Source organism: Triturus cristatus, chromosome 7 (genome assembly GCF_964204655.1).
Source record: "Triturus cristatus chromosome 7, aTriCri1.1, whole genome shotgun sequence".
In the NCBI taxonomy this organism is placed as follows: Eukaryota; Metazoa; Chordata; class Amphibia; order Caudata; family Salamandridae; genus Triturus; species Triturus cristatus.
In genome coordinates, this window is record NC_140590.1 from 1767971951 (window position 1) to 1768260308 (window position 288358).

The 288358-nt window shown below is 44.7% G+C and overlaps 1 protein-coding gene across 1 annotated transcript; it reads left to right on the forward strand.

The window, feature by feature from the left end:
* Positions 1-59055: 59055 nt before the first annotated feature.
* Positions 59056-180040, forward strand: LOC146813028 (uncharacterized). Its single transcript, XM_085614673.1, has 6 exons — positions 59056-59969; positions 80441-80548; positions 93342-93422; positions 103109-103272; positions 168526-168632; positions 179751-180040. Exons 1-6 carry the CDS (start codon positions 59069-59071, stop codon positions 179884-179886), a joined length of 1497 nt encoding a protein of 498 aa, XP_085470799.1. The 5' UTR covers positions 59056-59068; the 3' UTR covers positions 179887-180040.
* The last annotated feature ends 108318 nt before the right edge of the window (positions 180041-288358 follow it).

A 288358-nucleotide genomic window follows, 5' to 3' on the forward strand; every position in this document is an offset into this window, starting at 1 on the left:
TATCTAGCACCTTTCCAATTGCCAGAAGTCTTACTTCTACCTCCAGAGCACATTCCCCAAGCTCTCTCTGATTTTTCAGAGAGGCATGGTAGGTGGTATATAGTTTATCAAAAAAAAATTTGAGCTGATTAATGCCTGCGACTTCTTTACAAATATCACCCACAGCAAGCTCCAGCTTGTGGTTAGCACAGTGCCATACACTTAACTGTGGATATTTCAGTTTCAGAAGAGTTGCCACACCGGATTTCCTACCTATCATATTGGAAGCACCATCTGTTACAAGCTGAACCAAATGACTTTTTAAATACTCATCAGTAAAACCGTGTCTCTCTAAGCATGCAAGTAAGGTATCTAAGATTAGATCTGCTGCTGTGCTTGGCAACTCAACAAGGTCCAAGAAAAAGGTCAGTGGCTCATTGTGTTTATCAATACATGCTCTTACACAGATAATTAGTGTGGTCAATTTACTATTTGTGAGCTTAGGGACATATTTATGGGAATGGTGGCGCAGGGCAGCACAGCAAGTTACTTTGCTGCGCTGCCCTGCGTCACAGGGAAAGGGCGGGAATGTGCCGTATTTATCCAATATGGTGCATTCCGGTCTTTTCCCCCTGCACTGGCGCCATTTCGACAGCCTAGCTTCAACGCAGGCACACTTGCCCCATGGTGCAAGGGTGCCTCCTTTGCATGCAGGATTGTTTTTGTGAAGGAAGGGGCACCTTCCTGTACAAAAACAATCTTGAGAGGCCTTTTCATCTTTCTATGTGGGCTGCAGAATAAAGCACAGTTTGAAAGAGGAAAAAGCAAGGAGAAATAAAGATATTTCTCCTAGTTATGCCTCCTCTGGGCAGCGCAAGATTTTGCCGCATTCCCAGGATTACAAGTCCTTGTAAATCTATGAATGCGTCAAAAACCGTGGGAGTTGTGTAGGAGACTTTTATTATTGCAGGAAAACTACTGCGTGACAAAGCCACTGCTGCTCTAGGGTGTGCTGCTTTGTAGACCTGCCCGCAAGACTGGTGGTGAACCTGGGTATGAATTGTGGTGGACAGGGCTTCAAGTTTACCCAACTGGCCACCGGTAGGGTTCACCTGCTGGTGCTAAGAGACCAGGGCTTCTAAGGTCTGGTGGGGCCTTCTAAAGTCTATCATGGGTGCTCCCTCAGGAGTGGTCTGATGGACAAGGCATGAAGGCTGAACCAGGTTCCCCAGTTCCAAATTTGGTAGCTCTGGCCATAATGCCACATCCTATCCCCATTAACACACTTCTGCCCCACTGAGTGAAACTCGCACTGTCTTCACCTACAACCCAATTCTGCCCCATTATAAGCACCTGGATGTGACTCATTTCAAATTATGCAGTGCCTGAAAAAAGTAACAACATTCTGGGAAAAGCAAATACTCATAGGGAATGCAGGATTATGTAAAGCATGCAAAATATAAGCAGGAACGACATGTTACCTTAACGCTTTTACTCTCGTTCAGAAATCAATGAGTATTTTTTGTCTCAAACATTGAGGACATGAATATAGGGCTCCTCCAGTACACATGTGTTAAGCAGGGCTCAGAGACAAAGGAACTCTTCAAGAGAATCTGATCTGACTCACGGAAACCCACAAGGGCTCCTTTTTATCCACAAATTGTGCACTCTTGATTGTCAGCGCCAGGATGCCTGTTAGGTGAGAGTGCGCTTTACAAGTGAGATAAATAAATAAATAATTCTTATTCATGTCAGCCAGCTAGCTGCTCAAACATAGTATAGCACATATGTATTCAAGTGTCCTGCAAAGAAGAATGAGTGCGAGTAAGTAAATGTGGGTGTAAATGATTGAGTGCCTGAATGTAACTGAGCATGAGTGAAAGAGTGTATGTCGATGAAAGTGAAAGAAAGTGAGTGAGAAGGAGTCACGTAGAGTAAGTGAAACTGTAAGTTAGAATGAGGTAATCAGAGTAGGAAAAAGTGCTGAGACTGAGTGACTGAGAATGTGATACCGAATGTTGAAGAGTGAGTGCAAGAGAGCAATTTTGAGTAAAAGGGAAAGTGAATGAGAATGAATAATGGGGGTAGTGAGCCTAAGTGAGATAACATGTGAGCAAGCAGGACAAAATACAGGCCTTGGCAAACTGGAGGTAAATATTTACTTATGGGAGGAACATATTGTGCATCTTGAAAAAAAATGTGGTCAACTCCTGGGGATGTTGTCTTGGCACAGTAATGGCTTTTGAGAGAATTTGTGTAAAAATGGGGTGTTGAAAATAAAATGCAGTATTTGACCCTATAGTTTTTCAAAATTATCTTGGGAGTAGCAACACCCAGACTGCAAATCCTCCGGGCCCTCCTTTATCTCTTCTTAGTCTTACAAGGCCCAGTAAATCGCACTCTTTTCCAAATCTCTTTCTAAATATTATCACTCTCAAAACCTGTTTTTTCTATGTAATTTTCCTTTGATGGGAAGATGAGGTTTCTGAGGTGGTAGTATCAGGCAAGTGACACTACTTGGGCTCCCTCTGTTCGAGCCTTCATGGAGGATCCCTCTTCATTGCTACCTCCACCTGACCCCAGACTCTGCAACGCACTCCCTTACAGGCTTGATTATCCACTACTCCTCTCCAGTGCACCTTATCTCACAGCTGACCTTGGGCCCCAGCCCCATATCAGGCACCTTCGGGCTCCACTTTCATTTTTCCCGGTAAAAACATTAGTAAAATCACCTTCAAACTTAAAACATTGAATATAGCAGTAAATATAATTAGCACACACTTTAAAGTATGTTCCACAGAAGCCCTTATGACCCGACTGCTAATTAAATAAACAAAAACAGAAAGGTCATGACAAGGCCGGCTTTAGCGCTGATGCGAAAGTCTTTTTTGGCGCCACACCAATAATCACTGCCATACGCCACAAGTGCTCCTCATCTCCCCATAGCCCCTCCCCCTCATGACCTCCTCCTCGGATTCCCTCACTGGCACCCTCCACCAGTGCCCCTCATTTCGCTGTAGCCCCTCCCCCTCATGACCTTCTCCTCAGAATCCCTCACTACCATCCTCCAGCAGTGCCCCTCATCTCTCCCTAGCTCCCGCCTCCCCCCCATGACCTCTTCTTCGGATTCCCTCACTGCCACCCTCCAACAGTGCCCCTCATCGCTCCATAGCCACTCCCACTACCTCCTCCACGGATTCCCTCACTGCCACCCTCCAACAGTGCCCCTCATCTCTCCCTAGCTCCCCCCTCCCCCATGACCTCTTCCTCAGATTCCCTCACTGTCACCCTCCAACAGTGCCCCTCATCTTTATGTAGCCCCTCTCTCATATGCATTTCATTTGTTGTGTAGCGCTACTCATATCAGTGTAGTGTGTGTCAGTACTTTACACCACGCACACATTATACAGAGACAATGAATCATACAAGTATGTAAATCAGTCTACAGGGAATGTCACATAAGCCAATGAGGATTACAAGGTGTATGGTCTGGAGAAGCACAAACTCAGGATTTAAAGAGTACAGTGGTTAGGGGTTGGCTTTACTGATAAAAATGTATATCTGCCCAAAGATACTCATTTTAGCAACATTAGAATAATGAAAGACTGGGGAAGTTCTAACTATATCACAAAACAAAAAACGCGAAGTTCTAACTATATCATTCAGGTTTGCATACAGCTCTTTGATGACAGTTCATTGGTCACTGTCCTATGTTAGGATTGTAACTTCTGAACTGCAAGCAACACAAGGATCTCTGTCACAATGACAGTAACCCACTGAGCTTCCACATAAAATACAGTTCATCTGCACTTAACTACTAACAGAGAAATGATTGCTCTCCAGCAGGATCATTAATCCCCAGCGTTATCTGGGCTTTTTTTATTGTCTTATTGTTGTCCTGCATCGGCCATGATAATGATAAAAACGGATTAAATGAAGCACACACAAAGTACATGTCCTGCTGGGCCTGTGCAGAATTTAAAAAGAAAAACAAACAGTGACACATTCTCCTACCTACTCCATTAGTCAATCTTAGTGTCGCAGCCTGAAGTGATAAGCAGCTGCAGGGGTTGGGAAAGGTGAATCAAAATAAACAAACTTCTTTTCTCCTGCGCTGCATAGAAAAAGAATATCCACGCAGCAGGACAGTAGGCAAAGGTTACCGAGGCCAAAGAAAGGATGTGTCGCCTTTCGCCATGCCCCTGTTGGGAGATGAAGGGGTGAAAAAATAAACAAAGCCTCGCTAACATGTAAATGGTCTTTTAAAGACCTGTGAAGTACTCGGGTAAGGCTGCGATAATCTCAAAACTGTCTGTGTGCGCGCCCGGGCGCACACACACGACGGGGCGGGAGGTGTGTGGGGGGGGGCGGCTTTGAAGCACTTTGAGCCCCATGGCGTTTCGCGCCTGCCTTCAAGCGGGGAGGGGCGGCTTTGAAGCACTTTGAGCCCCATGGCGTTTTGCGCCTGCCTTCAAGCGGGGAGGGGCGGCTTTGAAGCACTTTGAGCCCCATGGCGTTTCGCGCCTGCCTTCAAGCCCTTACTAGAACCGGGCCTGAATTAGGGCAGTCCCGGGACGCTTTTTTTAAATCAAGAAGTAGGGGAACGGACTAGCATAATTTTTAAAAGTAGGGGCACGCCGTGCCCCTCCGTTCCCCCCCACTTCTAACACTGGTTAGGAGAAAAGAACAGCCAGTCAACTCACTCCTGCGAACACAAATGCTTCACTGAAGTAAAACAGCTGCCTCTCAAGAACAGACTGTGAGGTTTAAATGTGGTTGTATTATCCAGTAAAGTCTTGAGATCAGGTGAGGATAGAGCGCCATCTGGTGGAAACAATGAAAAACGACCTGAGCCACTGTTTGTTCTTCTCATATCTATGGAGGTTGACGCTTGTACATGGCAGCAGAGACCAGATATTGACAAATTCTGCCTTCCCCGCATGATCCTTGACAAATATTTTATTTTACAGAGCCTTCTTTTTCTTCTTTAACGCATATGCGAGCACGTTCCATGCGTGCATTGTACAAAAATAATTTCATGTATTAAGGTGAAACGCCGCTGCGTGTTAAATACCTCCTTTATTTTAAAGACACAATCATGTTTTCATATGATGTTTTTTGCACGATTTGGATCCCAACTATTTTCGGTGCTCGGCATATGCATAGCATCTTAGAGCCTCCCCTTATCTTCTGGCTAGACCACCTCTATCACCCATGGTCTCTTCAAGAGTGATAAAAGTGGGTTCTTGCAGAGGAAGGAAGCTCTGAAGAGGAGACCCACCTCGAAGATCAATATTACTGTGCTCACACACGGTCAAAACAAATATCTAAAGATAACTTATAAGGTTGGTAATAAAGCAGCCTGCTTGAACTCTTCAGGGCCTGCAATCATAGCAGAAATTAACTCCCAGCTCTACTACATCCTTGGACCCGCTCTGCTTGTGTATCCCACAGACAAACCACAATGTCTGGTTTGGCCCTAACTAGGGCTTGCGGCAAACTCCACTCCCACACAGAATTTGCTAAGTTTTGCAACTCCGCGCTCCGTTTGGAGTGTGGAGTTCGACAAAAACTCTGCCATCCACCGCATAGCAGAGTTTACCGGTACCCACTGCTAGCTGATGTCAGCTTACAGAACTGGGGTACAATATGCAGGTGGGAGCATTTTGACATGTTGCACACAGGGCTTGCAGGAGGTGGGGTCAGTACAAAGGCTTCGGGTCTCACAGGATCCACGTGCATCCTTTGTGCATGGTTAATAGGAGTGTCGGAGGGAGAGGCCGGGCTATGGTTCTTTGTGGAATTTAAGAAGGCTCTACTAGCATCAGTATCTCACCCTCGAAAAAGGATGGTAACCAGAGGCAGAGGTTGGTAGTTGAGTATGGGGACACTTTGTAGAGGTACCAATTACATGCATTTGTTTATGATTGTTTTCACTCTCACACACACTCGAAAGTTCAATAAGATTCTTTAGTGCAAACCACACCTCAACTTTATTATTTTCAAAACATGACAGCCAAGTATAAACAGGTCAAAATATGTCAGTGATTGTTGAACACCTCTGAGCGATGTCTATCTATACCTGATATCTATATGTACAGACGAGGATGAGAAGAGTGAACATCTACATCCCTCATGCCTCCATGCCTCGGGCTGTCTAGCATCCCTCACAGAGCCTGGGCTCTGAGAGGAAGCAGCTAAGCGTGCTGCTGCTGGAGCAATAATCTGGTCCCAATAAATCTGTTCTCCCGCCCACGGCCATTAGAAGATCTAGCCAGCGCCAGGACACCTCTGGGTAATCGACGCGCTTTATAAATGTCATTAACATCAACATTAACAGCTCTGTGTTTGCCACCGACCTCTATAGATCACTGCTCCCTTCTCTCCATCACTTCCCCTTCTGCCCCGCTCCCACCCCCGCCAGGAGTCCGCTCCCTGTCTGGGTCTGTCTGTGATGAGGTGCAGCCTGAGCATGCACCCGGGCCCTGACAGCCCCGGTTTTACGGTACCTCCTTCTGTCGAGGCCCTGAATTACTTACACCAGACAGGAGAGTTAACAAGGACCAAAGGACAGAGCAGGAATCAGACAGTTTGCAGATGCTTGCTGCTTCTGTGAGGAGCAGTGGTAACTAGAGCGCGAGCTGCAGCAGACAGAGGGAAGCGTCAGAAGAATTAGTAACAGGGAAACTGTTTCAAAATTAAATATAAAATCTCATATATGCAGTGGCGGTTCCCCCATAGGGGTGTGGGGGTGTCTCTCCACTGCTTTCTCGCAGTGCGGGAAGGCAGAAACATAAAATGATAAAACTACCATTTTAGGTTTCTGCTTCTCACACAGCGAGAAAGCAGAAGTGCCCGGAGTGCCTGGTTGTGGGAGGGCGGGTGGGCGGTCCTGCTCGATGACGGGGGGAGTGGCTTGCCCACTGTTGTGGGTACTGACTGTTTGGTCAACCCCATGGCCGAACAAAGCAGTCATGCGCACTCCCCCTTGTTCTCTATGTAGGCTGCTGCATGCAGCCTACATAGAGAAAATGGCCCGTCTGGGGCGCTCTCCGCTGCGCCTCACCAATCGCAACGCTGCCATTGCAGCGTTGGAATTGGCTTAGGGGAGCAGGAGGAGGGAGGCTGCCTAAAACGTACCAGGACTCCAGAGCAGCAGGAGCTGAGGCGGCAGCGGCGGGTGATGCGGTTGGGGAACTGGAGAAAGGTACGTTTATTTAATTTTATAAAGATTACTCCCCCCATGCACGCACCCACCCACCCGTGACAGCCTATTACTATGATACACTTCAGATTTAGATGGTATAGAGGAAATATTTCTTTTTACTTCCACTTCCCATTGCTCATATAAATGTCAGTTACTTGCTATTTTTATGACAGAATTTCACATATTATGGAACACTCGTGGCCTATGAAGAGCAATGTCACATCGCTGGGTAATGCAAGGCATGCAGCAGGCATTATGGGATATGGAACACGAGAATGCACGTGACTCGCACAGGGAGACACTAAGAACAAGAATACACCTGAAGTTACATCAAATGACCCTTGGATCGATTATGCCGTCTCATGAAATCACATCTCGCTATGCGGACGAGGAGCAGGGAAATTAATTTGGTGGTTTCAAATTCAGGCCCAGATAGTGTCGGGAAAAGTAATGTTGTGATATAAGTGAGGGGTTATTAGGCCCTATGTACGATGTAATCTCACTGACGTACATACCGCCTCAGGAGCAAACGTATCAGTCTGTAGTTCCAGCAGCTTTTTCGTGTCGACGCGCCCGTGTTTAAAAATGAAATAGTCAGGCCCCCCTCCCCAGACTGACCTACAAAGCGTCTTGTTTACATTAATTCCTTATTCTTTTTATAATGTGTGGGAATCTACGGTCCTCTGCTGTGGTTGATGAGGCACCCCCAGTTAAAACAGCGACTCTGTGCCCCTAATTTAGACTGCATGGCCCAGGTTAACACGGAGATCCTCTGTGTTACGATATTTCCAGAATCACGCATTGTGTTATGTTGGCACATTAGTGAGTGCTGGCCCCTCTTGCCCTGGTGAATCCATTTACTGTCTCCCACATGGCGCAGTGTTTCCCATTTGCTAATGTCCCCTGTTGGTCCACTGCCCCCAGCGCTTACTGCTCATACAGTCGCTTACAAGCTGTTTAATCCTATGTGTGTTGTGTGAATCCAGCCGGGTGCTGGTGTGCAAGTCAAAATGTGTGTTTGTTTGTGATGCAAAAGAGCGTGGGCCGCTTCACAAACAAACACACATTCAGACAAGGCAAGCTGCAGCAGGCTCTATAGAGAAACAATAGGCGGACTGGACATGTGTCCTTTCTTTGGACCCAGGGCCTCATCGGCGATGGTAGGTGCTCACTGGTGATACCTCCTCCTCTGTCTGAATCTGAAAGCTCGGCCCTCAAGAGTGAGCAAGCCATAAGACTCCGGATACAACCACCGTCCATAAACTGGAGTGAGCTGACCTTCAGATTTGAGGGATTAACTAAAGCCCCCTTATATTTGTATTCCATGTTCCGGAAGTGGCACAACCAACCAAGAACACAATCATATTCCTAATCCATATACTACAGGGGCATAATCACTCCATCACCACAGCAAGTCTCCGCTCTCACCATCATTACGTGTCATTAAGTGCAACCTCCTCAACAGAACTTCCAAATCATCCCTCTCGTGGTTTATATGGCTCTCTTGTTCTCCTAAAGTTTGTTATTATTCGAACTTGCTGTCGCCGATGTCTCAAATATTCTGTTGTTGCTGTAATGTTGTTTGTAACCTGCCATTACGATCAGTAATGGAGTATTTTTAATAGTTCAATATTCCAAATCTACACTGTCACAATTGCTTTATAAAACATCTTGCTTCATTAAATGTACTTTCAAATGAACTATTTTCCCATTTATTTTCAAAATTCTCAACACAACACTCATCAACAACTTTTACGCCCTACCACTTCCAAATGTCACCAGCCGCCACTGCATATATGTGATCTCTACTCCAGAAGAGCTGTAGTCTTCCTCTTTTACACTCCAACATGGCACCCAGTCAAGTCTGATTCTCTAGTCTTTTCATTTTTCCACTTTATGGCTCAACCATAGAGTCTCCTTAAGGTTGCTCATAGGTCAATGGTGGGCTGAGGAGTTCACGGTTAGCCAATGGGCGTGGGAACACCAAAGGGCGCTCTCCCTCTCCCCGTGCATTAGGTCCAGACAACTGCTTTTTAAGAAGGCAGTGCAAAGGGCTGACTGTTCGTCCGTCTGTCGGCTGCTTATATCACTGCGGTGTACCGGTTTCATGGCCTGTTTCCTGTCATACTCCAGGGTTCGGGAACCAGACTCCTGCCTCCACATCCTCTTGCCCTCCCTGCCAGTGGAGGGGGCCCATTACTCGTAAAAAACCACAGCCAGCGCGGTGCGGCGTAGTACCATCATCCTTAAGAGGAAGCAAGACGACGATAAACTGTACAACTTGTCCATTCTTTTTAATTTAGGCACTTTTTATTTGAGTATTATAAATTTATATGTGTTTTATAAGTGTAATTGCATGACTAGAAAGACTGCTGTGCACAAATAAAAGCGCACCATGCAATACTCCGCCCGATGGGGGAACTCCGCGGAATTCAGTGGAGTTGTTTGGGCATTCCACGGAATTCCACGGAGTGAAAGTCCGTGAACTCCGTCAGGACTACCTGTAAGCAAGAGCAGATGAGACTGACTTTAGCTCTTTGGTGCTTCAAGCAGCTGACAACACTTTCTTCTTCTGTTCAAGGCACTTTCTGTCCCTGGCAAACTCAAGGACAATTGCTATGTATAACCCTTTGACTGAAAGGCTCTTTAGCCGGAACTGCCGCTGCACTAAACCAGAGAGCCCACCCTGAAGGCTCAACATTTAGCTACTGGAAAGGCTTGAATGTCCCGAAGATTGTGCCCCCATTCCAGTCTGCATTCAATGGGTAAGCAGAAGAGCTATGTTTCAATAGGCATTTTCGCAATGAGGCACCACTGGCTTTTAGAGGGTGGCTATAATGAACTCTGCCATTACTGCGGAAACCTCTTGAGCTGCAGTAAAACTATTTCTCTATCGATTCTTGTTAGAGCACCTTGTAAATACTGATAAAGGATTGAAGGAGAACAACAGGCTGCAGTGTGACATCAATGTCTAAAAAGATGAAAAGTAACCAAGAAATGGAGATAGGATCTGTTAGACCTGGCATCCTTGGTGTGGTTTTCCTCCCTCTTATTTTGCCTTCAGACCTTCTGTTTTGCTGCCTTCGTTTTTCCTGGCCTTAGAGCCCTGCGTACCTTACCACTTCTAGCCAGTGCCAAAGTGCTTGGGCTCTCTCATTGAAAAATGGTAAGATTGGCTTATACCCCAATGGCATATTTATTTCACTTGTAAGACCCCAGTAAAATGGCACTACCTCTCACATGGCCTGTAAATTAAATGCTACTAGGGGGGCTGCAGTACTGATTGTGTCACCCAGTTGAGTAGCATTTTAACATGTCTTAGGCCTACCATTGCAGCATTTGTGTGTGCAGTTTAAAATTGCCATGTTGACCTAGCACAAAAACCTTTTGCAATGTTCAAACCTTCCTTTTTTATACACATACGTCACCCCTTGGATTGGCCCTGGGTGCAATGTATTTAAAAAGTAGGTCATGTACTTTTAAGTTTTACATGTCCTAGTAGTGAAAAACTCTTGAATTCATTTTTCACTACTGCAAAGCCTACCTCTCCTTATAGGATAACATTGAAGTTACTTTATTACATTCAAAAAGCTGTAATTACGAAATGGGAAAAGGTAAGAAGCTCATGTTTGGTATCTTTGACATTTTAATGAAAAATCCTGACTTATGGTGGAGTTGAATTATAAATTAGAATTCTGAAAATGCCACATTTAGAAAGTTGGCATTTATCTGCCTTAGCCATTTGGTGTCTGCTGCCTGTCTCCGGGCCACATGACTGAGCGCAGTTGGCAGTTGGACTTTGTGTATTCCTCCTAGACAGCCACACACAATAGAGAGATTAGGTGTGCCTGGATGGTCCTTCACTGGCAGGATGGGAGGGAAGAGCTGGGCCAACCCCACTTACACTTGAATAGGTTGTGTCCTGTCTCCCCACAAAGGCCTGCATACCCCCTGTAGTTAGTCTGGAGCCAGGGTCAGGAAGGCAGCACCCCAGTGCACTTCAAAGGCTTGGCTCCAGAAGACTCTCCCCACTTCAAAGGCACATCTGGGTATAAATACTGGAACTCAGGCCCCAACTCTTCAGTACACTTCTGGACCTCTGGATACTCTGCCAGGATAAAGGACTGCCACTCTGCCAGACTGCTGCTCTGAAGGACCACTGCCCTGCTGTGCTGACCTGCTGCCTGCTTCGCTCTTGCTTGGGTGAGAAGGACTGGACCTGAATCTCTTGAACCCAGAACCGCAGAGTGACTCCAAGGGCTAGTTGGCTGGCCTCCTGATCTGAAGCCATAGGGACACAACAGGCTTCCAACAACCTTTCACCTGCACCTGGACGCTGCCATCTGTGAGTCTACCCTTTCAAGTGGCGCCATCCCTGTCCTGGACCCTTGGAAGTGAGATTAAGGTGCACTGCCAGCCTCTGTGATCCAGCGGAACCACAGCAACCCCTCTGCTTCGTGGCACAAACCCAAGCAGAACTGACGCTTTGCTGCTGTTGCGTGGATTGGATCAGTCGCAAAGACCCACATCACATTGCAGTCCATCAGAACCACTGCTGCGAGATGCATCCCTGGTGCAGGTCCCCGCATCCCTTGTCAACAGCAGCCTCGATGACGACAACAGGCTCCACATCGAAGTCTCACAGCTCTTCTGAAATGATGCATCTCCACGACTGCACAACGCATTCTCGGATGCTGGACTCGCAAGCCCCATCAACGGGACCCTCAAGAATGATGCAGGACATTGCAGCGCAGCATTGCTGCATCTTGGAAACAAGGCATCACTTCAGCTGTGCGCCGCATCTCCAATGCAGATCCTCACAGTGCTCCGCTAACCAGGATTTAAGATACTTTTACACCCCAGTCAACCAAAAACCCAGTTTCTTACAGGATCGTCTTCCTAAACCATGACTGAGAGACCAGGTCTGGGCATGGTATGGTGACATGTGATGGCTCTTGAAGCCTTCCAGTGGAAGCCACAGACTGTAATGAAGGGCATCTTTACCTGTAAGTGATGGGGCATGTCTACAATGCACAAGGGTGGAGTCTAGTGTTAGTCAGTGTCTGCTTAGTATGTCCAAATAGTCTGGAGGTTGGTAGTGAGTCATCACTTAGAGGATGAACCATTGCATGTGGTGAGAGAGTGTAGCAGAGTGATGTTCCTTCAGGAAGAACTTAGCCTGGGAGTGGCCTTTCCAGAGGGTGTGGTAATTGGACAGAACCCTTAACCAATTGCGGGAAGAGAAGCATTAGATATGCTTCAGGTATCAGTAAAGATTCCTGGGGACTGCACATGACTGTATACAGGTAAGATCAGCTGGATACACCTGTAGTGAGGCAGCAGGTGGGCGACATGATGGGTCATCGCTATAATACCTTCTCATCTACCCAGGGGTCTGTGACCCCATCCATAGATTAGACTGCACCCCTTAGTCGGGAACAACCTTAGCCAATGCGCATGTGACTGGTCACATGCTTAATGCGTGCACATAGTGTTTGTAGGGTTGCTCTAAATTTAGTGCACAAGTAAAGGAAACAGGCAGTATAGCCCTCACAGCAGCTCACAAGAATGCAGCTAAGCTCTTTTCCTTTGTTCTCAACGTAGAAGGTGTGCAAGACTCTTACACTATGCATAAACCAAGTATTGGAAAGGTGATCCCGGTGCAAAGGGTGCCGTGCAAGAGATGTGGCTAAATAACAAAAAACATGTTCTATAACTAATTTGTTGGTTTTTCACCTTCATATAAATGTAAAACTCACTCACCTTAAATGAAAACTAAATACAACTTCTAAAAAACAGCCCTAAATGCACTCTTTTATGTTATGAATGCTTAGTTGGTTAATGCAGGCACTTCAGATGTCTGTGTGTGTAGCCAGCAAAAGACTCACAATTGATGGACGGAATGCAGAACAAATCAAAACATTCACCCCAAGTCAAGAGATCTGGGTTAAATCCATCATTATTTTGCTGACCATGCCACCCCAGTTTAGACCTGGCTATATGCAAATCAGTCTTGACCCTGTTCCTCATGGGAACAGTCCAGCCCGAACTGCCAAGCCAGGTCCTCCCTGGATCGGAAACAAGCATCCTAGGACCGGTTTTGGGGTTTCACCCCTCTTCAGCCAGGATTGCTTGATTCCAGTGCCACAGTGAGCCCAGGACTCACGTCTGAGCATACCTGGCGCACTTAGGGCAGAAAGCAAAAGACTCACAATGGATGGACGGAATGCAGAACAAATCAAAACATTCACCCCCAGTCAAGAGATCTGGGTTAAATCCATCATTCTTTTGCACCACCATACCTGGCGCACTTAGAAAGGTGTGTAGCCAGGCAGTCACACAACAGAATCCTGGTTCATGCAGCAGGGAATAGTTTTGTGTATAGTGCCATGAGGTCTCATCTTTTGAGTGAACACTGTGAATTTGCAAATCATTTTAAAATTATATTGCGCACAGTATAAATGTACAAAGAAATTTTGAGCCTGATCTACAAAGTCAATTTGCAGTCGTGAAGCCTGCAATATTTAAAATCACAGGGTTTGAAACTACTAAATGGCTTGCTTTAATGTACTAAACTCATTTTGTGATTCAGTAATAGGTAGTCACATTACAAAATGGCTTTTGAAAGGCATATTGAACCATTATTCGAAAGGGTTGTGTTTACTAATGTGGAAATATGGATTTTTATGATCAGTTATGTCCCCTATCTTGGACCCCAACGGTTCCATGTGCATGTTACAAGTACATGTATGTTCCTTCCAGTTCCAGTTTTGAAGACGCAAACACATGTGCGTCCACCGTCAACATGTCCTCTTTCGGATCCGCCATGAATGGGCCGGATATTCCATTCCTAAATATGAAAGGCCACCAGCTTTATGTGGCTCATCTACTCCATTTTACAGTCCAGGCGAGTAGGCCCTGATTCTGCCATCAAGCCTTTCTCTGCTCTCTGCCTCTGACAGCTCCAGCCTGAGCTCGCATCTGTACCCATGAACTTTGTCCTACTCCCTGCACGGCTAACGGTGCCTGACTCGACCAAGTATGCCTGCCAAAAACTGTATTCAGCCTTCAAGTTATCTGCTCCGCTCCGCATCCAATGCATTCCTGTCTAGTAGTTTAAATAAACATTCTTCCAGCTACTGAGCAAAGGGCCCGGCTTCTCTGTCTTTATGCAAGTAATTCATAGCCCTGTCGTTATGAAAGATTTCTGCCCTTGCATCTCATGTAGACACTTAGACGCTTGTACACGCACTCAGAGTCAGTATAGAATAGATTTCATTCGAGAGACCTTTCCTTTTGGATAACATAGTTCTTTAAACATAGGATGTTAGATATGATTTGGGATTAGGTTGACTTGACCCCCCAGACTTCTGTCTCCACATGTAGAGCTAAATGTCAAGTCCCCTTCACCCCCTAGTTGTACGTCAATTACACGTCATGCTGCTGCGCGCGCATCTATGCCAAGTATTTCTGCTGACATTGCGAAATTATTTCATAGATCCACCCATTTGTGACATCACATCTAAATGACGTTTTCTAGTTACACCCAGTTACACCCATTTTTATTACGCATGTATGATTTTATCTTCACTATCAATTGTTACGCCTCCTGCATCTGCTTCACTGTAATGACTATTCTATAAAAATGATTACTTGTCAATAATGTGTTGCTCTTCACTTCCTGAACCTCCGTGGTGATGGAACTTGAAGACAACAATTCGAATTGTCCATTGGAATAAAGCCCGTTCCGAACCTCTAATACCACGGATTCTGCCTCTTATTTTACTGAGCTATTTATTTAATTTTCTGTATCAAACTAAGTCCCGGTAATTAAATTATTTACCACATAAATTGGCGCCCGAACAGGGACACTTTCTCATCTCACGCGCCGGCGGTGCGTTGCAGGCCCGGTCTTCTGCCACAGCTGGACGGACAACAACGCGTACCAGCAGGATTTCCTGTAGCTCCCTCCGGTCAAGCGGGGGCGACTGAGGCTGCGATCAACACCCAGACGAGGCGGTGAGAAATGCGAAGTATCCCGACCAGAGCCTAGCTGAGAGAGCAAGATCCAAGGTATACAGAGGCCCACCAAGTTCCGATGTCCCGAAGTTCCGAAGTTTTCGAGTCGAGTCCAGTCCGGTCCAGTTCAGTTCGGTTCCGTTCCGAGGCCTTCCGTTCCGAGCTACCCGGTGAGTACCATTACTGGGGAGGCGTTCTGACGTGCACATAGGTTGTGCCGGTCAAGACGGGTTTGGGTACACAAATCCGGTCTGCACTGTTTAGCAGTGTTTCTGTACTGTTTAGCAGTATATCTAGTATGTCAAGTATATAATTCAGAATAATCCAGTTAATGCCGAGTATTATGCTTAGTGACTAGTTCCTTAGACCATCATCATCATCATTGTTGTTCAGTAAATGTTAAATGTTAAATGTGTTAATACGTTCTGCATATCGTGGTATGAATGACTGTTCATTATTGTGTTTATTGTATTAAGTGTGTTTAGAATTCAGTATCAGATTAGTTGTCAATATGCCGCTCTTTTCGAAATTAAGACAAATCACAACTAGAAAAGGGGTACTCGAAGAAGCTGTTCCCATTCCTCCTAGGGACACTCCAGGGTACTTCATGTATCATAAGCACGGCTTAGACGCCATATTATTTCTTGATTTATGGGTAGACTACACCAAGGAATTACCAGAAAGTCAGAGGTGGCCCGCAGCCGGGACCTGGGATGCAGAGTGCATCATGAAAGTAGAGGAAGAGTTATGGAAAAGGAAAGCTAGACAGTCACAGAAAGACGCCGTTGAGTTATGGCGCAAAGAATCCCATAGACGTACAGAAAAAGCACTCAGACAAGAAGAGAAAAGTAAGGAGAATTCAAATAGAGTCCGAGAAAATCTATTAATTGAAGAAGGTACAAGAGTAAAATCAGAACAAGTGGTTAGACAAAGAAATGCCCTCGTGAATGGCATGTATCCCCTTCTGGCCGAAGGACTACCTAAGGCTACTCCGGAGATACCAAAAGACTTGCCACCCCCATTGTTCCCGATAAAGGCACATACCAAAGGGCATCCCAGAACCGCAGAAGATGTTTTTCTTTCCTCATATTTAGACGACGCAGCTCCCGAGTATGCTAACCCCGCCCCACATAGACCGCCTGCTGGGGGGGTTCAACGTCAAGACCCTATGTCTGTACCTCAGCAACAACAAATTTCGACACAAGTTCCGGCAAGCACATCTGTTTCCACATCTGTTCTTACAGCTGCTTCCACAGCTGTGCCCACACCCCTAGTTGCTGTATCGCGTTCAACAAATCCTTTCACGTCCGGCACCCCAGAAGGTGCTATCGGAGGTGCCATCGGGGGTACAACAATACCCTCCTTGGATTTTTCCACGCCACCCAGACCAAATAAACTTACCTTTCAAGACTCAGTACATCAACGTACGCCTAAACTCATAAATTCCCGCACACTTAAGGAACTTCTTGTAGATTGTAGATATGATCCTGTGCCCGGCAAAGACGACGAAATGATCTTGGCATCATTACGTATCCGACGAGCTGCAATGTATTTAGGGAAGTTACCAGGAATGACTATACATTTAGATAGTATATATCATTATGTCCAGTCAGGGCGAGATTCTGAATGTATTAACAGAGCTATGGAATACCAGAAAGTAGAGATACAGGGGGAACTGTTACGTTTCCTCATAAATTGTGTGATCAGAAACCAAGACCGACCGGGGGTAGACCCGGAAACAATGCAAACTCTTACCAGATGGAGCCAGAATATATCAGATGGGAAACATGATAGACAAGCATGTATAGTAGCCATGTGCCGAAAGATCCGTAAAGAAATAGAACGCATACACGAAGAGAGATTAGCGGTAGACCAGTTCGAACAAAATGAGGAGGAGGAAGGATCAGGACTACCCACGGGACAGTCAGAAACCATAGCCTATGTAGGCAGAGGAAGATCCTGTAATAATACTAGATGTTTTTCTGATCCGATACGTCCAATATGTACAGATAATAACAGGAATTTCCAAACACCTATAATAAACCTAGGCGTCCCCCACCTGGGAGATACAAGAAATATAAGGTCCCCCGAGCATTCGTTCCAGGCCGCTGACAAATTACTCCGGGAACGAAGGGGTTATCATTTACTCGATTCTATGGATGAACAAGAATTAGCCAGGTCAGCCGTTCATTGGGTTGACAGTCCCGGAAAATATGGTGATGATACAGTAGCACATACGTTTTTGAACCTCACCCCAGATGAACAGCGTTTAGCTGGGATTTACATGATTCAACAACTCCTTATATTATATAAAAGCCAACATTCCGATCCTGGTCCTCTACCTGATATATTGACTGAATTACTCTCGAATAGATGGAGAGGTTCAGGTACTAAGTTAATTAGAGAAATACTAGAATCCAGAAAGCAGTACATTCTTTTTGTAAGCCCAGAACCTGTCTCACTGCCCATCAAGGAAAGACCGACGTATTACATGGATAGACAGAATCCCTTACGAGAAGTACACCCAATAAAAGGGGAGGACAATCAGTTTAAACGTGTATTTGTATATACGCCCATATCTAAAATAGAATTGTTAGAAATGAAGAAAGTGGTACCCAGTCATGACAAAGACCCCGCGGGTTTCCACCGTGAAATTAAAGACATGTTACTCATGGGAGAATATACCTATCCCGACATTATGACCATATTAAAGGTATTAATGCCTGCTGGCATTTATGAAAAACTCAAGGAAAAAGACTGGGAGGTGGGAGACCAAAAGATAGATTGGACAGCATTAGAAACAGAAGAAAAAGACTGAGGTCCAGGTTCAGGACTTGGGGAAAAGACTAAAATGCTACCAGGTTTACTAGTGCAGGTACTGCCACATTTATTAACTACGAAAAAGGAAGACTGGGGTGCAATTTCAGCCTGTAAACAAAAGCAAGATGAAGACACTAGTGATTTCTATGCCCGATTCGAAAAATGCTTTGGTATAAATAGTGGCATAAAAGCAAGTAGCGAATCATATCCACATATGTTTGTGACTAAGTTAGTTGAAAATTCCTTGCCCCAAGTGAAGAGTAGAGTATTGAAATTTGAAAGTACCTGGCAAGGTAACACCCCGTCACAAATGTTACAAATGTTACAGTATCATCATAATAGAATCAGAGAGGAACAAGAACATGAACAAAGACGCATGAAAGACACAAAAATGAAAATGCTAGTCTCCCAGACAGTTCCAGCTGACAGTCATAAAAAGGGAGTGACACAGTCTAGTGATTCAGCAGGTTCTGTGAAAGGGACATGCAACTATTGTAAACAGCCAGGTCATTATATACACGATTGTCCAGTCTTAAAACGTAATATAGCCTCAGGTATAACTAAAGAGAGACCACGGCCACCTAGACAGGATCAGAATGAACAGGGAGCTCCGCAGCATGCACAGTCCATGCCAGCTCCGCAACAGCCTATACAGTTTGTGCCAGCTGCACCACCGTTGCCTGTTGCTGCCACACAAACCACGACACGACAATTGTACCAGACCGCACAGTACGACTATCCTGATTATCAACGATACTCATGAAACAGCCTAGAGAGGGAAGTTGACTTACCCCTTATCGAGGTCCCTGTAGATCAAGAAGGACCTTATGTACACAGCGAACTATTAGGCCAAGATAGAAAATTTTTACTTGATACAGGGGCAAGCCGAACAACAATAAAACGTAGTGAAGTTCCAGGGGCACCCCTCTCAGGCTCACAGAATATTTCCCTTGGTTTTTCAGGAAAACCTATTGTTAATGAAGTATCACAGCCTCTTCCACTTACAATTGGACCCTTGACACGAACTACAGATTTATTGCTTACTAAATCATGTCCAGAAAATCTGTTAGGTATAAAAACATTGAAAGCTCTAGGAGCTATAATATGTTGTTCTCCGGAAGGAGTAAGATTGTTTTTACGTGATTTTAAGGGCCACTATGTGTCCCGAGACATGGATCACAGACTGCAGACTTTACCCACACATTTATGGGCACAAGGCCCCACTGATGTTGGTTGCATGAACATTACACCATATCGCGTTACACTAAAGACAGGAGTAGTACTACCACGAATGCGACAATACAAGTTACCCCCAGATGCTGTAGTGGCTTTACTACAAATCATTGACGAGCTTTTTGCCCAAGGAGTGGTTGTAGAAACAGACTCCAATGTATGTAACTCTCCGATAATTCCGATTCTTAAACGAACTGATCCAAAGGCCCCGCCAGTATATCGATTGGTTATTGATCTGCGCGAACTAAACAAATGCATTGTGCCACAATTTCCTGTGGTCCCAGACATCTCGTCATTACTGACAGCCATTGATTCCAAAGCAACGTTCTTTACTGTAATTGATCTCAAGAATGCCTTTTTCAGCGTCCCAATAGATCCGGAAAGCCAATACCTGTTCGGATTTAGTTTAAATGGACGAAGCTTTAAATTCACACGCGCACCTCAAGGATTTACAGAAAGCCCCAGCATCTATAGCCAAGCACTGAAAAGAGAACTTGACAGTATACAGATGCCAGTCAACACTGCACTGCTTCAATATGTCGATGATCTGCTGATCACCGCCCGAAGCGAACCAGAATGTGAAAAAGCATCACTGACAGTTTTACAATTTCTGGCTGAAAAGGGGCACAAGGTGTCCCCTTCTAAGCTGCAATTCTGTGTACAGCGAGTTGTTTACCTTGGTCACTCGCTGTCCAAGGAGGGAAGACAGCTTACACCCGATCGCATCCAGTTAATTGACAACATGCCGATACCCAAGACACAAAAGGAGGTGCGGGCTTTTATAGGCCTCACTTCATATTGTAGGCAGTGGATCCCTCAATATGCATTTCTAGCAAAACCACTCATTCAGTTGACAACACAGGAGGCGGCCACATCGACTGTCCTCCCTTGGACTCAGGAACATACACAAGCCTTTGAATGCCTGAAGAAAGCTTTATGTCAAGCACCTGTTTTAGCAACACCATGTTACAGGAAACATTTTACACTCTTTGTTACAGAACGCGAAGGTACTGCTTTGTCAGTACTCACTCAGGAACAAGCAGGATCACGCAAACCATGTGCCTATTTCTCTAGTACATTAGATCCCGTAGCCCAGGCTTTGCCTGCGTGCCTGAAATCAGTAGCAGCAACAGCTTTAGCAATCAGACAAAGCGATGCCATAGTATTAGGACATCCATTGACAGTACAAGTCCCACATGCAGTAGAGGTTCTTGTGAACCGAACGCAAACGCAACACTTGACCATAGCAAGACTTACAGGGTATTAATTGACATTGTTCCAGCCACATATAGAAATCAGACGCTGTAACACATTGAATCCTGCCACACTTTTGCCAGTAATCGGAACAGACCCACTAGCCCATGACTGTATTGAAGTTATTACTATCACGACGAAACCCAGACAAGACTTGACAGATGTCCCATTGTCAGATCCAGACCTAACATTGTATGTAGATGGTTCATGTATGAGAACAAGTATAGGAGATTTAGTGGCCGCGTATGCAGTCACAACAGACACTGAAATCATTGAAACAAACTGTATAAATACCTTGTCAGCTCAAGCAGCAGAGCTCACTGCTCTGACACAAGCTTCAACATATACACTGACTCACGTTATGCATTCGGAGTCGTACATGACTTCGGCGTGCTGTGGCGAGAGAGAGGTTATTTAACTTCTCACGGTGCCCACATTCAGCACGGACCCCTCATTCATGCTTTATTAGATGCAATACATCTACCCACTGCAATATCGATTATGAAATGCAAAGCTCATACGAAAGTTACTGATGTCATTTCTCAAGGCAATGATTTAGCTGACAAAACAGCCAAACAGACTGCTCAGACTCACACATCTGACATGACAAAGACAATAGTTCCGACACCAACACATTGTATGACGATTAAGGATCCCGCTCTCGACGTAATTGACATACAGACACATGCTACACCAGACGAGATAAAGAAATGGACTGAATTAGGAGGGATCCAAACGGACCAGGGATGGATGACGAAGGAGAAATCTGTATGGTTTCTTCCTGACTCTATGGTCCAAGTAATCTATGCTAGACAGTATTCAACACATTTGGTTCAACAAACATTTACGAGCAGCAGCTAAACAAAAAGTCCGTACCTGTATGATATGTTGTCAGTTTAACCCAGGTAAAAGCATTCCCGTAGAACAGGGTGGATTTCAGCCTCCTGATCACCCTTTTGAAGTCCTCCAGATGGATTATATCCAGATGGAACGATGTCGAGGATTCAAATATGTTCTCGTAGTTGTCTGTGCTCTTTCCCGTTGGACCGAAGCTTACCCAGTTTCAGATTACACTGCCCCGACCACTGCCAAACAGTTAGTTCGAGAATTCTTCCCACGGTACGGTTTACCACGTGTTGTCTACTCAGATAACGGCCAGCCGTTCTCATCCGAACTGATGAAACATGTTTCACTTTTGCTAGGATATCAGTGGAAGTTTCATTGTGTCCGACACCCCGAGGCAGCAGGTCTCGTGGAACGACATAATCAAACTCTGAAAATTAGATTGTCCAAAATATGTAGAGAGAAAGGTGTCGATTGGGTAGTAGCTTTACCAGTTGCACTCTTTTACATGAGAATGGTAGCACACTCTCGAACAGGGCTATCCCCGTACGAGGTGATCTTTGGCAGACCACCAAATATGTGGGGGACGCCTATACCCCGTAAAATAACTGATGTTGACTGTAATATGTTGACAGATTACCTGGCTTCCTTGATGTCTGCACTACAATCTTGTCGTTCACAGGTAGCTGCAGCCTTTCCTGACAATACTGAGGTGAAACCCCATGACGTAGTTCCGGGTGATCTGGTCTTCGTGAGGAACTTTGACCGGAAGACTCAGCTGGATCCTAGGTGGAAGTCGCCACAATTAGTCTTGCTTACCACAAGGACAGCCGTGAAGATCGAAGGCCGAAAAGGCTGGGTACATTCAAGTCATATCAAGAAATTTCATGGACTACCATCGGATGTAAATGTCACACCTTGTGTGTCTTCACCTATTGACTCAAAGCTTCCTTTGGTTGAACTGAGTGACAAAGACACTTACAAATTAAAACTGCGGTCTAATAAGTCAGACAATTTGATTGTTTAAGTCCTCTCCAAGGTGAATCGGTTGAATTTGTCTCTGACATGCATCCCCTAGACCTGAATAGAGAACGAAATCGAAAAATGTTGAAGCAACATGCGTACTGTAAATCACTGCGTAGTCATTGCACAGTGACGTTATTAATTTTGTTTTTTTTAAGTCTTATAATAATTACTGCAAGTATATTGTTGCACATATATCATCCTATTTCTAAACATGTTTACAATGTTACTGCTGAACATTCTTTTAGTGAATTACCCCCGCATGAGTTGTCCTATAGATTTGCGCTGCGCAATAAAACTTTCATTAGTATGTTACATCATTCCCATCAGACTAGTAATGCTACCAATTGCTGGGTATGTGGCCGACTCCCTCCCTATCAGAATTATAAGGGAGTTCTGCCCCTCTTCCCATATCCGTTCACACACAATGGCTCCTGTGGAGCATGGTTTAGTTTAATCAATTCCTTAGATTCAAACTCAGTAGTTTATCAAGACAATTGGGTATGGGGAAACCTGAACCTAATTTTACTCAAAGTCTGCTACCCTGACAAGGAGGGTCGTCCCAAAAGAACAGGAACTGATCTAGAAAATGAAGTATATGGATTAGGTAATTTTACACTTAATCTCATGATCCTGAATGTTGAATCCGAAGCTGCACCAATTTTGCCCGCTATGTCGGTGTTTCCAGTTAAAGGTGAATTGTGTGTAAGAAAGAATGGTTCCATACATATGGGCCATAGTAGATGCACCACTGTAATAGAATTCAGTGATCAGGGCAAGTCTTCATTTAGAGCTTCTCGCCATTCCTATTTCATATGTGGTCAGACTGCATATATACGTCTGCCTCTGGATTGGGATGGTACCTGTTACATTGGATTCCTTTTTCCACCTGTTTTCCTAGCCCCTCCTGATTACCATAGAAATATTCATTTAGTACACAATAGAGAACGGAGAGATCTCCCAATTGTCGATTACACTGAGACGGCATGGGAAAAGTATGTAGATTTTAATAAAGGCCTCTTTCCCTATATAGGTACAGTTACCAATAGTAAGCTGATACGTAGATTAACTAGGACCCTTGAAGCCGTAGTGAATGAAACTATTTCCGCCTTAGGCAACCTGACAGAGGAGCAATCTGCGATGAGGATTGTTGTTCTTCAAAATCGTCTTGTCCTTGACGTCATCCTGGCCGATAGGGGCGGAGCTTGTAGGGTCATCGGGTCAAGCTGCTGCGTATTCATCCCAGAAAATTCGCCATCTGTATATAAAGCTATAACTCGCCTTCATAAGATCGTAAGCCAGATACACCAGAATACAGGCACTTGGACTTGGTCCGGGTGGTTTTGGAGCGTGTTGTCAGCCTGGGGATGGAGAGTTCTATCCTTCCTGGGTATTGGCCTTCTCATACTATTCAGTTGTTGCTTATGCCTGCAATGTGGACCAGCGATTTGTGGTCTGTGTGCCACATCGTGTATTCCACATCAAGGTTTTCACTCGAGATCCCGAAAGAAGAAAGAAGAACAAATGATGCTACATGAACAGATCAATGGATTAATGAAGATTGATATTTCTTAAGGGCAAGTAGGGGACAAGGAGGGAATGTGGAAATATGGATTTTTATGATCAGTTATGTCCCCTATCTTGGACCCCAACGGTTCCATGTGCATGTTACAAGTACATGTATGTTCCTTCCAGTTCCAGTTTTGAAGACGCAAACACATGTGCGTCCACCGTCAACATGTCCTCTTTCGGATCCGCCATGAATGGGCCGGATATTCCATTCCTAAATATGAAAGGCCACCGGCTTTATGTGGCTCATCTACTCCATTTTACAGTCCAGGCGAGTAGGCCCTGATTCTGCCATCAAGCCTTTCTCTGCTCTCTGCCTCTGACAGCTCCAGCCTGAGCTCGCATCTGTACCCATGAACTTTGTCCTACTCCCTGCACGGCTAACGGTGCCTGACTCGACCAAGTATGCCTGCCAAAAACTGTATTCAGCCTGTGGTAAATATTTTAATTACCGGGACTGAATTTGATACGGAATCTAATAAAATAGCTCAGAAAAATAAGAGGCAGAATCCGTGGTATAAGAGGTTTCTGAATGGGCTTTATTCCAAAATGGCCGACTCGAGTCGCGGCCTTCATGTTCCGTCACCACGGGGGTTCAGGAAGTGAAGTACAATACTTTATTGACAGACAATCATTTTTATAGAATGTACATTACAATGAAGCAAATGCAGAAGGCGTAACAATTGATAAGAAAAATGATAATTCATATGCGTAACCGAAAATGGGCGTAATGGGGAGTAAAAAGAAACGTTATTGGTTATGATGTCATATATAGGTGGATCTATAAGATAATACTTGGCATAGATGCGCGCGCAGCAGCATGACGTGTGATTGACGTGCAACTAGGGGGTGAAGGGGACTTGACATTTAGCTCTACATGTGGAGACAAGAAGTCTGGGGGGTCAAGTCAACCTAATCCCAAATCATATCTAACATCCTATGTTATCCACAAAGGAAGGACTCTCGGACAAAATCTATTCTATACTGACTGTGTGTGCGTGCACAAGCGTCTAAGTGTCTATATGAGATGCAAGGGGCAGAAACTTTCCATGGTAACAGGGCTATGAATTACTTGCATGAGGACAGAGAGGCCGGGCCCTTTGCTTGGTAGCTGAAGGAAATGTTTACTTAAACTACTAGACAGGAATGCATCGGCTGAGGAGCGAAACAGATAACTCGAAGGTGAAATACGGTTTCTTGGCAGGCAGGCAAAACTGGCCGAGGCAGGCACCGTTAGCCGCACAGGGAGTAGGACAAAGTTCATGGATACAGATGCGAGCTCAAGCTGAAGCTGTCAGAGGCAGAGAGCAGGAAAAGCTTGATGGCAGAATCAGGGCCTACTCGCCTGAACTGCAAAATGGAGTAACTGAGCCATATAAAGTCGGTGGCCTTTCATACTTAGGAATCGAATATCCAGACCATTCATGGCGGATCTGACAGAGGACATGTTGACGGTGGACGCACATGTGTTTGCGTCTTAAAAACTGGAACTGGAGGGAACATACATGTACTTGTAACATGCATATAGAACCGTTGGGGTCCAAGATAGGGGACATAACTGATCATGAAAATCCATATTTCCACATTCCCTCCTTGTCCCCTACTTGCCCATCAAGAGACATCAATCTTCATTAATCCATCGATTTGTTCATGGAGCATCATTTCTTCTTCTTTCTTCTTCCGGGATCTTGAGTGAAAACCTTGATGTGGAATACACGATGTGGCACACAGGCCGCAAATCGCTGGTCCACATTGCAGGCATAAGCAGCAACTGAATAGTATAAGAAGGCCAATACCTAGGAAGGATAGAACTCTCCATCCCCAGGCTGATATCACACTCCAAAACCACCCGGACCAAGTCCAAGTGCCTGGATTCTGGTGTATCTGGCTCACAATCTTATGAAGGCGGGTTATAGCTTTATATACAGATGGCGAATTTTCTGGTATGAATACGCAGCAGCTTGATCCGATGACCCTACAAGCTCCGCCCCTATCGGCCAGGATGACGTCAAGGACAAGACGATTTTGAAGAACAACAATCCTCATCGCAGATTGCTCCTCTGTCAAGTTGCCTAGGGCGGCAATAGTTTCATTCACTACAGCTTCAAGAGTCTTAGTTAATCTACGTATTAGCTTACTATTTGAAATTGTACCTATATAGGGAAAGATGCCTTTATTGAAATCTACATATTTGTCCCATGCCGTTTCAGTGTAATCGACAATTGGGAGATCTCTCCGCTCTCTATTGTGTACTAAATGAATATTTCTGTAATAATCAGGAGGAGCTAGGAAAATAGGTGGCAAAAGGAATGCAATGTAGCAGGTACCATCCCAATCTAGAGGTAGACGCATATATGCAGTCTGACCACATATGAAGTAGGAGTGGCGAGAAGCTCTAAATGAAGATTTACCTTGATCACTGAATTCTACTATAGTAGTGCATTTACTATGGCCCATATGTATGGAACCAATTTTCCTTACACACAATTCACCTTTAGCTGGAAATACTGACATGGTGGGTAAAATTAGTTCAACTTCGGATTCGACATTCAGAATCATGAGGTTAGGTGTAAAATTACCTAATCCATATACTTCATTTTCTAGATCAGTTCCTGTTCTTTTGGGGCGACCCTCCTTGTCAGGGTAGCAGACTTTGAGTAAAACTAGGTTCAGATTTCCCCATACCCAATGGTCTTGATAAACTGCTGTGTCTGAGTCTATGGAATTGATTAAACTAAACCATGCTCCACAGGAGCCATTATGTGTAAATGGATGTGGAAAGAAAGGCAAAACTCCCTTATAATTCTGATAGGGAGGGAGTCGGCCACACACCCAACAATTAGTGGCATTACTAGTCTGATGGGAATGATGAAACATACTAATGAAAGTGTTATTGCGCAGCGCAAGTCTATAGGACAATTCATGCGGGGGCAGGTCACTAAAAGAATGTTCATCAGTTATATTGAAAGCATGTTTAGAAATAGGATAATATATATGCAACAATATACTTGCAGTAATTATTATAAAACTCAAGAAAAACAAAATTAATAACGTCACTATACAGTGGCTACGCAGTGATTTACAATACGCATGTCGTTTCAACATTTTTCGCGATTTTCCATGATTCAGGTCTAAGGGGTACATGTCGAAGACAGATTCAACCGCTTCACCTTGGAGAGGACATAAACAATCAAATCGTCCGACGGCTTAGGCCTGAGTTTCAACTTATAAAGTTCCTCACTGGTGGCCTCAGCCAAAGGTAGTTTTGAGTCAATGGGTGAAGACACACGAGGTGGGTTATTTACATCCGAAGGAAGTCCATAAAATTTCTTGATATGACTTGAATGCACCCATCCTTTCCTGCCTTCGATCTTCACGGCTGTCCTTGTGGTGAGCAGGACCAATTTGGGTGTTTTCCACCTGGGCTCCAGCTGAGTCTTTCGGTCGAAATTTCTCACAAGAACAAGGTCCCCCGGAACTACGTCATGGGGTTTCACCTCAGTGTTGTCGGGAAAGGCTGCAGCTACCTGTGAACGACAAGATTGTAGTGCAGACATCAAGGAAGCCAGGTAATCTGTCAGCATATTACAGTCAACATCAGTTATTTTACGGGGTATAGGCGTCCCCCACATATTCGGTGGTCTGCCAAAGATCACCTCATAAGGGGATAGCCCTGTTCGAGAGTGTGCTACCATTCTCATGTAAAAGAGTGCAACTGGTAAGGCTACTACCCAATCGACACCCTTTTCTCTACATATTTTGGACAATCTGATTTTCAAAGTTTGATTATGTCGTTCCACGAGACCTGCTGCCTCGGGGTGTCGGACACAATGGAACTTCAACTGATATCCTAGCAAGAGTGAAACATGTTTCATCAGTTCGGATGAGAAAGGCTGGCCGTTATCTGAATAGACAACACGTGGTAAACCGTACCGTGGGAAGAATTCTCGAACTAGCTGCTTGGCAGTGGTCGGGGCAGTGTAATCTGATACTGGGTATGCTTCAGTCCATCGGGAAAGAGCACAGACAACTACGAGAACATATTTGAATCCTCGACATCGTTCCATCTGGATATAATCCATCTGGAGGACTTCAAAAGGGTGATCAGGAGGCTGAAATCCACCCTGCTCTACGGGGATGCTTTTTCCTGGGTTGAACTGACAACATATCATACAGGTACGGACCTTTTGCTTAGCTGCTGCTCGTAAATGTTTGTTGAACCAAATGTGTTGAATGCTGTCTAGCATAGCTTTCTCTCCTAAATGCGCCGGACTGTGGATCGTAGTTATGATAGCTTGGACCATAGAGTCAGGAAGAAACCATACAGATTTCTCCTTTGTCATCCATCCCTGATCTGTCTGAATCCCTCCTAATTCAGTCCATTTCTTTATTTCGTCTGCTGTAGCATGTGTCTGTATGTCAATTATGTCAAGTGCGGGATCCTTAATCGTCATACAATGTGTTGGTGTCGGAACTATTGGCTTTGTCATGTCGGATGTGCGAGTCTGAGCAGTCTGTTTAGCTGTTCTGTCAGCTAAATCATTGCCTTGAGAAATGATATCAGTAACCTTCGTATGCGCTTTGCATTTCATAATCGATATAGCAGTGGGCAGATGAATTGCATCTAACAGAGCATGAATGAGGGACCCGTGCTGTATGTGGGTGCCATGAGAAGTTAAATAACCTCTCTCTCGCCAAAGCACCCCGAAGTCATGTACAACTCCGAATGCATAACGTGAATCAGTGTATATGTTAACTTTCTTACTTGTGGCTTGAATACAGGCTTGTGTCAGAGCAATAAGCTCTGCTGCTTGGGCTGACAAGGTATTTATACAGTTTGTTTCGATGACTTCAGTATCTGTTGTGACTGCATACGCGGCCACTAAATCTCCTGTACTTGTTCTCATACATGATCCATCTACATACAACGTTAGGTCTGGATCTAACAATGGAACGTCTGTCAAGTCTTGTCTGGGTTTCGTTGTTATTGTAATAACTTCAACACAATCATGAGCTAGTGGGTCTGTTCCGATTACAGGTAAAAGTGTAGCAGGATTCAATGTATTACACCGTCTGATTTCTATATGTGGCTGAAACAATGTTAGCTCATACCCTGTAAGTCTTGCTATGGTCAAGTGTTGTGTTTGCGTTCGGTTCACAAGAACCTCTACTGCGTGTGGTACTTGTACTGTCAACGGATGTCCTAACACTATGGCATCGCTTTGTCTGATTGCTAAAGCTGTTGCTGCCACTGATTTCAGGCACGCAGGCAAAGCCTGAGCTACGGGATCTAATGTACTAGAGAAATAAGCACATGGCTTGCGTGATCCTGCTTGTTCCTGAGTGAGTACTGACAAAGCAGTACCTTCACGTTCTGTAACAAAGAGTGTAAAATGTTTATAGTAACATGGTGTCGCTAAAACAGGTGCTTGACATAGAGCTTTCTTTAAGCTTTCAAAAGCTAGTGTGTGTTCCTGGGTCCAAGGGAGGACAGTCGATGTGGCTGCCTCCTGTGTTGTCAACTGAATGAGTGGTTTTGCTAGAAATGCGTATTGAGGGATCCACTGCCTACAGTATGAAGTGAGGCCTATAAAAGCCCGCACCTCCTTTTGTGTCTTTGGTATTGGCATGTTAGCAATTAACTGAATGCGGTCGGGTGTAAGCTGCCTTCCCTCCTTGGACAGCGAGTGTCCAAGATAAACAACTCGCTGTACACAGAATTGCAGTTTTAGAAGGGGATACCTTGTGCCCCTTCTCGGCTAGAAATTGTAAAACCGTCAGTGATGCCTTTTCACATTCAGGCTCGCTTCGGGCGGTGATCAGCAGATCATCGACATATTGAAGTAGTGCAGTGTAAGCTGGCATGTGTATACTGTCAAGTTCTCGTTTCAGTGCTTGGCTCTAGATGCTGGGGCTTTCAGTGAATCATTGAGGAGCGCGTGTGAATTTAAAACTTCGTCCATTTAAACTAAATCCGAACAAGTATTGGCTTTCCGGATCTATGGGGACGCTGAAAAAGGCATTCTTTAGATCAATTACTGTAAAGAATGTGGCTCGTGAGTCAATGGCTGTCAGTAATGATGAGATATCGGGGACCACAGGAAATTGTGGCACAATGCATTTGTTTAGTTCGCGCAGATCAATAACCAGTCGATATACTGGCGGGGCCATTGGATCAGTTAGTTTAAGAATCGGAATTATCGGGGAATTACATACATTGGAGTCGGTTTCCACAACCACTCCTTGGGCAATAAGCTCGTCAATGATTTGCAGTAAAGCCACTACAGCATCTGGTGGTAACTTGTATTGTCGCATTCGTGGTAGTACCACTCCTGCCTTCAGTGTGACTCGATATGGTGTAATGTTCATGCAACCAACATCAGTAGGGCCTTGTGCCCATAAATGTGCGGGTAAAGTCTGTAGTCGGGGATCCATGTCTCTGGACACATAGTGACCTTTGAAATCACGTAAGAACAATCTTACTCCTTCCGGAGAACAACATATAATAGCCCCTAGAGCTTTCAATGTCTTTATACCTAACAAGTTTTCTGGGCATGATTTGGTAAGTAATAAATCTGTAGTTCGTGTCAAGGGACCAATCGTGAGTGGTAGTGGCTGTGATACTTCATTAACAATAGGTTTTCCTGAAAAACCAAGGGAAACATTTTGAGAGCCTGAGAGGGGTGCCCCTGGAACTTCACTACGTTTTATTGTTGTTCGACTTGCCCCTGTATCAAGTAAGAATTTTCTGTCTTGACCTAATAATTCACTGTGCACATAAGGTCCTTCTTGATCTACTGGGATCTCAAATAAGGGGTAAGTCAACTTCCCTCTCTAGGCTGGTTCATGCGTAACGTTGATACTCAGGATATTCATACTGTGCGGTCTGATACATTTGTCGTGTTGTCGTTTGTGTAGCAGCAACGGGCAGCGCTGGTGCAGCTGGCACAAACTGTATAGGCTGTTGTGAGGCTGGCATGGACTGTTGCTGAGCTGGCATGGACTGTACATGCTGCGGAGCTCCTTGTTCATTCTGATCCTGTCTGAGTGGTCGTGGTCTTTCCTTTGCAATACCTACAGCTATATTACGCTTCAGGACTGGACAATCGTGTACATAATGACCTAGTTGTTTACAGTAATTGCATGTTCCTTTTACAGGAACTGCTGAATCTCCGGAATGTGTCACACCCTTTTTGTGACCATCCGCTGGTACTCTCTGGGAAACTAGCATTTTCATTTTAGTGTCCTTCATACGTCTCTGTTCGTGTTCTTGTTCATCTCTAATTCTATTGTGATGATACTGTAACATTTGTAGCATTTGTGACGGAGTGTTACCTTGCCATGTACTCTCGAATTTCAATACTCTATTCTTCACTTGAGGCAAGGAATTTTCCACTAATTTTGTCACAAATAAATGTGGATATGACTCACTATTTGCTTTTATACCACTATTTATACCAAAACATTTTTCAAATCGGGCATAGAAATCACTAGTGTCTTCATCTTGTTTTTGTTTACAGGCTGAGATTGCACCCCAATCTTCCTTTTTCGTAGCTAATAAACGTGGCAGTACCTGTACTAGTAAACCTGGTAGTGCTTTAACTTTATCCCCAAGCCCTGAACCTGCAGTTCGGCCTCTTTCTTCGGTTTCTAATGCTGTCCAGTCTATCTTTTGGTCTCCCACTTCCCACTCTTTTTCCTTAAGTTTTTCATAAATGCCAGCAGGCATTAGCACCTTTAATATCGTCATAATGTCAGGATAGGTATACTCTCCCATCAGTAACATGTCTTTGATTTCTCGGTGAAAACCTGCTGGGTCTTTGTCATGACTGGGTACCACTTTCTTCATTTCTAACAATTCCATTTTAGATATGGGTGTGTATACAAATACACGGTGAAACTGATTGTCCTCGCCCTTTATTGGGTGCACTTCTCGTAAAGGATTCTGTCTATCCATGTAATACGGCGTTCTTTCCTTGTTGGGCAGTGAGAAAAGATCTGGGCTTACAAAAAGAATGTACTGCTTTCGTGATACTAGTATTTCTTTAATTAACTTATTACCAGAACCTCTCCATCTATTCGTGAGTAGTTCAGTCAATATATCAGGTAAGGGACCAGGATCGGCATGTTGGTTCTTATATAATATAAGAAGTTGCTGAATCATATAAATTCCAGCTAAACGTTGTTCATCTGGGCTGAGGTTCAAAAACGTGTGTGCTACTGTGTCATCACCATATTTTCCGGGACTATCAATCCAATGAACGGCTGACCTAGCTAATTCTTGTTCATCCATAGAATCGAGGAGGTGATAACCCCTTCGTTCTCGGAGTATTTTGTCAGCAGCTTGAAACGAATGTTCGGGAGACTTCAGATTTATTATAGGCGTCGGATAAGTTCTGTTATTATCTGGACATATTGAATGTATCGGATCAGTAAAACATCTAGTATTATTACAGGACCTTCCTCTACCTACATAGGCTATGGTGTCTGACTGTCTTACGGGATCCCCTGATTCGGACGCCTCGTTTTGCTCAAACTCGTCTGTCTCCAATCTCTCTTCATGCATTCGTTCTATTTCTTTCCTGATTTTTCGGCACATGGCTACTATACTTCCTTGTTTATCATGTCTTCCGTCTGATATATTCTGACTCCATCTCGTAAGAGTTTGCATTATTTCCGAGTTCACCCCCGGTCGGTCTTGATTTCTGATCACACAATTTACGAGAAAACGTAACAATTCCCCCTGTATCTCCACTTTCTGATATTCCATAGCTCTGTTAATGCATTCAGGATCTCTCCCTGTTTGGACAAAATGATATATGTTATCCAGATGCATAATCATTCCTGGTAGCTTCCCTAAAAACCCTGCAGCTCTTCTGATACGTAATGATGCCAGAACCATTTCGTCCTCTTTGCCGGGCATTCTACTTTCATAATGCACTCTGCATCCCAGGTCCCAGCTACGGGCCATCTCTGACTTTCCGGTAACTCTTTGGTGTAATCTACCCATAAATCAAGAAATAATATGGCATCTAAGCCATGTTTGTGATACATGAAGTGCCCTGGAGTGTCCCTAGGAGGAATAGGAACTGCTTCTTCAAGTACCCCTTTTCTAGTAGTGATCTGTCTTAACTTCGAAAAGAGCGGCATATTGACAACTGATCTGATACTTAATCTTGAACACACTTAGTACGGAAAGCACAACAATGAACAATCATTCATACCACAATATGCAAGACGTTTTAACACATTAAACATTAAACATTAAATATTTTAACCTTTAAAATGACCAACAATGATGATCGTCTGTATAACTAATCACCAAGCAGAATTCTTGACAATAACTAGATACTTCGGAATACTTGATATACTGCTAAACAGTACATATACACTGCTGAAACAGTGCAGACCGGATTTGTGTACCCAAATCCGTCTTGACCGGCACAACCTAAGTGCACGTCAGAACGCCTCCCCAGCAATGGTACTCACCGGGTAGCTCGAAACGGAAAGCCTCGAAAGGGGACTGGACTTGACTCGACAACTGCGGACATCGGACCCTCTGGACGTCGGGACTTCGAAATCTGGTGGGCCTCTGTATACCTCGGATCTTGCTCTCTCTCTGCTAGGCTCTGGTCGGGATACTTCGCACTTCTCACCGCCTCGTCTGGGTTGATCGCAGCCTCAGTCGCCCCCGCTTGACCGGAGGGAGCTACAGGAAATCCTGCTGGTACGCGTTATGGTCCGTCCAGCTGTGGCAGGAGACCGGGCCTGCAACGCACCACCGGCGCGTGAGATGAGAAAGTGTCCCTATTCGGGCGCCAATTATGTGGTAAATATTTTAATTACCGGGACTGAATTTGATACGGAATCTAATAAAATAGCTCAGAAAAATAAGAGGCAGAATCCGTGGTATAAGAGGTTTCTGAATGGGCTTTATTCCAAAATGGCCGACTCGAGTCGCGGCCTTCATGTTCCGTCACCACGGGGGTTCAGGAAGTGAAGTACAATACTTTATTGACAGACAATCATTTTTATAGAATGTACATTACAATGAAGCAAATGCAGAAGGCGTAACAATTGATAAGAAAAATGATAATTCATATGCGTAACCGAAAATGGGCGTAATGGGGAGTAAAAAGAAACGTTATTGGTTATGATGTCATATATAGGTGGATCTATAAGATAATACTTGGCATAGATGCGCGCGCAGCAGCATGACGTGTGATTGACGTGCAACTAGGGGGTGAAGGGGACTTGACATTTAGCTCTACATGTGGAGACAAGAAGTCTGGGGGGTCAAGTCAACCTAATCCCAAATCATATCTAACATCCTATGTTTAAAGAACTATGTTATCCACAAAGGAAGGACTCTCGGACAAAATCTATTCTATACTGACTGTGTGTGCGTGCACAAGCGTCTAAGTGTCTATATGAGATGCAAGGGGCAGAAACTTTCCATGGTAACAGGGCTATGAATTACTTGCATGAGGACAGAGAGGCCGGGCCCTTTGCTTGGTAGCTGAAGGAAATGTTTACTTAAACTACTAGACAGGAATGCATCGGCTGAGGAGCGAAACAGATAACTCGAAGGTGAAATACGGTTTCTTGGCAGGCAGGCAAAACTGGCCGAGGCAGGCACCGTTAGCCGCACAGGGAGTAGGACAAAGTTCATGGATACAGATGCGAGCTCAAGCTGAAGCTGTCAGAGGCAGAGAGCAGGAAAAGCTTGATGGCAGAATCAGGGCCTACTCGCCTGAACTGCAAAATGGAGTAACTGAGCCATATAAAGTCGGTGGCCTTTCATACTTAGGAATCGAATATCCAGACCATTCATGGCGGATCTGACAGAGGACATGTTGACGGTGGACGCACATGTGTTTGCGTCTTAAAAACTGGAACTGGAGGGAACATACATGTACTTGTAACATGCATATAGAACCGTTGGGGTCCAAGATAGGGGACATAACTGATCATGAAAATCCATATTTCCACAAGCCTTCAAGTTATCTGCTCCGCTCCGCATCCAATGCATTCCTGTCTAGTAGTTTAAATAAACATTCTTCCAGCTACTGAGCAAAGGGCCCGGCTTCTCTGTCTTTATGCAAGTAATTCATAGCCCTGTCGTTATGAAAGATTTCTGCCCTTGCATCTCATGTAGACACTTAGACGCTTGTACACGCACTCAGAGTCAGTATAGAATAGATTTCATTCGAGAGACCTTTCCTTTTGGATAACATAGTTCTTTAAACATAGGATGTTAGATATGATTTGGGATTAGGTTGACTTGACCCCCCAGACTTCTGTCTCCACATGTAGAGCTAAATGTCAAGTCCCCTTCACCCCCTAGTTGTACGTCAATTACACGTCATGCTACTGCGCGCGCATCTATGCCAAGTATTTCTGCTGACATTGCGAAATTATTTCATAGATCCACCCATTTGTGACATCACATCTAAATGACGTTTTCTAGTTACACCCAGTTACACCCATTTTTATTACGCATGTATGATTTTATCTTCACTATCAATTGTTACGCCTCCTGCATCTGCTTCACTGTAATGACTATTCTATAAAAATGATTACTTGTCAATAATGTGTTGCTCTTCACTTCCTGAACCTCCGTGGTGATGGAACTTGAAGACAACAATTCGAATTGTCCATTGGAATAAAGCCCGTTCCGAACCTCTAATACCACGGATTCTGCCTCTTATTTTACTGAGCTATTTATTTAATTTTCTGTATCAAACTAAGTCCCGGTAATTAAATTATTTACCACACTGCATCCCTTTCTAACAATGATTTCTTATAGTATGTATAAATGTTTTGCTACCAAAATCAACTTGCAAAACATTGAAAAGGTTTCAATTCCTTAATTTGGGTGATAACAGATTTGCAAATGTAAATGTAAAAAAAGTTTGTTGGGGGATTGGCAGAGGATCAAGTGATCACTGGAAACTCTGAAAAAAAAGCAGCTTTTGGAAGAAAAAAAACACAGCCTCATTCCCTTTGAAAGGCTAAGTTTAAAACAAAAGTACATTTTACTTGAATATGATCAACAGCAGGGTGATCTGCTGGCCACAGCAGATCACTATCTGAACTTGTGATGTCATCCAATCATGGGGCCTCATGTATGAAAACTGCCCCTTGTGGCACTTTTACACTGCCGTAACATCACTTTTTGACGTTTCGGTTGCAAAATGTGCCGCTGCATATTTACAAGGCCATGTAAAGCCACTTTACGTGGAGAGGATGTGGTCCGCCGGCTTAAACTGCCGACTTTGGTGTAGGAAACCAGGGTTCGAGCCTCTAGGTTGCGTCCACATCCTGTGATTCTGGGCAAATCACTTAGGGGCATATTATCAAGACAGGCGATAAAATGATTGCCGCTTTAGCGGCAGAAAACTGCCGCTAAAGCGGCGATAATGGGCTTGATAATATGCTCTATGGAATTCCAATAGAAGCCCATGTTAGATGTGAAGGACATCTATCCTGAGCTTCAATTGAAATTCGATAGAGCATATTATCAAGACCATTATCACCGCTTTAGCGGCAGTTTTCTGCCGCTAAAGCGGCAATAATTTAATCGCCTGTCTTGATAATATGCCCCCAAATCTCCCCGTGCCTGCATGTGTAATGTAAATACAGTGCTCCAATACCTTCGGGTCGAGTTCGTGCTATATAAACATGCAAAAAAAAAATAAACGTTTGTCACCAGAAAGCCTCAAATTACTCCATCAACTAAAGTTATACAGTGGCGCCCGAGCAGCCTTTGGATTTGCTGATTAACCAGTTCCACAGATTTACATTTATTTCAGGTAGCAGGCAACGTGCCAAAAAGGCTTATGCATCTCTGACTTCATCAGGGCTTACCACAATCTCACTAGTTCCAGACGTTATAGTTTAGGACTATAATGCCGTCAGGAAGTGAGTGAGGAGTACTCTCCATTATTCATGCTGAAATTTTTATCTGGGGTTCCTACTGTTTTGGATCGAAGGCAGGGAGGAATGTAGAAATCAATATTTTGACGAAACACGTTGTTGGACAGGCCACACGAAGGGCTTGCTCCCTCCCCGCATGACAGGGCCCAAGCCCCGGCCCGCCAGGTGTTATCCACAAGAATCACCCGCACCCCGTCTCCCAACGGAACTCCTGCCCCCGGACCTCCATGTATCACGGGACCGAACCACCACCGGCTCCCCCGGCCGAATCAAGCCGCCATCTTGGGCCCTGCGCCACGAGGCCGCGTGGCCTCCACCCGACCCTAACCCTGGGCCTGGCCGGCCCCGACATCCCGGCACCACCATCCACCCAGGAGGTGAACGGACCACTTGGCAGGTCAATGGGAGAAAGAAGCGTCAAGGGCTCTCCCCCGCCAGGTGCCGATCGCCCTCCAGCTCCCCCAGGCGCTGGCTCCACCCCCTGCTGGGTGTCTGGACACCTTCATCCCGGACCCCCCGACCTCCAAGTGCGAGGGTCCGGACATCAAAGGGCGCCAGACCTATAACTAGGTCAGCTCCAGAGCAGGAAGGCAGTTGTATCCTGGAGTCGAGAGACACCGAGAGAACTCAGCCTTGACGGACTACTGGCGCTGCCGTAGCCCTGCCTTGTGAACTATCGTCCTGCCTGCTGGCGCTGCCGCGGCCTTCTGTAACATCCATCCTCGTCGGGACCTGCTGGCGCTGCCGCGGACCGTTGTAACGACCATCTTCACCGGGACCTGCTGGCGCTGCCGCGGACCGTGTATCGACCATCTTCACCGGGACCTGCTGGCGCTGCCGCGGACCGTGTATCGACCATCTTCACCGGGACCTGCTGGCGCTGCCGCGGCCCGTCCAAGCTAGAACACCGAGCTCGAGGATTGTGAGCTATCCACCATACCATCTCAGCTACCAGACTGGTAACCAGACTGTCCCGCTACCCCCTTTTCCCCAACTTGAGAGACTCGAATCGAGGGGACCCCTGAGTCCAGACCTCCTTGTACCATTTCATCGTACCTTAAGAAATTGCCTATAAAGAACGCTAAATCTTCTCCCTGTGTGGTGTCTGTCTGTGGGGGGGAAGTTATTTATCTGTACGATCGCTGGAGACGGCTCTCCCCGGAGACCTCTCCCCTTGTCCTCGGCCGACCCTCCCGGTCCGTCTAACACACGTGTTGGCTAAACGAAGAGCGCTGTAGCATGCCAGAAGAAGAGTAATTGTGATCTTTGAAGAAACTAACTTGGGAATAAAAATCGAACTGGAAAGAAGACGAATTGGAATAAAATGCTTTAATACACACAAAGTGGTGCTCAGGATAATCTATTTTGCGTTTAAGGACTGGATGTGTCTGGTCCATTTGTGTGGGCACTAGTGGCTGCCCTCTTCCTTGGAGCACCCAACTTGAGACCTTTTGTATTTAACTGTGGGAATATTGATAAGTTTGCGCAATAAGCCTTGCCACGTTCAGTTCTAATATTTAAAAACAACATTTATATTTTAGTTGAATTCACTCTTTATACAGTAAGGCCATCAGAACACAATTGAAAGCATGGTTGATGTTACTAAAATATTTGCTCTTAAGAGCAATCATTGCCCATCAGGCACACATTCCGTGTTTTCTGGCGCTTGAAGGAAACCTTGGATCCTTTGCGTGCTAGAAACCCATTGGTTGCAGTTATTTCCAGGCAACTACCATTTTTGGCAGCTCTCCAGGCCTGGTGGCTTCGTGCATGGATGTACCTCTGTCATCGCGTGTGAGAACTGCTCAATGTGGGGTGCTAACAACAACAATTTTTATTTTGATTTAGAATAGTGCAGATTCCTAGCAGAGTAATTATCAGGCAAGTAATTTCGCCAACTGGCACTCACATATTCAATCTCAGTAGGAATGGAAGCTGGATTAGGAATCAAACCTGAGACTCGTCAGTCACACATTCGGAATTCAGGTGCGTTAATCCACTAGTAACATGTATGTGGACTCAAAGAAGCTTATGTTGCAATGTCCCAATGAATGGACTAAAAATGATCCTATGGGCACGTTCTGAAGATGAAACAAAAAATATTTTATAAGCTCCTTGTCATTTCACAAAACAAATTTCCAGAGAATTGGCAACAAGAGTGCTTGTCTTGAAACAACTTTACGAAAACTGGTTCTAAAATGCTTTGTACTGAAATCTATAGGAGCTCATTTTTAGCTGTCAAATCGCTCAATTCCCTTTTTAAAACGCTGTCAGTAGCCTATAAACATAGTAAAATTCATAGAAATATGTTTGTTGTAATCATAGCGGGTTGGCCAATCTTTTAAATACATAATTTGTCACTCTATTTTCTTGTGTTGGATCTAAGGATAGCTCAGCCCTATTTCTTTAATTGTTAGCCCCACCGTGATTGGCTAACTTGATAGCACACCCCTAAAGTTCAGGTCTAATTGGGCCCCTGACTGCGAATGCTTGTTTCAGGATCATGGGAAGTGATGATGGTCTCGCTGCCACCACCAGTTGAAGTGAACAAGGGGAGGGGCAAATTTCGACAGGACACATCAAGATGGGAGAGGATATGGTGATACAAAATGTATGACTTTGGAACTGGGGAACCAAACTCGAGTTTCAAAATCCTATGATTCTGGTAACATCAATCTCCATATGGCTAAAACAAAGGAATGCTGCATTGTGTAATGTAACTGTTGCTCCTGTAAAGTGCACCAATTCCTTTGGGAAGAGTTTGCACTTAGTAAAACTGTAAACAAACCCCCCCCCCCCCACTCCCCATTACCATGATCATCCCACTGGATGTCAGGAAGAGGACAATTCTCTGGTGATTTTACGAGTTTGGGATACCCCTCAGGGCTTAGAAAGGTAGTTTAACACTTATGCTGGTCACCTTGTTTTGGCAATATTGTTAATTCCTGGAAATATTGATTGACCAGATGGTACAATCTAGTTATTTATTCAGACTAGGACATGAGTCATTGCAGTGGTTCGTGTCTAATTGTCGACCTTTGAGCCTTTGTTGATCTTTCACATTACACAAAGCCCCCTTTCCCTCTGATTATTTGTGGGTGCAATAGATAGATGACAAGGTCCTGATGAGATCTGGCAAACTACAATGTGAGGAAAAAGTGACCCTACCCCCAAGGTTGATCAATGAGTTATTGATACTTAAATAACTATGTATAGTGTCCAAAAGACCTACTTAACCCCTTGAGTGCCCCGCCCTTTCCCCCTCCTGTGCCGGGCATTGTATTAGCGGGCGGGGTCCATGACGAGATAGTCTCGTCATGGGCACAGCGCAACCGCACTCCATGACGAGACTATCTCGTCATGGGCACAGAAGGGGTTAATTCAAAACCAACCTAGGGACATGTTGAGTGTTTCTCCACATTTTTGAATGTAAGTATGTTAGTTTTATGAGCACTGTGTCACCTGCACTCTCTCCACTATACATATAGCAACTTTATTTATATCAGAAAAATTATAACCCTGAACAACAGAGAAAAGTAGATTTGTTTTGATTTGTTTCCATTGTTTTAAGTGATTGGATGTACGTAATTGTTTTTAAGGCATTATTCAGGCGCATGATTTCGCTAATTATCTTTGAAAAAGATATTAGTGTAGGGCCTGCATTGTTTTTAGATCTCACCTGGAGTCAGCACGCATGTGCTGTCGCTTTGTCAATGACTTCTGGTGTCTAAAAAAACAACTGTAAAAGGTAGTTTTTAGCATGCCAAAGCTTACCATTCGTTGGCAGCATGATCACTCTTCTGTGCTGACTTCTAAATCGGTAGAATATGCTATACGTCATTTCTGTAGTTATGTATGATCATGTGCAGTAGGACCCTTGTGGTCCTAAGTGGATGGGTTAAAAAGTTACGTAATCAGTTGGGAGGTATTTGGGTGTGTCTGAGTGTGGTTAGTAAAGTCTGTGACACAGTACGTTAGTTAACAGTTGCATGCAGGAGAATAAAGACATGTAATACAGAGCTCCATGTTTAGCGTAGTCCTTTTCATGCAACAGAATTGGGGGGGATGTTGCAACTGGCGATGAGTAGGGAATATGTGCCCTGAAGAAATTAGACTGCTCTTCCTGAGAGTTTGCCGAGGTCCAGCAAACTGCTTGTTTGTGTACCAAAAGAAACAAGCTATGGTTGGTGTATGTGGAGTCAAAGAGCCACTCTAGCTCTAGCTCTTATGAGGCCTCGAAGGAGGTGAAGGCCCTACAGAGGAACACCATCAGACAGCCCACCAGAAGCTTGCTGGTAAGGCTGAAAGAAGAGATACTGAGCCACAGAGTAACACAGAACCATCATCGGAACAAAAAGAAACGTGGAAGGCAGTGACTACCAGGTGCGAAAAAGAGCTAAAGGCAGTGACAGACAGCTGCACAAAAGCCCTTGAGGCAGAGATGACCAGGTGCAAAGAAATGCTAAAGGCAGTCGCAATTAGGTATAAGAAGTAAAAGTCTACTCACCAGCAGGAAACAGATAAAGTGTCACACAACCGCAAACTCCTGCGACGCAACTGGAGTGCAAACTCGGGGCTGAGCTTATGAAGCTGTTGGTCTCTGCAGAAACCACCAAAAAGGCAGCTGAGGGCACTTAGCTCAACTCAAAAGGTTTTCAAGAAATTGAAGTTCTCCAATGGCTGTAGAAAAGAGAGCAAAATATGGTGCAGAAGCATTCCTGCAACGACAACCGCCATTCGAGAATGCCAAAAAAGCACAATATTGGCGCTAGATAGAGTGCATGGATCGAAACATTCAATGACTTCATAGATGCTCTAGAAGACGTAGATAACAAAAAGATCATCACATACTTAAAGAACTTTGCAGGTGATGGTGTGAAAGAAGTAATAAAGAAAATATCCTAAACTGATGAATTATTGTACCGTAAAATCAAAGAAACATTGGAAGACAAGTTCAATCCAATGTCAAATGTCGACTATGAAAGGAACATTTTCAACGAGGCAAGACAATCTGGGGAAATGATGGATGAATTTGTTGAAAGATTTAAACCCCTCATTAAGCATTGCAAATTCAGTGAATTCAATGCTGAAGAAGCAATGTGTCTTAGTCATCGATGGGTGCCTCTCCGATTCAATCAGCCGACGGATGCTAAGAGAGACGCTCAATCTAGAAAAAGTACTCATGGCTGTGAGAGCTGAGGAACATGCAGATCGACAGCAGCTGATCTAGAAGCTGGAACAATATAGCAGTGAATCAGAATTGATCATGAAGAGTGAGCAAAAACACAAAATGGAGGCCCAGAAGGCAATGTCTCCCAAGAAAAATAAATTGTGTTTCAGATGTGGATTCTCGTTCCACACGAAGGTAAATGTCCCGCCATTGGACAGATATGCAAAGGCTGTGAGAGGATAAAAATATTTGAATGGTCTGCAAAGCAAAAGTGAAACTAAGTGCATCATAATGCGAAAATTGATGCCAGAAAGTTCCAGAAGCATTCTAGCCGTGCCCACAAGGACAAACCTCAATTGAAGCAAGTAGAGACTAAACAAAGTCGATCATCATCAAAGTTGTCTTTGAAAAGTTCTTCAGCGTCATTGTCAAGTGACAATGAAGACAATGGGTATGCAATAGCAATGTCAGCAGCAGAAAAAAATACACATGTAGGATTGGCTGCTTACAAAGATTAACACAAGACAAAGAGAGATCGCCACGGGAAGCAACCCAACTCATTTAACCGCAGCCCAAAGATCAAGCTAAACATGAATGGCTGCCCTACACCTTTCATTATAGACAGTGGTGCATCGATCAGTATCATGCCGGCAGAAAAATGCACCTAACTGTCTCCTAACCCACGTCTAGCGCCATCACAAACAAAGGTGTACACATGGGCTGCTTCTATTCCATTGCAAAGTCAAGGGTCATTTTTAGCGACCATGAGGCATAAGAAAACGATAATACAAGTACCAATTCATGTTCTCCAAGGTTCTCCATCGAATGCATGTCTACTCAGTTTCAGCACTGCTGCTGTCGTGGGACTGATATCCATCAACTACAACCTTAATGCACATTCTGAAATATTGTCAACTCCTGTTGTTATTTCATGGACGAGGGAAACTTAAGACAATGAGGGTGCCCCTTCACATTAATTAGGACATTCGTCCTGTGGCTCAGTGACACCGTTGGATTGCTTTTCATTTATAGAGTGACCATTGAGAAAGAACTGGAAGCATTATTAAAGCATGACATCATCAACTGTACTTCTGGCCCAATGCCATGGGTTTCGCCCATAGCGGTAGTGCAAAAAAACAGACATTGGAGGTGAAGTGCGCATTTGTGTTGATAAGCACCAGGAAAACAAGGTAATTGAGAGAGAAAGATATCCAGGTTTACATATAGCGGACATGATTAAACTGCTGAATGGTGGTAAAGTCTTTTTCTGTCTTGATTTGAACAAAGGATGCCATCAACTCGAGCTGAAAGAGAACTGTAGGTATATTACTACTTTTTCAACTCAAATTGGTTTGTTCAGATACAAAGGGCTCAGTTTTGGTGTGTCGTCAGCTGCAGAAATATTTCAGGATTTCGTTTACCGAGTAATTCAACCTGTCTCACATGCTTTTAACTACATTGATGATATATATCTTTTTGGGGCCACACGAAAGGAACATAACAAAGCTCTTACACAAGTATGAAGTTTGCTTGCTGAGCTGATACAGGACTCATGTTAAATGCTGAAAGTGTGAGTTTCACAAAACCAAACTCAAATTTGTTGGGCATATTTCTCCGAAGGGGGATGACTCTTGACCCTGAAAATGCACAAACATTGTCATTCACCGGGTGCACTCAAGGTGCAACCATACTGCGATCCTTCTTAGGCAAGCCCAGCCATTGCACCGGATACATTTGGGATTTTGCCACGTTGAGTGCTTCATTAAGAGAGCTGATGAAGTAGAATGTTCCCTTGCATTGGTCCTCCGAATGAGATCGAAGTTTCAAGAAAATCAAACACGCAATTGAAAATGCAACTGAAATGGGTTACTTCGATCCAAAGTTACATACTGAGATTGTCATAGACTCAAGCCCAGTGGGGTACGGCTCAATCCTTGCTCAACACAATGGACATACAAATTCTCAGACACATTGTGGCCTATGCCAGCGCAAGCGTATCTCAGATTAAACGCGCCTACTCTCAGCCCAAAAACGAGAACCTTGCTTTTGTGTGGGCTGGTGAACATTTTCATGTGTTTTTGTACAGGAAGCATTTCACTCTTGTTACTCACCACAAAGCGTTGCTCACCATTCTCAGAAATCCACAAGCCAAAATGCCCCCTCTCATCGAGAGGTGGGAGTTGAGATTGTAAGATTATGATTAAGCCGGGGAAGGATAAAAACCCTGCAGATTACTTCTCACAAGTGCAGTTACAGCATCACATTGCAACCTCTAGAGCGGCTGAAGCATACATACATTTCATAATAAACTTCAGCACCCCTGCAGCTCTATCCATTGAACAGTTCCTTGCTGCTACCAATACAGACCGATATCTAAATAAAGGGGTTGGCCCTGTAAACGACAACTAGATAGAGCCTGTCAATAATTAGAACAACAAATTATCTAGTCATCACATTTATCGCTGTCTATTACTTAAACGGACACAGACCATAAACCAATTTAATTGGTCTGTAGTATTTATTTACTAATTTTTCCTTATTTTGAAAAAATTGCCATTGTTTACCTACAATCAGAACTCGGGAAACACGTAATTCTTCCCACATTTAAACATAAAATCAACACATATTGTGAAAAACGAAATGATCAAACTGTTACACAAAACACTATACAAATGACACAAATGATTTGCAAGAAAGAAAGTTTATTGTGTGCTCTTAGACCAGTCATGGTTTAAGGAAAGAAGAAGCAACATTTATGGGAAATCATTAACCATTTTACACATTCATTGTAAGGTTGCTACCAGAGGGAACACTATTTAAGCTCATAGAGATGGTTTTATTCAAATTAATAACAATTTTTTCTGGGTGGATTTAAATCTGTTGAATGTGGCACCCTGGTTGAGAAGTGCTGATGCGTTTGAAGTCCCAATACAGACAGAAGCATGCTCACACTCAAGTGTATTCTTGCATCTGCATCACAGAGAAAAAATACTAAGCCTCTCATAGATGACGTTCAATTTTGAAAAATACAATAATGTGCAGGAAGAACTTCCTGTCCCTCAGGAAAGTGTCATACTAAGAGGTTCAAGAATTGTTGTACCTGATAGCCTGAAACAAGTTACTGAACTGGAACACAAGGACATTGTGGCATTGTAGCGACCAAGAGAGCGCTCAGAGACCAAGTGTGGTTTCCTCACCTTGACAAACAAGTCGCGAAGGAACTGAAAGCCTTTCAACTGGGTAACTGTTTGTCTCCCAAGACAACATACCATCTACTAAATATTTCTGGTTTCACTAAACAAGCGTGGGAGATAATTGCAGCTTATTTTCTTTTTGACAATGGCCATCATCTCATGGTAGCTATTGATGAGTACTCATGTTTTCCCTTAGTGGAAGATTTATAATTGAACACACATGATAAAGTCATTGAGAGGCTGGATGATGTTTTTGGAGTGTGGCAATGTTCACTCCATCCTCAAATCGGACAACGGTCTGCCATCCTATAGCCAAGTATTCAAGGACTTTATTAGTCGCTTGAATGACATGCACCGATAAAACATGCCTCTCTGGTGACAGGCACATGGCGTTGTTGAACGATATATGGCACCCTGAAGAAAGTGGTTCAGCGTGCGGCCCTTGAAGGAATCGATCAAAAGTCAGCTTATTTTAAAGCCCTTCGAGCCTATCGGTCAACTCCTCCTTATACAACAGGTGAAAACCCTTCAACCTTGCTGTTTGGGTGAGCCATTGGGACAAAGCTACCACAGTGGACCACGCTGTGGACCACTGATGAGATTTGTCTCACAGAGGCTTCTCGCAAAAGAAAGATGAAGACCTACGCAGATAATCGCAGCTATGCTAGGGACATGATTTTTGAAGAAGGAGACTGACTCAGAGTCAAACAAAAACAGAAATGCAAGACTGACGCTCCGTTTGATGCTGATCCATTGAGAGTCGTGACAAATAAATGGCATATGGTGACCACTCAATGTCCCGTAAAGTTTATTATGAGAAACTTGTCCCATTTCAAACATCTGCCTGGATGTTCGTCGGCTCCAGACCCCATGAGTAAAACAAGCCCCACTGAGTGCCCAAGTCAAGCATCTAAATGTACAGCTACGATGGAAAGTAACAGTGCAACCCGTTCACCTAGTACGACTCGATCTTGAAGACTGGTGCAAGCACCTCGATGACTCATTGAGGAACTCTAATGAATATATGTTGGCCGTATTTTTTATTTAACAAAGGGGGAGATGTAATGTTGTGTGATCATGTGCAGTAGGACCCTTGTCGTCCTTGGCAGACACCATACAAAGTTACATAATCAGGTGGGAGGTGATAGGTTCCTTCGGACAGGTGTAGCATTGTTGAAGTGGAGAGATAATCTGTACAGTAATGAGCCGGACGACTTGTTATCTGGATACAAGTAATGTTCTATGTTATTTGAATGTCAGGAAATCTGCAGCCTATCATAATGACATTGTAGTAATGCATAATGATATCCTTTGTGGAATATGACTAAAGTTTAATAAAATATGTTTTTAAAAAATCAGGTGGGAGGTGACTACGTGTGGTCAATAAAGTCTGTGCCGAAGAATATAGAGGTGTATAACAGAGCTCTGTGTGTGGTGTAGTCATGTGCATGCTTCAGAGCTGGGGTTGGTGCCACATGTTCCTTTTGTTTGTGTGGCTCATGGACCAAAGTACAGAATAGTTTATGCCAATAAGTGTCCATGCACTGCTCGCACTGTGATTGAGGCACAGAAGGGTGTCTTCATCAACCGTTAGTATTTCCTACTAGTCTTCATTTTACAACACAAGCCTTGCTGATATGACAGACACCAGAATGGCAACAACTGCACTGGAGAATTGTCAGTTGTCATCAGTAGCAAGGGCCATCGAGTATCCAGACTTATTGAAGTGTCAGGGAATGTTTTATTAAAAACTGCTTGTCTTGCACCACCTCTCAGCCTAAGATGTCCCCTCCCCGTGGTGTTTAAGCAGCATGAGAACGCACAATAAAACATGGTGAATTTTAATATGGAAACTTGTGAAACAGATGTAAAAGGTGGCGACCACAGCCCACTGGACCCCCCATTAAAACTTAAGAAATTACCATACAGGCAACTTCGCTTGAAAGTGCAGCAAATGATTTATCACAATGAACAGCTGCGAGAATCCACAGCAGGAAGATGCTGCCATCCAGTGGCTTTATTTGGTATTACTATTCATAATAAGGTTGCATTGGCTGGTGTCTTCTGAGAGCAGTACATCGCAAATGCCATGTGTAGTCGTGTGGAAAACTCGTCACCACAACACTACACCCTTCTTTAAATGTGACCTTTTGTAATGAAACTGGTGCTAAAGTCAAGAGCTGATATCTTCGGGTCGGCTGACGTACACGCTATAAAAATACCAAAAAAGAAGAAATAGTGCCTTCTATCATGGAGGCTGGCTGCAGACCCGACTGATACATGGAAGGTGGCACCATCGATGTTTTAATATCAGTATTTTAGTTTCCTTTCTGTGCAGTGCAAGCTTTGTTTTGTATTCAGATCCTCTGCGCTTTCATGCCCAGTGACTAGTCTTTCCATGTTTTATTTATTACATGCAAAGTTCTCCAAAAGGACATCTTGGTCTTGGGGTCAGTGTGTCAGGTGGAATGACAAAAGGACTTAGGGGCATATTATCAAGAACGGCGTTAAAAATTATCGGCGGTTTAGCAGCAGAAAACTGCTGCTAAAGCAGCGATAATGGGCTTGATAATATGCCCTTGTGAATTCCCATAGAAGCCCGTGTTCTGGTGTCAACATGGGCTTCTATGGGAATTCTCAAGGGCATATTATCAAGCCCATTATCGCCGCTTTAGCAGCAGTTTCCTGCCGCTAAAGCAGCGATAATTTTAACGCCCTTCTTGATAATATGGCCCTTACTGAGAGTACATCCATCTGATTAACTCATTTGTCCGAAAAGAAGCAGGACCAGTTCCCTGGTTGGCTGTATATGCCCCATATAATGCATTGAATCAACCCGGCTGGTCAGAGGGGACCAATGTGAGCCCGCAGTGCTGCTGTGATATGGTCTATGAGATTGAAACATACAGAACCCTGGCAGCAGGAGGTTGGGCCTTTTGCTATGTAACCATCTTACATTTACGAAGGCCCAGGTGGACACCACTGCAGTCTCGCCTGCTGACCACTCATGTGCTGTCGTTGCACAGGATATTGTGTTCTACAAGGGGCTTGGAGCCCACCCATGCTTACCATTCGTTGCCTTTATTGTCACTCTCCTTTTCTGCCTCCTAATTGCCAGAGTGTGCCGGTTTCATTTTCTTTTCTTTCGGCTGGAACATGGAAAAGTAGTGATTGCTTCATCTTGATTTCTGTCCTTCCATTGCTGGTGCTTGATTGACGTACTATTTTTCATTCCTCTTCCTTGTTGTCCATATTGCTTCTTTAATCTTCTTCTTTAGTGTCCTTGTCGCTTCTTCTTTTTTGTTGTCCTCGTTGATTCTCTTTCTTCTTCGTTGTCCTTGTTGCTTCTTCTTCTTTTTTCCTTCCTTCGTCTGTGTGGCTTTGTTGCTTCCACTATGTTTTCTTCTTTCTTCCAACCCTACTGTTGTCTGTGTTGATTCTTCACACCTTGCTTCATCCCTCCCTTTGTCTATGTTGCCGCCTCACCAGCCAAAACCAAAAAAATATTTTTTTCTAACATTTAGCCATGCTACACAGCAGCTGCACTGCTCTGCAACATGGCTGAAAGACACTGACAAAGCCAATCGGTGTCTCACATAAGCGAGACCTATTGGCTTTGCCGATGCTTGTTTTTGAAATCTTTCTGCTGTTCATGGCAAATGCCGGGATTTCCTAATACCAGGTCTGTCTAGTTTTGATTCTACCTCCTACCTCTTTCTTCCACCACCCTACAATTCCTGCCAATTTATGTCACTCTTGCAGGTTCCTTTTTATCCCTACTGTCTCCCTTTGTCATTATCTTCCTACCTTTGTCTTCCCCCTTCTTTCTCTCTTTCCTGCCTTTCTCTTGATCTGGATCAAGGTCTGATAATGAAAAATAAGAACCAGTTCATAAAAACTTCTGCCGGTGTCGACCAGCTGAATCCACCACCATCAACTAATAACTGATTCCACATTTAGTTGAATAAACATGTATGTAAATAGGAGGGCATGAGTTTTAACTTCTCGAGTTAGCCTGGTCTCTGCTTATGGTCGTTGATGTTCCCCCTCCATAGCACCTGTGAATACCTCCCCTTATGTAATCTATCTTTTGTGCAAGAGGAGACAGCTCTGCTCCCCTGAGAGGAGAATCACTTCACCATCCAAACACTAAAGGTAAATACATCCGCACCACAACCAGAGGAAAGAGCAGAAAAGGTGAGTTTTGAGTTGACCGGCTGGGGATCACAGGCCTAGTGTGGGGGGACACTTCGTAACCCTGGGCGTAGTGTGTGAGTGGGGCTACGCGGAGGTCCAAGGAGTTGCTAACAAACACCGTGGAACTCCGCTACCCCACCCACCTCCACCCCCTTTTTGCGAGAAATGCGCTGGCGCCCGCGCATGCACAGTTTTCACTAGGATTAGCGAGATGGTGAAGAAGAGGAGGAGGGCAGCCCAGGGACTCCGCAGTATAGGTAAGTATTTAAAATTTATTTTTTATTAATGTTTAATTACTTGTTATAATGGTGGGATGGAGATGGGGGCTGACCAACTCCGCTCCGCTGCAGAGCGTGCGGAGATTTGCCTTCTCCGTGGTCTCCGTGGAATGCGGAGAAGGCAAATCTCCACATCCTCCATGAGTGGAGGTCTCCACCCGGGGTTAATCTTACAATGCTGACAGCCACTGTTCTCACGTTAATGTCCCATTTTCTGCAGCTCCTGGTCACAGGATTTGCTGGTCTAGATTAGTGCGGATCCTTCTTCGAATCCGGCTTGTTGGGGTGGATTACACTGGATCTTCCAGAAGAAGGTGTCTGTTTCCTGTTCCGCAGTGCACACCAACAATTAACGACTTCAGCAGCATGAAAATACTGTCTTCTTCTTAACCATGGGTGGCTAAACTGCTAGGTTCTCTTTTGTGTACTCCTCGGAAATTTTAAAGGTCCAGAAAGTGGCTGCTGATTTTTTTTTGTTATATTATCAAGCTTGAGTTTCCTGAAACATGTCTATGAAAAGTGGCTAACTCAACCTCCTACTTGACCCAGATGTAGGGGGTGTGGCTTTGCAGTCTCTTCAGGGACGTAGGGTGTATTCCAACTGTGTGAGAGGAACAACCGTAGGAGCTGCCCCCACAATGTTAGGAATGATCACTTCGGGTCATTGACAAACAAGTGGTGCAGTTCTACAAAGAAGTGGTGCAGTTCTTCAAAGAAGTGGCGCAGTTCCACCAAGAAGTGGTGCAGTTCTTCAAAGAAGTGGCACAGTTCTACAAAGAAGTGGTGCAGTTCCTCAAAGAAGTGGCGCAGTTCCACAAAGAAGTGATGCAGTTCTACAAAGAAGTGGCACAGTTCTACAAAGAAGTGGTGCAGTTCCTCAAAGAAGTGACACAGTTCTACAAAGAAGTGGTGCAGTTCCTCAAAGAAGTGGTGCAGTTATACAAAGAAGTGGTGCAGTTTTACAAAGAAGCGGCGCAGTTCCACAAAGAAGTGGCGCAGTTCCACAAAGAAGTGGCACAGTTCTACAAAGAAGTGGTGCAGTTCCTCAAAGAAGTGGTGCAGTTATACAAAGAAGTGGTGCAGTTTTACAAAGAAGTGGCGCAGTTCCACAAAGAAGTGGCGCAGTTCCACAAAGAAGTGGTGCAGTTCCACAAAGAAGTGGCACAGTTCTATAAAGAAGTGGTGCAGTTCCTCAAAGAAGTGGTGCAGTTATACAAAGAAGTGGTGCAGTTTTACAAAGAAGTGGCGCAGTTCCACAAAGAAGTGGTGCAGTTCCACAAAGAAGTGGTGCAGTTCTTCAAAGAAGTGGCACAGTTCTACAAAGAAGTGGCACAGTTCTTCAAAGAAGTGGTGCAGGTCCTCAAAGAAGTGGTGCAGTTATACAAAGAAATGGCGCAGTTCTACAAAGAAGTGGTGCAGTTCTACAAAGAAGTGGTGCAGTTCTTCAAAGAAGTGGTGCAGTTCTGCAAAGAAGTGGTGCAGTTATACAAACAATTGGCACAGTTCTACAAAGAAGTGGCACAGTTCTACAAAGAAGTGGTGGAGTTCCTCAAAGAAGTGGTGCAGTTATACAAAGAAGTGGTGCAGTTTTACAAAGAAGTGGTGCAGTTCCACAAAGAAGTGGTGCAGTTCCACAAAGAAGTGGTGCAGTTCTTCAAAGAAGTGGGTCAGTTTTACAAAGAAGTGGCACAGTTCTTCAAAGAAGTGGTGCAGGTCCTCAAAGAAGTGGTGCAGTTCTACAAAGAAGTGGTGCAGTTCTACAAAGAAGTGGTGCAGTTCTACAAAGAAGTGGTGCAGTTCTTCAAAGAAGTGGTGCAGTTCCTCAAAGAAGTGGTGCAGTTATACAAAGAAGTGGCACAGTTCTACAAAGAAGTGGTGCAGTTCTACAAAGAAGTGGTGCAGTTCTACAAAGAAGTGGTTCAGTTCTTCAAAGTGGCGCAGTTATACAAAGAAGTGGCACAGTTCCTCAAAGAAGTGGTGCAGTTCTGCAAAAATGACTCAGTTTTCCCAAAAAAGTGACGCAGTTCTTCAAAAAAGTAGCACAGTTTTGCAGAGAAGTGGCACAATTCTATAAAGAAGTGGCGCAGTTAACTCCCTACCTTCGCTAGTGCACCTTCTGCAGCTATGCGCAAACACAGGTACTCTTGCACCATAGTGCTTGGGTATCGGTGTTGTAGTCTGCCTGGTTTTTGTGCAGGAATATACTATGCTTTAAGTGAATTTCATTTTTGTATGTGTGCTGCAGAATGCAGCACGCAAGTGAAGAGGAAAAAACAAGGAGAAATAAAATTATTTCTCCTTGTTATGTCAGCCTTAGGGACGCACAGGATTTTCGAGAAAATCAATTTCTACAATTCGTTGTAGATGTGAATTTGGGTCAAAATCCAGGGGTGAATGCACAGGAAGGCCCAAGCACCAACCATGGAACACTATTGGTTGCATTGCATTAATTTTGGTTATAATCCAACGCAAATTGCAATTTGAATTAGTTTGCAAATACCATTCTGGACTTTGCATCGGGTCCGCAATAGAAAAGTAAGACAAAGCAGAAAAAAAAAATGAGTGAATCTGGGCCTGGTTCCCACCTTTCCCACACATCCTCAATTCTGGAAAGTTCTCGCTTTCTTGATGCTTATTCATTTTTGTTTGAATAGTGCTTACTCTAAAGCTTATTTCAAAATTTGCCTAGAAAATGCCAGAATGGAGATTATTTACTCTTTTCACAGTGTATGGTACTGGAACTTGTCATTTTTATGGCATTAACTTCTAAATAAACATGCAACATATCTTGCACAGAAATCCAGTGTTAGCGTTTTGCCCACACTAATTTAGGTTCATATGTGCTGTTGTGTTATTCATAGACTAAATGAAAAAGCCCTGGCAAAGCCAACAGGTCTCAACAGTAACATTTTGAGCTATTGGCTGTGCCTGTGCTTGTTGCATTGGCATTACATAATGTGCAAATGGAAACCAATGTAGGGCAATGGCGGAGGAGCGTCATCCCACTGGCTCAGAGCCGGCAGGTGAAAAATAAAACGACATTCTATCATCGTTTTGTTTTTCGCCTGCTGGCTGAGCCAGTGTGCGTAGGGAGGGGCTGGGCCTGAGCCATGGGAGGGGGGCTGCTTAGTGCTCTTCTTTAAGTGCACATGTGTGTTTGGCCGGCCCTCTCAAGCTGGCCAAACACACATGCGCACTTAGGTTTCTCCATCCCAGCTGCATTGAACAGCCGGGTTGGAGAAATAGCACAGACTCTCTGTCCTGAGTGGAACGTCAAACCAGCACGCTCAGGCCAATCCCTGCACTGCTCTCATAGCATAGAGAGTCTGTGATGCTGTTCCAGTGTCTGCTGAGACTAGGAAGAACACGGTGGTGTGAGGCAGACGGCGGCAGGCAGCTTCAGGCATGTTTCTTTTAAAAATAATTATTATTAACTCCCCCGCTTTCCACATCCCATGCTCCCCCGGTGCCCCTTCACCCACCTCACCAATTTCGTTTGTGGCAGCCGCCACTGCCAATGCACCATGACAAAATAAAAAGCCATTTGAAAATATGTGCCAGATTCGAACAAATATGTGACCTCTTGCCTCATGCTAAATGGGCAGCCATCTTTGTATGGATTTCTGTTAAAGAATAGCCATTAAAAATGTCCGCCAATATGTGATGCGTGCACTTGAGTTGTTCTCTTTCTCTGTAATGATACATTTTCTTTTCCATTTGTGGCCAGCATGTTTATTATCCTGGGCATCGCGTTCAGTATATGGGTTTGCAACTAATTAGCGTGTCACAAAAATAATGGGGGCTCTACATAGTATCAATGTTTTAATATTGACCTACACGTATGTTGACCACACAATATTGCGTTTTTTGTCGAATCGCTGCTGAACAATTGTTTTCTGGTACTGGAAAGCTTCATATTTATTCTTATCCCATTCAAAAGCAACATATTTTTTTTCTTATACATAGTGATAATTGCTTTATCATTAAGAAAAATCTGTGAATTAACCACAAAAATGCAGAAATTGTGCAAATGTATGAAATCATATATTGAATACAACTTCATTTCATCCATAGTCATCACCAGGCAGGTTACAAATACTTGACATTTCACTTGTTGGTTGTAAAAACTTACACTTATCTACCTCAGCATTGAAGTTGTTCTTTTGGAACATTTAAAGTAGTGGCGGCTGCCACAAACAAAACGTGGTATGCGGGTAGAGGAGGTGCGAGCGGGAGCACAGGAGAGGGGTCACGTGGGTGGGGTTAAATAATTATTTTAAAAAAAGAAACTTACCTGAAGCTGCCAGCAGCTTCCTGCGTCGCGCCTCAGAGTTCTTCTTCCTAGTCCCAGCAGACACAGGGACAGCATCACAGACTGCCTGTACAATCCCTGCACTGCTCCCAAGTTATGAGAGCAGCATGGGGATTGGCCTAATTAGGCTGGTTTGACGCTGTGCTCAGGACAAGGAGTCTGTTCTGTTTCTCCAACCCGGCTGTTCAATACAGCTGGGTTGGAGAAACCTAAGTGCGCATGTGAGTGTGGCTGGCCTAAGATGGCTGGCCAAACACACATGCCCACTTATAAAGGAGCAACAATCAGTCCGCCACCCTCCTCCCATGGCTCCCACCCGCACCTCCCTATGGACGCTGGCTCCCTTGGTGTACAGAAGTAGACACTGCTCTGGTGGCAACTCCCAAGGGTTTGGGATGGAGAGAGCAGGCGGAGTCAAACGATGCTGTAACCATCTAACCAACCGCAACACTGCAGCAGGCATTCACACCAGTCTGCTGAATGGTAGCAGAAGGTAGGTTATCTATAAATAAACAAATAATAAGGCTTTAGTCTAGTATTAGCTATACCTTTTAAGGTATCTCCTCACGAAAGCTTTGTATATCTCAACCAACCTTTAGTTTTGTTGTCAGTTGTTTTTAGATAGTCCATAGAGGTTCCTTCATCAAAATTTCAAATCTGTAGTGAGTATGATTCCAGCACTAAACCCACAAGCTAATTTGGATGAGGTTAGCCTCATCCACGTCCTTTCTAGCAGAGTCCTGTCAACAGAAAGTACAAGTTGAACAAAAAGGCTGGTTACCTTGTCTGCAATCTCGATGTTGTGACAGAGCCCAGCATGTAGCAAAGTCAAGTCTGTAAATGCGTCTTTGGCTTTCTTCTTGTTTTTCCAACCAGGCGCCAGACTGATGCCCGATGACCTTTGCAGTGAGGTCGAAGTGGAAAGAACAAGGAAGCTGGCAAGACAGAATCCTGGAAGCCGGTAAACAGGTAAGTGGTAGGCTTAGAGGCTAAGCAACGGGGAGGAGTGTGAACAGTCTTTAAATAAGACTTCTTTAGAATGTTCATAAAGGTCACATTCTAATTGTTTGTAACAAGGAACAGGTGCAGATAATTAACTTGATGAGGCTGTCTTGTAGAAGGTGCTGTAGAATGCTCACAAAGGTCACGTCCTAATTGCTTATAGCAAGGAACAGGTGCAGATGATTAATTTGATGAGGCCGTCTTCTAGAATGTGTTTTAGAATGTTTACAAAGGTTGCATTCTAATTGCTTATAGCAAGGAACAGGTGCAAGGGATTAATTTGATGAGGGATGTCTTCTGGAGGGTACACATTGAGGTCATCTATGCCCGTTGCTTGCTGCTTATTCTGGTGGATTTTCTGGATGTTTCTGTGGCGTCTGAAACCTGACCTTGCATATGCATGTTCAAAAATTTGTAAAAGCTATTAAGGCTTTTCAAACTGCCCAGAGAGCACCAGATGCAGCTAGATATTATCAACAGCATGTAATGTGGTCAAACATCAGGGTACAAGACATTTGTTTTCCCATCATGCCACCTTAGTTTAGACCCAGCCAAATGCAAATCAATCTTGACCCTGCTCCCTGCGTCTGGGCACACCCTTGCACTTAGGGTGGTACATAAAACACACAAATGTTGGTGGAAGTTTGGGTTGCACTGTTCATTTTATGTGTTTGATTTACCACCCTCAGTGGTAAGGGTATGTTAAGACATGGGCCCGGTGGTCACTGTGCCACTGGTACCAAGCTACACCTTACTGAAGAGCCCCAATGAGGGTGAAACTGGTCTTGGGATGCTTTTGTTCTGTTTCTGGAAGGACCTGACCTGGCAGTTCGGGCTGGACTGTTTCTATTTGAGCAAGGTCAAAACTGATCTGCATATGGCTGGGTTCAAAATAAGGTGGAATTATGGGCAAAAATACTATGGGTTGGAATGCTACCCTGAACCAATTGCCAGTGGTTAGACAAATTAAAAGCCCTCCTCCCATCACTTTCTGTGTGTTTGAAGGCAAGCCCTTCCCTGGCTAGTCCAGTGGTTCCAAGGGTCTCACACAAATAATCTTTGAGGTTAGAAAATCATTTGTTCTGAAGAAAGGTGGGTTCAAATTAATCCGTCCTAATTATAATGACCAAAATATGTTACTCCTTACCTTAAAACATTCATGACTCTTCCAAAACTAGCTCTAACATACATATTTCTCTAACTCTCCTTTTTTGGAATGAGCATTGACCCTCTGCACACCAAGTTTTCTTTATTCTTCATTTTTCAGGACATTTGCTCTGCTCATTTCCTGTAAGGTTCTCCTTTATCCTTAGATTTGCAGTCCTATATAAAAGATATAAACCAGCAAATCAACAAAGAAAATACAATTAAATAAATAAAATTAATGATTTCTTAAATTTGTAAACAGGTATGTATAAATATTGACTACGTGACTGCTGCTTTCATGATTACATTTCAAGAATTTGCTGTCTCTAAGTTAAGATTTAAGTACCAAGGTTTTGAAGATATTTTTGTTATGTAAAGTATGTAAATTGATGTGCAATATGAAAACTTAACATCTATTTTAAGAACTCTTATAGATAAAATTGTTTTATTCCTAGTGTCGTTTCCAGTATTTTCAGAAATAAAGCCTTTTTGAAACTGACCACTGGTCTCCCACAAAGTCACTAAAGCCTTCAAAAAAGTGCATTGAAACTAAATCATCTCGGTTTTTCGATTTCACTTATTTTAACTGTATTTTATTATATTGAGTGGTATAGCGCTGCGTAATAGGAGAGTGCACTTTGTAGCACTACATTTTTACTATGTCAAATATTTACAGCTCAGATATTCCTCCTCTTGTTTAACAGTTACAGGAGTCAACAAGATCTGGAAGTTGTTTTGAAGTATATTCAATAGTTGCTGCTTGGGAGAAAATATAGGGGCTCATTATGATGGCGGGAGGACCGCCAACGCTGGGCCAGCAGTGGTGGTACTTCCGCCATCATACTGAAAAACCACAATGGTTCTGCGACAGACTGTCCGCCATGGTTCCGTAAGGCGGTCCTCGTCCACCCACCTTGCGGAACTAGGGCAACATTGCGGCAGTGCCGTGCAGGCACCGCCGTAGTGATTATGGTATGCCCTTCCACCTGCCTTTTTGCAGCGGATATCCTGCCGCAAAAAGACAGGCGGAGACTGGCTTTGGGGGCCCGTTGCGGGCCCCCTCTGTGAGTGGGGGGGAGGGGTGCACTGGGGATACCCATGGTACCCCTGCAGTTCCATGCACCAAGTGGCAGGCACCGTGTGGTGCCTGCCACGTGGTGCAGGGAAATGCTGTGCATGCTCTTTTCACATTGCGGATGGTGCTGCAGCCAGCAGCACCATCCACGATGTTAAAAGGCCAGGATGCACCCGCCAGTATGGTGGGCGTATCCTAATTGCACCGGTGGCACCACTGCATGTCTGGCGGGCGGTTTCAAAACCGTTATGATGGCGAGCGGACTGATGTCCACCCGCCATCATAATGAGCCCCATAGTCTTTGGAGGGGTACTGTCCTTTAAGGAGAAGGAAAGGTTGGCCCTGAGACATTTATAGGGCTGGAAAACCCCTCTGAAAAGGCTACTTTTCAATTTCATTTGAAAGATGTCAAGTGTTGTTTCCAGGTCTTGGCTTTGTACATTCCATAGGTATACACCTTAAATTCATCAGACGGTGTCTCTCATATCTACATGCAAAATTATTTACTCCAAAATATCGACTAGCCGTATAGCATCAATGTATATAGAGGGAAGTATAGATTTTCCATTCTTCCCTCCGCATGTAGTCACCTTGACAGTAGGCCGGTGGTCCATATGGTGGAGTAGGTATTTTTGAAGTTCGAGCTAACTCAAGATATTGACACAATAATCTGGTTGTGGGTCGTGCATCTGTTTTCTAGTTGAAATTTTGTGTGAGTAATCAGATTTGTTTTTCTTCTGCGGTTGCAGCGTTAGGTTTTGTTTATAGCTCGTGCCAAGCCCCCCCTCATGATTTGAAACCGTGCTCCCCTTCCCTAACTATCTTGCTGCTAGGAAGATACTTATTGTGTAATATAATTTACAGAAAGGCCATCTTTAGGCCTGGGACAGCTGTAGGACGAATTTGAAGACGTAAATATCTTGGGGCCAAAACTTTGGGGCAAGAATATCTCAGACCAAAATAGCAAGAAGGTAAGTGATTATAGATAAGTAATTACTTAAAAATCACAAAGAAGGGCTTCGGCTCCACCTCAGCTCCCTTTTGTGTTTTCCTTTTGAGGCATTAGATTGGGCAGCTGTGGTGTTCGCCCACATATGACGTAGTTACACCACTCCCAAAGGAGAGAGACATTAACCAAGACACCACCCGAGCACAGTAGAGAGGGACTTTACATGCTGTAACCCAGTGACTGTATTGGACCGCCCCTCCCCCATGGGTAGTAGAAAGGTATCTCTATTCTATTGCGAGCAGCAGCCAGGGTCAAATGTGTAAATCATCACATTTCCAGTTAATATTTCCTAGTCGGGCATTATAAGAAATCCTTCTGGCTTTTCTGTGTCCAGAATACAGAATAGTCAATTGATAGTGATAGGTTTCTATCTGAAGAGCCAGAATTGTTCCATTTGGGTAAATCTGCATAGACCTTTCTGTGTTAGTTACACTGTGGCGTTTGTCTCCAGTCCCTCTGACCCTCAGGGTGTACAAATGAGCCTTGTGTAACCAAAGTGACTCCCTCACCCCTTGGGCATCCCATATAAAGGTGGACTGGGCCAAGGCCCGGGTACTGTTTGAGATTTAACACAAAACATGAATTATTTCAGTTTTGAAACTTTCATCGCCTGAGCTCTGTCACTAGTTGTTCAGAGGCTTGTGGGCGGCAATACACTTTCCGGCACCTTCTGTCCGGGGGCAGGTGGTTTCTGGTTCCTGTGCAGGGTGCCAAGAGCAGTGACCCAGTTTACAAGCTGTGCGAGTTTCCACCCAAGATCAGCCGCTCTGTTAAGAAGCCCAGTGTTAGAAGGTCAGCTATGGAGGGGGAGCAGGGATACACAGCTCTGCAGCTCAAGGGAATGAGGAAAACAGAGAACGAGGAGGGATACACAGCTCTACAGCTGAAGGAGAGAAGGAAAGCAGAGGACGAGGAGGGATACACAGCTCTGCAGCTGAAGGAGAGAAGGAAAGCAGAGGACGAGGAGGGATACACAGCTCTGCAGCTGAAGGAGAGGAGGAAAGCAGAGGACGAGGAGGGATACACAGCTCTGCAGCTGAAGGACAGGAGGAAAGCAGAGGACGAGGAGGGATACACAGCTCTACAGCTGAAGGAGAGGAGGAAAGGAGAGGACGAAGAGGGATACACAGCTCTGCAGCTCAAGGGAATGAGGAAAACAGAGAACGAGGAGGGATACACAGCTCTACAGCTGAAGGAGAGAAGGAAAGCAGAGGACGAGGAGGGATACACAGCTCTGCAGCTGAAGGAGAGGAGGAAAGCAGAGGACGAGGAGGGATACACAGCTCTGCAGCTGAAGGAGAGAAGGAAAGCAGAGGACGAGGAGGGATACACAGCTCTGCAGCTGAAGGAGAGGAGGAAAGCAGAGGACGAGGAGGGATACACAGCTCTGCAGCTGAAGGACAGGAGGAAAGCAGAGGACGAGGAGGGATACACAGCTCTACAGCTGAAGGAGAGGAGGAAAGGAGAGGACGAAGAGGGATACACAGCTCTGCAGCCCAAGGAGGGGAGGAAAGCAGAAGATGAGGAGGGATACACAGCTCTGCAGCTCAAGGGAAGGAGGAAAACAGAGAACGAGGAGGGATACACAGCTCTGCAGTTCAAGGAGGGGAGGAAAGCAGAAGATGAGGAGGGATACACTGCTCTGTGGCTCAAGGGGAGGACGGAACCAGAGGACAACAGGCGTGAAGATGTACCGAGAGGTTAGAGGTTCCCCTGTTTCTCCTACCTTTGCTTTTCTATACATTATTTCTACATATCATGTACCTACCAGGGGTCCTTAACATCATTTCCTTTCTTCAGAGGGCTGCACTGGTGCTGTTGATGGATATTATTACCAGTGGATTTATTTTGCAGCAGCTACTTCAAGAGAGGGCATGACATGGTGTGTTATAAGACTGTCATCAAGAATGTCTTTATAGAGAGCATTGGGGACATCCCTCCTGGCACACTTTGCTTACTCCCTATTGAAAATCCGACAGGCTGCAGCATGATGTTATTATTCTAGGTCTCCAGTGGGCTCCATCTCCAGATAGCACGTTCAAACCTTCTGGAGCTCTTTTGTGAGGAGTTCAACTTAATTAAGGGCCGGTATTGTGAGAATGTCATGACGTCCACCATTAAAATGATCCCCTTGTGTAGATCTTCTGCTTTCATGCAGCGTCATCCATCTGGGTGCTGTGGAGGTCAGATACCCACTCATCATGCAGGTTCTCGTTGACTGATCAGTCAACAGAAAGGACTAGGGTTCATCTGGAAATTAACACAGTAGACCCCAGTGCACTTGTATATAATGGGAATTCTTGGTAGGCCGAAGGTGAAGGTGGCGGCACTCTAGATTGCAGGAGATCCTCCCTTTAGTCCTTTCTGCTAAAGCTGATAGAGCTGCACATCCTGAGTTATTGGTTGGCCTCCCCATTAGTTTAGTCTGCATGAATAGTTAGGTAGAAGGTCTGCTTGTTTCCTCATGTAGTACGTCCACACAGTTTGTGCCTCCACCGTTTTCAGTAATGCTATGGAATTAGGGGAGCAATACAAGAAGGAACATCAATAGAATAGCTAAAAGTAGCATGTTATCATGAAAAACTGGGACAATGTGGAAAAACAGAGGAGCAGAACACCAGGGTCTCTTATTAATATCTGTGCACTGGAGTCATGCATGTTTGCTGCCTGGATCCCTTCCTGCTCTTGGATATCCCATAATATTTCCCTTCTCTGAGCATCTCCAGGAACAGGGAGCAGACACGGTTGGTGCTGCATGATCTTGACTCTTGGGTTCTCCTGCTGCAGTGGGGTAGATTGTAGTGAGTGAGAGACAGAGGCCTCCATAAACAGGGGCCTGCAGCAGAGATCACTCACACCACACTAGCTTCAATGTCCTCTGGAATGTCTACGCTTAAAGTAGGTGCTCTCCACCCACCTCTCCCCTTCATATCTTATCTCTGATGGCCCAGAAGCTGAAATTGCCCCCTTCTTTTCCTCCTGTCTGAATAATAATGGGAGATCGTAGACAACTCGAGCTCTCAGAGCGACATCATAGACAGAGCTTCACTCTTGTCTATTTGACCTCACAACCCCTCGCTGAAAACATCCCCATGATTCACTGTTGCCCATCTATACTTCTATATATTTACGTTTAGTTTTGCAGAAAGCAAACAGGACCAAAGAGGCATCAGGGAACGGTAAAAGCAACAGGGTGATGCAAAAATACATTAAAAAAACTTACAAAAAGTCTGAACAATATTATAGGGTAAAGTGCGTTATAATATTGAAGTATGCACACTGCATAATCATAGTGCAATTAAGTTTCAAATATGTGCTGGAACACTTTTCAGAGAGGAGTGCTGGCCAGTGGAGCTGCTTCACCAAAGTCATATGAAGTTTGACCAAATATGGTATCACTGAGCAAGCAAGCGTGGGAAATGCAAGGGACTTTCCATGGAAGCGTGGTGATATTTGTGGAGAAATATGGGTACAAGCTTCCCTGTGCTCTGTTCTGTACACTCTGAACTTTACTATATGAAACCTAATTATCTCGGCAAAGACCTCTGCTCCTACTGATGCCCCGCCCACATCAATGTTCTTGGTAATTGATGAAGTCAATCAAAGCTGTCTCCTGACAATACACTAACGTCTCAGCGTTAATGATACAATCTGGTTTTATTGTGCAGAGCATCGATTTTTGATAATGCAGAGTCTAACTCAAACCTCTCCTCACCTCACTGGTGAACACTGGACGAATTGTTCCAATACTCCCCTGTCCCATACAGTCAGCAGACGCAGCTCACAAGATAATATACACACATTCGAATCAATATATGACCCTCAGGAATCTGAACAACCTGCTGAGATTGAGATAAATATTGAGAGCTGGCTACTGCTGTTCACTAAAGAATGTTTCACTAAATAATAGTTTGTACTGCTTCCTGCCTGCTTTTTTTATGTAGAGTGTGTCAAGATAACAGACTCTGCAAGGTTTTGTGCCATTAATTTATAATGGTCTATATCTTGTTTTTTAATGTAAACGCTGTATTTTATAAACAACTACACATTTGTTCTGGCTCTGGTAATGCAGACTCTCAAAGCTTGATAATACTGAGATAAATTCAAACCCCCGCTCTCTTTTTTTAAAATTAATATTATTTTTATTGAAATCCAATATAATTACAAAGTCATCTATGTAACACAGTGCCAAAATATTGGTCATAAACCAATGATCAATAAATACAACTAACATATTCAGAGATACAAATATGCAGAGCAGACAGAAAAAGAACGACTACTTTAAGAATCAGCAGGAGCAAAATATATAAAATATATATCATGTGTAAATCTAGCAGCCCTCGACAATTTACAATACGGAGCGCTTAAAATGCATACAAAGTAAAAATGTGCAAAATAGAATTCCTAAAACATGTATACTATCATTCTAACGACCCCTTAAAATGAGCAGTATGCATATGCAAATCAGTCTTGACCCTGTGCCTCATGGGAAGTTGGCAGGGTATGTCCAGACGTGGGTCCCGTGCTCACTACGCCACTGGATTCAAGCTAGCCTGGCTGATGAGGGCTGTTAGCCAGAAACCAGTCCCAGGATGCTTGTTTCCGGTCCAGGGAAGACCTGGCTCGGCAGTTCGGGCTGGACTGTTCCCATGAGGCACAGGGTCAAGACTGATTTGCATATATAGCTGTGTCTGAACTGGGGTGGCGAAGTGAGCTAAAGAACGATGATGGATTTAACCCAGATCTATGACTGGGGGTGAGTGTCTGAAAAGTTGCAGCGCTCCGTCCATCATCTCCTTGTGTTTGACCAGTCATTAACTGCTCCATTCCTCATATCATAATTCTTTCAGTAGGTGTTCTGATCTTGATAAAATGCACTCAGGTTTCCACTGTATTTAGGCTTGAGATAGACCATGTGAAATATCAGAACCAATACATATCAAACTTTCAATGGTTTCAGTTTACGTTCATAAAATATTAAAAATAAAGATTCAAACTTCCCTCAGAGTAGCTCCTGAGCTCATACAAATGTCTGCTCTGCTGACACACAGATTCATCCACCCAGAGCGCTATCCGCGTCAGTACCTGGAATCACGCACAGGCGCATTCCTCATCATGCGCAGACTGACTGGGACATCTTCTCTTGACAGTGGTCAACCACAAGCTGTGTTATTGGAAATATCAAGACTCCTTTTGAGGTTTACTGGGTTGGTAAACTGGTTTCATGGGGCTTCTTTCGCTCATGGTCTGGGCCATTGTGCTGTTGGTTGAATTCATGTATCAGACAAGCCCCTTTCATGGTGTTTGTTTCAATTTATTTTGCTATTTATTTGCTACTGTCATCCATGCAGATGACAGTAGCATCGGAATGCCCTGCTGGATAAAGGGGGAGGATTTAGGACCACCTACAATGCATGGCTGAGACCAAGTGCAGTCTCGAGTGATGATGGTCCATGGGACTACAAGGGAGGATTGAGAGTGAAATCACCACAGACGAGAGTCATCATTGGAGGGACCTGAATGACTAGGGTTGAGAGGAGGTGGTAAATATGATTAAAAGGTTGGGATAGTAAGAGGTTGTGGAGACCTAGAGAATCACCTTGTCCAAGCGTGTCTAAAAAAGGTAAACTCTTGTGTTAGGAGTGCATTCTAGAGGTAGTGAGCCTTGGGTGGGAATATTTCTGGACAGATGGCAACCAGGAACTGGGTGGGTGACTTCAAGTGTTTAATTAATCTTTTTTTGACTTTCGTTGCTGCTGGCCTCCTCTCCTTACACTGTCACTAGTTTTGCTTATTCCTCAAAGCCACTGATAAGCAGAGACCTCAGCAGTCCTGCACTATTGCACCTCGGCCCGATTTGGTACCTGGCAATACCATGGAGAGTGTTTGAGACAATCCCTTCCCTAGGAATAAAGGCTGAACTCAGCAGGTCTCTTACCCACCTAGGAAACCCTCCTGTGTCCTCTCGTCAGCTTACAATACGTATGCATTTATTATAACTTGTTTATATATAGTTCATGCTCTGGCTTTGCTGTTGGGCCACTGTATCTCAGTGGCGGCTGGTGACAGGTGAAAGTGGTGAGGCATCAAAATTGGGTATAAGAAGAGAGTGAGCACGACCGACATGGTGGGTCTGGGTTAATTCAATGACATTTGATAATATAATAATTACATGGCATAGATGAGAAGACAATGACAAATACATTCATTTACAACATGGAAAGGAAGGGTGGAAGAGAGAACAATAATTTGTTTTCGCTGTTGAGCAAGAAATACTTAAACAAGGTATTTTTTTTTACTAGACTTTGTCTATGTGGAGCGAAGTGCCTGCCTGCAGCTCCCACTGGACCTGTTCTCTGCTGCAGTCACATAAGGGAGGTTGGGTCAACCCACTGTAGAGATAACACTCCGAAGATGCTGCTTTCAAATATCGCTTCAGCTTTTGTCATCTTTATGCTACCAGTTGTGAGTAATTATACAATGGTCATATGTTTATATCCATGTAAAAGCGCACTGACATGGTCCGCGCATTGAAACTGTCAAATAAATGTATAAGGATGACCAGTTTTACACCCTGAACGAGCTTCCAACTTGGGGGTGATTTTTTTTTGTCAAGTGCCAGGCACTCCTGCCTTCATTTAAAATCTTCATAAAAAAGTAGCACAGTTGCAGACTCATAATTTCACCTCATTCTCTCAATTGAACAGATCAAATTATGTGTTTCTACATACGATGTTGTCACAGTAGCTGCTTTCCCAGCCTCTCATAATATTCCATAAATGGCCGGTCTAGTCTTGTTTATTTTATATTTGCAATTTTATATAGCGCTGACAAGGCCTGAAGGCATCAGAGTGCTTTACAACAGTAGTATGATACAAGGGTGCAGCAAGTTACAGTTACAATAATTACGTTCAGACGTTTGCATTGGTAGCTGCGACCAGGACAAATGCAGCCGTTGGACAAGGGACATACATGGTTCGGGCATCGATTAAGATGGTGTGGACACACAATGAAGGTAGTTCATCTACTGGATAGAGTACTTGGGTATGGTCGAGGGTGTTTAACCAAAGTGTCTGTCAGATAGGAGGAGCTCGAGGTCCTTTTTGAAGGTGTCTATGCAGGCTGTTAGGTGAAGGGAGTGAGGTAAGTAGTTCCAGATTCTTGTGGTACTACCGGAGAATGACTGGCTTATGTACGGTTCTCAGCTGAAGGTGGGAGGGTTCCAGGAGCAGGGATTTTGTATTTCTGGAATCCCTATTTCCTCCAGAGATTTTCAGTTTCTCATATAGATAGGAGAGTGAAGAGGAGTGCAGCACTCTGTGGGTAATGCAGGTGGTTTTGAATTGGGCCCGAGCTTCAATGGGAAGCCATTGAAGGGTTAGCAGGCCGGGGAAATGTGGTTTCATTTCTTGAGACCTAACATAAAGCGTGCTGCTGCATGTAGTGTTGTTCCCAGTGGGCCTAAATGAACTTTGGGAATGCCTGCGAGAAAAGCAATTCCGTAATCTAGTCTGGAGAGGATGAGAGACTGTTTTGAGATCTTGTTCCGGGATCAATTGTCTGACGACCCACAGCTGCCCGAGTTGGTGTTGTGCACTTTTGGCCATGGCTGTGTTGCGGCTGTGGAGGTTTAGATGCTTGTCCAGGGTGATACCAAGGGATCTAGCACTCTGGACAATGGCAGGGCAGCCATCCAGGGTGGGAAAGTTGGCCATCCATTCCTGTACTGTGGTTTTTGCTTTCAGAGGTGAGATCAAAAGAAATTCTGTTTTGGTTTGGTTGAGTTTTAGATGATGGTTAGACATCCAGTTTTTAATCTTTAGAGGCGTGATTGAAAGGAGAGCAAGGTCTTCAGGGGAAGAGCTTTTCAGGTATATTGGAGTGATGTCAGTGTAGAGGTTGATGAGAAACCCAGCGTTTCAGAGACTCACACATAGTGGTTCTAGATAAAAGTTAAAGAGTGTTGGGTAGAGAACCGAGCCATAAGGGACCCCTTGATGAACATTGACTGGTCTCGAGAATTAGCTGCCCATTTTCACAATTTGGTATCAGTTGATTAGGTAAGAGTGGAACCAATTGAGGACTGTGCCTCCACAGCCCATGCGTTGCTCTAGAGTGTGAAGGACTTCCAGATTGTTCGCAGTGTCGAATGCAGCAGACAAGTCCAGGAGGCAGGTGTTCCCAGAGACAAGGATTCTAAGGGAGTCATCAACAATTTGTAGGATCACAGTTTCTGTACTGTGGCCCTGGTGGGAACCTGATTGGAGACAGTGTAGGAGGTTGTTTGTTCGATTGTGTGAAGTGAGTTAGGAAGCAACGCAACTTTAAATGACTTTGCCTAAAAATGGAATGGTGGAGACTGGGAGGTAGGTGTTCATGTTCTCTGGGTCTAGAGATTGTTTTTTCAAGAGAGGCGAGACTTGACCCACTTTTAGTCGTTTTGGAAATAGGCCATGTTGAAGAGAGGAGTTGACCATGTTGGTCCATAGGGGAGTAGGTGTGTGGCAAGAGATTTGCCGATAGACCTTGGAATGGCATCAGGAAAGTGGTTTGAGTGTTTCACTTTGGAGTTTGTTCGCTGTAGGTCTTGTTCGGAAATGGGGGAGAAAGAGGACCACAAATGAAGCACCTAGCAGCAGCTGAGATATGTATGTTTATGACTTTTCTATCAAAGAAATTCACAAAGTTGTTTTTGCAGCGGGCCACTGATGGCTCAAGAGCTGAAGTGGTGGAGGGGTTTGTGGTTTGTGCGAGAACCTCGAACAGGCGCTTTGGTCTGTTGTTTGCAGAATTCACAAGTCTTTGAGGAAAGCTGTGTATGTGATTGTCAGTGCCCCCGGGTCTTTCCAGAAGCACTGGCCGGTCGCGTGACACTCCCCCTCCTTGACTTATCAAGTTATTTTCTTGCGCAATGTTGGTCCATAGGGGAGTAGGTGTGTGGCAAGAGATTTGCCGATAGACCTTGGAATGGCATCAGGAAAGTGGTTTGAGTGTTTCACTTTGGAGTTTGTTCGCTGTAGGTCTTGTTCGGAAATGGGGGAGAAAGAGGACCACAAATGAAGCACCTAGCAGCAGCTGAGATATGTATGTTTATGACTTTTCTATCAAAGAAATTCACAAAGTTGTTTTTGCAGCGGGCCACTGATGGCTCAAGAGCTGAAGTGGTGGAGGGGTTTGTGGTTTGTGCGAGAACCTCGAACAGGCGCTTTGGTCTGTTGTTTGCAGAATTCACAAGTCTTTGAGGAAAGTTGTGTATGTGATTGTCAGTGCCCCCGGGTCTTTCCAGAAGCACTGGCCGGTCGCGTGACACTCCCCCTCCTTGACTTATCAAGTTATTTTCTTGCGCAATTTTGACTAAAATGAAAGTGTGTCCGGTCTGTTAGTAGGAAAACAAGATTCCGAACAAGGAGATTTCTTCTCGCTTTCTCCCTGTCACTGTCAGTCAGGACCTGCAGGAAGAAAGCCTTGGGGGGGGGGGGGGAGGGTGTGGGGTGGTGTAGTCTTTTTTAGCTGGGGTTCCTGGTGTGATGGGTTAGGTGGGTTTATCTGCAGTGGCTTATAGACAGGGTCACTGCAATTAGGGGACGGCCAAATTATGCGGCAGAGTTGAGTAAATTATGTGGCAAGGAAAACAAATTATGCAGCACATTTTGCAATCGTATTACCTGAATATTTCCTCAATGAGACATTTTGAAGCATTTTTTATCAGCAGGCGCACTTTTCATCAGAAGATGACTACAGAATTTCTGGAGCAGCACAAGCTTCACCTGCAAGGTGGGGATCAGATAAATTTACTTGCGACATCCGATGATCACAACTTGACTAACCTGGCATAGTAAACATGGCCTAACAAGCATTGTCAAAGTTAATGGGTATGGGTTATTTTAGGCAAATGTGTTGTGACAGCCTGTGTTAGCTCGAGTTTCAACCCTCTAAAGTGTGCTATACCCTCTTGGTGCTGTAACTCCTTGCAAGAGGGCTGCTTAAAATGTGGCTGAGGTAACAACACCCCCAACCAAATAAAGCATTCTCAAAATTAGTAGGTCTGAATTAGAAGTACTATGTAAAACTGCCCAGAATGAACAGCTTTTCACCTTTACACACACGGCCTGTGAAACATTTGTGAATCACCGGGACGCTTATCATATGCTGAGTACCACTATGTATAAGTCACTGTCTGTTTCTGATGTGCTATATCCTGGACGTGTGTTGCTCTGTGCTGTCAATGTGCATAGATCATTGTCGGTCTCTGAAGTACTAAGTCCTCGTAGCTAATGTCCATTGTGTTTTTTGTTATACGAAAACAATAAACTTTTGTTTAAAATTAAGTTTTGCAAATGCTGAGCAGAGGCCAGACTGAAACCCAGGTCTCAATGATGCATAGTCGGTAGCAGTAGCCATGAGGCCACATCTCCATCCATGAAAGCTCGCTTATTAAGCAAGTCACACGTTGCAAGTTTCACTTTTTTTGATTGTAGCTACTGTTCTTTAAGTGTCAGCATCTCACAGATTTGGGATACATTTTGTTAGACCTGGTACCTTGACATGGGTTTCCCCACTATTTTTACCTTTGCCTCCTGTGTTTTTGCTGTGTGTTGGATTTCATTTTGCTGGTCTGGTTGCTTTGGGAACTTTGCCACTGCTGTTCAGTGCCAAAGTGCAGGTGCACCATTTGTAGCTTGTTGTAGTGGATTGGTGTTTCCATGATTGGCTGATTTGATTTACAAGTCAGTCCCTAGTATAGTGCACTGTGTGTGCCCAGGGCCTGTAAATCAAATGCTGCTAGTGGACCTGCAGCACTGATTTTGCCACCCACATAAGCAGCCTGTAAATGTAACTCATTTCTGCCACAGCAGTATCTGTGTGCAGTTTAGTACTGTCATGTCGACTTGGCAAGTGCAGACACTTGCCAGGCTCTAACATTAACTTTTGTTACATGTGAGTCATCCCTAAGGTAGGCCCAAGGTACCCCTGTGGGCAGGGTGCAGTGTATGTGAAAGGTAGGACATTCCCTGGTGTGTGTGGCATGTCCTGATAGTGAAATACTGCCAATTTCGCTTTCCACTATTGCAAGGCTATCTAGTCTCATGGGATAGAATGGGAGTTTGCTTATAACATCTTATAAGCATAACTACCCCTGGGAACAAGACAGAAAAATAAAGTTTGATATGCCTGAACTCAGAATGATAAAATGCATCTTTTAGTGAGGGTGTTTTTTACATTCTGTGTTTGAAATACCACTTATAGAAAGTAGGGGCCCGATTCACAGAACTAACTTAAGACAAAATCCTAAACTTACTACCATTTTGGTATTCGCAGAAGTTAGGTTTCCTAACTTTAGGACTCCTAAATGCCTTCTGTGAATACCAAAAGTCTTAAAGTTAGGATTTTTCTCAGTTTAGGAGTAGTGAAGTTAGGACTCCTAACTTTACAACTCCTAAACTGAGAAAAATCCTAACTTTAATACTTTCTGTATTCACAGAAGGCATTTAGGAGTCCTAAAGTTAGGAGTCTTACCTTCTGTGAATACCGAAATGAGTAAGTGCCTTCTGTGAATACCAAAATGAGTAAGTGCCTTCTGTGAATACCAAAATGGTAGTAAGTTTAGGATTTTGTCTTAAGTTAGTTCTGTGAATCGGGCCCTAGGTATTTTCTTACTTTGACATCCAGTGTGCCTCTGTTAGGATGTGTATTGCATGTCTGGCTTTGGATTTGACAGTGGCTGGGGAGGTGCAGTGGCTCCAGAGAGTCTGGATGAGTCAGGGCTGAGCTGAATAGACCTGAGCTGAATTTAGAGTAGGGGGAGGACATTTCCAATCTCCTGAATGGGCCTGGTCTGCCTTCCACAATGCTGTCTCCATCTCCTGCCAGGAAGCTGCACCACAGAGGACAGAACTTGTTTTGGCTGGGCAAAGAGCTTCTCTGTACTAGAGAAAAAGAGATGTGCTGTATAAAAAGAGATGCCCAGACCCCAGACTTTTAGAACACTTTCGGGAATCAAGAGAAACCTTTGCCAAGGAGAAGAGCTGGTGAATCTGAAAAGGAATACTGCCCCTGTCCTGTATGCTGTCTCTTGGGTTGGCCTGCAGTGGCTACTTCCTGCCAAGGAAAGGGAAAAGGATGTTGCTGTTTGCTGTGTCCCCTGCTTGTGGAAGATCTCCAAGGGCTAGAAATTGAGCTTGCCTCCTGTACTGAAGTCTCAGGGACACAAAGAACTCACCACCAGCTCTGAAAACTTCCTTTCTGGGAGTTCAGATCCTGCTAAGAGGTGCCTGCTGTTGTTTTGGACCTCTGGAGGCTGTTTTGCCGCTTTGAGCTGGAAAAGTAGCGCAACTTCGAGAAGCGCAACACATCTGCAACTATTTCAAATGCAATGACAAAGAAATAGTTGCAGCGCCTGCCGAATGCACCGATCTCCAAAGTCCGAGATCACCTCACCGATTCTGATGCAAGTCCTGCTGTATGGCTGCAAGAACCCATGCATCGTCCCGGATCGTCACATCCCTTCGAGGCTCCAGGTCTGTCGCATGACTGGGGGACGCAGTAAGCAACTGATGCATCACCTCCCCACGCAGTACGAAACTGGAGCATCACCTCCTCTCCGGTTAGGAACCGACACATCACCTCCCCTGTGCAGCAGAAAGGAACCGACACATCGCCACCCCTGGAGCAAGGAACCAACGCATCACCTTCCCTGTGACTGCTTTTGTTTGTGTGCATGACACATACAAGGTACTTTCAGTGAAAAGTGCTGCACCTGCAATTTGCTTTGAACTGAACTATTTCTACCATTTGAAAGTCATAATTTTATTACTGTATTGTGGATTTTTGTTTTGTTCTTGTTTGGTTTAGATGAAGATTATTTATTTTTCTAAATGAATGTGGTGGCCATTTGGAGTGTTTTCACTGTATTACTGTAAATGTTCACAAATACAAATGCTTTACACACTGCCTCTGAGATAAGCCTGTCTGCTCGTACCAAGCTACCAAGGGGGTGAGCAGAGGTCATTTTAGATGTGTAACCCCCTTACCCTGACTACAAGCAAGGGTCCCTATTTGGACAAAGGTACCTACCTCTGCCAACTAGAGATCCCCATTTATATCACACTTCAGATGCCATTTGATAAGGTACTTCAAGCCACTCTAATATGCAGAAGAAATTGAACCAACTTTGGGAAGCAGCAGCAATGAATCACCAGATGAGTAAGTTACACTAGGATTTTGCCCTTAAAAATATGTATGTTGGCTTCCATAACTCATCTGTGTTTACCTTCATCCCCCTCAGTCATCTGGCAATACCCATTCCACACTGACATTTAAAATAATTACTTCTTTAGTGCGGGTTTGTCAGGTCACACTCTTCCCATGATAATTTCTGGGAATTTCACTGTTTCCTACTCACTTAGGGGCTTTGCTCCTCATATGCATTGGGTTTGGGATCTATTATAGGCGACTCTCCAGATAATATAACAGGCAGATCAAAGAAGGTTAACAGCTCCAATGATGAAAACTAAAAACGATTGAGGTAAAGTATTTGTTAAAAGGACGGTGGAATTTTGACAGTCAAGTTCCGAATGCTTCAGATGGCTACATTAAGTTGGCATCAAATATAACAGTAGGCAATAAAGGAAGGGTACTTAAGTCAGCCTCGAACCCTGCAGAACCATTAACTCAGTACAGGCCTGGAGCAGGCTCACTCATGCTCTGAGTATGGGCCTGCAAACAAGATGCAAGGCAACTGATATTCTCCAATCCTCACATGCACAATGTCGTCACGGGTGTTGTGCATGAGGGGGAAAAGCTACGTCATTGCGTCACCATTAAAGATATGCTTCAAAAAATAAAGCTACAGGGGTATTGGTCATGTCTTTAATATTTCCCTGCAGTCAATTAACACATATGAAAGCTATGCAAATCACATTAGCTAGAGTTCCCCTGAAGCATTTGACTTCCCCATTCACCTACTACCATCCGGGTGCGATCTTAATGTATTTGATGCCACTGGGAATGAAGGTACTAAGTTATCTCTTGCTCATTAGGTGGGGCTCTGTTGTGTGTGCAGAGTTCTTTGATGAGGCCATGTATTGCTATGATTTTCTACAGCTTTGGAATCACTGCAGTAGCTGCTGTAGATGACACTACTTGCTCCGAGTATTTTGAGTAGTCATCATTGATGACTAGTTCGTACAACTAAAACTGGCTTTGGATAGATGCCAGGGGGTCTGTGGGATCTCTTCTGTCACAATTGGCAGTGGTGGTTTGGTGTTTCCACCCTCTTGGTATAGTTTGCATACTCAGACTGGTTCGATAGGTTCGTCAAGCAGTGGGAACCAGACTTTGCTCCTGATTCTATTGTTGGTGTTGACCATCCCTTGGTGCGATCCTAGGGCCAGAGTGATGAGATATTGGCTAAATTTTCATGGAGGATGAGACTCTGGCCCCTCAGAAGGCAGAGTTCCACTGAGACTGCCATCTCATGTCCTACATTGTGAAGTGATGCCGGCGCTTGTCTACCTACGCCAGTTCGGCATGATATGTGTTTTTCGAACGTCCTCCACCCCCAGCTGCAGGCAGTCAATGGTCCTAGTAGCTTCAACTGTCACCTGGGGAAACATTGACAAGTCTGAAGTGTTCCACCACTAATTCTGCATATTCTCCTGTTTATAAAACAATCTCTTCTTCTGTGGTAGTAGACAAGCATGTCGGGAGACATGATCAGCATAATTCTGTACCTGTGGCCTCTATTTGATGGTGAGGTGGTACTCTTTGGCAGGATCCATTTCTCTTTCGGAAGTGGTGGTTTGGATGCTGAACTCAGAAATAGAAGGATGAGGAGCTTGTGGTCCATATGGACTATAAAGGGCTATTAATACAAATACAGATGTAACTGCAGCACCAGGGGATGGTTATTCCCTCTTTCTCAATGGGAGAATAGCGCTGCTCACAGGGGAAGAGAGCACGGCATGCATATGCCACAGGAGCCCACTCTCCACAAGCTTCCTTCAAGGACAAGACTGCCCCTAGTCCTGTGGTGCTGGCACCCACAGCCAGTTCACAGTCTTTCCAGGGGCGAAGTACACCAGGATGATGTCTGCATAGATGGATTTTTGTGTTCTGGTGTGCCTGTTACTGATCTGTTACTCATGCCCACAAGGCTGGAGGCTTTTTTGAGTTCTCTGAGAGGAGCTGTGAGGGCAGCAAATTCGGTGTGAAGCATCAGCAGTAACTCACCATGCCCAAGAACCCTTGAACCTCTGTGGATGATGTCGGCTAGGGCAGACTTTTTTTATTTTAGTTGGGCTGGATCTGGTGCTACTCCTACCTCCGATAATTGGGAGCCAATAAACATAGCTCATTCTTCAAGAATTCACACTTTTCTTTCTGAAGTGTCAAGCCACTCTCTTGGAGTCTTTAAAACTATTCTCAAAACCACTGTAGATGTTCTTCCAGGGTCAGGCATTTATTGATTATTTTAAGCATTTTATATAGCGCGAACTAGACCCGAGACATCAGGTATCAGAGCGCTTTACATGAGCACCAGTTTTGTTACAGACCGACACATTCATTTTTGTTAGGCACAGGAAGATGCAACAAAGATTAGGATTGAGTGATTTGCCCAGAATCACAGGATGTTGAGCGTCGTTGCCGAGACTTCTAACTTGGTTCCTCAGCTTCGAGGTCGACAGATCTAACCGCAATGCTACATCCTCTCCCCATGAACCGTGATGTCATTGCTGACATTGAAGACCGTATTGATCCCTGCCAGCACACCTCGTATGCTGTGTTGAAACCCTTCTGAAGCAATGGCTATGCCAATGTTGAGGTGCTTTTAACACCAAAGATCCAGTTGAGTTGAGAATGCAGTTATGTAATGCAGTCCTGGGGCTGGCACGAGTTGATGATACACTGACCTCAGGTCCATCTTCTAAAATCAACAGTATCCTGTGACCACAGTGAAGATGTCGTTGACTGTTAGGGTTAAGAGTCCCTCCCTCCCTCTTGATAGCGAGATTGGGGAGGCGCATTTACACACATATCCTTACTGCACTTGGCTGCTAGTGTTTTCCGGTCACCACAATCGGGGACATCTGCTGCTTCTAAATTCTTGAAATCCTCCTCCACTTTCGGCGTGAGATGGAAGGCCACCGGTGGTGATGCAGGGCATCTGGCTGGTTAGAACAGTTGATTTAAAGCTGCATCATGATCCCTTCTTTGCACCGTATTTTGTGAAACAGGGTCTGCAATTCTTCCAACAGCAAGTCTATTCTTAACACGCATATGCTAAGTTTAACCTGCATTAGTTGGAATCTTTATGCAGTCTCACAACAAAGCAGCATGCCTCTATCTTCTTTGGTGGTGTATATTTTGGCAGTAGTAGAGTGTCCTTCATGGCTTATGTCTGTTACAAATAAGCTTGCTAGCATGAGGTGCTCAGTGCGGCAACTGGCATAACTCACACACAGATTGTCTAAAGTTTGGCTTTTTTTCTACAGTCTCAAATAGTTCTTGTGTCATGATGTTTATAGACACCCCAGTATCGATATATACAGAGCCTTTTATCCCATCGTCATTCCTCTCGTCTTCTGTCGTGTGTTGGGTGGGTGTTCTATTGTAGTCAACTCCTTCTTTATGTTTTTCTGCAATATTCAGTTTACTGCACACAAATCGTATCTATTGCAGGGCACTCCCCTGTGTGTAAGAAAAGACTGCTGCACCACCTGCAGGACCTGCGAGGTAGCAGTGCCTTGCGTCTGTCTCTTTTTCCTGTTGTTAGCCCCTGAGACACTTGGTGGACTGGTTCTTTCTCAATTGACACCTGTGATACAGCTTCCATACTAGGAAACCATGCCTTTAGAGAGTTCTTTGAAGTGACCTAATGCAAGGATGTCCATCATGGACTTTCCTGTGTCTATTTATGCACTTAATTTCACCGATGCACAACCCTGTATGAACTGGGCTCTTATTTCGTCCATCTCGTCTGGGTGAGTACATGTGCTTTCCATTTCTCTGAGATGTGGGTAAAAAGAGCACACTGGCTCATTGTGTATTGGCTTGATGCAGTCGAAATCACTTGTAATCAGGGTTGGCCATCAGCATTAAATAGTTCTTAAGGGCACGATTTAGTATAGCATATGTGAAAGGTGGTCCAGCTTCAACAACGTTTCTGGAGATATGGTAGATTTCCTCACCTGCTAGGTAAAGCAACATGGGCCTTTTCTGGTCTTTTTCTGCCATGGCTGCAGAGTACATCTCTAAGCACCTGAATAGCAGTTTCCATCTTGTGGGCTGTGTAGATGGAGGCCCAGCCATGATAAAGGGCTGAAAGGCTTGGATAGATGTCGTAGCAACAGTGGATAAACCTATCCTCTGTGAGCCATGGACGTGAGTGCAGGCCTTATCCCGACAACACTGCGGTCTTTCTCAGTCGGATATGGCAATCACCCTCCCCAGGCAGGCACCACACCAGCAGCATGGTTCATTCAATCAATCAATCAACCAATCAATCATTTGTAAAGCGCACTACATACCCGCCAGGGTCTCAAGGCGCTGGGGGGGGGGACCGCTACTGATCGAACAGTCAGGTCTTGAGTATCCTCCTGAAGGTCAGCAGGTTTAGGGTCTGTCGTAGGCTCAGTGGGAGGGTGTTCCATGTCTTGGCGGCGAGGTGGGAGAAGGATCTCCCGCTGGTGGTTGTTCTTCAGATGCGAGTGAGAGGTCGGCGGAGCGTAGCTGGCGGTTGGGGATGTAGAAGGAGACCCGTCTGTTGAGGAAGGCTGGGCCGGTCTTGTAGAGTGCTTTGTGTGCGTGGATGAGGAGCTTGAAGGATATCCTCTTGTTGACGGGGAGCCAGTGCAGGTTTCTCAAGTGGGGGGTGATGTGGCCGTGTCGTGGTGCGCCGAGGATCAGTCGTCCAGAGGCGTTTTGGATGTGTTGTAGTCGTTTGATGAGCTTGGTCTGGGCTCCCGCGTAGAGGGTGTTTCCGTAGTCGAGTCTGCTGCTGACGAGGGCCTGGGTGACTGTCTTTCTTGTATCTGTCAGGATCCATCTGTAGATCTTGCGGAGCATGCGGAGGGTGTTGAAGCAGGAGGCGGAGACGGCGTTGACTTGCTTGGTCATTGAGAGCGTTGAGTCGAGGATGATTCCCAGGTTGCGTGCATGGTCGGTTGGTATCGGGGCTGCCCCCAGTGCCGTCAGCCACCAGGAGTCGTCCCAGGCTGAAGGGTTGGAGCCGAGGATGAGGACCTCTGTCTTGTCCGAGTTCAGCTTCAGACGGCTGATCTTCATCCTGTTAGCGACGGCCTTCATTCCTTCGTGGAGGTTGGCTTTGGCGGTGATGGGGTCCTTGGTGAGGGAGAGGATCAGTTGAGTGTCGTTGGCATAGGAGATTATGTTTATGTTGGTGTCATCGACGCTCACGCTGGCCCAGGCTAGCAGGGGGTCGTGGTCGATGGTGTGCGGAGGGTCTGTTGTGTTGCTGTCTGTTGGGGCTGTCTGGGTGTTGAATCTGTTGTGGATGTCTGCTATCTTGAGGTGGAAGAAGGTGGTGTGAGAGTTGCACAGGTCTTGCGACGGCGGGATGTCGTTGGTTTTAGAGCTGGGGTTGGAGAGTTCCTTTACGATGTTGAAGAGCTCCTTGCTATTGTGTGCGTTGTTGTCGAGGCGGTCTTTGAAGGAGGTTCTCTTGGACGCCCTGATGAGGTGGTGGTGGTTGCGGATGGCGTCCTTGTGTGCTGCGTGGCTGTCCGGAGTTTGTTCACTGTGCCATTCCTTCTCTAGTTTCCGGCAGGCTTGCTTGGAGGCAAGGAGCTCTGGGGTGAACCAGCTGGCCCTCTTGCTGGTGTCTCTGTGCGGGGGTTTCTTCAGCGGGCGAGGGTGTTGGCGCAGTCCTCGATCCAGTGTCTGAGGCTGTGGGCAGCGTCGTTGGTGTTAGAGGGTTCGGTGGGTGGGCTGAGAGCGAGGTTTGCATGTAGTTGGTCTTCAGTGATTTTGCTCCAGCAGCAGTGGGGGTTCTGTTGGGTGCCGTGGTGTGTGGTGGGTTTCTGGAAGGTGAAGTGGATGCAGCGGTGGTCGGTCCAGAGGAGTTCGGTGGTGTGGCTGACGGAGACGTACGGGCTTGAGGAGAAGATATGGTCGAGGGTGTGGGCGGGCGGAGTGGGTGGGCGTTGTGACGAGTTGCTTCAGTCCGAGGTTGGCGAGGTTATCGATCAGGGTTGTGGAGTTGTTGTCGTTGTTGTTCTCAAGGTGAAAGTTCAGGTCTCCAAGGAGGATGTAGTCGGTGAAGGTCAGGGCGTGCGTGCTGATGAAGTCGGCGATGGAGTCGCTGAACTGGGGATGGGGTCTGGGGGGTCGGTAGACGAGGGTGCCTCTGAGGGTGGATTTAGGGACCGTGTGTGCGTTTCGGGTGGCATTGAAGCAGGTGTGGGTCTGTCCGGAGTTGAGAGCATGCAGAGTGCTGGTGTCGTAGTGGCGGTGGTCATCGTGCCAGGTGTGGGGGCCAGGGGTTCTGCCGCTGGGTGCAGTCCAGGCGCAGACGGGCTTGCCTTAGGCGCGCCTTCGGCATATATAAGGAGGTGGGAGGGAGGAGCAGCTGGGAGGCGGGGGCAGCGTATGGGCAGTGAGCAGTCAGGGGGGTGGTGCCGCAGGGGATGCAGCGGTGGTGGCGGTGAGGGACGATGAAGGGAACAGAAGGCAAAAGGGCACAAAAAATGAGGGAAAACGAGTGGCACAGAAGGCAAAAAGGGCACAAAATCGAGGTAAAACGAGTGTCACAGAAGGCAAGAGGGCACAGAAATACAGGGAAAAAAACAGTGGTACAGAAGGCAAAAAGGGCACAGAAAAACAGGGGCAGCTGAGAAACTGAAGGCAAAAACGGGCGGAGAGGCACGGGGGCAGCGAGGGGTACAGAAGGAAAAACCGGGCAGAGACACGGGGGCAGCGAGGGGTACAGAAGGAAAAACCGGGCAGAGACATGGGGGCAGCGAGGGGTACAGAAGGAAAAACTGGGCTGAGACACGGGGACAGTGAGGGGAACAGAGGGAATAAAACGGGCACGGACCACGAACAGGAAGCGGGGTAAGACAGAACAACAGCAGTCACAGACACAACAATGAAATACAGGCAACACAATAAAACAATAGAGTGGAAGATGAACAAACCTACGGCCTACCACTGGCCCCCAGAGATGAAGCGCAGGTGGTAGCCTGCGGGTGGTGGAGGGCCTCGAACTTTCTCAGCAGCAGCGGCAGCTGGGGCAGGGACACACAGGCGGTGCTGTGCGGAGGGGGAGCGACCTACCTGGTGGGGTTAAGGGTCTGTGTGGTAGGTGTGGCCCCAAGTGTTCGAAGTCTGTTGTTTTTTAGAAAGGCTGGTGGGTTCCCAGGTCACCAAGAGGGCTATGCAACAGCTACTGAGGTATTCTTCCACCTGAAACTGTTCTGAGCTGGGCATTCTTGCCTTCATGGTGCCAGCTGCAAGCAGGGGTGGTCCTGAAGTGTGCACTTGGTGAGTCATCCATGTTGTCTTCTGTCACAGGCCATTCCACAGGCAGAACAATAGGACTGCCAGGTCTGCAGAGGCCTGCACATGGCCGCCTGCCACCACCCACCTGAGCGGGGTCAAGCACCATACGCGGGTCGGCTCCGAAGAGGAGACTGAAAACCAGTTGAGGTGTCCAGGGTTGGGGCATAGGGAAGAAGCACCACCGCACATTGGCGAGGCAGTGTGGGTGAACACTATGCCACCTGCCTCGCAACAATTCTGTTATTTCACAGTGTAAGGCCGCTGGACTAAATAAAAACTCAGACATCGTCACTGTTTCCTACTTTTACTGCCCCAGCGCATATTATTATTTAATTACATCATTGCGGAGCATACTATCACTTTATGTTCCGTGGGTATGTTCTGATTAAAACACCCTTTACTGTGCCAATGTTGGGAATGCCAACACCACAGTGTAGGACCATCCAGACAACAGAAGCGCATTATTGAATATCTGCCCAAAACAAGTAAACCAGCTCTTCAAGCTGCCAACCCTAGCAGATGAAAAGCTGAGAATGTCAGGTGATTTTCTTACTTTTTGTCCCTTTATCCATTGAAGACCATTGCGAATCTAGATAGTTGCTTTATTGAACTCCTTTGTGGTTTCTACTATGTGAACACAAGGCTGGTATCCACTCAGGTAACAATCAGAACACACAGATGCACAGATTAGGCATATTAAAGTACAAAAGGTCTACTGTCAAAATGCTCATTATCAAAAGTGTGCAAAACACCACCTATAAATGTTTCATTTTCTCTGTGATTTCACAGGTAAAGCTGTTCACTTAAGCTGCAATTCTGAATTGTGCAGTAATATCACCTTGGCAAAAACCGATACCACGTGGTATGGTTTTTCCTGGTGCAATTTCCCCTCCTTCTTTCAAATTTCACAGATTAGAATGAGGTGCCAGGCTGTAGTACCTCAGGCCTTCCTCTATTTTAGGCTGCAGAGCTCTGGAGCTAGTTCCCTGGGCATGTAGCTGTATTACTTGGTGATCTGTGGAGTGAAAAAATGTCAGATCAGTGTGATATTGGAACACAGCTTGCAATGCTGATGTGGTTGTTTAAGCCACTTTGTGCCTGAGTTGGCATTTCCATCCAATGCAGAACTAAGGTCTAAGTAAGGTTTCTGGTCTCAAAACTGGGCAAGAAATGTGGAGTCTAGATGTGCCATTTGGTACATACTGACAGAAAATATGTATGTATTTCTCTATGTATTCAAAAGTATAAATGTGCCCTTACGCTTAGATTAGAACGCGGATCAATGGAATAAACAAGACATAGATCCTGCAGCAGATGGATTATCATAGGCAGCTCTTGAAATGACAAAGCATTGAGCAAAGAGGTTGTTTTTTATGAAAAGCATTTGCTCAGAGTATAGTTTCTTCAGACTTATGAAATACATGAGTGAAGGCCAATTCTAAGATACATTTGATAGTGCAGAACTCAGACTTCCTTGTCTGGGGAAGATCTGGGTGAGAGGTAATACAAGTGTGACAAACCGATGAGTGATCCATCTTCTCTGACTATAGCTGAAGCTCTCCAAATCTTTGTTGTCTGAGCATGTAACCACAATGGTTGAAACTGTGCAGCTCTGGGATCCTTAATGAATATTTCCTCTTTGAATTTGCAGCTGACCCACAAGGTCCCAGTTTCCACAGACCTGCCCCGTGGATAATCGTCTCGCTGATGGTCCTGACGGTCCTACTAGTCCTGGCTCTTGTGGGATCTGGCCTTTGGAGTAAGTGAATAACTTCACAGAAATATGTTGTGTAGAAATCAAGGAGATGTTTGTTGCTGAATAAACAAATATTAGCAGAAATATCCTCAAGTTTATCAAATTTAATTTCATTTATCAGGAGCAGAAGGTGAGGGTATTGTAAAATCAGGTTCACAACCTTCTCTGAGTCACCACCAATGCATTATCACCCATCCCAGAGACCCCAAAAACACAAACACACACACATGCATGCACACACATCCATATGCACACATGCATATGTTTATGTGCACGCAAAAACACGTTTATGTGCACACACACATAAACACACACCTGTACACACACAATCCCCTATAACATTCGATGTTGATCTACATTGCTTTAGTACCTCAGTCCACATTTTTCCAGATAAACATCCCTACAACTGTTTCTTGCCATCACCTTTACAGTCAATGTCTATTGACATCCAGTGGCGTGATGCAAAATGATGCCCCCGCAGGTGTGGTGTGGCTCCGAGAAATTTATAAGCCCTAGGCGGAATGAGGGCCTATTGAATGGTGGGGCCCGCCTGCTCTGTAGAGCCTGCAGGGGCCTGTGTTACGCCTCTAGCCTGCACCAACCGTTAATGTGCATGGATCTGTGTAACATTAAATAACAGCCTTCCAGAGAGAGTATATGGAGAGTAGCATACATCTATCCACTAATTTACCCAATCCAGTCTCCAGGGCTGCAGTTATGAAATGTGGCACAACTCTAGAGACAGCTTTTACTGTTGTGCCAGCCTCATATTATAGGTAAGCAAGGCACCATGTTTAGCCTTGGTGGGCTGGTGGGATGGTTATTTTGTTTTTATTTGCAAGAATGTGGAACAAAAAGAAAACACTGAAACTTGGCCTCCTAAACATGGTCACTATATTGTTGCATTAAAGATTTTTAATTAAAAAATAGTACCTGATGTGGCTTTTACAATTTTTTTAATATAAGCCTTTCAATTCCGCGATGCATTCTATTAATATTTTTATTTGGGAAGGAGACAAGAATACATCACCAACTAACCAAGCACTCAAACCACAGGCAGCTCCAATGTGTTACAATGTCACCTAAACACTTTATAACTTTGAAAAGAGACTGAAAATAAATTACCATCAAAGTAGTCAGCCAAAGTGCTGGCAAAACAAACAACCACTATTTAAAGATAATATAAAAATAACCCAAATGAAAAAGCACACTAAGAACCGGGTTTATCACTGAAGAGAAAGGCACTGTTTTGAGCAGAATTTGAATAAGATGCACCTGCTTTTGCAGTCACTCAAAGAGAATGGATCCAGTGAGCGAAGTTGACCTCACCCACTGCTCCATGCTGCTGTGGGTAGAAGCAACATGTGAATGACAGTTTAAGAGACCAATGGATGAAGAGTGCTGACCAAAAACCCTTGTATGTATATTATGCATGGATTGTTTGGAGAACCAATAACCTGCTGAGAAAGCTAAAACTGTCTCAAAGACCCATCCTAAAACAAGCCTTGTCTAAGCCACTAACTCTGGTATTGCTTGACAGCTCTTTGTTTTGTCAGCACTTTAATTGTTATGGTTTTTGTAAAACTTTCTTTTTGTGGAAGGTGCCAGTCCCTCACCAATATCAAATCTTCATTCAATCATTTCCCAGATGATCATAAAAGACGTACATGATTTAAAACACACATGATTAATATAAAAGCAATAAAATATTTAACAATGTTAAAATGCATCAATAAAAATAGAATACATATCAGGCACAAAGCCTTACAAAAGACCTGTTCTTAAAATGTGAAATTATATAATACAATACAATCACAAAAGCCAGGACGTACGGAACAAGGAGAATTGAGTGATCATTGTTTAGAATAACATTGCCTTTCTCACATGTAAAATGACCTTCAAAAAATGGCCAATTAAATAACAGGTATCTTGGCCATTTAGTTGGTGTAGAAACAGCAAAGCAGCTCTGGTAAATTTGTGCCAGCGCTGCAGAGGCAATAGAAATTATCTGGTACAAGGGAGATAAAAATTTCAAAGAAAACAAAGTGCAAAAAGGTCTGGTTTGGTTGCTCATCGCATGGGCATATACAACCCTAAGGGGAAACCAAACATCCAGCGTATCGTTCCTAACCTAAAACGAGTCAGTAAGTTGCGTTCGTACACGTTCTGCAGAAATGAGAAGTAATGGGTGATCCCGGCTGTCATCTGAACCAAACAATAATCTCTTACAGACTGCTTCCTGACTTCCACAGCCTCCCTAGAGGCCTGTCTGTGTGGAGAAAAGCATTCCTGGGTCCAGCTTCTGTCTTTCTTGGTGATACTTTCCTCACCAATATAAAAAACAACTCTGGCTAAATCAAAAAATATTTTTGGCCTAAAAAAGCTGCCTTTTCTGAAGCCGTGCATGGCACTTAAGGAAACCACTTGGTGTACTGATGATCTATTTGTGAAGGAGCAGAATTCCATCACTCACAGTGAAGTTAAATAATGGCTGAAATGGGCTGGCCCTTCTCCCCACACTATATGCTGTATTGTGAGGGAGACAAATTGATTTAGAAGACTTTCTGAAAGGCCCTATAAAAAAGTATATTATATATATGTACTTTTAGTACAATCAAAAATGACAGACCTGAAAACAATAATGCACCCATATATACATAAATAAAGAGCCTTTGGGTTAGCCATCTCACCTATTGGTCTGTTCAGCTGTCATTCACATCTTGAACCCTCCCACCACAGCATACAGCAGAGTGCAAGGGATGATCTCGCTTCGGTCATGAGCTCTCTTGTGCTGCTTATGAGGTTATTTTGCTTGATCACATGTGAGCTTCTGCCTAAAAAGGATTGCACTTCAGTGCCACGACAGGTGAGCCTATACTTTACTGCTCCCTCTGCTGGCAAATCATATTGAAAAAGCTGGGTTGTCAACTACAGAACAGCGGTGCTTCCTGAACTAGTCTTAACAAGGCGCTGTGGTAGGGACAGAAGAACCACTGCATCTTATGCCCTTTCGATTTGACTTTTTTCAATAGCACCAAAAAGGTACATGTGACAGTATGCTAGATTTCACCAGTGGTTCTCAACTCATTAAGGTAACCCCTGGACAGATGTCTACTTACTCTTGCCGTGGTAACACTGCATTAAGTGATGGAGAACTACTCCCTGAGCCTGGCAGCGAAAGGCATTTTGGGCTGCTAGAATGTTAGTAGAAGACTCTGATGTCATCGAGGGTGCAATGATCGAGTGCTAGGCTTTGTTTAACAAACATTTGTTTTCAGATGTGTAGTTTGACTCAACAGAAGTACATCAGAACTACAACTCCCAGAGTTCATTCTGTTGTTAAAATTAACCTCAGGATTGGAGTACTAAGACCTTGGTGGCATGGAGCCATCTGGTTACCTAATTTTCCGCGGTCAATGCAGTGATACACCTGACCATAATCTGGGGTCCAGTGAGACCAGCAATGTCTATAAAGAAAATCAGTCTCACTCCAGGTACCCAACTTCACCCCTTCTAAAGGACATGCCCTGTCCCTCTCCCACTTTTACTCTTTAGTTTTAGGGTTACTAAAACTAATGCACGAATATTATCCAAACAATCAAGCAATATTTTCATATAGCACGACTCCACAACCCGTGAGGGTCTGAAGGCGCTGGTTGACGGAGGGGACTGGGTCTGCGGTTCAGTCGAACTGTGACTAGCCTACATGTTCTAATATTGTAAAAATTATATTCAGACAAAATATTGAGTAAAAGCATTCGCCATATCAGAATATCGTGATATGGAAACTTCGTCAGGAAGAATATCGAATTTATGGTAAGTAATATTGATTTTTTAAAGATTTAAGTCATTAATATAATTTGAAAAAATATTGTTTTTCAATTGTTATGTATTTTAGTATATATTTTAAAAGTATATTATGAACTTTATTTGTATAATTATTGTTTGTTTTTCATAATATTTGTTACATTTTTAGTAGCTATTAAATTTAACTTAATTAAATTTTGTGTTTTTTAGTTCTGTAGCGGGTTGTGAGTTTATAGGGTGGGAAGTAATTTAATCATAATAAATTAATGAGTATTTTTTATTTAATATTATGTATTTATTTTATATTCAATTATGTTAATTGTGCAATTCATTTTTTTAATGTAAATTTTATGTGTGGGTTGTAAGGGTTATGGGGTAAAGGGTGGGGAGTAATTTATTTTTAATTAATTTATAATTAGTTGTTAATTAATATTAATTAATTATTTGATAATGAATTATGTTAATTGTTTATTTAAAATAGTTTTAGGGGGGATGTGCGGTTTATAGGGGTAATGGGTGGAGAGTAAATCCATTTTAATTAATTAATAATTAGTTGTTAAATACTATTAATTATTTAATTGACAATTAATTATTTTAATTGTGTAACTTTTTTTAAAGTTTCATTTTAGGTGCGGGTTGTGGGCCTTAAAGCGGTAAAGGGTGGGAAGTATTTTTAATGATTTGATCTTTAATTTTTAATTAATAAGATTTGTTGAATTGATAATTAATTATGTTAAATTTGCAATTGCATTATTTTTTAGATGTGGGGTTTTTAGGGGTATGGGGTGTGAAGTAATTAATTTAAAGTAATTAGTAATCAAAAATATTATTATTATTAATTATTAATTTCATAATTTTGTAAAATGAATTACAACTGTACAAAGAATTTTCTGTTTAATTTTATGAGTGTGTTTTTTGTATTGTGGGTGTTTCTTTTGGGAAGTAAATTATTTATAATTAATTAATAATTAGTATTTAATTAAAGATAGTTTATAGATACATATTTATATTAGTAGTGCAAATAGTGTTTTTTGAAGTTACATTTTACGTGCATTCCAACACTTTCCTTACTGTTGTACGGACTGGAGTGGGAATAGTAAATTTTACCCCTCTGTCATCGAATACTATCTCTTCTGTTGCACTTGCTGGAGTGAGAATAGTAATTTTATCCACTCCGCTATCCAACACATTCCTTACTGTTGTACTGACTGGAGTACGAATAGTAAATGTTACCTCTCTGCTATCCAACACTTTCACTATTGTTGCACTGGCTGGAGTGGGAATAGTACATTTTATCGCCCTGCTATCCAACACTTTCCCTACTGATGTACTGATTGAAGTGGGAATAGTAAATCTAACCCCTCCGAAGTCCAACACTTTCCTTACTGTTGTTCTGACAGGAGTGGAAATAGTAAATTTTACCTCTCCGCAATCCAACACTTTTCCTATTGTTGAACTGACTGGTGTGGGAATAGTAAATTTTACCTCTATGAATTCCAAAACTTTCCTTACTGTTGTACTGACTGGAGTAGGAATAGTAAATGTTACCTCTACACTATCCAACACTTTCCCTATTGCTGTACTGACTGGAGTGGGAATAGTACATTTTATCTCCCTGCTGTTCAACACTTTCCCTACTGTTGTACTGATTGGAGTGGTAATAGTACATTTTAGCCCTCCGAAGTCCAACACTTTCCTTACTGTTGTACTGACTGGAGTGGGAATAGTAAATATTATCTCTCCGCTAGCCAATACTTTCCTTACTGTTGTACTGACTGGAGTACGAATAGTAAATGTTACCTCTCTGCTATCCAACACTTTCGCTATTGTTGCACTGACTGGAGTTGGAATAGTACATTTGATCTCTCTGCTTATCAACACTTTCCCTACTGTTGTACTGATTGGAGTGGTAACAGTACATTTTAGCCCTCCGAAGTCCAACACTTTCCTTACTGTTGTACTGACTGGAGTGGGAATAGTAAATATTATCTCTCCGCTAGCCAATACTTTCCTTACTGTTGTACTGACTGGAGTACGAATAGTAAATGTTACCTCTCCGCTAGCCAACACTTTCGCTATTGTTGCACTGACTGGAGTGGGAATAGTACATTTTATCTCTCTGCTATCTAACACTTTCCCTACTGTTGTACTGTTTGGAGTTGGAATAGTAAATTTAACCCCTCCGAAGTCCAAGTTCCTTACTGTTGTACTGGCTGGAGTGGAAATAGTAACATTTATCTCCCCGCAATCCAACACTTTTCCTATTGTTGTACTGACTGGTGTGGGAATAGTACATTTTACACCTCCACTATCCAACACTTTGCCTACTGTTGCACTTCTTGGAGTGGGAATAGTACATTTTACCACTCCGCTATCCAACACTTTCCTTATAATATTACAATTATTATTATTTCTTTTCAACATATATTAATATGTTTTTATTTAGTTTGTGTTTGAAATAATTTTATTTTGTTCCAGATATTTTATTTTAATGTTGTACTGACTGGAGTGGGAATAGTTAATTTTACCCCTCCACAATCCAACACTTTCTTTACTGTTATACTGACTGGAGTGGGAGTAGTAAATGTTACCTCTCTGCTATCCAATACTTTCCCTACTGTTGTACTGATTGGAGTGGGAATAGTAAATTTTACCCCTCCGAAGTCCAACACTTTCATACTGTTGTACTGACTGGAGTGGTAATAGTACATTTTACCCCTCCGCTATCCAATACTATCCCTTCTGTTGTACTGACTGGCGTGGGAATAGTACATTTTCCCCCTCCACTATCCCACACTTTCCCTACTGTTGCACTTATTGGAGTGGGAATAGTAATTTTTTCCACTCCGCTATCCAACACTTTCCTTATAATGTTAAAATTATCATTTTTTTTCAACATATATTAATATTTTTTTATTTAGTTTGTTTTTGAAATAATTTTATTTTGTTCACAATATTTGTTTTAAATGTTGTACTGACTGGATTGGGAATAGTAAATGTCATCCCTATGCTATCCAACACTTTCCCTATTGTTGTACTGACTGGAGTGGGAATAGTAAATTTTACTTCTCAGAATTCCAACACTTTCTTTACTGTTGTACTGTCTGTAGTGGAAAAAGTAAATTTTACCTCTCCGTGATCCAACACTTTCACTATTGTTGTAGTGACTGGAGTGGGAATAGAAAATGTTATCTCCCCGCTATCCAACACTTTCCCTACTGTTGTACTGATTGGAGTGGGAATAGTAAATGTAACCTCTCCGCTATCCAACACTTTTGCTATTGTTGTACTGACTGGAGTGGGAATAGTAAATGTAACCCCTCCGCTATCCAACACTTTTCCTACTGTTGTACTGACTGTAGAGGGAATAGTACATGTTAGCACTCTGCAATCCAACACTTTCCCTACCGTTGAACAGAGTGGAGTGGGAATAGTCAATTTTACCCCTCCGCAATCCATCACTTTCATGACTATTGTATTGACTGAAGGGCGAATAGCACATTTTAAACCTCCACAATCCAAAGCTTTCCCTCCTGTTGTACTGATTGAAGTGGGAATAGTAAATTCTAGCCCTCCACACTCCAACAGGTACCCTACTGTTGTACTGGCTGGAATGGGTATAGTAAATATTACCTATCTGCAATCCCACACTTTTACTACTGTTGCATTTGTTGGAGGGAGACTTGTAAATTTTACCCAGTTTAAATATGTTGGCATCACATGAAGTGGGCGTAGTAAATTTGGTTATATATTTACTATAATAGTTTGCGTAGTTTTGTATAAATTGTAGTGGAAATAGTATAAGTATTACATTTGATAGTTAATGATTTATTTTACATTATTATAATTTCTAATAATATGTTTTTGTTTATTTAAAATTATATTTTAATTATTAATGTTTTTAATGTGTAGAATAATTTTTACTAAATGTAAAGAATTTTAAGTTGTTTCATTTTTTTATTTAATTTGAACGGTTTGTTTTTTAAAGACACCCCGGACAGGACACGTTTTGGCTGTACAACAGCCTTTGTCACCTTGTGAGTGCCATTTTGTAATCACTTTACATTCTCTATTTTACCATAAACATAAAAAAAATACTGCCAGGTTCATTTCAAGCCAACTTAACCGCACCTTGTTGATAGAATATATATATTTATATATTCACTGAAAAAACCATAGGTGTTAGGGAAAGTTATAGTTAGATGGACATTTCACTCGTACTAAACCATAGAAATTCCCCCGTTATAGTTAGTTCAGCTAACTATAACTCACGCCCTCGCAATGCACTGCTGAAGACGTCACATATTACATCACTCATGACATGGTCAGTGACATCACTGATGACATCACTGATGACATCTCAACCGAGGCACAAGATGGCTGCCAACACTTCCTGGTTTGGAGTGTTGACAGCCAATTAGCATGAAGCTTGTGATCAGCAGGTTGCGCGGATCCTCCTTAGCCATAGATATCACTATCTGTATTTCTTAAATTTCTCAAAAACTACTGAACGGATTTGGTGTAATTCCATTCAGCAGTTTTTGCTATAACTGTGTCTAAACTTTCCTATGGAAAATTTATTTTTTACCTCTATTTTCTGATTTTCTCAGGAACTACTGAACGGATTTACACCATTTAAAAAAATTTCTCTTTCTGAACCAAGGGCTACCTTTTTGCAAAATTCGGTGTAATTCCGTTCAGCAGTTCGGGCTGTAGCCTGTTCCAAAATTTCCTATGGGAAATAACATGGAGTAAACACGTTTTGGGGCCACCCCTTTTTTCTCGGCCCCTGCTTGACGAATCACCCCCAAACGTTCAGGATAGGAGCTGACCGGAGCGCCCCACCAGTTCTTAAAATTTCATGAAGATTCGTCATCTGGCGTCAAAGTTATTGTGAAAAGAATGTTACGAATTTTCTATGGATAATAGGTCCTAACTATAACTACCTACTGGCGGCTGGCAGTAGGTAAAAAAAAAATATATTTATATATATATATATATATATATATATATATATATATATATATATATATATATATATATATATATATATATATATATATATATATATATATATATATATATATGTGGAGTGTATTTTATGGCAGACACTGCTACGTTTCCTCACCTTGGGACCCACTTGGGATATATTTTTTAGCACGAAGCCATGTACAGCACCTAATCAGGTTTTAGTAGGACTACATACCCCAGAATGCCATCGGGCACGGAGAAGTCCCATTTGGGCGGGGCGAGATACTTTTAGTCCACACAGGTGTCGGGACTTTGTGTTGCGGCCAGTGAACAAGGGCGAGATGCCCGAAACATGTTTGGCGTAACTGATGGTGGGATCTAATGTAACGTATCTGCTGCTCTCATTAAACGGAGGTACTGTTATCACCTGTGCTGGCATCTCCATGCATGGCGATTCTTTTTCTTGATATATATATATTATCTACTGGCGGTCGCCAGTAGATAGTTATAGTTAGGACCGTGTTTCCATAAGAAATCCGCAACATTCTATTTGGAATAACTTTGGCACCGGTCGACGAATCCTCGCGAAATTTTCAAAACTAATGGGGCGCTACGCTCCGCTCCTACCCTGAAAGTCTCGGGGGGATTCGTCAAGCAGGGGCTGAGAAAAAAGGGGGGTCCCAAAACACGTTTTCCCCATGCATTTTCCCATAGGACCTTTAGTCCGAGCTACAGCCCGAACGGCTGAACAGAATTACTTGAAATTTGGCAGAGAGGTAGTCCTCAGGTCAAGGATGTGCCTTTTGTAGGTCTGGTGTAAATCTGTTCAGTAGGTCCTGAGAAAATAGCATTTAAATCAATATATATATCTGTAAGCGCGCTCCGTGCGCTTACCGTAAGCTTACCGTACGCGTACGGTGCCGTGCGCGAGCTCAATTCTGATTGGTGGTTACATGACTGTAAACATTCGAATCGGTCGAAATCAGGAAGTGTCGGCCGCCATTTTCTGTCTCTCGCACTGAGAAACAAAGGTGGGGAACGTGAAAAGGGGGCAACGAAGAGAGTTGCAGACCCCCTAGTGTTTGTCAGGGGGTCCAAGAAGGACCCAAAAGTACGAAAAATACATTTATTAATTTTAAAAAAAAATCGCGGAGTGCGCGTACGGTAAGCTTACCGTACGCGCACGGCAAAAAAAAAAAATAAAGAAGTAACAATCACATTTATTAAATAAATTAAAGGACCCACAAGGGAGAAAAAAACAAATGTTACTGTGTAAAAAAAGGCGTGGCGCGCTCGGCATGGACTGCGCAACGTGGGCGCTCGGTGCGCAAAGCGCACCGTGCGCGCAGGGTGTGCGCATAGTGAAAAACCAGAAAAAAAAATAAAAAATAAATACATAACTTAGCATTTAAAAAACCGTACAAATTCACTGAAAAAACCATAGGTTTCACACACGTTATAGTTAGGAATTATCATTTACAAAACCTTGCAAATTCACTTAAAAAACCATAGGTTTCACACATGTTATAGTTAGCTGTACATTTCACTCGTAACAAACCAATGAAATTCCACGTTATAGTTAGATCAGGTAACTATAACTTGCGCGACCGCAATCCACAATGTGTAATTTCAGATGTCAACATTGATGTCATGAGTGATGTCACTGACCATGTCATGAGTGATGTAATATGTGACGTCATCAGCAGTTTATTGTGGGCGCGCAAGTTATAGTTACCTGATCTAACTATAACGTGGAATTTCATTGGTTTTTTACGAGTGAAATGTACAGCTAACTATAACATGTGTGAAACCTATGGTTTTTTAAGTGAATTTGCAAGGTTTTGTAAATGATAATTCCTAACTATAACGTGTGTGAAACCTATGGTTTTTTCAGTGAATATATATATATATATTCACTGAAAAAACCATAGGTTTCAGGCACGTTATAGTTAGGAATTAGCATTTAATAAACCTTAGAAATTCACTGAAAAAACCATAGGTTTCAGGGGCGTTATAGTTAGCTGGACTTTTCACTCGTACAAAACTATTGAAATTCCCCAGTTATAGTTAGTTCAGCTAACTATAACTCGCGTGCACGCAATGCACTGCTGATGACGTCACATATTACATCACTCATGACATGGTCAGTGACATCACTCATGACATCACTGATGACATCTCAAATGACATCACTGATGACTTCATCCTTGTGATAGAGTGGCAGACCTCCTCTCCCCCTAATATAACCTTTGATACACACATTCAAAAATAGAAACTAAAATTTTCAAAACAATGGACATACCAATCTCAGTTACAACAACCTATTCAGTAATTCTAAGATCCACATACACATCCACTCATTCACCAACAGTCCTATACAGTCACTCATACATGTACTCACTCATCATATGTACTCATACACCTGTACATCCTGTTACACAACGCCACTCATCCATGGAGTTACTCACACACGTAGTCACTCATGCTAATAAAGAATCAAACATCCATTTACTTGCATATACAGTTATACACACACCACCACACTTACTTCTACAGAAACTTACACATACTTAGTCTTTTAAACAATCACTTATAGAAACACATACTTATTCATATAGGAACTCTTCCAATCTCTCACTCTCACATATACTCACTTAAATACACCAATAGTCACATATACTAGTTTAAAACATATGTAGTTACTCATAAAGACACTATTGAGACAGTCATTCACTCACTAACACACCCATGCACACACTCATCCACCCATACAGTCCTGCACACATGCTGTCTTCAACACATACAAACAGTGAGTCACTCATTCATGCACCTATGCACTACGTAATACCGCCCACCGAACCATACAGACACTCAGACACTCATACTGATACTCAAAAAACCAACTACTAACCTATATAGACACTCATGTAGCTACTCACCAACCCATGCAGCCACTTATACACAAAGTGAGAGACTGATACAGATATTTACATATTTAAACATTACTCACTAAGCCATGTATTCACTAAGATACACTTAATCAGTCAGTTATACAATAAATTTATTTTTTAAAAATCATCCATTTAGACACTTATATACCCATTTATTCTTCCATCGACCTTGAGATATACATATAGAAAACATATGTAATTTTCAGAAAAACACACATTCACTTGATGATGTCATCAGTGATGTCATTTGAGATGGCATCAGTGATGTCATGAGTGATGTCACTGACCATGTCATGAGTGATGTAATATGTGACGTCATCAGCAGTGCATTGCGTGCGCGTGAGTTATAGTTAGCTGAACTAACTATAACGGGGGAATTTCAATGGTTTTGTACGAGTTAAAAGTCCAGCTAACTATAACGCCCCTGAAACCTATGTTTTTTTCAGTGAATATATATATATATATATATATATATATATATATATATATATATACACATATATATATACATATAAATTAAACCTATTACTGTCATAATTGTTTTTAAGTAGATACATGTAAACATATATATGAATTAAATATGTGTGCTTAACTTTTTAAATTAAGTTTATTTGTTATACATGTGAAAATATATAGTAAATATATTTTTTTAATTAATGTTACTATTCATTATATTTCATATTTAATATTTAATTGTATATATATTTAAAAAACGATATTTAATACAACGATATTAATGACATCAATATTTTATTTCAATCATTTTATACTTACCATTATAAGTATAAGATGCTGATATTCTTGACATCGATATTTTGGTCTTGATATTTTTGTATGGCGATATTTTTGTGGGTCAATATTTTGTCAGAGAACCAGGAATACTTCATGCTTTATAGAATAGGCAGAGGAGGAACTAAAGGCATGTGAATCACAGGGGTTGTGATGATCAGTTTCTTTGAGCTGTAGCAGGAGCATTTGAAAGATTGACCATTTCCTCTGTCTCCCAATCCTTCACCTGTGCATTCCACTCGAATGGCTTCCTTCTCTTCTAACTCCTCTTGCTTCAGTTTTCAAGTTGCACCAGGAGAACGTAGTCCTGAAGATGAGCCAGAAACAGAGAGATGAATGTGAAGGCACCAATAACTCAGGTAAATTCATATTATTCTTTTACCAAAGTTTCATGTTGCTTACTTTTTTAGAATAACTATCACAAACCCCGTAGTCCACTGTACAGTGTAGGAATATATGGCCTACAAATTGTCCAGTGGGGTCCTCTGAATGTACTTAGCTAGTGACAGGAACTCCCCACCCTGTCCAATTTGCATTTGCGCACACACATCTCACAACAATCACAACAAGCTTGTGTATTGTTTCTGGGGGAAAGAGCACCCACAGATTGACATTGGTCTTATTTTAGAGTGAAGCCTCCATTCCTTTGGGGTTGGCCTTTTCTTCTGGCAATCACCTTGGAGATAAGAGAGTGTTTATGACCCCACAGACAAAAACCCTTTCTCTCTCTGTCCCCCAGAGAGACAGAACGTTGTGCACCAGTGTTACTTTTTTACAGGGCTTGATTCCTGCCTCATATTGCTGATGTCTAAAGTCTGGCTAAAGAGATGTGCTTTTCCCTGGTACTGGAAGGTGTTGACTGTCACTGCACCCAATTCAGGGCAAAACATTTGAATCAGATGCCTTCCTCATACAGTATGTGCCACAGTGCAATCCTGGACTGCATCCAGTTCAACTCATTCATAAATATAATAGGTAATATACCAGTAATATATGTTTTCTATTGATGGGCTCAATACTAATGTCAGATTGTACAGTGCAGATGAATGTCAATAACATAACATCACATAACATAACATAACAGGTGCAGGCTTTATAGTTAGAGGCATTGAAACAACAAGAATCTGGCTTTTTTGGGTGCAACATCCACTTTTTTCACATAGGACTGGTGTTGAGGGGTGTCCACCTCAACCCAACAGCTGGTCTAAATAATTCCACAGTCTAATCCAGTCCTAATTACCCAATATCTCAATTTCACTTAAAATGTAAGTCAGATCACTCAACACATATATACCCTAAACAAATACATGTGTATGTAACTCACAGAAAAATGTGTGTGAAGGTGAGAAAGTACCTCACGTGCGCTACACCAGATGAGCTACTGGCAGGTTCTCATCAGCTTGCCCATGTTTATCATCATTGGTAACTTTCTCACCTGTAGAAAAGAAATTGTGTCCAGTTAAAGATAAAAATAAAGATAAAGAGATGAAGACAGTGATAAATATATCTGAGAAAAGACCCCGTGATGTATAAGAGACAGTGTGTCTCAAAATTAAGATTGAGTTAAGACTCACAAATATGTGTTGACCCTCTTTATATCGGATGGTGATCTTACTCAACAGTAAAAACACAGCATGTTGCAGACCAATTCAAAGTAGGTCAACATGTACGGTGCGTACCCCCTGGGGGTACGCACCATACATACACGGGTGGGGTACGACTCGAACGTACACGGGGGGGTTCGACTCGAACGTACACGGGTGGGGGTACGAATCGAACGTACAGGGGGGGTACGACTCGAACGTACAGGGGGGGTACGACTCGAACGTACACGGGGGGGTTCGACTCGAACGTACAGGGGGGGTACGACTCGAACGTACACGGGTGGGGGTACGACTCGAACGTACAGGGGGGGTACGACTCGAACGTACAGGGGGGGTACGACTCGAACGTACACGGGGGGGTTCGACTCGAACGTACAGGGGGGATACGACTCGAACGTACAGGGGGGGTACGACTCGAACGTACACGGGGGGGTTCGACATGTACACGGTTGTACATACAGGGGGGTTCGGCGCGTACCTACGGGGGCTGGGGGGGGGTCGGCGCGTACCTACGGGGGCTGGGGGGGGTCAGCGCGTACCTACGGGGGCTGGGGGGGGTCGGCGCATACCTACGGGGGCTGGGGGGGGGTCGGCGCGTACCTACGGGGGCTGGGGGGGGTACGGTGCGTACCGGGCCACCTACTCTGGTCGATTCGCGCCGTACTTCGCTTTTGCGGCACTTTTTGGGTGCCGTGAAAATATTGCCGTCCGGACTGCTGTCGGTTCGAATCGTAATTCCTGGGTCGTGAAACGCTGCCTGAAAGCGTCCCGACGTCACGTCGCAGCATTCCCGGATCACATTCGTATGTATATTTTCGTCGGTCGGTGTTTTTTACGATTCGTACGGAAATGGTGTTTCCGTGCGAATCGTAATTCCATGTTTGTAAAGTTTTACGACCGGGTACGAGTCGGACGGGGAAAACGCTCCGACCGACGGTTCGTACCCGGTTTTTACCGGATCGTAATCGGCACCAATGTCTTTTCTACAGGTGAGAAAGTTACCAATGATGATAAAGGTAGGCAAGCTGGTGGGAACCTGCCAGTGGCTCCTCTGGTGTAGCGCACGTGAGGTACTTTTTAACCTTCACACACATTTTTCTGTGAGTTACATGCACCTGTATTTGTTTAGGGTATGTATGTATTGAGTGATCTGACCTACATTTTAAGTGAAATTGAGATATTGGGTAATTAGGACTGGATTAGACTGTGGAATTATTGAGACCAGCTGTTGGGTTGAGGTGGACACCCCCCAACCCCAGTTCTCTGTGAAAAAAGTGGATGTTGCCAGATTTTTGTTGTCTTAATGACTGTTGAGTGGAGGGTGATCTGGCTATAATTGTTCCCTCTAAAGCTCCTTGTTGTGAATGTTTATAGTTAGAGGCACCTGGTGCGACAATCCATTTTTATGCCCCCTTGACCTCCTTCTCCACAAATTTCTTCGCTATAACTTTCCAACAATACCTCTCCACAGCCACTCTCTAATATGCATTTATTTTATTTTATTTCGGGACTCATATTAAATCTAGGTTGGCCGAGCACTTTACATCACACACTAGTTGTACAGGGCAATGAATCATACATCTGTAAATCAGTCTACAGGAAATGTTAGACAAAAAAATGAGGACTACAACTCTGTGATCTGCATAGTGTATGTTCTTTGCAGCAGGCATATTAACCGTCTGTGCTACTTTATAATGAGTCAAACCAGCCACTAGACAAAACTTGATCTCTCTCCAGCAGAAACATTAATCACTAGAGTTATCTTGACATTTTTATTATTGCCTAAAAACTGCTGGATGCAAGTATAGCTGCGCCCCCAGGTCTCCCAGGACCACCCCCTTAAAAACAACGCTCCAACGCTTCTTGGAACATATTTAAAACCTTTGAAGAAAGTGACATTCACAACATTCTTTCAGCTTTGAAACCCTCAAACCACTACAATGACCCCTTACAATTGAATATCTTCAGGGATAATAAATCTGCTATACTCCCACTTTGGACCAAGATAGTAAATGCCTCGCTTTCTCAAGGCACTATGCTATACTATATTAAAAGTAGGGCAGGTAACCCCTATTCTGACAAAAACCCATGGCAGATCGCTCAGACCTAAACAACTTCAATCTCCAACATTTCTACTGTGGCAAAGCTCCTTGAATAATGTGTCCAGGTCAAATTATTCAACCACATAGAACAATTCTAAGTTCTAGACCATTTCCAATTCGGCTTCCGCCAAGGCCACAGCTCTGAATCAGCTCTCATGCACATAGTGGACGGTGTGCTAAAAAAGCTGGATCTGAACGTATCCTGGCTTCTATTCCTCCTAGATCTATTGTCTGGTCTCCATACGGTTAAACATATCAGCCTCTTAGACTACTGGAACAAAGGATGGGGCTCTCAGTGTCTGTCTTAAATTGTTTCACGTCATTTCTCCACAATAGAACTCCAATAATCAAGGTTAAATAGTCCCTGTCCAATGTCCCACCGGTCACATTAGGGGTCTCATAGGGGTCCTCTCTCTGATCGACTCTCCTCAGCCTATTCATGAAGCCTCTAGCTGAAGTTTTGAAATCTACCAACATTGATTGCCACATGTATGCGGATGACACCCAATTGTACTTGGAAATCTCTTCCCCAGAAGGTTTTAGGCCCCTAAACACAACTCTTCAAAAAACTCAAACCTGGCTAGCCTACAACCACCTCAAACTAAATTCATCCAAAATGGAATCCCACCTAATTGTCCCACCCAAACATTCTCCCAAGACTGAATTATGGACAAAGTATCTAACTGCCCTTAACTGCTCACCACACAGTATAGATTCCACAAGATCTCTGGGAATAACACTTGACATCGAATCCAGAACTGTACGGGTCAAATCAGGTCCTGGATGAGCATGTACTCTTAAACTCAATTCTGAGAAGACCGAGGTAATCCTGTTCGGAAACAATCCTAATTTCTGGTCAGCAGTATGTTGGCCAGCTGAACTGGGACCACTCCCTGTCCCCACAAACAAAACTAAGAGTCTCAAATCAATGTAGTCATTTCATCTTCTTACCTTACCCTTAGAATCCTTCGGAAAACTTTTAATTTTCTTCCCATCAGTGCCAGGAAGTCAGTCATCTCCACCTTAATACTTTCAAAATTAGACTACTGTAATGGCCTATACAATTGTTTCCAGGTCCAATATGTCAAGAAACTTCAAGTCCTGCAAAATTCAGCTGCAAGATCACTCCTTGGACTGCCCAGGCATCACTCTGTCTCTCTTGCCATAAATGATCTTCACTGGCTAAATATAAAAAATAGGATTCAATTCAAATCACTGTGTCTAACCTACAAAACTCATCATGACTCTGGGCCACTCTTCTTAAATAAAGCTATTTCTTGGTACACCACCACCAGAAATCTAGGATCATTAGGATCCTTCAAAGTAAATGCCACTAGATATAAAAAATCAAAATGGGGAGGGAGCAGCTTCCTGGCAGGAGCGACCAAGCAATGGAATCTCCTCTCTACGCACATCAGATCAGCCCCCTCCCTTCTACAATTCAGTAAAACCCTAAAAACCTGGCTTTTTAATCAATAGCTTTTCGCTGTACTTGTTCTGCTGTCTGACTAGAGCCAAGACACCACCGGGTATATGTTGCACTTTATAAGTTTTTATAACATGGCATAACATAACAAGAACATGCAGGAGCACATCAGGACCGCCACAAAATGCGAACACTACCAAATTAACATTTTAAAGAAATGTAACCATTCCTCCCCTTTAACAACTTCAAGGCAGCGGTTCAAGCCCTAGCTATTCCCAGGCTGGACTATTGATTGAAATCCTATGTGGCCTTCCTAGATCCAAGTTGGTGCCTCTAAGGGCCTCTCTTAATACTTTTGCTAAGCTCATCACAGGAACAAAAGGAAACAAACACATCACTCTGGATCTAAAATTCCTAAACTGGCTCCCATATGAGGCAAGGATACAGTTAAAATTGCCTGCATGACCCATAAAGCATTACACTACAACACCCCAAGGTACTTGGCACAAAAACTACAATTATCATGTGGATGATGATCCTCTAGGAGCACCAGCACCTTGTTGCCAAAACCACAGAAATTCAATTAAAAGAAACCTTGCATCAGAGCCTTCTCGGTTTTGCCCTGAGAATATGGAATTCTGTACCACCTGAAATCACCACTCCCTTCAATTGCATCATTCAAAAACTGTAAAAAATTGAATATTACTTATTAACACATTTTTATCTCATCGGCTTGGTCATATGGAGGTAACTTTCCTCAATTTGTGAGCTTATTTTCCTGTTTCTTCCTTCAGATCATCTCTAACGCGCTCTGATACCCCTCACAGGTCATGTTTGCACTGTATAAAAATATATAAATATAAAAAAATGAAAAAAGTGCTTTTAAAGCCAAAATTTATTTTTGAAGACTGTGTCTCGCCAGAGGTCAGTGTCAGGTGTGACTGCACCGGTTGCGCTGCTGTAAAGATGGCCCTGGAACATAACATAACACATTTGTTCCATTTTGTCAGGCCCCCCATGCCACCCTACTCCTTCCAAAAAGTGTAATTTGTATTAATTTCTTTAAAGATTTTTATAGCGCTGGCAAAACCCGGGGGTATCAGAGCGCTTTACAGACATAGTCAGGCAGGGTTAACAAACATAGAATATGAAGTGAGAGCTAGTTGAGCGTCGGATCAGAGAATTTCTTTGAGAGAAACAAAACTAAAAATAAACAATTCAAGTAGGAGACTCTGTTTATGTGCTAGGTGTTAGAGCCTGAAGGGTTAAGGTGTTGAGGAATGAGAAGATCTTTTAATTGTCTTTGGAAGCTCATGAAGGGTGGGTTTGTTTGAATATGTACTGGGAAGGAGTTCCAGATTGTGGGGGCATCGCCCAAGAAAGAGAGCACTATGGCTTTTTGTTTTAGTTTTGTGGGTGGGATGAGAAGTAGGGTGTTGGTTCTTCTTAGAATGGCTATTGTTAGTTTGGACACAAGGTAGACTGGTTTTCTGGTGTGGGTGAGACGGGCAGTTTTGAAGCAACAATGGGCTTCAAATAGGAGTCACTTAAGATTATTCAGGGAGTGGAAATGTGATTGGGTATTTAGATCCAGTAGCCACCCTTGGTGCGGCATTTAGAGTGGCTCCTAAGGGAGCTAAGTGTGACTTTTCGGTGCCAGTGTGGATGGCATTTCCATAGTCCAGTCTTGGGAGAACCATGGCTTGTGTGGTGACTTTTAGATCATTCGGAGGGAGAATGGACTTGATTTTGTGTCGGAGTTTTAGACTGTCGAATGCACTCTTTACTGTATTTCTTATGTGTGGGTTCATGCTCAGACTAGGGTCCAGGGTAATTCCTAGTGATATGACGTAGTCAGCCAGAGTCAATTTGCAATCAAAAGCGCCAATAGTGTCAATCCATTCTTTGGACCTGGATCGTCTAATCGTTGTTGGATAGGACAAGGATTTCTGTCTTGTCTTGGTTGAGGTTCAGGTGGTTGTGTGAACTTTTGAGAGAGTGGAATTTAATCGTGGTAGGTCCTCTATGGAGGATATTTCTAAGTAGAGCTGAGTGTCATCGGCATAAAGTTGGTATTGAACATTAGCTTGTTTGAGTATGGTGGTAAGGGGTTCCATGTAGATATTGAAAAGTATAGGTGAGAGCACTGATCCTTGGGGGGCACTCCTAGTGATGACGGAAGGATCGGAGATCACAGGTTTATTTTCTATTTTTGGGCAGTACTTATGTAGGTATGAAGGTAACCATTTAAAAAACAAACCATATGCTCCAATTAATTTTTGGAGGTATTCTAAAAGCAGCTTGTGATCAACCGTGTCAAAGGCCACTGATATGTCAAGGAGGATAAGCAGGCAGCCTCTATCCATATCCAGAGATTAGTGCAATTCATCTCTATATTTAGGACAGCTGTTTCTGTGATACAGCCTTTCCTAAAGCCCAATTGTAGTGGGTTCAGTGGGTTGTTGGTGTCAATGTGTTGGTTGAGTTGGGAGAGAATGCCTTTCTCAAGAACTTTTGCCAGAAAAGGAAGTTTGGAGACAGGACTAAAGTTGTTTAGGTAATCAGTGTTAGCATCTGTTTGTTTTAGTAAGGGGGTGACTTGCCCAAGTTTGAGGCAATTGGGCATAACCTCATTGCTTAGGGAGCTATTTATTATCTTGGTCCATAGAGGGTCAGGGCTTGGTTGAGACTCTTGGGTAGAGAAGCCGGGAGAGAGTCTGCTAGGTGAGAGGAGAGCTTGGCTTTCAAAATCATCATTAGATGTCCTTTTTCATGAGTAAGTTGAATGTCTTTCAGCTCCTGTGAGTTGAGATAGGTTCCGAGATTTTTTTGCAAGATGAGGGCTCATGAAAAGAGGCTGACCCTTGAGAGTCTGAGTAGACCGAAGGAGTGTAGGTTCCCTCCTTTGTGATGGGAGAGATTCCTGTGGAAGGCTGAATCTGGTGACCAAGCAAGATGTTAAATCTGTGTTATTTTGTCATTGAAGAATTTCACGAATTGTCACAATGTTCTTTAGTGACATGAGGACTATCTCCTGCTGGCTTGGAGGTTTTTTGTTTAATGGTGCTTAAAAGTTCTTTGTACTTTTTTTTACTTAGTCTAGTGCTCTACCGAAGATGGTTTAGGGACGGTTTTGTTCTCCAAAGTCTTTCTGCAGCTCTGAGTTGCCTTCTTTCGGAGTTAAGATCTATTTGTCTAGGTTAGCTGAAGTCTTTGAGTTATAATGTGCTGTAAGTTTCTCTTTTGTAAGGTTTTCTGTTAGTGGTGGAGGGAACCGTGCCATCCTTCTATCTTTTAGATCAGTCCGAGGAATCTGATTAAGTCCATTAGCAAGTTATCTGAGAGCGAACAGGGGGAATTTCCGTTTGATTGAGCTGGAATTGAAGGATGTGGTGATCTGTCCAGTCAATTGGAAGGATGCTTATCACTTTGTTACCAGCTATGATGATGTCAAAGGTTGCACCTTTGGCATTTGCTTGGCCTTTGCAGAGTTGGATAAGATCTCAATCAAGAAGTGGTGTATGTGGCCTCCAAGGCGGAGGTGAACCTCTGGCTTGCCGGACTCGGTTTCAAGATCGGATACATTCACCAATATTATCAAACACTCTTCATAAATACACTGGAGGCATCTATCTGCCTTTTGAGGTTCACCTCCGCCTTGGAGGCCACGTACTCCACTTCTTGATTGAAGATATGTAGACACTTCTAACTGGCCTAAGGCTTCTTCTCTGGAGATCACTTCCATAAAAGGGATACTTTGCTTTTATTATACACTACTGAATTGAATCAATTGCTGAATATATCCCATTACCTTGTTTCCCCTGAAGAAGCCCTTGCTAGGGTGAAACGCATTGGCTGTTTCACTTTCTACAGCTGCACACAGAGCTTGTGTAAAATGAAGACATACAATGAAACCTACAAATTGACTGCTGAATGAATATTACTTTGTGTACTCTGTAATTTGCTGTTCGGGTGTATTGCCTCTCATCTTCCTTGTTCATGTTTCTAATTGTGGTCATGTGGCAGCTGGCCATTTGAGCTGGGCAATACAAGTACCAGGAACACTACGTGACTAGTCTAGGTAGAGCAGTTGCCGTCAGCCAGGCTGCCTCACTGTCTTTGCTGATGTAAATATATTCATCCAAATTAAATAGAACATAAAAATTAATGCTATTCGCTGACACTTCGACAGGTGACTTTAACTTCTGTCTTTCTAGAGAGTGAACATTGTTGCCTCTTTTGAACCCTATCACAAATTTCTGCATTAGGGCAGCACAAAGCCCAGCCCCGGTTTTTATGCGCTTTCACCGGTTAAAGTGCAATCAGTAAACCTGTTATTTCTTTGGGTTAAACCAAGATTTACAGGCGACACAGTGAGCAGCGTTTGCCTCTTTCTGTTCTGAGCTGTGTTGTCTGAAAATCATACACAAATTCAGAGAAATATTGGGTTAAATGAAAGCAAGTAAGAGAGTGCAAGTGTCTGCAGACAACCGCTCAGCTCTACACTGAGCCAACGCAATGGTTCATGATACAGTCCATTTTGTTTGTAGCAAATATATAGGTTGCATTTCTTTTTTGCCAGCCCCAAGAAAACTTTGTGGGCTTGTCTTCGCTCTATAAATATTAACTCAAAAGCAACATTTGCTATCAAAGGTTTCTGGGTTAAAAGCCCTGTAAATAGCACTTTCACAGTACTAGAGGTATCAGCTTTAGAAGGATGAAAGGCCCGAATCAGACATGTCAGTAGCTGGCTCTGAGACCCATAGGATAAGCACTAATTTTGGCATTGAGCAGATAAGCCCACCTAATAAAATCCTATTGAAAGTCTGATACACCTGACTGCCTCATGCTATTAATTGTGTTTAATCAATATTTGAAATCCACTGTAACCTTTCTTTTAATTTCTTCTCTAGCTGGAGCTCACTGTATGCCATCTTGTCCTCTAAACTGGCAACAGCGTGAAGGGAAGTGCTACTACTTTCCGGAAAAAACAGATGAGAAAAGCTGGAGCGTGAGCCATGAAGACTGCTCCTCCAGGGGCTCCAGCCTGGTGGTGATAGAGGACAAAGCTGAGCTGGTAAGGCATCAGTGGCACAGGAGCAGGCAGAGCTGGTAAGGCACTAGTGATACAGGAGCAAGGCATCATTGATACAGGAACACAAAGCTGGTAAAGCATCAGTGAAACAGGAGCAGGCAGAGCTGGTAAGGCATCAGTGATAGAGGACCAAGGCAATAGCTGGTAAGTCATCAGTGATACAGAAGGAGACAGAACCGGTAAAGTACCAGTGATATAGAAGCAGACAGAACCAGTAAGGCATCATTGATACAGAGGAAGGCGCAGCAGGTAAAGCATTATTGATATAGGTGTATGTAGCGCTCCCCAGGCCTCAGTGATCCTTTGCCTGCATTTAGCGACAGTACCAGGCAGAACTGTAAGGCATCCATGATAGAGGCGAAGAACAATCTGGTGTAGTTCTCTAAATAGCTTATTCTCAGCCCAACTGGGGTGCAGCAGTTTCAAAGCATTACTGTAAATGTAAATACCTTTAATGAACATTATGTATTACAATTCACAGCACTGAAGTGTGAGAACACAAGAGAACTTAAATTCAGAGGTTAGAAAGCATTCCCACACAGAGGGTACAGTGTGGTGACACAAGTGGATGACAGCAAATTGTTTACAACTTAATACTGCCAAGTCAGAAATTCTCGTGATGGGTAGAGACAGTGCCCTCTGGTCTGAACAGTGGTGGCCTGAGAAACTAAAACCAGCACCCCTGCCAAAAAAGGCAGTAAAAAACTTAGGGTTTTGGATTGACAGTGAGCTGTCATTCAATGCACAATCCAAGACCTTAGTGGGATCCTGTTTTGGTCTCCTAAGAGGGCTGAAACCTTTACTTGGCTATTTTGCACCAAAGGTCCGCCAAACTATTCTCCAGGCCACAATTCTATCGAGGCTGGACTACGGTAACTCCCTTTACTTAGGCGCCAATAAATCTTGTATTGCTCGCCTCCAAAGAATCCAGAATGCTGCAGCCCGCTCCCTGCTAGCACTTCCCAAATCGTGTTCTGTTGCGAACCTTTAGTCTAAGCTCCATTGGTTGCCGATAGCGAAAAGAATTCATTTTAAGTCTTTGTGTGTGGCCCATAACATTTTGACACAAGAAGGAGTGCAGATTTTAGCGGATCTGCTGGTCTATTATGTGCCAAATCTCCCTCTGTGATCGGTTAGCTCTGGTTCGGTCTGTACCCCCCGTTTTCAGAGAGCCAGAGCAGGTGGTCGCTCTTTCAGGGTTTAGGCAGCTCACCTCTGGAACTACCTTCCAACCTCAATTAGAGGACTTCAGAACCATCTGGCATTTCGAAAGGCTTTAAAGACCTGACTTTTCCCAGCGTAGGTTACTCACCATGTTCTTGTGTGGTCTATTGGCTCTTGTTTAGGTAGCGCTGGGATGCCCCGTCACTGGGGCAGCTATGCACTGTATAAATTCGAATAATAATAATAATAATAATAAGTGAAAAACGTCAAGAGAAGGCAGTTGAGCAGAGTGGGGGAAGGAGGAATTTGCAGATTTGTAACTTTGGAGGTGGGCTATAATAAGATGATAAAAGGTGTAGCTTGATATCTCCCTTGACTAATGATATGCAGAATGCTGTTCTGTTTTGTGTTGGAAGAAGTTTTCAAACCAAGGGTGCATTACCTGAGAAGGAACATTTCATTCTGGGTGTACATGAATCCAGGAATATCAGAGCTGTGAAGGACATCCTTGGACTTCATTGTTGCCAGAAATCTAAAACTCATGTGATAGGCGTTCTGAGTGGGCCCTTCTGGACGCAGCATGAAAACCCAGTAGGGGGGTTTGGATGGCCTGGCGGGTAAACTTGATAAGAGGAGACAGAGATAGGAAAACATAAGCCACCAAAGACAAGGCAGAGTAGGTAAGAATTCATTGATGCTGGGTTAACATTGATGACAGAGCTGTGTAGGAACTGTTCTGTTAAAATGTCCATGTTATCTTTTCTTCAATATAGACACGTATCTAGTGTAAGAATATTGCTGAGGTTTTAAGGACTTTATGAGAATCATCCTATTCATAGGACACCCCCGCGCCGCACGGCCACCAGCTGTCGCGTGTGCCCTCCGCCTGCCTGCCGCTGCTCTCTGCCTTCCTGAGCCTCCCGCCTTCGGGCCACGCCCCCCCGCCGCCGCTCGTTGTCTCCCGCTTCCCTGCCGTTCTGTCGCTTCGCCTGATTTGTACTGTATTTTTTTGTTAGATACTTGCTCTCCTTGCTAAGATTGTTGCCCCCCCCTGTACTGCTGTCCCCTGCGCCCACCCGCCCCGATCCCCGCTTCTCGCTTCCCGCCGCCGGGAGTGTGGACACGCCCCCTTCCTCCCCGCTCCCGCCTCCCAGCTGCTCCTCCCTCCCTGCACTTGGCCATAAATGGCGACCGTGCAGCGCAGGTGAGTGTGACCTATTCATAGGACACCCCCGCGCCGCACGGCCACCAGCTGTCGCGTGTGCCCTCCGCCTGCCTGCCGCTGCTCTCTGCCTTCTTGAGCCTCCCGCCTTCGGGCCACGCCCCCCCGCCGCCGCTCGTTGTCTCCCGCTTCCCTGCCGTTCTGTCGCTTCGCCTGATTTGTACTGTATTTTTATGTTAGTTACTTGCTCTCCTTGCTAAGATTGATGCCCCCCCCTGTACTGCTGTCCCCTGCGCCCACCCGCCCCGATCCCCGCTTCCCGCTTCCCGCCGCCGGGAGTGTGGACACGCCCCCTTCCTCCCCGCTCCCGCCTCCCAGCTGCTCCTCCCTCCCTGCACTTCGCCATAAATGGCGACCGTGCGCATGCGCAGCGTTGACGCGCAGCGGGCGCGCCGATTGTGCGCCGAAGGTGCGCCAAAGGTAAGCCCGTCTGCGCCCGTCCGTGCCTGGCCCGCGCCCAGTGCCCGAACCCCTGGCCCCCGAGGACCCCAGCCCACCTGCCAGACGTACAACGCCGCCACCCTCAACGCACTCAACACCGGCCGAACCCCGAGATGCCACCAAGCCACCCCGAGACGCACCCACGTACCCTTCAGCTGCCACTCCTGCAAGTTCACCTGCATCCGGACCTGCCCCGCGCCAGCACCCGCCAAGCCGAACACCAGCAGCAACCACCTCAAGTGCATCCTGCTCCACACCCGCTCCGTCCACAGACACGCCATCGAACTCTGGAACCTCCTCGACACCACATCCCCAGACGTTGCCTTCCTCGCGGAAACCTGGATGAACGACTCCTCAGCGCCCGACATCGCCATCGCCATCCCAGAGGGATACAAGATCACCTGGAGAGACCGCGACAACCAGACTGGAGGAGGCATCGCCATCGTCCACAAGAACACCATCCGCATCACGACCAACACCGACGACACCCTGACTACCGCCGAACACCTACACTTCCAGATCCACACCGACCCCAAGACCACCCTCAGAGGCACCCTGATCTACCGACCCCCGGGACCACGCACAACACTCAGCGAAGACATCGCCGACTTCATCAGCCCGCACGCCCTCCCCTCCGCTGACTACATCCTCCTGGGGGACATCAACTTCCACCTGGAGAACAACAACGACCGCAACACCACCACCCTGCTCGATAACCTCGCCAACCTCGGACTCAAGCAGCTGGTGTCCACCCCCACCCACCTCGCCGGACACACACTCGACGCCGTCTTCTCATCCAGCAAAGACATCGCCTTCAGCCACGCCACTGGACTCCACTGGACGGACCACAGCTGCGTCCACTTCACCTTCAGAAGAACCACGATCCACCACCACCAGCAACAGGAGGCTCGAAGAAGCTGGAACAAGATCACAGCCGACCAGCTCGCCGCTTCCCTGAGACAGCACCCCCCAGCCAGCTCAGCGAACCCCAGCCAGGCCGCCGACAACCTCACGAAGTGGATCAGCACCTGCGCGGATGAACTCGCCCCACTGAAGACCCCGCCCAACAGACCCGGCAGCAAGAAGGCCCCATGGTTCACCGACGAACTCAAGAGCTCCAAGAAGAACTGCCGAGCCCTCGAGAAAGCCTGGAGAAAGGAGCCAACACCGGACAACATGACCACCCTCAAGCTCGCCACCCGGATGCACCATCAACTTATCCACGCCACCAAGAAATCTGCATTCAAGGACCGGCTGGACAACAACGCACACAACTGCAAGGAACTCTTCAACATCGTGAAAGAGCTCTCCAACCCCAACGCCGGAAACAACTACATCACCCCATCGCAAGACCTCTGCAACTCCCTCGCCTCCTACTTCCACAACAAGATCGCTGACATACACAACAGCTTCATCCCACAAACAACGCCCCCCACGACCGCACCAACGCCCCCCACCACCACCCTCAGCGCCTGGACCCCGATCAACACAGAAGACACCATCCACACGATGAACTCTATCCACTCCGGATCTCCGACCGACCCCTGCCCTCACCACGTATTCAACAAGGCCGACGCTGTCATCGCACCCCACCTGCGAGACATCATCAACACCTCCTTCGACACCGCCACCTTCCCTGAGAGCTGGAAGCACGCCGAACTCAGCGCTCTACTAAAGAAACCAACAGCGGACCCCACCGAACTCAAGAACTACCGCCCCATCTCGCTCCTCCTGTTTCCAGCCAAAGTCATCGAGAAGACCGTCAACAAGCAGCTGGCCGCCTTCCTCGAGACGAATGGATCCCTCGACCCTTCACAGTCTGGCTTCCGAGCCAACCACAGCACCGAGACCGCCCTCATCGCTACCACCGATGACATCCGAGCCCTGCTGGACAGCGGAGAAACAGCGGCCCTCATCCTCCTAGACCTCTCCGCGGCATTCGACACTGTCTGCCACCGCACCCTAGTGCAGCGCCTCAGCAACGTCGGAATCCAGGAGAAGGCACTGGAATGGATCATCTCCTTCCTCGACGGAAGGACACAGAGAGTCCGCCTACCACCGTGCAAGTCAGAGGCCACCGAAGTCATCTGCGGCGTCCCCCAAGGATCCTTACTCAGCCCCACCCTCTTCAACGTCTACATGAGCCCCCTTGCGGCCATCGCACGCCAACACAACCTCAACATCATCTCCTACGCCGACGACACCCAGCTGATCCTCTCCCTGACCAACGACCCCGCCGCCGCCAGAGCCAACCTCCACGAAGGGATGAAAGACGTAGCCGAGTGGATGATGACCAGCCGCCTGAAACTGAACTCAGACAAGACGGAAGTCCTCATCCTGGGCTCCTCGCCCTCCGCCTGGGACGACTCCTGGTGGCCCCCCGCCCTGGGCACCGCACCCAAACCGACAGACCACGCACGAAACCTGGGCTTCATCCTGGACTCCTCCCTCTCGATGACCAGACAAGTCAACGCCGTCTCCTCATCCTGTTTCAACATCCTGCGCATGCTATGGAAGATCTTCCGGTGGATCCCCACCGAGACCAGGAAGACGGTCACCCAGGCCCTTGTCACCAGCCGACTGGACTACGGCAACGCCCTCTACGCCGGAACCACCGCTAAGCTCCAGAAGAGACTCCAGCGGATACAGAACGCCTCAGCCAGACTCATCCTCGACATCCCCCGAAGCAGCCACATCTCCGGACATCTGAGAGACCTGCACTGGCTCCCCGTCAACAAGAGAATCACCTTCCGTCTCCTCACCCACGCACACAAAGCCCTACACGACCAAGGCCCGAGCTACCTCAACAACCGCCTCAACTTCTACGCTCCCAAACGCCATCTCCGATCAGCCAGCCACGCCCTCGCCGCCGTCCCCCGCATCCGAAGAGCGACAACAGGAGGAAGGTCCTTCTCATACCTGGCCGCCAAGTCCTGGAACTCCCTCCCGACCGACCTGCGCCTGACCCAAGACCACCTCTCCTTCAGGAAGAAGCTCATGACCTGGCTGTTAGAGCAGTAGCGGCACCCCCCCCCCCCTAGCGCCTTGAGACCCTCCGGGTGAGTAGTGCGCTTTATAAATGGCTTGATTGATTGATTGATTGACTGTCAGTTTATGTGTGTTAATGTCCATCAATAATGCTAATACCCAGTGACTAGTTGGACACACCAAAGTCAAGCAAACCTCAAACTACCAAATGCAATGATTGGAGGTGCATTGGAATAAAGATTTCAATTCATATGGTGGGTGGAGATGAATTGATGAGATAACAAATGAGTTGTGAACACTCTCCAGCTGCCTCATAATGAGGGCCTGAGTGTTTCATTTGAAACACCTTGCCATGAGGGAGGGCAAACTAATAGCTGATCCCTGGCCTTGATGATGAGGGGCAGTCTCAACAAATCTGTTGGTCATCTGTCTGGAGCTAATGCTTAAATGAACTCCTGCCTTCATCAACAGGTGCCTGAAACTTTCACTTTGTATTGACAAGTTTTATATTATATGAGTAAAGATAAAAGGAAAACACACACACATGCTTCCCCTGATGAAACAACATTAAAAAACAAGCATTGGCTCAGCCAACAGGTTTTGCCTTTGGGACCTTATAAGTGTTTAGCCATGCAGCACATTATTTTGGGTGCTGTGCCACTAGATTGGCATGGTAAATGGCAATGCCTTTTATTGATGTTTTGGTTTTTAAAATATAAATAAAAGGCATAGTCATTTTCAATGGCCAGCCTGTTGGACACTGGCTGATTGTTTTGTAGGCCTGGCCGACCTTAAACCACACCATGAACCTCAGTCAACAGTTCATCTGGGGGGGAAAATATATTAGATAAGACAAAGATACACTTGGCTATTATTTTACAGGCTGCATAAAGATAAACAGGGCTCTGACAATAGTTTTGTTCTTCTCTAGTTCTTTATCTGCAAAGGATATGCTGGTTTATCTGTGTTTTGTAGGAATGTCAATACAACAAGTAACATTACCTCATACAACAAGCCAGGACTATTGGCTTTGTAAATGGCTGTGAGCTGCAATAGATAAATAGGCATAACAATGGCTTCCTGTGTATTTTAAAATAATTCAGTTCTAAAATGACGAGACTGTGAAAGAACTATAACAAGTTTCTTTGAAGTTACATCAAAGGCAGTGAAGGGTGGTACAGCTGCAGAGTGTATTTTTCACCCTGATGGTGAGGGTGAAAATGGAGAGCCTAACAGGTACCCATTTCAGCACCTGCTTTTTAGAACTGCCGGTACTGAGTGCCGGCAAGACCCGGCCCACTTAAAACCCTGTGTACACTATACTGAGCGTAAACTCAACACATTTTGAATCTTCACTAGATCCATCGCATAGAAATGACATCATTTTAGACCCCTTTTTGGTCCAGCATAGAGACTGCTTTAGCTGGGTCGCCAGCCTCATGTTGTCCACAGCGTCATAAAGAAAGCTTAAATATATACGAACATACTTACGCTTTTTATTAGCTGTTGTACCTTGGCAGCTGAACCACTTCTTCACTTTTTTATTTGTGTAAGGTTTTACGTTTATTGCATATGTCTGCACGAAAAGCCGCAGGCTGCTAGCCTGCTGCCAGTGCGGAAAAGTAAAAGGAATAAAATAACTTTCCTGTTCTCTTCTGGCTGCACAATGGAGGCCATAATACTACTGCTGTGTTTCAGTTTCGCTTTTTTGAACTGAGAGCACCACTCCCAAGTGACCAAAAACCATCAAGTGATATTGTCTCGGGATCCGCATAAGCAAATGTTAAGGAAGATGATTTGCGTAGATCAGCGTATGTTTGGTTCTTCTGGGGGTGGGGCTTGAATGTGCACGAAGAGTACGTACTAGTGTATGGATAAGTGTTTACATGTGCATCGCTTCCCTTTTTTGGCTATTTTTTTCGCTCTGTGTACTTTGTTTGGAAAGTATGGAGTATGTGTTCCTCTGAGGTCCCAAGACAACACGAGTGCACTGGCTGGTCCCATTTAGATCTTCCCCAGTAGCTAAGTGTTGTGCTGCCACAACATAGGCAATAAATGAAAAGTAGTATTAGTTTAATAAATGGGCAAGTGATACAGAGGCACACAGCTCGCACTAACTGCCCCATCAGTGGCCTCATGTCGATACCGTAACGCCACACGCTTTGCAGGCTGGCATACCGTAACGCCACACGCTTTGCAGGCTGGCAGGACCTTAAAACCATTATTTGAATGTATTTTTATTTGCGCCCATGCCAATCATTTCGTGTGAATGGTTTTCAGAAGCGTGCATAAGACCATCTCACTTTAACCCATAACACATGCGTTGGACGAAGCGTGGCAGCCATGTTTAACCCTAGTAGGCGCTGGCATACATGCTGCCGACCGCGGCCACTGGAGCGGTCGGCGCCCTAGTATCGCCTGGGCACCGGTCACCCCTCCCCGCCTTTCCCTCCCCCCTTCAGGGGGCGGGGACGCCGGCCAGGGTCTCCCTCCTCTCTCTCCTGCCCGGAAGTGACGTGAAGGGTGTCACTTCTGGGCCTCCTTTGGCGAGGGGGGAGGCTATATAGCCTTCCCCCACCATGCTGGCGACCTCTTGTTTGCCCCGCACGCCGCATTGGAAGGCCGCTCGTCGTCGATCCGTTGTTGCCCCAATCGAACGGTGAGTCTTGCTTGCTATCCTTCCCCCGCCCCAGCCCTGTCCCTGGGCAGCACCAGGTTGTACGGGGCCCTGTGGTCTGGACTGCCACGGGCGGGGGAGGTGCGAGCCTCACGTGTGCCCCCAGGTGGGCTCTAGCCTGGTGTATTGTTAGGGTGCTCGGGCTTGGGGTGCGGCCAGACGTGCGCGAGGTAGGCCCGCGCTGGTTGGGGGGTCGCGGGCCGGTATTGGGATAAAGCTTGGTCTGTATTCGGGCGCGGCGGGGTAGATGGGGTTGTGGTCCCCCCCCAGCTCACCCATCGGACTGGAGACCCCTTGCACCCTGTTCCTCCCTTTCGAGGGGGGCAAGAGCGCAGTACATCGGGGGAATAACGTGCCATCCCACCACGGGCCGCGGCACCCCTTGACCCTGGAGTTGTGTCTCTGGGACCCCTGGGCCACGACAGTCCGGCAGGGGGCGCGGCAAAGTGCTGGTCCCACAGCGAGCACCTGGCCCATGGCCCCCGGCATTTGGGGGTCGGCCGGCCAGCACGCTCGGGATGCTGCCCGATGGCCTGAGCTGCCGAGTATGGGCCGGGTACCGCATTTCGGGCCTCGAGGTGACGTCCGCTTCGTTTGCCTGGGAGGGGGGATCGGAGGTTGTGCGCATGCTTTGCGTTGAGGCCCCGGGTTTAGCTGCTGGCACCTCCGCTTCGTTAGGAATGCGCCTGATCCCCACCGTGCCAGCTTAGCGGGTGTAGAATAGGTGCTATGGCATGCTGATTGTGGCCCGTCGGCCTGACCGGCCGTCCGGTGCCGGCGACTGGGTTTCGGGCCTGGAGGCCGGGCCTCACCGCTTGCCTCAGGATGGGGGCTCAGCTGGGGTGCGCATGCTTTGCGTATGCGAGGCACCGGGCAGCCGCGGGCACCTCCGCTCGTTAGGAGGCCCGCCGGCTTGACCTGCCTTCCGGTGCCCGCAAACGGGCTCCGGGCCTCGCGTCCACACTGCTTGACTCGGGAGGGGGGGGCTCAGGGGGGTGCGCATGCTTTGCATGTTTGAGGCCCCGGGGTAGCCGCTGGCACCTCCGCCTTGGTAAGTGGTCACCTGTCTCCCTCCGTGCCAGCTGGGGGGTGTAGATGGGGGCATAGCGCTCCTACGAGGGTGGGCGAAAATGTGCGGCGCAGGCTTGGTGCTTAAATCCTCCAGACGAGCTCGCGCATGCAGAGAGGGCAAGCGCGCGTCGAGGATGGTCTCGGACCGGGCAGATATTCCGGTACAGCGCTCTAACCCTGGGTAACGGAAACGCCCAGGCAGCGCCACACGCGTGACAAAGTGAGGGAATGCAGACTTTGCTGGCAACGCGCCCGACCTCGGTAGCTAAGCAGGGTCGGGCCCGGTCGGGTGTGGATGGGTGACCGTCTTTGAACACTGGTTTGCAGGCATGACAACACCGGCGTCCTGCCACACATAACTATCGTAGGCCTGTGGGGGTGGAGGGGCGGACAGACCTGCTCCAAGAACAGGGACCGAATGCTGCAACCCCCCCCTTACCCGTTGCGCCCAGGCACAGACGGCCTGTATGACGACCAAAAGTCAACGGGGATGGGCCTATATTTAGGGTGGGAACTTGCAAGGTTAAGAGGCGCTGAGCAGGGGGATGCCGGGCGTTAGAAGACTACCGAGGGGAGAGGGGGCAGTGGCAGCCCGGCCATTTTATTTTGGACGGCGCCCTAGCCCGGGGAGAGGGGGACGCTGGGCACGCTAGGAGGCTGGGTGCCACCCTGCCAGATCAGGTGGCTCAGTGGACTAATGCGTCCATTGCAGGGGCCTGTGTTCGACCTCATGGTCACAAGTTCAAATCCCGACGGGGCCACCCAGCCTTGCATCCAACTGCGGTCAATAAAAGGAGTATGATTCAGATTGGTTAACAATAAACATCAGTTATTCCGCGCAAGACACCCCGTTAGGGGTGAACGTGCTTCCCCCTCCCTTGCCTCACATTTGTTTGTCTTTGCAGCAGCCCAGTGTGGGAAGAGTTGAGAATTGGACGAGGAGCCCAAAGTAACTCTTGTGAGCTGCAGTACCGCTGGCACGCCTGCTGGGCAGCACGCCTGTCGCCCGCGTTCCGCAATTTGTTGAGTAAGTACGGCTTAGACATGGGTGGCCAGAGCTGGTTCCCCGGACCAGGGCGTGGGACTAGAGCACCATGGGGGGATTAAGCATGTGGTTTAAAAATTGTTCCTTCTCCGTCCAGATTGGGAGGCACACGCTCGGAATTCGATGGATAGTCAGGGATCCCCACCGCTTTTTACGATGAGGTCCCAAGTCGAGGAGACCCAGACAGGCATCTCCGACAATTCTCGGATCCAAGACCAAGGGATTGGCTTGGGCCACCGAACTCTTGAGAACCAACAACCCCGCAGACTCTGGAATCGCCAGCGAGGTTCCGCCCGTAGAGCAGGAGCACAGTGACAAAGCAGGCCCCTCTAGGTCCAAGAGGATACGTCGCCCCACAGTCAAAGACTTTCCGGTGGAGCAACCGACTGCGAGGGGCAGGGCCGCTGCCCCCCCCCAGGGCCGCAACCCCCCTCCAGGTGTCCCTGGCTTTGGGAGCTGGACCATCGCCTGCACCTCCCAGCGGCCCTTACCCGGTGGCTTTCGTGACAGCGGAAGACCTTGGTAAGCTCTCTGACACCTTGAGGAGCTTCATGTCGGAGGTCAGAGCGGGCTTAATGCTGGCCAGACCTCCCACTGGTGCCGGGCCCGTTGCTCCCGCCTTCCCCGGGGGGGCTACGGCACCAGCAGTGTTCACACAAGTCTGGGGGGAGGTGGGCAGCCTGCCAGCGCACCCTTGGCCCAGGGGGGAGGACTGGCACCCGCAATCCCCTTGCCCTTGGGAGGACAGCACACAGTTGTGGGGGTCCCCCCGCCGACGACCCATCCCGCTGCCGACACAGCGTCAGACACGGCGGTGAACACACCCAACCCACCCACGGTGGTACCACCGGCGGGGCCACCAGCAGTGCCAGCCCTCGCAGTAGTGCCTAAGCCCTTGGTAACCACGGCACCGCTATTATCTGGTCGCTACTCCCTGGGGTGGCAAGTCCCCTTGGCGGCCAAAGAGGGCATCTGGCGTAGGGAGTTTATTGATATTTTCACCCTACTCATGCATGGGGCTGAGGGAGTTGACACCAGAAAGATGGGCGCCAAGGAGGGCGATAAGAAGGTGCGCTTTCAAAACTGGCCCGAAAAGAACATTGTCACATGGGGCCAAGCCTTCGCCATACTGGGGGCGGTAATAATGGAAAGGTTCCTAGACCAAGGGCCAGGGCTATTTCAGTATGCAAGTGTCATCACGGAGGAGGCAGCAAAGAGCGGGGGTATGGGCTGGTACCGGTATGGCTGTGACTTTAGAAAAAAAAGGGCAATCTGTCCGGAATTAGAGTGGGATCAGCTGGAGGTTATGCTCTGGGTCATCCATATGGGTAAGCACGCAGTGGAAGGGACAGCCAAGCCAAGCACCTCCAATAGTGACAAGAACAAAGAGACAAAGCAGGAAGGGAGGGCACAAACAAGGAAACCCTGTCAGGGGGGTCGGGGGGGGGCCGTAAGCCGGGCTTCAGATTACAGTACAACGGCACCTGCAGGCTGTGCAATGCCGGGTCATGTTCATGGGGCAAGGCGTGCAGGTTCGCCCATAACTGCAGCCTCCTGCTCCAAGCGAGACAGCCCGGGCCAACCTACGGCTAGACAGGACAAGTAAGCACTGCCAGGCCCGAGTCCCTCCCACAACTCCCAGCACCCCTTTGCCTCTCATTGGTAATGCAGCCCCCCTTGAGCCCTGCGAGCTGAACCTTGCCCCTTCCTACTTGGGCAAAGGCCCCTCCCCCATTAGCATTGCCAACCTCCTTCACCTGCTCCATGGGTACCACAACAGCAAAGACGGCACCCTCATTGCGGAAGGCTTTGTGGAAGGTTTTTGCATCCCATACCAAGGCCCCCTAGTGAGCAGGGATGCAAAGAACCTCAAATCAGCAAAGGACCACCCTGAGATAGTTCTGGCTAAAATAAAGAAGGAAGTGGCCATGGGTAGGGTGGCGGGTCCATTCAGCACCCCTCCCCTGCTGCATTTCGTAATCTCCCCCCTAGGGATAGTGCCAAAGAAAGAGCCTGGATCTTTCAGGTTGATACAGCACTTGTCGTACCCGGAGGGGGATTCAGTAAATTTTCAGATGGAGGAAGGGAGGTGCTCGGTGCCCTACTGCTCCCTAGACCTCGCGGTAGACATGATTAGGAGGTCAGGCAAGGGAGCGTGGTTGGCCAAATCAGACATAGAGTCGGCATTCAGACTGCTGCCGGTCCACCCCGAGAGCCAACACCTCCTGGGCTTCAAGTGGCATGGCAAAGTTTTCTATGACAGATGTATGCCCATGGGCTGCTCATTGTCTTGCGCGTACTTCGAGGCTTTCAGCTCATTCCTTCAATGGGCCCTAATGAGCAAGTATGGGGTAGAGAGAGTGACCCATTACCTTGACGATTTCCTGTTCATCGGGGGAGCTGACATGCAGGAGTGCGCCCGAGCACTGCAGTGTTTCCAAGACTTGGCAAAACACTTGGGTGTGCCTTTAGCACCGGGCAAAACTGACGGTCCGGCGCAAGTCATGATATTTTGAGGCATTGAGTTGGACACGGTTAAGGGCGAGTCCAGACTCCCTGCGGATAAAGTACAGGCTCTGCGTCAGGCAATTCACATTTTGCTGGAGAGGGACAAGGCTACCCTGGGTGACATCCAATGCCTGTTAGGAAGACTTAACTTTGCAGCCAGGGTCATCCCCATGGGGAGGGTTTTTGCTCGTAGACTAGCAAGGGCAACTGCAGGGGTGAAAAAGAAGCACCATTGGGTCAAGTTAGGTACAGGTTCGAGGCAGGACCTCACCGTGTGGGACGACTTCCTCTCCCAGTTTAATGGAACGGTGATATGGCGGGAACCATGGGTGGACAGTCAGGAGCTATGCCTATTCACGGATGCCTCTGGTAGGGAGGGCTTTGGGGCAATCCTGGGGGAAAACTGGTGTGCTCAGGAGTGGCCCAATGCCTGGCACAGGCGCAAGATCACAAAGAACATCACGGTACTTGAGCTGTTCCCCATCGTAATTGCTTTACACCTTTGGCCTGAAACCCTGTCGGACAGAAAGGTCCTATTCTGGTCTGACAACATGGCGGTCGTCCAGTCCATCAATGGGCAGACAGCCAGGTGCCGCCTTGTGCTATGCCTGTTGAGGGAACTAGTTAGGATCTGCCTGCGCGCCAATGTGGAATTCAGGGCTAGGCACATTGAAGGTGTAAAAAATGTGGCAGCTGATGCTCTTTCTCGTTTTCAGTGGCTCCGCTTCAGGGAGGCCTGGCCGCGGGCGAGAGCACAGATGACCCCATTCCCGGCACACCTCTGGAGGATCCTGCAGTGGGACAGCGACTGAGAACCAAGGGGGAGAGAGCACTGGCCCCAGGCACCAGGAAACGTTATGGCACACACATGGCCACCTTCAGGACTGTGTCCCTTTCACTGGGCATTTCGGCTGCACCAATAGAGAGGAGAGTCCGAGCATTCGTGGTTTGGGCAAGGGAGCAGGGAAAAAGCCACTCATGGGTGGGTAGCCATCTGGCGGCGGTGAGCCACGATACCAGGCAGTCGGGGGGGTCCAGATCCAAGGAAATCTTTCGCCATAAGGGCCGCTCTCAAGGGGTGGGCTAGGGACGAGCCCAGGGTGCCGGACAATAGGGCCCCCATTGATTTTAACATCCTCATGGGAATGCTGGGCACGCTAGTGGGGGTTACCTATTCAACATACGAGGCCACCCTTTTCTCTGCTGCTTTCTGCTTGGCCTTTTTTGGCACATTCCGAATTAGTGAGCTGGTGGCCAGGTCCAAGACCGAAAATTCAGGGGATGCCTTAGGCATTTCAGATGTGTCCATCACAGACACTCTGACCATTCGACTCAGGAGGTCAAAGACTGATCAGACTGGGCTTGGGATTGACGTGGTTCTCAGGCCCCTAGGGGACCCCAGGTTTTGCCTGGTCCACTGGGTTAAGGAACTCCTGGTGTGTCGACCCCCTGCCCCGGGCTACTTGCTGGTGCATATGGAGCAGGCCCCGGTGACCAGATATCAGATAGAAAGAATGATCAGGGCCAGCTTGTCCAGGGCAGGTTTGCGTCAGCCGTAGAAGAGATACTCCTGTCACTCATTCAGGATCGGGCGGCCACGGCTGCTCACATGGCAGGTTTGGAGCCTGCTAGGGTGAAAAAGGTGGGGTGGTGAGAGTCAGACTGTTACAAACGGTACGTTCGCCCGTGAGGTGTCTTGCTAATTCTTCAGTGTGCAGTGATTTGTAGTGGCATTGATTATTGCGTGTATAATTTACAGAATTATTAAATGACCAGGAGTGTAAACCTCGTCTCTTGTTTTACTAGGGCGACCGGTGTGGGTGATCGGGCATTCATTTATCTACAAGGTGGCACAATGGGCATCGCACTGGAACTGGATGAGGCACTTCCCACAGAAATAGTTTGAGTGGATGGGTTTCCCTGGCATGAGATGGTGCGAGCTCCGGAACAAGCTGGAGCAGAGAATGGTCGCACAGGGGTCCCCCCCCCAAATCTTAGTGATTCACTTGGGTGGGAATGACCTCATTGCCCTGGGAAGAAGGCTTCTGCTGCAAGCCATGAAAAGGGACCTAGGGGAGATCTGCAAGCGCGTAGGACAGTGCGAGGTCCTCTGGTCAGAGATTATTCCACGCAGAACCTGGCGGGGGGCCAAATCAGCGGGGGCAGTAGAGCATTTCAGGAGGTGCCTCAATGGCGCAATGCGCAAGTTTGCGGCCCAAAAGGGCTTAGGCTTTATAAGACATGAGATGATCAAAGAGAATGTGAAGGGGCACTTTGACATAGATGGGGTGCACTTGTCACCAGTTGTCATGGATCTATTCCTCTTAGACCTGAGCGAGGTGTTAGAGATGAGAAGTTGCAGGTAGGCTACAGCTGTGGTGGGGGGCCCTGGCGATGACGGGGGCCACCTCCAGAGCTGTGGCAGAGTTACAGGGTGATCTGGAAGCAGGCCGGTACCAAGGGTACCTCTGCGTGGCGCCATAGGGGGTACCAGAGTCAAATCCGAGGAGCCTCATGGGAGGGCCTGGAAGCCGTGTCTGCGCCCCGCTAGTCCTTCGGGCGGTTGTGGACCTGAACAACTGGGGGTTTGCTATGCGACGCTCCGCCCCGTGAAGGGGCGTGAGTAGAAGTTACCAACGGTCACGTGATCCTGTAAGAGAATCACTTGGACAGCAGCAAAGGCGGGGTTAGCCCCACTGCTGCCCGGCTCATCAGGCGGGCAGGCGGCCCAGTTGGTTGCCTGCCCTTGGATCGCCCGTAAGATAACCCACCTATTACATAATGGTGTATGTAATAAACCTGCAGTAATTTCTACCCAACCAAACAGTCTGTGTGTGTGTTGTTTTGGGTATGTATTCTTGTGGAGGGTGGACTGTGGGGTGCCAATAGCAATACTAAGCGATGAACAATGTTGTGGGCCAGCTCAAGGCACATGTGTGCACGCTTGTGACAACAGTGGTCTGTCTGTTTTGCACCAGTTGGGTGCACGCGCCCCTGTTCCCAGAGCGCCTCCACATCCTCGCGGTTTTGCTCACCCACTAGAGCCCTGCCATCCTGCAAGCGCGGTTTCGTGACACTTGTAACAAGTAGTACTGCCAGCATTCGCAACGATGCTAGTTATATCGACCTCGAAGGATGAAGGGTCGTAGCAGCAACTATGTGCATTTGTCCTCTGAGCAATCCCTATCATAAGTGTTCGGGCGCTTACTTAATCGAGTCTGTGGGTTTAACGGAAGCTTCTAGAATCATTGGCGAATCCATCCTTTGAAACATATTCTTTGTAAAAGCATCCAGCCTGGTGGAAAACATTTGCAAACTGGGATATTTTGTCTTTCATGTTTGTACTGCTCTTGTGGAAAAAGGGAGAAGTGCTGATGACGGAAACTGCACGCCTCGGAGACAAATGGCTTGTACTTCCACTTGTAAGTGTATTTGGTTCATTCTGTGATTGGAAACGTATCCCACTTTGTGAATAAATGTTAATGTCAATAACTCAAATTCAACCTTTAATAAACATGTGTATCCCTTGGTTGAATTAAATAATGTAATACGTTGTAAATGATCAGTGAAATACCGAACAAATACTAAAAATTGGGATGTTTTGCTCTTTCTGGCCAAACAGTTCCCCTACTTTTTTTTCCCCACTTCGACCACTGAGCCTGGTATGTGTGCCCACGAGGGTTGTATTAGCCACACCCATCAAATGGCGCCTTCGCCCTAATACAGCGTCTAACACTGCACGTCGATTATCCTCTGCTGTTTACTCCCAGCCGATACAATTTTGGAAAAGGACTTGTGTGTATATGGCTGCACACAGGCGCGCAACACCCATTGAACTCAAAGGGCTTCAGCACCCCCCCCCCCGTTGTGTGTGGCAGCCCGGGATGAGACAGCTTTCCGGGCACACACACAGCCGCACCCGAGCACTTCACAGGTTTTTAAAAGACCATTTGCATGTTAATGAGGCCTTGCTGTTGTTTCACCCCTTCTAAGGGCCCCTGCAGCTCCACTCTACCTATTGCTTAAAGATTCAGCCCCCCCCGCAAAATCAGCTCCAGTCTGCATATTGTTTAAAGATTCAGCCCCCCCCTGAAGTTTTTTCTTAGCCCCCCCCTCCGAAATTTGGCTCTAGTTGCGGCTCTGGCTGCACAAGATGTCTGTGTGATTACACCTGGAATTCTGCATACGTCTTTGTGCATGGACATGCTTCCTGTTCAAATCTCTGCAATTATTGGTGTCGCTATCGGCTTACAAGTGGTTTAGTGTAGGTGTTCCTTCGTTGGCGACGCATGTGCATCTTTCTCAAGAGTGTTTACATGCACGCTGGTACCTGTTAATAATTCTGTTGACACCTCGGTGAATAAGAGCGTCTTGGTATTTAAGTTTCAGGTGTCTGTGGTTTGTGTACATCTGTGCCAGGTGTGCTGGGCAGGAAGTATGTGTGCGCACGCCTCTGTTTCTATGGACACAAAATGATTGAACGAGTGCATGCATCTGTGGAAGAGGGGCATGTCGACAACATGTATCAATGGCTTCTTTTGGAAATGTGCTTTTGAAGTCTGCTGTGATGTGTGACACGGACAACTTCTCTTGGGAGGGCCAGTGTATAGCACACTGGAAGTGCAGCAGTGACGACGCATGCTCCACAATCAGCCCTTTCTTTGCGATTCATAAAAAATGCACAGCCGTGTTGCTACTACTACTTGGCTGGTTAAATGCCTGTCTCACAGCAGCCTGCGATTATCTCTGGTCGGTGACGTGGCTTGTGCCCGACCCTCCCGGGTCCGCCTCCGCCTGGCATCCGAGGTGCTGAATATGCAGCAGGCTTGAGCGGCACCCCTCCCTCCTCCATAGGATACTCTCCACGGCTGCAGAAGGAGCGGGGCTGCAGCGTGAGCTAGGAATAATAGGTCTTATCAAGGAGTATGCAGAGCGCGCTCAGGAGCCAAGCAAAGACATGGAATTACTAGGGAGACAGACACCGACCGCGCCCAGGGAGAAGCGCTGGTGGCCGTTCATGGACGGTGACTTGGTGCCAGGAGACCTTGGAGGATGCACGGGGGTCTGCTCGGGGAGGAGATGGCTTTTGCCCCCCCGAGGCACGGGTGGCTGTTGTTCATCACCCCCCTGAGTGTCCTTGCTCTGCGCCTGGCTGCTGAGCAGATAGACAAGCGTGTGTAAAAAAACAGCAAGTTTGACGAGGAGAGGAGGAGGCAGCAGGGGGAGGAGAACTGTGCCTGTTTCCCTTGCGGGAGCGAGCAGAAACCATCTGTTAATTACAAACAGATGGTTTAGAAAGCTCGCTCCCGCAAGGAAATCGCCAAACGGGCACGCGTTGCCATTGAAAGCAATGCAACGCATGCACGTTTTTGGGCAAAAAAGCGAACCGATTACTAAAGGTCTCTCCTATGCAACGCATGCGCGCTGAATAGGTGAGACCTAACAAAGGTGCCAATTACATTGTTGGTCGAATCGCAACCGATGGACTGTGGGTTGCGATAGAACCAACATATTTACATGCAGTCAGCCTGCCACATTATGATGCAGCGGGTGGAAGCATTGGGTGGAGGGACTGTCCGTGGTGCTTGGACGGGCTCAAGGAGCCCATCGGTGCATTGGAGCACACCATAATCCCCCAATATTGGTAGAGCAAAGCTTGGCTCCGCCATCTGGATTATTATGGAAGTTTCCAATAGTCTAGTCACTGCATGGTGCCTGCCACACGGTGCAGGGATGTTTGCCAACTTCCATTCTGCAATGGAAGTTTGTGCTGCAGGCCTATTCTACCCACTGCACAAGCTTCTATTGTAGAAGGGATGTTTCAGCCCGACCTATGGGCAATCGCATCCAAATTAGGCAGTCAGAACCCCCACCCAACATCGTAATCAGGCCCAAAGTTTCTACATGAAGTATAGGTTGGCCCTCGGAAATACACATTGATGACGTCTTCTGTACTCTATCTAATAAAGGCAAATCACTGAGCTTGAGGATTAATAATACTCATCTTTTCATATCTTCACAAAAACACACTTCAGAAACAATTTGAGTCATGCCTTGATAACACTTAAACCACTCCTACCAACCAAAGAACTAGCACCTTGTTGCCAAATAGTAATAATCCGGCCAATAGTACTTTATCTCTGCTGAATGAAATTAGAAATCCCACTTCAGCAAGGGCATCCACCACTCTCTCTACCTCTCAATGCGAGCCCTTGGCCACTTTTTTGTTGAAAAAGTTGAGGACATTTACAAATCCTTTCCATCCTCTATTAACGTTGAAGAGCGTATTGATCACCCTATCTGCTCGGGTACTCGTCTATCCTCCTTCCTGGCGCTATCCTGTAAAACGATAAGGACTCTTTGCTACAATATCAAATCAGGATCTCCAGCTGATCCTTTTAAACCTGATCAGCTTCTACAATTCCAATCCCCTACTCCTATCCACGATCTGTGAATTGCTAAACCTATCCCTAGTATCTGCAGTTGTTCCTACCTCTTGAAAGCATGCCAAGGTCATTCCCTTGCTAAAAAAGCCCCTACCTTGGATGCCTCCAAACCAGAAAGCTTCAGCCCGATTTCACTACTTCCTTTTGTGCCTAAAGTCACAGAGTCTTACATCAACTCCATCCTGACCAAATTTATAGAATACCACCATATTTTAGACCAAATGCAGAATAGTCTCAGACCTGGCCACAGCACATAATCTGCTTTGTTGGCAGTAACTGAACAATTGCAGAGCTCATTGGATGAAGGCCATACTTCTGCATTGATTCTCCTCGACCTTAGCACCACCTTTGACACTCTAGCTTGCAAAATCCTGGTATGTTTGGAAGAGATTGGCCTAGAGGATACCACTCTCAACTGGCTTGTGTCCTTTCTATCAGGTAGATCCTTTCAAGTACTTTCACCTCCTTTCCACTGCCAGAAGCAGCTCGTACATCACGGGGTTCCACAGGGCTCGGCTCGGAGCCCCACATTGTTTAATATCTACTTTTAACCCCTGGCGGTAGTCGCAAAATGCAGGGGCTCTCTAGGGTCTCATACACAGATGATAATCTGCTTGTGATCTCTCTATCCAACACCTTTGACCAACACATTACCAAGTTTCGAAATGACATGATGGCTATTGTGGAATGGATGTCAGCCAACTGTCTTCAGTTGAATGCAAGTAAATCCGAGATCCTCCTTGGAGGAAGGGATACACATTCTTGGAGCAATCAATAGTGGCCTACCACGCTGGGAGATTCCCCTACTCCCTAGGATACAGTGAAAAACCTGGACGTTTGGTTTGACTATGCACTTACTTTCCAGGCACAGACAAAATTAGTGTCTGGCATCTGTTTTGGACTCCTACGCGGTCTGAAACCACTACTCGGTTTCTTTGACACTCAAAAACGCCAGACCATTATCCAGTCTACTATCCTTTCAAGACTGGACTACTGCAATTCTCTGTACCTTGGTGGTAATAAAGCAAGCATCAACTGCCTGCAGAGGGTGCAAAACGTCGTTGCTTGTACCCTCCCAAAATCTTGCCCTACTTCCAAATACATACGTAAGTTGCAATGGCGATGAAAAGAGAATTCCATTCAAGTCTCTGTGCATCACTCACAGAATTTTCTATGCCCAAGCCCCTCTCACTCTAGCCGATCTTCTTGTTCCCTATGCACCAGAATGCGCCCTCCGCTCCTCGAACCAACATTTGCTACGTATTCCCCAGGTTTAGCGAGCCCGGGCGCGAGGCCGGACGTAACGAGTTCTAGCTTCCCCTCTCTGGAACCCTCTCACTAGCACTATCAGGAATCTACAGGATCATGGGGCTTTCAGGAGGGCAGTTAAGACCTGGCTCTTCCCTTGATTTATCTTCTTGCTCGCCCACGCTCCTCTGTATTACCTGCGGATCTAGCGCTGGGACAAATCAGATAACATAACATAACAAAAGCCCTGGAAATTGTGGATTGACACTAGGAATACTGTACTAATGAGAACACCTATATTTTCTTTGTTTTCAGTTAATTCAGTTCTAGATTTAGCAGCAAGACTCATTTCCAAAATAAGAGAATTCAACAACTTATCTCGGGTTCTAAAGGATTGCCACTGGTATCCTGTAGACGTGGGAATACAACTCCAGCTGGCAAGCATCACCTCTGAAGACCAGCACCATCAACTTCTGGAGTACCTTTATTATAACCATCAAAATCTCTGGTGGTAACAATCATCTGAGAAGCTTAGATTACCTAGGAGTTAAAACTAAAACAATTAGGACTAACTCTATCTCTTGAGAAACCCCAGTGCTTTGGAACCATCTACCTGTTTACCCGAGACATTCAGAGGATCTTCTACAATTTCACATATCTTAAGAAACTTACCTATTTAGAAAATTTGAGCTTACTTCGTCATCCAGCTTCTGTACCATCTCTCCATTCATTGCTTGACACCCTTTTTTTCCTTTGTCAATTAATTTCCTGCTTCTCACCCTTATCTCCTCTGGATATTTGCCTAATCCTCTGTCCATTTCCACCTCCCTGCAATTCTCCTTTTTGTAGCCCTTCATCCCCAATTTGTCCTACTTTCATGTTTTCTTAATCCTACCTCACCCTCAAAACTCCTGTCCTTTTGTTATGATTGCCTGTGCTTCTTTGTTCTCTCAGTTCTGTTGTACTTTTCCTGGTTTGTTTGTCTGTTCATTATAATGTTCCTTATTGGCTTCTTCTTACTTTAATTTTATTATTTTTTCATGGATTGATCCTCTGCAAGAGATGCTACGCATCGGTATTTGTGTTGCTTTTTACAATGTGCTGACACCTCTTCTACCAGAGCAGTCTCTTATGATTAAAAATTATCAATGTGTGATGGTACAGGAAAAACAAAAGTTACATTTTTAAGAGCTCCAGGCCTTACCTTTAAGAATTAATGTTAATCATTATCTCAATTAAGAATTCCCAGATAATTTACTCTAATGTGATTTTGTGGCCTGAGAATGATTTTAGAAGGCATAAACTAATAGGAGACTATTAAAATGTGTTTTTCATGTGATGGGCCGGACATTGAGCTCATATTATGCATATTCAAAAGAACTTCTATTGACACTTGAATACATGAATGTATTGTTTGAGGTTGTTCTCATTCTGCTATAATGCAACACCAAGAATGAAATGCTCGTGTTGGTATTGATGTTACTGATAGTTTCATACTCATATTTTCATAGTGAGTCAGGAGTGGGTTACAAATATTCCGTTATACAAATGGTCTTGTCTGTATTGTGGATAGTAATTAGAATTAAAATGTGTCGCCTGTGTTTTGGTTCAGTTTGACTTTATTTCCATCTGCCCAATCATATTAATGTATAATTATGAAGCTGGATTTGTTTCTCTATGACATCCAAACTTTCATAATGCAAAAGACTTTTCTACTCGAGTTCCCTAAATCATAGAGCTGTATCCTTACCTTTCCCCCATTTAAAGGCACTTACTTCAGTTTGTTAAATAAATACATTTCTGAGTATTTCCAGGGTGGAAAATGCCCTGCAGATAGTTTGTGAATGCCCCCAAACTTATGAATTTAATATTGTCTACCGCATTTGGTGTACTGAACCTCTCTCTCTTCAAGAATTATAAACCATAATGGCAGATTATCCTCAAAACTGGCAATGTACCATTTTGGCGAATTGCTTACCTTCACAGGTCCAGTGAAAGAAGGGAAAGGTTGACTTCTCATTCAGTGAAACAAGATTTGAGAATTTCCAACTTCAGGTCCATTTTTTGTGTGCTTTGTGTACTTCGTGCACAAAGATTTGTGAATTGGGCCCTTCTTAAGGTGCCGATCACGATCCGGTAAAAAAATTCCCCATACAACTCGTATCCGGTCTTTTTACCGTACGAATCGTACAAGTGCCGTACAAACTGGCAATCACGATTCGCATGGTAAAAAGTCCATACGAATCGCATTGGGAATTATTCCCCACACGTCCTCGGGTCAGAAAATGTGTCCGACACGTCCTCGGACGATTTACCGTACAAATGTGAAAAGTGAAGTCCGACCGCAGAATCACGATCCATCCCGTGCGTCCGATGTTACAACCGGATGGAAAAAACACCGTCCGCACCGAACTCCCATAGCAACCATGGAGACGTTCCCGCATACGCGCCGACCCCCCCCCAGCCCCCGTACGTACGCGCCGACCCCCCCAGCCCCCGTACATACGTGCCGACCCCCCCCAGCCCCGGTACGTACGCGCCGAAACCCCCCCCAGCCCCCGTGAGTACGCGCCGACCACCCCCAGCCCCCGTGAGTATGCGCCGAACCCCCCGTGTATGTACACCCGTGTACGTGTCGAACCCCCCCCGTGTATGTACACCCATGTACGTGTCGAACCCCCCGTGTATGTACACCCGTGTACGTTCGAGTCGAACCCCCCGTGTATGTACACCCGTGTACGTGTCGAACCCTCCGTGTATGTACACCCGTGTACGTTCGAGTCGAACCCCCTGTGTATGTACACCCGTGTACGTGTCGAACCCCCCGTGTATGTACACCCGTGTACGTTCGAGTCGTACCCCCACCCGTGTATGTACGCGCTGGGGGTACGCACCGTACATACACAGGTGGGGGTACGACTCGAACGTACACGGGTGTACATACACGGGGGTTCAACACGTACACGGGTGTACATACACGGGGGTTTGACACGTACACGGGTGTACATACACGGGGGGTTCGACTCGAACGTACACGGGTGTACATACACGGGGGGTTCGACACGTACACGGGTGTACATATACGGGGGTTCGACATGTACACGGGTGTACATACACGGGGGGGTTTGACTCGAACGTACATGGGTGTACATACACGGGGAGGTTCGACACGTACACGGGTGTACATACACGGGGGGTTCAACAGGTACACGGGTGTACATACACGGGGGGTTCGGCGCGTACTCACGGGGGCTGGGGGGGGGTTGGCGCGTACTCACGGGGGCTGGGGGGGGTACGGTGCATACCGGGCCACCTACTCTGGTCGATTCGCGCCGTACTTCACTTTTCCGGCACTTTTTGGGTGCCGTGAAAATATTGCCGTCCGGACTGCTGTCGGTTCGAATCGTAATTCCTGGGTCGTGAAACGCTGCCTGAAAGCATCCCGACGTCACGTCGCAGCATTCCCGGATCACATTCGTATGTATATTTTCGTCGGTCGGTGTTTTTTACGATTCGTACGGAAATTGTGTTTCCGTGCGAATCGTAATTCCATGTTTGTAAAGTTTTACGACCGGGTACGAGTCGGACGGGGAAAACGCTCCGACCGACGGTTCGTACCCGGTTTTTACCGGTTCGTAATCGGCACCTAAGTAAGAAGAAGAGGTCCAATAGGATGAACATCATACATTTTCTTCAAATGATTTTTATTTAATGAAAATGTATATGAGAGACATAACCAATAATATGTATATAATTGCCTTTCCTACATTTTGATATCATTGCTTGGACTGACATTATTTACATTATTTAAAGAAGAAGAACATCCCTTTGATAGCACTGGCATAGAAAGGAAGATGCACCTTCTATTTGTTGATAAATTGTATCACAAAATGTGCAATAAGATTATTTGAAAGTTGTTTAAAAACAAATAGGAAGGATGCCATAACATTTGGTGCATTTCTAGTGTTAAGGTGTAAACAGACATTTGAATGTTACTCCTTTGAGAGATTTTTCCCTTAGGCATAAATATTGGAAAATATTGAAAGCATTGGGCTACTACTGAATTGGAGAAGACTAAAGGGCTTATTATAAGTTTGGCAGTCCCACTCTGTGGGACCACCAAACCTGTGGTGCAACTGCCTACCAGGCAGATCGCAGCTCTAAGAGCGCTCCATGCACCTTCCTGCAAGTGTGGCATACATGCCACACTGTGCAGGAACAGGGACACAAATATCGAGGACATAATATTATGTGAACATAAATACTTATTTTTAGATAAGTAATATCGTTTGCAAGAATATCTGTGTTTCTAATATTGTCTGCAATCATATTGTAAAAAATATAATTGTTTTATTATTTGTATGTGCTTTAGTTCACATTTTAATTGTATATAATGGTTGTATAATTGTTGTTAATAATTTTAAATTATAGTTTTTTAATTGAATGTATAGTGTTGTGGTGGGTTGTGAAATTTGTGTGAAGTTAATTAAGTATGAATAAAAAAAAAATCATTTTTAATTAATATTGATTCTTTAATTGATGATTAATTACGTAAACTGTAATTATTATATTTTTTAAGTGATATTTCAGGAGCAGGGTGTTTTATTTATAGAGGTATAGGATGGGAAGAAAATGAAGTAATAATTAATACATTATTAATTAATTGTTTATTAAAAATTACTTAATTGATAATTAATGATATACATTGTGTAACTATTTAACTTTTAGGTAACGTTAAATTGTGGGCTGTTTTGTTTATAGGAGTATAGGAGGGGACATTAAGTAATAATTTCATAAGTATTAATTAATTGTTTATTATTAATTCTAAGCCAGGACCGGAGGCGAGGATTATGCAATTCTTTATTCACTTTATTGAATAGCAGCCATTTGTAGATAGTAAACAAACTCCCATGAACCATAGGGAATAAACAAACAAAAAACAATAGAGCTTGTCCTTGGCCAGAGTGTCCCATCTGCTGTCCAATCACAGGCCCCCCCGAGGGCTGAGAGTCCTCTGTCTCTGTCTACTCTTCCTCTTTCTTCGCTGCTTGCAGCCAAGATAAGTCATGCTTTTTGCTTCTCTCTGTGTATGATGTTTGCTTGTATTTATTATCTGTAATTGTGCCTAGCGGCGATTTCGATATTGTTATTCTACTTGTGTCTCACGGGCACGTTGCGCTGTGAGCTCTGTGTCTTTATCTGCCTCATGCTGTTTCCCTCACGGCTTGTGTGTTAGCGGCGCATGCACATCCCTCGTTTGTGGTGGGCACGCGCTCGCTGAGGTTCCCGCAGTATTTTCGGATTCTGCGATCGTTTGCTTCTTTCCCTACAGGTTTTGCTTCAGTGTGGGTCTGCCGCTACTCGGCAGCCCAAATCCAGCCGTGGGAGCGTCAGAGCTGCCTGGCTGCTGTGCATTGGTGCTGCGGCGACGTCTGTCAGCCACCAGAGGGTGCCCCTGTGCGCGCTCGCCCGCAGCGTGCATCCCGGTCTTGGCGCATTCAACGCACTGCAGAGTCTGGAGCCGCATCACCGTTGGGGTTTTTCCTGGTCTTGCCTGCTCTGAACACCTTTGACCCGGGTCTGTTGTTGCCGTTTGGCACTTCTTATTGATTTATGCCCCCTTGAACGCCCGAAAGGTTATTTTCTGGGTCTGTATTCTGCTGTTAGGCAGCCTGTGGCAGTTTTCCTGCCCAGGGGGTCCGTACATTTCTAAGTCAGTATTGCAGTCACTCTGCAGAGACCCTCGAGCAGGTTGTCCTACAGATTACATTGCACCTGGGCTGCTGGGTCTCGGGCTTTGCGCCCTCTGTTTAATTGTGGACACTGTCCATCCATATTGTCTGCTGACACCCAGCCCCCCTTATCAGCAATACAACAAACAAATGATGGACGGAATGCTGACAATGCAGACATTCTCCCCCAGTCAAGAGATCTGGGTTAAATCCATCGTTCTTTTGCCCACTACGCCACCCCAGTTCAGACATGGCCATATGCAAATCAGTCTTGACCCTGTGCCTCATGGGAACAGTCCAGCCCGAACTGCCAAGCCATGTCTTCCCTGGACCGGAATCAAGCATCCTAGGACCGGTTTCTGGCTATCAGCTGTCATCAGCCAGGATAGCTTGACTCCAGTGGCGTAGTGAGCACGGGACCCACGTCTGGGCATACCCATCCCACTTAGGGCGAAAAGCGTTACAACAAACAAATGATGGACGGAATGCTGACAATGCAGACATTCTCCCCCAGTCAAGAGATCTGGGTTAAATCCATCGTTCTTTTGCCCACTACGCCACCCCAGTTCAGACATGGCCATATGCAAATCAGTCTTGTCCCTGTGCCTCATGGGAACAGTCCAGCCCGAACTGCCAAGCCATGTCTTCCCTGGACCGGAATCAAGCATCCTAGGACCGGTTTCTGGCTATCAGCCGTCATCAGCCAGGATAGCTTGACTCCAGTGGCGTAGTGAGCACGGGACCCACGTCTGGGCATACCCATCCCACTTAGGGCGAAAAGCGTTACAACAAACAAATGATGGACGGAATGCTGACAATGCAGACATTCTCCCCCAGTCAAGAGATCTGGGTTAAATCCATCGTTCTTTTGCCCACTACGCCACCCCAGTTCAGACATGGCCATATGCAAATCAGTCTTGACCCTGTGCCTCATGGGAACAGTCCAGCCCGAACTGCCAAGCCCCTTATCAGCGAGGCATAACACCTCTTGTAGCGCCCTCCCTTAACCGCTAGTTACCTTCCTACATAACTGTTTGTTTACTATGGAGGGTTATGAAGAAGACGTCTACCAGGACGACCAGTGGGAGGAGGACCCACTGTCTACTCTTCCATAGGACGACAAATTTTATGATGCTGTGGATGCATCCAGATATAAGGCAATTGAGCAGGCCATGACCCCTCTTGAGGAGAGGCTGTCATGTAAAATTGACCAAGCCTGCGATAGACTCGCTCGGGCCGCTTATTCTCTCCCTGCTGCCCCGTCCACTAGCAGTTCACTGCCTCCCCCACCCAAACGCCCTAGAGAGGCTGGGGTGGATCCTGATGCTCGTACTTACATCCACCGAACAGAGGAGCAACTCAGCAATAGGCACCAAACTCAGAGGTTCATACCAACAAATTATCTCTCACAAAAACCAAAAGTACTCATGTGTGCAAAACCATAATGGCACCTTCTGTCCAGAGGAACCACCCCGTTACACAGGGTCAATAAAGCAGAAAATATCATGGTTGCACCACTTCAACTTAGTAAAATAGTCCACATTGAATCCGACGATTGATTGAGTATTTTTCTTTATTATTTATTTGAAATCTTCTTATTTTTAGAAAACACAGCCAACGCGTTTCGTTCTCACAGGAGAACTTCTTCAGGGCTGCAAATTTAAAACATGGATCCTGATGCTTTTGACCGTCTCAAACAGGCCTTCCTGGCCAGCACTAATCCTCCAATGCCTTCTGCCTCCACGGGAGACGGTGACCAGGGTGATGATGGTGACAATGCTGAGCCTTCACGCCTCTGGCGCTCGTCTCGCTCCCCTCCTGCTCCTGATGGACAGGCTTCCTGCCAAGCTGCTTCTTCCGCTGCTGAACAAAACCTGTGCGCGGACATGCTGAATCCAGACAATATACTCCATCCAAGGTCCTCTGACTGGGCTCCCTCGGAGAAGGTTGCCCAATATGTAGCCAGTCGGACACGCCGCCCCCTTGAGCCAGCTACCCATAATTGTCTTCGAGCAGAGTACCCCATCCATCCCTTAAAGGGAAAGTGGCCGCAACGCCAGACATTGACCCTAGAAATGCCACTTTTCTGCAAACATTTGTCAAAGACCCTAAGACTGGCATTGACAGGTCTTGGCGGGATTGCCAATACAAGCTGCTAGATATATTGGGGCCAGTTACCAAAATACTGGATATGGCCGAGGAGGCTAAGGCCTCGGGTTCCCTGATTTCCCCAGACAATCTTAACTCATGGGCCCAACGTGTAGTGGTGTTTTTGGGAAACGCCAACTGTGCGATATCTACTGAGTGGCGCAGGTCTCTGCTCATTAAGGTTGATCCCAAGTTGGGAGACCTGGCCGACTCGGAGGTGGGCGCCATTGCTCAGGGTGGCCTCTTTGGTGAGCCTTTCTTCAAGGAACTCGGGAAGTTTGTCAATACCTTTACCTCCCTCAACAGAGCCTAATCTTCTGTCAAGAAGGTGTTTCATCCTCAGGTTTTCCGAGGGGCCGGACGAGGTAGGGGCTGCTCGTCCAGCCGTCCCAACCAGCAAAGAGGTCAAGGCTCCTCCGGGCAGTACCAAGAACAGGCCCGCTTTGGCAACTTTTACCCCACGCGTGGATGAAGAGGCAAGAACAGAGGTGGTAGAGGTGGCGGCGCCTCCAGCTCTTCTGGCGAGTGTTCTCCCTTCTTCCTTTCTAAAAGTGGGGGGCTGTCTGGCGCGTTTTTTCCCGGATTGGACTTCCATCACGGGAAACGCTTGGGTTTTGCAAACCGTGAGGGGCTTTCACATAGAGTTTCATGGGGAACCGCTACAGCCCGTACCACCGCGCACACTATGCTTCTCCGCTGGGGAGGCCGAGTTGGTCAACCAAGAGGTTCAGTCTCTCCTTTACAAGGAGGCGGTTGTAGAGTCTCTACCTCTACCAAGGGGATTTCTCAGCAACCTTTTCCTGGTGGACAAATTGGATGGGGGTCTGAGGCCAGTCATCAATTTGCGAGAGTTCAACGAGTGGCTGGTTTACTGCCACTTCAAGATGGAGGGTATCCATCTGCTGCACGATATTCTTCGCCCCAACGACTGGATGGCACGCCTCGACCTCAAGGATGCTTATCCAGCAATTCTAATCTTCCAACCTCACCGCGGTTTCTACAGTTTTGTTGGCAGGACAAGGTGTACGAGTTTGCCACTCTTCTGTTCGGCCTGTCTTCCGCCCCTTGGTGTTTCACCAAGGTTCTTCAACCAGTTATCGAGCGCCTCCGTGCCTCGGGCATGCAGCTCATTGTCTGCCTCAACGACATCCTCCTGATGGCGCAAGACCCCAGCACCCTCTCTTGTCACCTCCAGTCAGCGGTCAATCTCCTTCAGAGCCTTGGGTTTTTGATCAACAAATCCAAATCTACTCTGCTTCCTTCGCAGAAATTGTTTTTTCTTGGTCTTTCAATCGACTCTGTGGAGGCCACCCTCAGCCTTCCCTCCCGCAAGTTGACGAAAATCTATCACGAGCTTCGAAGGGCTCTCGCCCAAACTCAGATATCACTCCGGCAGCTAGCTCGCATTGTGGGCCTCCTTTCGGCTCCCATACAGGCTATATTTCTGAGTCCGCTCCACTACAGAGCCCTCCAACGGCTCAAGGCTACACATCTGCGACGAGGCTGCTCTTATTCACACAAAGTGAGTCTTTCAGCGGATGCCACAGAAGAAATTCACTGGTGGCTCTCAAACATGGAAGCCTGAAATGGTCGAGCCATTTTCGGTTCCGTGCCAGATATTGTTATCGAGTCCGACGCAAGCAGGTCCGGTTGGGGCGCGAGGTGTGGCGACTTCTCTACGGGCGGTGTGTGGTCTCCACAGGAGCGACGGTTACACATCAAATGTCTGGAGCTGTTGGCGGGGTCGTTTGCGATCCAGTGCTTGACCAAAGATTCGATTTGGTCCTGTGTCCTTCTCAAAATAGATAACATCTCAGCAGTTTGCCATATAAATCATCTCGGAGGCACGCGTTCCAAAGCCCTCTCAGACCTGGCGGCAAATATTTGGCAGTATTGCCTGGATTACTAGATCTCAGTGTCTGCAGAGTATCTTCCCAGCCAGGACAACCAGGTAGCAGACTTCCAATCCCGTCATTTCCACGACGTGAGTCTTTGAAAGCTACATCCGGGGGTGTTCGCAGATCTCCAGAGTATCTGGGGCCCCTTCTCAGCAGACCTTTTCGCATCTCGCTTGGATCACCAGCTTCCCCGATTCTTCAGTTGGAAGCAGGATTCTCTGGTGGAGAAGACAGATGCATTCCTGCAGAACTTGCAGGAGGAAGCGAGTTATGCCTTTCCCCCGTTTGCCATGATCACCCGGGTGTCAGCCCAGGTGCGGAGGCAACAAGAGAGCATGGTGCTCATTTCGCCGATTTGGAGGTCGCAAGTTTGGTTTCCGGTTCTTCTGGAACTTTCTTGGGATTTTCCAATCCCTCTCCCCCTATTTCCGTCTCTCCTTCTCAGTCCGAACGGAGTTCCTCTTCCGCTGATAGAGCAGGGCTCCCTATCCCTGATGGCATGGCGGATTACAGGGGACGATGGGCGGTCCCGGGCCTTTCGGGAGCGGCTGAAAAGTTCATGTCCAAGGCCTGGGCGGACAGTACTGTCAAAAGATATCATACCTCTTGGAGATGGTGGTGTCGTTGGTGTCTGCGACCGAGTGTCGATCCCGTAGCAGCAGATGTAACTTCCATCCTCAATTTTTTGGCTGCGTTAGCGGAGGAGGGCTAAGCCTATAGGACCGTCAATACCTTCTGCTCCGCATTCTCTGCCGGCCACTCCCTCTTGGAAACATCCTCTGGTTTGTCGCCTCCTTCGGGGCATTCACCTTTCGCTGCCTACTGAACGCGGTATTCCCAGTTATGGGACGTTAACTGGGTCCTGAACCTATTTCTGTCTTGGCAGCAGAACAGATTCTTTTCTAGGAAGGAGCTCTCCACGAAGTTAGCCATGCTCCTCTGCTGGGTCTCGTGCAGACGGGTCTCGGACATCAGAGCTCTGAACGTGTCTGGTAGAATTTTTTACTGTCCGTAGGCACACCAAGTGTGGGACGACGTCCATATCCTACCCGGCTTTCCCGGACTCCCCAAAGCTATGCGTAGTGGCTTGTCTCAAGGCCTACGAGGAGATGACTGAAGAATTCCATCCTCCCGGAGAGCGACAGCTCCTCGTTGCTCTAAAGAAGCCCTATAGGGCTGTGTCCTCCCCCACGATTGCCCGTTGGGTTCGTTGGGTGATGCAGGAGGCTGGTATAGACCTCTGTATGTTTGGTGCTCATTCTGCTAGAGGGGCAATGGCCTCAAAAGCATTTACCCTGTGAGCTCGTCTTGAAGACATTCTGAATGCTGCAGACTGGTCTTCAGACTCTACCTTTAAGCGGTTTTACTTTAAACTGGTTATTGATATGGCTCATTTGGTTGTGAGCAAGCTTTAAATGAGCATAATCCTCACCTCCGGTCCTGACATAGAATGAAAACTTTCCTAGCTATCGTAACGGAAAGTTTCAATTCTATTAAGGACTCGGAGGCGAGGATTATCCCACCCAGGGTACAACTTCCTTGTTGGTCTTCCCTCCCTCGTATTGGAGTAAGTAAAGCTTTTTCTGATTCCTTGATGTTGACTGCCTTGTGCTTGCACTTAAGTAACTTTTTCCGCAGGCTTGTTCCTTAGCTATTTCTGTCGCTCATGCGATGCCTTTGCTTCTTGCAGGCGATTCCAGGGAACAGTATTCCTGAAGCGTCTTTGATGGCTGACCGAGTGACGAAAGAGGAAGAGTAGACAGAGACAGAGGACTCTCAGCCCTCGGGGGGGGGGGGGGGCTGTGATTGGACAGAAGATGGGACCCTCTGGCCATGGACAAGCTCTATTGTTTTTTGTTTGTTTCTTCCCTATGGTTCATGGGAATAGTAGTTTGTTTACTATCTACAAATGGCTGCTATTCAATAAAGTGAAGAAAGAATAGCATAATCCTCGTCTCCGAGTCCTTAATAGAATTGAAACTTTCCGTTACGATAGCTAGGACATTTTTCATTAGTTAATTAAATTTAATTTGGTAAATAGATTAAATATATTTTTTTCTTATTTTTTCGGCGTGGGTTGTTGGGTTTGTAGGGGTATAGGGCGGGAAGTTAATAATCATTAATCAATTAAGTATTACTTTTTCATTACATATCTCATTTATGAATAATTATGGAAACTGTTCAAAAAGTGTTGGGTTTGTAGGGGAATAAGGTGGAAAGTTATTGAATTATAATTAATTAACAAATAATTCATAATTTATTAATGATTGGTTTATGTATTACTTTTTATGTTAATTGTGTTCTTTTTTTATGTAATGATACTCAGTTGTGTGTTGCTATGTGTGTGGGAGTATAATTTATTTTAATTAAATGGTCAATTAATAACACATTTTTAAAATGCAAATTAATTATTAACATTTTAATAAATATTTAAATTGTTTTTAAAATGTATATAGTTTTTTATATTAATTGTTTTATATTTTGGACAATTGATAGAGTTATTAAAATATTGTATGTGTTTGAAGTGAATTATATTTTTTTTGCTGTTGCGCAGACTGGAGTGTGAATAGTAAATTCTACCCCTTCAGTGTCCAACCCTCACCCTCCTGTTGCACGGACTGGAGTGAGAATAGTAAATTGTACCCCTTCGACGTCCAACGGTTCCTCTACTGTTGCACAGACTGGAGTGGGAATAGTAAATTCTACCCCTCCGGCGTTCAATGCTTTCCCTACTGTTGCACAGACTGGAGTGGGAGTAGTATGTCTATATTTTACTAAGTTTACTATTTTGTATTATTGTATAAATGTATGCAATATTATTATATGTTTTTTTTTGTAACTTTATATTAACTATATATATATATGTATATTTTTTTATTTTGATATTAATATTTTTAACAAATGTGTTTTTTCACATTTTCATTTGTATTACTGTTTTAATTTGTAGTGTTTTATGTATTTATATTTAAATATTTCACACAAATAAGGAGCACTCAATTCAAAACAATATTTCCAAACACCAATTTTTGGGATTCAAACATAAGCATCATTTATTCTTAGTTGTCATCTTCCCTCCCAACAAGAGAGATGTCTAATATATCACATATAAATGTCCTCTGTATATTTAAGGTACTTCCTCCAATTGCATATAGAACTGGTTGTTTTAAGATGATTTGTCAATAAAGTTCTTTTTCCATCCTTAGCGGTTCCAATCTTTTTGATATATTCCCATCAATCCATCAAGGAAAATTGCTTCACTTCATTTATTATGATGATTTATCATTGAGATTCTTTTCAATCCATCAAACGATCATTCCATCCTTTTATATTTCAGTCCTTTTATATTCCAATCAATCTATCAAGGAACAAATGCTTCAAATCCTTATTTCACACAATCTTAACAGCCGACGCATTTCGTCCCCTCCTGGGACATCATCAGGGCTTCTTTTTCCAAATAACTGATTGAGCTCTTCCCAAGCTTATCTTATTATTTAGTTATCCGTCAATATCAACAGCAACCACCAAACATTATAGTTCCTTATTCTCCCAAAATTCTTGGTGAGCTTCTCCGGGACTATTTTCTCATATGTTATTCATCAATCTCAACATTGACCACAAAAACTTCTTTTCCTGTATGAATTCAAGCGTAGATACTGCCCGGCTCGTCTCTCACCACGGTCTATTCCGTCTTTCCTGCTGCACACAGGATGGAAAAAGAACTTTATTGACAAATCATCTTAAAACAACCAGTTCTATATGCAATTGGAGGAAGTACCTTAAATATACAGAGGACATTTATATGTGATATATTAGACATCTTTCTTGTTGGGAGGGAAGATGACAACTAAGAATAAATGATGCTTATGTTTGAATCCAAAAAATTGGTGTTTGGAAATATTGTTTTGAATTGAGTGCTCCGTATTTGTGTGAATTGTTTGCAATTTTTTAAATGGTTGAACGATGACCATTGGTTAAGTGAGCACTAATAGTGTAGAACATTATTGATATTCCATATATAAAAAGCAATCGAAATTATTCCCTGTGCGCACAAGTGCGGGACCTTCATCGTTTTGGCATTTTTTGAAATTATATATAAATATATATAGGTGTATATTTTTTATATTAGTAAATTAAAAAACATTAATACAATTTAAATGTATTTATTTAGTATTAGACTTTTTTATAGATAAGTGTATATACACAAACATGTCTTTTATGTGTGTATGTTACACAAGTTTATAATCATTTTTAATATTTAAGGGCCGATTCCGATCTGGGTCGAAAAGCCGGATCCGGGGTGTTTTCTGACCGAGCCGGACTCCTACAGTCCGACCAAGCGAGTACGACAGTGGCGGCTGGTGACATTTAAAAGTGGTAGGGCGTGAAAGTTTGAAATGAGTGACCTGTGGCCAGTGTGCAAAGGGTGGGCAAATGGTGTATTTTTAAGCAAATTTGAGAAAGCAAGAAGGTTAATAAGGCAATTGTGAAAGTGTAGTTATGACCTCAATAAAGGGATTTCATATGATAATGATGTAGGTAGCTGCTTTTTCAGTATAACCACAGAACTTAATAAAGCCAAGATACAAGGTGGAATGTGTGAAATTTGCTGTTTTTGCCACTGTCAGATGTGGCTAGCCGTTTTCTGTTTATGTTGGTGCCATTGTGTGTTGAGTGTTTGTGACACTATCTCTTTTCAGCCTGGGTTGTGTGTTTGCGGCCTGCTGCCGACCTTTAAAGTGGAAACTCAGTATCTGTCCTGACTCCTGGGCAAACAGTGCTAGGCACACACCTAACCACATCCAATCAGGGGGCAATGATGAGAAGAGGACATGCTTGTGAGACTGTGTGTGGCTCTATCCGCTTATGTCATTTATACTCTGGGTGTGAATGCACATTGTGTGCAGACTACAGAGGCCTGCTGCCAGCCTACCATTGGCACAGATAGTGCCAGGCTCATGCCTAACCAATGATGGCTCCACAGTGCTCTTCGTATTGATCAGGACTCCCCTAGTGCTGCTTCATACTGACTAGGTGCCATAGTGGAGATTCTTATTGGTCACGGCCACGAAGTGCTGCTCTGTTAAACCAGAGACCTCAAACCAGTGAGAATAAAGCAAATTCAACTGTCCTATCGAGACAGCCGATTTCTAGTCATAGTGCCCATTTTTTTTTTTTTTAACAGAGCCAGGATAGGTGTCAGAATTGCTGGCAAGACATAGCCAAGGGGCTGCACTGCAATGTACATGCTCTGATGCTCCTCTACGTCATCCTAATCGATGTGTTTGCAAATGTATGTTGATCTTAGCAACCAAGCTGCCATTGGTGCAGATCGGGGTGTACAAATTCTCCCTTCTTCCACGGATAGAGTAATTTCACAGATACACGCACATACACTCATCATACGCTTGGGCCCATTTTACTAACATACACTCAAATACTCTACCATCACTGAACCTGTGGGAAGAAAAACTCCTAAACACCCTGCATCTACACTGAGGTCGATAAGACCTAATTGTAATTGTCCTGAGTCATGATCTAAACAATCTATACAACAATAATCAAAATAGAGTACTCAATAATTGACAAGAAATAACCACCAACACTGTATTTAAAATTATGGTACTTTATCTAAAATTAGTCAAAGGAAATCAATCAAAGTAAATCGTTATTCTCATAATTACCTATTCTAGCTAAATGTCAGAATGGGTCAGGACAGGTCTCTCAGTAGAAGTCTCCCAAGTCGCCGTCCTCACAGCATAGATCCTCACCAACGCAGGTTTGGGAAGAAGTGGCATAAGACCCTCTCTAGGCTAACAATATTTATAATGAATTTAACAAAAGAAGGCAACATAAAATGTTTTAGATATCCGCTGAACCGCTGAGCAGAGCGAGCAGGAAAGGATGTAGCATCGCTACATTTGGAAAATGTCCGCTCAGAAAAATCACAAAAATAAAAAGACGGCAGACGGAACTAAAATTTTCAAATGTATCTCTTCATGTTCATATTTCCTCGGAACCAGCATTGTGATCACAAAGTTCATTGTGGCTCCTTTGTCCTCCAAGGTAACTCAGATGCACTTGGATGTTCGCCCAGAGCTGCTGTCCTCACGGAAAACTTTTAAAACCAGGCGAAGACTGTGGTCAGATGACTCTCGACCATGTTCAGCAAGGCCTTCTCATCACACATCAACTACTTGAAAGCAGGCTTTAAACGGCAGCCATTTTTCTACTAGGCCAAAACGTATCATCTTAATTAAAAGAGACAAAAACAACGTTACCACAGCATAGTGATTAAACAGTGTTAACCCCACTAATACCCTTATGTGTATGTAATTATCTAGCCTTTGCAACACAGAAAAGCATTAGTACATGACAATTCAAAAGCATTTTGTGCTTTAAAACAAACAGCACTCAGCAACGTTTATTTAATAAAACATGCACATTATTAGTACGCAACACAAACGCATTCCCACGTGTCGTTTTCTCTTGTTAATTCGTATTGGTTAGTCAGAACATTTACACAAAACAAATAATTAATAATTAAAATTAATAATTTTATTTTCGACAAATAGACAAACCAGAGCTTAAAAACCCAATAGATTTTCAACAGAAAACTCTGCTCCAGCAATCCCCCCTTTGGTGATATTATCACCAAATAAACAACCCAAAAAAAAAAATTTGTAAAATTTAGTCCCATTTTAGGAGAAATTGGAAATGTCTTTTTCTCCTTACACAACACTACACACCAGACACCCTTTCATCATCCCTCTTTGTTTCCAAATAAACACTCTCCCTCAATTCTTCTAATTCTATCTCTTGTGGTTCTCTTTTCAACCTTTTATTTCTCTTTTCATTATTTCTTTTGATTAATTTCTTTTTCCCTCCCCTGTTTTTACAACACAAACACACCAATCTTAATATCAATAAAGCAACAATTATACAAGTCAAAGGAAACAATATCTTACCTATAATAGTACTACCTATTTTTGCAATCAAACTCTTAACAGCAACTATTTTATTAGCTAATTTAGTCCAAATACTCTCAGCTTCTAGTGGTACTAATTCTTCATGCAAATCAGTAATATTTTTGATATAGACCTTCAGGTCTTTGCTTTCGTCTGGAATGTAAGTGCAACAATGTTGAACTTTTAGCATTCCACAGACTCCACCCTCTTTGGCCAATAGAATATCAAGGGCAAGTCGATTTTGCATAGACATGGCACGTACGGCAATCAATTCCGTATTCACCAAAAGAAACCCTCCAGCGGTATTTGTCGATAAGCGATCCACCACTGTTGACAGTTTCCGAATTCCATAAGCATTCAAAGAAATTCCCACTGCAGGAATTAAAGCTCCAAAAATGTCACCCACTATTTCTGACCAAGTTTCTCTCTTAAAACGCGTTAGTAAATTAATATGTTCTACATCTTCTATTCTATCTATATGAAAGATCTTTGGAAAGACCAGGCCCACATAACACGTACCATACCAATGGTCAGGCAACTTGTAATAAGCCTTGTTCCCACAAACATAATACACCCCTGGAAAAATTGTATCCTCTCCACCTCTGAAACCCCATCCTGTTGCAATGAAGTATGTATCATGACACTCACTAGTCCCAACAAAATATGTGTCATATTGGGATTTCCTTCTTGTAATGCACAGCTTACCCTTCTGTGGTGCATCTAGAGCTAAAGTTGGACTAGCCCCATTTCTCAATTCTTTTCCCATCTCAATGTCCCAAATTGTCTCACTCACTTTATATTTCCCTGCTTTCTCATGCATGTTCAATCTCCTTTCCTCCACCATGTTTAGGAAAGCTTTCTCCTCTTCTTTCAGACTGCAAGTTAAATTATTCTTAAAAATGTAATCTAATGTTAATTCTTCTTTTTCAATAAAAATCTCACCAAAAATGTTAGCTTCTTTAGCTGGATTCAGCTCTTTGTTCATAGGCAATTGCCCAAAAATGTTATCTTTGTTAGACATCTCATAATCTATTTTCCCTAACAAATAAAAAACACTACTTAGCACACTACAAGAAATTCCATACGTAGCTGGTAAATGGTGATAAGTAACACCCTCTGAAACGGATGCAGGTAATTGCATACAAACGTAGCAATCCCTAACTTCCATTGTCTTCACATATTCGTATAACAGCTTTGAAAAAACATTACTAGAAAAATCATTAATTGACCTATCTTTATGTATGTAAGTATTACTAATTCTAGTCAGAACTACTTTTTGTGAACTCTTCTCTGCATTGGTCACATTCTCTGTATGCATCTCAAATGTACCTATTGTAACTCTAAAAGTAACTAATAAAGCTAAAACACCCCATAGTAGCATTAATAATCCAGTACAGCAGCAGCACATTTTACACCATCTTCTTAAGAAGGCACATCTACTTTGGTTATTCTCTATGTTAGCCATTTTACTACTTTGACCGTGTCTTTTGACTTAGCCTCTACTACTCCACTACCTGAGTTTCTAGAACTCTAAGTTACTTCAAACAACTCATTTTCAGGTTTTCTTCTTTTCACTTTCTCCAAGTGATTTCTTCTGTTCACTCAATTTGGATACTCATCTCTCTTTACTTCATTTTCTTCAACATCAAATTGTATTAGATCTCCAACAATATCCTCAGTATCCGACTTTTCATCAATGTCAGTCAAGATTACTTTCAGGATTTCACCAGTATCTTCCTCAACCTCTTCTTGTACGGTCTCCTCTGGATTTCCTTGACTTTCTGCCTCTTCACCTTCAGACAGTGCCACGTACGTCCATTCCGGCGACCTATACTTCTGGTTAGGTTTTCTTATCCTTTTGATCTCCTCTGGTTCTTTTGACTCTTTTCTCTTTTCACCTCTTGCTGGATTCTGACTCGACACTTCATTCACTTGTTCAGCTTTCGAGGTATTTGCTCTTATCAGTCTATATCTCAGCCTCTTTATTCTGTTGTTAGGCCAAAGATCTCCTCTTACAACCTTTTTCGGTCTTGTTCCTGTATTATTTCTTTCTCCAATCCAAGTTCTCTTTCTCAGAACTCGACCTTCTGATTTCTCATTCTCACTTTCATCCGATTCTGTTTCAAATGCCTCTTGTTCTTCAGCAGTTTTCTTTCGCTCCACAGTCTTTTTCACCACTGTTTGAGACTCCCCTACTTCTGTCCCTCCTCGGGTCTCCGATACGCAATCTTCTTTCTGTCTACTTGTCCCTTCACCTAACTTATCAGGAATGTTCCCTACACCTCCTCGGGGGTCTTCCGCAATCTGTCCCTCTCTATCTTTTTCTGACCCTGCTTCTTCAGGTATAATCTCAAGTGGTTCTTCAATCTCCTCCTCTTCTGATTCAGGAGTAGTCTCTTTGGAATTGCTCTTTTCTCTTCTTTTTCCTCCACTGCTTTTTGGAACTTCAGGCTCTCTTACAGAATCGGATCTCCTCTCTGAGACTCTCAATGGTTCTCTCTCTGAACTTTGATCTTTTCTCACTGGTTCTGTATCTTCATCATCACTGGAATCTGACTCTTCAAAATACTCCTTACCAGTCCCATCCTTTGGATTTGGAACTCTCAGAGTATGACTCGCATGTACCCAGTTTTTCACACCAGCACACTTCACTGCAGTTGTCGTAGTCAGAATGACTTGTCTCGGCCTTCCCCACCTTGGAACCAAGCAATTTCTTCTTCTGTGTACTTTGATTCTCACCCAGTCCCCTGGACTCAGATCATGAGCTTGCTTCTTCTCAAGTGTGGTAGCTTCTTCTCCAACCTGGTGAAACACAGAATGAACTGCGTCAGCCAGGCCTTTACAGTAATCCAAAATCATGTCATCAGTTATTGTCATCAACTTATTGACAGGCACATATGCATGACGCATTGCACGTCCCATCAAGATTTCATGCGGACTTAAACCAGTAGTTCTATCTGGAGTAGATCTAATAGTCATTAGCACTAGAGGCAAGACATCAGGCCATTTCATTCCAGTGGCTAAACACATCTTACCAATCCTGTTCTTGATCGTGCCATTTATCTGCTCAACAACACCAGAAGCCTCTGGTCTGTATGCACAATGTAGCTTCTGCTGTATGCTCAATGCTTCACAAATCAAACTCATGAGTTCATTATAGAAGTGTCCACCTCTATCAGACTCAATCGTTACTGGAAACCCGTACCTAGGAATCAACTCCCTTAACAGTAACTTTGCCACTGTTACTCCATCATTTCTCCTAGTCGGATAGGCCTCCACCCATCTTGAAAACAAGCAGACTACCACTAGAACATACCTCAGTCTGTTCACTTGGGGCATTTCAATGAAATCAATCTGCATTCTCGTAAAAGGACCACCTTCTCTGCCTATCGTTCCCAGACTCACCACTGTCTTTTTCCCAGTGTTAAATTGCTGGCAAATCAAACATCTTTGACAGATGCTCTCTGCAATTGTCCTGAACTTTGCATTGTACCAAGTCTGTTTAAAAGACCTGATCATCGCATCTCTTCCCAAATGTCCCTGGCCATGATACATCCTTGCCATTGTTGACAGCATAGAGTTTGGCATGACTGGTCTGCCATCTCTATAGACCCAAACATGGTCTGTTTCTCTTGGGGCACAACCTGCCTTGATCCAGTCTTTCTTTTCTTCCTTTCCTGCCTCATCCTGCAACTGTTTCACTTCATCCCACGTTTCTAGGACATTAGTAAACATCACAGAACAAAAAGACATTTCACTTTCTCGTTCCCGATTAATCGATTGGTTATTTTTCGCACAATACTGAGCAATGTCATTTGCATATCTGTTTCCAACAGTTATAAAATCATCTCCTTGTCCATGAGCAGCACATTTCACAACTGCTAATTCTTTAGGCAGCTGTATTGCCTCCAGTAATTTCCCAATCACTTCAGCATTCTTTATTGGAGTCCCACTCGACGTCAAGAAACCTCTCTGCAGCCAAAGCTGGCCAAAATCATGCACAACTCCAAATCCATACTGACTATCAGTTATCACAGTCGCTCTCAAATCTTTCCCAGTTTCACAAGATTTTGTCAATGCCACCAATTCAGCAACTTGTGCAGATTTCACTCCTTTCAATGGTGATGCTTCCATAACCTCTGAAACCTTGCACACTGCATATGCTGCACTCAGCACACCCTCATCATTCCTCAGACATGATCCATCCACAAACAGCACATGATCACTCTCAAGCAAGGGAAGATCACCTTATGTCTGGTCTCGGTTTTGTACAGTAATCAAGCACATCCAAACAATTATGATCATCTTCTGTCTTCACACCCACATTTTCAATATCCGGCAACAATGTCGCTGGATTCACATTCACACATCTCTCAAGAGTCACATTTGATGCTCCCAGAATGACTTTCTCATATTTAGTCAGCCGACTATGTGACATGTACTGGGTTCTGCTTCTTGTCAAAAGAATTGCCACATTATGAGGTACGAATACCCTTACAGGATATCCCATTATGATTCCCTCACTCTGTTCCAGGCTTCTGCATGTTGCAGCCACAGATTTCAAACATTAAAAATAATGGGGTAACCCAGTAACCCTCAGAACCTGGGCGTTTATGACAAAGGCAAAAAAATGGTTCTGTTGGGAATCATGTAAGCTTAGTTAAGTATGCAGTTAATGCTAATGATCAATATGTCAATATTCATTCAAAGAACGAAAAAATTATACACACATGAACTGAAGGATTCAGAGATTAAATTAATTTTTACTCTGTAATCAGTATCCGAAAATTTTTCTCTCAAAAAGGTATGTATTTACAGGTCTGACCAACCATGATACACATACAACATAAAACAATCAGTGATTGAACATACTTGTTGACATAAAATCACGTATAACATATATACACGAATAACAAAAATACAATAATGCAGACAAAGTCCAAACTCAAGAGCATTAACCACAATTGGACATAATTTTCCTAATTCTGATTGTGGAAGTGCGTGGACAGTTTAGACAAAGAACGTCGACGTTTCGACCCTATATAGTAGTGCTGGATTGTATGCATCTAGAGCGGGTCTTCTTCAGGACAAAAAGTTGGACTGGCTGCCTGGAATCAGAATTTTATAGGATTTGATTTCCTGATCTCACATTAGAAGAGATGTCAGCCGACTAATGACATTAGTTGCGGAGCTCTAGACGGACACAGACGTCTTGATCGGGAACATTATTAAGTGGCGATCGTTTTGACGGCACCACTCTTTTCCAGTTGAATAAATCACTGTAAAGAATTCATGATTAATTCAGATGTCGGTACAAAACATCCTCATCTGGTGTCTCAAAAGCTATTCCATCCGGTGTACAAAAAATTGTACAGTTCATTTTACAAAGCAGATCCCTGCCTAACAAGTTCACTGGACTAGTGTCACAGACAATAAATCTGTGCATGTCTGAAAATGTCCCTATTTGTACTCTTACTGGTTCAGTAAGACGTGTCTTGATTTGTGTATTGACTACACCAACTACTTGGATTGCTTCATCCGAGAGAGGAAGATTTCTAATATCTGTTGACCTGACAGTTGATCTTGTCGCACCTGTGTCCACTAAAAAAGTAACACTTTCTTCATTTATTTTCCCATCTACAAATGGTCCTGCCTGGTCTATTTCTAGAGTTGCACCAAGTATGCACTCTTCTTCCTCTCTTCGGCACCGTCAATAATCCCCTTCAGACTCACTCCCTTCATTCTTTAACAAGTACTGTTGTACCTGGTTAGAACGCCTTTGTTTGTTTACCTGCTCATCATTGTAGAATCCTGAATCCTGATTGTACTTTTGTAACCCTCTATTCTGCGGCAAGGGCGGTTTTGGCTCTTGACTCTGCTGTCTCACAACAGAAGGTTGTTGCTGCTGTCGATTATTCCCTTCGTTCTGCACCTGTTGATTTAAGGTTTTACCCTCATTATTCGCTAATGGTGGATTGGTACATTCAGATCTCCAATGTCCCAGTTGGCCACAGTTGTGACATGGGAATTTCTTTTTTGCTTCCTCAAGATTCCCCTTTCCTTTCCCTGCATACCTAGGCCTATTCCCTGCATTATTTCCTGGATTATTCGCCTGTTCTACCAACTGTGCTTCCTGTCTTTCCGCAACCTTCACTTGTGCCCACATTGCCTTTTCTTTCAGCTTTCTCTGTTTTGCTTCAATTTCATCACTGAAGTATTTTTCATGTCTCAGAATCTCATCTATTTTCTTACTCTGCCAGTCCACTGTATGCTCACGAATTCTCTCACTAATCTCAGGTCTCAGGCCATATACAAATCTGTATACAAAATGACTCAAATCTTTGTCACCCAGGTGCTCATCCCCACTGAATTGTTTAAAAGCCAGTATCAGCCTCTCGTAAAATGCATGAACTGATTCTTTTGCTTCCTGTTGTGTTTGATCTATTTTAACCCAGTCTGTCTCTTTTGCAGGTACTTTACTTTTCAGGTATACCATCACCTGATCATACTTCCTCATTACCTCTGGATCTGGTGCTCCTGTTCTCTGATCTCTTGGATATTCCTCAGTAGGCCAACTTAAAACTATTTTACACTCAGTCCACAAGTCTGCTGGAACAATTATATCAAACAGACTATTCAGGTCAATCCACAGCACTTTTGACAATTTCACAAACCTGTCTACCTGCCTATACCACTCTACGGGCTTTTCTCTCAGCCGAGGAAAATCATTCGTAAATGATAAAATATCCTGTCTGGTCCATGGAACATGTACATATCCTCCTCCAAGTATTTCTCTCATAGGATAAGCATCCACTGCTTTCTCTTTTTCTCTCGCAGGAAATGCTGAATAAGTTCTATCTCCTGATTCTTCTCTTTTCTTGTACCACCTATCCTTCCATTTTTCTACATCACCCCATCTTCGCAACAACGCAACCATTTCTTTAATCTGTCCTGTTCTACCAGTACCATTCAGATTTTCAATGTCTTTATCCGTGAAATCCATCCTGTAAGACTTCTGCAAAGCTTTCACTTTATCAATGTCAACTCCCTGTTCATTCGCTACTGCTCTTAACCTGTCATGTGTATTTCTTGCTCTCCAGGTGATATTTTTGCACATAAACAACAGTTCACCATCATGATGGTTTTTTAGAATTTCTGTAGGAACTGTCCCTGCAACAAGCTCTTCTAATTCTACACGTAACCTGGCCACATCAATAGCCTGTGAATCTGTATCCCTCTTTTGAAGAACTTTCATCCAATCATTCAAATCTTCAGCTGTTATTTCAGTAGTTTTTCTCACTGGAACCACTTTCTTCTGCGGTTCTAAAATCGGCATCCCTGAACAACTAGCTTCACTAGCATCCAATCTCGAATTAGACTCTACCTCTAATCCTTCACTACATGTGTCATGTCTGGATTGTCTCAGATCACTACTTTCTGTCCTTCTTCCTGAATCTCCTGAGGGACCAGCTAAACTTGTTATCTTATTCCCAACATATGGAATCACCAAACCATTCTCACTCGTCCTCTGCTTATCAAAAACAGGCATAACTGAACCTATGGTTACAGGTACCGTAACAGCTTCCAGATTCTTTGTCAGCTCTCTAATCTTTTCAGTCAGCTCTGATGTAGTTCTGGCTAATTCTCTTGTATTCTCGTCACCACATCGATTCTCTCTCTCCCTGAAAGGATTACCACTTCTTAACTCAGGTGTCACATTTTCTGTCTCAATAATATGCAATGTATCTCTTATCGGAGAAACAACTGGTGTGCTCTCTTCTGGTTCTGGTCTATATGGAGGTGGTCTCTTGTAAATCATGTCATTCAAGACCTCATCCTCATACTCATTGACTCCATATCTTCTCACTTCTGCCTCAGGAACCCTTTCCGCTCCCTTCCTTTCTTCTCTCTCGTCAACTGTTCTCATAGGATATAATCCCTCTGACATGCTAGCATCTCGCCATCTTTTCATTCGATCATTATGAGTTTCACGATCATGCCTCCTTCCAAACATGTGTCTGTAATTGCCTCCAGACCTCTGTTTTTCTCGCTCATGTACTTCCTCTTCCCATTCCACTAAAGCCTCAAACTGTGTCGGCCTTGGTCTTGGGTCAAGACATAACATATTTTCCCGTAAATTTCTCAACACGGCCAAATTAAATGAACCATGTTCTGGAAATGCTAGGACACCATCTTCCTTTGTATACCTAACCCAATTCTCCAACCATATACAGGTATGATACCCACATCTTGCAACCATGAAGGATGCAGGTGTTTTCGCTGGAGGTAACAATTCACCCTCTCTTGTTTTAACATCTTTATCCTTGTCAAACCAGCGCTTTATTTTTCCGAACAAAGATTTTTTCTTTTTCTCTTCTTGGTAATACATTTTAACGTTTACCAAAACTTTCTAATCCCTTCCGTATTACAACTGCACAATACGATTTTTAATCCAATAACAGCGCGACTCACACTAACGCACCAATCCTGGAGCGTCTACGTCACTAGAATACCTCTTCCAATCCTTGCGCGGCTCACACCAACGCACCAATCTCAGCGCGAACACTATTCTGATCCAATGTCCAATCAGAGCGCGGTCTGTTTGACGTCAGCAGTCGCTGCAGTCGCTTCTGTCTCCTGTCTCCTGTCACTCGTCTACCCCTCCTTTACAAAACTTCTCAGTAGACTTTGTGTCAAATTTAGGGGTGGGCGGAATTTGCGGAATTAACCTTCGCAAATTATCGCGAGAATGTTTAAAATTATCGCAAACAAGCAGAAATATCGCGAAGATGCGGAAGTTTTTTTCCGGCATGTTCGCGAGATTTTCTGCATGGTTGCGGGTCGCCAACTTACCCATGTGGTTGCTTGCGGGCGCGGCCATCTTGTTTTGAGTTGTTCTCGCGTTGCATGATCGCGAGAAGAAAGACGTGATCGCGCGACGCATGACGTCACTGCGGGCGCGAACTGTCGCGAGACAGCGCAAATGGCTAAAAACAATACAACATCTCATGGAGAACGCGACCGGATCAAGAAAACTTGTCGGCGAACGCAGGGATTCAGGTAAGGCGATCGCGCGCGCGCGAGAATGTATCATTTTACAGCGCGAGCAAGAAACAAATTATCGCCAAGCTGCGGAAACCGGAATTTTTGACATTTTCGCGCTCTCCGCGGAACGCAAAAATGTCAAATTATCGCAATTTCCGCGAACGGAACGAAATTTTTGCCCAGGCCTAGTCAAATTCTACAAAATCTATTAGTTACAACATATAAACATCTCCATTGTCTGCTTCGCTAACCATAGAATAGTAAAGAAAATCTATTTCACAAGAATCCCGTCTTCCACTCACTTCTGTTTCAGTACGGAATTAATACTCTCGTTGACACAGTAGCACATCCCTCTACTCTGCCCTTCTATCATGCATTCATTAACTGTTTCCTCTAGGACTGATCCAAAAGAGTTTTACAATCAACTAAATGCTCATACATTCACGCACAATCATACAAGAAAAATATAGTACATACACACAGAATCCTTCCCGAGAACAGCGAACAATCTGTCCCGCTACAGAATTATAACACATGTTAACCAAGCAGCTTACCTCTGCCCAGTCCTTCAAACAAGCTCAGAGAATACCTATTACTTCTCCCGCGATAAGCTTTAACGGTGAACCTTACGGATCCCTGGGACTTAAGACCAGAGTTTCACAGATAACCTTTGCTACCATACGCACTCCTTTTATACCAGAAATATTTCTAATAGTAACATACGACAATGTCACTGATTCCGAACTCAGACAATGTGACGCGCAACTTCAATTGTCACACGTTTTTCCTGCATACATACAGGACCAACAATCCCGTCTTTCCCGAGAGCAGTATATACTTCCCTCTGCCCTACTACGGAACTGCTACTAGCTCCCAAGTTCCAGAAGCACTACATATAACTCAACATGACGACTCCAACATATAGTATTAGTACATATACCAACATCAATCAATAATCAATAATCAATAAGCCAATGTACAAGCAATCTAATCAGATCAAGACAATCATCAATAACCATCCTCTGCTACCAGGAAATTGGTGCAGATCGGGGTGTACAAATTCTCCCTACTTCCACGGATAGAGTAATTTCACAGATACACGCACATACACTCATCATACGCTTGGGCCCATTTTACTAACATACACTCAAATACTCTACCATCACTGAACCTGTGGGAAGAAAAACTCCTAAACACCCTGCATCTACACTGAGGTCGATAAGACCTAATTGTAATTGTCCTGAGTCATGATCTAAACAATCTATACAACAATAATCAAAATAGAGTACTCAATAATTGACAAGAAATAACCACCAACACTGTATTTAAAATTATGGTACTTTATCTAAAATTAGTCAAAGGAAATCAATCAAAGTAAATCATTATTCTCATAATTACCTATTCTAGCTAAATGTCAGAATGGGTCAGGACAGGTCTCTCAGTAGAAGTCTCCCAAGTCCCCGTCCTCACAGCATAGATCCTCACCAACGCAGGTTTGGGAAGAAGTGGTATAAGACCCTCTCTAGGCTAACAATATTTATAATAAATTTAACAAAAGAAGGCAACATAAAATGTTTTAGATATCCGCTGAACCGCTGAGCAGAGCGAGCAGGAAAGGATGTAGCATCGCTACATTTGGAAAATCTCCGCTCAGAAAAATCACAAAAATAAAAAGACGGAAGACGGAACTAAAATTTTCAAATGTATCTCTTCATGTTCATATTTCCTCGGAACCAGCATTGTGATCACAAAGTTCATTGTGGCTCCTTTGTCCTCCAAGGTTACTCAGATGCAATTGGATGTTCGCCCAGAGCTGCTGTCCTCACGGAAAACTTTTAAAACCAGGCGAAGACTGTGGTCAGATGACTCTCGACCATGTTCAGCAAGGCCTTCTCATCACACATCAACTACTTGAAAGCAGGCTTTAAACGGCAGCCATTTTTCTACTAGTCCAAAACGTATCATCTTAATTAAAAGAGACAAAAACAACGTTGCCACAGCATAGTGATTAAACAGTGTTAACCCCACTAATACCCTTATGTGTATGTAATTATCTAGCCTTTGCAACACAGAAAAGCATTAGTACATGACAATTCAAAAGCATTTTGTGCTTTAAAACAAACAGCACTCAGCAACGTTTATTCAATAAAACATGCACATTATTAGTACGCAACACAAACGCATTCCCACGTGTCATTTTCTCTTGTTAATTCGTATTGGTTAGTCAGAACATTTACACAAAACAAATAATTAATAATTAAAATTAATAATTTTATTTTCGACAAATAGACAAACCAGAGCTTAAAAACCCAATAGATTTTCAACAGAAAACTCTGCTCCAGCACCATGACCTGTGTGTTGAGCTGTGACACCCAGGGCAACATGTAGATGGCTTCAGCAGCCCATGTGTGACTTAGATGCACCAGTGCCGAAAGGCACCATGTGAGGGAGGTGACATGGTCGCAATGTGATCATCCAGTGTGCAGAGCGGAGGTCAGTATTGAATATGGCACTGCTTTGTGAGGTGGTGGGATCCGGCACGGCGAATCTATTAATCTGCCTCCCACCTTGGGTAGAGGATGTTGGGGAGAGGATTTGGCCTAACGGGTAGGGGGTCGACCTCAAAACTAGGGAACTGGGTTCGAGTCTCAGCAACGATACTCCACATCCTGTGATTCTGGGCAAATCACTTAGGTGCCGATCACGATCCGGTAAAAAATATCCCCGTGCGACTCGTATCCGGTCTTTTTACCGTACGATTCGTACAAGTGCCGTACAAACTGGCAATCACGATTCGCATGGTAAAAAGTCCATACGAACCGCATTGGGAATATTTCCCCACACGTCCTCGGGTCGGAAAATGTGTCCGACACGTCCTCGTACGATTCACCGTACAAACGTGAAAGGTGAAGTCCGACCGGGGAATCACGATCCATCCCGGGCGTCCGAATGCACAACCGTATGGTGAAAAGACCGTCCGCACCGAACTCCCATAACGACGTCCAAACAGGTGCCCGGTACGTGCCGTACCCCCCCCCCCCAGCCCCCGTAGGTACGCGCCGACCCCCCCCCCAGCCCCCGTAGGTACGCGCCGACCCCCCCCAGCCCCCGTAGGTACGCGCCGACCCCCCCCCCAGCCCCCGTAGGTACGCGCCGACCCCCCCCCAGCCCCCGTAGGTACGCGCCGACCCCCCCCCCCAGCCCCCGTAGGTACGCGCCGACCCCCCCTGTGTGTACACCCTTGTACGCGTCGAACCCCCCGTGTATGTACGGTGCGTACCCCCCATGTACGTTCGAGTCGAACCCCCCCCGTGTACGTTCGAGTCGAACCCCCTCATGTACGTTCGAGTCGTACCCCCGTGTACGTTCGAGTCGAACCCCCCCTGTACGTTCGAGTCGTACCCCCCGTGTACGTTCGAGTCGAACCCCCTCGTGTACGTTCGAGTCGTACCCCCCCGTGTACATTCGAGTCGAACCCCCCCTGTACGTTCGAGTCGTACCCCCCCGTGTACGTTCGAGTCGAACCCCCCCTGTACGTTCGAGTCGTACCCCCCCGTGTACGTTCGAGTCGAACCCCCCCTGTACGTTCGAGTCGTACCCCCCCATGTACGTTCGAGTCGAACCCCCGTGTACGTTCGAGTCGTACCCCCCGTGTACGTTCGAGTCGAACCCCCCCTGTACGTTCGAGTCGTACCCCCCCTGTACGTTCGAGTCGAACCCCCTCGTGTACGTTCGAGTCGTACCCCCCGTGTACGTTCGAGTCGAACCCCCCCTGTACGTTCGAGTCGTACCCCCCCGTGTACGTTCGAGTCGAACCCCCCGTGTACGTTCGAGTCGAACCCCCCCTGTACGTTCGAGTCGTACCCCCCGTGTACGTTCGAGTCGAACCCCCCGTGTACGTTCGAGTCGTACCCCCCCGTGTACGTTCGAGTCGAACCCCCCCTGTACGTTCGAGTCGTACCCCCCGTGTACGTTCGAGTCGAACCCCCCTGTACGTTCGAGTCGTACCCCCGTGTACGTTCGAGTCGAACCCCCCCTGTACGTTCGAGTCGTACCCCCCCGTGTACGTTCGAGTCGAACCCCCTCGTGTACGTTCGAGTCGTACCCCCCCGTGTACGTTCGAGTCGAACCCCCCCTGTACGTTCGAGTCGTACCCCCCGTGTACGTTCGAGTCGAACCCCCCGTGTACGTTCGAGTCGTACCCCCGTGTACGTTCGAGTCGAACCCCCCCTGTACGTTCGAGTCGTACCCCCCCCGTGTACGTTCGAGTCGAACCCCCTCGTGTACGTTCGAGTCGTACCCCCCGTGTACGTTCGAGTCGAACCCCCCCTGTACGTTCGAGTCGTACCCCCCGTGTACGTTCGAGTCGAACCCCCCCTGTACGTTCGAGTCGTACCCCCCGTGTACGTTCGAGTCGAACCCCCTCGTGTACGTTCGAGTCGTACCCCCGTGTACGTTCGAGTCGAACCCCCCCTGTACGTTCGAGTCGTACCCCCCCGTGTACGTTCGAGTCGAACCCCCTCGTGTACGTTCGCTGGGGGTACGCACCGTACATACACGGTGGGGTTCGACTCGAACGTACACGGGGGGTACGACTCGAACGTACAGGGGGGGTTCGACTCGAACATACACGGGGGGGTACGACTCGAACGTACACGGGGGGTACGCACCGTACATACACGGGTGGGGGTACGACTCGAACGTACACGGGGGTACGCACCGTACATACACGGGTGGGGGTACGACTCGAACGTACACGGGGGTTCGACTCGAACGTACACGAGGGGGTTCGACTCGAACGTACACGGGGGGGGTACGACTCGAACGTACAGGGGGGGTTCGACTCGAACGTACACGGGGGGTACGACTCGAACGTACACGGGGGTTCGACTCGAACGTACACGGGGGGGGTACGACTCGAACGTACAGGGGGGGTTCGACTCGAACGTACACGGGGGGTACGACTCGAACGTACACGGGGGGTTCGACTCGAACGTACACGGGGGGGTACGACTCGAACGTACAGGGGGGGTTCGACTCGAACGTACACGGGGGGTTCGACTCGAACGTACACGGGGGGTACGACTCGAACGTACAGGGGGGGTTCGACTCGAACGTACACGGGGGGTACGACTCGAACATACACGAGGGGGTTCGACTCGAACGTACACGGGGGGGGTACGACTCGAACGTACAGGGGGGGTTCGACTCGAACGTACACGGGGGTACGACTCGAACGTACACGGGGGGTTCGACTCGAACGTACACGGGGGGGTACGACTCGAACGTACAGGGGGGGTTCGACTCGAATGTACACGGGGGGTACGACTCGAACGTACACGGGGGTTCGACTCGAACGTACACGGGGGGGTACGACTCGAACGTACAGGGGGGGTTCGACTCGAACGTACACGGGGGGGGTACGACTCGAACGTACACGAGGGGGTTCGACTCGAACGTACACGGGGGGTACGACTCGAACGTACAGGGGGGGTTCGACTCGAACGTACACGGGGGGGTACGACTCAAATGTACACGAGGGGGTTCGACTCGAACGTACACGGGGGGTTCGACTCGAACGTACACGGGGGGTACGCACCGTACATACACGGGGGTTCGACGCGTACAAGGGTGTACACACAGGGGGGGTCGGCGCGTACCTACGGGGGCTGGGGGGGGGTCGGCGCGTACCTACGGGGGCTGGGGGGGGTCGGCGCGTACCTACGGGGGCTGGGGGGGGGGTCGGCGCGTACCTACGGGGGCTGGGGGGGGGTCGGCGCGTACCTACGGGGGCTGGGGGGGGGTCGGCGCGTACCTACGGGGGCTGGGGGGGGGGGTACGGCACGTACTGGGCACCTGTTTGGACGTCTCCGTGGTCGTTATGGGAGTTCGGTGCGGACGGTCTTTTCACCATACGGTTGTGCATTCGGACGCCCGGGATGGATCGTGATTCCCCGGTCGGACTTCACCTTTCACGTTTGTACGGTGAATCGTACGAGGACGTGTCGGACACATTTTCCGACCCGAGGACGTGTGGGGAAATATTCCCAATGCGGTTCGTATGGACTTTTTACCATGCGAATCGTGATTGCCAGTTCGTACGGCACTTGTACGAATCGTACGGTAAAAAGACCGGATACGAGTCGCACGGGGATATTTTTTACCGGATCGTGATCGGCACCTTAATCTACCTGCGCCGTGCGTAACTGGTGCTTGTGTAAAGCTCTCTGATACCGGATACATTTGGGTCAAGTTCACGCTATATAACACTTGGAAAAAAAAAAACTATAGGCCTCTCATGATGAAAGTATGTAAAAGGCAGTTTTACTTTTCTGAATTCACAGGCCAGCACATACATACCAACATTTTGAAAATGTCGGTATGCCTCAGAGAAGCCACACCTCGGACCTCCTTGAGGGCAGTGAATGTTTAAGAATATTTAACACACAAACCATAATGACCAACAGCAGTAACATGCAAACATAAGTAGCGGGATGCACACCATAGTCCTCCGAAATTGATCATAAGCTTAACTTGTATTCCTGTGTAGGCGTGCATGCCAGGTAAGCGCTCCGTCCAAATTGCGCTTGCAAAAATGAACAAAACCAGTGGACCCTGTTACAGCTCCATATACCGGCAGCACAGCCAATCCTTTGAATGAGTCCAATCAATTAAATCAGGTTATTTTCAATCTTTATGTACTCTGTCAGTTTTCTCTATTACTTTTTTCTGCCATTTGCTCTGCCGTTTACTTCAATTCATTTTACTCATTTTCATCCAAGTGAATCACCCACACACAGGAGGCATGATAGTTTCCAAATGTCACGTGTTTAATTGAATTTGCCCAATGCATTTCGGGACGAATCCCTTCGTCAGGGGCATCTAAAATACACAAATTGAATAGATGTCAACATAATCTTTGCAAATACTATAATGCACTATACATATTATAAATAATAATTATATCGTGATGCATACTCGATGCTTAGACCCATGCCCTGAAACCATTCCCGTTAAAAAATGACACCATACTGTCTGTAACGATCCTGATTGAAAACCTCCCAACTCTAGGACTTCGCCTATCTTGTGAATAACCCACCTCCGTGCAAATAACACTTCAACCTTTGTTAAAAAAACATGCTGTAGAATGCTTGACACATTTAGATGCCCCTGACGAAGGGATTCGTCACTTGGATGAAAATGAGTAAAATGAATTGAAGTAAACGGCAGAGCAAATGGCAGAAAAAAGTAATAGAGAAAACTGACAGAGTACATAAAGATTGAAAATAACCTGATTTAATTGATTGGACTCATTCAAAGGATTGGCTGTGCTGCCGGTATATGGAGCTGGTTTTGTTCAACAGCAGTAACAGCCAGAAACAGACAGACAAATGCGTTTTGGTGCAGGGACTCTTTTCCGTGCTAGAGCGATTTGCCTTTGCATTGCCCTCTATCAGATCCAGACATTGAGCTGAATTTCATTAGCTTTAAAAGTGGGCACATTCTCTTTGTTTGCAGCATACGTGTTCACGTTCACTCACGTTTTCTATTTCAGGCACATCATTATTCACATTTAATATATAAGTGTACTCATGCAATGTTGTTATAAAACTGTGCACACTGATCATGGCTATACGAGTGCATTTTAATTATTTGAGGTTTAGTTCAGTGCAAGGAACACCTTAGGTTAACAAGGTGCTGGTATAAACTAGAAATAATTCGTTCTTCCACCGCTGGGATGAGTAGCAGAGTTAAGGGAGACTACCCGCATCCTGTTGGTTCGGAAAAGAGTGTCGGTGTGTGAAAATAGGAACATGGAGGTCCAAAATGGCTAAGGTTCAACTCCTGGAGGGTCCTACCCTCTCTTAATATATACAATATGCTTTAACAGCATGTGCAACTGTATGAAGAATGGTGTAAGCGCACTGATGAAAACACATGCATTTTACACTGAAACTATTAAACGATTAACCATCTTAAAAATAAATTAAAAAAGAAAACTTGTGAGTTGGCGCAAAGGTAGCCCTAAAATATCAGCCGGAATCTCAAGTCGCCATGGGTGTTAAAATGCCCAAGAAAAGTTTAGATATCAGATTAGTCACATTATTTCAAATGAGGCTTGCTTCCAGGCTCTCTTACCCGAATCACGGATGAGGTTATTAACGCTAGTGAGGCGGATGTCTTAGATAGCTGCCTGATTTACCCTAAGCCTGCTGATCGAACTGGCTGTGCAGAGCCTGCTGACGGACAAGCAGATGGGACACAGGGAGCAGCGTGCAAGTTAGATTTTTTGTTCCCTCTAAAAAGATCGGCACAACCAAGATGACCCCTCTCTGACTGGGCTCTGTGTGACCCTGAGATGAAGGCCTGAGGACAGGCACGGTTGGGAGGCCAAGACAAAACAACTGCCCACCGGCGCGACGGAGCGAGTGTTCGGCCTTTTGGAGTCGTAGGGCCCTGGGAGGATGACTGCTGCGTGGCAGACTCGGCCCTAACGAGCCTCAGCGCGAAGTACGCCTTGGTGAAGGGGAGGGAGGCCGTGTTGTTAATATAAATGCTTTGGTTTATAAGAACAGCCTGCCGCTCTTATTTCGGGCGTCGAAGTCCAGTATAGGAACATACCATGGCAGTAGGAGAAACCTGCGGCTGGCCACCACCAGTGGGTGTAAACAAAGAGGAAGCCCCGCCGGCAACTAGCGCTGAGAGAGACCGGTACCGGCTGCCACGCTGCAGAAAAGGCACGCGGTACGCGATGTGATCTGCAGAGGCAGACATGGGGTGAACAACACTACAAGACATAGGCATAGTACGTGCACTGCCGAAAAACGCAGGCTGTGCACAAGGCAAGCGGAGGTTGGAGAGAAGAAAAAAAAGCACTTGGCGCCGTGCGAGTCTCGGCGCCGACTATATCCTGGATTCTGAGCAAATCGCTTAACCTGGTGCCTAAAAATAGCTGAACTCTCTAATGTAGCCAGTGGGGCTCATGTAATCGCAGCCTAAAGAGAACATAGGTGCCAACCTGTATTCTTTTTGGGCCTGTGTTGCAACCAACAAGATGCAAGAGGTGTCCACAGAGAAAGGGCACAGCTTCCGCTTCTTAAGTAACGTTTCCAAAAGTGAAAGCACACGAGGAATGAAGAGAGAATCCAGCTGCACCCCTCCTACAGCCCGCCCCCTCTCGTGATGAGTTTAAATTGTTACCACCCATCACCTCGTTCTCCTTCTCAGTCTGCCCCGCTCCCTGCCATTGAAATGAATGGAGTTCTGTGAACTCCTCCCAGGGCCATTGTGTAAGCGCCCGAAATCCAAATGTATTCACGGCATTCAAAGTCACCACGCCCTCTGCACTGATGTCACAGCTGTAGCTTGTGCCTGCAGGTCGAAGAATACCTCGCCCAGCAGGCATATGCACAGCAGGAGCATCTGCAAAGTTCATCACAGTTGCCCATAACAAAATAAGAGAGCAGCAAGTAGTAGTTTCTTTCCTGCTGTGTGGCGATTTTCTAAATTCTCTTTTTGCCTCTCCCCTCAGAGTGGTAGGGGCAGGGCGACGCCCATTTTGCCCATTAGCACCAGCCGCCCCTGGAGTACGATTCGCACGTATGCTGTCGGACTCGGTTCGGTCGGACTCTCATAGAAGTCAATGGGAGCCAGATGTACGACGCGTACATGTGCTCCCATTGACTGAATGGGTATGTCTCGGACAAGTGTGCCCCCTACAGTGGGTACGCATCGGTGCCATCCGTGCCGTACATGCCTATGTGGGGGAGACCAATTGTTCTCCCCCTGTGTGCGAGTTGTACGGCTGCGGGTGTCGGGGGGTCCGACGCAGACCCCCAAAGTCCGACTCCAGGAGCTTTTGCGAGCCGAACGCTCTGACTCGGTCGAGCTGTCCGATTCGAGCATCGTACTAGTTTGGTCGAGATTCGTCTCCATTGCGCGTGTCGGTTTGCGTGCGACCGAATCGGATGGATCGGACGGATCGGGTCAGAGCCGGGAAAGAGTCAGTCGGAGAATTTGCGCATCTTCCCATTGTACTTCGTTGTCCGGACGCGTGTACGGATCGGTCGGAAAAGTAGCATCGGAATCGGATCCGCTACGGCCGAACCTGATTCAGTGCCCTTCCGACCGAAATCGGAATCGGCCCCTAAGTGTTACCTATATTTATGTGATATACATTATATTATAGTTATGTATTAAAATGTTTAAGTTTTACTATGTTAAACTATGTATTTATTTAAAAACAATATGTTTGTCATATTTTGAAAAATATTAGTGTAAACGATATTTTTAACTCAATATTTTTGTACTTACCTTTATAAGTATAATAAAATTATATTTGCTTCAACAATATTTTTGACACAATTTTTCTGTGTCATGATATTTGTGTGCTTGATATTCTGTCACTGATCTAATAAATCAATGCACAACAGGATATAGATCTCATTTTGACTTTGAAATAGACATGATTGTTTGCTCAGGACCCTCACATTAACATTTCTTCATTGCTCCTGGGTCTTCTCAGACCTTTCAATATAATATGATCCCAATTTGTGGTCTCCCCAGAACCCGAGGTGTTGTGGTTCAAGATGATCCACCGCTCTTCTTTGGGCAATTTTGGGGATTTTAGACTCATATTCATCATCAATAACACAGAAGCATGGAAACTCTTTTCACTAGTATGCTGATGACACAAAGCTCCATCTTTAGATAAACAGAAAAACAGTCATTGGCAAAGTAAAAGGTCTGGGTATAATGTGATAGTAACACACAAGCGGAAGCCAGCAAGTGCAGACAGAAAGGGCTAAAATTTTATTTTATCCCTGATGCAGTTCAATGCTAGCACTCAAGTCGAAGCAGATAGATGTACCTACACAGCTAATAGCAATGAGTGAGCCATAAATACACCACAGGATTTAGCCAAAAGTGATTGACAGTGTCTCAAAGAAATTGCTGAAAAAGGCTGATGAAAGAAAGCTAGTGGCTGAAAAGTGCAGAACCAAAGCTCACTGTGGGGGTTATTTGCAAGCCCCTTTCGCCGCGGGTGCATCACTTTTTATATGGGAAAAAAATATGCACCGGAGGCACAAGGGACTTGTAAATAAGTGCCTTGGTGTATATTGTAAACAACAGGTCTGTTTGATAGTTGCTGTGAATAAACCCAGACCTAACTAGTCTCAACTTCTTGGCAAGCAGTATTTTAGAAATCTGAGCACTGATGTTTTATATTAAACTTAAATAAAACAGTCTATACAGACTTCATGATTTTATTACTGAGACAAACTCCAGAGCTCTCTAATGAATGAGCTGAATAACTTAGATCTATTAGTATATCTCCAGAGCCAGTCACATCTGCCAAATTATTGGTTTTCCTTGGAGACTGAAAGCTCCACCTTAACTTACACATAAACACGTTGTGCAACTGAAAAGTTGCCTTTTGCTATTTAGTAAACCTGTTGTGCCAGTAAATAAAGGGTTACCGAATTGCAAAAAGTGTTTTAAAACAGACACCGCATCACAGTTTGTGTTTAGGGCATCCCTACCAATTTACTGTTCAATATGCGATGTATCAATGGTTTGCATCTGCAGTTCTGGTTGCAAACCATTGAAAAGTTACCAACTCCTCAAAGGAGGTGGTAACCGATTTGCTTGGGGGTTGGTAAGCTGGAAAATGTTTGTTTAGTAAAAAGCAGTAGTCCAGAGGACCACTGGCATTTATTTAAAAACAACTTTAAAAGATTTGTTTTTTTTTTAAATTAAGTCTTGTTTGCTTTAAGGAAAACAGCCTGCATATAAAAAAAAAAGTTTCCTTAATTTAAAGACAGTCACAGACATGGTAGTCTGCTGTACCAAGAAGACAACCGACCCTGTAATGCCGTCCAAACAAATTGAGTCGCAGTTTGCAATCTGTCATGTGTGTATTAATAAGGTAGGTCAAATGGTGTCACACTCTGAATCATTATTTTGTATATGACCTATTAGTACATTGGTCAGTTTGCAAAAGTGGGTGTGCAATTTGCAAGCACTTTTTGCAAATGTTGGTACAAGTTTTGCCTTAATTATATTTTTGCACTAGATGGAGCGTACTGCCAAGTCATATTTCAATGAAAGCGCTCACGTTGTCCATTTACACCGATTAATTGCATGGGGCAAATTACCTGCAGACATAAACTATTTAAACAACAAAAGCGTTTTATTGAGAACTTTGGATAACCCACAATAGTGAGGGAATTAAAGTGTCTGGTCTACATTATTGTAAAATGTCAAACACATGTATTTCTTTGAAAAATGCAAAATAGAAAAAGGTCAACTTATCAACTTAGAAACACAAAATGTATGTTTAGTGTGGAGTATTTCAGTTGGAATATTTAATATAGGTGCAATTTATAGAATTGTTGCATTTCCAGATAAGATTTCCAGATGTATTCATGGACGATACACCATATTTGTGCTCTGTATGTTTGGAGTTGCAGTCTTTGTGTGCTTGGTTGGACTAATACAATTTATAACAATGATCTGTAAAAGGAAAAACCAGAAGCGCTTACAAGTTCTTCCGCAAATTTGAGAAAGTCTGTCTTTTCCTAGCTTGTAGGAGGAGTTGTTCAGCTCCTGTCTTGTACCACAACAAACTAAGAAGGATGCACCTGTTTCTTGGGGCTATACACTTTAAGATCTCTGGGTAAAATCATCTAATTCACCAGTGTTGGATCTTTCTTAGATTCACATGCTTGAATCATTTGCCATCGCCGAAGTGGGAGTCCCACAATGCCATAGTAAAGCAGTATGCATCAGTATAATAGGCTATAATGACAATGGAAAGTTAGTTTAATAGCCTACCTATTTCCTTTTTTTAAAAGGACCAAACTAAAATGATTACCAATCCGGCAACACCAACCTCTGGAACTCTTCCAACAGAGGCTCAATCCCTCAGATTTTCTACTGCACGTCATGTGAAGGGAATCTCCTTTTTTTCTTTTTAGAGTTGCAGATTTATCTACAGCTACTATGTCTGATATTTCTAAGAAAATCAGATCCTGCAAAAAATATGGAAAGAAAAGGCTCCATGTGAATGATCCACATAAGGACTGTCTTTATTGCTTCTACCCGGAGTGCAAAATATGTCACACTTTTTCCTCTAAGACCTTAAAGGACAGGGAGGGGAGGCTACTTCTGTTGGTACAGAAGTCCTAAACTCAGAAATCCACCACTTGTGAGGAAGACAATGATTCATCTGTGAGAGCCCACAAAAGGTTAAGATCTTCTGACCAAGGGATATCTGTGGAGAGCTGTAAGGCCTTGAAAACTCACCATGAAGACCCCCTGAGAAAGGAGAAAACAAATTCTTCTCATCCGAGGAGGCCTCCTCACAGCCCAGTTCTCCAGCTATAAAGATTTGGAAAAGGCTGTGTTCTTCCTCCTCAGAACCATCGACGTCAAAGAGTAAAAGTCCTCTGAGAGCCCCGTCAACAACGACTTCACCATCAATGATAGTGTCAAGCACTGCGGTCCCCACAGTCACCACCAGACAATCTTTTACGAAGACAATGATGATGACAGCCGTCAACAGGCTCATTTTGTCAACTAGAGTACTGTCATCATCAAAAACACCATTGACAACGTTGACAATGACACCGTTGATGAAGACTCCATTGACGAAGACACCATCGACAACGACACGGGCAAGAAAGACACCTTTGATGGAGAAATCGCTGACGACGATGGCACTGATGACAACGGTAACGGAATCCCAACCTCCAATGCTAAAATTTACCTTGACGATGACATTGTCGATGACATCATTGATGGCACAGTGAACGATGATAAAAATTACACAAATAAGTAAGACTGCTCTAAGAAATGAGTTGACATCCTCTACTACCAAGTCACCTCCTAGACATAAAGGAATCCAACGACAATGTGTCTTTTGGGGCAGAGCACAGCCCATGAGAATTTTGGGTCAAATACCAGGAGGATGATGAGGACGAAGAGGACAAACATTATTACCACCAGTATTATGCTCCTTCCAAGAGGCATAATTAGCATTATCAGTACCATCCTCATCCGCAGCCACGTATGATGAGGTAGAGATGCCCATGTCCCTGGCTCAAGATCTGCAGCCCGTGGTGGAGGATTACAAGAGGAGGTGTCTTGACACTCCATAGGATCAGCCAATAGTACCACTTCAACCTGCCTCTCCAGCTAAGCCAATGCATTTTCTACCACCTAGTATACCTAGGATGACACTTCCGTCATATATAGTGGTGCCTCCATGAGATGATCTAACATCTTTGGAGGAGGAAAGGGAGGAAGGGAAGCTCCCTGAGCGTAACCCCCAAGGGATGACCGCCACATCCTTCAGATTCTCCCCCAGAGGACATCGGGGCTTTCATAACCTAATGGATCGAGCAGCAACACTTTTTCATCTCCCAACCTCAGTTAAACAGTCAGTCTGCTTTCCCTATGACTTCAAAGATGAGCAAGGAAGTCAATAAGTGCCATCCCCATCATCGACTATATCTGGGAGGAGGGGATTAAAATAATGAAAAACCCTTCTACAGTAGCTGCAGTGCCACCTCGCATGGACAATAAGTATAAAGCCACTGAGGATTTCCCCGCTTGCCTCACAGATCATCCCAAACCTGACTCTGTGATCTCGCAAATGGTGCAAAGGCAATCCAAAAACCTTTCCACCTCCATTTCGGCACCACCAGACAAGGAAGCCAGGCAAGTGGACAACATAGGCTAGAGGCTTATCATCTCAGCAGATGTCTCAGGTCTACAGGAGCAGCATTCACTGGGATCCCTAGGATGAATAGAGTGAGGATACTAGGTTACTTGTTCAGTTTTCTGGCTGCCAAACTGTGGAACACCCTTCTAGCAGATATGAGACAGGGACGCTCAGAAGTGATCTTTCAGTAGAAACTTAAGACCTGGGTTTTTAGACAATCTTAACTAGGTCTAGCCATGTGTATTGGATCACTGTAGGGCTGGAATCGTGGCACAGGAACACTCCGAATGGAGTAACTAGGCACTTTACAAACATTTTAAGATAATGTATCCACTCCTTCCAATCCTGTGGGTGCGAATATTTCCAACTACCTCCCTCAATGGATAGAAATAACTTTGGACAAATGAGTACTAGTAAGTTATGGACATACCTTAGAGGTTGTACAGAAGCCACCAAAAAACCCCCCAAGGGGAGCGCACCCATATAGTCTTCATTTATAGAGAAAAAAGTGCTTATAATGTTGGCCAAGGGTGCGATAGAAAAGGTCCCTTACTCCTAGAGAGGCCTGGGATTCTACTTCTGTATTTTCATTATACGAAAGAAAACAGAGGAATGGTGACCCATCCTAGACCTCAGAAAGCTGAACAAATTCTTATGCAAACAATCCTTCCGTATGAATACTCTCTCCAGAATCCTGCACCTGCTAAACAGGGGACACTACATGACCTCTCTGAACCTACAAGACACATTTTTTCTCATCCCCATACATCTCAAGCACACTGCAAATATCTCCACTTCACTGTAGCTGGGACCCATTGCCTTCTCTGAGTTCTTCCATTCAGCCTCAAGTCAGCTCCATGTATATTCTCCAAATGTCTTGCCCCCATTGCAGTCACACTCTAGAAACAAGGAGATCAGCTATTCCCCTACCTAGATGACTAGCTGGTTAAAAGCCCCAACACAACAGTAAACTACCAGAGGTACCAGCGCTTGACTCTCTCTGTATCACAGACTAGGCCTCACTGTGAATTATCCAAAATCCTCAACTATCTCAAGTCAAACGATAACATTTCTGGGAGCCAATATGAATACAAAGCAAAACAAAGCCATTATCTCCCAAGGCAGACAGCTAGGACTATCAAACTTAGCTCCAAAGATTTCCAAAAGAAAGTATGTTTCAGTGCGGCTGTACAAGTCAGTAATTGGCATCTGCAATCAATCTGGTTCTACTGGCACAGCTCAAGATAAGGCCACTGGAAGAGGAGCTACAAGCACAATGGAGTGAGTCAGAGGGATCGTCCGATGACTTGATAAACATCACCCAAAGGATGGTACACATGTTAGTGTGGTGATCTCAAATATCTTACCTATCGCAAGGCCTCACATGCTTGACTTCACTACCTGCATTTATCATCACCACTGATGCATTCTTAGAGGGCTGGGGCGGCCACTTACAGGACCTACAGATACAAAGAAAGTGGTCAATACTTTAAAAGAAAATGCATATCAATCACCTGGAACTACAGGCGATATCTCTTACCCTCCAGGCTTTTCTTCCACGTATAGCAGGAGCCTCTGTGCTGATCTGTATGGACAATACTACTAGTAGGCATTACATTAACAGAAAATGGGGTACGAGGTCACTAATGCTTTCGCAGGAAGCCCAAGAACATTGGAAATGGCTTATAATCCACAAGATATCTCTGAAAGCCGAGCATGTGTTGGGCGTAAACAACATCTTAGAAGACATGCTCAGCAGATCCAGAGACAGTTGCCACAAGTGGTAAGTGGATAAGCAGGAGCTGGATCAAATCTTCTTCCGTTGGGGCAAACCAGCATTGGATCTCTTCAGGACAGAAAAAAGTGTCAAATGCCAGTTCTACGCCAGTCGATTCCCGCTCCCAGGGTAATGGGGAAATGCCCTTTCAATGAGAAGGTCCAGGATTTATGCATATGCTTTTCCCCCTTCCCTCTCATACTCAAATGAAGATGGAGCACAGTCGCCTCATTCTAACAGCTCCTAAATGGCCCATTACTGATGTTGGAGTCCAAGCCATTTCGCCTCCCCGCAATTCCGACGCTGCAGATGAGGGACAAAGGCCAAATGCTACATCTAGTGCCAATCTCTCTCCAATTACATTCGTGGCTTCTGAATTCAACGAGTTCCTAGATATAGATATCTCTCAAGACTGTAGAGAAATTTTGTCTAAATCAAGAGCTGAATCTATAAACAAGACAATCATGTTAAAGTGGAAGAGATTCTGCATTACCTCATGTCTCTAGCCAGATCAGGTTTAGTACATGCAAGTGTTAAAGTTCACCTTGCTGCAATTTCTAGGTACAGACATTCTGCACATTCTCTTTCACGCTGTTCCACACGAATAGTCAAACAATTCATGAAGGGGTAGTTCAGAGTTTCCCCCCAGTACGAGTTCCTCCTCCAGAATGGCATCTCAATGTGGTTTTCTCCCAGCTTATGAAGCATCCATTCGAACCCATTCACAAAGCAGGCCTGAACTATCTCACGCACAAAGTCGCTTTACTCTTGGCTCTCACTTCCGCTAGAAGAGTAAGCGATATTCATGCTTTCATGACACAGGAAACGTTCCTGCATTTCACTGATGATTATGTTCTTCTAAGGACAAATCCAAAATATATCCCCAAAGTCCCATCGCAAATTCATCTAAATTAGGCTATCCTACTTTGTACTTTTCTCCCAAATCCGGCATCCCCGGCATAAAGGTCTCTCCATACCTTGAACATTAAGCAATGTCTTAAATTATATCTTCCTTGCACTAAACAAATAAGAAAAATTGATCAACTGCTTGTCTCTTATGCACAGTCTCACCAAGGTGCTACAGGTATAAAAGCAACAGTCTCAAAGTGGATTTCGACTGCCTTTCAGTTTTGCCATAACTAGGCAGGCAAACCACTATCAGCAAGAACGAAAGGGTATTCAACAAGGGGAGTTTCCACTTCGGCTGCTCTGTTTGCAGATGTCCTGCAGGAGAAGAAATGTCATGCTGCGATGTGGAAAAGGACACACACATTCACGAAGCACTACTGTCTGGAATCGGAAGTGATGCAGCCATAGGACAGGCAGTTTAACGTCATCTATTTCAGTAAGGTGAGGTTCTGTAATTTAAAATGATTATTGATATGTCTCTGCTAATGTATTTGTTACAGTTGTAAACTGCATGATTGTCTTTTCATATATGGATAATTTGCGCAAAGTAAGTCACAGATGAATTTATACAGATATGCTATAAACTGTTACCCACCATCTTAAAGGGTTCTTCTATTACTGATATGTTTACCTACAAAAAGGCTTGCTATTCTGATTCAAGCATGTGAATCTATGAAAGATCCAATACTGGAGAAGAAAATAAGTTACTTACCTGTGACCGCAGTTCTCCAGTATTGGTATCTTTCATACATTCACATTCAACCCAACCATCACCCCACAGAGGCTCCCCTTACAGATCTGAATTATTTATTCCCACTTGTGCTCGATAAATATGAGAAACTCAGCCTCTGTTGGGAGTGTTCTAGAGAGTGCTGTTGCCTGATTGGTTATGGTTCAAGTTTGGTCCTTTTTTTAAAAGCACATAGATAGGCTATTAAACTGAGTTTTCATTGCCATTATAGCCTACTATACCAATACATACTGCTTTACTATGGTACCGTGGGACTCCGACTTCGAGTACAGGGAATGTCTCAAGCATGTGAATCTATGAAAGCTACCAATAAAGGAGAACTGTTTTTACAGGTAAGTAACTTATTTTCTCACATGCCAAATATATTCACTAATTTCCATAAATACTGTTTCATTTACATAGCTGTATTTATTCAGAGAGAACGGTGAATGTGCTGATTCTACCTAATTTATATTTGTATTAATTTGTGCAGGATTATCTTTCATCCAAATTCAATAACCAGGCATGGATTGGACTTTTCAACACACCCTCAGGAGGACGCTGGACCTGGGTTAATGGATCTACTCTGAATGAAACTGTGTAAGTTTGGCACATGTATTTTTAACATTATTACAGAAGTCTAATGGACAATATTGATCAAGTTGCGCATTTAGTGAGTTACATGTTTTCATAGTGTGCAGAATACCCACAAGCAACAACAGACCCCAGCATTCATGCATGTTGCAATAAGTAAATTTTTATACACTGACTGATGCCTTTATTGCCACGTGCAATTTTACCTATCACTGCCTTTAGGTTTCAGGCCCACCTTCTCTCCATCCACCACACTTGCAGAATGAGAGTGTGACATAAAGCATAGTGGCTGTAGTTGAACATAAAGAGTATTTTTCTCACACAGACATGTTCCTCTCTGCCCCATACTCACTGCCTGTCCCAATGACAGAGGAGGCTGCCTTCAAGACAGTGAATCTGGACCCAGCAACGCAAACTGACCCCATCTCACCAGACAACACCTTTACAAACCTCAGGGCAGCGACTGTGCTGTTATTATTAGGAAGCAATGGGGTTTTCAAATGTAGAGGTCATACAGCTCCCTGACTGCCATGGAAGGCTAAGGAGTTCAGTGTCACTCGCTTATATTGACTAACCCTAGGCGCAGTACGCGTAGTAGCGCTACGCGTAGCTACTTGAACTGCGTAGTGCGGTAGGGAAAATGCTGTTCGCAATGATTGCACAGTGCCGGATGCTTGTCCACACTGTGCAATCATTACAAACAGCATCTTGCACAGTGCAAGCGGTTGATTTCTGCCGCTCAAGTAGATTTGTACTCGAGCGGCAGCTTTCTCAACGCGGACTGGTAATGAGAAACCTGACCTCCCCGCGTTGAGAATCTCACCGGGATCGGCAAATTGATGTTGCCGATCGCGAACGAGGAAAAAGTCTGGCCGGGATGTTCATTTTGCTCGCTCGCTGTCGCCAACTTGGCGTTGAGGACCATGAGCAAGCAAAAATGCCTGCTACGCTACGCGTTTTTGCACTGTGCTATGTGCAATTCGCATAGCGCGTAGTAGTGAGACCTACGCACACTCCGTGAGCGTAACGTAGTACTACGCCCAGGGTTAATATTGACATACGATCCACCCAACTCTACAATACAACTAGAGCCCATCGATCCTCTATATTTTTGATCATAAGAAGGTACATGGACTCTTGCCTCATGCTACTCTATATCACATAACTCACTGCTAACAAGTATGCCTATCAGGGGGTATTTTATCCCATATATAGCTATATCCCTGTTGCGGCCCCCCCTCCCTTTTTTAAAAGCTGCCCTTGGTGGAATGGGGTCCCCAATCACCAAATTGGCTCTGGTGCGAGGCAGGCACCCACTTATGCCCCCTCCTCCCCAAATATTACCGTCAACTTCAGTGTAATGCAAGCAACAGAACTGGTGAATTATCCAGACGCCAACCTGTACTGTTAGATGTTTGGATAAAATATTGAGTCAAAAATATAGAGTTGTACAAATATACATTTTTTAATATCGTGACACAAAAATATTGGGTGGCAAAAAATATAGTTGACAAAAATATCGATTGTTTAAGGTAAGAGATATAATTTTCTACATTTTTTAATGTGTTTTAGTAATAATGTTAATGTGTTTAAATATAATTTGTAATTTTCAGTTATTTGTATTTTAAATTTAATTGTAAAATAGTAATTTATAGTGTTGTAGCCGGTTCTGAGGTTTGTAGGGGTACAGGGTGGGAGGTTAATTAAGTATAATTTATTTATACTTTTTCAATTCATATTATTAATATTTTTTTTTTATTGAGTATGTAAATTGTGTAAATAATATTTTTTAAGTTATATTTTAGGTGAGGGTTGTTTGGTTTTATAGGGTTATTGGGTGGGAAGTTTATTGAATAATAAATTATCAATTATAAACTATTGATAACTTAATAATTAGTCAATTATTCATTCATTATGGAAATTGCGAACATATTGTTTTTTTATTTATATTTTAGGTGCAGGTTGTTGGGTTTGCATGGGTATAGGATGGGAAGTTAATTAAATAAAAATTGATAAATTATTACTAAATTATTAATTAATTCATTTTAAATAATGATGGAAATTGTGTAATTATTATAATTTTTTAATTTACAGTTTAGGTGTGGGTTGTTGCGTTTTTAGGGGCATAGGACTGGAGTGGGAATAGTAAATGTTGCCCCACCTGTGTCCAACGCCTTGCCTAATGTTACACTGACTGGAGTGGAAATAGTAAACTGTACTCCTCCTGGGTCTAATGCTTTTCCTACTTTTGCACATACTGGAGTGGGAAAGGAACAATTTACTTTTCCTGAGTCCAACCCTTTCCATACAGTTGCATCAACTGGAGTGGGAATAGAAACTTTTACCCTTCCTGATTCCACCGTTTACCCTACGGTTGCAGAGATTGGAGTGGGGATAGTATATGTTTTATTCCGACAATTTTATAGTTCAGTTTATATTGTTTCATTTATTTTATTGCATTGTTTGTGTGTATTTAAAATTATAATATTTTTATCGAGTAATGTATGTAATATTTAATATATGTTTATTAAAGCTTAAATTTTATATTGTTTACTATTCTATGTGTAATTAAATTGGTTTGTTATCAAATTATATAGAGTTAATTTGTTATGGTTTTAATGTGTTTAATATATATGTTTATACTTACATTTTACCAAAAATAAGTAAATTATCACATTCATTTAAATTATTATATTTATAATAGTTTTAAATTATATATGTTTAAATAAACATACAGATGTATCTCCCTCTCTCTCTCTCTCTCTCTCTCTCTCTCTCTCTCTCTCTCTCTATATATATATATATATATATATATATATATATATATTACCTACTGGCGGTCGCCAGTAGGTAGTTATACTTAGGACCTATTTTCCATAGGAAATGGGCTACATTCTATTCCCAATAACTTTGGCACCGGTTGACAAATCCTCGTGAAATTTTCAAAACTTTTGGCCAGCTCCGGTCCGCTCCTATCCTTAAAGTTTGGGGGTGATTCATCAAGCGGGGGCTGAGAAAAAAGGAGGGTCCAAAAACGTGTTTTCCCCATGCAATTTTCCATAGGAACCTTTAGTCGCAGCTACAACCCGAACTGTTGAACGGAATTACACCAAATTTGGCAAAGAGGTAGCCCTTGTTTCAGACTCGTGCTTTTTTGTTAAATGGTGTAAATCTGTTCAGTAGTTTTTTAGATATTAAAGGAAAAAAATATATATTTATCTGGGCGGAGCCCAACCACACATCTCATCGTGAGATCTGATTGGCTGTCAGTACTTCATCCAAGAATTGTTGGAAGCCATCTTGGGACCAATATACATGATAGCAGCTCATTAAAAAGCATTGCAGTTAATAGAAGGTTTTAAGACTTTAGTTACAATATAAATCATTTGTTGATGGTACCATACTCATTTTAGGAATTGTGGTGTGTTCTAAGGTGATTTTACCATGTGAAAAAGCCTTCTGCTGGGATATCATGAATCATGTTTGAGAGAAAACTATTTTCTCATGCTTTTCCCACAGAGGTTTGGAAGGTGATCTATAAGCTAAACTGAGAGCATATTTTCTGTAAATTCACATTATCTTTCTCAGTCATGTGAGAATGCAGTCTGACATTCTCAGTAAAACATGTACATCCAACAAGGGCAGAGACTGTCAGTTGATTCCTTTGTGTTCTTGCAGCTTCCCAGAGTATTCTAAAGAACAACTAGAGCGCTAACAGTCCTACTTATGACAAACGTATAGCTCACCTGAAGCCATCTTGATTGGAATAAAGTGGTAACTCTTAAAACATTTAATTTAAAAAGGAACAAAATGAGGGGGTTCATTTTGCCATAGAAAGTATGATAGTGCTGCAGAAAGAAAAATTAGGACACATTTTGAGTGACTTCTCAAATCCTCTTCTATTTCATTAAAAAATTATGACATGCAGACTGAACATGCACTTTCAATACCAGCAGCAGACTTCCCTGGTGAGCAGCAACTTACTACAGTGATCTAATAAGCAGCTAGAGTGCTAACATTCTGAATTTATGGCAAATGTGTGACACATCTGAATGACTTCTTGATGGAATCAAACTAAAAAACTGAAAGTATTTCCTACTGTGGAGACTGTAGTAAATGAGGAAATTAGGAAACTTCATTACAAATAAGTCTCCCAAGATGGCCACCAGAGACAAAAGAGACCAAATGTAGCACAAATACCACCCAAATGTAGCCCAAGTATAGCCCAATGACTGAATGTCCCAGAGTGTTCTAAAGAACAACTTGAGCGTTAACAGTCTTACTTATGACAAAAGTATGGCACACCTGAAGCAATCTTGATTGGAATAAAGTGGTAACACTTAAAACATTTAATTTGCAAAGGAACAAAATGAGGGGGTTCATTTTGCCATAGAAATTATGATTAGTGCTGCAGAAAGAAAAATAAGGGCACATTTTGACTTATCAAATCCTCTTGTATTTCATAAAAAAATTCTGACATGCAGACTGAAACATGCACTTTGAATACCAGCAGCAGACTTCCCCGGTGAGCAGTAGCTTTACTACAGTGATCTAATGAGCAACTAGAGTGCTAACATTCAGAATTTATGGCAAATGTGTGACACATCTGAATGCCTTCTTGATGGAACCAAAGTAAACAAGCATTGAAAATGCAATAGGTCTCACCCTCGTTTAAGTTAAAGCAATTCTGCTTGTAATTAGGTGGCTTTTTAGCTTTGCTTATATTAGTGTTTTTCAAACTTTCATGTACATAACATGCATATGTATGCATATATGTATATGTGTATGTATGCATGCATTTATATTTGTATTCATATAGATATGCAGATTATATATATGTTTATATAAGTATGTATATATATATTCACTGAAAAAACCATAGGTTTCAGACATGTTATAGTTAGGAATTAGCATTTAAAAAACCTTAGAAATTCACTGAAAAAAACATAGGTTTCAGGGCTGTTATAATTAGCTGGACATTTCACTCGTACAAAACCATTGAAATTCCTCCGTTATAGTTAGTTCTGCTAACTATAACCCGCACGCCCGCAATGCACTGCTGATGATATCACATATTACATCACTCATGACATGGTCAGTGATATCACTCATGGCATCACTGATGACATCTCAAATGACATTACTTATGACATCACTGATGACATCATCCTTGTGATAGATTGGCAGACCTCCTCTCACCATAATAGAACCTTTGATACACACACTCAAAAATAGAAACTAACATTTTCAAATGAATGGACATAACAATACCACTTATAACACACCAATTCAGTAATTCCAAGATCTACACACATATCCACTCATTCACCAACAGTCCTATACAGTCACTCATACATGTACTCACTCATCATATGTACTTATACACCTGTACATCCTGTTACACAGTGACTCTTATCCATAGAGTTACTCAGACACATAGTCACACATGCAAACAAAGTATCAAACATCCATTAAATTGCATATATACAGTTATACACACACCACCACACTTACTGCTACAGAAACTTACACATACTTACTCTCTTAAACAATCACTTATAGAAACACAGACTAATTTATACAGGAACTCTTCCAATCTCTCACTCTCACATATACTCACTTATATACACCAATACTCACAGATACTAGTTTAAAACATATGTAGTTACTCACAAAGACACTATTGAGACAGTCATTCACTCACTAACACACCCATACACACACTCATCCATCCATACAGTGCTGCACACATACTGTCTTCAACACATACAAACAGTGAGTCACTCATTCATGCATCTATGCACTATGTAATACCCCCCACCGAACCATACAGACACTCAGACACTCATACTGATACTTAAAAAACCAACTAATAACCTACATAGACACTCATGTAGCTATTCAACAACCCATGCAGCCACTTATACACAAAGTGAGAGACTGATACAGATATTGACATATTTAAAGATTACTTACTAACCCATGTATTCACTAAGACACACGTAATCAGTCAGTTATTGAATCAATTTTCCCCCAAAAAATTCATCCATGTAGACACTTATATACCCATTTATTCTTCCATCGACCTTGAGATATACATATATAAAACATATTTGATTTTCAGAAAAACACACATACAGTGGATGATGTCATCAGTGATTTCATCAGTGATGTCATTTGAGATGTCATCAGTGATGTCATGAGTGATGTCACTGACCATGTCATGAGTGATGTAATATGTGACGTCATCAGCAGTGCATTGCGGGCGCGCGAGTTATATTCTTGAAAATAAAAAGACACATACAACTACCCACTTATTGTATTTTAACCCTACAGGAGATTGCATGACCAAGAGCTTCTTCATTTTCCAAAACTCATATTATTTTCAATCCATGGTATTCAGCATGGGCTCAGGATTTGCCCCAGGCCTGGCAGATTGCTTTATGGACACCAACCTAATCCCTTTCCTCAGAATGCCGTACTCTGGAGAGGACGTATATAGAAGACATCATGTTAACCTTGTCAGGGGATGAGTCTTCTTTTCTGACATTTTTAGTTGATTAAAAGCAGGTCAGCTGACATACATTTAAGTAAGTCTCCCAGCAGAGAGGAAATTAACTTTTTGGATATTACTATTCAACACATGCACATTAAGTTGTATAAGACATCATACTGGTAGCCTACTGTGAGGGTACTTTGCAAAATACTCGCCTTTTGCATGGCGGGGACGCGGTATGGCAAATCTTCATGAAACTTTCTAAAAAAGTGTGCATTTTTACCTAATTTGTGCAAGGAAAGTTTTGTAGTAATCCATCAAGCATTGGGTCGAGAAAATATGGGGAGCGTCAAAATCTATGTGTGTTGTGGTACAGCACCCACTGCAACACCCATTGCCCAACCCTTTCATGCCAAGTATCATGTGAAACGGTGCTTTATTCACAATGTGGAGTTAAGCTATGCTCAGTGGCTGAATGCCGCCTTGTGAATAAGGTGAAGCCCATTTTGACGCAGTGGCGATAGGGGCTTGTAAATATGCTGCTAAGTCTGCCCCTAGCCAGCAGGACATTTGAAAAGGCTCTCTCTGGCTAAGAGCAGACTTGTGTTCTCTTTCAGGGAAACAGAACACATACTGCTCGCGCCTGGAAGGCGCATGCAAAAAGCAGCTGCTCTCTCCGGGTGGGAGCAATGCAGCCTCCCACATCATTAGGAGAGGCGGCAGGGGCCCTATGGCTCTCCCGCAGTCCCCAATGTTTTGTTTGTGGGAGCCCTAAGTGGGCACCCACCTATATTGCAGGAAGGCCCCGGGAGAAAGGGTTCCTAGGGCCATAATAGGCCTGGAGAGAGCGGGGCAGCATGGCCCCCTCCCTTTTTAATAGGATACCACCTTGGGGGTTGAGGGTCCCTGGGACCTTATAAGGCTCAGGGAGGTGAGGGTTGCCATGTGGCCCCTCTCCCTTTTTAAATAAGGCTCAAGGTGGAGAACCACGCGGCCAACCCCTCCCCTTTACAGTGTCATGCATCCCTGGGGAATGGGGTCCAAAAGGGCTAATAAGGGTTAGAGAGAGGTGCCATGTGGCCCCCATCTCTTTTTTTAAAAATGGGCAGCCCAGGAGGAAAAAAGTCCCTCCCCTTTTTTATTGTTTACAACTCTGTGGCATGGGGTCCCCGGGGCATATCAAGGCTCTGGGAGTGGAGCTGCATGCCCCCTCTCCTTAGGTGTTGGCCCAAGGCATGGGGTCCCCGGGGCCCAAAATGTTTTGGGGAGGGAGGCCACCTGCCCCTTTTCCCTGTTTAATTGAATTTGGCCACGGGGTATGAAGTCCCCTGGGCACTTTAGGGCTTGGGAGGGATGAAGGCAGGGCGAGGTGTGGGGTTGGCAGCCTGCTAGGGGTTTGGCCACAGGGCCTGCTGGCAGACCAAGCCCTGTGGCCAATCCCCCACACAGCCTGAGGTTGGCTGGTTGTGGGGGGGGTCGCTGTAGGGCCTGGCTGCAGGCTAGTGCCAGGAGGTTTGCTTTATGTATGGTAATAAAATGTTAATTTATGTTAAAAAACATAGAAATTCACTGAAAAAAACAAAGGTAATGTAATGTTATAGTTAGGTGAATATGTCTGTGACAACGTTAACATTTTGAACAAAAAACAACAGAAATCACCAGTTATAGTTAGCAGAAATAACTATAACTTGCACCCCACCATGCACTGCTTATGACCTCACATAATAAATCACTCATGACGTCACATCACATATATGACATCACTCATGACATCTTAAATTACATTGATGACATTGCTGATGACATCATCCAATGAGTGTGTTGATTTGTTTTATGGTTTACATAGTGGTGGATAACAACCATATTACTTTTCTACATAATTTTGTGCAGCTTGTGTTGAGCTAATAGGTGTAAGTGTTTACAAAATGCAGGCCGTGTGTGGAAGACATTTTTAAATACGTAGGGGAGGGTGGTGCAGATGGCCTACTTCCCCTGGCAACTTTCAGCCCCAGGGATCCCATATCCTGCAGGCTGGCCTTTTAAATAAAAGGGGCCCTTCTGTGCCACTTTTGGCCCCAGGGCCCCATCCCCCAGGGCATGTCAGTGATTTAAAAGGGGACAGGGAAGCTCCCTACCTGGAGCCATTAATACCCTTGGGGACCCCATTCCGAAGGCCAGCTCCTGCTATGTCCCTGGATACCCACCCCGGGACACAGTGGTTTTCCCACCTTCACTACTGTAGGCAGAGAAATCCGTGTTTGCTCTCGCTTGGTGGTAGCAATTTTAAAGCTCCCACCAAGCGAGAACATACACTATGGGGCCGATTACGATGTTGGTCGGAAAGCATTCCGAAGGACTCAGTCTCGGAATGGTTTCTGACTGAATCGGATTTGGGGAGTCAAACCAATTACGATGGCTGCGAACACTGTTCAGTCGGACTCCCATTGACTTGAATTGGAGCCTGTGTTCCTAACGACAATGCAGGCAACCTTTGAAAAAAGGGGTGGTTGCAGAAAACCTTGCAATCTATGGCAGGCACCCATTGGTTCCTGCCACACTGTGCATGTTTTGGAAGCGGGGTCCCATGGGTACCCCAACAGGGCCCATTCATTGGACTCCGGGTGAAAGGGAGCCTGCTACAGGCCCCTAAATTCGGTTTCCGACAGCTGATTGTGTCGGAGAAACCGATTTGGAAAGCCTGTCAGAATCCGACATCATAATCGGTCAGTCGGAAACATGGCCTGTAGAGCTCTACGATTCGACTCCGACCGACTCAGACACTCCGAATGCCTATCGATACCGAATCGGACTGACCGACTGATTACCTTGGATTGTAATCGGTCGAAAACATGGGTTCGGAATCGGATTCAGACAAACCGAATGCAGTTCGGAGCCTTTCCGACTGACATCATAATCAGCCCCTAAGTCTGCTTCCAGCTGGCAGGAGCTTTAAAAATTCTCTCGCTAACTGACAGTGACTTTTTCAGTTGATTACCTGCCCGCTGTGAAGCAGGTAGGGGAACAGAGGAAAAATTAGCTCCCACCTGCAGGGACCAGCGTTTTATCTGCTTCTTGTGGGCGGGAACAATGCCGGCTCCCGCTGGAGGCGACAGACCGGCTGGGGCCCCGGGAGCATTGGTGCTCCTCTGTGGCCCCCAGCACTGGTGAAGTGGGTGCCCTTCCTATCGTGGAAGTTGCTCTTAGCGGCTGTTGGTCTGTTGTGAATTAGAGGATCAGCTGTGTATTGTCGGCGTAGGAGACAAAGTTAAATCTGTGCTTTCTGACAATGGCTGCGAGCGGAGCCATATAGATGTAGAAGAGGATGGGGCTCGGGATGAGCCCTGGGGGACTATGTAGGATTTGAGTAGAACAGTTGAAACCTGACTCACTGGGTTCAGCCGGTGAGAAAGGAGATGATCCAAGTTAGCGCTTTGCAGCAGATGCCAGTATCGTGGAGTCTTGTGCAGAGGGTGGGGTGGGAGATGGTGTCAAAGGCGGCAGAGAGGTCCAGGAGGATGGGGCTGTGGTTTTGCCTCGGTCAAGTAGAGTGAGGATGTTATCTATTGCGGTGAGGAAGCGGTCTCAGTGCTGTGGTTGCTTCTGAAGCCTGGTTGAGAGTGGTCCACGGTGTGGCTTGCCTTGATGAATTCTGTGAGTTGGGCGCTGATGGCCTTCTCGATGACTTTGGCAGGGAAGGGGAGCAGAGAGGTGGGTCTGCAGGTCTTGAGGTCCATCAGGCCGGCAGAGGGTTTCTTCAGCAGGGGGTTTATTTCTGCATGTTTCCAGTCTCCAGGGAAGGTGGTGGAGTCAATGGAGCAGTTGATGGTGTGGCAGAGTTTGGGCCGAGACAGCATCTGCTCAGTTAAAAATGTTGTGGGGGTAATTACAGATACACTGGAGCAAGGATTGTTCTTTAAAAATATGCACTCACTTCACCACTGTGCGTAATTCATAACAAACCATGTGTACACAACAGTAGTCTCGTGGGAACCAGTATTGCTGCCTCAATGATACAACAACTCCAGCGCAAGAGATGGAAAAATGCATGGGCTATTTCCTGCATTAACTGATGGTAATACACAAAAAACAATGAAAAAAATGGCAAAAACAATTTATTCAGCACTTGAATCCTTATTTATTCTCGCAAATCTGCTATCTGGGAGGTATAGCCCTGAGAAAACCTTACTTCCGGTTTGTGTTCCAACCTCTCATTAGTGTTCAAGCTCTTTAAAGTAGTTGTTTTGAATAGAGGTGGCCACTATTGAACCCTCCCCTTATTTCTCCTTTATTTGCAGATTCCCTAAACCAGAGAGTTTGTGCTGCATGAGACAGACAGCTGTGGTGCAATAAAATGGATTTTTATTTCTTGCAGTTACTGCAGTTGATTCAATAATTAGTTCTGCCAGAAGGAAAGAATTCACATCTGAACTTTGAACAGTTTAGCTGGGAGCACAGTCATAGTTTAGGGGAACAAATGTTCATATTTAGATATCTTGCGACATATGTTTGACATTGTTCACTAAAACATTTCTTACCTTATATGTCTGTCAGCCCAATACTTTGTAATGAAAGTCTGTCCAGTTAATATTGTCAGCAGCTGTTTCATATTAATGTCCCTGTTTCTACAGGTTAAGTGTCACAGGCTCTGCTCATGGAGACTGGTGTGGAGTGGTGAACAGAGGCTCCATTGTATCCTCACGTTGCATCAATGATTTATACTGGATCTGCCAGAAGGAAGCAGGGACATCCAGCTCCAGGGTGTAACCTGGAGTCAAGACTTCAGCAACTGGGAAAGCCAATCAGGATGGGTGGTTCACTCACTGGGACTAAAATACTAGAACATGATTTGTCACCTCCTTGGCAATGTAAGCACACTGGAAATGACGGGTGCTGTTAATAAAGATGTTATTTAACTAGGCTTGAATTTTCTGTGATCTGCCTGAAAACACTCTCTTCTTGTCAAACGGTACCCTGCGCTCAGGCTGGGCGTGGCTTCTGTTTAATATTCTGGTAATTAAAGAAATAACTTCAGTTGTGTGCGTGGTTCACAGTCCCGCTACTCTGGGGACCCAGGCAGAAGTTAGTGCCTTTCTGAGGTGGACCCTTCTCTAAAGTATTAAATACAGCTCCATCATTGAGAGGACTCTCATTTCCCAACCTCTCATCTTTCTCCACTAATTGGCAATTTGTGGAGGTTCCAGCATCCTTGTATTTTTAAGGTTGATTTTAGCAAAGGGTTTCTGGCTGTATTGTGTGTTTGTGTTTGATCCTTAGTCAGAAGATATCACATTAAAGACAGCTCAGTTTCGCACATTGTACCAGCTGTGCCAGTACCCAAAAAACACATGCCAAAGTGACTTTATTGGTATTAACGTTAGTATCCAACCTGCTCTTATCTCGTATTAGGTGTTTTCTCTAGTTCAGGGACCAGCTTGCTAGCGTCTATACCCACCTAAGACTTACAAAATAAATACAAGGACAGGTTTACTAATAGTTCACCCAGCATAGTCATGCAGCAACAGGTGAAGTTGTTGGGCTGCATTGTGTGAAAGGGAGAGGGCAGAACTGAGCTACTTCGAAGAAATCGCCAGTACTGTTCTCTTCTTGCTCTGGTACACTTTGTGATGACTAGTGCCAACACAGGCACCCTTGTGCCATTGTGCAAGTCTGCCTGCATTATGGTCAGGATATTTTTTTTGTGCAGGAAGGGCTATCTTTCTGCTCAAAAACTATTCTTTAAGGCTTTTTCCTCTTTGAATGTGTGCTGCAAAATGTAGCTCGCATACAAAGTGGAAATAACGAGGAGAAATAATGATATCTCTCCTTATTACGTCACACCAAAGCCCTGTTTACATCACTTTATAGATATGGGTTTGCATCAAAATCAATGGGTGTATTCACAGAAACGCCTATGCACTGTATTGCATTCCTTTTTCTTACAAAGTTTGTGATGAGTACCTGATGGAGTACAGTCTACAAGACTCAAAATCATGTGTTTAGTCTTTAAAGTAGTAGTCAGAAAAGCCTGACCCTTCTCAGGAGTATTGCAGGTTATTTATTTAAAGAATTTTCAAAATCACAAACATGATATAAGTAAATATCAGAGCACAGTACAAGGCAGCAACTCACACATTTGTATTACGAATGCAAGAGAAAACAGTAGTGAGACCAAATAAAAGTCACACAATACACAGTGCACATTGTAACACTGATAGAACATAAATAAAATGTCCTCTTACTGTATGACCAACCATAGATGTACATCTCCCCTTGTGGTCCATACAGCGTGCGAAGCCCCAAGATAACTCATGTTGTGCATCTTGGTCGAGGGGAGAAGGTTGATAAGAGAATTGTGCCTCACTTCTCCTACCCTCAGAAAATTTAGAGAGATTGGTGGAAAAATTATGTATTTGTCAGAAAGGTTTACTAAAGACAATTTAAAAATTCCCTATGTGGCAGGTGTGGCTATCTTGCTACACTTCTACATTACCTATCCCGCCCCTTCTATGGAGATTCTGAATCATACCTTGTGTTAGACCTGACAGCCTTAGGGTGGTCTTCCAGTCCACCTTTTACCTCCCGCCTCCATTTTCTTCTGTTCTCGTTTTTACTGGTATTAGGAATCTGCACATTTTACCACTGCTATCTGTTCTAAAGTGCTAGTGCTCTCTCTCCTAAACATAGTAATATAGGTTCCACTCGAATTGGCATGTATAATTTGCTTATAAGTCCCTAGTAAAGTGCTAATACTTATGCCCACGGCCTGTAAATTAAATGCTATTAGTGGGCCAGCAGCACTGCTTTTGTCACCCAGTTAAGTAGTCCTTTTAACCACGTCTCAGGCCTGCCATTACAGAGCCTGTGTCTGCAGTTTATACTGACAAGTCAATCTGGCAAAATAAACCATTTGCCAGGACCAACCCTTTCCTTTTTATACATTTAAGTCACCCCTAAGTTTGGCCCTGGACAACCCAGAGGGCAGGGTGCAATGTATTTAAAAGGCAGGACGTGTACCTTTTAGTTTTACATATCCTGATAGTGAACAACTCTCAGGATACCATGGGGTTTACCTTATAACATTTTAAAACTGTAATTTCCAATTGGGAAGAGATAACACCTTCAGGTCTGGTGTGTCTGGAATCATACATCTAAATCCAAACTTATGTTGACGTTGGATTTTAAATTGCATTTCTAGAAACTCTTAGAAAGTTGGAGTTTTCTTGCTTTAGACATTTGGGGCCTGTAGCCTGTCTCTGATCACAGGACTGGGTGTAATTGTAGTTGGCAGATGGGCTTTCTATACTCTTCCTAGACAGCAACACACAAAGGGAGCTTAGGTGCAAAGGGCCATTTCTGACAGGATGGGAGGGAGGAAGGGAGTACCTATGTGTACTTCAAAGGCATATCTTTGAAGTCTCCCCCACTTTAAAGGTACCACTAGGTATAAGTACTGGATCTCAGACACCACCACTTCAGTACACTTCTGGACCTGTGGATACTCTTCCAGGAAGGACTGCCACTCTGATAGACTGCTGCTCCACTGGACTCCTTCTTTGCTTGTCTGGCCTGTTGCTTTCCTGCCTCGGTGAGAAGGACAGGACCTGCATCACTTGACCCCAGAACCTAGAGTGACTCTATGTTGGCTGGACTGCTGATCTGAAGCTTCAGGGATATAACAGGCTTCCTGCCACTGCACCAGGACTCAGTCATCTGTGAGTCCACCCTGCCAAATGGTACCACCCCAGTCCTGTGCCCTTGGAAGTTGTCCTAAGGTGCTTACCAGAGGAATCAATGCACCTTCTCTGCTGAGCGATTCAACCTCAAGCAGAACCTACGATTCTCCTTGGCTGAGCATCGCCACTTCAACTCACATCTTGAGATCAATGCATCGCCTTCACGAATGCAACTGTACAGCGTTTTTCCCATCACAAGCTACTCGCATCCCTCAAAGGCAAAGCCAAAACTTTGCATTGTAGCTTCACTGCTCATTGGAACCAACGCATCTCCTTGGCTGTGCCTCGCATCCTCCACATAGGTCTTCACACCACTAACCCTGTTGACAGGATCCTTGATGTTGATGCATCAGTACCTCGCACCACAGCCTCGTCGCATCTTGGAACCGGTGGATTGCCCCAGCTGCACGACGCATCTTTGATGCAGATCCACGCAAAGTTCTGCAACCAGGATTTAAGGTACTCAGCGGGCATAACCTGGTCCCTGTAGCCATTCCACACTCCATCGCTGGTGGTCTGAACTTGTGCTTTGTCATGGTCCAGCGTGACCAGATATCCCCAATAACACCTAGTGCTTTTTGGAACTATTTTTCACAATAAACTTTAAAACTGAATTACTCTGGTTCTACTGATTGGGATTTTGCAGTTTTTGTCTTGTTTTATTTATTTAAACAAATTCTAACCTGGTTTGGGATCTTTTAGTGTGGTGTTTTCACTGTTTTACTGTTTGATGTGCTGCAAAAATAATTTAAACATTGCCTCCAAGTTAAGCCTGACTGATCTGTGCCAAGCTACCAAAGGGTGAGCACAGGTTCACTTAGGGTTTGACTGTCCTATAGGGTTTGCCTGTCCTTTACCCTGACTAGAATTGTGGTTGCTGCTCATACTCCAGTCAATCAGTAACCCAATTTCTAACAATTGTGACAGCGGTGAGATGAGGACTTGTGTTTGCGCAGTGCCATACAGTTTTTTGGTGCACACTACCATCCTACATCCCATACCAATTCAAAATTAAAATTCTCCCATATTGTCATTTTTTATTTTCCAAAATCATGTCTCTCTGTTGGATCTGAAACCACACCTGCAAGCATAGGATTTGAGCTTGCTTGCTTAGAGCTCTACTTTGTAACCCAGCTCCAGGACATCTGCAAGGAGTTTGGACTTCCTGCCAAGAGCACCACCAGGAAGGTGGTATTGAAAAGGCGATGAGGGCCTGCATAGGATGTCCCTCCATTACGGGTGAGGCCACAACAGAAGATACTGAGATGGAAGAGCCGCCTGTAGTGGAAAGGGATGACTTGACCACTAGAATAGAGTCCCCGGACATGGCAGGGAGCAGTGTTTCTTCCCATGGCCTATCCACAGGACCAGGTGGAAAGTAGGGAGGAGAGGGCATTTAAGTTGCAAATGGCCAAATTTATGATAGATGCAGATAAAAGGAAACTAGCATTAGAGGAAAAGAAAATCTTGCTGGCTCATGAGCTGCGACTAAAGAAGCGGAACATCAAAGCCAAGCAAGTAGAGTCCAGCAGGGATGGTGGCAGCATAGACACAATGTCTGAAGGAGACAAAAGAGTTTGCATCCCTAAGAACCTGGTGCCTAGTTACGTGGTGGAACACACTTCTAACATTATAAGCTCAGGACCAAATCAGGTGGACTTCAATGACAGCCATTTTAATTGTAAAATTTGGACTGACCCCTGAAAAGTACGGTCAAAGGTTCAGGGATAGCCAGAAACTTCCCAAATAGTCCTGGGTAGATTTTGTGGATTATTCCAGCAAAACACTGAATGGTTGGGTGCAGGCAGCAAAGTGAATGATTACTAAGCCTGGGCGAAGCACTACGCTACGCTCGCGTAGTTTGCGAAGTTCGCGCTACTTCACACTACGCGAACTGCACGTAGCACAGTGCGAACACGCGTAGCGTAGTGTTGCGGTAATTTTTTGCTTGCTCGCGGTCCTCAACGTCAAGTTGGCGACCGCGAGCAATCAAAATGACATCCCGGCGAGACTTTTTCCTTGTTCGCGATCAGCAACTTCAAGTTGGCGATCGCGAGCATGGAAAATAAACCTCCCGGCGAGATTCCCAACGCGAGGAGGTCAGGTTTTTCATTGCGAGTGGTCGGGTATGCTCGCGACCGCTCGCGATGAGACACTACCAGTTCGCATTGAGAAAGCTGAAGCTCGAGTAAAAATCTACTCGAGCAGCAGAAAACTACAGCTCGCACTGTGCAAGATGCCATTTTCAATGATTGCACAGTGCCGGTTGCTTGTCCGCACTGTGCAATCATTGAAAACGACATCTGGCACAGTGCGAACAAGGTACTACGCAGTTCGCAAAGTGCTACTTCGCGAACTACGCCCAGGAATAATGATTACATTGTATTTTACAATTATGAGAGAGCGACATGCTCAGTATTTGTTTTGCAGAGTTTCACCAGCACCTAGTTGACAGTAAGTTGACTGACCCCAGGAAGGTTGCTGAGGAGGTGGATCTCTGGGCTAGCACATTGTTCAAGAAGGTTTCTGGGGGGAACTCCCATAGAGGTGGTCAGGGTTCCAACCAGATCAAGGGGGGGGGGACTTATAAATAAGAAATTCTCTCAAATCCCCCAGAATAATTCTCAAGGGAGGAGTGGTGACCAGTGGCAGTCTGACTCTAAGAAAACATGGGTTCTTTGATAAGCAGACAGGGAGGTTTGTACCCCAATGTACTGAGTGCTGGAGGTATGGGCACTCCAAGGGCGACTCCCAATGTACCAAAAGGGCACATCCCCCCACTGGCGGGCAGATATCCGGGTTGGGGAGTGTAGAGCTCGGGGAGTAGATAGTCCCAGATAGCTTTGGGGAACAGACAGAAGTAAACCTAGTATACCTGGAGGATCAATCATTCAATCAATTAATCAATCAGGATTTACAAAACGTGGCCAATCACCTGCTATGGTATTCAGGTGCTTGCAGGTCCCTGAGGCTCATTCGAACAGCCAGGTCTTTAGGGCCCTTCAGAATTCCTGAGGTGAGGTAATGGTCCAGAGATGCATAGGGGGGCTAGTCCAGGTCTTTGCTGTGATGTATGAGAAGGACCATCCTCCACTTCTGCTACAGTAGATGTGGGGAGTATGGGCAAGTGATAGAGAGGCAGAGTCTTCTTGACGGTTGGTGGAAGTTCAGGCTGGGGTTAATGTATGCCGGTCCATGGTTGTGTAGTACCTGGTGTCCCTGGGTCAGCAGCTTGAATTGGCATATCTTCTGTACAGGGAGCTAGTGCAGTTGCCTGAGGTGGGGTGCAATGAGGTGGGTTCACTGGGGGAGGTCAAGGATGAGTCTGGCTGTGGCGTTCTGTATTGTTTATGGTCTCTATAGAGGTGTGCAGTGATGCCTACATAGAGAGTGTTGCCTTAGTTGGGGGAGAAAAAGATGTTGCTAAAAGCCCATATGCCTGCCAATACTTCCAAGTACAGGTAGTGGGCCACCATCAATGGGAAATGGATGGAGTCTCTGAGAGACACAGGAGCCAGTATGACTACTGTGAAGAGAGCAGGTCCTCCTCAAACACATTCCACCAAGTCATAGTAGTTGACAATCATGAGAGCCTTCTACCAGTGGCTCAGGTTCCCTTTCAGTGTGGGGAGATTTCCCCTACACTGAAAGGGAGCTGTAAGCCCTGCCATAGCTGTAGATTGTTTGTTAGGCAAAGATTTGGAGCACATTACCTGGATGGGGTGGAGCTCAAGACACACTTGGAGATGTTGCGATTGGCTGAGTGGGTCTGTATGACCATATGGTCCATGGCCGCCAATGAAGGGAGTCAAGGGCATGTGAAATAATGGCCCAGAGATCTGCCAAGAGGGGCAGTGGTCATGGCAAACTGGCTCCTGAAATTCCCACAGTTGAGGTTGACGGGGCACCTCAAGAGTAGGCCCCCAAACCAACCGGGAAAGACATTGCCGCACTGGGTGACCTGCCTGAGCCTGCTGTTAGGAAGTTGAGGATGGGATCACTAGGGGGAACTTCTGAAAGATGCAAAAAGAGTGCCCCACCCTAAAAGGGCTTGAGGTGGCATGCTGGATCCTAGGCAGCAGGTGACACCTCTGGGGATCACCTATCCTATTGGGAGAATTAACTCCTATATAGTGAGCCTAAGGCTCCTAGCTCTGGGGCAGCCAGTGTGCTGGTAGTTCCCCAGTGTTGCTGGGCCTTCCGCCTGGGATTTGTCTCATGCTTTACCCCGGGCAGGACATCCAGGACAAGACAAGATCCTGGTTAGACTTGTTGCCTACTTTTATTGTCTCCGGCTGAAGAAGACCTCAGATGCCTTCTGTACGGTCCAATCCCACCTGCAAGGCCAGTGGAAAGTCAGGTAAAAATCACAAAGCTCTCCAGACCCCATTACCTGTTGTTGGCACTCCCTGTGAAAGGGTAGCCATCAACATAATTGGTCCCTTGGGCCCCAAGACAGCCTTAGGCAACTGGTTTGTCCTGGTCTTGGTGGATCATGCCTCCCGCTACCCAGAGGCCATCCATCTGAGGTCAGTGACTGCACCTGTGATGGCCAGAGCTCCAATGGAGACTTTTACCTGTGTGGGGTTCCCCAAGGATATAGTGTCTGACTGAGGAACTAACTTTATGTCAGCATACATGAAGTCAATGTGGGATGAGTGTGAGGTATCCTACAAGTTCACCACACACTATCACACCTAAACCAATGTTCGTGTGGTGGAGAGATTCAACAAAACCTTGACAAGCAATAAATTCAGCCTGCCTGAACCCATGAGGCATAAGTGGGATGTCCTCCTTCCATTCCTTCTCTTTGCTTACAGGGAGGAGCCACAAAAAGCAGCAGGGTTTAGCCGATTTGTACTCTGCTATGGCCACCCTGTTAGGAGACCTCTGAGACTTGTGAGGGAGGGGTGGGAGCAAGTTCCCAGGAAACCTTCCCAGGAGGAGGTCAGCTACATGCTGGCCCTCTGCAACAAGATGCATTGCTTCTGGAAAAAGGCAAAATGCAACCTTGATGTCATTCAAGAGGTCATGAAGCTCTGGTACGAACAGAAGGCCACTAGTAGAGTTTCAACCTGGATAGAAGGTATGAGTCATGGAGCCTGTGGAGCCCTCTGCTCTCCAGGATCACTGGACGAGTCCATATGAGGTGAAGGAGTGAAATGGGGAGTCCACCTACCTGGTGAACCTCTAGACCCTAGGAACCCCATAAGGGTGCTCCACATGAATCACCTCAAACCTCACTTCGAGAGGTCAGAAGGGAGCATGCTCATGGTGACAGATGAGGGAGAGGAAGAGGAGAGAAGGGCTCTCCCTGACCTCCTGTCTGCCCAGGAACATGATGGGTTAATGGAAGATGTGAACCTCTCCCTTACAATGACACCAGAGCAGCAGAGTGACTGTTACCACTTGCTAGGACAGTTCGCTTCTCTGTTCTCCCTCACCCCTGGGCTTACAAACTTGTGCATCCATGACATTGATACTGGAGACAGTCCACCTGTTAAAAACAGTTTACAGGTTGTCAGACTAGGTTGCCAGTATCAAGGAGGAAGTCTCCAAGGATCTGGTGTTAGGTGGTGATTGGGCCCCCCATCAGTCCCAGGTCCAGCCCTGTATTACTGGCACCCAATGCTGCCCCACCGGGCACTGCTCCAGAATTTACGTTCTCTGTGGACTACTGTGGCCTCAAATCTGTCGCAAAAACAGACATACACCCCTTCCCCCGAGCTGATGAGCTCATAGACAGGCTGGGTGTTGCCAAATTCTTCAGTACTTTTGATTTAACGTCAGGTACTGGGAGATTGCTGTGACTGAGGGTGCAAACAAGAGGTTGGTGTTCTCAATCCCAGAGGGCCACTTTTAGTTTTGGGTGATACACTTTGGTTTGGAGAATGCCCCTTCCACCTTTCTGAGGTTGGTCGACAGGATCCTAGCTGGGAAGGAGGCATTGTATGCTGCCTACCTAGATGACATCACTGTCTACAGTTCCAGCTTGGAGGTACCACTGTACCACCTCCAAGAGGTGCTTCAGACCCCGCAACAGGCAGACCTAATTATCAATGCCAGTAAATGCCAGATAGGGCAAGGTTCCATGGTGCACCTGAGCCACCTGGAGGGCAGAGGAAAGTTGCAGCCCCTCCAGGTCAAGATTGAGACCATCATGGCATGGCAACCACCTAAAACTTTGACTGAGGTGAGAGCCTTCCTATCCCTTCAAAGAATGCTACAGGAGATTTTTCAAGGGATACTGCACCATTGTTGCCCCCTTAACAGAGCTGACTTCGAAGAAGCAGCCTTGATTGGTGATAAGGACAGAAGCCTGCCAGAAAGCCTTTGATACCCTCAAGGAAACCATGTGTAACGCAACCGTACTCAAGGCTTCTGACTTCTCCAAAGAATTCATAGTGCAGACGGATGCTTCAGGGCATGGCAGAGGGGCAGTCTTAGCACAGTTGAATGAGGAGAGCATGGACCAACCAGTAGCCTTCATTAGCAGGAGGCTACTTCCACAGGAACAGAGGTGGAATGTGATTGAAAGAGAAGCTTTTGTAGTGGTTTGGGCACTGAAGAAGTTGAGACCACACGTCTTTGTGACTCACTTCCTGGTCCAGGCAGACCACGGGCTCCTCAAATGGCTCATGGAGATGAGGGATGAAAATCTCAAACTGTTGAGGTGATCCATCTCCCTACAGGAAATGGACTTTACGGTGGAGCACCGTCCTGGGGCAGACCACACCAGCGCTGATGGTCTCTCCAAGTTCTTCCACCTTAGTTAAGAGAACTCCGAAGGGGTTGGGCAGCTCTCTGCACATTCAGCTGAAGAGGATACCTGTTAGATCTGACAGCCTTAGGGTGGTTTTCCCCAGCTGTTTGCCTTCCTCTGTCATACGATTCCCCTGAATCAAATAGGATTGTGTATCCAGACAACATAACCGTCAGAAGATGGGGACACATATCATCAGAGTATGTAGGCCTAATTCCTAGCTAGCTCAGAGTGCGGCATCTGGACCCCTAACCTTACAGGGTACCAGATGGTATCTGCAATCTCAGAACATCACCACTTTATTGTCAAAGGAGGAATTCTTCTCCTGTTTGGAATCTGAGTCAGATATGAAATATTGAAGGAAAGCGCAGCCACAATTACTGGTGTGAACACGTGACACGCCAAGCAGCAAGCAGCAGCAGCGGAGGAGCTTGAGCCATGCCGAGGAGCTGAGAGGCTGTCACCACTGCAGGCGGGGGGGGGGGGGGCATCAAGCATGGAGCACCTCGGAGCATCTCGGACTACATTTTGCAGTGAGCAGCAGCAAACTGCATACCGCGAACTGTGAACCGTGAACCCTGAACCGTGGGTAACAACTCCCAGACCCTGAAGGAAGTGGCAAAGGCAATGGCAGTGGGTAAGTGAGGAATGTGAGAAGGAGAGAGCGCGGCCACCATTAGCAGCGGCTGCTGAGTGTGTGCCCGGTGAGTCCGCAGCAGCGGCCAACTAGGTTGGGTGCGGCTTGCGGCTCTCCAGTGTGCCCTGCTCTCTTTTCCCCGTCCTTGCTCTCTGCTCCCTACTATCCCTGCTGTCTGTCCATCTGCCGCCCATCTGTCTCCTTCCCTTCCGTTCTTACTGCTCCTCTGGCCCTAATCGGTCTCACTGATCCTGCCCTGCTCTACTCAGGCAAACCATTAGCCAACCATCAGCCACCACTAGTCAATGCCTCCATAGCCACAGTCACAGTCACAGCTGTGCCGCAGCAGCCGTAGACTTCGCCCTCTGTCTCTTGGCATTCATAGGTTCAATTGAACCCCTCTAACTTCCAGCCAGGGGTGGTCAAGAGGTGGCCAAGTGGTCCCAGGCTGAAACTGGACACAATAACACCAAGCGCAGCCACAGAGGCAGTTGTCAGTAGTTAGTAGCCTCTACTGAAGCTGGGCGCGGCTTCCGGGCTGGAGGTCTACCAGTGAACCTTGCTGCATATTTGCCACCAGTTACAAGTTGCTAGTACGCACAGCTGGCTGTTACGAGGTCGTCTCAACCCACAAAACTATAGACAGGACAGGAAAGGAGCAACAAGATCATAGAGGCTGTGGGAAAGAGGGCTTTGGACAAAAAGAGGGTCTCAGCGGTGAAAGAGTCAAAGAGTCATTGAGTCAAAGAGAGAGACAGGTTCAGGAGACCAAAATGGCTCCATGGTCAAAATGATAACAGATCTCCCCGAAGAGTATTAAGCTCAAAGTATTAAGTTTCAAGCATTGTGCCTGATACATCATGGGCCTAGTGCTTCGCGGAACGTGTAATCCAGACAACAAGGTGGTCACAAGGAGGATAATAAGGAGGACATGAGGTCAGGCAGAGTAAGGAAGTCTCCCACAAGACCAAAATCCAAACTAATGAAAGGGAAAGCTAACAGAGAGGGCACGAGTGCCCCTGAACTAGGGTCAACCAGTGACAAAATAGGTGTAAAAAGCAATACAGTCATGGGCGACTGGAACACCAGCACCAGCACCCCCATACATTTTCCTACAAATGGCACAAGTGCCTGTAAAGCCGAAGTCCAGCAACAATAAATCTTCAACAAATAGCCGACTTGAAGCTGCCGCCGGGAACTCAAGAGCCAAAAGAACTCATAAATATTGAGGGAACACCTTGAAGGAAAACCCCTTGCACCCTCCAGCCAAAGAAAAATTTACACAAAATGTTCCATCCTGAAAGATCCTGGAACAGTAATTTATTCTAAGAGTTTAGAACGTAAAAGGGCTGCAAACTCCACTGCAGTCAGGGAAGTGTAAAATAATTCCACAGACCACTATTAAATCTACTGAATCAACGTCTCAATCAAAAGTTAAAATCCACGAAGGGATCGCACTTACGTATGGAGTCCTGGTTATTACCAAACAGGACACGGAGATCCGGACAAACAGGGAGGCCAAAAATCTAACAGGTGTTAGAGTCAGCAGAGATGGCAGCGAGCCAGCCCAGGAGACAGCCACCAATGTACAAGGTAGTCCAAAAAGACATCAAAAGTCCGAATAGATCCTCAAATCGGACATTAAAAGTCAGCAAAACACAAGCCCCATAGAAACTTTGGAGCAACCGGGAACTGTAGTCTGAGTGGACCCAAAGGACAACCAAGCCTCCCCCCCCACCCCCTCCCCCCCGGAACCCAGCAAGTGGGCAGAACAAAAGGCACAGGTCCTTCTCTCACAGCCAAAAGACAGTTCTCCACTACAGTTGCAAACTACACTAGCTGATGCTCTGGAAGCTTTCGGCGATCCATTGGACAACATGCTTCCAGAGTGTCGTGCGATGCTCCACTATGAAGACTCCCACTTAACAAACGCAGACATGTCCTTCCTGGCGTCAAAGGAATTGGAGGAACTCGTTGCCTCATATAAACTAAAACCTGCTTCGAATCACAATCCTAAAGCAACAACAAATACACCACGGTTAGAAAGAAGCATCCTCAGTGGAGCCTCATACAGAGAATCCATATGGGCCACAATCTTAAGCACGATGCAATACTAATCTACGGTGCTTCAATACCAATCGCACAAACTGGACCTACAGCTTACGGTCCTTCAATCCTTGGCAGATTCTACATCAGGGATCGATAAAAAGCTATTAGAACTCAATGGCCTAATAAAGCGGGGGCAAGAAGCGGCACACGGAAGTCAACCACCCCCCAAGTAGAATGCACCTGTGCTCCAATAATCTACAAGCTAATAACTTTACCATCAATGTTAAGTGGCCTCCTCAGGCAACTTCATCAGCACTTAACTCCGAAGGTGAGGAAATCAGGCATGTCTCCACCTCCATTTATCGGATAGGTTTGAGCACCCCATTGTAAGGCCTAATATTACAGCGGTAATGATTATGGGGGCATCTTCAAGATTACCCACACAGAGCATCCCAACAGACGACAATAAACAGGGGCCAATTCAAACAGGAAAGGAGCTAACTACATCGAAGCAAGAACGAAGTAAGATCATTAAAACAGAACAAAGTTCAAGGCAGTATTTACAAGATGACCAACCATTCGAACATAGGGAGCCATCACAACAGCTGTTGAGAGGTACCGTGAATACAAGCTGTACGCCAGGAGAAATTAAGTCATCAACTGACCCCCTACAAATATCCCGCACTTACGGTAATCTAGGAGCGGGTAAAAACTATTTTTCTCAATCAAGGCCTCCTCCTCAGGATGTAATCCCTACCGATGAAACAGAGGCGAGAAATGCAGAAGGAACGGCAACCATCACATTCATCCCTGAGTATGCATCATGGGGAAGAGCAGCCATATTAAACAGAGAGAATGTATTATGACTTCTAAACTCCATCATGAACCTAGCAAATATAAGCTCTGCAGATCTGCTTTCCAAAGAATTCTTACCAACTAATAATAGGTTGTGCCCAGAGGCGACCAAAAAAAGATGGAACTGTAGAGAGATTGCCAATAAAATTATGGAAGAAGAAAGCAAGTTCAAGCATTGGGGAATAAAGCTGGAAGCCGAATCAAAATCACCCTATCCAACACCTTTCCTCTAGGCCCACACCAACATGCCAATCAAAACCACCACTTCTGTATTAAGACGTGCAAGGAGCAGCACTCTGATGCACCAACTACTTGCACAAAGGTCTTTAATCTGAATACAGGCCTTGGGCTACCATTTTTTGCTTCGACGTCTGTAATGCAGAATTGGATGCAACTAAAATGTACAATAACAACAGAGTGACTAAATTGACAGGAGATGCCCATCCCACTGGTAGATACTGTAGAGCAAGGCAACATTAGTACATGCATTTGGAATATCAATGGCCTAGCAAATAAAATAGTCATGAGGAAGTAAATTGTTTAAAAACATTTCACATGATACTTCTCCCGGAAACCTGGGAAGATAAGGCTTTTGAGCTCCAGGGGTACACCTCCTATTGCATTCCAGCTATAAAGGAATCTGATTTTGTTGATCGCTCGGGGGGATAATGATACTGCCTCAATATCTACAATAGGAAAAATCCTATCCATAGATGCCAAAATTGCAGCTCCAAGCGCCACCCAGACAGTGTCAACAAGACATCCCAAGAAATTATAATAGTCAATACCTATGTGCACCCCAAACAAAACCCAAAAGAGGCAAAAGAGTTAACTAAAGAAGTAAAATGGATTAGGGATGAGCAAGACACTGATCAAGTTTTCCTGGCTGGCGACTTCAATTTACACCTTTTAGGGTCCGGATTAGATGACGACCCTGCGCAATACCTTATTGCTGTATGGTGAATACCGAATCAGGGCATAGCAAAAATTAAGAAACCTACAAGATGCTCAAAGTACCTGCTTCAGGAACTTGAACATCTAAACCTAAGAGCTCTGAACGGACGCTTCCTGGGGGATAATCCACCGGCCGTCACATTTCACTATTCTAAAATCTCTTCTCCTCTAGAATTTGCGTTCCTAACTCTAACTATGTTCAACAATATAGCCATCTTAAGAATAGGCGACGATGAACACAGTGATCACCTACCCCAGGAAGTGACGTTAAAAGCGAGTCCAGTCCTCATACTAGAGGCTTGTAAATGCATTGAAATCAAAGTGATCTCAAACCTTAAACTAATAAAGTGTAATCCTAACAACATTGAAGCAATATCAGTCATCCCTAAATCACTACATGACCAAGGAAAAGAATCAGCAGCTGAAACAGTGAAGGAATGGGAAAGCTTCACCACGACCCTCTGTGGGAAACTCGTAACCGGGATAGGGACAAAATCAGGACAAACACTAGACGTTTTAACAAGGCTGACAACCAGCCCGGAGTCAAAAATACTAAAACATACTTAAGGTAGCTTCATAAAACTCCACAGAACTTGGACCTGCAATGTACCCTCCAGAAAGCGAAGACACTACTAATAAGAAAGAAATGGGGGAAAATAAGATCAAAGAACGAAGAACTATAGGTCAAGTTACTTCACAATGCCAAACAAAAAAACAGCGCTACGTTTTGGCAAACAATCCAGGGAATATAGCAACCAAAATATCCTGGAATAAGCTCTAACATAACAGAGGCTGTCTGGGTAGGTAACCTCTCCATCCAGTTTAATAACAAGGTGCAAAAGGATGTAGAAGTGGATAAGGAAATGGGTAACGTGACAATGGACAGAGGAGATATTAACAGAAGAAGTGACGCATAACCCTACTTTGGAAGAGCAACATGGCTCCAACTTTAAACTGCAAAATCATCAGGGGAGCGATCTGGCAGCACTTAGACCTATCAGTAGCCATCAAAGAGGAATGCTACTGTCCTACAGTGAATCAGATAAAGAAACAAATAGCCAGGGGCAGAGCTACGGGCACCCCAGGCCCCAACGGCATTTCCCCATTGCTGTATAAATACAATGCCGAATACTGGAGCAAGGCATTACTACCGGTTTTTAAGGACATAAATTCTGTAGCTACAATCACGGAATCCTGGAAAGGATCAATCATTAGTCCAATTTTTAAACTGGGCGATAGGAAAGACCTGAATAATTATCGATTAATCGCTCTCATCAACATAGATGGAAAGTACTATGCGGGTACAATCTTTGATGAGTTAACATCCTGGGCATCAGAAAATTCTATCATCCCCATAAATCAAACCAGATTCTGCTGGGGCCAAGGAACCTCAACCAACATCATGGCTCTAGCCTTGCTAATGGATGCAGTTAAGGAGGCACAAATTCCCTTATTCCTCTGTTTTATTGACTATACAGCCGCTTTTGATCATGCCAACCAAGCCAAACTTTGGCAAAAACTAGAAAGTTGGGGACTACCAAAATTGCTTATGGATTGGCTTAAACTGTTACATATAGCTACTTGAATCAGGATTAAATTAGGGGCAGGGACACACATCTCCAAATGAATCGTGACCTCCAAAGGGCTAAAGCAGGGGTGCGTCCTAGCGCCATTTCTTTTTAACCTTTTTCTAGCTGATCTCCCAGGGGAACTGGACAGTTGCACATCTCACGCTCCAAAACTGGGAAACATGTCACTGTCAAATTTGTTGTACGTGGACAACCTAGTGTTGATAAGCCGGACTCCCATCGGCCTTCAACATCTTGTGAACATGGCAAGTAGCTTCTCACAATGGAGCGCCCTACAAATAAATCTTAAGAAAACCAAAATCATGACAGTAAATTATCATGAAAAGAAAAAAAATTACTTTTATCTAGACGGGCAACATCTGGATTAGGTATCCAGCTACAAATATCTTGGAATACTTCTGGACCACAAAAGTTCTTTTAAACCACAGCTGGAGTCCCTGCAGAGAAAGGGAATAATGACTTACTTAACGATGAAATCACTGAAGATAAGGCTGCCCGATCTTACTCTCGACCCCTTACAACAAGTAATGTGTGCTAACTGCAACCAACATTAACATATGGGAGTGAGGCTCTTAGAAGGCAAAGACGCAGCAGCCTTGGACGCCGTAAAAGCCAACTCTTACAGAGCATTTTCCATCTCCCAAAATATGTTTCACCAGCCCAAATACGGATGGAATTTGGGCTTTAAAAACAATCGGTGGAAAGAAGGGGTGAGTACGTAAAAAGTTGGCATAAAATCAACCAGTGCAGAGGCAGGATCCTTAAATTCCCACCTCTAGATCGAGCTGTTTCGCCGTGGAAAATGCCCAGCCAGGGAATATTTGTTTGAATCCCTCAAGCTACTGGGACTATCCGAACTCAATACCAACAGATCACCTATCCTTAAAAACAAATGTGAAAAAGACAACGCACATGACATCTGTCTTAGAAGACAAGGCAACGTTTGCTAAAAAGGCACATGGCTGGATAGAGCTCAGCGACTATGAAAGACTCAAACCGCAATCTAACTTGAGTACAGGAGACAAAGTAAGGACGAAGGAAACTTTTTTAAAGCTATGACTGGGGGTTATTCCGATCAACCCCCATCTCCCTCCATGTGAAAGGAGAGGAGGACCGCATCCCTGACGCCTATGAGGAAGTGAGAAGGAGGACTTCATCCACGTCACCTGTCATTGCCCTAACCTAAAGGACATAAGATGCACTGTGCTACAACCTTTTTTCAGGCATCACGGTATCCGGACCTGAAGGCAGGCAGTAAAGCTGTGCTTTAATCCTGCCGAGGTACAGCTAAACTGCCGGCTAACAAAGTTTTTGAGACTGCAATCAGGAGACTCAAAAATTCGTCGCATGCAGACGCCAGGTCCAAAAATGCACCAGGAACCCCTTGAAGTGAGCTGCAAAAAGCAAGCAGCAGCACTTTATAGTCGCTTCAGCATTTTAAACTAACGATGAGTTTATGCTCAAAATAATGCACTTTATTATGCTGTATTACGACAGTTGGTCAACTCAGGGAAACTAATGTCAGTCCAGCTTTGCCAGATGCACAAGCACTTTAGATTTATTGACATCCATAATGGTCAATTGTATAACTACAAACATGTTTATCGATAATTTTTTAATGCCGATTTTATCTTTTTCTTTTAACTGTGAACAAGATTTTTTTTATTGCATTGTGTTTGCAAAGATTTTAATGAATCATGCATAATAAACTACTTACTTACTTAATTGTCAAAGGATACTAGATGTCGATTTTCACAGGAGCAGAAGAATGGTCCTCAGTCCACTCCGCCACTGCATGTGGCCATTTAAACAATAGTCACACACAGCAGCAGGGAGAAAGGGGAAGTGGATAGAGAGAGAAACAGCCTCCGCTACACATGGTTCTTCGCTACTGGAATCTCATTCCAGTAGTAATTCAGTTATTGCTGCCACCAGCAAAAGATACAACACCATTACTACGTTCTTGCAATTGTGATGCTAACATTACCCAAGTCCTCTGACAACAAGACACTAATTACATGTATGAATGTTCTCCAATTATTTACCTGCAAATGACTGAGGGGAAGCTTCTCTCCTTTGTCTTTAAAATATCAATAGGGTAAATTAATAATTTTCCTTAGTTTGTGAGTCTCTGTATTGCTAATGAATTTGAATCTTACAAACTTCTTAGCGAAGCCTTGCTCTTTTCTTTTAATATAGTGATGCTACATATACTCCTTCACATCTAACATGGGCTTCAATTGGAATTCCATAGAGCATATTATCAAGCCCATTATCGCCGTTTTAGCGGCAGTTTTCTGCCGCTAAAGCGGCGATAATTTTATCGCCTGGCTTGATAATATGCCCCAATGTCTAATCTACTTTTGTAAGTTTTAAACGCTAACCTAACCCAAAGGCGTCTGAGCGCTGTACACTCGACTAGGCAGTAACACAAAATTATAGTCAAGATTAGAAAACAGAGCTGCAACGTTTCATCATCACCAAAACGGTTCTGCATTACAGAGAGGACCATAACGTTATCGCTGCTGATCTTGAAACACTGATCTTGAAACACTGCTGCTCGTTTCTTTTAACCATTTAGCACTTTTAGAGCATTCCGCTTTTTTTAACATTTTGATTGTATTGTACTGTAACTGTGTCACATTTATTTTCTCCATCCCCCCTCATGGTCGCACTGCTCGCACTTTAAAACTGAAACCCACAAGACTCACCATTTGGGTGTTTTACACGCTGCATTTGCTCCCGACCGCCATCTTGTGTGTGTGTTGGTGACGCTCCCAGGACGCCTCTGGGGTTAGCGCTCTAGTGGCAACACGAGTTATCTGGTAAACTCTATTTAGGGGACCAGGTGATTGCGCAGGGACTACAGAGAGGACCATAACGTTATCGCTGCTGATCTTGAAACACTGCTGCTCGTTTCTTTTAACCATTTAGCACTTTTAGAGCATTCCGCTTTTTTTAACATTTTGATTGTATTGTACTGTAACTGTGTCACATTTATTTTCTCCATCCCCCTCATGGTCGCACTGCTCGCACTTTAAAACTGAAACCCACAAGACTCACCATTTGGGTGTTTTGCACGCTGTATTTGCTCCCGACCGCCATCTTGTGTGTGTGTTGGTGACGCTCCCAGGACGCCTCTGGGGTTAGCGCTCTAGTGGCAACACGAGTTGTCTGCCACACCCTATTTAGGTGAACAGCATGCGAGCGAGCAGCGCACGCGCGCAGCGTCACGCCGGAGGAGCGCCAGAGGAAAGCCCGTCTGCGCCCGTCCGCGCCACGACCGGGCCAGGGGCCACACCCTCTGGTCGTTTGATACAGTACGCTAGGGAAACTCTGCTAAGCCTTAACACCACATCACTGATCTACAATCCACCCCTTAACAGGGAAGACCGGGGAGGTTCCTGGGATTGCAACATATGGAAACAAAGCTCCGGCCACAATCAATCAAATAGGTTCTCAAAACACAACAAAACGACAAATCTACACTGTGGCCTTGTCAATGTCAGGTCCATGAGCAAGCACGCACAACATATTTTTGACCTAATTGTGGAAAAAGAGCTGGACTGTCTTTTCATGACAGAAACTTGGCTAACCCAAAACAGCAATCCAGATGTAACGACTGCTCTCCCTCAGGGGTATCTCATTGCTAGACAAGACAGACCCCTCCAGAGAGGTGGTGGAATAGCCATTGTCTATAGAGATTCACTGAGCTGCCTGACTTTTTCGATCCCAGGTATTAAAGGTGCAGAAAGTATAGGTTTCGCCCTTAAGGTACATGACTCCTTTACCTTCTCAGGAGCACTACTATATCGACCTCCAGGAACACCCACTGACTTCATAAACAGTATAGGAGAAGCAGTAGGGGACCTAGCACTAAAATCAGCCAATTACGCGATTTTAGGAGATACAAATATTCATTTAGACTCCCTGACAGACCATGCCACCCTAGGTTTTACAGATACAATGAAGATCCTAGGCCTTAATATACTTACCACCAGGCCCACACATAAGGCAGGTCACATCCTTGACTGCATTTGCTCTAACTTGAGCACACTTCATGTAAAACCAGCTCAAGAATTAATTTGGTCTGATCATAGCTATATCCCTTTTCAACTTCAAGGGGTAATGATACACACGCCTGTGAATAAGCTATGCGATCCCTATGAAGGGCCTAACTGGAAGAAACTGACAGGACTACCGGGTTTCTTAACCAAGGTATTAGAAACCAGACCACCATCAGTAGGGGATCCTGAAAAAGATAGTAAGTCTTTTAGGGAATGGATGGGTGCCTTATCCATGGATAATCTCAAAACAACATCTAAACCAAAACACAAAAAGAAACCCAGATCCTCTGCCCCCTGGTTCTCCCAAAGTTTAAAGGAGGAACAAAGGAAGGTTAGAGCATTAGAGCGGAACTGGCGCCAAAATTACGACACAACTGACCAGCTCAGCTATAAAGTGGCCCGCCGCTACTATCACGGGATGATAAAATCTGCTAAAAAGGACTTTTTTACTAATGCCATAACCAACAGCAATAATAACCAAAAAGACATCTTTAACATTGTCAATCTATATATTAATCCCAAAACCATGCAGAGAGATATTCCTCCCTCCCATACCCTGTGCAACAATATAGCGGAATACTTCCGTGAGAAAATACAGATACTCACCAAAGACTTCCCACACCCCCTCCCTTCAGAGGAGGCCGAACCTAATAGGAATAGTGCGACTAGTCATCTAGCTGCCTTTCAGGAAGTCAGTTTAGAAGATTCACAGACAAAAATTCTACAAATTAAATCAGGCTCTCCTTTCGACCCGTGTCCCCCTTGTGTCCTCCACACTATGGTGGAAATTGTAAACCCCAGTATTAATAACATTATTAACTCCTCACTCTCTTTGAGAGTAGTCCCAGAGGAATGGAAATTGGCAGCAGTAAGACCTCTACAAAAAAAAACATTATCAGACCCCGCCACCCTCACTAATCTACGACCCATCTCCCTGCTCCCCATTTTCTGTAAACTTACAGAAAAGGTAGTTAACCAACAGCTCACCTCCTTCTTAGAGGACAATAACATCTGGCACCCCAACCAAGCTGGATTTAGAGCTAATCATTCAACAGAATCAGCTCTATTAGTTTCGTTGGAAACACTTTGAGCAGCACTAGACCAGGGAAAAAAAGCTGTCCTTATACTTTTAGACCTGTCCGCGGCGTTTGACACGGTGTCACATTCCATCTTGACAGACCGACTAGCCGTGGCAGGGATAACCGGTAAGGTACTGAGTTGGCTAAAAAGCTTCCTAACAAATAGGCGATAAGTGGTCACCTTGGGTCAGTTCAGATCCGAAGAGATCCCAATAAATTCAGGGGTTCCGCAGGGCTCCTGTTTGAGCCCGACACTTTTTAATGTGTATATGGCCCCCCTGATTTCCCTCATATCATCTTTCGGAATAGCCACTATTTCATACGCGGATGACACTCAACTCATCCTAGTGATGGGTGATGAAACCAACGAGGCAGAAATAAGACTTACAAACTGCCTAAAAGCCACTTTCCATTGGATGAGGGCAAATCATCTTAAATGTAACACTGGGAAGACTGAGATCCTACCGTTTGGTAAGGGCAACTCTTTCAACCCGGCATTATGGTGGCCGGAAGATGCAACCGTTCCTCCTAATATCGCTAACGCAGCCCGGAATTTAGGGATAAAATTTGATCCATCCCTGAGCTTTCAACAACAAGCAGTAGCCGTGGCAGGAACCTGCTTCGGCATAATTAAAGGGCTCAGGAAATTTTTTGATCTAATTCCTTTCACCGCAAGGAAGACGGTGGCAGTAGCCCTCATTACCTCTCGCATAGATTACTGCAACAGTATATATGCAGGAACTAACAGGATAGTCTGTCATACACTACAGATGGTGCAACATGCAGCGGCCAGATTGGTGCTAGGATGGAAAAGAAGGACCTCAGCTACGATCGCTTTGAACACCCTGCATTGGCTGCCTATTCATAAAAGGGTGCTTTTTAAAATCTTGTTAATTACTTTTAGGGCAGTTAACAAAACAGGTCCCAAATACATCGAGAGCATGTTCCAACGCTACGTTCCCTCCAGAAGTCTTAGGTCTCAAAGTGACAATCTTCTGACTATTCCCAAGTTTAGGCTTAAAACCAGAGGAGGTAAAGCCCTGGCTGTTTTAGGGTCCAGAGCATGGAACTTACTGCCCCCCTCTTTCCGACAAATCACCACAGAAATAATTTTTAGGAAAACTGTTAAGACCTGGATCTACACCCTATCTGACACAAAATGCAAAAATATGATTTAGTCCTTACCAAGGTCTCACCATAAGATCAATAAGTCATCATGGTCTCTTATACCTCTGAAGCGCTAAGATGCTCCCTGGAGTGTAGTCTGCGCTATACAAATACTAATTACATTACATTACATTACATTACATATAACTGATTGACGTGGCAGGGCCCTGCCAATGCCCCACTCAGAGACCCTGGTCTGCTGCCGATGTCACGGGGGTTTCCTCTAAACTACAAAAGGGTCTATGCCTTGGACTCTGGGGGCTGGGCTCTAATCCCTGCTTTAGCACTGGACTAAAGGCATGTGGGGGCATATTATCAAGACAGGCGATAAAATTATCGCCGCTTTAGCGGCAGAAAACTGCCGCTAAAACGGCGATAATGGGCTTGATAATTTGCTCTTAGGAATTCCAATTGAAGCCCATGTTAGATGTCCTTCAATTGGAATTCCATAGAGCATATTATCAAGGCCATTATCGACGTTTTAGCGGCAGTTTTCTGCCGCTAAAGTAGCAATGATGTTATCGCCTGTCTTGATAATATGTCCCGTGATTCTAGGCAAATCGCTGTGCCGAAAAGTGCAAATATATAAAATGTAGGGGCATATTTACATGGGGGTGATAGTAAATTATCGCTGCTTTTGCGGCCGTTTTCGGCCGAAAAGCGGCAATAATTTGATTGCCTAATTAGCAAGGTCACGCTAACGCGTGAAACCTTGCATTAGCGCTCCTATTCTTAACGACCAGCTGTGCATCTCTAATGAGATGCAAAGTGGGCGTCCTGACCTGACATGACAGGAGAAATGTCGCTAAGGGACATTTCTCCTATCATCAAGCCCCACGCTACGAAGCATAGCGGCAGGAAAAGTAGCGATAACCCCTGGTATCGCTACTTTCCTTACGCCTGCTTCAGGACTGACTTAGCCATGATATCCTATGGAAGGTGGATATCATGGCTAAGTTTGTGAGTCCCTATCAACAAGCTAAGGTCACATTGCGTGAGATTATCGCTGGGTTTCCAGCGATAATCTCACGTTAGGCAGTTAGCGCTAGGATTTTTATCGCTTTTGAGATAAGCGTTGCTAATAGCACGCTATCTCAGCGATAAAAATGCACGCTAGCCGGCGATAATTATCCTAGCGCTAAGTGCGCTTAGTGATAATTATCGCAGGTTGTTGCTGATATGCCCCGTAATTCTGTGACTGAAATATTTAAATCCGGACACGATGTACGCAATCTTTACTGATCCCCATCCGACATTAATATAAAATTAACTTTGCTGGATGTTGCTCGTGATAAACGGGACGGTACTTCCCAGCTACCCCCGAAAGCAATGTGCCTTTAACGAGAGGTTCATTCCCGGCAGGGGAGGGGACTGTCAAATGGTGGATACTTCCGTGAAGCGAGGCAGCCTTGGCATTGTGTGCTATCATCATAAAGCAAAAAGCGAAGGGGCATATTAACAAGGGCTTTATCTCCGCTTTTTTGGCTTTAAAAGCCAAAGAAGCGGAGTTAAAAATATAGCCCTATCAACAACAGGGTGCTATCATGCAAAATAGCATGTTAGCACCCTTTTTCACTACGCTTCCCTTTGCATCTCTAATGAGATGCTAAGTGGGCGTTCCAGAGCAAAATAATAGGAGAAATGTCACTAAGCATCATTTCTCCTAGTATCAAGCTTCACTCTAACCCTGCTAGAGACAAAAAAAGCAGCGCTAACCACGGTTAATGCTGCTTTTTTACGTCTGCTAATTTTCAGATTTAGCCATGTAATCCAATGGGGGTGGATTACATGGCTAAATCCACCATGGGCTATCAACAAGGATATCCCTATCCTTGTAGTTTTATCACTGCATTACCAGCGATAACCTCCCAAAATGCCGCTATCGCTGGATTTTTTATCGCCTAGGCGGTTAGCGTTGTTAATAACGGGATAACCAGGCGATATTATCCAGCGATAGCGGGCGTTACAAAAATTAACACCCTTAGCGTTAATTGTCCCTGTTACTTGTTGATATGCCCCCTGATTACTTTCTTCTTGGTCAATAAAAAGCAACAGGTGAAAGTTCACAGCCATCGCCTTGCAGTTTCGAAGCACTGAAAAGAGCAGCTGGCCTGTCAGTGGGGCTACTCAATGAGGCGCCTTGACAGGCACAGGCAAGCTGAGGCAAGATATTCGCCCAAATTAAATAAAATTCAGCATTTGGCAGTCAAAACGCTGTTTTTCATCGCCTATACCTCGTTTCAAGGAGAAACGCTGTAAATCCCAGAAATGTGACACAGGAAATGCTAATATCAAGTTACTGGAGTCAAACTTCCCCTTAGAGCAGTGGTCGAAGTGGGCGGGATCGGCACGGCACGGCGTGCCCCTACTTCTATAATTCATTAGATCCCGTGCCCCTTCTTTTCTCGTTTTAATAATGGGTCCCAGGACGGCAGAAATCGCCCAGGCCTGAAGAGAAGGTTCGTCGTTCCCGCCGTTCGGGGATGGGCGGTGTGCAGAGAAGGAAAAGGACTCTGGGGCATATTATCAAGAAACGGCTTTAAAATTATCGCCGCTTTAGCGGCAGAAAACTGCCGCTAAAGCGGCGATAATGGGCTTGATAATATGCTCTTGAGAATTCCCATAGAAGCCCATGTTCTGGTGTCAACATGGGTTTCTATTGGAATTCCATAGAGCATATTATCGAGCCCATTCTCGCCGTTTTAGTGGCAGTTTTCTGCCGCTAAAGCGGAGATAATTTTATCGCCTGTCTTGATAATATGCCTCTGAGTTTCCCAGTGAAGCGCTACTTTTGTTTTATCTTTTCTTTGAACAGCATTGTTTTCCCTAAATGGGTAAGTGCACCATTCCTGGAGATACCGCAATGCCCGATTGATGGGTGGATTGGAAAACAAAATGCTACCGCGACTCGGTGTTCATGAATGCGGTCTTTTTAAACCATACTGCTTGCGCTTTGTAAGGATATAAGCAATGGACATTGAAGCGGGAGCCTTCCGGGCCCTGTAGTCATGTCCTTAACTTTTCAGGCACAATCACTCACAGATTTCTGAAGAGTGAGTGTAAATGCATTAAGCTAACCATGTTGTTCCTGCTTACATTTCACATGCTTAACTTAATCTTCCATTCCCTATGAGTGTTTACTTTTTTCATGATGTTACTTTTTTAGGCAGCATATTGCTCTTGTCTAGTGCCTAATTTGCACTGAGTCACATCCAGGTATTTCTAGCAGGGCACAATTGGGTTGTAGTTGAAGGCCATGCAAGTTTCTCTCAGTGGGGCAGTATGGTGTTCAGTGGGGGAGAGGATGTGGCACTATTGTCAGAGCTGCCGAATTGAAATTGGGGAACCAGGTTCAGCCTTCATGACCAGTCCACCAGACCACTCTCCTGAGGGAGCACATTCCCATGTTAGGCCTAAGAAGGCCCCGCAAGACCATAGAAGCCCTGGTGTCTTAGCACCAGCAGGTTTACCCTAGTGGGGGCAAGTGTGGGTTAACCTTGGAGGCCTGTCCCCTCCAATCCATACTGAAGTTCACCTCTAGTGTTGCAGGCAGGCTTATGAAGCAGCACACCCTGGAGCGAGGTCACAGGACCCTTGAGAGGTGCCAGCTCTAGGGCGGTGCGACCGGTGTGTTCCCACTGGGAGCTGACTATAGGTGGCCCTTTGTCTTCTGTAACATTTCCTATACAGTGATTTACACATGTATTATTGATTGTCTCTATATAGTATGTTTGATGTAAAGTGCTCTGAAACCTTACACTGGTATGAGTGGCGCTGTGAATCAAATTAAATGCATCTGAGAGAGAGTGTGGTTATGGAGAATTAACGGGCACTGTTAAAGGGTGGAATTGAGGGAATCCGTGGTGGAGGTGGTCATTGGGGGGTACCAACAAACATTGTTGCACAGGGCGCGACCAGCGCTAAAGCCGGCCCTGCCCATTGGTACCTCCATTGGCCTTGTTTCAGCAGTAGTAGCTGCAACTCACCAGGGATTGGCAAAGCAGGATTTGCACGCACACCAAACTATGTTCGCAAACTTCACATTTCTCTGCTTCATGCTCAAGCACTTTTAAGACATGCTGCCTGCTTTGGGGGCACATGAATTATGTAGCAAAAGAAGACAAAATTATTTTGCATTGTTGACTAGATTATGCAGCAAAAAAAGGCTGCAACGTAATGCAGTATATTTTCTGACACTTTATTATTTTGACATGTGTACACATGCTAACAGTCCCTGGAAAGATTTTGCCTTATTAGTACCAGTGTAACAGTCAAATGCAGCAGCGAGAAAGGTGATCAGTGAACCTTTGCAAAGGGCCATCCTCTTCGCAGCAACACAAGTCACATTCTTTTAGTAACTTTTGATCCGTTTGAGCTACAAATAATTTATTACTTAAAATTGTCAGATTATGTAGCAGATGTTGTATTATGTTGCAAGTATGCAGAGCCATAATTATTTAGAAAACTTTTGCAAACTAGGATATTTTTCCCATTTATGTTTGAACTGCTCTTGTGGAAAAAGGGAGAAGTGCTGATGACAGAAACTCCATGGACCAGAGATAAATGGCTTGTGCTTCCACTTTTAAGCATATTTGGGACATTCTGTGATTGGAAACATATCCCACTTTGTGATTGTATTTTAATGTCAGTAACTCATATTAAACTTTAAATAATTATGTGTATCCATTCATTGAATTAAATAACATAATAAGCTGTAACTGGTCAGTGAAATGTCAAACAAAAACTAAAAATTGGGATGTTTTGCGCATTCTGGCCACACCTCTGACTCCGCCCACTGATGTTCTCGGGTAATTCCCGCCCTCTGATTCTTCACTCACAGTTCCCCTACTTTTTTTACCCCATTTCGACCACTGCCTTAGAGATCTACATTTGGTCACTGAAGAGTACAGAGATGCAAATGTTAGCCTGATGTGACCACGATCACGCAATTCTGCAAACTAGGGAGCAGAAAATTAGAACTCTGGCGCCCAGGTTCAAACGTCTTGGGGGCATATCAACAACAACCGGCGATAATTATCGCTAAGCGCACTTAGCGCTAGGATAATTATCGCCGGCTAGCGTGGATTTTTATCGCTGAGAAAGCGTGCTATTAGCAACGCTTATCTCAAAAGCGATAAAAATCCTAGCGCTAACTGCCTAACGTGAGATTATCGTTGGAAACCCAGCGATAATCTCACGAAATGTGGCGTTAGCTTGTTGATAGGGACTCACAAATGTAGCTATGATATCCACCTTCCATAGGATATCATGGCTAAGTCAGTCCTGAAGCAAGCCTAAGGAAAGTAGCGATAACAGGGGTTATCGCTACTTTTCCTGCTGCTATGCTTCATAGCGTGGGGCTTGATGATAGGAGAAATGTCGCTTAGCAAAATTTCTCCTGTCATGTTAGGTCAGGAACGCCCACTTTGCATCTCATTAGAGATTTTGTGCGTTGGCGTGACCTTGCTAATTAGGTGATAAAATTATCGCCGCTTTTCGGCCGAAAACGGCCGCAAAAGCGGCGATAATTTTCTATCGCCTCGTTGTTGATATGCCCCTTAGACACCGCCGTCCTCGTTGCAAATTACTTTTACTCCAAAAACTGCGCACTGGAAGCTGGCCTCGCAAGCAGACTCAAATCCAGCCTAGCTGAAGAAAAGGTGTTTTAAGACACACAAACTCCATTTAGGTCCACAACTCGTGCGACAATTTCTACACTCTTTGTTTGACTTTCCGAGCCTGTTGCACATTCTGTAGTGAGCCAGGCGAGTGTCCCCACCCCGTCTGCAGTTTAGCTTCGGTGAAGTGTCTGGGTGGTGATCTCAGCCACGACTGGCACACAGACCCATGTGGCCAGTTCAATAAAACTGACCACAAAACACTGCTTACTGTTTGCGGACTGCGGGCCCACCGACTGTCCCCGCAAGGGACCCTCATAAGAGGGCGGCCCCTTTAGTGCCACAAGATGGCACACTGGGCAGCCTAGTCTTTTGTCTGAGACCCCTGCTCGGGTCCCACGCGTCACTTCCGGCCCTGGGGGGTTTAGGTAGAGGTATATAGTCCTCCCCTGCCCCCCTGGCGGCTCCTTTGTCCCCTCGCCCTGACGTCGACTCCCTCCCATCCGCTTACCCGGCGATCAGGGTGAGGGGAGGAAGGATGTTCTAATCTTTTTTATTTGTGTTGCAGGTGGAGTTACATGGCAATCCAGAGGCGGAAAGGTACTCAGGGGTACCCTCTTCAGGAGCACAAAGGGTGCTGAGAAAGGGTGCTGAGGCCGAATATCCCCAGGAAGTCTGTGCGGTGGACCTAACCCAAGGCGTTTGAGCGCTGTACACTCGACTAGGCAGTAACACAATTAGATTGGGACTGTTTGCGGACTACCACCACCAACTTTCGAAGGAAGAAATGCAAGATGCACTCCGACCTCAGCAACAGGAGCACAACCCATCCGAGCTGCCTTTTTGGTTGACAGCGTTTTACCAAACTCTCGTGCAACTTGGTCCAGGCAGCAACACTGTCACCCCACCCCCCCACAATAAGAACAACCCTCCACGCACCGCTACTTGCAAACAGACATCAGAAACAGTTGTCACAAATAAACCGTAGGCAGTTATTTTCGCCAAGCACAAATTGCAACAACTTCATCTTTCCAAAGAGTTTTTATTTTTGTTTATGGCAAACGAAAGCTGAACACGTTTCAGTTTTCCTTGTGTCTTTTTAGCATTGATAGGCATTGCAAAAAGAAAGAGAACACGTCATGAGCATCAAAAAAGATTAATAGGGTTTGAGGTTGCAAAAGCCCAGGTTTTCGAAAAAAAAACTGTTTATACAAAATAAAAACAAAAAGACAACATTTCAACGAGATGCAGTGTTGGCAACCACCAAAACACTGCGACTACATTGCATAAAAGCCCCAGTGTGCACCAGCTCACAAAGTTAAACTGTGTTCCAATACAAAATATTTATTTTCTAAAAATCACTGTTTACCTCCCAGTGAGACTTTCAACTGCAAAAGCACACCTTGTTTAATCCACAAACACCGGTTCAGCAGCATTCCTTGCAGGGCGCGACAATCATGACACAACCAGCACCTCATTCCTGTTCACAAGTGCCTTTACAGTGGAGGCGTGTTTTTCACTACAGCAAAGTGGCTTAAGCCCGGGCCATCTCTCTTTACAATTGTGACCATTGCCAGCAGGTTTTTTTGTCTCTGAAGTCAAAGGGGAGCGGCGCCATAAATTAACCAAGGGGCATGTTATCAAGGACGGCGTTAAAATTATCGCCGCTTTAGTGGCAGAAAACTGCCGCTAAAGCGGCGATAATGGGCTTGATAATAAGCCCTGGAGAATTCCCATAGAAGCCCATGTTCACACCAGAACATGGGGGCATATCAACAACAACCGGCGATAATTATCGCAAAGCGCACTTAGCGCTTGGATTATTATCGCCGGCTAGCGTGAATTTTTATCGCTGAGATAGCGTGCTATTAGCAACGCTTATCTCAATAGCGATAAAAATCTACACGCTAACAGGCTAACGTGAGATTATCGCTGGAAACCCAGCGATAATCACACGTTACCTTGTTGATAGGGACAGGCAAACTTAGCCATGATATCCTCCTTCCATAGGATATCATGGCTAAATCTGAAAATTAGCAGACGTAAAAAAGCAGCGTTAACTGCGGTTAGCGCTGCTTTTTTTGTCTCTAACAGGGTTAGCAACATTCTTGATAATTGGAGAAATGTCGCTTAGCGACATTTCTCCTATTATTTTACTCTGGAACGCCCCCTTTGCATCTCATTAGAGATGCAAGGGGAAGCGTAGAGTAAAAGGGTGCTAACATGCAAATTTGCGTGTTAGCACCCTGTTGTTGATAGGGCGCTAGTTTTATCTCTGCTTTTTTGGCTTTTAAAGCCAAAAAAGCAGAGATAAAGCCCTTGTTGATATGCCCCTTGGACTTCTATTGCAGGGAGAATGGGGGGCAGTTCGGAGCTAAATCAAGGAACGGGAAATACTATTTTTCATCACCGTTATCAGTGCCTGCTGCTGAGATCAGAGAAAGAGAGTGCGCATGACGGATGAGGTCTCCTAAAGGCTGAAAGACCCTCTCACTCTGACTTCAATCCTTCTGAATACAATAATACAGACCACTAGGTTAATGCACATACTTCAGAGCTCAGCATGCAACGTAAAGCTCAGGGTTTGCAATGTAAATTTAAATCCAGTATTTGGAAAGCGCGAACAGCTACCCAAAGGCATCCCGGCGCTGGGGTAGTCGGGAAGATTAAGCAAGCTATTGCCCAGAGTGCTAGGCTGACCTGCCGCCGGTGCCGTGAGCCCCAGATTCCAGCGGCAGTCGCCCTGGCCAGAGCGACACCTCTTCCCTCAATGCTGTGGGAGCTAAGTGAGCATTTTATCCTTCGGTCGATGGACTGCGCTCCGCCTCTTGTTTAGCTAGTGTGTGGGGGGGGGCGGGGAGGGTCCCTACTATTTGCATCAACAAAAAAAATATTTTGTTCAGTCCTCATTACTACAGGAAGATTTACAAATGAGTCACAGAGGTAGGAAAAAACAGGTAACCTGTCTGTGCTCTCGGAATATTTTTTGCAAGCTTTGTAACCTTTACAGTTAAACAATAATCGTTTGTCTTCAGCGCCTCTGTGACTCCCACATTTTTCACAACTTTACAATATAAACGTACAATTCACCATCCATTAGCTTGAAAGCCTGTTCTTTCTTTGGTCTGCGATTGGCCACCCCATGTATATACGAACTGCATAGCTAAGCACTTAAAAGGTACCAAAGGCCAGACCTATTGGCTATGCCAATGCTTGTTTTATGTAGTTATTGATACATCATAGTAAAATATTTGAGCACCAACCTCAACAGAAAGCACTTGGGGGCATATCAACAAGGGCTTTATCTCTGCTTTTTTGGCTTTAAAAGCCAAAAAAGCAGAGATAAAACTAGCGCCCTATCAACAACAGGGTGCTAACACGCAAATGTGCATGTTAGCACCCTTTTACTCTACGCTTCCCCTTGCATCTCTAATGAGATGCAAAGGGGGCGTTCCAGAGTAAAATAATAGGAGAAATGTCGCTAAGCGACATTTCTCCTATTATCAAGAATGTCGCTAACGCTGTTAGAGACAAAAAAAGCAGCGCTAACCGCGGTTAACGCTGCTTTTTTACGTCTGCTAATTTTCAGACTTAGCCATGATATCCTATGGAAGGAAGATATCATGGCTAAGTTTGCCTGTCCCTATCAACAAGGTAACGTGTGATTATCGCTGGGTTTCCAGCGATAATCTCACGTTAGCCTGTTAGCGTGTAGATTTTTATCGCTATTGAGATAAGCGTTGCTAATAGCACGCTATCTCAGCGATAAAAATTCACGCTAGCCGGCGATAATTATCCAAGCGCTAAGTGCGCTTTGCGATAATTATCGCCGGTTGTTGTTGATATGCCCCATAGAGAGGAGATGCAGAGCTGCCAACTTTGGAACTGAGAACCCGGCTCGAGTCCCGGCGCCTGCTCAACATCCTGTGATTCTGAGCAGATCACTAAATCTCCCTGGGGCATATCAGCAAGGCAAGGCGATAGAATTATCGCCAGTTTTGCGGCCGTTTTCGGCCAAAAAGCGGCGATAATTTTATCACCTAATTAGCAAGCTCACGCTAACGCATGAAAACTTGCGTTACCGTAAGAATTCCTAACGCCCGGCTTTGCATCTCTAATGAGATACAAAGTGGGCGTTCCTGACCTGACATGACAGGAGAAATGTCGGTAAGCGACATTTCTCCTATCATCAAGCCCCACGCTATGAAGCATAGCGTCAGGAAAAGTAGCGATAACCCCTGTTATCGCTACTTTCCTTACGCCTGCTTCACGACTGACTTAGCCATGATATCCTATGGAAGGAGGATATCATGGCTAAGTATGTGAGGCCCTATCAGCAAGCTAACGCCACACTATGTGAGATTAGCGCTGGGTTTCCAGCGATAATCTCACGTTACGCAGTTAGCATGAGGATTTTTATCGCTGAGGAGATAAGCGTTGCTAATAGCATGCTATCTCAGCGATAAAAATCCATGCTAGCCGGCGATAATTATCCTAGCGCTAAGTGCGCTGAGCGATAATTATCGCCGGTTGTTGCTGATATGCCACCCTGTGCTTAAAAAATATGAATCTGACCTTGTGTAGTGTAATTTAGTGCTCATGTAAGTAGCCTTAAAGGTCTTGGCAGAGTGCTTGTTATATAAAACTGGAAAAAATTTCACTTTTCCCCCACACCTGTCAATGAAGATTTAGACCGGTGTGTTGGACCTTGAAATAACCGTTGCACCAGAGCAGCCTCCTTATTTACTGTGAAGGTGGCCTCCCTGCAGAGGTGGAAGCAGCCTTGCCGCTGTAGACGTTAGACAAAGACATCTTTAAGGATGAGGCGCGTTTCGGACATCTCAGACGTAATTGACTTTCCCACTTACTATTGTAAAGCGCGTGCAGTTGTGCATTCGCTTGTCTATGCTTGGATGTATCTAACACATCTGCCCAAAGAGCCCCCTCGGCTGCCAGCTTCAAATGCACTGTTTGTAAAGCAACAAGGATGTTTTACACCAATATTCTTTATTCAGATATTTCTTTGCATAGACCTGCAGGCTAATAATAAGACGGGTAGCATGCAGAATAAGTTATGCATTTTTAATCACAGAACAACTTTATTTAAAAAAAAAAAAAGGTGAAGGATGTTTCCATGGACTTCATTGCATGATTTTGGTCGCCAGAAATGGCCACTCTAAATGTCACACATTTAGTCGTTCAATGACTCATAAATCCACTGAATCTATGAAAATGTTACGCATAAGAAATCTGAAACAATAGCAACTATGCTTAAACAGGTGTAATTTATGATGTTTATATGATTCCCTTGCCTTCATTGCTTGATTTCGCTTGCGAGAAAATGTCACTCATAGTCGTTGAAATGTCACTCATAGTACAGTGAAATTATGAAAATATCACACATAGCAATTTGAAACCTTGGCAGCATTAGTGTTACACGTACAGGGCATTGAGTCAGGCTAAATGGGAGCAACAGTTATAACACCCAGGATAATGCGCTGCATGGCAAAATACTTTTGAGGTCCCAAAGGCGAGACCGATTGCATTGCAAATGCTTGTTTACAAACTATTCACTGACAAAGTTTAGATGTGGTTTGACAGCAGATGCGACACTCAGGGCATTTTGAGAACAAGCATTGGCATAGCCAATAGGTCTCACCTTTGGGACATTATAAGTGTTTAGCCATGCAACAGTTGATGTTGTAGCACCAAGGATATTGTGCTGCATAACTAAATATTTATAAGGTCCCAAAAGCGAGACCTATTGGTTATGCCAATGCTTGTTTTCGATTGTGCGTGCTACAGCAGCGCCAGTCCAGAGCCCAAAGACATGCTAGGTGTGTCCTCTGCTGCCGATTGACAGCAGAGGACAGGAGCAGTGGCTGGCTGGATGCTTCAGAGTGCACATGTCACTTTGGCCGGCTGTCATGTGCCTGCCAAACTGGCATGCGCACTTTGAAGCTCTCTTACCCAGTTGATTGAGACGGCTGGGTGGAGACCAAGCACAGGCCTTCAGGGCCTGAACAGCGTCCAGCCAGCTGCTCTACACCAGCATGAGAGCAGCACCAGGATTGGTTAGAGGAATTGAGGAGACAGAGCACAACATGGAGCGTGGAGCATGACGGAGACGTGCAGCAAGCAAGGTAAGTGGTTATTTTTTCTTTTTATTTACACTCATTATGCTTGCATGCATCCACCCACTGTGGAAAATAGGCCTCAGCTAGGCCTACCAGTGCAAGGGGTTCGCCCTTCTCTGCACAGAGTCCTCAGACTATTAGAAAGAAGTTGGCACAGAAACTGGAATAGAAAATACAGAGTTTAATAAACCTCAGGAGGTGGAACCACATTCACCCAGCACCCTGTGGTGCTGAATGAAGGTAGCACACAGAGTAGAAGAACCATGGGTCTTTTATACCCACACAGGGGCTCAGAAAAAGGGCGGTACAAGCATACATGAGAAGAGTTACATACATAGATGGTCAACCTGATAGTTACAGACTAAAACAGATGTATGGACAGTTAGATATTCCTGCGCATGTGCAGGGTAGCAGAGTCTAAGTATAGCCAGTCCTTTAAACAGAGCACAAGGCTAAACAAAATGGCTGCCAGAAATACAAAATGGATTCCACAAAATGTACAAGATAGCCTCTAAATACCAGATGGATTCTGCTAACGCTAATTTAGTCGCAGCCAATTTACGACACCACCACCCATTTGCCACCCCTCCCCCACTCTTGCTAAATGCCAGCTGCTGCTGGAACCTGCTGCTGTTGATTCACTAGAGGGAATTTCCACAAATTGTAATAACATGGGAGAACTATGAGGGAGGGGAGTCAGCTGGAATGGTACGAGCAGCCCGCTCCCTTGCACCGGACTATGAGAGAAGGCACCTGACAAATTGTAAATTCAATACAATGTCTGATAAACTGTGACATGCTTGATAATGAGATGAAGGCAGAGATTGATGATGGACAGAGGAACCTGCGAGAGTGGGCATGGGGGAATCGTCTGTAGTGTATGGGTGACTTCTGGAAAAAGTTAATAAAATATGTTTTAAAAAGCAATACGGTCGTGAAGCTAAATATGAGTAACTGCATGTCATTATAATGAACGCATTCCATCTGTTCAGTCGATATGCCACATAGGGGGCTTAATGTAGGGAATCATTGAAAAAAATGATCAGTAGTACGATCTGTGCTGCTAATAAATATCCAAATACTTCATTCACCTCTCAGCAATTAACTAGAAAAGTTATACCAAATAATTGTCCCCCTATACCTGCCTTTGTGACTGACGCGGATTTCCAGAATGCGGGCCCTTTCTGGCTTAAAATCACCAACTGTGCCCAGCAGCAAAGGCACTTCTCGCAGAGGGAAAGTCAGTCCAAAATCAAATCTTCAACTGCACCAAATGACCACAAATACTCCCTCGTACCGCCAAGATAACACAATATAATGTTACTTTACCACATAATCACCCGATATCAGGGGCAATATTCTAGGGAGATCTGAGCCTGGGTCCAGCCATGATGCAGCATGAATGTATAACGCTGCAATTTGTCAACAGCTCTCTATGCAGTCAACCAAAAACCAATGGATGTTTTCTGACCATGGGGCTTACTTAATACTCCCACCATGGCCTCACGTGGGTACCGAGCAAACAAATGTATCCGAGTGAATTCAATATACAAATCACAATGAGAAGTTTGCAGGCGCATTTCTAAGCACAGGACAAACAGCCAATCAGCTAGGGTGTTGCTGGAGTGCACTGGGTGGACACAGTTCTATTTCAGTTGGAGGGAGGGAGGATCAGCCAGCTTAATTGACCTTTGCTCCACACGCCTATCCAGCTAACAAGGAAGGAGTACAAGACGTGCCTTATGGAAAAATCCCCATGCCATTGGGAATGCCGAACTCCATGCAGAAGGTGAGAGAGAAAGTAAGCGTTCTGTTGGCTGGAGATCAGGACTGCTGTAGGTTGACAAAGCTAAGGGTGGATCTCCGTATTGGAACAGCAGCATGTGCGCAGTTTGAAAATCTCTATGTATGTTCACTGGCGCAGCAGAGAGGGGAAAGAGCAGAGGGTGCTTCAGTCAATGAGTGAGGTGCGTTTGTAGGGATAGATTTCCCCAATCCTTCAAAAGGAGGGACACTGCAGGTGAGGAGGGAGCTGCACTGGCAGGGCTGTGTGCATCTGGGAAGGGCACATTTGATTACAGAGGTGAGTGGAGGGACTGTGTGGGGGTCTCAGTGCTGGAATATTATGGGTTACTGTAGGTGAGAGCCTTGGCAGAACTGTGGCCGGATGGGATTATCAGAATAGCAAGAGATGCCGTGGCTGAGGATTAAGTTGCATTTTCCGGCGTATGTGTGTTTGCATGTGTGTGTGTACCCATGTAACTGCAGTGCTGAGTGCCAGCAGCATAGCGTGGGTTGCCAGCACCAAGGGTGACATTTTAAAAGAAAGTATTGCACCCCCTAACTCTAGACCATTAGCTCAGGAAGTGCTAATGGTCCACGGATTAGGAGGTGCAAATACTTTCATTTAAATAGTTGCACCCCCTAAGAATTTTGCACCCGGGGCAACCGCCCCTCTGGACCCCCCACACAACACCACTGCTGAGTGCCACAGGCCACAACTGAGGTACATTAGTTGTGCTGCTGTACCCTGCACTATAACAGCACAGGATGGGAAGTCAGCTGAGGATTTAGGACGTGCTGGAGATAAAAAATTAGGTGCATTAAAAATGAGGTGCACTTCCAAGTAACAGAACAGCTGGAGTGCTGCAGATGACATTTGCACTGGATTTGTAGAGCTGCAGTATCACCAGCAGATCGAAAAAGCAAGGGATTCTACACAAAGGGTTTGAGTTGCATTGCTTTAACAAGAAGCACGAGCAAAAAGTGGACACGAGTGGTGCGCGCGCACACACGTGATGGGACGTGAGTGGTGCGCGCGCGCAATGGGAAAAGTGAAAGTAGGCTGCGTGCACGAAAGTGAAAGTGATCGCGACTGTACATATTGCAAAGCTGCCGGATGCGCGCGTGCACGCTCGCGTGAACGCAAGCGCTAGGCCAGCCCGCAGCACTTTGAACACTCACCTACTAAATGTTTTACTGCACCCCATTGGCATCTTCACAATCATGCCATATGACCCCACGGCCAGAGTAACAAAACACGCAAAAAGACCGTGGCGCGGCAATGGCCAGCACCTCCTCTACTAAAAGGTGGGATGTGGTGGGGGAGCTCGAACAACAAGTGCAGAGAAACCGACAAAGGCCTCATTAAAAGCTTGACTTGGTCTGAGATGCGACGCCGAGTAATTATCAGTGGCTGAGGTTAATTCAAACGTTCACTCTAATACTTTTCATCGACCATGTCAAAAACCGCTGTAAAATGTATAAATGCTGCGAAAATTAATTGCTTCTTTTTCAACACTTGTTTGTCCAATACCACCTAGAAAACTTTCGAGAGAGGTTAATTGGGCTAAAAATACAAAAACAGCCTGTTCTATTGACAGGATTGTTTGCTGAGCCACCAAGGTCTGCAGAAATGACGGCAGGCATTTGGAAAAAACACATATTTCTAATTCCGGGGCAGCTCGGGGAGGGCAGCAACTGCAGCTTCACTCCCACATCGATCTCTCACATTTAACAAAACTAGTAACATTTTGCAAAATTCACACAAAAGCCATCCTGTCCTGACATTTTATTAACTATCGAAGAGTTTATTGCCAGGGTAACCTCAAATGGGACGCTCGAAGCACTCACTCCCTTGTGCCACCCAATGAGACCCTTGGTAGTCAGACCATCCAGGTACCTTTTAGATTCACGTTTTCCCCAAATTCAGGTCTATTGCTTCAGGCAGCAATTCATGGATGTCTCAATTCATCCTTCTCTTTCAATCTACTTTTTCCCATTTTTTGACAATCCCATGGATAGGCTGCTGCCTGATTCACGAGTTTCACCTGCATGCCAACTGCTCATTAGACTCCCCTCCTTTGTAACAGAGCACTTGCCTAGTTCTAAGAAGGGCACATGTCACTCTTTTTGAAGGGAGCGTTGTGATCCATTTCTTTCTTTAGAACAGCATCTTTAATTAACAAGCACTGGCAAAGTCAATGGGTCTGGCTTGAAAGTGACAACCCTGGCAAACAGTATTTGGACATGCCTGTGTTTATTATTAGTACATTAAAGCAAGAACTACTGGCTTTACCAATGCTTGCTCTAGCTCCCACAAATGCGGCACTACTTTTGGGGAGTCTTGATTGCTGGTTCCGTGCACTCCATAGTGCTTGCTGATCAGTACTGCTAGGAGTAAAAAAGTAATTCACCATAGGCAAAATGGACACAAGATAGAAAAGATGCAATAATGCACAGGACAAGCACAACCGATGTTAGCATAAGTACTACTGCTTGGGACTTTGCAATAGGTAATATAAATCAAACAATGTCTGTTTTTAACATGTCAGCCTGCATGCATTTTGAGTCTACAATCTCCTGCTACCACTTCGCAACATCGCCCCCTATGAAGCAAACCCACACCCTGCCTCAATCCTAAAACTGAGGGGTCCTGAGCCAAAGAAAGTGAATGGCTGATGCAGGCTGACCAAAAGCCATTTATTGGTGCATATTATATAACCGTTTCATTTTTAAAAATGTCTTGGCTTGGCGTGGCTTAGGCGCCGACTGAGATGGCCGCCTGATACCGGAGCTCCGATACACCGGGACAGACTCCTGTCATTTGCGGCGAGGTTCTTACCTCTTTTTCGTCCCTTTTGGATGTTCCTGGCGGCGGAATGACTCATGCATCGGGTGAGCCCAGACAATGCTTCCGCTCTCCTTGAAATGCTTCGTTTTGCCGCATAGCGGGAACACCTCAGCGCGTCCGCCATTTTAAGTCCAGGACGTTGCTTGTCAGAAGATTACGCGTGCGCAGCTTGTAGTCAGCGCCTTTGTAACTGCGCTATGAACATTTTTTGAATGGACATTAACATGTGTTCTACAGAACATCGTTTTTTATACATTGGGAATTCAGTAACATTGGAGTGAGAACCTGGTCATGGCATTTCTTTAATTATATATTTTTCTTTTTGTGGCACCTAACAACAACTGTCTCATTGGGGCAAGGGCAATAGCTCTATCGATTGCCTCCTGTATGTGTTCATGGAGTTGAGCTGCTGTTGCTGATTGGGAGTTCTACCTGGGTATGGAACACCCTGCTGTTCTTTCTACTTTTCGTCATACTCCTTATTACTTCCTGTGGTTGTAACATGGCAGATGCTTGTTCGCACTAACTGGCATATACGTCATTTTTGGCTTCTTCATTAAGCTACTACGCCAGCTTTGTGGAGTTCTACCTACTTCAGGAGCTTCTCCCCTTTTTACTCCCTTTTATGCCCTCGGATGTTTTGACTGCTGTGCTGTATGACTTACCTATCATTCTATTTTCTAGTTGGTTGGTCCTCTCTGGCACATTGACTTTTGTTTGCCTCACTATTTTGGCGTTCAGCTATCCATGGGCAAATTACGTAACCCGAAATTTGTTTTTGTGCCCTCGAAGAGTCCTCCTACGACGTCTTCTTCTTCCCCCTCAACTGCGGATTCTTCTCCAGCCACTGACCATATGGCGGCAGCAGCTCCCAACCGTTCTCCTTTGCCACAATCCTCCTCAAACAAGATACCTCCTTCCTCCGCGTCCTCGAAGCACTTGAAACAGGACTCTCCCCCCCCTCTGGATAAGTCGTCACCTCCTATTTCTATGGAGCTTCTGCTGGAAGAGATTCGGGCTCTTCGTCCGTTCGTGGAGGAGACTAATACTAAAATGCAGCTTTTTGAAGCAAAATGGGTGTCTATGGATAAAAGAATGTCTTCGGTGGAGCAGCAGGTTGTAGACATCCAAGTCAATTCTAAGCGTATTTCTTCTCTCGAAAAGTCTGTTCTAGCCCTTCAGCAGCATACTGAGGATTTAGAAAACAGAAATAGGAGGAACAATCTACGCATTTAAGGTCTGCCAGAGTCTTTGGAAGGTGATGACCCTGTCGCGTTTTTCTCCTCCTTCCTCCTAAAACTTTTAGACATGCCTGCTACCACCTCTCTGAGTATTCAAAGAGCCCACAGACTTGGTCCTCGTTTATCCACCTCAAGTAAGCCTTGAGGAGTCATCATTCTTTTTTTGAAATGTACAGATTTACTTCTAGTCCTCTCTGCGGCTAGAGCTAAGCGCCAAGTTTCCTGGTTGGGCCAGAGGGTTTTTCTTACTCATGATGTTTCCAATGTTACTGCAGCCAGAAGGAAAGAATTTTTGAGTCTTCGTGCCCCATTACGCACTCTTGGTGCCAGATACGGCCTATTCCACCCCTGTACCTTCAAAGTTACTCACCAGAATCAAACTTGGACTTTTCAAGATCCTGCGGAACTTAAAAACGTTATTCATATCCAATCCAATTCTGGCATGGACACTTCTGCTTGTGGTTGAATGTTTAACTTTTCTTTTTCTTGCAGGTTTTCACTTATAATGTTTTTATACTGCCGTTGTCTATTATATTGGTGATTCGCCTTTTTGATTCATTCTTACGAGTTTCTATTTGATGTTTTTCAGTAAGTTGCTGGTTCTCTTACTTATTACATCCCTTTTTTCTCTCCCATTCTTATTATCGCTTTTAACTCTTTAGCTGTTTCATGGTTTACATTGCCATTCTTATGCATTTCTTTATGTGTCTTTTCCATTATCAGCGTTTTTTCTATTTATTTTCCTTATCCAGATCGATTGCTGTGTTCCCCCCTTCCCTTTTGCGATTTGTGCTCATCGTCTTCCGTCCTGGTGCGGTCCGGTTTGGTCTCCTGGTTCCGGGAGGTCATTCTTGTTGCGTCTCTCCATTGTCCCGATATCCTCTTCGTGTCCCCTTCAGGTATGTTATGTTCAGTCGTTCTTTTTGGATTTGTATTGTCACTTCTTGTACTTTTCTCTTTTTCCCCGCCTCCTTTTTTCCTTCTGCCTCCACTCTTCTTTTTATCTGCTTTCAATCTTCCTCTGCTTCTATCATTGTCTTCTCTTTTTATTCTTTTTTTCTTAGTTTCACACTTTTTATTTTTCTTTTCCTCTCCTTTATTTCAGCCTTCTTTTTTTCCTTCTATTCTCTTTCACTTTTTGCACTTTTCTTGCTTTTTAGCAGTTGTTGTAGGTATTGTTTCTGTTAATGTTCTCCAGCTTTTAAATTCAGAGTAATTTCCTGTAATGTAAAAGGTTTTATCAGCCCTATCAAGCGTCAGAGGATTCTTTCCCACCTTGCTTCTTATAATCCTGACATAGTTCTCTTACAAGAGACTCACCTCTCTGAGGCGGAATCTCTCAAGTTAAAGCGTGGATGGGTGGGTACGGTTTTATTCTCTCCTTCTACTAATCAGAAGAATGGTGTTGCTATTTTATGTCATAAAAAGTTACCATGTAAAGTGTTATTACAAGAAACAGATTCTGATGGTAGTTGGATATTAGCTAAGTTATCAATCAATTCTATTCCTCTGACTGTGTTTAATGTTTATGGTCCTACACAACCCGAGTTACTTTTTTGGCCCTCAATTACGAGCAAATGTATTCAATATAAAGATGACTTCTTCATTCTAGGTGGTGACTGTAACCAGATTGTGTACCCCTTTCTTGATCGTAAGTCAATGGTTCGATTCATACCTCACAAACCTCACAAGCAATTTCTTGATACTATTTCTCAAGCACATCTCACTGATTCTTGGAGGCTTTCACATCCTGACACCCTTGACTACTCCTTTTTTTCTCCTCCTCACTCATCTTTTTCTCGCCTTGACTATATTTTTCTTTCTCTCTCTTTGTCGCAAAATTTAATTTCTTCTTCTATTGAACCTATACTCATCTTGGACCATGTTCCTATTGTAACGGATCTTGACTTCCTTCCTCCGCATCCCAAGCCTTCTCGTTGGCGATTTAACAATTCCCTTCTTACTGATCCTTTTTTCTCCTCTTCTTTTCACTCTTTTGCTACTGATTTCTTCCTGTTAAACGATGTTTCTAACATCTCCCCCCATCTTCTCTGGGACTCCTTTAAAGCCACGGCTCGTGGGTTTGTTATTGACTTTGTTTCCAAGAAAAAGAAGCGTTTTCTTCAGAAGCAAAAAAATATACTACTGATAATGCTTCGTCTATGCTTCTTCGTAGTAGCGCCCGATATTATGGTGGTCGCAATAAAGCAGGGAAGATTTTAGCTAACTATCTTAAGTCGCGCAAGGAACGCTCCTTTATTGATTCTATTTACTCTTCTGATAATACTTTATTGCATAAAGCTCAAGATATTCTTTACCAGTTTCAGTCATTTTATCGTACTCTTTATACACCTGAATCTTCTCCCTCTCCCTCTCTTATCCAAGCTTATTTTGACAAGCTTCCTAAGCCCTCGACGTTTCATCTTAATTTCCCAGACCTGGAAGTTGATCTTTCTTTGCATGAACTCTCTACGGCTTTGAATACTCTCACCAAAGGTAAAATTCCAGGTCCTTATGGTTTTTCAGTTGAATTTTATTTGCACTTTTCTGACCTTTTGCTCCCCAAACTTCTTTCTCTCTTTCAATTATTTTAACTTTTGGGTAAGGCAGAGGGTACATTTCAAGAAGCCACCATCTGTCTTATTCCTAAAGACGGTCGCGATCCCAAATTCTGTAAGAACTACCGCCCGATCTCTTTAGTGAATGTGGACTATAAATTGTTTGCTAAGGTACTGGCTTTACGCCTAGATCCCCTAATGCCCCTCCTCATTGGTAAGGAGCAATGTGGTTTTGTTAAAGGTAGGCTTACCTCTGAAAATTCTCGCCTTTTTCTTAATGTTTTAAATCAGGTTTCATCCCTTTCCATTCCTTTAGCGGCTATTTCTGTAGACGCTAAAAAAGCCTTTGATAGAGTTGACTGGTCTTTCCTATTTGCTTCTTTGCGTTGGCATGGTTTTGGCCCTCATTTTATCTCTCTTATTTCTTTGTTATACTCTTCTCCTAAGGCTTCGGTTCTGGTCAATGGTCAAGTTTCTTCATATTTTCCTCTTCAGCGGGGTGTTCGTCATGGTTGCCCCTTATCTCCTTTACTTTTTGTTCTTGCCGTTGAACCCTTTTTGTCTTCTATCCGTACCAATGATTCCATTTCAGGTTTATCCTATGGGGATAATCAATTGAAATTATCTGCGTATGCAGACAATATACTCCTCTTCATTTCTGCTCCAGAATCCTCCATTCCCCCTTTACTGTCCGAGTTTGACTCTTTCTCTCACGTCTCGGGATATAAAATCAATTCGGATAAAACCGAAATCCTTCCCCTTACAAAATTCTGCACCCCTCATGCCTTCTCCCCTACTGGATTTGCTTGGATTAGTTCCAAAATAAATATTTAGGAGTATGGTTTTCCAATTCTATTTCCTCTTCAATTACCCTAAACATGTCTGTGGTTTTGTCTCATATTGAACGATTACTCTCCTCCTGGAACCCCCTCTTTCTTTCTTGGTGGGGGCGATTGGACTCAATCAGGATGATGATAGCCCCCATTTTAATTTACGTTTTATCCATGTTACCCGTTCATATCCCCGCAGTCCATTTTAAATGTATTGATTCTTGTTTGTCCAGATTTCTTTGGAACAAAAAGAAATCTAGAATCTCTTTAGCGCGGCTTCGTAAATCCAAGTCCAATGGTGGTGTCAATTTCCCAGACTTCCGCATCTACCATAAGTCATTTTCTTTTCGTCAGGCGTCCAAATGGCTTGCGTCCGTTCCTTCTCCTTTCGCTCCTCTCTGGCTTCACATCGAGCAAATATTGTTGTTGCCCTTTTCTTTTGGAGAGGTCATGCGTTTTTCTGCCAAGGCCCCACACTCGTCATCTCCTTTGTTTAAACATACCTCTTCTCTTTTAAAGCCTCTTTTCAATCCTATGCTTACTACTCGGGAATCTTTCCTGGATTCCACTGTTTGGTATAATTCACTCATCCTTATAAATAATAGGCCCATCTTCTGGAAGTCCTGGAGGTCTCTGGGCATCATATGGGTGAACCAGTTTTTTGACGGAGCGTCTCCTTGTTCCTTTCCCCAATTTCAGATGCCTTTTCATTGTCCCCGTTCCTTTTTACAAAAGTTTGTTACTCTGATGTCACTTATCCTTGATATTTTTTACTCTCTTCCTTCCTCTCCTTCCCGTTTCCCAAGTTCCTCTTCTTAAAATTCTTTCAACCCTTCCCAAAGCCTCTTTCATTTATAAATTCTATTCATCTCCTAATCCAGATCGTCTTAAATCTAAACTGGAACTCTCTTGGGAGGTGGACTTGGGTTGTGTTTGGTCCGTTGCCTTGTGGGATAAGCTTTGGTCCAGATCTTTGAAAATTTCTCGTTCTTCCTCCCTCACTCAAACTTTATTCTACCTATATCTACCTATATCATAGACTATTTCTTTCTTTCCTGGAATTCTGTTTGGCTACACATCTCTCATATTTTCATACTCTCCATATTCAATATCTACCCTTTTTCTAGGCAGTTTATCTGATTCTTTAGATCTTCCTCTACATTCTCGTGGTCTTTTTGACCTCATGCTGGCTTTAGCCTTTCAACACATTTCCTCTAACTGGAAATTCCTTACAAAACTCTCCATCCGTCATTGGTGGAACTCTCTATGTCATTTTCACAGGCTTGATACTGCTTTTGCCTCCTCCTGTGGTCCTACACATAATAGAGATCTCTTCTGGTTACCTCTTACCTCATACTTAGATCAGATGGTTCGGAAGAATGTATCAACTACCACTTCGGAAAATTTTAAGCCGCCTTGAGGGAATTACTCCTTCTTCTCCTATATTAATAGTACAGGATTTATTTATTGATCTACTTGTTCTTCTAAGTTGCTTTTTGATTGTTGTTTTGCCTACAACACCCACTCTTTAAAGCATAATTCTATATTTTTATAATATGTTATCACCTTTTCCCTTTCTTCCCTTTTATTTGTTCATCTCCTTCCGTTCCCTTCACATTTTTCCATTTCTCCTTAAAAACTGTATAAAATGCTTTTGCTCGTTTTTATGATATTAGCTTTTTACTGTTATTTCATTCTTATTTGCTTATTGCCTCAACCTTCACTGATATCTTTGTATTGACATTCTCTTAAATAAAGCTTTTCAAACTAAAAAAAAAAAATGTCTTGGCTTATGCAAGACATAGATAGACGCTCAATTTTCACATCTTAGGTTCTTATTTGGTTACAAACAGCAATGTCAAAAAATCGTAAGGGGTTTGAAGTGATGCAGTATGTGATGGCGCCTCTGCGTGTGGACGTTAGTGTCAAGTAAAGTCAATTTGTGTGGTGCTACAGGTAGGGGGAAAGACCCTAAACCCCGTGAGATGACCGAAGTCTAATAGCAAGTAATACAGATGACCTGTGCACACATTAGAATATCAACAGTATGCGTTACTGTATATGAAGAGCAGACAATTTAAACAGTGGTCAAATGGTGTTTTCCTTCTTTATGGATTTATTCGGTGATCAGATGCCCAGCCAACACGTGTTTCGTCAGGGTGTGAACCCACGACATCTTCAGGGCTATTGGACAGAAGTCAGAAATTGAAAATCTCTCTGCCGGTTGTAATTCCGTCCCGGCCGAAATGGGGGTGAGTCAATCCCAGGAAGGACAACAAGTTAAATGAGGTAAGTATCAGCATCAAGTATTGGGAGTGGTGAGTTGAATGTAAGCGAGTACGCTCGTAGCCGACAAAGTATAGGACCAGAATCGGAAGGGAAGTCGTGGGTTCACACCCTGACGAAACACGTGTTGGCTGAGCATCTGATCACCGAATAAATCCATAAAGAAGGAAAACACCATTTGACCACTGTTTTAATTGTTTGCTCTTCATATACAGTAATGCATACTGTTGATATTATAGCATGTGCACAGGTCATCAGCAATGTCAAAAGACCCCAATGCATGGCTGAAGAATGCAAGCACTCCTCTTTCTGATTTGTCAACATAATAACTTGACCTTCATCAGAGACCTAGTTTTAGTGAGGGAATTCCCCGGTTCAAAAGGTCTAATGTTAGAGAGTCATTGACTCACCACTTAGACCTTAAATATGCATAGCCAGGCTCAACCCCATAATCCAACTATTGCGCTTATCAAATGAAATGTGCACACAGAGGATCAATTCACAATTTTGTTAAGCACTGAGTTGGAAGGTAGTAAATTTACCATTGGCAGGCGCACTAACAATTATAGAGAATGCAATGGACAGGTGGATTTTCTGCAGTCGAAAACATGAAGTAGGGTCAGAAAAATAGATATTCCAATGGAAGCATGATGGAGTTAGCCTGCACACTACAAAGTCATAACTTTGTGGGTACTAACAAAAATGTGCTGTCCCTAGTCGACTACTCTAAAATACAACTATTTTCAATAGGTGTATGCAGTACAATATGTTTGGGAAAACACAAATATTTACAATGTTTCTTTTCCAGAAGGTGTAATAAAGGTGTTTGCTCACATGAAAATGTCTCCAGGTGGAGAAGAAATATGCGCAGTCTCACATTACCCCTAACTTGTCTCTTGTGGATTTTCCAATTTAAAATTATCTGTCTGCCTTGGGGTTACGGTTGAGATATGTACATCAAGGAAAACCAAGAAAAGCTAGCAATAAATTAAAAGTAAGCAGTACTGATGGGTGGAAGAAGAACATGTAATATTGCCAGGTAGCGAGCAGAAGTATTGATGGAAAGAGCTAAAATATATAACTATAAGGGGATGTGAACTGAAGGTCAGACATCTCTAAAATGCAAGGCAAATTCTTTGGTTTGTGCCATGAGAAGGTTGTGCAACAATGGCCAGTCCCCTGATAGCAAACACATATTATCACTCATTTTGGCTAAGCAGAAGCAGTTACGGCCTATGGTTATGAAGACTTGCAGTAAACTCATGCTCTGGATGGACCCAGCCATGTGCAGCATTCCGACCAAACTCCAGACAGTCAAGCTGCAAAGCACCAATTAGATTGGAGGTCAAATTCTTGAGATAATCATATAAACCAATGCCACCATTTCTTAATGACCTGACTTAACTTTGGGATCGACAAATTAATATAAAATATTTATTGTGGTTGGAACTTCCGAGAACCACCATGACTTGTAATCCTTGGGCCAGCTGTAGGACGGATTCTTTAACCACGTTTGATCTTGCCGACTACTCGAAGTCAGAAATGTCCCTGTCGCATTTAAGCCAGTTGCAAAACTGCAAGCTAGTGGTTTCTTCTTAAACGAACTGAATGAATTTGATACAAATAAATGGTGAGAGTACAATACAGAAGGCTCCTTATAGATTGCTGTGACAGAATACCAGAAACAGGGATGACTCCACTATTTTTCTATACAAAAAAAAGATCCAAGTGCTTTATAATTAGTGCCATTGGTGAAGAAATCCTATTGTTGTGAATCAGCTGAACCCTCTTAATTGAATAACTGTGGAAGGGCACAATGCAGCTTTACGGAGGGGTTGGTACAAGAGATACTCCCGCCTTAGTCAGAAGTAATCCAGCTTCGCCAGGCTATCAGTGTGAATTGTTTGAGGGAAGAGGGACTGCACCTGATGTGCGTCTTTATGTGGTAATGACAGGTCGTGACTTTAGTTTGCCTATCATATCATAGATGGAAATAAAGCATTTGCATGTGCAAAAACGTTTGACATGCTTAGTGAAAGTGTGCAACAAAAAGACATTTGTTTGGTGGCGTGAGGTTGTGCGTGCAAACACACCGTCAAAAATTCAAACACAAATGCACGCAAACCAACACATGCACACATAAGCATTGGGGGGGATAGACAGCGAGAGACCCTCAGAGGGACCGACAAGGCGATCACAGACAGAGGCATAAAACAAATACCAAGAGTCAAGAGATACATGCAGCCGTGCTTCACACGCAGAAACACACTCACGAGCAAACAGAGCCACGCATTTAGATATAAGCTGACAGACTCTGATTTGCTTTGTAGTTGTGTGTCTGTTTGCACCACACATACACACGTGGTAACCCGTCCCATCTTAGAGTGAGCATATTTTAACAAGCATTGGCATAGCTGAGTGGTGCACGCGCGCGACGGCAAAAGTGAAAGCAGGGCATGCGCGCTGACTCAGCGAGACCTAAAAATCATGGCGGTTATTCTAGGCTTGTTTGTGGTAGGAAGGGGGTTAAGTGCTTTATGAGTAACTGCGTGGAAGTGGCAGCTACAGTCAGACACCGAAACTGCAGCAAAGCCCCTGCTGACCGCTCCTACATCCTGTCTAGAAGTGAGAGCTGCCCACGCGGTGGCCTCACTTCCACCTGAAATCTTTGCATCTAACACAGCTGGCTGGCATCCTGGCACCTAACCCACACACAGCCTCCTTTTTGTGGTGACCACAAGTGGTAGAACAACGCCACCTCCTGGGTTCTAATGAGGCAGCACCTATGTCAGTCGCGCACTGGTAAAGAGGCTATCAATATATGTACTACCTCTCTGGGTAATTAGTCAAAGTGCAAAGTCATCTGGTCATATTGTTGTGTTACCAGACTTTGACTTGACTGTGCACGGCCTGTGAGTTGTGTATATTGACAACTGTGGCTTGAAGTGGTATATATGACAATTTGGGAAGGAATTGAGTCTTTTGTGTAGTGTTTTGAGGTTTCTTAGACATGCATGTATGCATTCTGTAACAACAAAATATCATCTTGTACACATCATGCTTGGCCTTTGCCGATGACAACTGTCACTCATGATCTGTGAAGGTATGTGCTACCACATTAGCTCCTGCAAAGTGCTGCCATTGTGCATGCTACCACATTTGTGAGATATACTGCACTGAGTTGATTGTCTTAGGTATGGACATATTGGGTGGTGTGTGTTCCAATACTCACTGAGTGCCATCTGAAACACACTTAGCTGCTGCAGAACACAGCAAGACTGCTACCTTCACAGCACTGCACTGTATTGCACTGCTCAAGTGTGTGAGGACAGAAGGCATCAATTTGGATGTGGATATGTGGCATGCTTGGCCTGTCCCTTTAATGCAGTGCACTGCCTCACATTGCATTTCTGTAAAGGTGGATTGATTAATGAGAGCCATGGCCCCATGTTGCTCAACGGGTCTGACAAAATGATTGTTACATGTTGAGGCCTAATGCAAGGCGAGGAGATGTGAGTGACTTGATGTTCACAGTGACTGTGACATAAAAATCTAACACAAAGGTGGAGTACAAACATTTATTTTCATGTCGCATAATTCAGTTCATATCAGAGATTTTGTCTATCCAGTAAATGGACGTTTACGCAAAGATATTCTGCACAATGTAATTGAGTCGCTGCCTACCTGCCATTGTGTGCTGGATCTGTTCTCCGTCGTCATCCTCCTCCTTCTCCTCCTCTTCCTCCATTGGTTCCTCGTCCTCATGGTCCACATACCACGGGACATTTGTCCGTAAACCTGTTGTGGAGGATGGCACATAATCAGAACCAGGACTTCAGCACACCAAAAGTACGTTCCACAATTTTCCTGGTTTTGCCCAGTGCCTGGTTGTACTGCCATTCAGGCTCAGTCTGGGGAAGTGCAATTGGAGTTCTGATCTATGGCTGTCGACCATATCCTTGGTCAGCTGAAATTAGAAAAATAATAATACTGTCAATGATTATGCTGATTGTTCCAGTCACATTCCAGTCCATGTGTGTTATGTGTACTGAATGGCTCATACACATTTCTTACAGTATTTGACAATCTATGTTACATAAACATTTGGCCATTGTTTTACACTGTCTCTTCCAGTTCTTTGTGTAATAGCAAAAGATGAGCTTGCCCGATCCTTTGGACACTTCTACATGCAGACATTCATGTTTGGCCAGTAGCTTACTGTGATAGGTATTTTAAGAGGTTGTTAACACCTCTCTGTCATGTGCACTCACTGCTTGTGCAAAGTGACAGAATGATGATCTCATTTTTTGGCTTTTGGTCACGCCTAGGTAGGCTATGACTAGAGCTGGGTGGTAAAATCTGCTTAACCGGTCGTTTTGCTACTTCACGCTTGGCTTGGAATGTGGAGTTCAGCAAAAACTCCGCCAACCTCCGCGTGGCACAGTTCCCCGGTGCCCACCCGTTTTGCACAGACTTACCACAGTCACAGACCCCCGCAGACCACAGCCATCTCGCACGGTGTTTGTACACCGAAGAGGCACAAGCAAATTCCACAGTCAATGACCATGTTGGAATTCTCTGCAGCGCAATAGGATTGGCTGTGGCTCCTCCATTGCATGGTTGCCCCCCATTCCATGGTTGCCCATGTCCCTCCCGCACCATGTTCAGCAATGGGATGGGGTATCTTGTGACCTGGAAGTACTGAAATTCCAGAGAAATGCTCTCCGCTAAAAGTTCTCTTACGGACATCAGACTTAACGCTGAATTAATCGATTCAGGTAAGGAGTAGATCGCTTGTCACCTTGTCTGGTATCACATGGTTTTAAGCTACTGATAGATTTTTAAAAAATCATCTGTAGCAAAGCCGTACAAGTGGAGAAGGCAAGGCTGCCTTCTGTTCTCGGTGCAGGGTATGGCAGATGTTAAAAGATGTTTTTGGATTGCTTTTAGCTTTCTGTCTTCAATGAAGTAAAGTGTCTTAAATCGCTTCTTTATGAGCCCTGCTCTGGGTGTCCTTCTACGGGGCGTCCCGACATCTTCACCCGGGGGTCACAGCCGCAGACGGGAGCTTGGCTCTCCCCCCACACCCTTCATGTTTTAAGGAATCTTTGCTGAGTTTTTGGATATTGCCGCTCGTTTTCATTTTTTCATTTCAAATCTTTATTTCGGTTAATTCCAACCATAAAAGATACAAATAAAATTGACAATAAAATACATTCTTAATAAATCCAATAGTTTCAGAACAACGTAGTGGGGCAAATTGATCCGTGGTATTTGCATGATCCCTTTCAAATTCGCCAATAAAACCTATCTACATCAATAAATATTTAAAAAGATGCATGTAAAAAGCCAGGCTTTCTTTTTTTTTCCCTTTGACAAAAAAAGGAAAAAAAAAGAATCCAAACATTTAAAATCATGACTTATTCCTACATACAATTATTATACTGAGTATTTGATAGTTTTAATTTTACAACTAAATAGCAAAACAGTATTATTGACAGCAGAGGGGAACACAATTCATCACTAAGGCAACCATTTTTCTAAAGTGCAAGTGCAGAATGTTTCGTAATCTAAGGTCAGTGGTTCCCTAGTGACTAAAATTTTAGTCCCACTTTATTCCTTATAAGATATACATTGAATAGGAATCTGCTTACACTGAAGACGACTGTTTGTGACGTGTCTGTCCTCATTATACGTTCTGCCTCTTTGCAATGCCTAATGTTCAGGTTGTTACAGAGTGGTCTTATCCATTTTTTCCTAGCCGCATCATATGCAGGACAGAAGACCAATATGTGTAGGTCATTTTCTACAGCCATTTTGGCACATAAAGTGTACTGATCACAACTATTATCATCATGGCTTTTGCCCCATCTTGATTTATTAATATTTAGCTGCAAAACCCCATACCTAAATTTCAAAAACAGGGATTTAGCTAGCTGGGGGCGCACCTCGTCTAAAAACGGTTCAAACTGTGCAGCATTTTTAAAAGCTAAGAATCTTAATGTAAGAGACCCCACAGAGAAACCATGTAGCACCCTGTCATTAATGTGTGCCCAAAATAATAGTTTTAGTTGTCTCTTGCAGGCAGAAGTTAATTGGAGGGGATACTCCCAATAATGGGAAACACCCAACTTAGTCATCCATACTGCTACATGTTTGAACCAGGGGATCTCTTTACACTGATCAAAATTCATGAGCTCTTCTAGACCTTCTCTATAATGAAGGAGCTCTGGTGTTGACCAAATTCTCACCCAAAATATGAGGGGTCTTAACAATGCATGATGGTCAGTCCGTTTAAAATTAAGGTCCATGACCACTGGGATTAGAGGTGTTCTAGTAGGGATACTTAATAATTTCCAAATGAAATTATTTTCTCCCTTTCCAAAGGTGTTTTTACACTAAGGCCCCCATATTTCCGCTCCATATAGGGAGGCTGATTGAGCTTTATATTTAAAAACCTCCAGTGCGGGGGAAACCGCTTTTGATGTACTGGCCCAATGTTTTTTTTAAATTGGCGATGAATTTTGGAGCAAGATTCTTTTATTCTTTTCCATTTGCGGCTTCCAAGATAGTTTGGTATCCAATGTTATCCCTAGATAGGTAAAACTTTGCAAGTGTTCTAGTTTTTGATCTTTTAATACTAAATTCTTTTTAAAAGATTTATGAGGATTTATAGACATGTATTTTGTTTTGCTGGAATTGATTTCAAGGCCTGTCGTAGTACAGTATACATAAAAAAAATCCACAAGACATTGCAGTCCCTTTGGGGTTTGCGAGATTTAGATGGTATCATCGGCAAACAATAATGCTGGTATTACTCCCCCCCCCCAACTTGGGAGAGTCATTTTTACAAGTTCCCAAATATTTTGGGTTATCGTTTACGTAGAGTGAGAAGAGCATGGGTGCCAATACGCATCCCTGACGTACTCCTCTACTAACTGGTCTTGCCTTAGTTAGTTCTCCCCTTGGTCCCCATCTTACTTTGGCAAAATTCACTTCATGGAGCCTAATTAACTGTACAAGTAGTTCAGCCGGCACCCCTAAACATTTTTTTTTTTTTTTTTTTTATATCCAACTTTGTTTTTATTTAGAAAAAGAGGTGAGCTCAAAGTACACAGCTGTGTGCCTACAACCATCCTGGCCGGCAGCGAACAAAAGCAAATTCCATTTTACACAGGCCTTACAGCCTAACATATCGCATAGTTTCCCCTTCCAATTCACTGCCTTCAGCGTGTCATACTCCGGAGGCCCACCACCCCACATCCCACCCAAAGCCGCATACGTGCCCGATGCGGGGGCGGATAAGGCAGGTGTAGCTGGTGTTGCCCGGTAATCTCCGACACGAATCTCGCAGCTGGGGGCAACCCTGTCGCTAAGCCGGAGCTGCAGCGTGCTGCGCGTGTACACAATGTGTGAGGTAGCTCGTGTGCGGCGGTGTAGCGCCCCGATGTAAGCGCGCAGGGTCGGAAGGGGTGGATAACCCAACGCGGTGGCGCGACACTCCTCTACCCCTAAACATTTTAACGTATTCCACAATAAGTGCCTGGGTATCAGATCGAACGCTGCCTTTAAATCTACGAAGGCAATATATAAACTGCCTTTCTTTACATTAATATATTTCCAGCATATACATGTAAATCTAAAAACTTGATCAACCGTGCTTGTTTTAATTCTGAACCCTGCCTGATATTTTGACATAACTTTAGTCTCCTCTATCCACTCAGTTAATCCATTTAAAATATGCCTGGCAAAAACTTTCTGTAGGATGTCGATTAAACTAATAGGGCGATAATTTGCAGGATCATGCCGATTACCCTTTTTAAAGATTGTCACAATCTCTGCCCCTTTCCACGATTCGGGTATTGGTGTGCCTGTAACTATTGAATTACATAGAAAATTTATGTATGGTCCCCATACCTCAGAGTCGTGTTTTAATAAATCTCCTGGTACTTTATCAGGTCCCGGGGCTTTCCCTCGTTTGATGGCCTCAATTGCTTTATTTGTTTCATCCAGGCTAAACTGCATATTGGCAGCCTTTGCGGCTAGCTCTAAGTTTTTAGTTAAGACAAATTGGTCCCAGTTTATATCTGAGTACAGCCTAGAAAAATGTTCAACCCATGTTTTCTCATTTAGGAAGAGGTCTTTATTAGACCTGCCCATTTTATTCCCTTTCGCTATTATTCTCCAAAAGCCGGCTTGATTTTTGGACTTGGCTGCATTTATTAGATCTGTCCAATTATCTTCATCCCATTCTTTTTCCGCTTTTGCAAGTAATCTTTTATAATTATATCTCTTTTCCCTTACTGTTAATATGATGTTGCTTTTAATTGCTTGGGTTCATTCTGTTTTAGCTACCCGACAGTCTTTGTTATACCAAGGAATACCCATCTTGTTGTTCCCATTACCATCTCCATTCCTTTCTTTAGGTATGTTACTTAATATCGGAGCTAGGGCATTTATCAAATTGCTATGTAAGTCCAACACTGGGATTTTTCAACTGGTAGCTCTAGAAAGGGTGTAATTGTCTCAGCAAAGGTATTGTAAATGTTGCTCATAGATCGAATATTACCTAGAATGTTCGGCCACTTAACAGCTCACCTATTATTGCTTATTAGAAGCACATCCTCAGTGATACTATTTTCTCTTTCACCCACTGGGCTAGATACAAAAAGTTCAGGTATTAACATAAGCTTTAGACGTCGATGATTGCTCTCAGATCTAGGGTCAATTTTAAAATCTACAACATATGACCAAAACTCTACAGAAACCAATATGTAACCAATATTGCTCCGCGAGCTGCCTCTACAGAATGTATGTGCATTTGGCCTATCCAAAGGTAAGCGCCCATTACACGCTCTCAGATCATGACCCATCGTAAACTTCAATATTTGGGCCACTGCCACCGCACACTTTACCTCTCTATTACTTTCTAAAGCCGGGATATTGTTTGCCGTAACTTGTTCATAAAAGAGCTTGTAAAAACCTGTTACAGGTTCGAAATTACAATTGAAATCACCACCTACATTCATCCTCGATTTAGGACCTAAGCCATCTAAAAAGGTGTCCAACTGCTCTATTACTAGTGATTCTTTGTTGGTACGACTTGGTCTAATATAGATGTTAAATAAATATAAGTCTTCGCCATCCCTAGTAACCATTTTTAGACCCATCAGATCACATGATGGTATATACAATGGAACAATATCAATTTTGAGTATAATTCTAAGCCATATTACCAGGCCCCCTAATGGTCTGCCCCTTAGTGATGGGCTAACGTCCACACTGAACGTCTTAAAACCAATTCTATGGGGGGTTTCCAGTAACCAAGTCTCCTGTAGGAGAATGATATCACTTGTTTCTATATATTCATTCCATATCATATCAGTTAGATTCCTATTTAGCCCTGCTATGTTCCACGAGGTGAGCTGCACTTCCAAATTCTTACTCAGTTCTATAGCTGAATATCGCCTAACTTCTATATTTTCATTAGATTGTATTCAATTTTTATTATCCATGATAGTCCAGATATGACTTTAAGTTAGAAACATGTGGCATCAATTCAGGCTCCCTTTCCCTCTGCCTTGATGACTCATTTGTCCCAACCATTGGAACACTCTGTACATCTATGCACTGTCCAGGTACTCCAAGGGAATTTAACCGGGGCACTGCATAGGTATTCGCTTTTTGTAGTCAGTCTTGATCATCTAGAGACAACAGTCCTTCAAATCTATTTACCAGTAGAGGAGTGCCCACATTATTAGTACTGCTCCCTATCGATGGTCTATAAAAATAGCCTAATGGGAGGGAACAAATACAAGTGTTTTTGAGCGAGCTCTCTTCATGGACATTTAATATGTTCCTAACCCGATGGAGGCATCTAAAGTTAATCACCACGCAATCTCCTCTTACATTCTTCGGTGATTCCCCCAGCCACCCTACTCTGCGAACCATAAGAATATCTTCAGTATTTAGTGGACAGAAGCGTTTAGATTTTGATAACCAGTCCACTACTTTATTCCGTAGGTTAGCCCAGGTTTCCTTCTGCTCTCTTCTTAAGGCAGACACTCCAGCTAACACCAATACATATGGACATGATGCTGGGGGTAACTGTATAACCTCCTCATTAGGTATTAAATCTGTACCTTTTGGACTGTATATTACTGTATTAACAAAGTGACTGCTTGGTCTATCAGGGGCTATTTGAACCTGCGGTCTATTTATCAGGCTCGTTCCTGTTCCAGCTATAGCCCGCAACCTGCCCTCAATATGCCCCTCTTTACGATGTTCCAAATTATTAGATTTAAGTAGAGGTGCATCTCTGGGCACATTACCCCTCCTGCGTGTGCCATCCTTATCATTGGTGACCCAACCCTCCATTTGTGGTTGCATTTGCAAATACGTCTGTACTTGGGGGCCTCCATCCTGAGTATCCATGCAGGAAAGGCCGTCAGTCAACCTCAAGTGCCCTAATTTAGTATTCAGTTGCTCCATTTTATTCTCTAACAGGCTTAAATTCACACTCATACGCTCGTCCAACTGGCTTAGCCTTGCCTTGAGCTCAGATTCTAAGGACATTTTTATTGTGTGCTCTAACCTTCCCACTATTTCCTCTAGCTGTAAGGTATATGGAGCATAATCTAGTTCTGTCTGTGTGCTAACAGAATTTTTTGATAACATTCGTGCTTCCACATAACAATCTAGTTTTGTCGCTTTAGTTGGCCCCCCACCTTTCTTGCCCTTAGGATTCCTCACAACAGGTTTATCTTTCTTCTGCACCCGTTGTTCTTGCCCCTCTTTCCCCACAATCAGACTTTGCTTCTGTAGCCTCGATGTTATACCTGGACTAGATGAGCTACTCTTCACCTCTAATGATACTTGTGGGGAAATTATAGGAGTGTTTGACAGCCGTGAGTCATTATGGACCGTTCTCACAGGGCTCAGCTGGATTGTTTGCGTATTGTCTGTAGGTTTAGGCGAAAGCAGTAACCTATTTACAGAGGGATCAGTAGGGTCAAGAGATAAGCGCCTTTCTACTAGTTGAATTTCGTGATTCAATAGTGATTCTGCTCTTATAATAAAGGTGTCTAATGTGGCAACAGGGCCCTTGCGATTACTCATAATTTTATCTGTAGCTCTCAACTTACAAAAGCAGAGAAAGACAATAATTAAAGGCCAGGAAGAAGTATATACAAGAGATCAGTCTATTCAACAGCTACTGAAGCCCACGCCCTCTAAACTGAGTTTAACACAACTAATTGGGCTTGCCCCACAGATGTCAACGTGCAGATGTTAGGGGGGTAGCCCAGTCCGGTCTCAGACGGGCCCGGGCACGCCCGCGCGCTTCCAGCGCTGCGTGTGCCCTGCGTTGTTTTTAGGTGCCTCCTGGCGCTTTGCTGGAGCGAACGTGGCGTGGGCGGCGTTTCCTGCCGCTAAGGCGTTTCCTGCCACTAAGGGTCCTGGGATATGTGGTCCCGGCCGGCGATCTCCACTCCCAGCCGAAACCGGGACTACAGGGCTGCCCAGCTGACTCTACTGGCGGTAAACGGCAAAGGAGCAGCGTTTTCCCCAGGTGAGTTGCTCTGTGAAAAGGACTCCCGCGCAGCAGGAGCCCTACGTTGTTTTTAAGCGCCTCCTGGTGCTTTGCTGGAGCGGGCGTGGCGTAGGAGGCGTTTCCTGCCGCTAAGGGTGCTGGGATATGTGGTCCCGCCCGGCGATCTCCACTCCCAGCCGAAACCGGGACTACAGGGCTGCCCAGCTGACTCTACTGGCGGTGGACGGCAAAGGAGCAGCGTTTTCCCCAGGTGAGTTGCTCAGTTGTATCCCGGAGTCCAGCCGCCGCTGCTGCTCGTCTCTGCGCAGAGTTAGCGGGAAGCAAAGCGAGGAACCCCGGGGCTGAGAGAGAGGGACCCACGACGCAAGTCCTCACCCGGCAGCAGCTGAGAGCCTGTGTTGGCGTGGTGTCAGTGCCGCATACTACTCAAATTACTCAAATTATCCCTTTTAATCAATGAGTAACTCACTGAATATAAATGTTACTTTCTTTAACTTAGATTGTTGATCTACAAACAAGATTTGTCAAAGTTCGCAAAGTTATAAAGTCCAAGGTCAGAGTTCAAGTTCTAGTTTGTTTAGCGTAACTTAAAAGTTCTATATATTGCACAATCAGGCTCTGCAAGACGTGGTTATCGAAATATAAGAGTACCTATTTATTTGTAGAATCGGCCTCTGCAGGACACGAGTGTCGGAAAATACCTTAATTCTGTTTTTTCTTTCTTGCAGGGATTTCTTTGAAAGACTTCCATAGTCAAAGCGGGAATTACAGAGGCTCGTTTTCTATATTTAAACGGATACAAATGCAGGGAAATGAAGGCTACTGGGGAGGAGCAACCTGGACAACTTAGCCACTGGCTGACCCAGAGACATGGTGAAGCTGGTGCAGTTCGGATCACTAAATCTGACAGAATGATTTCCCAGTCACACGCACATACACACATCACACGCTGGTGGGGCCCATAACACCAACATTCATTCTCCCAAACTATCCGTGCCTACAGAGGGATATCAAATCCCAAACTACAGCTGTTCGCTTGGATAGAGGAAACCACTTCTACTGAATCACCCTAACAGTTCCTCCATCCGGAGGTCAATCGGATCATTTAGTTGTTATTTAGTTTAATGACGCTTTTAACTCTCAAATTAATCAATAAACATTTCAAGAAATAATCACCCGACACAGTAATTTAAATAATGATTTTCTTTATCTAATTTAAATGCAGGTTAAATCCTAATAATGCAATTTTATCTTTTGTCATATTTACCTATTCTGGCTAATTGTCGTTTTCTAAGTCAGAACTGGTCCTCAGAAATTCATCAGAGTTCTAAAGTCTCCGTCCTCTTCTGTCAGCGTAAGGATCTCTGATCATCGATTCTCCGTCAATAGCTCAGCACAAAGTGGTCTCTAGCAAAGAGCAGCAGCCCTTCCCTCTCTAGTCTACTAATATTTATACTAAAATTTACATATAACAGTTACATTTTCTCAATTCCCAGGCCAATGATTGGCTGAATTCAAATATATCTCAATACATTAGGAAACATTTTCAAATTTTCTCATGTGGATGAAATCTCAAAGTAGACGTATGGGAAAGACTAATCCCAGGTCAAAATGTATCAGTTCGTTGGTAATAGGTTGAGTTCGGTAGTTCACTTTTTCTATTGGCAGCAATTGCTTCACGTTCAGGGACATTGGCACCTCGCCCAGGGTAGTCTTCATGGGCATGGTCTGACAGGTCACACAAGGGACATGAACAAAGTCAGTGCAGGCGCCTTCCTCCATTGTTCAAATGATGAAGTCATGTACTTTAGTTAGGTTTCAGTCGGCGGCCATCTTTTGGTAGGCCAGAATAGTCAACTTTAAGCAAAGAAACACAAAATTGTAATTAATACATAGAAATGATTAAAACAGTGTTATTCTCTTACTAATACCCTTATGTGTATGCATTTATCTAGCCATATGCAACATTCAAAGCCGTTAATGCTGGTTTATTTAAGCGCAAATCACATTAACACTGCTCAAGCAACATTTATCGTTTTAATATGCATATAAACTTAGTTCACTTATTATTTTAGCCATGCAAATGCATTCCCACGTGTATTCTCTTGGTTAATAAGGTTGATTTAGTACCTTCACATCAATCTATTAATTATTAGAATTAATTATTAATCATTTTAATATAAACTTATATAAATGGACTCGGTATATAAAAAGAAAACATTTTACCCGCTCCATCAATCCCCCCTTTGGTGATTTTATCACCACAAACAAAACCCACAAAAAAATCAATTTATTTCCCCTTTTACGGAAATTCGAAATGTTTTCTTGCTCAATTAAAATTCTGTTTCCTTTTCATCTTCTCTTTTGGTTTTGTCATACATACTCTCCTTCCATTCTTCCAATTCTATTTTATTAAAATCTCTTTCTTGTTTCTTTTCCTTCTTTTTGTAAATTTCTCGTTTAACCTTCTTTTTATTTCTTCTATGTCTACAACACATACATCCTAATCTAAGTATTAATAATATGAAAATCATACACGTTAATGGAAATAATATTTTCCCTAATATAGTACTACCTAATTTACCTAAGAAAGCTTTAAAAGCAGCCATCTTATTACTAATTCTAGTCCAGATACTTTCAACCTCCAGTGGTTTTATTTCATCATGCAATTCTGTAATATTCTTAATATATACTTTTAGATCTTTGCTTTCATCAGGAATGTAAGTGCAACAATGTTGAACTTTCAGCATTCCACAGACTCCACCCTCTTTTGCCAATAAGATATCAAGGGCAAGTCGATTTTGCATAATAGCACGCATGGCAACCATTTCAGTGTTTACCAAACAAAATCCTCCAGCGGTACTTGTTGACAAGCGATCCACTATGGTTGACAAATTCCGAATATTATTTGCATTCAAAGATATTCCCACTGCTGGTATCAAGGCTCCAAAAATATCACCTACAATTTCTAACCAGGTTTCTCTTCTGCTACGCATTAGTAGGTTATTTGGTCCACTATTTTCTACTCTATCCATGTGAAAGATTTTTGGAAAGACCAGGCCAACATAACATGTGCCATACCAATGGTCGGGCAACCTGTAATAAGCCTTGTTCCCACAAATATAGTACAGTCCAGGGAAAACTGGATCTTCTCCGCCTCTAAATCCCCATCCAGATGCAATAAAATATGTATCATGACACTCACTTGTCCCTATAAATAATAATCATATTTCCTTTCTGTGGTGAATCTATAGCTATTGTTGGTCTAGCATCACCCTTTGTCTCCTTTTTCCCATCTATTTCCCAAATGTTTTCCCCTACTTTATGTCCTTCTGCATTCTGGTGTATTTTCAATCTCCTCTCTTCAACCATATCCAAAAATGTTTTCTCTTCTGTCTTCAAACTGCAAGTTAAATTGTTCCTAAAAATATATTCTAAAGTTAGTTCCTTAGTTTCTATAAATATCTCACCTAATACATTAGCAGCTTTAGCTGGATTCAATTAATTATTCATGGGCAATTGTCCAAGAATATTATCTATATTAGACAAATTATATTCTAATTTCCCTACTTGATAAAATATACTACTTAAAACGCTACATGTTATTCCATAAGTTGCTGGGAGGTGATGATAAGTCACCCCTTCTGAAACAGAGGCAGGTAACTGCATGCATACATAGCAATCCCTTACGTCCATTGTTTTTACATATTCATACAATAATTTTGAAAAAACATTGCTAGAAAAATCAGTTATTGACCTATCCTTGTGCATATGTTCAGTGCTTGTTCTAAATGGAACTACCTTTTGTGAACTTTTCACTATGTTAGTCATATTCTCTGTATGTCCCTCTAGCGTATCTAAAGTTACTTTGAAAGAGATCAAAAGAGCGAGTACGCTCCAAAGAAGCATTAATAGTCCTGTACAACAACAACATGTCTTGCACCATCTTCTCATAAAGGTACATCTACTCTTGTTATCATCTATGTTAGCCATCTTGTTAAAATTGACCGTGTCTTTTGACTTAGCCTCTTCTACTCCGCCTCTTGTAGCTTTCCTACAAGAGCTAAGACCTTATCAGGTGAGCCAAATACTTCAATTTCTTATTCAATCCTTTATATTTCTACAAGGACCTGTTTGAAATTACTCAGCTTGGCCTCTCGTCGTTTTTCACTTCCTTCTCGTCATCCACATACAGAATTTCCTGATCTTCCGCTTCTTCTCCGATATCGGATAGGATAACTCTCAGGATTTCCGCTGTTTCTTCTTCCTTCACCACTCTCAGTAAAGTCTCCTCTGGATTTCCTTGACTAGCTACCTCTTCTCCTTGTTCAGGCAGTGCCACATACGTCCATTCAGGTGACTTATACTTCTGGTTTGGTTTTCTCAATCGTTTGTTTGCTTCAGACACTTCTGTCTCTCCCTCTTGTTCTTTGTGCTGACTGGTTACTTCATTCACTTGTTCAGCTTCTGAGAGTTTGACTCGTGTCAATCGATATCTCAGTCTCTTAATTTTGTTTGGCCAAAGATCTCCTTTAGCATTCCTTCTTGTTTTGCCGTCTTTACTGTTTCTTTCCTCAATCCAAGTTCTCTTTCTTAGAACTCAACCCTCTGGTATTTCAGTTTCACTGTCTTCAGATTCTGTCTCGTTTGGTTTTTCTTTTTTAACAGTCTCTTTTTCCACCACTTGTGTTGGCCCTACTTCTGTCCCTCCTCGGGTCTCCGGCACGCAATTTTCCTGCTGACTACTTGTCCCTTCAACTAGCTGGGTGTTGCAGTTCCCTACACCTCCTCGGGGTTTTTCCGCAATCTGTCCCTCTCTCTCTGTGACTGTCCCTTCTTTTCCTTCCAGTATTTTCTCAGGTGGAACTTCTTCTACTCTCTCATCTGGTGTAAATGTTACTTCTGACTGGACATTCTTTTCTTTTCTTCTTTCTGAGCTCACCACTGGCGTTTTGTTCGCCTCCAGAATCTGAACCATCTGAAATCTGCAATCTTTTCCTCAGAATTTCTTCTCTTGGAGTCTGAACTAGTCTTGGCTCCTTTTCCCCCCTTTCAGGATTTTCCTTTGACTTCTGATATTCTCATCGCCTGAATCATCACTTGATCCTGATTCATCTAAATATTCTTTCCCAATACTGTCTGCTGGATTTGGAACTCTCAAAGTGTGACTTGCATGTATCCAATTTTTCAATCCAGCTCACTTCACAGCAGTTGTTGTGGTCAAGATGACTTGCCTTGGCCTTCCCCACCTTGGAACCAAGCAATTTCTTCTTCTGTGGACTTTTATTCTCACCCAGTCCCCTGGGCTCAAATCATGGGCTGGTTTCTTTTCAAGTGTGGTGGCATCCGCTCCAACCTGGTGAAACACAGAATGGACTGCGTCAGCCAGGCCTTTACAGTAATCCAAAATCATGTCATCAGTTATAGTCATCAGCTTGTTGACTGGTACAAACACATGTCTCATAGCTCGTCCCATAATGATTTAGTGGGGACTCAAACCTGTAGTTCTGTCTGGAGTAGACCTGATGGTCATCAAAACTAGAGGCAAGACATCAGGCCATTTCATTCCTGTGGCTAAACACATTTTCCCTATTCTGTTTTTGATGGTACCATTCATTTGCTCGACCACACCAGAAGCCTCTGGTCGGTAGGCACAATGCAGTTTTTGTTGCACATTCAATGCTTCACAGATCAGTTTCATAATTTCATTATAAAAGTGTCCTCCTCTGTCTGATTCAATGGTCACTGGGAACCCAAACCTTGGGATGAATTCCCTCAGCAAGAGCTTGGCCACTGTGATTCCATCATTTCTTCTGGTTGGGTATGCTTCCACCCACCTAGAGAACAGACAAACTACCACCAAAACATATCTCAGCTTGTTATAATGGGGCATTTCAATGAAATCTATTTGCATTCTGGTGAAAGGTCCTCCCTCTCGGCCTATGGTGCCTAGACTCACCACAGTTTTCCTTCCAGGATTGTACTGCTGACATATCAGGCATCTCTGACAGAGACTCTCTGCTATCAACCTGATATTGCATTGTACCAGGTCTGCTTGAAAGCCCTTATCATGGCATCCCTTCCCAGATGTCCTTGACCATGATACATCCGGGCCATGGTTGACATCATGCTATCAGGCATTACTGGTCTTCCATCCCGATAGACCCACACATGATCTTTCTCCCATGGCGCACAACCTGCTTTTACCCACTGTTTCATTTCTTCATCTCCTGCTTCATCCTGCAATTGCCTCCCTTCATACCATGTTCCCACAACGTTAGTAAACATTAAGGAGCAAGAAGACATTTCCCTTTCCTTTGACCGATTAATAGAATACTGGTTTCTTGCACAATACTGAGCCATGTCATTTGCAAAGCGATTCCCGGTAGTGATGTAATCACTTCCTTGACCATGAGCAGCACATTTTACCACAGCAAGCTCTTTGGGCATTTGTATTGCCTCAAGCAATTTTCCAACCACTTATGCATTCCTTATGGGAGTTCCACTTGAGGTCAGGAAACCTCTTTGTAGCCATAATTGGCCAAAGTCGTGGACAATTCCGAAGCCATACTGGCTATCAGTCATCACAGTCACTCTCACATTCCTCCCAATTTTGCATGCCTTTGTCAATGCCACTATTTCTGCTACTTGAGCGGATTTAACTCCTTTCAAAAGTGATGCTTCTATAACTGCTGAAACTGTGCATACTGCATATGCTGCACTCAACACTCCTTCATCTGTTCTCAGACAGGATCCATCCACAAAAAACACATAATCACTTTCTGGCAATGGCAGATCTCTTATGTCAGGTCGAGGTTTCGTGCAGTAGTCAAGCACATCCAGACAATCATGATCAACATCCTCTCTTACCTCCACTCTCTCTGCATCAGGCAAAAGTGTAGCTGGATTCACATTCACACATCTTTCCAGACTCACATTGGTTGCACCTAGAATGACCTTCTCATACTTAGTCAGCCGACTATGTGACATGAACTGTGTTTGACTCCTTGTTAAAAGGATCGCCACACTGTGAGGTACAAACACTCTTACTGGATACCCCATCACAATTCCTTCACTCTGCTCCAGGCTTCGGCATGTAGCAGCTACTGCTTTCAGACATCCTGGCAGACCTATCGCCACTGGTTCTAACATTGATGAGAAATATGCCACTGGTCTCCTTTGCCTTCAATGTTTCTGTATTAACACTGAGAGTGCACATCCGTTTCTCTCACTGCAGTACAACTCAAACTCTTTCTCATAGTCTGGCATTCCCAGAGCTGGAGCTTCACAAAGACTGTTCTTTAGCTGTCGGAATGCTGCCAATTCTTCTTTATTCAGTTCAAGGGGGTCTTTAACCTCGCTTTTTGTCAATTTCACCAATGGTTTGGCAATCAGGGAAAAGTTACTTATCCACTGACGACAGTAACCAACCATTCCTAGGAACATTCTCACCTCTCTTTGGGTCATTGGCGCTCTCATTCCTCTAATGATTCTGATCCTGTCTATGGTTACTTTTCTCAGCCCTTTTTCGATAGTATGACCCAAATATTGTACTTCTTTTTTACAGTATTGCAATTTTGTCGGAGATACCTTTAGCCCTCCATCTGCCAAATGATTCAGCAAAGCTATGGTGTCTGTTTCACAGGCCTCACGTGTCTTTGACGCCACTAATAGGTCATCAATATATTGGACCAAAACTGAATTCTCAGGCATGGTAAGACTTTCCAGAGATTTCTTTAGCAACTGATTGAAAATGGAGGGGCTCTCTGTGTACCCCTGTGGGATTCGGCACCATGCCAAAATACGCTCTCCAAACCGAAATGCAAAAATCGGCTGGCTGTCATGATGCAACGGAATGGAAAAGAAAGCATGACACAAATCAATTACTGTGTACCATTCTGCATCATGAGGAATCTGATACAAAATCACTGATGGATTTGGAACAATGGGACAACATGACACAACAATCTTGTTAATCTTTCTCAAAACTTGCACAATCCTGAACTTCCCACTAGGCTTTTTCAGTCCCATTATAGGTGAGTTACATGGACTGTTCAATATTTCTCTTAACACTCCTTGCTGGATCATTTTCTCAATTAAAGGTGTTACTCCTGCAATTATTTCGGGTGTCAGTCTGTATTGTGGAATGTTTGGGAAAACTGCTCCTTCCTTGACAGTGATTTTCACTGGGTCTACATTTCTCATCAGGCCTATATCTTCTCCAGTGAAATCCCAGACTGCTGGCTTCACTGTCTGTTTCAATTCTGGGGGCAATTCGTCTGGATTGAATATGGCATAGGTTCCAGCAACCTCATTCTCTCTGTTAGCTATGGTCATTTTATACAGAACATCCTCATCTGGTGTTTCAAAGGCTATTCCGTCTGGTGTACAGAATATGGTGCAATTCATTTTTCACAACAAATCCCTACCTAGCAAATTCACAGGACTGGTGTCACACACCACAAATCGGTGCATGTCTGAAAATTTCCCTATTCTGACCTTTACCGGTTCAGTAAGGTACGTTCAAATCTGGGTGTTTGATACACCAACTACTTGGATTGTTTCATCCGAAAGAGGAAGATTTTTCACATCTGCTGATCTGACAGTAGATCGCGTAGCTCCAGTGTCTATTAGAAAAGTAATGTTTTCATCATTAATTTTCCCATCCACAAATGGTCCTGTCTGATCTATTTCTAGAGATGCGCCAAGTACGCACCCTGCTTTCTCTTTTCGGCACCGTCAATAAATCTCCTCTGACTCACTCTCGTCATTTTGCAGCCAATATTGTGACACAGCGCTCGCACGTTGCGGTTTGTTTACCTGTTCTTCATTGTAGAATCCCGTCTCTTTACTATATCTTTGGGTGTTCCGGCTCTGCGGTAAGGGCGGTTTTGGCACTTGATTCTGTGAATTAACAGGCTTCTGCTGTTGCGGCGGTGGGCCACTCCCCTCACACTGCACCTGTGGATTTTATGATGGATTTTCATTATTAGTACTTTGTGGATATTTACACTCGGATTTCCAGTGCCCTAACCTTCCGCAATTGTGGCAGGGAAACTTCTTTTTAGCTTCTTCTATATTTCCCTTTCCCTTTCCCTTTCCTGAGCAAAATCTTGGTTTAATGCCTGGATTACTAGCTTGTTCAACCAGCTGAGCTTCCTGTCTCTCTGCGACTTTCACTTGAGCCCACATTGCCTTTTCTTTTAGTTTTCTCAGCTTTGCCTCAATCTCATCACTAAAGTATTTAGCATGCCTTAGGATCTCATCTATTTTCTTGCTCTGCCAGTCCACGGTGTGCTGATTAATCATTTCCCCAATTTCGGGGCGCAGACCATACACAAACCTGTACACAAAATGACTTAGGTCCTTTTCCCCCAGATTGTCATCCCCACTGAACTGTTTGAAAGCTAATATTAGCCTTTCATAGTAAGCGTGAACTGACTCTTTCGCTTCTTGATGGGTTCGATCTATTTTAACCCAGTCTATTTCTTTGGGAGGCACTTTGTTTTTCAAGAACACCATGACCTGTTCATATTTCTTCATTACCTCTGGGTCTGGTGCTCCTGTTTTGGGATCTCTTGGGTATTCTTTATTTGGCCAATCTATGACTATCTTGCATTCTCCCCACAAGTCTGCTGGCACTATTATATCGAACAGACTATTCAGATCAATCCACAGCACTTTTGACAATTTAACAAATCTGTATACCTGTCTGTACCACTCGACCGGCTTTTCTCGTAATCGAGGGAAGTCATTTGTAAATGACAAAATGTCCTGTCTGGTCCAGGGGACATGCACATATCCCCCTCCTGGAATCTCTCTCATGGGGAACTCTGTCACCACCTTTTCCTGTTCTCTCACAGGAAATGCTGGAAATGTTCTGTCTGAGGTGTCATACCGCTTCCTATACCACCTGCTTTTCCATTTGTCCACATCTCCCCATTTCCTCAACACTGTGATTATGTCCCTAATCTGCCCTATTCGTCCTGCAGTGTTCAGATTCTCAATATCTTTTTCTGTGAAATCCACTCGGTAGGGCTTCTGTAAAGCTTTTACCTTGTCCATGTCAATTCCCATTTCACTTGCTATTTCTGCTAGTCTGTCATGTAAATTCTTTGCTCTCCAGGTGACACTTTTGCACAAAAACAATAGTTCCTCATCTTGGTAATTTTTCAGCTTTTCTGTCGGGATGGTCCCTACTATTAATTCTTCTAACACCATCCGTAATTTTGCCATATCAATCGTATGGGATTCTTTCTCTTTACCCTGCAAGCCCTTCAGCCATTCGCTCAATTCGTCGGTGGTTATACCCACTGATTTTTCTACATTCCCTGGTTCCGTCAGTCTCTGTGGTTCTAATATTGATCCTTCTACCATTCTGCTTCTCTCTACAGTATCAGGACAATAGAATGGGTTATTTGACACATGTAATTCACCTTCACTCTTTTGCTCTCATCAGGGGTGTTCTGCCTGTCTATTGTTCACATACGGGACTGTTAGACCGTGCTCACTTTCTTTCTGCTTCTCAAAAATAGGCATAACAGGAACTATGGTCACAGGGACTGTAACAGCTTCTAGATTTTTTGTCAATTCTCTTATTTTCTCTGTCAGTTCTAATGTGGTTTTTGCTAGTTCCCTGGAATTTTCACTTTCTACCTTATTTTCCCTTCCCCGTTCCCTAAGAGAATTCCTTCTCTTTACCTCCGGAGTCACATCTTCTGTCTTAATGATTCTCAGAGTCTCCCTCACTGGTGTACCTGCGGTTGGCGTTTCTGATTCCTGCCTGTATGGAGGTGGACTTTTGTAAAACATATCATCTAAGACATCATCTTCTGTGTCATTTGTTCCGTACCTTCTGGTTTCTACATTATTTTTCTTTTCTATGCATTTTCTTCCCTCACTTTCCCCTGCAGTCCTCACTGGAAACAATCCTTCAGTCATACTTGCGTCTCGCCACCTTCTCATTCGGTCACAATGAGTTTCGCGATCATTTGGCCGTCCGAACATATATCGGTATCTACTGCCATTTCTCTGTTTTTCTCGCTCATGCATCTCGTCTTCCCACTCTGTCAATGCCTCAAACTGCGTAGGGCTAGGTCGCGGATCTAAGTTCATCATCCTCTGCCGTAAGTTCCTTAATATTGCCAAATTAAAGGAACCATTTTCTGGAAACGCTAAAACTCCGTCTTCCTTTGTATACTTTGCCCAATTGTCTAACCAGATGCAAGTATGGTACCCATATTTCGCAACCATGAAGGATGCGGGGTTTTCGCGGGAGGAAGTAACTGTCCTTCCCTAGTCACAATCTCTTTGTCTTTCACAAACCAATTTCTTATTTTGCTAAAAAAAGATTTCTTCTTTTTCTCGGGTGAATGATAATACATCTTCCTTTCTTTCGTGAACCCTTTAGTCTTTAGTCCAATAGCAACGCGACCCCAACTCATGCACCAATCTTGGAGTGTCTACGTCACTGTCACAATCTCCAATCCCTGCACGACTCACACTAACGCACCAATCCTGGAGCGTCTACGTCACTGTCACAGTTTCCAATCCCTGCGCGACTCACACTAACGCACCAATCCTGGAGCGTCTACCCCTCTCACTAGCCGTCCAATCCCAGCGCGGTCTTCCTGATGTCAGCAGTCGCTGCAGCAGCTCCTGCTCCTGACTTCTGTCTCCAGTCTACCCCCTCCTTTACAAAACTACTCCGTAGACTTTGTTTCAATTATACAATACTTGTTAGTTACAACATACAAACATCTCCATTGTCTGCTTCGCTAACCACAGAATAGCAAAAGACCTTTCCCACGAGAATCCTGTTTCTCCGAGAGCAGCGCTTACCTCTGCCCTACTACAGAATCATTACGCCCGTTGGCAAAGTAGCGCATCCCTCTACTTCACCCTTCTACCAAGCATCAATTAACTGTTTTCTCCGGAATTAAGACACTGAGGTGCTGATTCCGATCCTGGAGAAATTTTCCCCGTACGAATCGTATCCGGATTTTTTTCCGTACGAATTGTACAAGTACCGTACAAACTGGCAAGTACGATTCGTATGGGAAAAAATACATACGAATCGCATTGGGAAAATTCCCCGACACGTCCTCGGGTCGGGAAAAGTGTCCGACACGTCCCCGGACGATTTTCCGTACGAATCGTAAAACTGAAGTCCGAGCGCGCAAGTACAATCCGTCCCGTGCGTCCGATTGTACAACCGTATGGAAAAAACACCGTACGGAGCGAGCTTCTATAGCAACCATGGAGAAATGTGCCCGCATACGCGCCGTCCCCCCCCAGCCCCCGTATGTACGCGCCGTCCCCCCACCCGTGTATGTACACCCGTGTATGTACACCCGTGAATGTACACCCGTGTATGTACACCCGTGTATGTACGAGACGTACCCCCACCTGTGAATGTACACCCATGTATGTACACCCGTGTATGTACACCCGTGTATGTATGAGATGTACCCCCACCCATGAATGTACACCCGTGTATGTACACCCGTGTATGTACACCCATGTATGTACAAGACGTACCCCCACCCGTGAATGTACACCCGTGTATGTACACCCATGTATGTACACCCGTGTATGTACGAGACGTACCCTCACCCGTGAATGTACACCCGTGTATGTACACCCGTGTATGTATACCCGTGTATGTACGAGACGTACCCCCACCCGTGTATGTACACCCGTGAATGTACACCCGTGTATGTACACCCGTGTATGTACGAGACATACCCCCACCCGTCAATGTACACCCATGTATGTACACCTGTGTATTTACACCCGTGTATGTACGAGACGTACCCCCACCCGTGTATGTACACCCGTGTATGTACACCCGTGTATGTACACCCGTGTATGTACGAGACGTACCCCCACCCGTGAATGTACACCCGTGTATGTACGAGACGTACATACACGGGTGTACATACACGGGTGTGCATTCACGGGTGGGGGTACTTCTCGTACATACACGGGTGTACATTCACGGGTGGGGGTACATCTCGTACATACACGGGTGTACATACACAGGTGTACATACACGGGTGGGGGTACGTCTCGTACATACACGAGTGTACATTCAAGGGTGTACATACATGGGTGTACATTCACGGGTGGGGGTACGTCTCGTACATACACGGGTGTACATACACGGGTGTACATTCACGGGTGTACATTCACGGGTGTACATTCACGGGTGGGGGTACGTCTCGTACATACACGGGTGTACATACACGGGTGTACATTCACGGGTGGGGGTACGTCTCGTACATACACGGGTGTACATTCACGGGTGTACATACACGGGTGTACATACACGGGTGGGGGTACGTCTCGTACATACATGGGGGCTGGGGGGGGCGGCGCATACATATGGGGGATGGGGGGACGGCGTGTACCGGGCCCCCATGCCGCTCGCATCGCGGCGTACTTACCTTTTCCGGCACTTTTTGGGTGCCGTAAAATATTGCCGTCCGGACTGCTGTCGGTACGAATCGTACTTGCTGGTACGTAAACACATGCCTAACTCCGTCCGGACGTCACGTCCGCGGTGTCCCGGATCACATTCGTATGTATTTTACTGTCGGCCGGTGTTTTGTCCGACTCGTACGGAAATGGTGTTTCCGTACGAATCGTACTTGCAAGTTTGTAGGGTTTTTTTCCCGGGTACGAGTCGGACGGAGAAAACGCTCCGACCGACGGTTCGTACCTGGTTTTTCCAGGATCGGAATCGGCACCATAGTTGGAAACGCAATGCTCCTGAGAAATAAATCCAGAGTTCCGCAATTAACCCGAATGCTATTTCATTCACGCACTTTCACGCAAGAAAATATAGCTCATTCACACAGAATCCTGTCTTTTCCGAGGACAGCGAACAGTCTGTCCTACTACAGGATTATAACATACGTTAACAAAGCAGCGCTTACCTCTACTTTGTCCTTCTAACAAGCTCAGAGAACACCTGCTACCTTTTCAATGATAAGCGTTATCGGTATGCCAATTGGTTTCCTGGTACCTAAGACCAAAATTTCACAGGTAACCCTTTGCTATCATTCACACCTTTCTCACACAGAAATATCTCTAATGGTAACACTCGGCAATGCTGCCGAATCGAACCCAGACAATGCGCCGTACAACTTCAATTGTCACACGTTTCTCCCGTGTACCTACCGGCAACTACAATCCCGTCTTTCCCGAGGGCAGCACTTACCTCTGCTCTACTACGGAACTGTCATCAATTCCCGACTTCCTACCTCCCAGAAGCCGTACAGACAACATAAAACTCAATACGACTTCAACATATAGTGTTAGTACATATATCAATACCCATCAATAATCGATAAGCTATATACATGCCAAAATCATCAAACCAAAACAATAAAAACCATCTCTAGCTACCAGAAATACTGGTGCAGTTCGGATCACTAAATCTCCCCCTGCTTCCACGGACAGAATGATTTCTCAGTCACACGCACATACACACATCACACGCTGGTGGGGCCCATAACACCATCATTCATTCTCTCAAACTATCCGTGCCTACAGAGGGATATCAAATCCCAAACTACAGCTGTTCGCTTGGATAGAGGGAAGCCACTTCTACTGAATCACCCTAACAGTTCCTCCATCCGGAGGTCAATCGGATCATTTAGTTGTTATTTAGTTTAATGACGCTTTTAACTCTCAAATTAATCAATAAACATTTCAAGAAATAATCACCCGACACAGTAATTCAAATAATGATTTTCTTTATATAATTTAAATGTAGGTTAAATCCTAATAATGCAATTTTATCTTTTGCCATATTTACCTATTCTGGCTAATTGTCGTTTTCTAAGTCAGAACTGGTCCTCAGAAATTCATCAGAGTTCTAAAGTCTCCGTCCTCTTCTGTCAGCGTAAGGATCTCTGATCATCGATTCTCCGTCAATAGCTCGGCACAAAGTGGTCTCTAGCGAAGAGCAGCAGCCCTTCCCTCTCTAGTCTACTAATATTTATACTAAAATTTACATATAACAGTTACATTTTCTCAATTCCCAGGCCAATGATTGGCTGAATTCAAATATATCTCAATACATTAGGAAACATTTTCAAATTTTCTCATGTGGATGAAATCTCAAAGTACACGTATGGGAAAGACTAATCCCAGGTCAAAATGTATCAGTTCGTTGGTAATAGGTTGAGTTCGGTAGTTCACTTTTTCCATTGGCAACAATTGCTTCACGTTCAGGGACATTGGCACCTCGCCCAGGGTAGTCTTCATGGGCATGGTCTGACAGGTCACACAAGGGACACGAACAAAGTCAGTGCAGGCGCCTTCCTCCATTGTTCAAATGATGAAGTCATGTACTTTAGTTAGGTTTCAGTCGGCGGCCATCTTTTGGTAGGCCAGAATAGTCAACTTTAAGCAAAGAAACACAAAATCGTAATTAATACATAGAAATGATTAAAACAGTGTTATTCCTTCACTAATACCCTTATGTGTATGCATTTATCTAGCCATATGCAACATTCAAAGCCGTTAATGCTGGTTTATTTAAGCGCAAATCACATTAACACTGCTCAAGCACCATTTATCGTTTTAATATGCATACAAACTTAGTTCACTTATTATTTTAGCCATGCAAATGCATTCCCATGTGTATTCTCTTGGTTAATAAGGTTGATTTAGTACCTTCACATCAATCTATTAATTATTAGAATTAACTATTAATCATTTTAATATAAACTTATATAAATGGATTGGGTGTATAAAAAGAAAACATTTTACGTGATTCACAATCCTGTCACTGCTCCTTGCTATGCGGCGGTTTGTGGACACCAAGGAGTGCTGACGCTACTCGGACAGACAGCATATATACACAAAGACACACAGAGGTTTGCAGTCCGCAGACCCCTCCAGAGCAGGGGCCGACCTGTTATTTCTCTGCTCACCTTTCCAAAGTGTCATGAGTTCATGATGTGCGCTCATACATGTTAGGCTCAGTCTAAAGGCGCCACAGAGTTTATATGTATTTTGGATAACAGTTCTGCCCCTTTGCCTGCTATATTTGCAATCCTCATCAGCAGAGCAGAGATCAGTAGCAGGAAAGTCCAACCACCACTCTGCCCCACTGTAAGGTGTGTGCGTGGGTGTTGTCAGCCCAGCACGTCACCACTTACAATGGGACACAGAGCAGGCTGCAGCACAAAAGCCACAACCTGGGCCATCTATCCAAATGCAAACTGCCCCCTCTGCGTTCATCTTTTCACCTTTGGACTTTGGCAACGCCACTCTAGAAGGCATACCTCACTCATATCTCGCTCTCCCTTCCCAGGTAGACTCATATTTTCAACAAGAAATTCCTTAATGCCATCCCAATACTTGTACAACTACCCTGGTGTTCAGTGAGATGTACCAGTACAAAGCATGCTGTCCTATTTCCACGGCTGTTCACCTACGAGCATCCCTCACCTGCGGCTTAGGAGCCCTGGACGGCTCCACGGCATGAGGAGCACACAAAGAGCGAGGTTTAGAGATTTAAACCCCCTCCCCCCACAGCTCTAAACCATTCACAGGAGCAGCAAACATCTGACAGAACTCTCTGCCTGTCAATCCGTGCTTTCAACAGTTGGAAAGACACATCTTGTTCACAGTGACTTAAACCGATGCTGATGGTCCTATGGTTTACCTTACAATATGATTAACAATTTCTGCTTCTAAGTGAATTTGCTCTGTGCTCTATCTAAAGCTCATTGATACCTACCTGGTGTAGCAGCGCTACAGAAAAACTTTAGTATATACTAGGAGCAGAGCCTTCATGAAAGCAGCCCCCTGCTTCATCCGCCGCTCTCAGGGGTCTCACCCCCCTTGGAGGCTCAGGCTTGGAGCAGTCCAAGCTGGAACAGCTAGGGGGGAGTTTGTCAGGGGTGTGGCCATCGTCAGACCATCATTGGATTGATGTCTATAAAGAAGCCTCAGCAGATAGCAATAGCTGAAGGATCATAGAGCAGGGGATTATGGGTACAATAATAAAGGGACAGTTACTAGATATGCTCAGTTGTCCAGCTCGAGCCTCCTGGAGTACCAGTCTCTCAGCAACAGCTGTTAAAATATTTGCATCTCATTAGTGCTTAATTTGAAAGAGAATAAGCGCCGGGACGCAACGCTTTGCTCAGGAGCCCGCGGCTGGCATTGCTGAAAGTAGGCATCCGAATACCCAGGCTTCATAGTCTTGATACTACTAGGCCTGGGAACATTTTAAATTATACTAGAGCAATTGGAATAATTTCAGTAATTTTGCATTACTCTTGTGATGTGAAATTACAGAGAGTTGTGTGATTACGCACTCTTGCATAAGTTAAAGTAATTTGAGGGGAAAAATGGCTACCTCGAGAGCACAGGAACAGCGCACGAGCGGCTGCCATGTTCTGTTGCATATGATACTATTTTCTTAGCGCAAAATGCATCCTTGGGGCCATTTTGAATCCAAGGGTGTATTTTGGGGTATGAAAATAGTATTCAATGCAGGGTTATGCTCCTCGCATATTTTTGTGTAATATTGTGAAATTTTTCTGTCATTAACGTAATTACGGTGCAGCAAATTACGGGGCATATCATCAAGGGGCCGCGATAAAATGATCGCCGCTTTAGCGTCTGTTTTCGGGCGAAAAGCGGCAATAATTTTAGCGCACTATCAGCAAGGACCTGCTACCGCGTGATTACATGCCTCAGCGCCCGTTTTCTAAACGCCCAGCGTCACAACGCTAATAATACGCAAAGTAGGCGTATCTTACTAAAATAACTTGGAAAATGTCGCTAACACAACTATCTCCTATCATCAATCTTGCTGCAAACCCGCGTAGCGATGGGAAAAGAAGCGCTAACCGCGCTTATCGCTGGTTACTTAACGCCTGCTTTCAATCTGACTTAGCCATTATATCCTATGAGAGGTGGATTGTATGGATAAGTCCACCCTGCGATATCAACAAGGATTCGCCTATCGCTATGCAGTTATTGCTGTATTTCCAGCGATAATCGCACATTTTGCTGCTATCGCTGGATTTTTTTATCGCATCGGAGATAAGCGTTGATGACAAGGTGATATCTCGGCGATATAATCCAGCGATAGCCGGCGATAATTATTCTTGCGCTATGCGCGCTTTGCGATAATTATCACTGGCTGTTGCTGATATGCCCCCAGGTGAGTTACACCCACCCCTCATTCTACCTTAATTCCCTTTAATCTACCTCCAGACACACCGTGCCCCTTCTTCTCACACTTGCAGGTTTCTTCTCGCGCCCTTTGCCACGGTTTTCAGTCTTTTTCTTCCTCTTTCTGTCCTCCTTGTGTGCTTTTCCCTCATTTGTTTTGGGTCAAAATCAGATAAGGACTAACAAGTGCCAATCCCCAAAAATGAGTGCCAGTGGTCCCCACCTTCAACCACCAGCTCAAATTAAGCACTGTATGACATGTGTGACTGACTAACAGTTGTCAGGGCTGGTTTCATACCAAGTCGATTCTCAGCAGTCACCAAGGGCACCACCAGCAGATGCAACGAAGATCACCCTTAAAAGCATCAAATGACAGAAAGAACAAACAGAGAGACAATATGCCAAGAGCAACAAGAATCCTTGTATCAGACCTGCCCCACCTAGACACATCCCTGGCTCTGGTATTGGTGAATTGCAACATACAGACTAGGGCACTAAGGGCCTCATGTAGGTAATTAAAAATTACCGATTCTTAAATACCGAGCCGTACCGAATCGGTATTTAAGAATCGGTAAGTTATATGTAGGTAAAAATTCGGTAACAATTACCGATTCGGTAACATTCGGTAATCAAGAATCGGAATTCACCGAATCGGAATTCACCGAATTGCTGCTATCGCTGGATTTTTTTATCGCATCGGAGATAAGCGTTGATGATAAGGTGATATCTCGGCGATATAATCCAGCGATAGCCGGCGATAATTATTCTTGCGCTATGCGCGCTTTGCGATAATTATCACTGGCTGTTGCTGATATGCCCCCAGGTGAGTTACACCCACCCCTCATTCTACCTTAATTCCCTTTAATCTACCTCCAGACACACCGTGCCCCTTCTTCTCACACTTGCAGGTTTCTTCTCGCGCCCTTTGCCACGGTTTTCAGTCTTTTTCTTCCTCTTTCTGTCCTCCTTGTGTGCTTTTCCCTCATTTGTTTTGGGTCAAAATCAGATAAGGACTAACAAGTGCCAATCCCCAAAAATGAGTGCCAGTGGTCCCCACCTTCAACCACCAGCTCAAATTAAGCACTGTATGACATGTGTGACTGACTAACAGTTGTCAGGGCTGGTTTCATACCAAGTCGATTCTCAGCAGTCACCAAGGGCACCACCAGCAGATGCAACGAAGATCACCCTTAAAAGCATCAAATGACAGAAAGAACAAACAGAGAGACAATATGCCAAGAGCAACAAGAATCCTTGTATCAGACCTGCCCCACCTAGACACATCCCTGGCTCTGGTATTGGTGAATTGCAACATACAGACTAGGGCACTAAGGGCCTCATGTAGGTAATTAAAAATTACCGATTCTTAAATACCGAGCCGTACCGAATCGGTATTTAAGAATCGGTAAGTTATATGTAGGTAAAAATTCGGTAACAATTACCGATTCGGTAACATTCGGTAATCAAGAATCGGAATTCACCGAATCGGTAAATACCGCGGTGGTATTTACCGATTCGGTAAATACCGAATCGGTATTTACCGAATCGGGAAAAAAAATTACATGACTTGATGAAATAGCCAATCCTGTGCAACCACACCCCACCCAACCAGGAAGTGGCCACACCCAGGCAGGTGCACACAATTAACAGACCCTGGAGAGGCTTGGAGTGCAGAGGAGAGGCAGGGAGCCAGTGCCTGTTTGTGCAGCAAAAAAACATCATGTCCAGCCAGAGGACACAGAGAGATGGAGGGGAAAGGAGGAGGAAGCTGAAATTCAGCCCCAATGAACTCCAGGTGCTGGTGGAGGAGGTGGTGAAGCAGCACCAGAAGCTGTTTGGGAGGCAGTCCCTGCAAGTGCCTGAGGCTGAAAAGCGCAATATTTGGCTGGCCATCCAGGCGCAGGTCAATGCTGTGGGAGTGACCCACAGGGACATAGAGGTCCTCAAAAAGCGCTGGTATGACCTGAGGATTGTAACCAAGAGGAAGATGGGGGAAATCCAGAAGGAGGCCAGCCAGAAAGGAGGTGGAACCAACAGGGCACCTGCCCTCACCGAACTGGAGGAGCTGGTGGGGGCCACAATCGAGAATGAGAGCGTCGTGGGTCTTGGGGATGCTGACAGCTCTGCCAGAGCCGCCACCCAACAAGGTAAGACGAATGCACAGCAATGTAGCCCCCCCTACCCCTATCCCACATCCCCCATTGTGAAATGAGTATCCCACTCCAGTCCATGTGTTAGTGCAGACAGGCAATGCATTCTGGGAGATGTAGTCAGGGAAACCCCAACCATGAAGTAAATAGCACAGGACAACAAGGCATGTTTCACACATTAGGCACAAGGAGGCAGAGGATACATTTAGAGTGTAACATGATTTATTGTGATGCTTGCAATGCAGCCCTTCGGGGACACTGAGCCGATGTTGCATTTCTGTCCACAGATGTGACATCACGCAGGACAGGACATGCTGCAGGCGAGAGGGCACACCGGCCACACAGATCAGCTCTGGCCGGCACAAGTTCAGCCCAGGGAGCAGGGCCACAGGCAGCCGCACCACTAATACAGGCAGCCTCGCCTCAACCAGAGCCAGCCTCACCTCAACCAGAGCCAGCATCACCTCAACCAGAGCCAGCATCACCTCAACCGGAGCCAGCATCACCTCACCCAGAGCCAGCATCGCCACTCATGTTTGAGTCACCGGCCACATCACCGCCTGCAGGTGTGAGAATGAGGAGGCATCCTGCCGCCAGGCTGCGAGCCTTAGACACCTCGTCTGACGACAGCAGGGGCCCTGAGCAAATTACTATGCCCCAGGATGGGAGCCATGCCACTGTGCCCTACACCTCACAGGCAGCACAGACGGGTGCAAGAGGGCACCGCAGGTCACGTGTCCAGAGTCCACCAGCAAACATTGACAGCCATGGTGTCTTCTCGGGGCTCGAGGGCCAAATGTTAAAAGAACAGCGCCTGCAAACAAAGGCAGTCATGTCAGTCCAGAGGCATATGCGGTTCATGAAATCTACATTTGTCAACATGGACAATAACATCAGCGCAATGGCAGCGGGCATTCGGGACATGTCCCAGTCAATCCAGCAGTTGTGCAGCAAATTAGATGCTGACATAGATGCACGGCGCCGGGAACGGCAGAGGAGGGGCACTACCACCAGGGCACTCAACCGTCTGGCAACTGCCACTTCTCTACTCTGCCGGCGCTCTGTGTCGATGCAGGAGGGCCTGACATACTGCTGCAGCGACGTGTCTCGGGGGATGGTGCAGGTGACAAGTGCACTAGAGGTGCTATTAACAAGTCAGGCGGCGACAACTGCTGCAGGGGATGCTGCGGATAGCATCGACTCCAGCAGCAGGAGCAGCATCACACCCCCCGTCCCAGAAGCACGCAGGAGCAGCAGGCGGCTTGGGGTTGGCAGTAGTGAGGATGCTCAATCCGTGCCATCCCACACTGCAGCGCGTATGCGCAAACATTGATGCAGCCCTGCGTAGCCAATTCCCAATGGGTGACGTAACCCTGGACTTACTCCTTGTATATATGCTATGTTGCCAGATTGGCTTGATCTTGTGTTCATGGCGTAGTGCCGCATTAAAACTACGTCATGACATACCACAACTGGCTGTGTCCCCTTACTTACTCAGAAATAGTTGCATGTGATCTCTGCCCGTCTCTCTCTCCCATCTATTGCAGTTGGCACACCAGCTGCGTTGCCCTCTGGCTGGCCTGACTCTTCCTCGTTGTCCTCAAAATCTGTTAGTTCCACATCTGTACCTCTCTTCGTGGCAAGGTTGTGCAGCATTGCATAAGTGGCAATGATCTTGCAGCAGTTGATCAGTGTGTACTGGCGTGCGCCTCCGCTCTTGTGGAGGCAGCGGAACCTGCTTTTCAGTAGTCCAAACGTGCGCTCCACCACATTGCGTGTAGATTTATGTGCCACGTTGTATCGTCTCTCACTCTGGGTTGATGGGTGTAGGTAGGGAGTGAGGATGAATGACCGGCAGGCATATGCACTGTCGCCTAGGTGAGTAAAAGGGAACCATCAGTCACATGCCTCTATACACTATGATTTGCAGGTTTCATGGGGCGTCACTGTTACTTACCTAGCAGGTATCGCTCTCCAAATTCTCCGGCAATCAGTCGTGTGTAGATCCCACTGTTCTGGAAGATGTAAGAGTCATGGGTGCTCCCAGGAAACTTCGCGACAATATCAGTGATGATGTTCCCTGCATCACAGATCACCTGCACATTGATGGAGTGGGTGGACTTTCTGTTCCTGTAGATGTGCTCTGTGTCAGCTGGTGGGCAGATTGGGATGTGTGTGCCATCAATACAGCCAATGACATGGGGGAACTGTGCCATGTGATAAAAGTCAGTTTTAGTTTTCTGCAGTTCAGCCTGTGTGTTTGGGAAGCTGATGTAGTGGTGCATTCTCTGCATCATGGCATCCAGGAACTTCCTGAAGAAACGGGACAGGCAACTCTGGGATACACCACCCACCGCAGCTATCACCACCTGATAACTGCCGGATGCCAGTAGATGTAGGCTGCAGAGCACCTGCACATGTGGTGGTATGGCATGCGCCCTTCTTGTTGGCTGGTCCAGGAGTGGGTGCAGGTCCCTTATCAGGTCCATGATGGTTTGGGGGTGTAGCCTGTACCTTTCATGTATCTCTGCATCAGTCAGTTGGAAGAGTGTGATGCGCTGTCTGTAGATGCGTTCCTCCCGTCTCCATATCCTCAGACCTGCTGCCTGTAGACGTAGGCGCCTTGCAATGGCATACAGAGCGGCCAGGTTGTCCACGCTGTTGCATTTTGGGATTGCTTATATGGTCTGTTGATGGTTACCACCTGCTTTCACTCAGTGTTAATTACCGACTCTTAATTACCGATTTTCATGGATTTCTTCATTACCGATTTTACCTACATGTCATTTTCAGTTTTACCACTTCATATTTACCACTTCATATTTACCGATTCATATTTACCACTTCATATTTACCGAATCGGTAAATATGTATTCGGTAATTATGAATCGGTATTTTCGAATTCGGTAATTATGAATCGGAATTTACCGCTTGATATTTACCGAAAACTGGTTTTTGGCCTCCTACATCTCACTTGTCTAAATACTGGTCGGTAACGGCATATTTACCGAATTTTGGCCGTTACCGACCGGTATTAAGCTACCTACATGAGGCCCTTGGTGTTTTCAATCCAGTACAACAGCAAACAGTGTTCGAAGCCTGTCAGCTGATTTTTCCAGGCGAGTATCTTATATATATAACAAAAAGGATGGATTCATCACTTGGGACACCCTAAAACACGGTAGGAGATATGTTGGAAGAATTAAAGGGGTCTGACATCAATCCTCCAGGAGGAAAGATTGTATTTATCGAACTGAGCCAGTGTATGTTTGAAAAACAATACATTGTATACTTGCCAAGGCCAGACCTATTGGCAATACTAATGCTTGTTCTTCTTTGCATTAAGCCCCATGACACTCTGGGGACACCACAGGAATATACGAGCATGGGGTAAAAATCCAGAGCCTGGGAACTGGTGTTTCATAAAGTGTGGGCTGTCTCACAAACACATAGAGTGTGGTGCTGTGATCATGTTAGAAGTCACCTGGGCACTGGGCAGCAGCACCGTTCACCTATTGTGCCTCCATGGCCCCACAGGAACTGAGGAGATGCCACAACTAATTATCTTTTACAGCATTTTAACAACATTGACTTTCTCGATGCATGTGAACAGTTCTACCTGCTTCTGGAGACCTGGAGTAGGAGTGCTGGAGTTACACCTGCACCCCCAAATTAACCTTACAGGAAAGCAGGAGGGCAATGAGCAATAATGAGGGCTTTACATTTCCTTTGTATCTTGTTGCAGTTGCTGTGCATTCAAGCACTGTGATAAAATGTGCGGCACAGACTTGTGACAAATTGCTGGTTATTCTTTTAACATGGAGATTGTAGTTTACTTTTCCTTTCTCTAACTGCAAGGCAAAGACATTTTTTAATGCAAGCAGGAATTATTGGGCCCAACTTGACCCTGAACACTCCTGATATACCACGGCCTGACCTTCTTGGATCCTGAGTACCTGGGCCAAGTACTATCCCTTTCAGCACTTGACTCTCAGTGGAGCACAGATCAAGCAGTACAAGGTTCTTCAACGGAGATGTAGGTGCGGAGCATATACAGGCTCAAGACTCAAAGTACACACAGTAACTGCAATAAGAAGATTGTCCACTCAAAAACTTGCTTTCATGAAAAAGGAGTATTTTAATGTGATCGTGATCACACAAAGCATGAAATTGACCCACTAAATAATCCCACAGCGTCTTTAGGTCAGCGTGCTAGTGCTATCCCTGGTGGAATTCTTGAGTCCCTCTGTCCTGTCTAGTGGGATTGGTTGTTCACCATTCTATATTGAAGGTGACTCCCAGATGCAGCCAGCACTAGTCCCGGCGCAACTAAATCCATGTCTCACCTTAAGACTCAATGATAGCAGTATAATAGGTGCCTCTTTTGTGCAAGTCCCCATCAGGTCCAACAGTCTGAAACAGTCTTGCCCAACCCAATGACAGCCAGTAATCCCGGGGGGACTGGGGAGCTCCTTTGCGATTTCCAGCCTCCCAGTGCTGAGGGTCCATGACCTCTTGCGTTCATTCCTTGATGATGCGTCGGTCTCCTCAGTCTTCAGAAGGCCCGCGTCAGTGTCAGACATCCTCGACCAGATCCTGCCGGGATCGATAAGTGTTCCTTTTGGCTTTGACTGCATGACAAACCAGGGCAACGGCCCTGACTCTGCCCCCCCCACTCCCCTCCTGGTCACAAGTGAGGTTGCCAACCTTGGCCCGCACCTGGGTGACAGTTTGGCTTCATAGTAGCCCCCATGCTGGTGACATCCAGCAAGATGACTAGTAGACCTTGGTCCCCAGCCCTGGTTCCAGGAGCTAAAGCTTTGACGATCGTAGTTCTCCTGATGAACAGTGTTGTTGAACAACTTGTGGATCCCATGCACCCAACTTTATAGTCCAACTCCAGACACAAATGTGGTTTAGTGTCTGACCCTTTGAAATTCAGGTTGTGGGTGTCAGCTCCTTTGAGGTGCTCTCTCCTCTGCACTGTACTTTGTCAAAAGAACGGTCTGCCAGCGCTCACATTCTCACTGACCACAACACAGGCCAAGGGAGTAACCAGGGATCACACTGGGCTGCCACACTCCACTGAAATATGCCTCATAATTCTAAATCTAAATCTGGTATTTGTAAAGCGCAAACTCCTCACCCCTAAGGGTCTCGAGGCGCTGGGGGCCATCGGGGAGATTAAGTGAGCTATTGCCCAGAGTCACATGGTGCTGAGCTGAGCTGCTGCCGGTGCTCGAACCGTGAGCCCTGTCCACTGGAGTCAGCCGCACTAGCTGCTGTGCCACACCTCTCCCTCATACCGGTTCAAAGACCTAAGCCTTCTTCGCTATCAAGACCCCTGGTCCACCTTATGGTTTAAATCTTTTTATTATTATTCCCAATAATTTCAAAGCCAATAGTACAGAGCCATCGATACCTGATCCACCTTATGACAACTTTCTGAGTCTACCACCTCCTTGACAATTAGCCCAGGCCCTGCTAGCCATTAACTCTGGATTCAGAGCCCTCTGAAGTGCACAGAGCATACTCTGCTCCCCTTCCTTCAGCGCTCCCACTCTTGTCCTCAGGAATGTCAGAAATGCACATCTCCTGTCTAGGGGTTGCAGTCCTCACCTCGCCTAGCCTCTCCAGGCCCGTGTTTCCAAAACGGAACCCACAGGCCTCCATGTTATGTATCATGTACAGACACACAAATCCTAGCATGCACACACACGTATCATGCGCTGTCTAGCGCTATACACAATCAATGCAGGCAAAGAGTGAGGTAAGTACACATCCACTGAACTCTATATGAGGGCGCAGTAGGCACCACCCCGTGATAAAGGTAAAATGGCGTGTTCACATTACTGATCACTATGAAACACATAACAGGTATGCTGCCACCACTGCGCTAATGTCACTTAACTCCTGTTAAGGGCAGTGGTACACAACCATCTCAAGGGTAGAGCTTGGTGTGTTTCTCCCAGTCCAACAAGGATGTATTACCATGAGACAGGCCTAGGTTATGGAGCACATGCATGATCCATGTCCATCCATGACCAAATACCCTTACCTGGGTCCAGAAATACATGCAGCTCAGGCACTCAAGGCAGGGGTGCACGTCCATCACCACGCAGGGGACTTTTCAGTCCCAACACATGCTTATCCGTAAAAACTTCATGTCTGATGCCAATTTAGTGACCGTTTCAATGGACAATGTGTGCTTTGTAAAAGGAAGTACCTCGCTTCACCATGCTTTAGTTATGGTGCAGCCTGCTCCAAATACCAGTTCTGGATAATAACTGCTCCCCTACTCGGCTTCTGCTGAATGGGCGGGGCTCACTGCTACACTTCTGTTTTTGTGTTGTGCTTGGATTTTGTTTTCGTCATCCCTATGAATTCAGAGACTCGTCATTGATGGCAGCACCCCCACTCTGAAAAGTGTTCCATCGCTATTGCCTGCTGGTGTGCACGGCAGTTTCACATTTAAAACCCCAAACCCCAGATTGACTCTGAAGGAGCCAACAGTTCCTGCTGCTGGTACGCGACAGGGGCAAGCCTGATGTCAAAACTGTAGAAGGTGTCAACTAAAGACCCACCTGGCATGCTGATGCAGCCCAAACAGTGTGGCACTGCCACTGAAGTGAAATAGCACTGCAGGAGGGTGCAGTATCGGTGCCCATCCATTCCCACCGCTCTAGCTACCGGCCCCTCCAAATCGGGAGACGGAAAGCATGGGAAATCAAAAATTGGTTTGGTAGCAAAGGTTTTTGGGAAATGGACCCTGGTCCGGCTCCTCATGAGCCGGTAGGGCCAGAGGCAGCTCTCAACATTAGGAACGGAGGCAGCACCACAGCCGACGTCTTATGTTGCGTGTACACACATCAGAGACTTATAAAGGTGTGAGACGTGCAAACCACATCGGACGCAGTGAGAGTGTCTGACTTTGCTCAGTTTTTTATCAAACGGGTGTTTTAGGGTCAAGCTCCACCTTGAAAAGCTTAAGACATTCTTTCAAGTCCTTGCACAAATAGTGACCCACAGACCTCCTCAGCAGAGCTTCTAGTCCATCAAGCTCAGCCTGCCAAGTAGTTTTGTTTGCATCATTTGTGAGTTTTAGACTTTTGCACTAGTGAGGGGTGAAGTCCACCTGGGTTTAAGGCCTTTCTCAAACCCAGAGTTAGTAAGAAGTGGGGAGGGGTTGGAATTATTTATAAGTAAAAATTGAATTTCTTGCCTCTCCTGCTGGACAACATTAAAGACCCAGAATATGTAGGCTTTACTTAAAGACAGAAAAAGGCAGTACCTTCTCTGGTATTCTCTGTTTCAGACTCCCAGGGCCCCCAAATTCATACCCCCCCCCCAAAAAAAAAAGAGGTCCTTTCCAACATGGCGTTAGCACATTCAAACCTTTTTATTTTAGGGGATTTTAATCTCTGAACAGAAGGAGACCTCTCCCCCCTTTACAGGAACTGCTGAGGTCATGTGAGATCTTAGGCCTTCAACGATGGGTGAGTGGCCCACCCATCAAGCAGGACACACCCTAGACCTTATTCTTGCTCCTGAAGATCTGATTCTAGTACATGATATTGTGCCACCATGCTGGACTGATGATGCTCTAATCTCATTTCTAATAATGGGAAGAGGGCATCGCCACCACAAACCGGCTGCTCTGACATTAAGGACAGGAATAGACTGGCATAAACTTAATAGGACAGATGGGCTGCCTAATTTTGACCTCCGTACCAGTCTTGCCCCGCAGAACACCATAGAAGTCAACTGCTCAGTGAAACCCTAGATAAATTGATCCTGGTCACCAGCTCAAAACCTTGGTACCGTGGTATGATGACTCACAAAAAATACTTAAATTAGTATGCAGATAGCTGGAAGGGAAATGGCGAGGGGATACCTAGAAGTCAATACAAAAACCCTAAAGATCTCTCTTTACTATTGCAAGAGAGAGGTCAGCAAAGCCAAGGCAGAACACTACAACAATTAAATACTTGTTGCTCCTAATGGCCCGAGAAAGGTCTGCAATATCTTTCGGGAGCTTTCAAACCCTTACTACACTAAATAGGCAGTCATTCCATCGCAGGAGCTTTGTGTTATCCTTTCCAACTTCTTTGATAAGATATTGGAAGTGATTGGTGCACCCACTCAAACCCCACCCACTTTGGCTCGGAGTAGAGTAGAGGCAATGGAATGTCAGGCCTAGAAGTTCGACATTCTCGAACCCATCTCAATAGAGTGCCTTCTACTCACTGCCAGATCTACCACCTCGGGCTGTTCACTAGATCCCCTACCTCCTAGAGCGTGGAAAGAGTTGGAGGATGAGTTAGCCCCCACTACCCTGCCGTTGTGTAATCAATCCCTGAAGTCAGGGACCATGCCATTTGCATGGAAGAAGGCTATAGTTACGCCCCTCTTAATAAAATCCTCAGCAGATCCACTGATTCTAAGCAACTACAGACCCATATCGCTCCTTTCTTTCCCAGTGACAATAGTAGAATGATATGTGAGCAGGAGGCTATCTCATTTCATGGAATCCCACTCTCTCCTCGAGGTAGAGCAGTGTGGGCTCCAATCTTGACATGGCACCGAGTCGACCCTGATCACTGTCCTGGACAAATTGCGGCTGAGGATAGATGGTGACCAGCTGACAGTCCTGATAACGCTCGATCTATCAGCTGCATTTGACACAGACAGATTAGATGCAATTGGAGCGGGAGACACAGTCCTGAAATGGATGGAATCTTATCTAACAGATCGATGCCGGGCCAATGCTTTGCCTCCGTACTACCCTGAATACTAAAAATTGTGTCATTGAGTGCCACATGATTTCACTCTTAGTTCCTCATCAAGGAACATGGCCTGAAATTAGTCAACTACGTGGATGACACACAATTGATTATTTCTCGTACCAACGATCAGGAGAAGACAATAAAAGCCTTCCAGAGAGCCATGATCGAAATTGGCGAGTGGATGAACACCAGCTAAATGAAACTTAACGGGGATAAAATCGAGTTCCTCTGCTGCACACCAGGTAGAATCCCCATGACATTTCCTAACAATTTAAAGCCTCTTCGATCAGAAGAGTTGCTATTGCCGTCACACAGTCAGTAACCTTTGGGTTGTGTTTGACAATAAATTGTCTCTGGAGAACCACATGACTAAAGAGGCACACATGTGTTTTGCCTTACTACGTGGGCTTAGGAAGGTTTTCCCCAGCCCCCTCAATTCATAACTATGGAACTGCAGAGTGTCATACTTATCAGTTTGGACTATTGCAGCGCCCTACTTCTCGGAGCACCAGACTACCTGGTCAAGCGACTGTACAGAGTACAAGGGGCTGCGGCTAAACTTCCACTGAACAGACCTCGTAGGTCCTCAGCCAGTGATGGCTTGAAGCAGAGGATTACGTTCAAGGTTGTGCATATTGTTTTTAATTCTACTCAATCAAGCACTGCAAACCTTGTCTGCACCCACACGTTCCAGAACATCAAGACAAGGGTGGCTGGGCATTCTCGGTGAAAGCAGCTTAGATATGGAACGAGCTTCCACACCTTCTCAGGGCCTCATCGGAGCTGCTGCAAATCAGAAAGGCCCCGAAGACCCGGCTCTTCTCGAAGTAAAACCTGTTCTGCAGTTGGACGTTGACACGTGCAAGATATCTCCTTGTATGCTAGCGCTAAGCTACTGTTAGCACTTTATAAATACTATAAATAAATAAATACATAAATAAATAAATACATAAATAAATACATAAATAAATACATGAAGTAAGAACAGATTCCCCTGCCTGGTTTTACTACTTGGATGCTACGGGGTCTCTAGGTTAACCTTGGTTCACTTACGTTTTTACTATTCCCGATTGAAACACACGAGGGTGCGTGCATCTACCAAAATTGATCTCAACTCACAAGGGAGCACCCTAAGGCTAGGAATACTGGAATAGCCCTTTTTGAGCAATCATTTCAAGGCCTTCGTAATAATTTTAAGATTGCACTTGAGCCACGGCTCTCTTCTTTTAAGAACAAATAGGTGTAACGGAACCATCATAATATATATATGGGCCCCATGAATCATACAAGAGGCTACTACTTCTAAAAACTACATAAGAGATAAGGCGTGGCCATCAACGGTTGACACGGAGGCCCCCTGTTGGAAATGTGTGGAATTTTTTCCCGACCTGGAAACTAGATATAGAGGTTTTTATTGGTCTTGTTTAAAAGTCTTTCTTTCAATTCAAGAGAGTTTATCAATTTGTCTTGATAAAGATGGAAATATTTTACACCCATCGAAACGCGTCAATGCCTTTTTAACCGCATAGTCCGTGAACACGGGCGGTGGAACGAGTAGAAAATTATAAAAACACCAAGTTCCACGCCATATGTATTGTTATACCGCTGATATGTAAAATTTTAAAAGACATATGTTGTTTGTCTGTTTTATACTCTCTTTCTTTCAGTATTTATTGTTTATGTCTTTTGCCAATCTACTGTAATTATGAATTGTTTATGTGATTAATGTCAGATATAATGTTAATGATTGCACTGGTTCTTTTTATTTGAGATTTTGCGAATAAATCTATTTTTGTATATTTTGTTTTTTTAGATTATTTTATTGTTTTTTTTACTCATCTGTTGATTATATATGGTCCAATCGTCTCTAGTATGAGTGAGTGAGTGACTAGAGTGAGGTTTCGGGTAGGTCTTAAGTGTAGCAGCCTGTCAAGCACTTAGACTTCCTCAGACTCTGTCAGCGCCAGGATGCCTGTAATTGGCGACAGTTCGCGCTCTACAAGATCCTAAATAAATAAATATAAATAAAGGACTCTCTCTTTTTGCTCACTGAATAGTGCCCTACTCCTTTGGTCTTGAAGGGGCCCCTCTTCTTTCTTGATCACTTATGTTTTAACCAGCATTTTCAATCAATCAATCAATCAATCAGAACATTTGTAAAGCGCGCTACTTACCCGTGAGGGTCTCAAGGTGCTGGGGGGGAGGGGGGATGCTGCTACTGCTTGAAAAGCCAGATCTTGAGGAGCATTCTGAAGGTTAGCAGGTCCTGGGTCTGCTATAGGAGGATGGGGAGGGTGTTCCAGGTCTTGGCGGCGAGGTAGGAGAACAAAATGCCACCGGAGGTTGCTCTTCGGATGCGGGGGACTGTGGCGAGGGTGAGGTCGGCGGAGCGGAGCTGGCGGTTGGGGTGTAGAAGCTGAGTCGTCTGTTGAGGTATGCTGGTCCTGTGTTGTGGTGTGCCTTGTGTACGTGGGTGAGGAGCTTGAAGGTGATCCTCTTGTTGACGGGGAGCCAGTGCAGGTCTCTCAGGTGGGGTGTGATGTGGCTGCGGCGAGGGATGTCGAGGATCAGGCGTGCAGAGGCGTTTTGAATGCATTGAAGTCGTTTCAGGAGTTTGGCCGAGGCTCCTGCGTAGAGGGCGTTTCCGTAGTCCAACCTGCTGCTGACGAGGGCCTGGGTGATCGTTCTTTCTGTTTCGGTGGGGACCCACCTGTAGATCTTGCGGAGCATGCTGAGGGTGTTGAAGAAGGAGGACAAGACGGTGTTGACCTGCTTTGCCATGGAGAGAGTAGAGTCGAGGATGAACCCTAGGCTGTGTGCATGGTCGGTGGGAGTTGGAGCTGTTCCCAGTGTGGTCGGTCACCAGGAGTCGTCCCAGGCCGAGGGGGTGGAGCCGAGGATGAGGACTTTAGTCTTGTCTGAGTTTAGCTTCAGTCGGCTGTTCTTCATCCACTCTGCGACGGCTTTCATTCCTTCGTGGAGGTTGGTTTTGGCAGTGAGGGGATCCTTGGTGAGGGAGGGGATCAGATTTTTGTTGTCGGCGTAGGAGATGATGTTGAGGTTGTGAAGTGGGGCGGCATGGGCGAGCGGTGCCATGTAGATGTTGAAAAATGTCAGGCTGAGGGATGAGCCCTGGGGTACGCCGCAGATGATCTCGGTGGCTTCGGCGTGGGAAGGGCGGAGGCGGACGCACTGGGTTCTGCCAGAGAGGAAGGAGGTGGTCCAGTCCAGAGCCTTGTCTCGGATCCCAGCGTCGTGGAGGCGTGTGCGTAGGGTGGGGTGGCAGACAGTGTGGAAGGCGGCTGACAGGTCCAGGAGGATGAGGGCCGTGGTTTTTCCGTTGTCCAGCAGGGCCCTGATGTCATCGGTGTCAGCGATGAGGGCAGTTTCGGTGCTGTGGTTGCTGCGGAACCCAGACTGGGACGGATCCAGGATGCTGTTCTCCTCGCGATAGCTGGTCAGTTGTCTGTTGACGGTCTTCTCGATGACCTTCGCCGGGAACGGGAGCAGGGAGATGGGCCAGAAGTTCTTGAGGTCCTTGGGGTCAGCCTTTGGTTTTTTGAGTAAGGCGTTGATCTCGGTGTGCTTTTAGGTTGCTGTCTAGAAGGAGATGTTGGTGGCTTTCCGGAGATGGGGTGCGATGGTGGTGGTGCCTTTGTTGAAGATGTGGTGTGGGCATGGGTCTGATGGAGATCCAGAGTGGATGGTGTTCATGATTTTGATGGTGTCGTCGTCGTTTATGTTGGTCCAGGAGAGCAGGAGATCAATGCGGATGGTGGCCCTGGGGACAGAGGTCTCAGTGGTTGTCGGGGTGGTCGTGACGTTGAAGCTGCCGTGAATGTCTGCTATCTTGCGATGGAAGAAGGTGGCAGGGGAGTCGCACAGGTCTTGCGAAGGTGGGATGTCGTTGGTGTTGGAGCTGGGGTTGGAGAGCTCCTTCACGATGTTGAAGAGCTCTTTGCTGTTGTGTGCATTGTTGTCTAGGCGGTTTGATTTCTAAATGTTGTTGTCATATATCCTTTAACATAGTGGTGTCTGTGAGGGGCGTGCTCATGGTAACACAGACCCAAACACTTGAAGGGAGCCCAGTAAGTAACTCACTGAAAGTCAGGGCGGTTCTGTGACCTCATCAGGGATACTAGGGCACGCCACGCTGACCATCTTATCACGTATTCACCTCAATCACGTAGAGATCTATAACATACTACCACCATGCCATCTCCAACGGCCATTCGCCGCATAGTCACTGCTGGCCTTGTGCGCCCTGACCAACTCCATCTATGCGGACGCACACCTTCAGCTATGCCGATTAGGAATACCACGTCCATCAGGGTGTTATATTTAAACACTCGTTCGTTATTGAAACACTCCGAGGACATTTTCATCTTGTTATCCAACATCAATCCTGACATGCTCCTGCTTACGGAAACTTGGCTAACATCAGAGTCCCTCCCAGATATCCTGGCCGCCCTCCCCCCTGATTATTACATCCTCCATGCCGATCGCCCCGGTGATCGGCCCGGGGGTGGGGTGGCAGCCATCATATCTAAACGCCTGAACTCTATCTCCTCTCACTCTCTTCCCCTCCCGGAGGTGGAGAACTTACTCATCAGTGTGCAAACGGACATCAGCACCCTTACTTTCCTCCTCTTATACCGGCCTCCCCATTCCATGCCATCCTTCTCCTCTATTATGAGTGAACAAATGGCCACACTCTTAACGTTGCACTCCAGTTTCGCCATCTTTGGCGACCTAAACTATTGGTTTAACAACATCAATGCCGGCCCCCATGCCACAGAGCTCTTCGAGACTCTCAAAAGTCTGAATCTCACTCAACAGGTCACCCAACCCACCCATATCAAGGGACACATCCTGGACCAGATCTGGACTTGCAATCTGGCCCTGTCCCCACCAGACATACTCCCCTGCGTCTGGTCCGACCATTACCTAGTTGACTCCACCATTACAGTCGCCGGTCAGATTTCTGCCCCTCTGATGGCTGGTTGCCTCTCACGGAAATGGAACACATATGACTCTCAGGGTTTCCTCACTGCCCTGGCCGACACCCGCCCAGCCTCTCTCCCTTCTAACAACATCAATGAACTAGAACAAGACATCGGCTCCTGGTTAGAATCGGCCAGCGACCTATTTGCTCCCCTAGTCAAATTCCCCCGCACCAGGCATCGGAACTCCCATAGGTGGTTCTCTGACGACCTCAAGGCTCAGAAATTAAAAACGCGCCAGTTAGAACGCACCTGGAGACGCAATTACTCTGATTCAGCCAGACAGTCCTATCTGGCCGCGCGTAAAGATTATAAAGCAGCCATCAGTTTAGCTAAGATGGAACACTTTTCCAACAGGATCTCTTCGGCGGTCGACAAATCTAAAGAGGTGTTCAGAGTCTTGAATGAGCTAACTACAGATGACAGAACCCTCCCAGCCCAGACCCCCACTCAGGAGGCTTGCGACAACCTTAACTCTTTCTTCTTGGAAAAGATCACAAAAATTAAAAAATCTATCCCCCCCCTCTCCCAGTCACATTCACCAGATATCTCCTCTAATAACTCCTCGACTTTTACCACTTTCCCCGCTTTAGACCCTACTTCCTTAGCGGAACTTGCCACCCGCGTGAAATCTGGCTCCCCGAACGACCGCTGTCCACCGTCCGTCCTGCCGAGTATATGCCTCAACTTGCCAGATTGTATCCTACATTTACTTAACAGGTCCTTCATCAGTGGCATCTTTCCTACTTCTTTCAAGGAGGCCATCCTAGTGCCCCTCCTCAAAAAACCCGGGGCCTACCCTGAGGAGCCGTCGAATTATCGCGCCATCTCCCTCCTCCCATACTTCTCTAAACTAATGGAGGCCCACGTAACCCGGTGCCTGTCAAACTTTATTGAATCTTCCTGCCATCTTGAGCCTAATCAGGCCGGCTTCAGACCTGCCCACTCTACAGAGGCCGTCATCCTGGCAGTCCTTGACACACTTAGGAGCAACGCGGACGCGGGGCTCCCCCAAGCCCTCGTTCTCCTGGACTTGTCGGCCGCATTTGACACGGTGGATCATAACATCCTTCTCCACCGTGTCGAGCAGGCAGGCATCCGGGGTACCGCTCTTGAGTGGGTCAGGTCCTTCCTCACTGGAAGAACACAGGCGGTCCGCCTGGGTCCCTACACTGCCAAAAAAAAACCCACGTCTTGCGGAGTCCCCCAAGGCTCCTCCCTTTCCCCGCTTCTATTTAATCTATATCTCCGGCCACTGATTCAATCTCTTTTGAAATGGGACATTATCGTCTATAATTACGCCGACGATTTACAAATCATCCTATCACTCAACTCACCACATGCCATCAACACGTTCCACGCAGCCATGATTCACATCCAACTTTGGATGAACCAGAACCAATTGAAGTTGAACCCTGGTAAAACTGAGCTCCTTCTCCCTGGACTCAGTCACGCCCACTGGGGCCCGCAGTTCTGGCCTCCGGAACTTGGCTCCCCCCCTGTCCCGGCAAAAACAGTAAAGAGCTTGGGTGTAATCATCGACGCCGAACTCTCCCTTAGAGCCCAAGTTGGAGCGGTAGTCTCATCCTGCATGTACCAACTTCGGAGGATCCGCAAAGTCCGCCACCTTCTTCCCCCTGCGGCACTTACCCAAACTGTCATCTCACTTATGCTCTCCCGTCTGGACTTCTCCAACTCCATTTACCATGGTCTCCCTCAATTCTTGTTACATCGCCTCCAAGTCGTCCAGAATCAAGCGGCCCGCTTAATTCACGGAACCCCCAGATGGCAATCAGCCAAGCCTTTGCTCCACAGCCTTCATTGGCTCCCAATAGACCAAAGGGCAGCCTTCAAGGTGGCATGCCTCACTTTCAAAGCCCTTCATTGCTCTGGCCCCGCGTTCCTCAAATCTCTCATCTGTCCTCATTGTCCAATACGTAACCTCCGATCAGCTCACCGTCATCTGCTAGTCACTCCTAAAAATAAAACCAAAAAATTCGGCGGCCGCCGTTTCTCCTACCTGGCTCCCGTGCTCTGGAATCTCCTTCCTCTTTCAATCAAATCCTCCTCTTCCCTTCTGAATTTCAGGAAATTGCTAAAAACTCACCTCTTCCCTCCCCCTAGCTAGAATCCCGCTATTCATGCTTCCTCCTCTCTCATTCTGTCTATCAGCGCCAGGAAGCTTCGGCGTCAGTGCGCTTTACAAATTGCACCTAAGATAAGATAAGATACCAAGGAGTATATAAATGCAATAGAGAATCTACTTACTCAACATCCAAAGAGCACGTAGGCCTCGCACTGGGTATGAAAATCCACACATAAATAACAATGCAATATAATAGTAAGGCCGGGTTCAAAGGCATGCTCGAATCGCAGTTTTCTTTTTACCACTAAACTTTTGTGAAGGTTGCAATGTTCAATGGTTTAGCCCCTCTGCACCCAAGCAGTTTTTTTCTCCATTTCAACACCATTTTCAGCAAATAACAAGATAATTTTCAGTAAATAGCAAAATAATATTCACACGAATCGAACCCACAACAATCCAGAAAACACGAAAGAATACTTATCGGTTTAACTTTGGCAATTTTTTTCTATGTACAAATGACACGTTTGCAGAATTTTCCTTTGCAGGTTTTCCACTCTCACAGTTTTTCAATGCACACTTGCATTATACAGGAAAAAAACACTGTTTTCTTCAAAATATATGGAACCATTCTATTAGTGCTAGTTAGGGCTCTGCGTGATGTCATGCGTTGCATAAATCAAGAATTTCACATGTGAAAAAAAGAAAAAAAACTAAAATCTTTTCAAAGTTGTAGTTTTTCCCCACAACGTCACGAAGGTTTAAAAAATACTAGGCACCTTTGCACACAACAGCTAATGCATACACTTTGTTCAGGGCAGCGTTGGGCACCACATGACATGTCCACACAACTGTAGTGCTACGGTGGAAGTGTAGCAATCAATCGCCTTTGCCCGCACTGAAGTCTGCTTGAATTTAGGGCAAGGCTAAACCTGGAGGTGAAGATCCGCATCCTGGGAAACGTACAGGAAGTCGACAGATCGGCTGGAGAGGAGAGAGTCCGCCATGTGGGGCAACACCATTTTTGATGATTCAGAGTAAATCAGCTATGGCTACCAAGTTAAAAGACAAACACATTTTGGCACATGCAGTGAAAGGATCAGGAAGCTTGAGGGAAGGAAAGACAGCAAGACTGGGAGCCAGGCGCACCACCTTATTGTTGGGGCTCGGCCTCAGGCCATACAAGCAGCTGGATTGAACCCAAATACCACGCAAGGTGCGTAGGATGTTGTGACCTGGCTGTCGGCTTGATGTAATGTGGCCAAAACCAGACGATGATTGCATACCCCGTGCACTTAAACCACGTTTGACAACGGATTTTTCATTTTGTATAGAGGTAGGCACCCAACGTCTGACCCCTCACCTTCCTTCTCTTGAACCCTGAAAGCATGGGGCTAATTAACCCAGGTAGTGTTCAATGCTCAGGGCCAGCTTTAGCGCCGGTGGTGCCCAGGGCAACAATTTAGGTTGGAGCCCTCCATGACCTTCTCCACGGATTCCTTCACTGCCACCCTCCAATGGTGCCCCTCATCTCTCCATAGTCTCCTCTGACATTTGATTTCTTTTATAGGTCTTCTCATCCCAGTGTATAGCATCTGAGGGCATTACATCAGACACACAAACAGATACAATAAATCATACAAGTGACTAAAGCAGTGCTTGAAATGGAAAAACAGAAGGGCAGATAATCCGTCCCACAGTACCTGCTTGTTTCTGAGAAGTGCTGGTACTCCCCAATTTAAAGTATTATGTCTCATTTGAAAAGTGCGGGTACACTCAGTCTCAAAATTCAATTGTCCGTACTCATTACCGGACAATACCGGCCCATTTAAAGCACTGGCAAAAAGCAATGTGTAGAAAAAGACAATGAGGGATTCGTGGGGCAGAAGTCACATACTGTCGTTACTGGCAGGCATTATATGTTAGAACTGCTTGCTCTGAGAAACCAAGATTTAAAATGTAACAGTGGTTGGGGTTGGCTGCACTATAGAGAATATATTACATGTGATGCTTTGACATAAAAAGTATATAGATAGAATTGAAGAGATTGAATAGTAGTAAATAATTACATAATGTGAATGACTTTATTCCTCTAGAGGTAGAATCTATTTTTGAGAATATATAAAAATAAACATTTCATTCACCATTAGATTATGAATTTTTTGATTCAGCTCTTTACTCAATCAGTAGTTCAGTAATGTTACGACTTCTTTTTAGGATAGAAATACGTACTTGTGGATGTGATAATACAAATTCATCTCTTCGTATTAAGCAAAAAGAGACGCATATATGTTTAATTTAGATAGTTTCTTTTGGTGTTTCAATGTCTGCAGTATGAATAGTTTCATAAAGACTATATATATATATAATCTTAAATGTCCATATATTAAAAAAACGCATGTTTATCACATCTGTCGTTTTTAGATCTTAGTTAAAAACAAAAACCTGAAAGAGAAGTACCTTCCTTCAGCTTATCCGTCAATGACGTCAACCTTTTAACAAAGTAGGTTGATTAAGTGGAAACATCAAAGATTAGATAGAGTCACACACACCCTACCCACATAAACACTCAGGCACCCATACAGATACTCAGACAACCAATCAATAACCCATATAGACACTCATATAGCTATTCACAAAACCATGCAGCCACTTATACACCAACACACAGACACATACAGACATTCACACAGTTTAGTCACTAGTCTGCAGTAAGATACATTTAATGATTCACTTATAGAGTCAGTTACGCACCTAGAAAATCATCCATTCACACACTTATACACCCACTCATTCTTCCACAGGCCTTTCACTATAAATATATAAAACATATTAAAACTTTACAGAAACACATACTCACTGGATGCTGTAATCAGTGATGTCATCAGTGATGTCATTTGATATGTCATCAGTGATGTCATCAGTGATGTCACTGACCATGTCATGAGTGATGTAATATGTGACATCATCAGCAGTGCATTGCGGGGCAGCGAGTTATAGTTAGCTGAACTAACTATAACAGGGGAATTTCTAGGGTTTTGTACGAGGGAAATGTCCAGCTAACTATTACACCCCTGAAACCTATGGTTTTTTCAAGGAATTTCTAAGGTTTTTTAAATGCCAATTCCTAACTATAACGCCCCTGAAACCTTTGGTTTTTTCAGTGAATTTCAAAGGTTTTTTAAATGCCAATTCCTAACTATAACGTGCATGAAACCTATGATTTTTTCAGTGAATTTCAAAGGTTTTTTAAATGCTAATTCCTATGTATCACTTATCTCTGAAGATATCATGTTTAATGATTTTGATTGGATTTCTATACTTTTCAAATTCAGTGTGTCAATTTCATTAATTAAATTTTTTTAAATACTTTATCAGCATTTTTTAAACTTATTTTTTCAATAATTCTTTTAAAAATTAAATATTATTTGAACTTGATAGGTTTTTCAAACATATTTTTTTATATTTTTCAAAATATTTTTTTAACTATATGTGCAAAACTTTATTTTATATATTTTTTTCAATGTTTTTGGATCCGCGCACCCAAAGCGCACCGTTCCCGATCCCTACGCGATAGCATCCGCGCATGATACGAGTTGGGTACGTGTTTAGTGCGCGATCGCAATGCGACCGGTACGCGACTCCCAGCCTATACGTGACACGTTCGATGTACGTAACGCGACGTTTACCCGCTTCCACGATGCGTCATCTGCGTCTATGACGCGGTAGGTGAGCGGATCCAGCGAAGTATTCAACATTTAAAAAAACATATTTATGTATTTCATGTGAATATTAATTGAAGACCAACTCTAAACTAGTCTTAAAAGTAATATATTTTTACATCTAATCCTATAATTTTTTTTAATTCAATTTTGCGGATTCGTAAGCGCAGGGTGTGCGGATCCCATGTGACCTGCAAAAAAAGAGATTTGATTGGTTCATTACACTTCCTGTTCTAACTACTGAAAGACTCACCCATTTCAATCATTCTTCTTTGAGCTTCTTTGGAGAACCATCTCTTTGGAGAGAAGAAGATTTTTTAGACTAAGTATACACTTAGCTCTAACTTTTTTCAACCAAAAATGGCTTCAGGGCAGCAGGCATCACCTGCATCACCTCATACTTCTGAGGATGAATTTTTGCCGGAGTAACCACAGAAAAAACGATTTTCTTCAGTCGTGTGGAAATTTTGTACTTTTCCCGAGGGGCAGAATAAGACCAATGCCACCTTGGTCACGTGCAAGATTTGCAAAAGAGTCCTATCGAGAGGGGATCCTAACAAGAAATACTCTTGCGGCACGGCAAGTATGATGAAGCACATGAGGACCCTTCATCCAAACAATCTTGCACGAGAAGAGTGCCGACGGATGAGAAACACTCCTGCTCCTGTGCCATCCACCTCATCGCAGCCGAGCACATCAGGAGTGCATCCATCAGCCCAAACCTTGGACATCCGTCCTCTATTTCAATTTTTAAAAGTGCTCTGCACTAAGTGCAATAAGACTTTGTGTTATGGTGAGCAGGCGATCGATCTGATCTGCCGCCGCCAAGAAAGTCACATTTGCTAGTTTTATTTTTTTTATTGTTCCCTGAAGTTCATTGTTTGGTTTCTCCTGGGTTTTTTTTGTTTGTTTTTTTCAGAAAAACCAAAAAAAATCACAAAATCGTTAGAAAAACCCCCCAAAACATATAAAAGAAGAAAGAAGAAAAAAAAAAGTTCTTGTAAGAACTAACTTTCCTGGTTTAAAAAAAGAGCTAAATTTCTTTATTAGTGTGTGAAAGTTTAGATGAATGTATGGGTAGTACGTAATTGACTGAATGAATGCATTAGTTGCGTATGTTGAATGTATAAATGCAGAACTATGAGGAAGTGCTGCAGCATCGCACAGTAACCTCTTTAACTGCAGTGTGCTGTAGTACTTCCGAAGCACAGGCATGCAACATATGTACATAAATATGTTGCAAGTCTATGCTTCTCTCTGCACGGCTGCTTAAACTGCAGCCACGTAGTGACACAGGCACCCTTGCACCATAGTGCAAGGATATCTGTGTCATGTGCTGTTTGTTTTTCTGCAGGAAGACACACCTTCCTGCACAAAAACAATAAGAAAATGCATTTTTCTCCTTCAATGTATGCTGAACATTTCAGCATGCATTGAAGATATAAAAATGTGGAGAAATGAAAACAATTCTTCTTGTTGTGCTTTCCTACACCAATTTTAGAATGGTACAGCATTCACACACATATCGAGATTTATGATTTCTGATAAATCTAGACATATGTGTTGTTCTATGAGTATTCAGTGCAATCATGCACAACAACACTTATAGGACACCCTATCAACGCAAAGTGGTCTGCATGATGAGGTTGTATTTACATGGAGTATAAAAAGTGCACAGAGTGCCTTTTACTCTCTTTCTAAATATGAAACAGTATCTTACACAATAACTATGTTACAAAAAGTGTCATATTTCCGTTTTTAAAATTCCTTGCGAATGATAAAAGTAAGCACAGAGTTGTGTCTGCAAAGATGTTCAAAGAAGAATGATTGAAATGTTTGCAGTGCTTCAATAGCTAAAAAGATGAAATATTATGAACCCCTCAAATCTTTTTTTTTGCAGTTCACATGATATCTGATTATGGTCAGATTTCAGAAATACATAAACAGAGTGTTTTTAGAAACGTGTTTCAACTTTGTAGCTTCTTGCAGGCCTCTTCATTCTGCATATTGAGACTGAGTTAAACTTACCTTCACAGTAATAGGAATAAAAAATGGTATTCAGTTTTTTGCTGTTTTTCAATCAAATATAAATTGTTAAAAATTGCTTATTTTAAATTTTGGATCTGTGAAAGAAAAGAAAAAAAAAATTATAACATATAATAGCACATTTTTTACAACACAACATAGGTGCCGATTCCGATCCGTTAAAAATATTCCCCACACGAATCGTATCCGGATTTTTTTACGTACGAATCGTACAAGTGCCGTACAAACTGGCAAGTACGATTCGTATGTAAAAAACTCCATACGAATCGCATTGGGAAAATTCCCCGACACGTCCTCGGGTCAGAAAAAGTGTCTGACACGTCCGGACAGTTTTATGTACGAATCGGTAAACCGAAGTCCGAACGCGCAAGTACGATCCGTCCCGTCCGTCCGAATGCACAACCGTATGGTAAAAACACCGTACGGAGCGAACCTCTATAGCAACCATGGAGACGTCCAAACATGTGCCCGCATACGCGCCGAACACCCCCACCCCCGTATGTACGGTGCGGACCCCCACCCCCGTATGTACGGTGCGTACCCCCACCCCACCTGTGTATGTTCGGAGCGTACCCCCACCCCCGTATGTACGGTGCGGACCCCCACCCCACCCCCGTATGTACGGTGCGTACCCCCACCCCACCCATGTATGTACGGAGCGTTCCCCCACCCCTGTATGTATGGTGCGGACCCCCACCCCACCCCCGTATGTACGGTGCATACACCCACCCCACCAGTGTATGTACAGAGCGTACCCCCACCCCCGTATGTACTGTGCGGACCCCCACCCTACCCCCATATGTACGGTGTGGACCCCCAGCCCACCCCCGTATGTACGGTGCGTACCCCCACCCCACCCGTGTATGTACGGAGCGTACCCCCACCCCCGTATGTACGGTGCGGACCCCCATCCCCGTATGTACGGTGCATACCCCCACCCCACCCGTGTATGTACGGAGCGAACCCCCACCCCCGTATGTATGGTGCGGACCCCCACCCCCGTATGTACAGTGCGTACCCCCACCCCACCCGTGTATGTACGGAGTGTACCCCCACCCCCGTACGCGCTGGGGGTCCGCACCATACATATGGGGGTGGGGGTATGCTCCGCACATACATGGGTGGGGTGGGGGTATGCACTGTACATACGGGTGTGAGGGTACGCATCGTACATACACGGGTGGGGTGGGGGTTCGCACCGTACATAAGGTGGTGGGGGTACGCTCCATACATACACGGGTGGGGTGGGTACACACCGTACATACGGGGGTGGGGGTCCGCACCGTACATACAGGGGTGGGGGTACGCTCCGTACATACACGGGTGGGGTGGGGGTCTGCACCATACATCCACGGGGGCTGGGGGTCCAGCGTGTACATCCGCGGGGGGCTAGAGGGGTGTTCGGCGCATACCGGCCCCCTTTTCCTCACGCTTCGCGGCATACTTAGCTTTTCCGGCACTTTTTGGGTGCCGTAAAAATATTGCCGTCCGGCGTGCTGTCGGTACGAATCGTACTTGCTGGTACATAAAAAGCTGCCTAACTCCGTCCGCATGTCGCGTATGCGCTGTCCCGGATCACATTTGTATGTGTTTTTGTGTCGGTCGGTGTTTTTTACGACTCGTACGGAAATGGTGTTTCCGTACGAATCCATACTTGAATGTTTGTACGGTCTTTTTCCCGGGTACGAGTCGGACGGAGAAAACGCTCCGGCCGACGATTCGTACCCGGTTTCTCCAGGATCGGAATCGGCACCATAATTTCCACAAAGTAATTTATTTGCCTTTTTTGCTGTTCTCAGAATATATTGAATTTCACTAGAAATAGTGATTTCAATGGTACTCATCACTTAACAGCGGGCAAAAAAAAACAATCAGAAAGATTGTTAAAAAAACAACAACATACTATTCTCAGTAAAATACCAGAAAATACAAATCATACATATATGAAATGCTTACATATTACAAAATGTTATAACTTTAATTTATAAAAACTGTAAATGTTGCCACATTAAAATAATCACCGAACAAATGACCACCAAAAAGTCCATAATTCAAAAATATACCTTTCCTTGAGGCCAAATGGTATTTTAGCACTTCTTCTTTATTTAAATTGTCCAATGGTAGTCCTATTAAATTATAATATTAAATTCCTCAGAGAGTGAATTATCTTCCTAAAACTTTGGCTTTAAAAATATTAGGTAGGAATTTTGTAATTCCCTAGGCAAACGTTGTTTGAAAACCAACTGGGCATCATTACAAAGTGTCCAGCCTTTGTCACATTTTAGATAGGCAGTGTAATGTCCAGATGTGGTGGAAGGACCATCATGGAAAATTATTGCAATTGCTACAAAAGTCCTTCCTGATATTGATAGTTGTGCTGCTACAAATTGTTTTATAAAAGTATCCAATTTTCTTCCGTCAGCTGTACAACGTTGCATCATTAAAATTATGTATTCTCCATATTTTCTTAAAAATAATGTGGATAACATTTCTGATTTACATTGGCTACACTCCATGTTTTGAATTGCACCTTTCACTAATTTATTGAAAGACACTGATTTACAGTCTGGTAATGTTAAATACAGAAATCTCTCAGTGTCTACATTGGTGCTACATGTATACATGCAATTTTCACAATAATGTTCCCATTTGTAAGAAAGGCCAAAAATATTTTCTACTTCTACACCTTCATTTTCAAAAATTGTAAGCATATACATTAAAAATTCCTGAGCATCTTGTTGGATATTTTGTGTAAATTGTGTAGAACCAGAACACACATCCAAAAGATTACGAACATCTGAAACAGATTGTATTTTACTTCTATCTGTTGTCAATTTTTCATAAACAGAATGCAACAGAGAACAAAATCTTTTTTCCTGATTCTGCATAATTTGTGCTTGCAAACCTTTCAGATAAAAAACAACATTGACCACTACATTAGCATAGCAGTTGACACCAGAACTATTTTCAAACTGATAACCAACAATCTCTTCAACAGTGTCCAATTTCTTTTTACCTGCAATCACAACATTATCTTCTTCTTTTCTTTTCCAAACCAGCAGTTTTAGATATTTTTTTTTCTAAACAATCTAATTTTGATTTCAACTTACCCGTCAAAATAATAGTGATTCCTTCATGTAGTATTTTATCGATGGCTTCCATTTTTACAATTTCTTCATTTTCCAATTTTAATAATTCTTCGTTGAATATTGAACACTCACGCAGTGTCGGCATTAAGCAAATCACTGACTTATTTTTAGCAATTTCCACGTACACTTTTGCAGAAACTGCATTTTCATTTGGAAAGACATTGCAAAGTAATCGACTCTCCAAAGCTTCTTTCCCTTTTTTTGAAAGAATTCCAATTCTTATGTCTTGAAGAATACTTCCATATTCAGCATCATTTGCCTGTCGCAAATTTGTTGTCAGTTCATTGTATTCAAAATTACTCCAAATATTCACATTACCAACACTGCCAAGAGAGTTTCTGGTATCTTCATGGGCAAGTGTTTTAAATACCGGTTGTCCTTTTACCGGTGTCAGTTGCAGTAGATCTCCAAAAACTATGACGTGTTTTCCTCCAAATAACACGTCATACTCTGTTTTAAGAATTTCTTAAATGCACAAAGGCAAGCATCAAGTTTGAAACCATGCTCACCTCATCAATAATGAGAAGTTTCATTTTCTTCAGCACTCTTGAAACTTCACAACAAGCTTCTCCAGATAGCTTGTGGTATTCCAATTTGTTCTCATGCTCTACTGGCAGCATTAGTAAACGATGTAAAGTAATTCCTTTAATGTTATGTGCTGCCAACCCAGTTGGAGCAGTGACAACACAAGACAAATGCGACTGAGTTGTTTTTTGCAGATAACTTGTAATTACTTTAATTAAGAAACTCTTTCCTGTTCCAGCTTGACCACTCACATACATTCGGATAGTTAGAAATAATGTAGATGAGCACACTTTCTATAATCCATGGTCAATCTGCTCTTTCACTTGCTGATATATTTCTTTCTGTTCAACATTTAGGTGCCGATTCCGATCCGTTAAAAATTTTCCTCGTACGAATCGTATCCGTATTTTTTTACGTACGAATCGTACAAGTCCCGTACAAATGGGCAAGTACGATTCGGATGTGAAAAACTACATACGAATCGCATTGGGAGAATACCCCGACACGTCCTCGGATCGGGAAAAGTCTCCGACACGTCCCCGTACATTTTTACGTACAAATCGTTAAAAAGAACGCCGAGCGCGCAAGTACGATCCGTCCCGTCCATCCGAATGTACAACCGTATGGAAAAAACACCATACGGAGCGAACAAAAATAGCAACCATGTAGACTGCTAAACATGTGCCGAACAGCCCCCCCCATGTACGCTCCGTACCCCAGCACCCAGAAGTATACGCGCCGTACCCCCACCCCGTATGTACGGTGCGTACCCCCACCCCTGTATGTACGGTGCGGACTCCCACCCCCATATGTACAGTGCATACCCCCACCCCCGTATGTACGGTGCGTACCCCCACCCCCGTATGTACAGTGCGGACCCCCACCCCGTATGGACGGTGCGTACCCCCACCCCCATATGTACGGTGCGTACCCCCACCCCCGTATGTACGGTGCGGACCCCCACCCCTGTATGGATGGTGCGTACCCCCACTCCCATATGTACGGTGCGTACCCCCACCCCCGTATGTACGGTGCGGACCCCCACCCCCGTATGTACGGTGCGTACCCTCACCCCCGTATGTACGGTGCGTACCCTCACCCCCGTATGTACGGTGCGTACCCTCACCCCCGTATGGACGGTGCATACCCCCACCCCCGTATGGACGGTGCGTACCCCCACCCCCGTATGTACGGTGCAGATCCCCACCCCCGTATGTACGGTGCAGATCCCCACCCCCGTATAGATGGTGCGTACCCCCACCCCCGTATGTACGGTGCATACCCCCACCCCCGTATGTACGGTGTGGACCCCCACCCCGTATGTACGGTGTGGACCCCCACCACCATATGGACGGTGCGTACCCCCACCCCCGTACATACGGGGGGGTGGGGGTATGCACCATACATACGGGGTGAGGGTACAGTGCTGACGTGTAGGGAAGGGGGTACAGCGCTTACCGGCCCCCCTTCACCTCACGCATCGCTTAGCTTTTCCGGCACTTTTTGGGTCCCGTAAAAATATTTCCGTCCGGAGTGCTGTCGGTACGAATCGTACTTGCTGGTACGTAAAAAGCTGCCTAACTCCGTGCAAATGTCTCGTATGCGCTATCCCGGATCACATTCGTATGTATTTTATAGTCGGTCGGTGTTTTTGTCGATTCGTACGGAAATGGTGTTTCTGTACGAATCGTACTTGCATGTTTGTAAGGTGTTTTTCCCGGGTACGAGTCGGACGGAGAAAACGCTCCGTCCGACGATTCGTACCCGGTTTTTCCAGGATCGGAATCAACACCTTAGTTGCTCTTCCAAGTTTCCTAACTGTATTGCATCTTCTTGTGCTTGATACATTGCTGTTTCCACCTCTTTCATTGCAATTGCTGCTTCATTTTCAACAATTGGTTGTCCTAGTGGATCTTGACTCAGTGCAGCAGAACTTTGACTGTCTTGAGAACTGTCTTAGCAATCTCATCTGCAATTGTAGCTTCTTGATCAATTTCATCATTCAACATTTTCACATAATTTGCGAAAGCACTGCATTGTATGCTATCTTTACAAGCATTAAATGAATCTTCATAGCTGGGAAAATCTCCAAGTAATTCCAGTTCAGAACGCCATGGTTTGAACATTTGCAAAAGGGCTAAATAGTAAAATTCCCTTTTGTCACCCGTGTCGCAACTCAGTTTTCTGTGATTAATTAAATTTCCTTTCCTTTGTTTCACCAGACATCCTTCAGAACCAATCACTCCATATTTTCCATCGTTGATGTTCTCTGTAAAATTCCGTTTAAAAGTGTAGTTTTGCAGCACTTCATAGAGACACATGTTCTCAAGATGATGACTTCTCTTTGGATAGTATGTGTCCAGCATATTGGTTTTCAAAATATCTGTACTTTCAGGGTCATTTTCTGCTAAATATTCAATTTCTTGAACAGATTTCAGTACCCGATTTCGCATTCCTGCAAGATCTAGACTCACCCAAATGATTCCTCTACTTTTGGAATATAGACTTGCAGATGATAACCGATCTGAACATTCATATGCTCCAATTTCACGATGCGATAACATCTTCAAACTGAAACTGTATAATTTCTTACTTAGAGTCTTCTCGTGAGAAATCTCTTCCCACATTTCTTTCAATTCAGTCTTTTCTGATTTAGTAATGTAAGACGTTACATATCGAGCAACAGCAATGGAATTATCCGCAACATACTGAATATCCATGTTAGCATTCCACATGGATAAAATAACTGGATTGTAGTCATTTATGTATTTTGATTCTTCGCTTCTTCTTAAGTTGTAGGTGTTTTTCGGAGACTTTCTTGTGATGGTATGTCGTACCGCTGACATAAAACTGTTCACTTTTCCTTTGGCTAATACAGGACGGTGAAATCCAAAACGACATTTGGTATAGAACTTATCCTTTGACTTGTACTTTCGTCGACAGTATTTTCCACACCTATGGCTTTGAAATCGTAAGACTTGTTGTTTTAAGTTTTTCTTTTCTCTACTATTTGGAAGAGCACATGTAGCATAATTTTCAATGAAAGACAAAACAGTTTCATCTGAATCTGTTCCAAATTTGGGGGCGCCCTTGACCCATAACAACATATGTATGTGAGGAGCACCTCTTGCTTGATACTCCTTTCTCCAAAAGAAATCCACAACTTCTCCAAGAGGAGGATTCTTTTTATTGCAGATGAAAGACATCATAGCTTCAAATCTATGATTGAAATATCTGCATACATTGACAGGATCCAAAGAGCACAATTCTCCAGGTGTCTTGTATTCAATATTTTTTATATTGGAATTTGCCTCTCGAAGAAATTCAAGTAAATCATCACAAGCATATTCAGCACAGCTTAGTGTAACAAACCATGTAGGAGTTCCCAAGTTCCGTAGCATGCATTTCAGTTCTCCACGTCGACGGTACCAATATTCATTAGTCCCACGCTGACATGCCATTAGATTAATCAACTGAGATTCTAAATGATCATCTCTCTGATACACTTTATCAAGAAAATCCTTTGCAGTTACATTTTGAAAATGCATTCCAGTTTTTAAAATGTGATTTACTGCATATGAAAGTCCAGACAAGTCACTTTCAAACAGAAGATGAAACATATAAGGGATACATTGTCGAAATCTTGGATCTTCTGCATATAATCTTGTTGTCCGATATTCAGATGCAGGAATCTGCACAGGAAGTTCATCATATCGTCCACCTTTTCCTGTTGGAAACAACTGTGGGAAACAATGAGCTTCCAAGCTCTCTTCCCATACACTCATGGGACTTCCAGTTGCTTTTTACATTTGAAACAACTCAATTGTATTCCCCATCACCTCTTTGGAATGAAGTGGATGTACACTGTAATGTTCATAGATCTCTTCACATCTGGACATGTCCACTTTTTCAATTTGTCCACTTAATGTTTCACTATCTTCTGCTAAATCTAATTCTTCTTCTCCAACAAACACATTTCTATAGTACTCATTATTTTTTAACAGATACAATGATGCCTTTTGCACTTTTCTAACATCCACTAACTCTTGCCAGATTTTCTTATTCTTAGTAGGAACACCATTAACTAGAATGACTAGTGGCTCATTTTCTGCATGATCTACACCAATAGTTTCAACATTTTTCCTTAAATCTAATGTTAAATACACAACTCTTCCTTTCAATCCTCTTTGCAACTCTGATGGAGGTAATTTACTTGTTTTGGGCTCCATACGAACAATAGCCTGAAACGGGTGAACACATTGAATGAGAATAGACTCATACGTATTTAAATCTATCAGCTCTGGAGGAATAGCAACCAACTCTAGATTATTATGAACAGCTCTAGCAGGCATTTTATTCTCATCTAATTTATTATAACAATATTTGCAAATACGCTGCTCACATCCCAAATCAAAACAATCCTCTACCAACAAATAAGTTGCAAATTCCATCCACTTATCATTATCTTCTATTTCACTTTTAAAATACAGATTGACACCCCTAGTCTGAATTTTATAGTGACTTCGCCGACAACCAATACAAGAAAAATTTGGTCTTTGACCTGAAATTACCTTAAACTTTGTGATTTCATCCTCATATTTTTCTGTAATTACGGGTTGTACATTGTCTTCAACATTTTGTTCTACTAATGTGTCAGTTTCTTCACTCTCTTGCTGAGGCCCAAAGTAACAAAACTCAATATCCTCACAGACCTGCTTCACTTCTGATACTGACCCACGCAAAAGAGTGTTCAACTCACTTAACTTTAGTGCTGGACTTTTTGCATAATACAACCTTCTCACTAACTTCCGCGTTTGAGTATGATGTACTGCCAGCATTCTGAAATGGTGAAAAACACTTTCACAAACTTTCCTAGAAAGACAAGCCAGAGAATGACCTTGCAAACCAGTATGTTTTCTCACTCTGCAAGGGTCTAGTCCTTGCAACAGCTTAATCTTTTATTTTACACTTTTTTTAGTATAGGTTCGTAAAAAACGACATAATTTTTCAATAGATTCCTGTCGTACACTGCAAACACTACTGCAATCCCAAGTGTACACAGGGTTTTTAGCACGTCTCCCTATAACTTCATCAGCTATCACTTTTTCTGCATTTCTTTCAACCATTTTCTCTTTCTCCATTGGACAACCATCACTAACTTCATAACCTCTACCCCTGGTGTCAACTGCATACAATAATTTTTCACTTAGTGAATAACTCTCTTCATTAAAAAAAGGCTCTGAACTAGAACTGTGTTTCCATTCTCCCAAAAAAACATCACAATTTTTTTTTATTAATAACTCTTTTCCTCCTACTTTTGGCCTTCATTACATATATTGGTTTATCTAGTGATCGAATTTTGTTTAACAGTAAAATAAACAGTTTCCTTTTTACTTCAAAAGCCTATTCCACAATGCTTTCAATATGCTTCTTCTTTTTATAAAATAAAGCTCTCTTTTTATATTTCTTCACATCTTTCAGCAAATTATGCACTATTCTCTTGTAAAATATTTTTTTGCGTAATTCCTTATACTGATTTTGTCTTCTTTTACCATACTTTATCTCCTTTGACTGAACATTTGCTTTTTTACTTTCCTCCTAATTTGATTTTTTTTCTTACTTAAAAAAATCTCTGAAGTTGCAGCATTCTCTACATTCTGTTTGCTCCTACAAACATTTTTAATAAATTGCTTCGTGATCTTACCAGAAGATTTTTTCCTTTTAGCCAGATTATCTTGCACATTCAATACTTGTCGTTGGCGTTCCTTCAAATAATCCTCCTGACTATCTTCTTTTCTTTTTCTTTTATAAAAACTGA

Coding starts and splice junctions, on each gene's coding strand:
- LOC146813028 (XM_085614673.1), top strand. CDS start 59,069: ATGGAGGGGGAGCAGGGATACACAGCTCTGCAGCTCAAGGGAATGAGG. Junction 59,970..80,440: donor GCGTGAAGATGTACCGAGAG/GTTAGAGGTTCC, acceptor TTGAATTTGCAG/CTGACCCACAAGGTCCCAGT. Junction 80,549..93,341: donor TGTGGGATCTGGCCTTTGGA/GTAAGTGAATAA, acceptor CTCTTGCTTCAG/TTTTCAAGTTGCACCAGGAG.